A 243,793-nucleotide genomic window follows, 5' to 3' on the forward strand; every position below is an offset into this window, starting at 1 on the left:
ATAGGCATAGCTCTGCCCAAGGCATGTGCCCTCCCCAGCCAAGGTGCAGATGCATTTGTATCTGAAGCACATCTCTGGTGGCAGTAAGCCCAAAGGGCTGTTTCTCAAGTAGAAGCAATTGGGAAGGTCAAATGCCAAGATGATGAAATCAAGCCCCAGCTGATGGAAGCTACAGTGTCCACTACAGTACCCACTTCCCACACATGGCTAGAAAAACTTTAGTTTAATTTAAAATTTACCTCTTGATTCCCAAAGCACATTTAAAGTGTTCAGTGACCACATGCGGCCAGTAACTGCTGCACTGGCCAGTGCACATATGGTAAATTTCCATCATTACAGAAATGTCTACTGAACAGTACTGGACGAGCATTCCAACACACACACACACACACACACACACACACACACACACACACACACACACACACACATCCCTTTTCTACAAATAGAAGACGATAGACTGACTTACCAAAGGGCTCCTGATGGTTAGAACCATCCTGGCTCCTGGGTCTTCACTGCTCTAAGCATTTTGGCTTTCTGAAAACATCTTTAGTCTCGTTTGGTTCTAACCTATTTGATACACTTCGTGAACAAGTAAGATGAGCTTTTGGAGAGCGGACCCACAGCAGTTCTATCCTGAGAGAACAGGGGTCAGCTGGACAGCTCCCAGACCACCAGCACTTGCTCTGTTTCACGGATTTGTCTCTCAGTAGGTGACGACCTAGGATAGCCTCTCCATGTCAGGGGGTCCAGCCTTCACGTCTGCAGCCCCTTTCACCACACCGGCTAGCGTCTTCGAAGGTTCCAGGGACAAGGACGAGGACATATTTTTGGAGGAAAGGGGACATTTTTCTAACAACCCCAGACCAGTACAGAAGAAGGAGCAAAACAGAGTAAAAAAAAGCTTGTGAAAGAAATGAACCTTACAGCAAGTCTTGAAGGCAGTGGTAGGAATTAGCCAGCTGGAGAAGGAGTAAAGGATTTTTTTTTTTTTTGATAAGGGATTACCAACATTGATTCATCAACAAATATTTACAGTGCTCTTACCATGTCCCAGGCAGCAGGCAACAGCACAGTGAGTGCAGGACACATTCAAGGAGCTGCAAGGACAGCAGACTAAAACTGAAACACTGGACGAGGTTGGGGAGACAGGAAGCTCAGAATAGGGAGGTAGGAAAGGGCCATGTCATCAGAGCTTTGAATGCCTGTTCAGAAGTTTGCAGTTTATCCTGAAAGGGATGGAGAGCCGTTGAGGCATTTTAAGCAGGAATCAATGTTTTCAGCTCTCTTTTTAAAGGGTCACTCAAAGATAAAAATTCTGGGTAGGACAGAAGAGAAACTAGCACAGTCATGAGATGTTATTGGTTGTGAAGGGGGAAAGAAGATTAATTCAAGAGATACTAAGAAAATATAACCTATAATGGAAAAGAATACAAAAATGAATATGTGTATGTATATGTATGACTGAAGCATTGTGCTGCACACCAGAAATTGATGCATTGTAACTGACCGATTGTAACTGACTATACTTCAATTTATTTAAAAAAAGAGAGATACTGAGAAAACAAAACACAGCAGTGAACGTGAGGTGAGGGAGGGAGGAAGGGATTTGAAGCCACCTCCCGGGACTCTCGGTTGCTTGAATAATCAGGGGGCGGGTCCATCAAGACAGAGGAGAAAGCAGGAGGAACCGGTGTGCAGAGGACTTGAGTTCTGCTCTGTGCACATCCAATTTGAGGCGAAGTTCTTTCTAGAATATTCCCTAGGCATTTAGTATAACAAACTAGAACTCTGGGGAGGTACCTGGGCTGGGGTCACGTATTATTGAGCCTTTGATAAACTCTTGGTAACTAAAACCGTGGGGATGGATTGAAGTAAATCAAGAGAGGATATAAAGTGAAACAAGAAGAGAGGAGGATGCCAACATCAAGGGTGGAGAGAGGAAAGGGAGGCTGCAAAGGATGCCGAGAGAGAGACGCCAAAGTGAGAAACAGCCACGAAGGGTCGTTGTGTCCACCAGGGGAGAGAGTCCCAAAGGATTAGCTCATCTGGTGGAATGAAGCAGAAACGCTGAGTCAGAGGATATTGAAAAGGACCACTGGATTTGACAACCAGAGAGAAAGCATCACTGTTAAGCTCTGTCGGTTGTCAGAGCAATTTCAGTAGCGTGGGAGGCCTGACCCACCTTCCACAGATCTGAGGAAGCCATGAAGATGAGCATCCTGGAGGCAGAAGCCCTCCTTTAAGGAGACAGACTGGTGCTCACCCCCAGAGGCACGATCCACGAAAGAGAGTCGATAAACGAGACTTAACATTTAAATTTTCTGCTCTGCAAAAGGCTCTTTCAAGAGAATGAAAAGACAAGCCACAGACTGGAAGAAAATATGTGTGGCAGACATAGCTGATAAAGGACAGTTATCCAAAATGTACAAAGAAGGCTGAAGACTCCAGAATCGGAAAACAATCCAATTTAAAAATGGGCCAAATGCCTTAAGACACTTCACTAAAGAAGATATACAGATGGCAAACAAGCATATGAAAAAATGCTTCACATTCTATAGCATCAGGGAAATACAAACTAAAACAGCAATGAGACACCATTACACACCTATTACATTGGCCAAAATCTAGGACGCTGACAACACCAAACGCTGGTGAGGATGTGGAGCAATAGGAACTCTCGGTCGTGGCTGCTGGGGTTGCAAAATAGCCCCTTTGGAGGGCAGTTTGTTTTTCTTATAAAACTAAACATTTTCTTATCATACAATTCAGCAGCAATACTCCTTGGTATTCACCCAAAAGAGTTAAAAATTTATGTCCACATAACTTGCCCATGGATGTTTATAGTAGCTTTATTATAACTGCCAAAACTTGGAAGCCACCAAGATGTCCTTCAGCAGGTAAACCCTACTGTAGCTGTGGTCCATCCAGACAGTGGAACACTATTCAGCACTCAAAAAGAAATGAGTTATCAAGCCATGAGAAGACGTGGAGGAACCTTATTGGTGTATTACTAGGCGAAAGAAGCCAATCTGAAAAGTGATCTACTGTATGATTCCAGCTATGTGACAGTCTGGAAAAGGCAAAACTATGGTGACAGTAAAAATATTATTAGTTGTCAAGGGTTTGAAGGGACAAAGAGATGCACAGGTGGATCACAGAAGAATTTTAGGGCAGTGAAAATACTCTGTATGATGCTATAGTGGTGGATACATGCCATCATGCACTTGTCAAAACCCACAGAACATACAACACCAACGGACTATGGACGGTAGTCTGTGGGCTACAGACTATGGACTCTGGGTGACAATGATGTGTCGATGTAGGTTCGTTGATGGTAACACATGTATTATCTGGTGGAGATGTGATAATGTGTGGGGGCAGGGGGCTGATGGGAAACCTCTATACTTTCTACTCAATGTTGCTGTGAACCCAAAACTGCTCTGAGAAATAAAGTCTATTTTTTAAATCTGGGCTGGGAAATGCAGAACTAGAACAGTGACTAAGGACACCTGCATGGAAGATGGCCAAGAAAAAGAGCATTTGAGGGCTTAAGGATGGAACTGAGTCTGCATGTTTATGCGGAAGCAAAAAGATTCAGTAGAGAGTATCAAAGGAACGTTCAGGAGAGAAAAAGAGACCTGAAAAAGTGAAAATCAGTGGGAGGGCACAAGTGCAGGACACCGGCTGAACTTCATGCTGAGCAAGCAGATTTCTGACTCTTCCCCTAAGAGGGGGAGGAAAAGAAGAGTGGGCTTGGATGCAGTGATTATGGTTTTATAAGTTGAAGGCGTTCCAAAAGGAAAGACGGTATTCTCCGTGAAGTTGTGCTGAGGTCATTTATTAAGGGTAGGAAAAAAAAGAGAAGAAGAGTAGGGGGCTTTACTCACCTGTCGAAGGACATTTAGGTTGCTTCCATGTCTTGGTTATTGTATACAGTGCTGCTATGAACACGGGTGCATGTATCTTTTTGAATCAGAGTTTTCTCCAGATATGTGCCCAGGAGTGGGATTGCTAGATCATATGGTAAGTCTATTTTTAGTTTTTTAAGGACTCTCCATACTGTTCTCCATAGTGGTTACACCAAATTATATTCCCACCAGCAGTGTAGGAGGGTTCCCTTTTCTCCCTGCCCACTCTTGTGGACTTTTTAATGATGGCCATGTTGACCAGTGTGAGGTAATACTTCATTGTAGTTTTGATTTGTGTTTGTTATACCTTGAGTCTTCAACTCTTCCCAGAAGGCTTTTGAGGGAACTCATCTTCTAGGTCTCAGAGGAACCACCATTGTACTTACCTCAGTCATGCCTTGTTTATTTGAGTCCTGGCTTAGTTCCTTTTGAATCTGAGCTTAGAAATGTGTAGAAATTTGTAAGACAGGTGTAGGCTAATTTCACAGTCATGTGTTTTCATGCAGTGACTTGGGGTGGTTCTAAGGCTACGCAACATTTTGGAAATAGAAAAAAGTAATTTTTTTTAAAGTAATCTATCTGCTTCACCCCTATTAAGAGGTACAAAAAATACTGATGATCAGTCATCTGACAAAGTCTACTGGAAATGGGTGTAGCCCCAAACGAGAAAGTCCAGTCCTAAAAGCTGCACAGAACACTGTAGCTTTGTTGTGTGTGTCTTCTGCTTCAGGACATACTTACTTTCCCCTAAAAGATCCTTAGAAAGTAGTCATTGGGTCCATGGGTCATTTTTTAACTCAGTCTTCCTTGGTCTGTTCAGCTTTCTGTCAAGAGATAGGGCTTCAATAACCCCTAATTGCAGTATTTCACCAGCCACCTTGAACATCCTACATTTCACTTTCTGCTAAAAAGAAAAATATGCTCCAGTCTGATTGTGCACTATGTGGTTACAGAATCATTTTCAAAATTGCCCAAGAGTTTGAAATATGTTAGAAAATGCCATTCATCTAACCAGAACTTTCTATACAGCTAGTGCTCCATGACCAAACCAGAGCGTCCTCCTGCTCTCCTTTTCTGCCTTTTACTCTAGCATCTTTCTGAATTTTTTCAGTAGTTTCATGTTGGAGTAACCACCATATTTTATTACAACCACTAATGATACCTGGTTCCTTTCTGTAGGTGAGAAATAACTAATTAGAGGCAACCATAAGAAAATAAAAACACACCTAGTGGTACAGAGTTTGAGGAAAATTTGACTTGATGGCCCTAAAGGGAGCATACTCAGGAAGACAACATTTAATAAAATGGAAAATAACATAGCATAACCCTGGGAAGCTGTTCATAGAATTCTGGGATAAAAGTAGTCCTAGAATTACCTGGTCTACTGTCCATTATTTTACCAAGGAGAAAACTTAGCCCTTAAAGAGTGAGCCACCTCGCTGAGTTCTGATGAAGGACAATCTTGAGTATTCTAATCATTTTCCTTATTCCAAAAATTGTTCACAGCAAGGAATGAATCCCTATGTGTCCGCTATATGGAATCAAACTGTTTTTAACTAACACTTAGTGACTAAAGCCATCCTCACTGAGGGTGTCCTAGGAGAGTTATAGTCTTTGTACCTGTTGAGATAGATGGAAGACAAACTAGCAGAAGAGCCAAAAACCAAGGGTGGACATTGGTCTCCTCTCAACAAGGTGGGTATAGAGCAAACATACCTCAACATAACATAAGCCATATATGACAAACCCACAGGTAACATATTCGACAGCGAAAAGCTGAAGGCCTTTCCTCTAAGTTCAGGAAGAAGACGAGAATGTCCATTCTCACCACTTATATTCAACACAGTTTTGGAAGTCCTAGACATAGCAATCAGAGAAGAAAAAGAAATAAAAGGAATCCAAATGGGAAAATAAAAAGTAAAACTGTTACTGTTTTCAGATGACATGATACTATACACAGAAAACCCTAAAAACACCCAAAAATAAACCCATACACTTATAGCCCCTTAATCTATGACAAAGGGGGAAAGGATATACAATGTAATATACGTTACACGTCGTCTTTCCACAAGCAGTAAAGAAAACCTGCTAGGCTGATATCATTTTCCATATTTCTTGCTCCAAACTTTCCCAATATGGTAGACTGTCTTTATGCAGTGCTTCCCCCTCCAAACTAGATATTTAAGAGTAATGAGAGAGTTTCCTCTTTTCTACTAAAGTTGAATCTTACCACACAGTTTAACCATATAACTTTTAATTCAGTCCAATCACATAAATGTTCCTTTTAATAATTAACATGAACACTTTTTAGAATGTGGTAAAAACAGGAGAAGAGAAAAAATTAGACAGTAGAAAGGAAGAATATTTATACTTTTTCCATTTGCCAACAGTGCATTCAATGATCCATTTCACACACACACACCCCCTTACGTTTATTGGTGACTGTTTACACTCACCACAATGATTCTCTTTCTCTACTACGTTTGTTCCAACTCCACTTTCTCTAATTTTATTTTTTCTCATATTTTCTAATCCAAAATTGACCAGATGAGTTAAGAAACCCAAGATATCAAATGCTCCAAGGATTTCTTTACAAAGCAGTAAATATGCCATGTGTTTTAGTTAATAAAAAAGGCCAAAACTGCCTAACATGATCTTTTTTACTGCCTTGGTCTTGAATATTTTGAAAGACTTCTTATTCATCACTTTCATAAAAAACAAATTATTCAAACAATGACTCATTATTGTACAATTTCCTTAACTAACGATTACACTTTATTCTTTTTTTAATCACAAGAACTCAACTGGGTATTTTGTTTAAAGCTTTTTTTTTTAATTCCTTAACCAAGCAAAGCATATTTTAGAAGAATTCATCAAATCACTTACTGTATGGAGGAAGTATCATCAAATAGAATGCAATGTTTAAGAAAATATAAATACAATTCTCCATTGCTAATGAAAATTTATTATACTGATTCATCATAGGTCAGGTAAATTATTAAAAGGAATTGAGACTAAAGCAATCACAGTCTCATTCAATCATGTAAACATCACTGGCCAATGGAAGCTTGTAAGGGGAAGAAAATACACTTACTGATTTTTTTTTCATAATTGAACAACTAGAATTCAATAAATGTGAACTAAATAACTCATTCCAGTTAATATCTTAAACTGAAAAGTTACAGATTTAAGTACAAATTCTAGACTGTAAGAAATAAAAAAACACATCCATGGTCATGTAATTTTACAACATCACAAGTCATTTTCACAAGTCACCAGACCTTTGGAATACTTTTGAGCCTGAAAAGCCTTACCTCTCTGGTCTCTAATAATAAGTTTACCCCCTTTTCAAGCTATTCTTGTCTTTTTCTCAACTCCATATTTCTTAAGACTAAGTAAAGCTGCCCAAAGCATCACACACATTTGCAAAGTACATATGGCCTAAAATGTTCAGCCACATGAATCAAAATTGACCATTTTCCCAGAATTTTCCAGACAAGTACCTCAACTTTTCACTTTACTTTGCTTCTGTAATCATATCCTTAATATATACAAAATCTAGTGGGGTTTTTATATAATGCAGACATTTTTAAAAGCCATGGCTGGTGGAATGGATGGAATTGTATCTTCCCCAAAAATATGCTCAAATCCTAATTCTGGTATCTGTGAATGTGACCTTATTTGGAAACAGGGTCTTTGCAACTTTGATGAAGTTAAGGATCTTGAGATGATATCATGCCGGATTTAGAGCAGGCAGTAAAGTCAATGACTGGTATCCTTATAAGAAAAAGGAGAGGCAGATTTGAGACACAGACCCACAGAGAAAGTGAGGGAAAGATAGAACAGAGATGGGTGTGGTGAGTCTACAGGCCGAGAGATATCAAGGATTGCCAGCAGCTTCCAGAATCCAGGAGAGACGCAGAAGGGAACTGTGAGAGAATACATTCACATTGTTTTAAGCCACCAAATTCATGGTAATTTGTTAGAGAGTAGCCCAAGGAAACTAATACAAATGGTTAAACAATGAGATAAATATTAGTTGCAAAGAATCTAAAAACTAGTCATTCAGATGCACAGGATGTACAAGGTGCCCCAGTTTCCAGTTTCTACTTGCAGTCTTATTTACACAAATTTACAAATCAATGCTTTCCCTCTAATCACAATTTTGATGCTGGATGGATGATATAATCCTCCAAATTTTAGAGGCTATTTGGAAAAAAGCCTCTTTTTTTTTTTTTAATTATAACATGCCTTATCTGTCAAAATGTTTCATTTTGCTCTTTCTTCAAAAAAAGGTGTCAATCAGTTAGTTGCCAAGGACAAACTTGGAATGAATGTCATTGGCAAAATGAAGAAAGGGATGTTTCTCTTATGCAGCCCAGTGTGGATGAGGGGCAGACACCAAGACAGTTACTCTGTTCTCTCAGTGTCACTCACAGAGGAAAGACCTTTGGTCCCTGGAAGAACAATATTTCTCAAAAACACACCTGAACAGTTCTGGTTGAGTTCTCTGGTAGTCTACGGCTATTTTGGGTCAGACAGTTACTCTCCCCTGAGGTGAAATATAGGCTAGGCATTATATTCTCTAGAAGGAATAGGATAAACTATAGAATGTTCCCAGGGCGCCATCTTGGAATCAATTTCTTCATCTCTTTAATAAGCACTTTAGCCTCTGTTTTGACTCAGGCACTGAGTTAAGTACCATGAACACAAAGGTACTTAAGAAATGGGCCTTTCGTGGCCAGCAGGCACATGAAAAGATGCTCAACATCATTAATCATCAGAGAAATGCAAATCAAAACCACAGTGAAGTATCAGCTCACACCTGTCAGGACGGCTGTCATCAAAAAGTCTCCAAATAACAAATGTTAGTGAGAATGGGGAGAAAAGGGGGCCCTTGCACACGCTGGTAGGAATGTAAATTGGTGCAGCCGCTATGGAAAACAGTATGGAGGTTCCTCAAGAAACTAAAAATAGGATGACCATATGATCCGGCAATTCTGCTCCTGGATATTTATCAAAGATAACAAAAACACTAATGTGAAAATGTACATGCACCCCAGTGTTCATAGCAGCATTGTGTACAATAACCAAGATATGGAAGCAACCTAAATGTCCATCAACAGATGACTGGATAAAGAAGATGCGGTATATTTATACAATGGAATACTACTCACCCATAAAAAAATAAAATAATGCCATTTGCAGCAACATGGATGGACCTAGAGAGTATTATGCTCAGTGAAATAAGTCAGACAGAGAAAGACAAATACTCTATGTTAACACTTATATGTGGAATCTAAAACATACAACAAATAAATGTATATAACAAAACAGAAAAAGGCTCACAGATACAGAGAGCAAACTTGTGGTTACCAGTGGGGAGAGGGAGGAAGTGGGAGGGGCAAGACAGGGGTAGGGGACTGAGAGACACAAACTACTATGTATAAAATAAATAAGCAAGAAGAACACGTTTTACAGCACAGAGAATACAGCTACAACTTTCAAACAACTTTAAATGGAGTATATTCTATGAAAATATTGAATCACTAGGTTGTGCACCTGAAACCAATATAATCTTGTAAATCAACTACAGTTCAATAAAAGAAAATTATTCTGGAAAAAGATAAATAAATGGGCCTTTTCCTCAAGTGGATAGAGGAATCAGAAAATAAGAAGATAAATTACTGGGTGGTGTTAAAAAGAACCATTACAGAGATATGCACAAAATGTTATGAAAACAAAACCCAGAAAAATGGAGCCATTAACTCCGCCTAGAGACATCACCACGCAGACGTCCAGGAGGGGTGCACTGAGGAGGCTGCACACAGACACCAAAGGCAGGGAGGAGACATCAGGACAACAGCAAGGGTGTGTGATGCTCCCAGGTTCTCACACACCTTGCAGAAGAGGCATGTGTGTGCTTTGCCATCAAAGGGAGAGTTAGCTTTATTCTCATTAATCCAAGTTCCAGACTTGTAAAGGTGAAAATTAATCTACTAAAATCTGAACTGGCTATGCCACGGGGGAGAGAGTCAGCCAGAAACAGTCAAGTCAAAAGCCCACAGGTCTCCCTCCAGGTCGAGGTGGCCACGCCATAGGGTCCCTCAGTGCAACTGGCTATCCCCTCCAGGAAAGCCTGGGGCCACATATCTAGAGCATGACACATAGCTTTATATTGTTGAAGAAGAAAATGTTCCAGAAGAGAAGAGGAGGAGGCAGCTCTAGTCCAAGCAGAGGGAAAAAAAAATCAAGCTTATCAGAGAAGAGAGAGAGATTCTAATTTAAAATGTTCACATTTCTGAATGCTGAACACATTGAATTTTTGGTTGTTTTGTTTGATCACCTTAACTGTTGCTCAGCCCTGCCCTTCTCTGTGCCTGTGTGGAAAGTGTCTAGAGGCATTTCTTTAAAGCAAACCAGTTTTAAGACCAACCTATAGCTCTAAGTGAAGGGTTCTTTCTTCATAATCACCCAGGAAGGTCATCTGCTGTGGTGGTGGGATGCCCCGCTACAGATGAAACCTGGCCTTCTATTTCTGCCTCTTTCTCTTCTCTGGCTGGACGTGTGTCTGATATCCCCTGGGAATCACGGGAGGCGGCTCCAATTCAGAGGGGATGGTGAGTATCTTGGAATAATTGGAGGCAGATCCCTGGAACAGTAAATCACGTTTGAGGCATAGAAGGTGGCCTCCTTCAGAACGGGGGTATGTCCAAAAATGAACGCTTGAGAATATCTTTTAAGAAATGGTTTAATAGTTCTATCCTGTAATAAAAAGGAGTTCATTGAAACTTTTTTTTAAAAGCTTTTATGAGAAAAAGCTGCTTGTCTCCTAAAGATCCCTGGGAGCATTGAAAAGGGGGCTTGTTTTTGGATTCCTGAGAGACACATGCTTAAGTCAACCCTGGACCCATGCCCCCAACAGCTGGGACCCTGAGAAGCGGGCAGTTACACAACTGCATAGTGAGAACTAGAATGAAAGATATGTTGTCATAACTACATCAGGAGGAAAGGGGAAGGTGCACTCACCCAGCTGAATTCTCATCCACCAAAACAGGAAGTCAGAGAGAAGGTCTCAGACTGATCAATAAAAATAACTGTAAGCACATATCATTGAGAAACATGGAAATAAACACTGGAGGAAATAGCTAAGGATGTTGGAAATGGTCCCCTAAGGACACCAGGACTGAAGGGCAGAGAGGGTCAAGCCAAGGCAAATCCTCTCACAGGTCTAAATCTTCATTACGAATCATGAGCATACATTCCTTTTTGAAAAGAGGTTTAAATTGAAGGAACTGAATGGAAAAAAATGCTGGATTATCTAAAAATTTAAAAATCCAAAATATTGTTTCGATTTTGGTGTTCTGATGTTTCACTTAACTAATGACAATGAGGTACATTTTAAATAAATCACTCTGCTTTCATCCCTTTTAAAAAAAACTAGTAATTTTATATTTTTTTTTCTATAGCTCTTCTATAACTGGTAAGAAATCCACATACTCTCGTGAGTCAGATTCATACCATCAAATCCCCAAATATCTTAGGATCCCCAGCCTGCAAAACTGCGAAACATAAATGCTTGCTGTTCAAGTCAGCAGTCTAAAAAATTTTGTTACACCAGTATAAAGAGACTAATGCAACGCCTACTCCAATAATGGAACGTGTCTTCATGCCTCTTTTATTACAAAGGTTTTTGTTGCTACTTCTCTGCTTTCGTTTTCAGTATATCCAATGTTTGGCTGAGTCTAGTAAAATAGATAGAAAGGAGAGAAACACCAAATAATAGGAAGAAAATTAAAATGTATACCTGACATATGGAGATAATAAAAAAAAAAGTCTCCCCTGTTAAAACTTGTGGAAAGTTTCTCAGTTTTTTGATTTATGATGGCAGCACCAGCCATAGGACCCCCTAGATCATGCAGCCAGCTTCCCTGGGACCCCCCTGGCCCACAGGCAGCTGTGCCATGGGGTCTATTCCCACCTACAAGTGGGCAAAAACCAGACCCATGAGTCCCCAGTCCTTGTAACCAGCCACACCAGGACCCAGCAGTACCCACCAGCAACACAGCAGCCACCACACAAGGCAGACCTGGCAGCCAACTGGGCTGGGGACCAGCACCCCCACCAGCACACCCACAGTAGTCCAACCACCATAACAGGATAGAAGGGCCCACTCAGCCCACATCGAGGGCAGCCTTAGATTTTATAGCTCTGGTGACCAGAAGGGAGTGTGATGCTGGCTCCCATAGGATGTCCCCTACTTAAGGTCATTCCTCCAAGATCAGTAATCATAACCAATCCACCTAATGCATAGAAATAAACACAGAGAATTTGCACTTAGGTGACAAAGACTGTTCCAAATGAAGGAAGAAGATAAAACCCCAGAAGAAGAACTAAGTGAAGTGGAGATAAGAAATATACACAGTAGGGAGTTCAAAATAATCATCATAAACTCAGGAAAGGAATAAATGAACAGAGTGAGAGGTTTAACAGAGAGTTAAAAAGTAGAAAGAAGACCCAAATAGAGCTGAGCAGCACAATAACTGAAATTTAAAAACACACTAGGAGTCCGGAGTGGATTAGATAATACAGAAGAAAGGAACAGTGAACTGGAAAATAGAGGAGTGGAAATCACTGATGCTGAGCAGAAAAAAGAAAAGAGAAATTTAAAAAATGAGGACAGTTTAATTGCCTTCTGGGGTAACATCAAGTGGACTATCATTCACATGATAAGAGTCCAGGGGAGAGGAAGGGCAGAAAACTTATCTGAGGCAATAATAGCTGAAAACTTCCCTAACCTGGTAAAGGAAACAGACATCCAGGTCCAGGAAACACAGAGAATCCTGATCAAGACAAACTCAAAAGTTTGTCCACACCAAGACATATCATAATTAAAATGGCAAAAAATAAAGAGAGAAGCTTAAAAGAAGCAAGAGAAAATCTATTAATTATGTGCAAGGGAACTCCCATAAGACTGTCAGCTGACTTTTCCATGGGAACTCTGCAGTCAGACGGGACTGGCATGATATATTTAGAGTGATGAAAGGAAAAAACCTACAACCAAGATTACTGTACTCCACAAGGCTCTCATTCAGATTTGAAGGAGACAGAGTTTTACAGACATGCAAAACCTAAAAGACTTCAGCACCACTAAACCAACCTTACAATAAATGTTAAAGGGACCTTCTAAGCAGAAAAGAAAAGACCACAGGCTAGGGGCGAGGGGTTGTCCTATGCCCTGTAGGATGTTTAGCTGCATCCCTGGCCTCTGCCTACTAGATGCCAGTAGAGACACCCTCTCCCACCCTCTTTATGACAATCAAAAATATCTCCAGACATCCCCTGGGAGGCAAAGAACCACCGGTCTAGAGGGATCCTCTTAGGCTCGGGGCCACAGCTGCATGGCTTTAATATAACAATCTGCAAGTTTTCCTGGGGTAGGGACAGAGGAAACAGTGATATTGTTCCATCTCTGTCCAGTAGTGCTCAACTCTTGTGCCACTCATTTCGGTCCTTAACTTTCCTGCTCTGGTACCCAAGAAATCGCTTCTCTGGACTTCAGTTTCCTCATCAGGAAAATGGGCATCATCATCATAATTATTATTAATAAAAAATAACAGCACCTGTGCCATAGAGTTGTTAGAAGGATCAAATAAGATAATGCATGTAAAATGCTTCTAACAGTGCCTGGCACTGAGCAATTTCAAATAAATGTTAGTTATTATTATTAACATCATAATCATCCTCATTATTACATCATCATCATCAAAGGCTTCCCCTCAGGACCCATGGCCTCACTGGGACCTTCAGGTAATTAAGCAGGGGCAGCTATGAACTGTAGAAACTTGGGACTTTTTACTGACTTCGTAGCACATGACAGTAAACAATGACATGTCTCAAGTTCAAGGCACATGCAGAAGATTTTCCTGAGGTTTACGTCATGACAAAAGCTTTCACTGCACTTTCCAAGCTCACTTCCGCCTAATTCGGTCACATGACCAACCACATTTGTAGTGGTTGGTGAGAAACAAGAGGGAGAAATCCTACAAGTGTAACCAGTGTCCCCATTAAAGCATTTTTACCTGTGGAGGGGTGATGAGAGAGGAGAAGGTATTCAATCTGATCTTCTTTACAGCTGTCTTGCAGTTCTGGTGTATTCTCTTCACCTTGCTGAGTCCAGGGTGTAGCCGTGCATTCAATTAATTCAGTAAATATGTACTGAAAATCTGGGCTGTACCAGGCATCTTTTGGGTATCAGGATACAGCAGGAGTTAAAGTTCCCTTGAGAAGCTGTCAGATTGGGGTAGATGGTACAGGAATATCTACTTTGTCAGATGTTACAAGTGCTGTGGGGAGACAAAGCAAGGGTGTGCTAGACAAGGGGGTGTGGATCTACTGTGTCCTGGTCAGGAAGGCTCACTGATGAGAAGTGGGAGGGTCAGCCACGTGGATGCCTTGGGGAAGAACCCTCCAGGCAGAGGGGCAGCAAGTGAAAAGACCGTGAGAGGGGTGTTATTGGCACCCAGAGAACCGGCAAGGAGGCTAGTGTGCCTGGAACAGGGGAAGCAATCAGCATGGTCCTAGGAAATGCGGTCAGAGAGAAATGGGGTGGGTGGTGGTGTTGATGACGTGGAACCTTGTAGACCAGTGAGACAACATGGACTTCTAATCTGAGAAAGATAAGGAGGTACTTTTCTAAAAGGTTTTGCCAGATAAGTGGTATGATTTTATTTCATCTATGTAATAGGCACTTGTATCAATGGCATTATCCGCCTGAGAAATTAACTCTATGTTAATGGCCATACTAACTGAAAAACATGTCCTTGGGGGAACTTCTGATTGGGAGTGTGTGAAGAGATCAGTGATTTCTCTCCCCAAAGAATAATATAAAAGTAGGAGGGGGGGGTCAAAAAGCACTAATCTAGGGCATTAGAAATTGCCAAAGGCAAACAACAAATTGAAAGGCATTTCTTCTTGACAAACTGCTGGGACAGTAGGGAGTCTGTGGCCAGAGACTCTTGCCTGGGACAGCCCCCTCCTTCCCCAAGCTTGGTGATTAATGACCAGCAGTTTTGCTGCCAGAGGGCAGACTCAATTTGGGGGCAGAGGGAAGAAATGCTTTCTTTGCCGTATGAAAGTTGTGAGTTTAGTTGAAAGCAAACGGAGAAATCCCATAGCTTTGCAAGCTCAAGGGTTTACTTTTTGCCAGTGATTTAGTGGAGAGACTCTGAAAATGAGCAATCCTGGAAGTGTGGCTGGTGTAACTTTTTTCTACTTTTTTAAAATTGAAAAGCCATATGGAGTGACTGTATTGGATGACACAGATTTATACAATCAAAATCAAGGATGAATGATTGGGAAGCCAAGGGGGGCAGCCCCTACAATTAAAAATCAGATCCACGGCCCTGTTTCAGCACTTGAGCCAGTTTTCACATCTGGAACTCATTGACTGAAGGAAAGGAAAAACCCAGTGAGCTAGGACCCCGCAGCCTCACAGCAAAGATATATGGTAATGATTTCCCCAATCCTTCTTATAACCATTTATTCAGGCGACGGCGCAGGGGAAGGGGGACTAGCCAGACATGGAGGATTATAAAACACAGTGTGTGAGTGGAAATTAAAGTCAATAATGAGTTTTTTTATCCTACACTATAGTTGTAGATTTATTAATTTCTTTTTGTAATTAGGTTAATTTTTGCTTTATGTATTTTAAGGTTAAGTTGGTAGGTATATACACAACTATATCATGTTTATTATTGTATAGCACCCCTCTTCACTTAGATTAAGTTTTGTTAATTCTACTTTAAAATCTATTTTGCCTGATGTTTAGTATCACTGCACCAGGCACTTTTGGTTAATCTTGGGTTTTTTGTTTAACATCTCTTTTTTTTCAACCTTTCTTTAGTTTTTCTTTAGTAGATTCTTTTGTAAACAGTAAAGAACTTTATTTTAATTTTGTATCTAATATAAAAATGAGGGGATTTTTTAGCTCACATGGAAAATACACTACACATGGGAAATACATCCATGAATAAGCTGTAGACCCAGCCTCAAGAGAGCTAATAGACTTTGTTTATTGTGAACAGTGAACAGGGTACAGTGGTACACACACGCACACACAAATAGTTCAAGTCCACTCGAGATACATAAGCTGTAGTGACATATAGTGATGGGGAGGAAGTACAAATAATGCACATACTTTACAATGTAGAACAGTGTTTCTCAAACTTTTGTTCATTATCACCCCTCTGAGGAACCTTTTCCCACCGTCTTTTTTCCTAATTGCTTTCTCCTCCTCCAGGAAATTAAATATTTCATAATAAGATTGGGAGGGGGGACAGTTGAGTTTTGGAGGACCACAAACCATTGTAATATCCAAGACTTTTTCACCCTCCCCTAACCAAAAGCCAGTAGTCACTTCTTTGGGGGCAATATCATTGAGAATGTAGATGGAGACACGACATGGTAGAGAAAGGCACTTTCAGTGGAAAGGATTCGGAAGGTCTGTAAGAAGGTAACATCTGAACTGGTTGTGAAATGTGGATATGATTTGTTCATGGAGAGAAAGGGGTGAATTTCCGGCATCATTGCTGAGAGAAAACCCTGCATAAGTTAAAGGTTTTGCCAGCATCTGTGAAATCACACCATCTCCTTACCGCTGCCTATGTGTGGTTGGCTTGAAAATTTTATCAAAGAAAATAATTGAAGAATACTCTGGTGATACCTGGAACAGAAGGCTACACACAAAAAAATGTAAAATGTATGAGGTTTATATTATTTTTCTTTAAAAATATTTTTGTATTTGATACATTTCTTGTCATCAGTAATTTAAACTACTTCCAAATTCCTGTGGAATTCAAAAATCCACTACTAACATACACATTGTCAGAAGTCCATGAGAACAAACTTGGCAAAAGCAAGAGTAATTATATATGTCATTTTCTGTAGGAAACCCACCTGCTCAAAAAATTAGTTATTGTAAGTTAATCAGCAGCTTCAACAGCATAGCTCTAATGAGATCTCTCAAAATTTTACTTGTACGTTTTAAAAACCATTATTTTTCCTTTCCACCAGTGCCTCACACACACCCTCACATACACACTTCACCATTGCCACCGTGTATTTGAAGATGATGACGTTCTTTGCAATACTTTACGTAAGAGATGTGTAATCAATCTTTTATAATCAACACATGTACTAGACAATAATTCCTCGGGTGTGGAGTTAGTCTTAATATTTTTTATCTTTAGACCAGCCAGTAGTCCCTTGACCAGAGTAAATATTAAGATCTAATAATAAAAATGGAGAGTGAAATAAACTCATAGTGGGGAAAACATTACAGTTCATTTTCTGCATTATTGGCTGACAATAGCTTAAGGTCAAAGACATGTGAATATCTAGCCTGTTGTTTTTAGGTCCAAGTAGTTGGATCAGGGCTTCTCTATTAAACATGTCTCCAACCTTAAGGTCAGTTTAAGTGCCTGGAAATGACTGTCCAACATGGGATGATACACACATATGTTTCTCATATTTGACATAAAAATTTATCCAATTTAGAATTTTAATTTTTGGCACGAGGCATTGAGGACTCTATTACATTAAAAATTAAGATAAGAACCTTGGGCAAGATACTATGAAACATGTCCTTGGGAATGGGGTATCTATCAGCAAGAACCCAGGAAGGCTTGGCTTGGAATAGCTCTTCCAAAAGTTCTTGTTAGCATCACCATTATAATGCACACATAACAACTGCTAATATTTTGATGACCAACGGTCTCAGATTTAACCATTGAAAGTGGGCAAAACTTCTGAAAATGTGAGAATGGATTCTCTCAGCTCTAATAATAAGCCACTAGAAACATTTGTTGCATAAATGAGTAAATAAATATAAATAAATGTTATAGCCATAGTATTTTTGACCCTTCATTTCAAGACGGATGGTAGCGTTCAGCCCGTTTACCACTATTATACTTGTCCTCACCATCCAAATCCCCTTCTGCTTGGTCACGTCCAATCCTTCAGCCCATCTGGCCTCTGCTGGATTCACTTACTTCCTTTTCCAGCCAGGGCAACATGACAAATGACCTCAACTATTTTTGCACCAGCGTGCTCCATTCCTTGTTCTACTTTTCCTTCCATTTAACTTGCTTTACCAGTCCCTAACTCTGGGTTGAACCCAAAAATCTTTTCTTTCTTCACTCCAGCATCTGGGATGGAGACATAAATAAAATAACAAATGATGTTTTTCAGCCCCATCGGGCCTCTTTAATAATCTGCCTTGTTTCTTTTAAAGGGTATTTTTTTTTCAACCCACAAGCTCTCAAAGATGGAAATCCTTGGTTATCCATCCTGGTTTGTGCTTACAACATGTATTTTCTCCAGAATTTCTTTTCTTTTTTTTTTTTTTTTATGAAAAGGAAATTTTATTCTTTTGTAATTTTTTGATTGAAGTATAGTTGATTTACAATACTGTATTTCTTTCAGCTGTACAATATACTGATTCAATATTGTTATAGATGGCACTCCATTTAAAGGTATAAAATCTTGGCTCTGTTCCCTGTGCTTCACAGTGTATCCTTGTAGCTTATCTATTTCATACACAGTAGTTTGTACCTCTCAGTTCCCTACCTCTATCTTGTCCCTCCCCCTTTCCCTCTTCTTGCTGGTAACCACTGGTTTGTTCTCTGTGTCTGCGAGTTTGTTTCTGTTTTGTTGTATTCATTTATACCATGCTATTCAGATGCAGTGCAGGGTCCGAGCTAACTCCATCCCCCCACGTGTACACCCCCCTCGGTGGCAGCAGCCTTTGTCCCAGTGGGGAGCTGCTCCAGAGCTAGGGGCTGGGGCAGGCACTTGGCTCAAGCTGAGACACACTTTGGGGCTGTTGCAGGAAACCCATCAGAGCCACAGGCAGCTTCAATCTGCTCCCTCGACCTCATTCCCAGGAGTAAGCAAGCAGAGTCTAGGTTTCTTACAGCCTCTTGAAAGTACCACTGTTTTTCAAACCAGCTAAGCGTACTCATATTCCTGGTGTCAGACCCGAAGGCTGGACTGCCCAATGTGTGGTTTGAACCCCTCACTCCCCAAGGGAGGCCTCCGAGCCCATGTAATCCCCCTCCTCTTCTGTGCCCCAGCAGTCCTGACCCAATCACTTCTCCTCCCTTCCTACCCAACTCCACACGGAACTTTCTTCACAGCCTTGGTTGTAGAAAAGTCTTTCTGCCCGTCTCCAGTTTGTTTTCAGTGAGGAAACACACACAGATGTCTTTTTTGATGTGTTCATTGGGGGAAGTGAGCTCCACGTCCTCCCCCTCAGCGATCCTGATCTCCTCCCCCAGATTTCTTGAGATGACAGTAGAGGGTGTGTTAAGATGCATTTAATTACATGTAACAAAAAATAACAAATACAAATTGCCTTAATTAGTAAGGAAATATATGGTGTCACATGAAAAGAGTTTCTGAGGGAGTACAGCCTACAAGGTTGTTTGATGCAGTGATTCAATGAAGTCGTCAAAGACCTGCTTTGTTTTTACCTCCATGTGAGCCTCCATGTGTTGTCTTTGCCCTCAAGTGGGGCCCACGTGGCCCCAAGTAACTCCAGGAGTTCCAAGTGTCACACCTGGATATGATAATGTCCAGAAAACATACAGATGCCCAGCAGGCACGTGAAAAGATGCTCATTGTCACTCATCATCGGGGAGATGCAAGTCACAACCATAAGGAGATAGCATCTCACACCTGTCAGAATGGCTTTTTATCAAAAAGGCAAGAAACATCTGTTGGACAGGGTGTGGAGAAAAAGGAACCCTCGTGCACTGTTGGTGGGAATGTTAATTGGTGCAACCACTGTGGAAAACAGTATGGAGGTTCCTCAAAAAATTAAAAATAGAACTGCTATATGATCTGGTCGTTCCACGGCTGGGTATATATCCAAAATAAATGAAAAGACTAACTTAAAAAGATATATGGACCCCTATGTTCATTGCAGCATTATTTACAAATAGCCAAGATATGGAAGCAAACTAAGCTCCATCAACAGATGAATGGATAAAGAAAATAATTTCTTCAGCCATGAAATGAAGGAAATCTTGCCATTTGCAATAACATGGATGGACCTTGGGGTGGACAGTGAGCAAAATGAGTGAAGGGAGGTGTCAAAAGGCACAAACTTCCAGTTGTAAAATAAATAAGTCAAGGGGTCACAGCATGGTGACTACAGTTAATAATACCGTATTATATATATGAAAGTTGCAAAGGGGGCAGACAACAGTTTTCATTACACAGGAAAAAAATTTATAACTAAACACGGTGATGGATGTGAAGTTGTTGACCTGTTGATTATTTTGCAGTACATACAAATATTGAATCGTTACGTTGTATACCTGAAACTAATATAATGTTATGTGTGTAATAAAAAAGAAAGCACTAATTTTCACATGAATAATAGTCACATGAATATTTATGGTAGCATTGTTCATAATAGCCCAAAAGTGGAAACAACCAAATGTCTAGTAACTGATTTTAATGGATAAACAGAAATGTTATATCTGTAGAACGAAATGTTATTAACCCGATGAAAGTTTCTTATTTATCATAAATAAATATAATAATGTCCAAGAATGAAATGAACCATCTCTTAGTATACCTTCTTCTTAAAAATGTTAAATATTTTTCTTCCGCAAAGAACATTAACTGACTCTCCTTGTGTCTTATTAAGTAATATGAGATCATATGCTTTTTCCTAAACCAATCCCTGGCGAGGGGTTTCCATACTTAGACTTTTGATATGAGAGCATCAACCACAGAGATTACAGTGAGCTGTCTCAAGGAAGCGTCATTCCATCAAGTTTATCAAATTTATATAGACTTTCTTTCCTTATGACTTTGAGCCAGTGATTTTGTTTTTAGCTGATAAGTTTTATTCATTAGCTTAAAAAGAAGAAAAATATTGAGTCAATTCTATAAGCGCAGGATTTTTGTATGAACAACGTGAAAAGCCCTATTTTAGGCACTATTGGGAATAAAAATCGAAATAAGACGCAGTCTCTTCAGCTTGCAGACCAGATACAATAACACAAACTGTGGAAGGTGGACTTTAATCGTCCTATTGGGAACGGACACAGACAGAGATTTTTCCAAGTGAGGTTGCAGCTGAAGTGACCATGAGACCCACTGCTCTGATTTGTGGCTCCCTAAGCCCATAGACAGATGGCACCCACAGCTTTGAGAACATTTCTCCCGCTCTTCCCCAGAACAGAGCCGTTCTCCAAATAGCTACCTTTGCTTTCACAGCCTGCACATCAGTTAGACACCATCCGTGAGCCCGATAATGTTTTATTTCCAGACGATGGGCAAACGCCCCTCTCAGGTGTTCCAAAGGACCGAGTCAGGATTAGCTGGAAAAGGACAAGACACCGGTTGTTTAAAAGTGACTCTGTTCTTGAAACGGAAGCCTCAGGTGTCAGTGCAAACTGTCTCATGGAGAAGTGGATGCAGGGAACTTAGAACATTTCCCACACTTTAAAAGAATCAGAAAGAAGTAAAAAAGAATAAAAGATGGACAGCTTTGAAGGACTAGCTTGTAACAACAGGGCAACTTGGGCTCTGCCTGCTATTCTGCTAGGAACCAGGTTTTTTTTTTCCCCAGGTACTATGAAATCCCCTCATTCCAAGTCCACAAGTACCTGTATTTTAAAAGCAGATGGATCTTACAGACACGAGCTGAATTATTGTGTGCTATAGTCTTTCTGAAAAATCTCTCAGAAATGTCAAAAACAAGGACAACAGACCTTTCTGGATCACATCTATTAACAAATCCCTTGATCTCCACCTCTACTAAATCAAAGCTACTTTACTGAGCAGGTAGGTCCCTAATCCTGTCTTCTTGGCAGCAGTCACTAACCAAGAGCTGTTAAACGGTGCGCAGAGGACGCTAAACTGCACATCAAAGGACCAGTCGGGGCTCATCTGGGAGCTGCTCTTTGAAGTTCCTCTCTGGGCCTGGTGTTCCCGCAACAGACGGCTGTAGATCACTCAATCCACTGGTCACGTCCCTCTGCCATTTCAAACACTCAGGACAATAAAATCTCAAACCACAGGCTCTGTTTTTAATTTGAAGTCTATTAACTTTTATTTAGAATAAGGCATGTTTATTACAGAGAGTAAAAAAGAAAGACACAAATAAGCAAAAATGAAACATATTTGAAATACATATCATTCCAATTTATAATCCAATTTCCCAGAGCAATCATGGTTAATGCGTTGGTATACATAATTCCAGATTTTTCTGTGCACCAGAAAAAATTCTAACACTATATATATATATATATATATAGTTTTGAATCACAATATTCTAAACAACTTTCAGCTAACAAATACTTGGACAGCAACCTCTTTTCAAATAGCTGGGTAATGTTCCACTGCATGGATAGACATCCATGAATTTCTTTAGCAAATTGCCAGTATTTTTATAAATACAGATAGATATGTCCTCATTTTATTATTACAAACAGCATTTCAAGGACTGCTTCTTGTGCTAAGTTTTTGCATACCACTTTCGTTATTTCCCTAAGAAAATTACTCAAAACATTAGATTTTTCCATGCTTTTTCCTGTTTAAAATAGAGAGAAAGAGTAAGACAAGAGTGATCAACTCTTTAAAAGCCATTGGCATATTTGACTGTAATGACGTTTCATGTTTCATGATTTGTTTGCATTTTTTAAGCCATATGCTTTCGGAAGGTCCTTGAGAACCAATTCCAAGCCAATTTATATGCATGCATACAGAAAACCATTAAAAGTGAAAGAGAGGCAAGAAACCCCGCGGAGAGAGAGGAGCGTTAATTCTCAAATTCTTAGAGCCAAGATGAAAAAAAAACAGTTACAAGTGGAGGAAGAAGAAGTATATCAATTCAAGAGTCAAACTTCTGATCTGGCAACAGGGATAAAACCTGTAACCCATGTGTGTTTTGATAAAGACTTCGATCGATGAAATTTTCTTATTCATAAAGCCAAGGGCACAATATTACATTTTATTTCAGGAAATACATTTTTATAGGAAAAGTTCATATAGTCCAGGTCAATGGCTTTTGATCTAACTTGCTGCAAGGGTAGAACCCAGAGGAACTGACCTGAATGGGGCCATCTGTGGCTTCTCTCCAGCATCTCTCATTTTAATCATGGATTGATGGGAGTTAAATATCTGGGGACCCCAGACTGCCTGACAGCAGGATAAACGTCCACCCCAAATCTTTGGATTTGTTCAGAAGCTTACGATGTTACCACGAAGTGGAGCCCCGTAGAGCAGGATGTAGGTGACTGGGACTGGAAATGTTTAAGGGCAGCTAAGATTGCCCGTGAGCCTCCTTGGCAGGAAGAATTTCAGGATAGTTTGGGTAGAATGAAGGTTGCCAACGCGGAATCCCCTCAGATGACACCAAACAGGTGATGGGGCCAGGTGTGAACAGTGGCAAACTGGAGATGCTCGCCTCAAGGCATTCCCGTTCAGGAGCAAAAGCAACCTGGCAGATTTGTTGGGGCCCCTGCTGACAACAGCTGTTTCTGAGCACCGATCCTTCCTGCCGAGCCAACCAGGAGTTCACTACAAAATGTAGCGCCAAGCTGCTGGGTAAAAATATTCAAAGTATTCATACTTGGGTATTGGACTTCGTCAGCCAAGAATACATACTGTAGTTCTCTTATCAGTAGTGGGCAGTCCGGGAGAAGAGCTCCTTCTTCTATTTTTTAAACTGTTTTTTGTACTGAAATAAAGTCAGTTTACAATGTTTCATTAATGTCTGGTGTACAGCATCAAGTTTCAGTCATCCATATACATACAAATATTTTTTTTCATATTCTTCTCCATTATAGATTACTATGAGATATTGAGTATAGTTCCCTGTGCTGTACAGTAGGACCTTGTTGTTTATCTATTTTATATATAGTAGTGTGTGTCTGCTAATTCCAAGCTCCTAATTTATTCCTTCTCACCGCCTTCACCGTAAGTTTGTTTTCTATATCTGGGGGAAGGTATAGCTCAGTGGTAGAGCACAAGCTTAGCATGCTTGAGGTCCTGGGTTCAATCTCCAGCATCTCCACTAAAAAGGGAAAGAGAAAAAAAAAAAAGGAGAAGAATGGCTCCTTCTAACTCATGCTAGTACCACTGCGTTGTCAATACAGGGAAGTCTGTCTGCTATTCTGTTTGCTGTAACAAAAGGAAACACATCCAATTAATCTAAATAACAACAATAATCAGACTATTGGTTTATGTTCATAAGAAGAGAGAGCAGAACCTAGCTTCTTTTATCTCTGTTGGAAAGTGGATCAGAACAACATCGTATCCACCTCGGTTTTGGCAGGAGCATCACGACAAATTCTCCAGCACTGGAAAGGTCCTTTGCTGTCTTGGCTTCCTTCACTCCTTGGTTTATTTCTTTTTTGATCTAAACAGTCAAACTGAAAGACAGCAATATTGAGGAACATGAGAAACTTAAGAGAGAAGCAATGACTTTTAACCTTACTCTAAGGTCAAAGCAAATATTTCTGGAAAAATAACCAGTGGGGAAATAATCTTTGAATAAAGATTTTCTATGGCTGTTTCTTGCAGACTTGAATCCAAGCATTCCATTCTTTCAACACTGAAGTTAATAAATGAGTCATTAAACATGAGATTTATTTTTAAAAAAAATAGTAAAGGGGAAAGAACAGACTGGGAGTTCGAAATTTGTAGATACTGACAGGCATATGTAGAATATGTAAACAAGATTATCCTGTATAGCACAGGGAAATATACACAAGATCTTGTGGTGGCTCACAGGGAAAAAAATGTGACAATGAATATATGTATGTTCATGTATAACTGAAAAATTGTGCTCTACACTGGAATTTGACACAACATTGTAAAATGACTATAACTCAATTTTTAAAAAGTTTAAAAAAAACTGTAAAGATTTCCTTTAAATTGGATTAAAACAAGTCCCAGTCAAGTAAGTACACACTGATGCTTCTCTACTACCCTTTAGAGAAAGAATAAATGATTTCACAGGAAAAGAAAAACACTTATCAACACAACTTTCCTTTTCCTTACCCTTGCTTCTACTCCAGTTCTTTTTCAAGAGTCTGTTTTATGCTTTAGATACTAGTAACATGATATCATCTATATTTAAACAAGTCAAAATCAATTACAAATAAACAAAATGAAAAGTTCAGCTCCTCATTCTCAGAAGCCACATAGCAAATGCCCAGTGGCCACATGTGTCTACTGGGTACCATATTGGACAGCATGTATTTAGAACATTTTCATCACAGGCAGTTCTTTTGGGCATCGGTGGTCTAGATAACTTACAAAGTCATTGAAACCTTGCCCATAAAGAAAATTACACGGAGACTGGCTGGGAAAAACAATTTGTTTATAAAAATCCTTGCTGATTGAGGAATCTCAATTTGTTGGAATTTAATTACAAGATGACCTTTTCCTTCCAACTCTGTCCACCAGCAATATGGGATCAAATTTTCTTCTCCAGCTGGGTGATGGCTACCTTAGCAGTATCTTAATTCCATAGCCATTTTCAGTTACTGAAACAATCTCTCTTCCAGGAATTAGGACTTGATGCCGTTCATTTGCTTAAAACTTCCATCTCACACTTGACTCAGAACCCTTGCCCTCTCGTACCCTCTCCCCCCACCCACACAAGCTTTAGTCTTTGAAGTGGAGGGGTGTGTGGCTTGTCCCTGAGACACCTCCCTGTCTCCTTCTTATATGCTACTCTGATATGACAACAAAATGGAAATGGGGGTGAGGGTGACAGCAGTCGTATGTGACTGTCTCTGCAGTGCTGGTTGGGAGGGTCCCTGCTCCACTACTTTAGGCTGATTCCTCCTGATCCTGGAGGCCCCTCCTTATGGGGCCGCCTCTCCACAGGTGATGTACATGTGAAGTTTCACATTGGATTTCTCCGTGTCTGAAATACTCCCAATCTCCATGGCCCCTCCAAGGGGTAAATTGTCTTCTTCAATGTCCCCATGACATGTCTTCCAACATCAAGAGACATAGTCAAGCACTTCCCTCTTCTTGCCCATAGTGAGGGAGGAGAACTGAAAAGAAAAGTGTTGGAGGGGTGGGGGAAACCTTTCCGCTACCCACTTCGGTTCTGTCCCTGGGGGCTGTGAATTAATCTAACAAAAGACAGGTGTAACAGGAGAAAAGATACACAGTTTGTATTAATATTTGTGTACAGAGGAGTTCACAGAAAAGAAGTGTTTAGACTCAGGAGGAGGTTCATCTATCCTTTTAACAATGGAAAGAGGGTTTGGGCTTCTAGGGGCATTAAATTACAGGGAAATGACTAGGAAATAAATGGGGGAAGTAATGAAAGATGCTACTTCAGTAAGATTGTTTATGCAAACTCATCTTGGTATCAACTTCCCATCTTTGGTGATAAGAGTTATTCTTCTCATCACGGTGCAGGGTTGGCAGGGACACCTCCCTCAAAGGGAATTTTATGCCCTGTAGGCTGATGAGGGGAGGAGAGCAAATTCTCCCTGCAAGTGTTGATTCCCAGTCGCCTTCAGCTCAAAATAACCCTTATGCCAAAGTAGTACATTTGGGGTGTCATATTCTGATATCTTTCAAAAGCACTCAGACTTTCAGCGGTGAAATAAGCCTGCAGATTCTGCAGCTAAGTAAATATCCAGAGGAACAAGGTGTCAGTCTCCCCTTTTTCAAGACACCCCAGTCTTCATGAGGATTTTATTGAGGCTGACTCACTTGGCACCGTGGGTGGAAATGCATCATTGTCTCCTCCTCCAAGGGCAGGGGAGGGAGGAACCTCCAGCCGTAAATTGTGAACATCCTCCCTCCCTCGAGCTCGGGGACAGCGAGAGGAAGCGGGGGTGGGGCCGGGGTGGGTGGGAGAGAGATGTAACTGGGGGTAGCAGTCGGGACAAATGCCACTTAGTAAGCCCTGGCAGCTCCAAGTGGCTGAGGAAGACTTAGTGCCTGGTGTCCTCAGCTCTGGGTTTCATCCACGATTCTGAGACAAGAAAGTCAACCTCTGCATCCTCTTCCACATGCAATAGATATTAGAATCAGCCTTAAATTTATGCCTTAGATTTTTCCATCCTCCCATAATAAGGAAAACTCTTAGTCACTCAGAGGTATGTTCCAGAACAGTTTCCAAGTCAGAATAAGCAAAACCATTTGCCTTTTGATACTTAATATTTTCTAGTTTCAAATTTGCTATTTGCAACCAATCCTGAGGTTGAAAGATTCTAATTCATCTGGGCAGAGAAACAGGGTAACCAACCAGTTTCTCACAGTGACAGACCATGGGATGGAGCCAGCCAGCGGCCGAGAACTGCGCAGTCAGTTCTCGCGAGGGGACGGCCCGGTGCCTGCAAGTTCTACCCAGAAACCTGGGGCTTGCCCCTGAATAATAAGCATTTACACCCGAGTGAATCAATGCTACTGTGGTGGTTAAAGGCATGGGCTTCTGGGTCAAAAGCCTGAGCGGATAGTCCATCTGTGAACCTGCGCCAGGTAAAGAAATTCCTGAGCCTCTGTGACACCTTAAAATCGTGTTTCAAGGGCAGCTATGAAGGTGATACCGGGTAATACAAAGGCAGAGTTTGCATCATGTTTAAGCAGTTGTTATTAAATTTCATGATACATCCTAATAAAATCAGAATCCATGCATTATTTTAAAGGCTTTAGAAGGAGGGAGAGGAGGAGAAAGAAGAGGAAGTGGAGGGGGAGAAGACGTCTACGAAGATATTTGACAGATTAACTTGTGATCAGTAATTTTACCATTTGCCACACTCCTTAACCATCCTCTGGCTGGCGCTATTCTCCATTGCTAGATTGTGCTTTGTATTACGACTTTTTTCTTCCAGCACCACATCATTTTTGGTGGAGTATTCCCTTTATTTTTTTAAGTCATATTACCATGTGACATTTATCCAGGTTGCTTTTGTCCACAGGAACCACTGAGATCTCAACTGCTTTTTGAAATGTGTGTCTCATATTATTATGATGTGCTGTAAATGAGAAAATCACAAAGATTCGGATCACAAAATTTTACATAAGAACAGATTTACCACAATCAGTGCTCCATATCCGCAGGTTCCTCATCCACGGATTCAACCAACCACACGTCAAAAAGCCTCAGAAAAATTTAATGTCCCTGAAAGTTCCAAAAAGCAAGACTTTAAATTTGCCCTGTGTATTGGCTACTATTTATATAGCATTTGCATTGTATTTGCAGCTATTTACATAGCATTTAATTTGTATTAGGTATGATAAGTTATCTGGAGATGATTTAAAGGATACGGGAGGATGTGCTTGGTTATATGCGAATACTATGCCATTTTATATGAGGACTTGAGCATCTGCGGACTTTGTTATCTGAGTGGGGGGCGGTCCTGGGCTCACTCCCCCCATTTGTAGCAGCACCAGAATAAAGAGAAATCTTTCTGAAGTGGGAGGAAAGGCGCAGGGCACAACCACTGAAGGAATGACACAGCCATTGAGGACAGGACACGCTGATTAGAACCAAGATGGCAGAAGATTCGACCTCCAGGAGACCTTGAGCCTCATGCACACCCACAGGCATCATGACAGGTCCTAGGCTGACCATAAAAGGGCAAAAAGTGGGCGGAGGGGAGCGTTTCCTGGAAATCCTCGCCCTTTCCTCAAAGTAGTTAGAATAATCCTCCTACTCATTAGCATATGAAATTACAGAACCCATCAAACCTAACAACCCCCCACCTCTTGGTCACTCTCTCTCTTTTGCCTTGTGACACAGCCGGCACTCTGTCTATGGAGTGTGTATCTTTCTTAATAAACTTGTTTTCACTTTATAATGCCTTGCTGTTGAATTGTTTCCTGCACGAGGCAAGAACCTATTCTCCCACAACATCTTCACTGAAAAAAAAATCAGAAAGCAGATTCATCTTTTTAAAACTTTAAGTTAAAAAATGAATTTATTTTTTACATTCTTGTTAAGACGTCAACAAGATGCTTTGAATTGAATCAAGGTTGTTGTCTCTGAGAATATCGTGCTGAGGAGGCAAGACAGACACTGCTATGGACTGGACTGTATCCCCCCAAAATGTGTACATTGAAACCCTAATCTCCAGTGGGATCCTATTTAGAACTGAGACTTTGGGAAGATAATTAGGTTTAGATGAGGTTGTGGGAAGGTGGCCCTCGTGATGGGACTGGTGCCCTTAGAAGAAGAGACACCAGAGAGCTCTCTCCCTCTTCCAGTCCCTGCCATGTGAGGACACAGAGGACAGCCATCTACAGCCAAGGCCATGCTGGCACCCCGATCCCAGATGTCCCAGCCCCCAGACCGTGAGAAGTAAATGCCTGCTGGTGAAGCCACCCAGCCTGTGGGTTTTGTTCTAGCACCCCAAGCTGATGGCTTCCCACATACTTTTTTTTTCACTTTTCTTTTTTTTTTAATTGAAGTATAGTCAGTTTACAATGTTGTGTCAGTTTCTGGTGTACAGCACAATTCTCCAGTCATACAGTAATATACACATACTCATTTTCATTGTGAGCCACTACAAAATATTAAATATATTTCCCTGTGCTGTACAGTATAAACTTGTTTATCTATTTTTTATATACCAGTCAGTATCTGTAAATCTCAAACTCCCAGTTTTTCTCTTCCCACCCCCCAACATACATTTTTTTTTTAATTGAAGTATAGTTGCTTTACAATGTTGTGTTAGTTTCTGGTGCACAGCAAAGTGATTCAGTTATACATATATATATTCCTTTTCATATTCTTTTTCATTGTAGGTCATTACAAGTTATTGAAAATAAAAGTTTTTGATTGTGTTGAAATAACTGTGTATATTGCTATAGGAATAAAGATATATTACTTTGAGTGGACTCCATGGACATTTAGAAATATGTCACAAGATGAAAAAAAAGAATATTATTCTAGAATAATTTATGAATAGCTGAATAAGAAGAAATGGTCACATCTGTTGGATCCCTTGCTAAAGGCACTTGGGAAACCCAGTGAAGTTTTCTCAGGTGATCACACAGCCAAGAGGGCAGAAGACTCTTGATCTGAGATTAATTCAGAATTCACTGGCCCTGCTGGTCAGCAAATAAATTCAGCTCAAGTGTAAGAGACTAACAGCTTCCTTTCTACTATGAAAGAGTGAAGTGAGAATACCAAACTAACATAGTATTTTATTTATTTTTATTTTTTAAATTGTTTTTCTTTTATTGAAGTATAGTCAATTCTCAAACCAACACAATATAATGGAGTCAGAATAATGGGCTTTTTAATCAGAACATGTGAGATTCATGCAAAGCCTCTTCCTGAAGCCCTTGGGTTAATTCCTTAACGTCCCTGGACTTCCGTTTTCTCATCTGTAAGAATAAAAATGATATAATAGAGCCCACACCACTGACTATGAGGATGTTAAGAACGTGCCTGGCTCGTGGCAATCTCTCCACTGAGATTTCATGACCCGACATGTCTGAATATCAAATTCAGTTCATAAACGAACATTCACCCAGAAAACGAAGCATAGACTCCAGAAAACTTTAACAAATCTTGTTTTTATTTAGACTCTAGTAAGAACTCAGTAGGTAAAAAAAAAATCCATCCCCACCAAGGAAAGAGTAAATCCCATGACATCATATGATATGGATAAAGTTTTGGTAGTATATTTTTATTCATCCATCATTTTGGATGAGAGTTGAAGAAATTTAGCGGAAAAAAAGGTTAAAGGCTCATGTGTGATTAATTTTCTCAGACCACAGATATAATTGAAACAAACATATTTTAATTTCGATACAACTTTTTCAAAATTTTACAAACCTTCCCAATGGTCATGAATCAGGTTTCATTATAGACTTAAAAGATTTTTTTTTTAATTTGGGCAAATAAGCTTTGATTTCACAAGTACTTCATTGTTCTTTCAAGGTACCATTATTTATTCCAACCACACTGCTTTTCTAGTCCTTCATAGAATTTCTGCCTTTTAATGGGCCTATTTAGACTATTGGGGGGATGGTTCCCCTAAACCTTTGGGGTGTTCTTTTCCCCCTTGGCTTCGGGTAACTTCCTCACCCTTGAGCACTGGTCTATACTCAGGTGAAGACTCCAGGGAACCCTCTACAGATCTTTGAAGTTCTCTGAAGCTCCCTTCTCTCAGGTTCTCAGCCTCGTAATTTCTTTTAATTGAGGCATAATTGTCACACAACACCGTGCGAGTTCAAGCTGCGCAGCGTGCTGGTCCAGTGCGCTGATAATACTGCAGCATGAGGGCCGCCGTAGCGTCCCTTGACACCTGTCACATCGTGTGATTATCATGTCTTTTCGTGGTGACAACAATTAAGATCTGTCTCTTGGCACCGTGGGAGTTTGTAGCCCGGTGTTGCTGATTGTGACCACGATGCTGTGCATCGCATCTCTGGAGCTCTTCTAGCTGCAAGTTCGCACCCTCGGACCAAAGGCTCCCCAGTTCTCCCCCGACCTCAGCCCCTGGTACCCACCGCCCTATTCTCCATTTCTACGAGTTCAGCTTTTGTGGAGTCCACACCTGAGTGACATTGTGCGGTATGTCTTTCTCTATCTGACTCATCTCGCTGTGCAGAACGCCCTATAAACCTCTGTGCCTCAGCCTACCCGATTTCTCCTCTCCAGCTCCCCCACTCAGGGTGCCACGACCTCCACCGGGGGTCCCCCTCCCGCTGCCCTGGCCTGAAAACTCTCTCAGGCAGTAAACTGGGGCGATCGTAGGTCTCCCCTCACTTGTTTCTCCCCTCCCCTCTCAGGGGTTCTTGTCCTTTGCTACTTCATGTCCCGTGTCGATAAGCCACTGTTTCATTATGTCCAGTTTTTGTTGTTCAAGCAAGAGGCTAAATCCAGTTCCCTGTTACTACAAAAGTCCTCTCACCTTGATTTCTGAAGATGCAAATGAGCACCTGCCTTGGGAGCACCTTGTTTGTCCTGTCCGTGATGGACTTGGAACCCGCGCTGGCCTTCAGCTAATTCTGCAATGATTCCCAAGACCACTAGTGGCCAGTCTCACATCTGTTCCAACTGGACAGTAAGTGGCCCAGGACGGCCCTCCAGCCTGCCCTCTGCTCTCCTTCACCGTGACTGGGATCGCTCCCTGGGTGGGGTCTCCTCAGAGGAAGGAGTACAAGGGAAAGGAGGAGACACCAGTGCAAACCCAGTGTGTATCACTTGAAGACCCCTTGACCTTACAGGAAGTCTAAAGAGACATTTCCCCAAAGAAGACATCCAGATGGCCAACAGGCCCATGAAAAGATCCTCAATTTCACTAATTACTAGAGAAATGCAAATCAAAAGTACAATGAGGTATCACCTCACACTAGTCAAAATGGCCATCATTAAAAAATTCACAAATAATAAATGCTGGAGAGGGCGTGGAGAAAAAAGGACCCTCCTACATTGTTGGTGGGGATGTAAGTTGATGCAGCTGTTATGGAAAACAGTAAGGAAGTTCCTTAAAAAACTAAAAATAGATCCAGCAATCCCACTCCTGGGCATATATCCAGAGGGAACTCTAATTTGAAAAGATACATGCACCCCAGTGTTCACAGCAGCACTATTTACAATAGTCAAGACATGGAAGCAACCTAGATGTCCATCGACAGATGCCTGGATAAAGAAGCTGTGGTACATATATAAATGGAATACTTACTCAGCTCTAAAAAAGAGTGAAATCATGCCATTTGCAGCAATAAGGATGGACCTACAAATGACCATATTAAGCAAAGTAAGTCAGAAAGAGAAAGAAAAATATCATATGATGTCACTTATATGTGGAATCTAAAAAAGAAAAAGATACCAATTTTATTTACAAACCAGAAATAGACTCACAGACATGGAAAACAAATTGTGGTTACTAGAGGGGAAAGGGGTGGGGAGGGATAGATTAGGAGTTTGGGATTAACAGATATACACTACTATATATAAAATAGATAAACAACAAGGACCTGCTGTATAGCACAGGGAACTCTATTCAATTTCTTGTAATGAGCCATAATGGAAAAGAAACTGAAAAAAATTTGTGTATGTATGTACATGTGTAACTGAATCGCTTGGCTGTACGCTGGAAACTAACATTGTAAATTGACTACACTTCAATAAAAAAAAGGAATAAAAATGGTCCCTTGTCCTTGACAACTGAGTTGATTGCCATCTTCTCATTGTACTTTTATTTAAGCTCAGTGCTATGCACCCCTTTTACACATGTACAGAAACTATCTCAGAGAAAAACCTTACATACCTCAGCTTTTCATGACTTCTGACCTCCCCACCTAAAGCCCTCTCCTATCACTTACAGCCCAGGAAGAATGCAACCCAGGGTCCCGATGCCCCCCCAGCTCCCACCCACTACCACCCAGATCCACCCAGTCCTCTAAGGGGCCTCAGAGCACATCTGGGTAGTGGGGAGAGGATTCAGTCCACATCTCCAAGCTCTGCTTACACCCTCAACAGTGCCTCTTGGCTCTGCAGCCACAGGGTGAACAACTCGAGCTCTGCTGAGCTTTGGGGGATCTGTCTGGGCAAGATGCCAGTGCAGGCGTCAAATACAGGCTTGGGTCTTGAAAGCAAGGCGGTGCCTCTACACAGGGAAGACTGGATGAGGTGGAGCGGTGGGGGGCTCCTGGTGTTCAGCTGCCCTGGCCAGGGAGTGAGTCAATGGCGGGGCACCCAGGGCTCTGACGGTGCAGCCACTGCACTGGAAACATTGTCTTAGGAAGCCATAGCAAGTGGGGAGGGCATAGCTCAGTGGTAGAGCACCTGCTTAGCATGCACGAGGTCCTGGGTTCAATCCCCAGTGCCTCCGTTAATAATAAATAAATAAACCTAATTGCCTCCCCCCTCAATAAATACATAATTTTTTTTAAAGCCACAGCTAAATGTACTTAATTCTTTAAATGCTTCTGGTAAGAAACTTGCTTCTCTGTATTTCATGTAAATTACCTGGGTTAAAAAAATCAGACTCATACATTTAGTGACAGCAAATCATTTTTATCTAAAATAAACCCTGAAGTCTTCAGCAGAAGACTCTCTCCCCTCACGGGTCAATAGGCGTCCTGGCAGAGAGTGACTAAAATAACGACTTGTCTGGGGAGCAGATTGCAAGGACTGGGATGAAAGAAGGGTGCTTCCTCACACACAAAGTACTGGCCGTCCATTCTAGTCAGCGTTTGTGAGGTATGGTTATATTTGTCTGCAGCAAGTGGGCTCCAAGAAGTTCGAGTCCCATGATGGGGCTTGGACACCCAGAGGATGTCCTCACGTAGAAGCTAGCCCTTCAGGGAGATCTGAATTCTGCTGGAAACCATCACAGGAAGAAATGCTCTCCGCCAAGGCTTCCCTCAATCCATTTCACCTCAAGCCCTTGCTCAAGTTATAAATCTGTCATGTGGAAATAAAAGGAAATCTCCAGATCAAAATCTGACTATGCCTTGCCAGACTAATCCCTCACTAGGTTTGTTTACACACATTTACAGCTGACTGAGAGGGAGTTTATTATTTCTTTGGGCAAGCAGAGATTCTTACTTTGCTGAAACAATCCCAAAGGGTTTTTTATAAACTAACAAGATATTTTTATTGCCCTGGGTCCGTAACAAAATTAAGAGACTTGTTTGCATATTTCCTTTATTACATTCTTAAATGAAATTCACAAACCAAACAGGAAGCCTTCATTAACCCATGACAGAGGAAAAGTGTTATACCTAAAGAGAACTTGGAAAACTTTTTAAAAAGTAACAATTTTTGCAGTGTATTACAGGGACAGTAAAAGACAGAAATTAGGTTTGATTTAAAGTCACACAACAGCACCACAAACTGATACTTCACATGGACAACTTACTTCCTATTTTCAGGGGAAGAAATGAAAAGACGGCAGGAACTTTCAAAAGGAAAAATGATCGGAAATTATCTTTAAACCCCAGCTGAACATGCTGAGATGTACATGAATCTTACCAGAAAACTGACAAAGCAGGTGTGCGCTGTGAGGAGCAAGGGTTTGTTTAAAGGGTGACTGTGAGCGAGGGTGATGCAGAAATGAGACAAAACGCACGAAGTCTGTAAGATTACGGAAATGAACGCAGTGACGCCCTTCCCGCGGGGTCCGCGTGTGACTCTTGGCCCGAACTGCCCTTCTGGAAGTAAAGCCCGACCACGAGGAATCTCGTCTGGAGATGTACCCCCCCCGGCCCCACCCACATCCTGACACCCAGGATGTGTCCCTCTCCCAAATAGAGAAAGTTCTGCCCCAGGAAAAAGTCACCCAGGCGACCTGGAAAGAGTAGACAGCTGCAAAACAAGAGAGTTTTTGTCAATGAACGGCTATGGCTAGCATCATCGTTCTGGTTAATAATTATTCTCTCCATAGCTGTCCTTCTTTCAGAAGCGGTCGTCTTCCACTTGTGGCCAGCATGGGATAGCAGTTTAGTTTTTTGGGTTTTTTTCTTTTTTTTAACAAAAATGATGATTTTTAATGGGAACCAGAGGTATGGTTACAATTACATAGTTCAGCACAAAAAACCTGTGGGTGATCAGGAGTTGGAAGGTTACAAAATAATGAGGATAAAAGTGGGTCCAGGAAGAAAAGCTGCTCCAGAACGTCAGAAGCCAGGCTGCTACGGCTGCTCCCTGCGGCCCTGTGCGTGCTCACCCCTGGAGGCCATCTCGCCAGGGCCAAAGCCACTCTGTCCCCACCACCCCGGCCCCCTCAGAAGCCCCCATGATCCCCTCCTCGGCCTCCTCTGCCACCACGACGATCATCTCCATGGTTACCCCCATATGAGAGCCTCCTGGTCCCCTTCCTGGGCCATCTGGTTTAGGGGCCTTCTGCTGGTTGCATTCATTCCTCTGAGAGAAGTCCATGTTCTCACATGGAGGGTAAGGACGCTTCCAGTCCCCAGCTCCCTGCTGTCCTCCACCGCCACCACTGCCACTGGGGAATCCCCCTCGGCCACCGCCACCACCGCCACCACCTCCAGAGCCTCCCCGGCCAGGAAGCATAGACAAAGCCTTTGGAACAATGGATTTAGGGACACATCAAATAATGAAAGGTTGATCCTGGGAAATGGGACACCTAGCAGCCTGGCTTCCTGCCTGGAGGGCCTCCAGCCCCAGGGCAGGAAAGGGAGGCCTCCTTCCTGGAGGGGAGGATCTCCCAGAGGCGAGGAGATGGACCGGAGACTCTGGGGAGAGGGAGGGGCCGGGCTCAGCCAGGCAGAGACCTGGAGAAGACAGCTGCCCGGAGGAAGACACCTGCAAGTCTGCAAAGGGTCCTCCTCCAGGGTTCAGCCGAGTCCTGAGCAGCACCTGCGTGGGAAGAAACAGTCCGTGACTGGGGACAGAACCTTCTGGAAGGACTAGAGGGACCACGCTTGGCACCCTCCCAGGTGCCTGCTCCAATCTGGGGGCCCCGGTGGAGTACCTAGGTCGGGGCACCTGTCTCAGTTGTGGGGGAAATAAACCCGAGCCCGTGTGCTCCTCTGGTCCTGCAAGACACCAGCAGCGAAGCTGTTAGACCAAAGTGTACACACGCTTCATTTTGAGATACCGCTACCCACTTGGCCTCCGAAAAGTCTACCAACTCCCACGGTCCTCTTCTCTCACAGTGCTGCTGTCAAGGGACTGGTTGTTTTTGTTTTTTAAATTTATTCCTTTTTTTTTTTTTTAACTAAAGTGTAGTTAATCTACTATGTTATGTTAGTCTCTGGTGTACAGCAAAGTGATTCAGTTATACATATGTAAATATATTCTTTTTCATTATAGGTTATTATGAGATATTGAATATAGTTCCCTGTGCTGTACAGTAGGACCTTGTTGTTTATCTATTTTATATACAGTAGTGTGTGTCTGCTAATTCCAAACTGCTAAATTATATCTCCTCCACCTTCCGCTTTGGTAACCGTAAGTTTGTGAGTTTGTGAGTCTGTTTCCGTTTTATAAATAAGTTTATTTGTGTCTTTTTTTAAATTCCACATATAAGTGATATCATATATTTGTCTTCCTCTGTCTGACTTACTTCACTTAGTATGATCATCTCCAGGTCCAACCACATTGCTGCATTATTTTATTCTTTTTTCTGACTAAGTAGTATTCCATTATATATATTATATATATTATATTATTAAACAACTTCTTTATCCAGTCATCTGTCAGTGGACATTTAGATTTTTCCATGTCTTGGCTGTTGTAAATAGTGCTGCTATGAACATTGGGTGCATATATCTTTTCAAATTAGAGTTTTCTCCAGGTATATGCCCAGGAGTAGGATTGCTGGATCATAGGGTAAGTCTATTTTTAGTCTTTTGAGGAATCTCCATACTGTTTTCCACAGTGGCTACACCAAATTCCATTCTCACCAACAGTGTAGGAGGGTTAAGGGATTGATTTATTTATGTGTCAACTGATGGATAAACATATTTATCTTCATGGATTCACTCCCTGTTCCTTACTGACTCTCTCATCCAAATTGACTCCCACGAATTGCTGACTGCTGCTCACACTCTGTTGTCAGCCCTGATTCTAGCTCAGTCTGGCAGAAAAGATCCAAACCTCATACCAGATATGATCTGGTAGATACGGTTTGTCCAAACCTCACGCCACCACACCCACACACCAGAGGTCCTGTTTGGAGACCAGCCACCGTCTCCTGGGAGGAAGAATTCAGATCCCAATAACCAACACATTCTTTGGTTTCTCAAACAGTATTAAAAGTTCACGTTACTGATTTCAGTGATTTTCTTTAAACTTGGGGTGGGAGGGGCGATGCAATAAAGTAACAGCATAAGGATGCATCCTTCAGAAACAGACAGATTTGAATTCAAACGTCCTCTCTGTTATCCTCTAATTTCACCCAATTTCACCTGGAGCAAGATAAATTATTCTCTCTGGAAGTGTTTCCTCATTTGTAAAACAAGGTTAATACCTACTTTTAAGGGTTGTTGAGAGGAACAATGATGATAAATGGAAACTCACTATGGAAACAATGACAGACATACCTCACTTTATTGAATTTGGCTTTATTGTGCTTCACAGATGCTGAGTATTTGTTTTACAAACTGAAGGTTTGTGGCAATCCTGTATCAAACAGATCTATCGGCACCCTTCTCCCAACAGCACGTGCTCACTTCATGTCTGTGTGTTGCGTTTTGGTAATTCTCGCAATGTTTCAAACTTTTCCATTTTTGTTATGTTTGTCACGGTGATCTGTGATCAGTGACCTTTGATGTTGCTGCTACAAAAGATTATGACTCGCTGAAGGCTCCGGTGATGGGTAGCACTTTTTATCACTTAGGCATTTTTTTAATTAAGGCAGGTTTTCTAGACATAATGCTGTTGAACACTCAGTTGACTACAGTATAGCCTGAACACAACTTTGATATGAACTTGGAAAACAAAACAATTCATGTGACTCACTTTACCGCAATATTTGCTTTGCTGCGGTGGTCTGGAACCAAACGCGCAGTATCTCTGAGGTATGTCTGTAGTAACTATATGAAGAGATACGTCCCTAAATGAAGGCATCCCCCAGCATGTTCTAAGTCTTCTAAGTAAGCTATGATCAGTTTTATAGTGATGTTACCATCATTCAACTTCAAAGAATTTCAAAATAAGGAACAAAAATGCAGTGGGAAAATCATCACTGAATTATTGACTTTATAAAATTTTATTTTACTTGAGAACTTAAGGATGGCCAAATAATACCAAAAAGTTATAAAGATCGCAACAAAGGAAAGAAGCCTCCTGATGCAGAGAAAATAACACAGTCGGTGTATTAGTTTTCTCGCGGTCGTTGTAACAGATTACCACAAACAGAGCGGCTTAAAGCACTAATTTATTTTCTTCTAGTTCTGGAGGTCAGAAGTCTGGAGAGCGTTTCAGGACTAGAGTCCAGGTGTTGACTGGGCTGGCTCCTCTCAGAAGCTCTGGGAGAGAATCTCATTCCAAGCTCCTTCCAGCTTTTATAAGCTGCCACATTGTGGCCACATCTGTCCAAACCCTTTCCTCCATCTCCAACTAGTCATGGGCTCTTCCGCCTCTTGTAAGGACCCTGGTGGTTGCATCAGGCTCACATGGATAATTCAGGGTGCTCTCATCTCATCTCAGGGTCCTTCTGCCATGTAAGGTAACACGCTCAGATTCCAGGGATTAAGATGTGGAGATGGAGTGGGGTTGGGGTCATTCAGCCTACCGCAGTCAACAGCCAAGCACACTTACAATTCAGGTCACAGAACCCACGGAGAACACCCTATCACATCATGTGAATCAGGTTAGGAAGCAGCAGATCCTGGACCCATCGTTCAGTGTTTCATCCTCCACACAGCTTGTCCTGACTGCCTTCCCTAAGTCATGCACATTTGTGTGCAAGGCTGATGGTGGATATAAAAGCAGGTGCGGCACACCACAAAGGACCTCCTGACTGAGCACCGACTGTGTGCCATGAGCTGTTTGGATGCCGGCAACACAACGGTGAGCAAATCCAAATCCCTCCCTCCACAGAGCCCTCATTCTAGCAGGGGAAGGGCTGTGTTGCAGGGGCTCCTTTAGTACTGCCAGCAACCCTCGGTTGAAGGGTACCAAGATTCACACGTTCTGTATTTCTCTGAGATAAAGATCTAGAAAATATGAACCTTTACGGCTTCCGAGGCAACTGCTTGAAAGAGAAAAGGGCTAGCTCCAAAACGTAAGGGCTTCTTGTTAAAACATAAAATAATGAAATATTTTATTCAATATCTGAAGAGGTAGGCTTTTAAGTACCCCAGTCAAGGGTAGAAAGGAAAACCTGGAAACTGGAATGACCCCCAGAGGCAATGAACAAGTTGGCTGCAGATTAAATGGACTAAATTATGCAGAACGGACACTCTTTCCTCTTACGGTTGCAATCTGATAGCTCAGTTCAAGGCACAAGAAAACTCCTAAGATTGTAAGACAGACTATTTCATGGTTAGGAGTAAAGATAACCTCATGTTTCTGACCAAACTTTACGTTAATTAAAATACGAGGCAAGAGAATTGTATGTCTTCTGGTTACACTAAACTCACAGGGGGTTGATTTGACAGGCTAGCGGGAAAACATAGTTAAAGGAAAGATGAGAGAGGCCGATCCCCTGGGATGATTCGCTTCTTGGTACAAAACAATGTTAGTTCATTATCATCCTATTCCATCTCCAATGGTCCTTTTTGTCCTTCTCCTCCTAATTGCTTATTTCTCTTGAGCTTTCTCCTCTGGTTCTGTGCTCCTCGGTTAGGAGGGTTTTTTTTTTTCTTATCTCTAAGAAAGGCATTAAGTAGCATCTCACCGATTGTTTGGGGCCTCATCAAGAAACCCCAAAAAGAAAAAGCTATTTTAACCATATCAAATTTTAAAAATTCTAGAAAATGTTACTTCCTTTTTCAAGGCATCCAGGAAACCCTGGACTGAGACCACACAAGACCTGTGAAGGAGCAGGTGGGCAGAGACCCCGCGAAAAGCAGGAGGCAGGCGCTCTCGGGGGGCCCAGTACGTGTGTCCGTCAGGGTTTAACGGGGGGAGCGGAAGGACCACGACGACTGATGGGGAATAAGGGATGAGTTATTGGGATGAAACTCACCGACTGCGGGAGCAGCTGCGGAAAGAAGACTCTGGAAGAGGGGAGGAGTGCAGAGTCAGAGAACGTCCCTCCCGGGAAGCAGGGAGATGCGCCAGGCTGCCGCGGCTGCATCCGGCCGCCAGGCGGAGGTTGCTGTAGGTCAGCTGCGCGGGGGGGGGGGGGGGGGGGGGGAGGGAGAAAATCTGGCTGCCAAGCTGGAGAGATCAAGGGCAAGTTCGAATCTCTGAAGAGCAGCGGGGACTCACAAGGATACACGGAAATCCAACAGGACCAGCAGGACTGTGCCCCTGTCCCCGCGGCTGCTCCAGCGACGCACATGGGTACCCGTGCTCTTCAGCGCCAGGCTGCACGCGGGCCGGCCCAGGACTCGGGGATGCTGAAGCAGGAGACCCAGCAAGACCCGGGCCAGGGGCACCTGCTGCTGCCCCGCCCGGAAGAGGCCAGCCGCAGACCGTGGGCTGGAGCCCTGCACTGAGCCTGCCGGTGTCTCACCATCACCGCAGCTCCCTCAACCTCCCAAACATCGCCTGCGTTTCCTGTGTGGCCCAGAATCTTACAGGAAAGGAGATTCCAGCACGCTTCTCCCTTGTGGACGCAATCCATTCAATCTCATTACCCCTGTCTACTTACATAAGTTCTGATTGTGTCCCCTTTCCTATCCTGACATTCCCCTGAATCCTCGAAATTCATGCTCCTCAAACTTCAGGGCATATAAGAATCCCCTGGGAATCTTCCTAAAAAGCATAGTGTCCAGGTGGGTGGGTGGCGAGAGGGGCCTGAGATGCCGCGTGTCTGACCTGCCCGTGTCTGCACACAATGAGATCAGCCCTCACGAATGGGCATGCTGGGCTGGCAGCTTTTCAGCTGTGGTCCACGGAGCCCCTGGTTCCCCAGAGGCACCTGACGCCTGGGCAGGAGGGGGAAGGGCAGGGTGGCCTCTGCATCACCTCGGGCTGCTCCACTCTTCTCTCTGGATACACTAAGCCCACGGGTGGCTGATTTGAAAGATTTTGGTTTTGCTGTTGCTGTTCTTGTTGTGGAAGAGCTTTTCTGATTCTCTGTTTTGTGTACTGGAATTTCATGTCACATTTCATTCGCAGACAAATAGACAGGAGTTCCCTGATGTAACAACAAGAAAGCCTAAAACTCAGTTGACTGTGAACGGACATGAGCCTAATGGCAAAATTATTTTGGCTTTGTTTCTAAAGAAGGGAAACCCAATACTACCCGCCACATTACCTGCACCGCATCGTAAAAACAGTCTTGGAATGATGCCTGGAGACCATCATTGCCTGTTGGGCAATAACAGATTTTCCTCAAATACATTAACTAGATTAATTGAATTCCCTTTATAACTTTGGGCTAATCATGAAACTTCTTAGAGATTTTATTTCTGTATCAATATTCAACTCAAGTGAACAAATATTCATCGAGTGCTAAGAATGGTACAGATGAAATGCCTTAGGGCACCAAAGGGATCAAGCCACAGTTTCTGTCTAGGAAGTGAGTTGCTTTCCAGTAGGAAGAATAAAATGACTGACCGTAAAACACGAGCGTGAGAGCAGAGAAGAAGAACTACAAGTGTGCAGGAGTTCCAAAGAGAAGTGGTCTCCACTTGGGATAACCAGCAAGCCTTCATGGAGCAGTTGGCATCAGAGATGAATCTTCAAAGGACGGATAGGATGTCTCTGATCACAAATGGGGAAGGAGAGTCTTCCTGGTGAAAGGCATCGGCCGAGGAAAGAAAGGAAGCTCAGAAAGTCAGAGAAATAGAGGTACTTGGAGAGCAAGATGTAGGAGACAGGATCTGAACAGGGCAGCAGAGTCATGGTGAACACTGAATCAGGAGTTGTGATAGGAGCTGGATCTCACACAGTGGGGAGAGGAGCCTGGGAAAGGAGCGTCCGGCAGGAAGGGCTGGACCTGTCAGTCTGAGAACCAGGCACGTCAGCTGCCAGAGGGCCTGGGAGGGGAGCCCCCGGGGAGTCTACAGGAAGCTTTCACCTTGGTGTGAAGCCAGCGCATCTGTGAGGACAGCCAAGCTGATGCTGGATGTTGGCCGGAAGCTGAAACTGAGCAACAGGATGATCAGGTGGGAGGCGAGCTGGGCAGGAGGTGGCGGAGAGGAGCCGGGACAGGCTGGACCACAGGCACCTGTGCATCTCTCATCAGAGCACCTGACGAAGCCCACCTGCAAAAGCAATGGCCACTGCTCCACGAGCCCCCCAGGAGCCACCCAGAGAGGCTGATTCTGGCGGAATAGAGTCCTCAGCTTAACAGAGTTGACATGTCCACGTCATCACACCAGGTGTCCAGCTTTAAATGAGGTAGGATATATCTGCGAATAAGCTGGAGATCAGTTGGGTTAAGGATAGCTCAGGGAACCTGACAGAGGCCATGATTTCCAGGGTGTGACATTTAGTCTCAATTAATTACCAAGAGGGCCATCCCCAGTGGCGTGAGAGTGATATTGGAGGTCTGTTTTTGCAGGTTTGGGTTGAAAAGCCTGAGACAGATCCAAAGTTATTCAGTTCAGCCTGGGAAAATATCCCTTGGCAGGATGTCTGAATCTGCTCAGCCTTGAAATGTCCTTTTTTAAGAGACAGCGCTCTAGATCAGTGCCTTCCAACTCCCGCTCTCTGGCAAGCCCGCTGTGCTGGTGTCCGGGAAAGGGGTTCGGGCACGCTAAGAAGTTAATCCTCCAAGCCTATAGGGCTGTGCGGTGGCAGCCAGAGAGCTCCTAGACCAGCTGTCTCCAGCCACCACCGTCGCTGTCCAGGGTTCCTAGAAGGCGGCCTCGCAGAGTGAGGCCTGACCAGCAGCCCTTGCAGCTTCCCCGCTGAGAGCTGAGCCGGTTCTTGGCACCCCAGCACCCGGCTGTCTCGTTCAGCAGCCAGTTACAGCATCATTGCTGCCTGTCATGGCCAAGGAGCCTCCGTAACCATGGAGGTCATGTCCCAGATGCCCAAAGAGCGCAGCGGGCAGCCCTAAGTGTCCCCGCAGGGGTGGCAGTCGGGGCAGGGAGACAGACCAAATTCTTGACCAGCGTCCCCCAGGCAGTGGCTCTGAACCTTGGCTTTTGCAGATTTGTAATTTTTCTGTGGGTCTGTGACTAATGTGCGGCTTTTATAATTCAAACCAGCTTCAGGTGATGGCCTTAAAAATGCTCCTACATTCTGCAAATGAGAGACTTGTCATTATTTTGAAATTATGATATGGAAAAGTTCCAGGAGATTCAAAAACCATTAACAGTAAAAATAATTTCAATGTTTCTCTCTGGGTGAAAAAAAATGGAAGAGCTGCTTGAAGTACAATTTCAATTGTTACAGATACTTTACCTGAATGGTTGGAATGTGGTTTTCATATTTTATATCATATATATATGTGAACAAAATTTTTCTTTGATGGTGACCATCAAGGAAGTAAAGAGACCATCCTGTATTCATAAGTTTCTTTACAAAGTGCCTCCATCACTTTCAGTGAACAGAGAAATAATCAGACAGTATGTTAGCTTCCTTATTACAGACAAACGTGAAAATAAGTCACCATCCTCCTGAAGGTTAATCACTGGGAAAATGCTCAAGTAAAATCTTAAGAAGATACATTAAAGTTCTTGATTGCATTGCAGATGTGATAACTAAGTGTGAGGCGAAGCCCAGCCACACTGAACTTCATTCCTTCTCGCTGGTGTGATTATAACCGCACCAGGGGAAGCACCCTTCAGCATGTGTCCTTGACCGGGACAAATGCGCCCAGGAGGCACGAGATCGTGATCCTTATCAAAGCCTTTCTTTCTAGGGGCTCACACTGTCCTGGAGAAAAATGAATGTAAATTTCCCGCAGGTTACAGGCACATTACGTATTCCACGAGACAAAAGAAGGAAGCAGTTCTTCGTTGTTTAGCTGAAATTGTAGACTTATCATTACAATCTTCTTTTTCATGTGTTACACTATTCAAAGGAATAACTGTGCTTTCTCTGGGAAGATAATACAGAACAAGACAAAAAATTACTCTGTGACTGTGTAATCATTTTGCCACTTTTAAATAACTACTGAAGTAGATCATAAAACTGGAAGGATGTGGCAGGAGGAGGCTGATAACTGATCAACTTGATCGATTTGATCTATTCTGTTTGTTACATGATTAGTCATCATGAAAAATTAAATCAATAACATATGAAAATTTTTTGCAGTTTTGCATTTAGGAGAAAACTGCTGGGGGTGATTTTTGTTGTTTTATTTTTTATTTACTTGCAAGTTACATGTGATACATTGCACAGATTTTAAGTTTGCTGAGTTTGGGGAAACATATGTGCCCATAACTGAAATGTAGACACAAATAACTGTGCTCACAAGGGCCCCACATTTAGTTTGCACCCAGCTATTATTGCTGTCTTGAAGTTCTTGAGAAGTTTATCTTTGAACCTGTGTTTTGGAAATTGAGTCTGATTGGACAGTGCATCCTTGGTTCCTTGTCGCCCCATTGGCTTGGGGCCTTTGCAAAGCCCCAGGAGGACAAAATTCCGGGGCACAAGTGATGACTGGGAGTTCAGCAAGATACAAAGTGAGGTAAGCATAGTCCCACTAGGAATGAACAAACGCTTTTACATGCCAGTCAGAACTTGCTTCCAACCCAAGACGGAAGTGACGGTGTTCTAGGGAACACCAGTGAGCAAGGAAGGGTATGATACGTCCTTTCCTATTGCTTTGACTTCCCTGTGTTGGGCGGCCACTTACGCTAAAAATGATGCTCTAAGAGGAGAGGAGAGAGAGGGCAGAGTGCACCTTCGTTCCTTTACCCTTCAGGTCTTACTCATCATTAAGCCAAAGGTGCAGAGTGTTGGTAGAGTGTTCGTGCATCAAGAAGTGAAATAAAAATGCTTAAATTAGCTCTGTGCAGCATGTCCACTCTTTGGGTAAGAACAAAATACACGCGGATGTATGAGCAACAAAATACAAATTGCGTCAGTCCCGTAATTCCGCGTACAAGAGAAATGTTCGGATATTGGCATTTAAAGCTGGCATTGCACAATGTAAAGAGGAACAATACATTCTAATATTGAATAGTAAATGTAACAATTTTAATTTTTAACTTTTCTTTACTTCAAGCAAGATTAAATAGCAAATAAAAATGCCACGATGATTCAAAAGACGGTGGCAGAAAGGAAAAGCCTGACGTCTTGGTAATTTTAAGGGCACTTCTTCCTCTTCTGTGGCTCCACATTTTCATTCTGCGCCGGGCTATTCAAATTATGCGGCCAGTATTGTGGCCACGTAAACAGAACCTTATAATGTTGCTTTCTGGGTGTTTCTCTAGCTCACATATAGCTTTTATGACAGACACCCATGCTGAGTGTGTAGAGGTCATTCATTCCTTCCTGCTGTTGAGGGACTTTTCATTGTCTAACCAGAGTGCTTCCCCTGTCGATGGACATACGCATTATTTCTTTTTTATTTCATTTTATTTTTTTTCATTGAAGTGTTGTCGATTTACAATGCCATATGTATTATTTCCAGTTTAGAGCCAGGAAGAATAAGGCTGCTATGAACATGCTTGTATAAGTCTTTTTGTGGGTACACATTTCATTTCTCATAGATAAATACCTAGGAGCAGAACTGCTGGATCATTAAATATATATATATTTGTAAGTATATATATGAATATGTGAGATACAACAGAAAGCATCCTACAGAATAACAAAAAGGTTCTTTATCCTCATATCCCTACATGCTGATTTTTAAAATATCAACATTTTCCCTTGTTTGCTTCCAGTGACTTCTTTTAAGGAGTAAAACTTCTGATAACAGCCAATTCTCTGGCCCCCAGCTAGTTCCCCGACATCCCCAGATGAAACATGAGACCAAAGTTGGCTTGTATGATTCTAAGCATATTTTATGCAAGTCCACATCCATAAAATAAACTATGTAGACCTTTTTGGAGTGTGATAGGATTTCTGTAGAAATGGTTCCACACTCAACATATCCTGTTGCTTGCTTTTTTTCCCCTAAATATTATAGAAATTTAGCCATTTTGATAACTTTCTTTACTTCTTTATTTCATCTTTTTCTTCAACTAAGCCTTTCATCATAAGACTAAACCAGAGCTTACTTGTTCACTTCCCTACAGACAGACAATTTGGTTGACCCCACGTGTCTCGTTTTCACTGTTACAAACGATGCTGAAAGAGACAGCCTTGCATCTGTCACCTCCAGGGATAAGAGTCTATTTAAGGTCAACACATAGAAGTAAGTTGCTGATTTGCAGGGTATGTGCATCTTTGATTTTCTTGACAACAGTGAATTATCCTCCGAAATATTTGTGCTAATTTACATTCCCACAGCAATGTCAGGTTCTTATTCACTCCACACTCCCACCAACAGGCTTCAAAGTTTTGCTGATTTCTGAGTACATTTCTAATACATTTCTTCTTTTGTGACTTGTCTATTCATATCCTGTGCCCATTTTCCCCCTATTTTTGGTGTTTTTCTGATTGATTTGTATCTGTTCTTTATTCTGGACACAAAGTTTTTGTTAGTGATGATGGTGACTGTAATTTTCCAATAAAGGGGTGTAGCTCTTAATTAATTTTTTGAGTCATATGGAAATTTTTCATTTTAGTGCAGTAAAAACCTTCTAATTTCATGATGACTTGTCTTAAGAAATGTTATCTGTCCTAATGTTATGTAGATAGTCTCCTTTATTTCTTTTTAAGGTTTTAAGGTTTAGATTTTCATAATCTAGGTCTCTCATCCACCAGAACATTATTTAGTCATTTTATAGAGAGTGTGAGGCTGGTATCTAATTGTACCTTTCCCCATCTAGTTAGCAATGGTTTACCCCATTTAATAGTCTTTTTCCCCCAATGGTCTACAATGGCACCTGTCTTACATTCCACATTTGTGTGTGTGTGTGTGTGTGGAGTCTATTTGTATCTCCTGATATCAAAGCCATGCTTATTTCATTACCGTTATTTCATTAAAAGTCTTGGAATCTGGCCAGACACATTAACCTTTTCTAGTAAGTGCTTTCATATTTAGAATCTTTTATTTAATAACTCCAAAGGGGGAATTTTGTGATTATGCTATATTTTCTTTTGATTATATTAAATTTATTGTTGTCCAAGGCCTACAGATGGAAACCAATTTTAAAATGACTCAGTCTCAAAATTCCCGTTAGTAATATACTCCTGCCATAGAAAAGATTATGGCAAATAAAAATGTACTTGCAGATCGCTATGCAGTTTACACAGCATTTTACAGAACATTACCTTATGGTTTACAGTCTGCAAAATACATTTTTCTCTTATTTAACGATGAGAAATCTTAAGAACACCTAAGTAAGTTGCCCAAGTTCCCATTAATTGCTGCTAATAAGCAACAAATTCAGGTGTCTAATTCTAACTTATGACCTTTCCAACACATCCATGTGTCCTTTTATAATGGCTGTCATGGACTCCTCCTAGAAAACAAATTGTAGTTACCAAAGGGGAGAGGGGAGGGGGAGGGAGAGGGGGAGGGATAAATTAGGAGCTGGGGATTAGCAGTTACAAACTACTCTATATAAAATAGTTAAACAACAAGGTCCTCCTATACAGCCCAGGGAACTATATTCAATATCTTGTAATAACCTATAATGAAAAAGAATATATATGTATAACTGAATCACCTGGCTGTACCCCAAAAACTAATGCAACTTTGTAAATCAATTATAGTTCAATAAAAAGAAAATATATATATATATATATATATATATATATATATATATATATATATATATATATATAAAATGACTGTCATGGCCTCTGTTGTTAGTTTTTTGTAAGTTCACTTTTCATGTGTGGCTCTTTTGCCCCTCAATTATAAGATTGTAAAGTCAAGAAGACAAAAGTTACCTAATAAACATTGATGGATAAATTATCCATAATACATAGATTTAATGTTTAAGTTATTGATTTCTAAAACTAAACTCTATAAATGAAAAATGAGACCATTCTGAAACCGTGTTTCATGGCATCATAGAGGAGGTAATACAGTGTAGATCTCGAAATAGAAAAATAGATGGAAAGGAGAGAGGTGGGCATTTCAAGCGAGTCAAGCCCACAGTGTCCTTGATGTACGGTGAATAGACTTCTTGGCCTCTTGTGGATAAATTGAGAGGTCAGCTGGCTAGAGCTAGCTGTATAGACTAATGCCAAACTTTGGATTTTATCCTGTAGGTAACAGTATGGTATAAAATGATTTAGTAGAAAAGAAAAAGAAATGAGTCAAGAAGGAATAAAAACAGGCAGATTTATTTCTAATATGTCATGTCCACATGCCATATTACTATGTAACATTCATCTTTAAATGGATTCACTTTTAAAACTTGGCAACAATCTACATGAAATCACGAGCTAGATGTGCTTGTCCTAGATTTTCTGACATATTAAAATAAATACATAACTATCAAAATAAAAACAATGTACCATCTTTTGCATTGCTGGGGAGCATAAACACTTTACAGCAAAAAGCATTGCCTTGGCACTACCAGTCATGTGACCTATGCCGATCACATGATGTCCCTGTGCTTCAGTTTCCTGAGCTGGGAAATGAAGATAATACTGAGTGTTCTTGTTACTGATTACTGACGGGAAAGGAAGACATAAAAACTGTCTTTGTTCACAGCTTACGTGATCCTCTATGTAGAAAATTCGAAAAGAATCAACAAAATAATTCCTGGAACTAATAAGCAATTATAGCAAAGTTGCAGGATACAAGCTTAATATAGAAAAGTCCATTGTTTCCCTTATATACCGACAATGAACAAGTGAAATTTGAAATTAGAAACACAATACCATTTAATTAGCACCCAAGAAATGAAATACATCAGTTTAAATCTAACAAAGTGTGTTCAAGATTTATATGAGGAAAACTATAAGACTGGTGAATGAAATCAAAGGAGAGCTAAATAAATGGAGATATAGTCCATGTTCATACAAAGGAAGACTCAATATTGTCAAAACATCTGCTCTTCCCAACTTGATCTCTAGGTACAGTGCAATCTTGATCAAAATGCCAGCAGGTTTATGGATACAGACAAGTTGATTCTTAAGTTTGTATGGAAAAGCAAAAGACCCAAAATAGCCAACACAATATTGGAGAAGAACAAAATCGGAGGACCGACACTTTCCAACTTCCATACTTACTATAAAGCTGCATAATCAAGACAACATGGTATTAGTGAAAGAACAAGCAGATCAGCGGAACAGAAGAGAAACAGACTCTTACATATATAGTCAACTGACCTTTGAAAAAGGCACAAAGGCAATGCGATGCAACAAAGATAGCCTCTTCAACAAATGGTGCTGGAACAAATAAACACACAAATCCGAAAAAAAAGAGGATCCAGACACAGACCTTACACTCCTCACGAAAATTAACTCAAAATAGACCACAGATCTCAATGTAAAATGCAGAACTATAAGAGTCCTAGAACATGACGTAGGAGAAAACCTAGATGACCATATACCGCACCAAAGACATGATTCACGAAAGAAATAATTGATACGCTAGTCTTCATTAAAATTTAAAACTTCTGCTTTGCAAAAGACAATGTCAAGAGAATTGCAAGAAGAGCCACAGACTGAGAGAAAATATTTGCAAAGGACTCAGCTGATAAAGGACCATGATCCAAAAATATACAAAGAATTCTTAAAACTTTAGAAAACAAACAACCAATTTAAAAGTGGGCCAAGCGCCTTAACAAACACTTCGCCAAAGAAGATATACACATGGCAAATAATTACATGAGAAGTTGCTTTACATCCTGTGTCACCAGGAAATGCAAATTAAAACAATGAGACACTGCTACACACTTACTAGCGGGGTCAAAATCCAGAACGCTGACAACACCAAATGCTGGTAAGGATGCGGAGCAACAGGAACTCTCAGCTATTGCTGACGGGAATGTAAGATGGTACAGCCACTCTGGGAGGCAGTTTGTTAGTTTCTTACAAAGCAAAACATACTCTTAACATGCCATCCAGCAATTGTGCTTCTTGGTGTTTATCCAAGGAATTGAAAACTTGTGTCCATACAAAAATCTGCACCTGGGTGTTTACTGCAACTTCATTATTCATTGCCAAAACTTGGAAGCAACCAAGATGTGCTCCAGTAGGTGAATGAATACATAAACTGTGTTATATCCAGACAGTGGAATATTATTCAGTGCTAAAAGGAAATAATCTATCAAGCCATGAATAGACATGGAGGAAACTTAAGGCATTATCACTCAGTGAAATAAGTCAATCTGATAAAGCTATATACCATATAATTAAAACTATATAACATTCTGTAAAAGGCAAAACTGGATGCAATAAAAAGATCAGTGGTTGCCAGGAGCTAAGGGGCAGTGAGGGGTGAACAGGAGGCACACAGAGGATTTTTAGGGCATGATACGCCCTGTATGATACCATATGGAGGACACTATAGTGATGGATATGTAGTATATACATATATATGTCCAAACCCATAGACCATGTAACACTAAGAGTGAACTATAACATAAACTGTGGAATCTGGGTGATAATATGTTTCAATGTAGCTTTATCAACTGTAACAAATGTATCACCTGGTGAGAGGTATTGATAATGGGGGAAGCTTCGCATGTGTATGTGCGTGGGGAGGGAGGGCACAGAGCATAGGTGAAATCTCTGTACCTTCCTTTTAATTTAGCTGAACCTAAAACTGCCCTAAAAATAAAATCTGTTTTAAAAGTAAAATTTTAAAGGATCCTGAAGTGTTAACAAATTATTTTCCAAAAATAAAAATATAAAACGCTAGCACTTCAGGACTAAGGGGCATGTATCCTAAGAATGCAAGTTTGGTTCAACATTCAAAAATCATACACAATGATTCACCATATCAATGCAGTAAAATTAACCTTGCGATCACCTTAATGGATTTAAAAAAAAAGGTTTTGACAACATCCAGCATCTATCCATGATTTTAAAAAACAAACACAAAAAACAAACAAAAGCAAACCTCTGAGAAACAAAGAGTGAGATAAAGTAAGAGAGAAGTTTCATAACGAGATGAAAAGCATCTCTGGAAAACCTCTAGCTAACGTCATAACACCCCTTGCTCTCAGCCTTCCTCCCCACGGACCCCAGGGCTCTTTACTTTAGGACAAGCAGATAGCCTGGAGCTGGTAATGGTGGAGAGAAAGGAAACTTGAGAGTTTAGGTTGCAATTACCCCCACAACCCTCCTTTCACACTCTTCAAACCTCTGTTTCCTCTTTTGTAAAATGGGTTGAAATGCCTATTTCACAGGGTTGTCAGAAGAATTAATTTTAAAACTCTTGTGAAAAAATCTGCAGTGATTTTTGTTGATTTTACTAGCAGAATGTTTGACTCGACAGGCTTTTTGTGAAGACACCTGTTTGTCCACTGGATATAACAACATTTATAGCTATTTTCGTACTTTATAGTTTCCAATGTCCTTTCATATTCTTTATGTATGTAGATGAGACTGAAGTTCATTTTATCAATGCTCAAACATGGTACAAATTCTCACCTTTCTCTCAACCTCTTAATAAATAGGACCAGGGTCTTAAAGTTTCTGAAAAGAGAGTCTGCATATATATTAAGACAGTAATTTCTTACTTTCCAAATGTTAAAATATTTATTGCTAACAGATTGGTTTGTCCTTCATCTTCAGGAATATATTTTTTTTCCTTTTTTCATAAAGCATTGATCTGCAAAATTAACTTCTTTTCCCAGTTATCATTGTGTTATATATTGTCTTTATAATTATGGGAATACAAGTGACAGGTGAAGGAGAAAACTGTAGGAGTGTACATGTGTGTGCACTGGTGGGATTTCAAGTGTGAAATTATAATTGGAGGTACCAGAATTTCGGAGCAGAGATTGTGCTATAAAATTAAAATGGAATGGGCTCTGCTTCCTTCATGTTTATCTTCTTCTTGCAAATACACAGTCAGCTTCCTTCCAACATATAATCAAGCATCCCATATACATAATGAAATAATTAAAAAACACAGGAAAGCATCTATTTTCATTACTCCAGATTTCCAGAAAGCAGGGAGGAGGGCATAAAAATGTAGAACTCATTTTCTAAAAGGCTCTAAAAGGTTACAACTGATAGCTGGGGTCATTAGAAATCTGTTAAACAGCAAGCAGCAAGAAGCCTGAGTACAAGAGGCTTAAACACATGGGGGTCTATTTGTTTCCCATCACATGAAATTTGGAGACTGATACATCTATGCATTAATGCCATCACAGACCCAGTTCTCCTCATCTTTCTACTTTGCATGTGGTTGTCATCCTCTCCTCATGTTCATAAGGTGGCTGCTCCACCTCCAGCCTCACACCTATGTTCCAGGCACAAAGAAAATGGGGGCAGGGGTGAGGGGAGGAAATGCGCAGTATCTGAAAAGCAACAGCTCTTCCAGAAATCTCTAGCAGACTGATGTTTATTTTTACTTGGCCAAATTATAACAATTTGCTATCCAGAGTTGCAAAGGAGTCTGAAAAGACTAAAATATTTTCTAGTGATGCACATTTTCCTTAAATGAAATAGCAGGGAATTATGGCTCCTGTAAAATCCCATGTCTGTCACAAGTGTGTGAACATACGATTCTCTTCAGTGATGGCCAACAACCCCCTTACCAATCCACCGTCTTCCATACTCCCTGCTCAGGAAGGAAGAGCTGTCTCTGAATCTCAACATTTCCTCAGAACATTCTTGAGAAGTAGCCATACTAGAAAGAGTCCAGGATAAGTTCTGGATAAATTCAAAGAGGGCATCATAACATGCCCTCTTTGTATTGCGCTAAGGGCCAGATAGTTTGGGTTTTCCTTGAGCCTTAAGAGTTAGTGACAGTTCATGAATGTGAATGCGTGTCTGAGTTAGAGGACCCCTGCGTGCCCCCACAGCACCCTGAACCTCGTCTCCACTGCACTTACTTCACTGAGTCCTAAATCAGAGACTTCCTTCTCTCTCTGCCCCAGAGATCGGAACCTCCATGAGAACACTGAATAAATGAAATAAAATCAAATAAAGGGAGTTTAATAAATGTTTGTTGAATGGGTGCACAGATGCATAAATGAATGCATACATTCAATGGAACGTAAGACGCAACGCTTTCTTCATGAAACTTATATTCTGAAGACAGGGGCTGGTATATGAATCATTTCGTTTCATGCTGGCGAGTTGAATTAAGTGCTTTAATTGAGATCAAAGCAAAGAACCGTAGGAGTCAAGAAGAAAGGACAATTCATTTTCTTCAGAACGAAAAAGAAAAGGCTTCATGCAGAAAATGGAATCGGAGTTAATCTGTGTCAGAAGGAAATTACTCAGGCAAACTGAAAAGCGCTGGGGCTCCCTTTGTCTCAATGTCACAGCTTGCCTCTACTAAAAGGCCATGATTATGCATGAGGTAACTACCCACAATTTTTAAATAAATGTAAATACATGTTATACTCCTGTATTTTGAGATCTGACCATCAATGGAGGCTTATATGAGCGAAGAAGACTTCATGGCAGGTTCTTTGCTGGGGCCCCTCTGCTCTACTCAGACAGGGCCCCTCTTCTTCAAGACAGTTTACTACCATCCGAAGGTATGATTTTGCTAAAACAAGGCACTGCACTGCCGTCCACCAGGAAATTATCATAATGCATATACAAATATTCAATGTCTTTGGTGTGTCCCTCCTCGCCCCTAAGTTATGTGGTGGCATAATCTGTGCTTCTGACTCAGGCACCATGAGCATGTAAATTAGTTCAATGTTGCCTTTGATAAGAAGTATTTATTGTGGAGAACCAGCTTTATCTAACATTTGCAGGTTAAGTGTCCAGAACAGTGCTGAGAACCCAGTGAGGAGTGGGGGCATCAGAGATTATTCCTGTATTAACCCATTCGATCCGCAAAAAACATTCTATGAGATCTACACTCTGAATTACTCAGTAGATACTAAGATGCACTACACAAGTTCCTGAAAAACATCACATTCTGCAAAATTTTGCAGTAAAACTAGCAGGGTGTGTGGTGGACATAGGGTTCAACGGAGACCATTCAAAGAGTACTCAATTTTCTAAGCACAGCACTCATAAAATTAATTTACAATAGCATGTTTAAAGAATGTGAGAAATACCTAATAATTAAAGAAATGATAGTTTATGTCAATAACGTAGAAGAAACGCTGCAGAAATGCTAGAGAAAACAAACGTGCGGTTGTCTGGACTTCCACCAACCCGGGAAGATGGGGCAGGTCTGCACCAGTCACAGCCCTGCGCACCCGGGAGTTCCCTGCGCTCCGAGCTCCGCCGCCGCCGCTGCTGAGGGACGCAAAGCGTGAACGTGCTCTCCTGCACCAGCGCCGAAGACTGCATCTTCCCCGCCGTGTCCCCTCCCTGGCCAGTCACGATCCAGTCCGTCTGTGTCACACCAACACGTGTTGTAGCAGAACAGAGGTTATCATCCCCGCCTTGCAGACGAGGAAGCCGCCGGATGGAAAGGTGGAGAAACTTGCCTGAGATGGACCACCAGTGAGTGCCGGAGACAAGATCTGAACCGATAGGAGTCCAGGAAATAGCAGCTGACTGAATGACTCAGTTTTTCATGTATTCTTACTACAGTCCTACACTAACTCCTAAGGGGTTTTTTGTTTTATAATTTTTTTTCATTTTACAAATTTTCCAATTGGGTATTTTTTCAGCTTTATTGAAAGATAATTGACAAATACAATTGTAAGATATTTAAAGTGTACAACATGATGATTTGATATATATATATACATTGTGAGACGATTAACACACTCATCACCTCACCTATTTACCCTTTTTTTGTGAGAACATTTGAGCTTTACTCTCTTAGCAAATTTCAGTTTTACAATACAGTGGTATCAACTGTAGTCACCATGCTATACACCAGATCCTCAGGCCTTATTCATCTTGTAACTGAACGTGTGTACCCTGGTACCGACCTCTTTCTATTTCCTCCACACTCCAGCACCTGGCAACCAATTTTCTACTCTGTTTCTATGATTTGACTTTGTTTTAGATTCCACATATAGGTGATACCATGCAGTATTTGTCTTTCTCTGCCTGGAATATTTCATTTAGCTTAATGCCCTCCAGACTCATTCATGTTGTTGCAAATTTCAGGATTCCCCTCTTTTTTAATGCTGAATTTAGATAGGTAGGTAGGTAGGTAAGTAGATAGATAGATATATAGACAGACAGACAGATAGATGATAGACAGGGAGATAGGGAGATAGAGAGAGAGACGGATAGATAGCATGTATCACATTCTCATGATCCATTCATCCATTAATGGATACAAATTAGGTTGTTTCCGTATCTTGGCTACTGTGAACAACGCTGCAATGCAAGTGGGAGTACAGATACCTCTTCAAAACAGTGACTTCACCTCCTTTGGGTAGATACCCAGAAGTGGGATTGCTGATCATTTGCTAGTTTTATTTTTAATTTCCTGAGGAACTTCCATACTATTTTCCATGGTAGCTGCACCTGTTTACATTCCCACCAACAGTGCACGAGGGTTCCCTGTTCCCATCCTCACCAGCATCTGTTATCTCTTGTCTTTGATAATCACCATCCCAACGTGTGTGTGAGAGACATCTCACTGTGGTTTTGATTTGCATTTCCCTGGTGATTAGTGATGTTAATCAACTTGTCCTGTACTTGTTGTTCATTTATATGTCTTCTTTGGGAAAATGTCTATTCAAGCTCCCAAGGGTCTGAGTACAGAAAGAACATTCATTACAGTCAGTAGGCGTACTTGGCTTGGAAAAACAATCTAGTAATATTCTGTAGATCCCGGAGCAAAATTCAGTTACGACAGCAGATCTGATACAGACCTTAATAATCCTCCTATAAATGGGTACTCCAGTTTATCGCACAGGCTGAGGTGTGAAAATACATTCTGGCCTAATTTTATGCTAGGCTTTATACTATCTCGTTCACTGTGTGGTCTTTCTTTGCCATCAAGTGCCCACCTGGCTGCCAGCCGTGGAGTTGCTAGTCATTCTCTGCCCCGGGGAGCTGACTGCTGGGAGGTGAGAACTCACCTGTCTTTCTCACAGCTGCTTACCGCACACCCGAGGTGCTGTGTGGATCTGAAGGCAACACAGGCTACAGTAGCCCATGCCCTGCTCCTTCCGTCCCTCCACTTTCTCTCCCTTTCTTTTCTGTTTAGGCATAACACACATTTATAGAGTAGAAAGAAGGAGAAGCAATATAGAGAGTCACTCACCACAGCCCACGGGTCGGTCTATCTTGTTATTAAGAAAAGTTATGCTATATTTTTTAAAAATCCATCCATTTTATTTGTCAGATTAGTTTCTCACCTTGGCCTTACATCCACAAATTACATTTCAGATTTAATGTATAAAAATCCAAAAGACCATATCTATGTGTCCAAATTAATTTGGGGGTGAGTGTTTGAGTGTCCTAGATTTTGTTTCCAGGTATTAAAAGAAAACACCTTGGTCATTAGGAACAGTTTTCAACTTTGTATTACAAATATAAATCTGTAAACCAATATCCCTTCCCATAAAGACCTGAGCCACTTCTAATTCTGAAAGGCTCTATTTACTGGCGTCGGCAAAACAAAAGAGATAAAAATGTTCATGTTAAATTTGTGCCTTGCTTTTCAGTTGTGAACAAAACATCTTTGAGTGTTTTTTTTTTTTTTAATTAGAATCAGAGATTTGGCACATACACACACTCACAAACACACACACACACAACTGTGCCCAGCAATGGAACCTTGTTGCTACAAGATGGGCTCCACCTTTCTGCTCTCCCCAGCCTCGCACCATCATTCTGATTGAGGCAGAAGAAGAGGTCGTGGAAGGCCAGACTTCTGAAGCTTTTTCCAATTTTAAAACATCCTCGGCCATTTCACAAGGGATTGGGGTTTCAAGCACACAGGTTGGCAGAGTTTGAGACTGGCTCCATGATGCTCTGCATAGTAATTGGAAAATTCTGTCAAGTTGTATCATTTGCCAAGAAACCTCTGAGTTTCTCTAGACCTGACTTTGAGTCTGCATCAGCAAAACCAGAAGCATTAAAGGACAATTTTTTTTATCTGTCTGAGTCAAATTCAGTAGCTATTTTTCATTTATCCTCACAGAGCCAGAACAGCGTAGTGGCTGAAAATGCAGGCTTTGGGGAGACACTGATGGGTCACTTGCTCGTGGTGCGGGGTTAGACATGTTGTTTAACCTCCCCAAATTTTAGTTCTCTCACCAATCAAATGGGGAAGCAAAGTCAGCAATTTGTGTAAATTATTTAGCACAGCACCTGGCAATACTAAGCATTTGATAAATGTTATTTATTATAGTAACAGCAAATCACACTTTCCACCTTTGCTGAATATACTAGTATATTCAGATCACAGATCATCAGAACATTGGAAAATAACTCTCAGAATTGCTCTGCAGTGGGTCTGTTGAACTAAGCATGGCCTGAGGAAGTGGATTTTAGTCAGGTAGAGTAGAACCAAAGTTCCTCAGATTCATTGGAAAATTCATGAAGGGTGAGCAATGAAAGTTTTGCACACTGTGATGTTATTCTCTACAACTTTCCTGAACATTAGAATTGTTTCCACAGAATGGTCAAGGAGGTTTGCAATGAATGAATCCTGCTTTTATAACTAAAATATTTGTAATTATATTAAAAATTTGTAGGCATTTAAATCATAGAAACTGTAAGTGTAGACATATTTTAAATATCAATACCAATTTTAAACAATATGATCCAACAGTCGCACTCCTGGACATATATCCAGAGGGAACCTTAATTCAAAAAGACACACGCACCCCAATGTTCACAGCAGCACTATTTACAACAGCCAAGACATGGAAGCAGCCTAAATGTCCATCAACAGATGACTGGATAAAGAAGTTGTGGTGTATTTATACAATGGAATACTACTCAGCTGTAAAAAAAAAAAAAAAGAATGAAATAATGCCATTTACAGCAACACAGATGACCCTGGAGATCATTATTCTAAGTGAAGTAAATCAGACAGAGAAAGACAAATATCACTTATATGTGGAATCTTAAGAAAAGACAAATGAACTTATTTATAAAATAGAAACAGACTCACAGACATAGAAAACAAACTTATGGTTACCGGAGGGGGAAGGAGGTGCGAAGGGATAAATTGAGAGTTCGAGATTTGCAGATACTGACCACTATATATCAAATAAAGAACAGGGTTACACTGTACAGCACAGGGAACTCTATTCAGTATCTTATAGTAACTTATGGTGAAAATATGAAAACAAAGATATGTATGTTCATTTATGACTGAAGCATTATGCTGTACACCAGAAACTGACACAGCATTGTAAACTGACTCTAGTTCAATAAAAAATATATATATACAAATTTTAAGACTTTTGAACTAGCCATTATCGAACTCCTAAGCACCCATCATGCCAAGACATCTAATACTATTAAAAAAAAAAAAAAAAAAAAAGGATTCCATGAAAGCTATGAAGTTTCCAGAAGAATCCAATGTATCTCAAGTTGCAAGCTAGGAACTGGAAATTGTAAGATTAAATCCTCACCTTCAAAGAATTCATAATCGCAAAGAGGAAACAGACAAACAAGTAATAATTTAAATGCATCTTCTAAGGGCTAAAACTGAGACATGCTTAAACAGCCAAGGGAAGCAAAAAGAGAGGTAAGGAGAAACCCAAGTGGAGTGGGGAGACGGCAGGAGCCTGGAAAGCTACTGCTCATCCTCAAACTATACCTTAAAGAATAAGTAAGAAATTTCCAGGCTGACAGGATGCATATGGCATGGAGGAACGAACGTGCTCTAAGGCATTCTTGTTTCTTCCTGACACAATGGCCTTCAGGTCAGACCAAAACACCCACACACAGTGTTCCCACATGGCTCAGAAATGCAAGTTTAAAGATAAACAGGGCTTCTTGACCTCATCTCTCCTCCCACACCAACCACTAATTCATCCCTGATTTGCCTATCCTTGGACTCAGCTCCACACTTGGATTTTGTTTTTATTTATGTATGTATGTGTATGTGTACGTATGTATTTATGTATGTATGTATGTATGTATGTATTTTTACTGAAGCAGAGTCAGTTTACAATGCTGTGTCAATTTCTGATGTACAGCATGGCGTTTCAGTCATACATATGCATACATATATTCCTTCTCATATTCTTTTTCATTACAGTTTACTACAAGATATTGAATATAGTGCCCTGTGCTACACAGTAGAGCTTTGTTGTTTATCTATTTTATATACAGTAGTGTGTGTCTGCAAGTCTCGAATTCCCAATTTATCCCTTCCCACCTCCTTTCCTCACTGGTAACCGTAAGTTTGTTTTCTGTCTGTGAGTCTCTTTTTGTTTTGTAAAAAAGTTCATTGTGTCCTTTTTTTTTAGATTCCACATATACGTGATACCATATGGTATTTGTCTTTCTCTGTCTGACTTACTTCACTTAGTATGATAATCTCCAGGTCCATTCATGTTGCTGAAAATAGCATTATTTTATTCTATTTTATGGCTGAGCAGTATTCCATTGTATAAATATACCACAATTTCTTTATCCCATCATCTGTCAATGGACATATAGATTGCTTCCATGTCTTGGCTATTGTAAATAGGGCTGCTATGAACACTGGGGTGCATGTATCTTTTAGAGTTAGCATTCCCTCTGGATATATACCCAGGACTGGGATTGCTGGATCATATGGCAAGTCTATGTTTAGTCTTTTGAGGAATATCCATACTGTTTTCCATAATGGCTGCACCAAACTACATCCCCACCAACAGTGTAACACTAGGACTTTCATATGTATGTCTTTCTCACTTTGGCATTTGCAACCTGCTAAACAGTTAGAAGTTTCTTAGAATCTGGTAAACCTACAAGACTTTGGACTTCATCGGTTCCTTCCTTGCATAGACCATCACAATCAATATTTTAGAATTTTCCCTCCCAGTTTATTTCCTAAATAAAGAGACACATAGATAGTGATTTGAATATGTGCAGACATATAATGAGAAAAAATGAAATCTGCTACTTAAAAATGCACTACTGCCCAACCTGGGCAGACCAAGAGTCTTACATTTTGTTCCAGTAGGCACCTTGATGGATGGAGATATAAAAATATTAGCCTAGAGGAATTTAATCATAATGAAATAAATTCAGCATTGCTCCTTCCAGAAACAATAGGAGAAACAGAAATATAAATCTATTTTTGATTAGACTAGAGAAATCTGAACCTCAAAATCAGAAAACAAAAGGAAGCTTACAAAAAATCATGAAGGTCAGACAGAAGAACAGGAAGATAGGAAGAGAGGACAGTCCAGCTGAAAAGCTCAAAAATGCCACCTGGACATGCTTTTCTGCAGTGAGTGTCATGTCCTGAGATATTTTTGGGAACTATTTCATAAGATAAATGAGGTGTGTAGGCTAATCGTGGAAGGCTCTCTGGATCCCACTTGGCATCAGGTCTAGAATATCTGAGCGGCTGTAGATAATTTAGGAAAGACGTGGAGAAGCTATATTTTGGCAACCATCTGAGTGGGAGACAAAGATGAAAATTAAAAACACACTATAGTGCCATTTTTAATTGACTGGAGAGGAAGAAAAGCTAAAAGAATGTATACAGCCCCATGTCTTAAGTAGAATTCTTGTTAGCCCAGATCACAGCACTCTCCTCTCTTAAACTCTCCTGCAAAAAAAGATTATCCAGGAACAGTTCACCTCATACAAAACCAAAAAATAACAAAAAAGAAAGCTACATAAGATCTATTTTTTAAGGAGGAAAGCAGCAAGGAGAATAAATAAAAGGTGTGTAGACTAATTACTGCAGAAATAACAACATGGAGCAAATGGAAACTGCAGCCAAATATCACGTGCGACATATGAAAAACATCATGAAGGAAGTGCTGTTCTAAAACAAAAACACAAACCAGATGTACTAGAGTTCAGAGAAGTCATGCAAAACAACAATAGAAGATGGAAAATACACTAGACTGACTCAAGAAAGAAGGACAAGAAAAAGATCCATCACAAAAAGGAGAATCCAAGTAGAAGCAGTGCAACAAAAACCAGAAACATTTAAGAGCACAGTTTTACAAAACTGAGTAAAATAAAGAAATGAAGATTTTAAAATGTTATCAAGGAAATAGTGGTTGAGGAAGAAAGGTGAAGGAGATCCAATATTTGCATATCTAATGTTACCAAAGAAGAAAGTCAAAGGACCAGAAAAGAAAAAAAAAAAGATATAAATTAAGGAAGTGTAAAATAAAATAAAAGAATTAAATCACATATTGAAAAGAACATTTCCACAAGAAAATGGACCCATATTAATAAATTATGATAATAATCATTCACATTTACGTTTTGCATGTAGTACCTCATTTAATCCTCATAACACTGAGATAGGCACTACTGTTAGCTGCATTTTACAACTGTAATAAAACAGAATTAGAGAAAGGTATCTAAGAAAATGATCAAGTAACCTGTACAGTAATGATTCTTACCAGCTCTGACTTCTCTAAAAAAACATTCGTTGCTGGAAGACATTAGAATAACACCCACAAAGCCCTCAAGGAAAGAAAGTACAACCCAAGAATTTTATACCCAGCCAAACTGTCACTCAAGCATAAAGGCAACTGAAAAATACTTTGAAATATTTTAAAATCCAGAGAATAAACTTTGCATTAATCTTTGCTTAAGAAACTGCTGGAAGATAAACTTCAGCCAAACAAGGAATGAATGGAAAAATTACTGCAAAAGGATTGGCACTGAGTATTGATTCCACTTAATTATAGGACCAAGAACAAAAAAACTGTATTTTTAGTCTACATTGCCAAAACCTAGTCAAAAGATAAAATCTGGCCCCAAAATAGCAATTCAAAACACACAGTGATAATTTCTATAATAGGGAGATTGCTCCCATACCATCATCTAAGTGTGATAAACTGTATTAGTTTTCAGATTTTTCAGTTGTCCTCCTATGGGATGTTTATCCATCCCCTGCCCTGTTGAACATAGGTGGAGACACTGTTGCTTTGACCAGTGGACTATGGGCAGAACTGACAGGTCACTTTCAAGCAATGGGCACCCTTTTTTGTTTGGCTTCTGCTGAACAGCAGATTTTTGGGATTTCCTCATGTGGTTACATACATCAGTAGCCTGTTCCTTTTTGTTGCTGATTCGTACCCCATTGTATGAGTCTACCACAATGTAAGTATCTGTTTTCCTGTTGATAATGTAAGTCTTCCAACGTCTTTTCTTGCAAGACTCTCTGAGCAACCCCAGTTCTTTTTTTCTCTCTACAGAGAAGATTCAAGACAGAAATCTTTTCACGGTGTGGATCTGAGACTGTCTGTGATCATCATATCAGCTCTATTTTCTTTTTCTCTGTATTTTTGATGTCCTGGCATCTGGGGCCTTGCTGATGGGAGGAGACACTAGTTCCAGGTCTGCCAATTCTTAGAGACAGTAAAGGGCTTACCTGGCAGCATGCCTTTGATATGAAAACTAACCGATTGAGTCATACCCCCATCTGCCTCATTTTATCAGGGTCTCACTGTCTGGGAACACGAAGCCCCACCCTAGTCACCCCAAGGCCAGTTACTGGACCACTTGGAGCCCCCTCAACAGTCCAGAGCCCACAGAAGTCATTCAGATGATCCATTCCTTCTCAGCTTGCCTACCGTGTCCGGTCCTTCCCACAGAAGCCACAAGAAAGGCTCCCACCCCCCAGTTCCTCTCCCTCTCTGCCTGCCCATCTTGCCTTAGCCCCCCGTTCATAGGGAATTATGCGTGTAAGAGAAACTTCCTCCCTGACAGTCGCTTCTGTGACTGCGTCTCACCATGCCTGCTGAAAACCAAACCCAGGTAGCATTAAAACAATCACACACCACCAATCCTAAGATGTTTTAAGATTTTGAATCAACTGGATAGCTGAAATAGATATTTTATTATAATTAGCATCACTTGATTACCTAGGTATCTTACAGTTTTCTATGTTTGGTTTTTCGTATTTCTTTATTGAAAAAATTCTTTTCACGCTCTTTGTTCATCATTTTATTATGCCCTTGTGTTGTTTTCCATTTTGCCTCAGATGAGAAGGCCCAGACCATGCCTGGACTCCCTCAAATGGTGCCAGAATACAGACTTGCTGGGGTGACAGTAAATAGTACAATATGGCAGAGGAACTGTGCATTTGGAGAGCAAATGGAGATGCAGGTAGGAGCCAGTATGTGAAAGGTCATATAGTTCAGGGCCAGGATAGTTCAAGGGACAGTGGAAGGGACAGGCAAGGCTGCAGAGCCTCTCTGAGACTAAAGCAATTTAGAGGTAAATTCTGCAGTCAAAAGTGCACCTCTTGGGGAGTGATGGAAATGTTAGCTATCTTGATTGAGGTGGTGGTTTCATGAGTGTATATATATCTATCAAAATTCATCAAATTGTACATCTGAAATATGTGTAGTTTACTGCATGGGAATTATGCCACAATAAAGGTGTTTTAGAAAAAAAACTAAATCTTTTAAAAAAAAAGAAAAGTGTCATCATTGCCTTCAGAGCTAACGTCAGTTGCGTTTCACTCTAAACTTAAGTATCTTCAAACTGGGAACCAGCAGTGATCATCTCAGCTACACTCAGGAGGCTGGGAGCTGAGAGAACAGTCAGTCACCCAGATGAACACAGGGTAGAACACCTAAATGACATTTGTAATTGTGGAAACACTGATTTATGCCACCTTTCCTATTTTCATTTCCTAGAGTAGCAGCTCTTAGTTTAACTTGTCATTGGCTAGGAAGGAATCTGGTATATTTTCTGAATAATTATACCCATAAGAAATTCACTCAGCTTTCTCCAGAAATTTTTCAAAAATCTCTCCGGCACAAAAGTCTCTCCATCCCTTGTATATTCAGTATTTATGAGGAAAAAAAGCAAAGTTTTTCATTCTATTTAAAGAAAAATTGTCCTCAAAGATTTCTAAAGAGAAATCCCACTGGAGTCTTAGGAAATGATTTTATTCTCCTGCTCAGCTGTGATACTGTTGCTGGAAGAGGTGATTAGAAAAAGTCAAAGGTTTATTCCTGTTATTCAGGGATGGGTTTCTACCCACCATTAAAATATCACAGAAAAGGTATACAGTAGAGAATTAGACAAGACCTCCAGAAGCCCAGAATGATTTCGTCACGGCTGACCTAAGGCCATACTTTACAAGGCCGAGTCTTCTAGATGAGAAGAATAAAACACAATCTACCATACTGAAGATCCATCTTAGCTGGAGGTGGTGCTGTTAAGTGTAACGTCTACCCACTGTCCTGTACTTTATCCTCAGACAACGTATCCTACTTAATGAAGGTTATCTTTGGAGCTGATGTCTTTTTTTACATTTTATTTTAAGAGTTTATTTGAGGAAAAACAATTCTAAGTGAGCAGGGCCAAACTGGTTCGGAAAGACCCACCAAGAGGAGTAAGGGGAGAACTTTTACAGGGAAAAGGTTAAAGCACAGAATGCAAATTACTGATGGGCTAGAGCTTACAGTGCAGGTGGCTCTTTGTGGTTGATTGGCTTCAGGTTTCAGTTTTGTAACCTTGAGGAGCCATAAGCTCAGATTTGGGGTTGTTCGTGTCAGCCACCATGGCATTAGAGCATCATCAGTCTCTGGCCTCCTAGGTTAATTAATTTAACAGTTCCCCCTTTTGGTCATCCTCACACGTGAGAGAGTGACCAACACTTTGGTATTAGCACCACTCTCAATCCCCATCTGAGTTAAGTTGCTCTTGACTTGTCCTGAAATTTGTAGGCTGTGGTGTCAGGAGGTGATGCCTTTGGATTCCCAGTCATGTCCTGTCTATAGACCAAGGGCGGCACATTAGAGTCACCTTGTGAGCTCTTAAAACTCCCAAGATCAAAGCCACATCCAGAATAATTAGATCAGACTATCCAGAGGAAAGATCTATGCCTCAAATTTTAAATTCCCACTAAGCAGCAAAATTTGATGTCCAACTTCACATAAAACAAATTGATTAAATAATTTTTAAGTTATATGTAATTAGAATCAAGAATCTCATTACAGAATAATAAAATAACCCAATCAATCAATGGTTTTACTTAGATGTCATTCTTAGTAATAAGTGTGCTCATTTTTCTACTGATATCTCCTTGTCCTTAAATTAGCAAGAGAACCTGAATTAGTATTTTAATGGTAAATTGAGGAAAATTCCATAAAATACTTTACCATTAATTTTATTCAAGATGGCTTTTGAGAACTATTATACTCTTAGTTTAAATTTTAGAGTGGGGTCTCAGAGCCAAATCATTACTCTAAAGGACCACAGACTCAATCTAAAAGACAAAATGTGCTTATGAAGTATTGAGGGGAAGGACCTATTTAAAAACACATGATTTATTCAGAATAAAAACACAATGAGCAAATTCAAATGATTCATGAAAATAATTTGAAAAGAGAAGTAGTAATTCTGTAGTAATTCTTGTAGTAATTCAAGAAAATTTTTGTATTGGGGGGAAAAAGGTAATGGTTAGTGAACTGCATTAATCTGTCATGTATCATTTTCAGAAAAGGAGTAAACAGGGTTTACCATTTTCATGTCTGATTCTTATAAAATCTTGGCTTATGGATTCATTGGAAGAGAAACAGTGCCATTAGTTTATACAAAACACCTAACCATCCAGGGATTAGACATAAACTTTTTTGTACTGTGTGTCAACTTAATTTACATTTTCAAAAGGAAGAATGGAGGAACAAAGATATTAAACAATTCATTTAAGGTTATCCAGTAAATTCAATCACTGGGAGAGGGAGAAATAAAGTGCAAGTTTACTAATTTAGTATTATAATGCTGGCATTATCTCAGTATCACAGAATCCCAGTGGTTTTCACTATGACCTCTTGGTCCATGAAAACATCCTGGTTTATACAAATTATCATTTAAGACCCCTGATGGAGTTTCAGCTATCTCTTTTTAAAAAGTAAACACTTGTACCTCTTTTAAAGCTCTGCTCTTTGAGATTTCCAAAATTAATGGTGAAATTTAGTATTTTGACATTGGTGAAGGGAAATGTTCATCCCTGATGGGAAGAAGAGTTCCACATCCAATAAAACTGAACGAATTTTTCAAGAACGATTCATGTTTATGGAAAGATCCACATGGAGTGTTCCTAAGCCTGCCTTTCTGAGCCATCTGCTGGGTCTGTCAACAGACCAGTTGCATAAACCAGCACCTGGTCTTTCCAAAAATTGCCTGTTTTGCATCCGTGAATCATATTGCTGACCTTGTCAAGTGGTTGGTAACTCCTATCTTGCCATCAGAACTGGAGTTTTCTGACACAGGGGTGATATGTGTTGACTAGGAGTGGGTTGTATACGGAAAATGGACTGCTTATTTTCATGAGAATACTAGCCTCAAACTGGAATTTCTACAGTAATTTCATGGTTTCCTTTTTATTTACTGCAGAGATAAATTTTAAGATTATCGAAAAACAAAACTCAATATTACCATTGAAAAGATGGGCAAATATTGATAGCTGAAACTCCTGATCATAGACAGTTTAGCTGGTATCTGGCACGAAAAAGACTGGTATGCGATATTGATTTTATGCCGTAATTCTCAAGTGAGTCCTACCAATTACCAATATTGTATCATTATTCCTCAAAATATGCCAGTCAAGAAGGCAATACTCTGGATTATCTAGCTTTCCCCTTCTGAAATTTACCCCAAACTTCAATGCCATGCCTTTCTCTAGACTGGGAAGTGCCACCCAGCTTCCAGAGATGAGGAGTTATATTCATATAAGACACATGTATGGACCCACCAAATGTTATTAGACTCTGAGACTTTCTAGTCTCTGTATTCCTGTTCAGTTAAATCTTATTTCCTGGACTCTTGTCCTAATATACCACCACCTCCAGATTTCCCTTCCAACTCTTCCAACAGAATTTCCCATGACTCCTTTGACTTTGTCACCATCCCTTGACCCTGATGTCAGTTTCATCCTCTGAATTTATGGTACTCTCTTTTCTCATATTCTGTGTAACTGACTTCACTTTCTCCAGCTTGTAACCTCATGTCTTTCTCTCTGTGTCTCATCCACAAGCTCTCTGCATACTGTGTCGTTTTGTCCTGACCCATCTTCACTGCAGTCCATCATCCAGGACTGACAGCCATACATGAAACACATACACAAGCCAGGAATCAGGCATATTTACCAAGTATGGCCATGGTGATCCTCTAAAAGGCAATAAATTGCCTTTATTCTCATATTAACATGAATATCTCTAAAAATAATTAAATGGAAAACTCACTGAGAAACTACTTTAAAATTATAAATAAATAAAACTCAGAGCAAAACAGTGTTTCAAAGACAACAGATGGTCAAATAAGACAACGTGTATAAAACATTTGGGTAAAAACCAATTCACTGAGTGGAGTGGGTAGAAAAGGCCAAATAAAATACATTAGAGATCTTTGTCAACAAAGTGAGATGTGTATTTTTCAGAGAATCACTTCATTGAAATAGAAGGATGCCTAACCTAGTGATTTTAAATAGATTTATTTGACTCCATTTGGAAATAACTTTTACAAAAACCCAATTTTCCCCCCATACTCAGTCTTCTAATGAATAAAATCAACCCGAAGCATTTTAACTGGTGCACTCCTCAGGGTGACCTTCCGTAATTACTTTCACATGTCATTCTTGTGCAATTACTACAGAAAATGAAGAGATCTTAAGGTTAACAAAGATTTATCATGTTTTATCTTTGCTCTCCCAAAGTGTATGCACGCACACACACATGAACATATCAACCCTCAAACCCCCCTGGGAATAATAACCAGGATCACGTTGGTTTACATCCTTTTGGGGGGCGAGGGCCAGGGCAGGTTATGCAGTAATTACGTAAGGAAATCTCAGATGTCCCTTTATTCTTATGTAGCAGGGATGTTAAGGCAAAAATCACTCCCTCAGAGCAAGCTAGCGTTACAACCTTTGAAGGAAACACAGAGCAAGGACAGTTGACCTAAAACTGGAAACATTTACAGGAAACATGCCTAAGAAGATGAGACAGAGTTAAATAAACGCCACAGAGCAAGCTGGGGAAGGAGACTGAGTTTTTAAAGGCAGCTACTGACCATCCTCAGGGCAATCTGCTGAGATAATTTGCTCTCTGACAGCATCGCCACCATCTCTCAAACGTGGTGGTAACAAAGAACACCTCCCTTGTCAACAGCACGCACTGTAAATCCAGACCAGACTTAGTTTCAAATCCCAACTGCTGAGTGCCAGTTAAGTTCTGTGACTTTGAGCAAGTTGCTTAATTCTCTAAGTCCAACCTTCTTCTCTGAAAAATAATACTGTCCCTGTAATTATAGTTACATGGAAAACCCTTTGTTCTGGTGTCTGGCACAGGGTACCTGCTGAACAAATGTTAGCTGAAAGAAGAAATATGAATAACCTGATATTTAGATGCATTCTGTTTGTTTCTTACAAGGTCTCCTCTGGTTCTCTGAGGACCTGACTGCCCAGGGCATTTGTGGGTTGCCTGGGAGGGGCCCACTGAACTGCTCCTGGGGCAACCTCCCAGTCTGCTGGCCAGACTCTTAACTGAGCAAATGTAATTTATGTTCAGGCAATTAACCATGCAAACATAACCTATATTTCTGCAGCATCTGCAATGTTGGTCTAGCAATTTGGTAGTTTCCTTAGGAATGACCAAAGGACCTTGCCTAAGAGACCATAGGCCGGATTCATGGAACAGGGTAAGGCAGGTGGCATTATCCTGATTAGGAAGGGAGAGAGAGTGCAAAGCAGACATAGATCTGCTCCAGGACAAGAGGCTCCACACGCTCGGTTGGGAAAGCTATGAAAAGCTAACTATGCCACGTGACTTAGTGTCTGGCTGAACAGCAACATGGAACTGAGGTCAAGTTCTAAAGAGAAGGAGCGCGGTGCATTGGGTAGTTGGGATGGTTAATGTTGTGTGTCGACTCGACTGGGTGAAGGGATGCCCAGGACGCTGGTTAAACATTATTTCTGCGTGTGTCTGTGAAGGTGTTTCCAGAAGAGATTAGCATTCAAATCGGTGAAATGAGTGAAAGGGATGGTCCTCACCAATGTGGGAAGGCATCCCCAACCCTGAAGAGAACAGAAAGGCAGAGGAAAGTTGAATTTGCTCTCAGCCTGATGGACTGAGTTGGAACATTGACTGAGGCCTGTCCTGGGCACGCCTGATTCTCAAGCTTTCTAACTCAGACTGGAGTCTACACCACTGGCCCTCTGGTTCTCAGGCCTTTAAACTGCACCAGCAGCTCTCCTGGGTCGCTGCCTTGCAGATGGCAAATCATGTGACTTCTTGGCCTCTGCAATCATGTGAGCCAATACCTTACAATAAAACTCTTCATGCATAGACATCTCTCTGTCTCTCTTTCTCTCCCCTCCTTAATTGGTTCTGCAGAGAAGCAGAATGTAGCATATTTTCCCTTATACGCTGTGTTAAAGGATAACTTTTTGTAGCTTTCTCAGTTCTACAGCAGAAAAAAACAGGTTTAGATGACTTCCTTGAGCAGGAAAACCATGTTAATTATCTGTACCAACATGCGAGATGGGATGTGAACTCTAAAACCTTCTCATAAATGACCTACCTCCCAGGCTGATGAGCCCGCCGTGAAAGTAGCCTGCTAACACATATTTTATTCACAGTCCCTCTGGATTGATGTCAATTGTGTGACTTCAAGAGATCATTTTTGTCAGTTAGCTCTGTGACCCTAGGAGCATAAGTATTGCAGTGGAAGCACTGGAAGGAGAAACAGGAAGCCTTTTCCAGTGAGAAGAACCCAGCATCTCAGGTCCAGGTCCAACAAGCACATGCTGCAGGATTGAGTTGACCTCCCCGAGACCGTAACATCACATAAAGGATCCTCTGGGCAGCATCATGACCATGCACGCTTCCGTGAGCCCATCACCTTGTAAATATCTTCCTAGAGAGACCAAGATGCCCATATAACATAAACCACGTTTGTTACCTAGTGTCTTATTTCTTAATATTCTGCCGTATTCTATCGAAAAGCAGTTTACTCATTGTCACCTGTTGTTCACTTTTATAGATAGTGTCCATAAAAACATATTTTTTAAACTCTAGGTATACCATGTAAATTTTCTTTTTTTTCAATAGGCTTTATTTTTTAAGAGCAGTTTCAGGTTCACAGCAGAACTGAGCAGAAAATACAGAGAGTTCACACATAGCCCTCCCCACCCACACATATATACTCCCCTGCCCTCAGCCTCCCTCATCAGTGTGGCATATTTGGTACAATTGATGAACCAACATGGGCACATTATTATCAACCAAAGTCCATAGTTTACATTAGGGCTCACTGTTGATGTTGTACATTCTATGGGTTTTGACAAATGCATAATGACATGTAGCCACCACTACAATATTATACAGAATAATTTTATTGCCCTAAAAATCCCTTGTGCTCCATCTATTCATCTATGTTATAAAACACATCTTCGAAACTTAATGACTACACTCTGATATTTATCACCTAGAAATCACTTGTATATTCCTCTTGGGTCCTACAGCATGTCCCTGTGTGTTCAAAGCACCTAAGGAGATGAGGGAAAAGACATCTAAAAACATCCAGTTTTATCAAAGTAAACAAGAGGGAAATATCCAAAGGACTGATTCAGAAAGCACGCCAAAGTTATCAAAGTAGGAAACATTAGTATGTACACATGTCTTTGGGCTCCTGGCTTGACACCGACTGCTTTGTGGCTGCTGGTAGCTTCAAAGAGACCTGCCTGAGGAGTTCAAGGATAAATTAATGAACATGAGATCTAATACAGGGAAGATAATGAGGGTTTTTCACAGCACATCCCCAGCTGCTCCCTTTGTTGAAGGTTCATGTTTTCCAGTTCCTCTTTAACCCAGTGAAACAGGAAAAAAAGGGTTTATCTTTGCCCTGTTCCATCTCTACTACTTCTAAATCATTCATTCATCACCTTCCTACATTAAGTTCCTTTAACAATACAGCCATCATGCCCTCACATATTTGTCATTCCATGTGTTAAATTCATGGTTGAGGCAGTTTCCAGTTTTAGAATTTACATGGTAGATATTTAGAATATGCTCCGTTAAGATAATCACTCAGAAGTTTACTATATTCTGATTTGTCAGGTGTATATCCAAGGGTTTAATCTCCATTCAGTTACACTTTGCCTTTGTAGATAAAACCCTTTACCATATTTCTAATTGAAAACTTCTCTTAATGAAAAATCTAATGACTCAATTATTACAAAAGCATCCTGAGAAACCAGGAGGCCCCCAGAGAACAACAAATGACACACACTCACTGCCCTGAAACGTAGGAAGCAAATCTCAAAAGCGAGAAATGCTTTTGCAAGCAAGGAAAGAAAAAATTCCATTTGTGGGTAAAATTCAAGATAATGGTTGTTTAACAACTGAGAAATGTGTTGGTCAAGAGTTGACTCTGGGTACATGATTAACCTAATATAATATTCAGACACTACAATGATCAAAATAGAGAAAGAGCTTCCAATGGAATACTCGCGTTCATTTATTCATTCAAAACCCCAAAATATGTATTTCACCTCTTCTGTGTCCCAGATGGTGTGCCAGGCACCAGGAACATAATACTGAGTAGGAAACACACCATTTTCAATAGAACCAGCTATCAAAGGAAAATTCTACTACAAAGTGACATATCGTTACGGACAGGAGACGTGATGGGGAAATACTTAGCAGGAGTATCTCACCTCATACATGGCTTCTTGCCTGTCTTCCTAAAGAAAACTGTCTAAAAGATAAACAGAAATCAGTCAAAGCAAGGGAGGGGAAGGGGTCCAGGGCAGACGTAAAGGAGAGTCAGAGAGATTAGTTGGGATGATTGGAGTAATTCACATGAGGGCATCAGCTCAAACGGTGGCAGTGGGGATTAAGAAATAGAATGAATTTGAGAAATATTTATGGGATAGATTTGACAGCAATGGATGGCTGGTGAGAAACGAGGGAGTGAAGAAACCAAAGGAGTCGTGAGTGACTCCCGGATCCCTGGCTGGAGGGACTAGAGGATGGCGCCCACAGGAGGCGGAGTAGACTGAGCAGGAGAGACGGAGGGGCTCTGGACCACTGAGGTTGGGATGCTTGTGAGAGCACGCAGGATACAGCCACCAGGAAAGAAAGGAGATCCAGAGAAAGGTCTCAGCTGGAGGTACTGATCCAGAACTTGGCGGCAAACGGATGGTTACTGAAACTAGGGTCAGATGAGATTTCCCCAAGAATCTGAAAACAAGATGTGAACAAGGCCCAGGGGATCTTCTTGAGAATGAAGATTTAGCCTATTCAGAATATTTGCATTTTCAAGGAGAGCAGGTCAGGATAGGGGATGGGAAATGATAAAAGGAGTTCTGTTTTATTTATACATAATTTGTAAAGACTGAATTTTTTTACAGGTTAAGTTAGAATTAAGTCCTAGCAGGCATCTTCCTGTTTCAGTAAGTGTAAAAGAGTAACAAAGGTTGAAATGGAGGCATAACCATAAGTACTGATCTTCTCTCTTTATCAAAACCCATTAAAATTGTTATAAAAGAATAAAGTAGTTATAAACTCACTATAAACCTTGTGGCTGGAAGAGACAGAATTCCAGAAAGACATTATCTCAGAAAAATATTTGCAGACTTCATATTGTTCTTGAGAAGTTATTAAGAACTTGCGAATGTAATAAAAACAGTTAATGCAACAAATTAGAAATATAAGTAAAATCTTCAGGAAAAAAACAGAAAGATCCCTAAAAAAAGAAATATAATCATAGCATAATGGTAGCCAGAGCAAAAGTAGTTACATTGTCATAACAAAGTAAATAGATTTGCTAATTTTCCAATTTCAGAATCAATCACTAAATAAAAGAAGAATTACTTCTGATTACTAAATAAAATTTATATTTTATTAACCTTAACAATTTAAAGTGAAAGTGAAATGCCAGAAATTTGGTGAAAGAGAGAAAGAAAAAGTGAAGGAAAGTCACATTATAATGTAGGGAGTCAAAATTTATTGCATATAGTATGCAACAAGAACTAAAAATACATTATTTAACTAGTTATTTAAAAGATAGATGGAATACTCTTTGAGATAAATTTCAGCAATATTTTTGGATCTGTCTCATAAAGAAAAGGAAATAAAAGCAAAAATAAACAAATGGGACCTAATTAAGCTTAAAAGCTTTTGTACAGCAAAGGAAACCATCGACAAACAGACAACTACTGAATGGGAGAAATATTTGCAAATGGTATGGGTTAATATCTAACATTTATAAACAGCTCATACAACTCAACATTAAATAAAAAAACAAAGAACCTGATTAAAAAATAGCCTGAAGACCTGAATAGACATTTTTCCAAAGAGGATATGCAGATGGCCAACAGGCACATGAAAAGATGCTAAATTATCACTAATCGCCAAGGAAATGCAAATCAAAACCACAATGAGATACCACCTCACACCTGGCAGAATGGCTATCATCAACAAGAACACAACTAACAAATGTTGGCAAAGATGTGGAGAAAGGAGAACCCTCGTGCACGGTTGGTGGGAATGTAAACTGGTGCGACCACTGTGTAAAACAGTATGGAGGGTCCTCAAAAAACTAAAAAGAGAGCTACCATTTGACCCAGCAATTCCACTCCTGGGTATATATCCCAAAAAAACAAAAACACTAATTTGAAAAGACATCTATATCCCAATGTTCATAGCCATATTATTTACAATTGACAACATGTGGAAGCAACCTAGGTGTCCATCCACATGAATGGAATACTACTCAGCCATGAAAAGAATGAAATTTTGCCATGTGCAGCAATATGGATAGAGTTGGAGGGCATTATGCTAAGTGAAATAAGTCAGGCAGAGAAAGACAAATACTGCCTGATATTGCTTATGTGTGGAATCTAAAAAATACAACAAAGTAGTGAATGTAACTAAAAAGAAGCAGACTCACAGATATAGAGAACAAATTATTGGCTACCAATGAGGAGAGAAAAGCGGGAAGGGATAATATGGGGGTAGGGATTAAGAGGTACAAACTGTTCAGTATAAAATAAGCTACAAGGGTATATTGTACAACACAGGGAATAGAGCCAATATTTTATAATTACCATAAATGGAGTGTAACCTTTAAAAGTTGTGAATCACTGCATTGTACACCTGTAACATACAATATGGTACATCAACTATACTTCAGTAAAAAACATTATTTAAATTGATCATGAGGAGCAAAAGTAAAATAATAACTATATTGGCATGAGGTTAAAAGGAAACTGAGTAAATTATGTAAGTGAGCTAACTTTTATCTATGATAGCAGAAAAGTCAATAAATCCTGTCTAAAATTAATAAGTCAACTATTAATGATTTGTGTATTCTACATCATATAGGCTGAAACTTCAGGAAGAAACAGTTGAGAAGTACCTTCCTCTGGGGAGGAAGAAGTAGAAAAATGGAAGAAGTGTGACAGAACTTTTCATCATAAACCGTTAGCTACTCTTTGATTATCAACCATGCACATGTTTTGTTTTCGATTAATTTAAATTTTTTTTTTGAAATTAATGAGGTCTGCCCAATTCTACTCCCAACCTACGTGTCTCACTTTATTTCTCATTTCTGTGTCTATTTCTCCTGCTCTGTCACAAAATCAGCTGCAACCCAAACTGACCATCCAACAGCAACTCATCAGACCATGTGTGCTGTGGAGGACCACTACCTGGTGCTGAAGACAATTAATGCACCTGGAACACCGATGTTGCTGCCAGGAGAAATTGCCTGGTCTTCCTGCTTGCAACTGCAAATGTTCCCACCCCACCAGCATCACCACCCCGCCACCCACTGTAAACAACGTGTTTGTGAGAGCTGATGCCTTTTGGTTTTTGGCTTAGCGTAGATCCAGAGTGCTTTTATTTTTCTTTTAACATTTTTTGTATTGAGTTATAGTCATTTTACAACGTTGTGTCAAATTCCAGTGTAGAGCACAATTTTTCAGTTATATATGAACATACATACATTCATTGTCACATTCTCTTTCACTGTGAGCCACCACAACGTCCTGTATATATTTCCCTGTGCTACACAGTACAATCTTGTTTATCTATTCTACATTTTGAAATCCCAGTTCCTTCCCACCACCCGTCCCCCAGCAACCACAGTTTGTATTCTATGTATATGAGTCTGTTTCTGTTTTGTATTTATGGTTTGTTTTTTTTTTTTAGATTCCGTATATGAGCGATCTCATACGGTATTTTTCTTTCTCTTTCTGGCTTACTTCACTTAGAATGACATTCTCCAGGAGCATCCGTGTTGCTGCGAATGGTGTTATGTTGTCTTTTTATGGCTGAATAGTATTCCATTGTATAAATACACCACTTCTTCTTTATCCAGTCATCTGTCGATGGACATTTAGGCTGTTTCCATGCCTTGGCTATTGTAAATAGTGCTGCTATGAACATTGGGGTGCAGGTGTCTTTTTGAAGTAGGGTTCCTTCTGGATATATGCCCAGGAGCGGGATTCCTGGGTCATATGGTAAGTCTATTCCTAGTCTTTTGAGGAATCTCCATACTGTTTTCCACAGTGGCTGCACCAAACTGCATTCCCACCAGCAGTGTGGGAGGGGTCCCTTTCCTCCACAGCCCCTCCAGCATTTGTCATTTGTGGACTTTTGAATGATGGCCATTCTGACTGGTGTGAAGTGATACTTCATGGTAGTTTTGATTTGCATTTTTCTGATAATTAGTGATATTGAGTATTTTTTCATGTGCCTATTGATCATTTGTATTTCTTCCTTGGAGAATTGCTTGTTTAGGTCTTCTGCCCATTTTTGGATTGGGTTGTTTGTTTTTTTCTTATTAAGTCATATGAGCTGCTTATATATTCTGGAGATAAAGCCTTTGTTGGTTTCATTTGCAAAAATTTTCTCCCATTCCGTAGGTTGTCGTTTTGTTTTACTTACAGTTTCCTTTGCTGTGCAAAAGCTTGTAAGTTTAATTAGGTCCCATTTGTTTATTCTTGCTTTTATTTCTATTGCTTGGGTAGACTACCCTAGGAGAGCATTTTTGAGATGTATGTGAGACAATGTTTTGCCTATATTTTCTTCTAGGAGGTTTATTGTATCTTGTCTTATGTTTAAGTCTTTGATCCATTTTGAGTTTATTTTTGTGTATGGTGTAAGGGAGTGTTCTAGCTTCACTGATTTACATGCTGCTGTCCGGTTTTCCCAACACCATTTGCTGAAGAGACTGTCTTTATTCCATTGTATATTCTTGCTTCCTTTGTCAAAGATTATTTGACCAAAAGTTTGTGGGTTCTTTTCTGGGCTCTCTATTCTGTTCCATTGGTCCATATGTTTGATCTAGAGCTTTTAAACTCTCTGCTACTTCTCAGCCCCTGCAAGGGTGTTCCTGGGATTCAGCTCTATGGAGCCCTCTTTCCCTCCTCTGGTCACATTCTCCTCTGTGAACTTAACCACCCACTTCATGCTGTTAGTCTGCTCCCAAGCCCCAGATTCTGCTGACTTCCAATATAGTTCACCATGTGACTTGTTAACTTTTTCCCCCATCTGTCAGAATCTCACCCATTCCTTAAGACCCACATCAAATACCACCTCCTCACCATTTACTCCCTGTGCTCCACAGAACTTTCCTTCCTGTCTACACAAGCAGAGGTCACCATGACTTACATCACAAATTCATTACAAAATTATTATTTATGTATAGTTTTGCACTTCTCTCAGTTTTAAATGCTTTCAAGGTCAGGATCATCTCTTATCTAACATAGTAAATGGAATAATTCAAAACACATGAGGATGGACCTGGAGATTGTCATTCTAAGTGAAGCAAGCCGGAAAGAGAAAGAAAAATACCATTTGATATCACTCATATGCGGAATCTAAAACAAGAAAAAAGAAGACACTAATGAACTCATCTACAAAGCAGAAACAGACTCGCAGACATAGTAAACAATCTTACAGTTACCAGGGGAAAGAGGGTGGGAAGGAATAAATTTGGGATTTGGAGATTCGCAAATATTAACTACGATATATAAAAATAGATAAAAATAAATTTCTTCTATATAGCACAGGGAATGATGTAATCAATATCTTGTAACAACCTTTAATGAAAAAATATTAAAATGAATATATATATATACACATATGACTGAGACATTTTGCTGTACATCAGAAATTGACCCATTGTAACTGACTGTACTTCAATTTAAAAATGTCAAAATGTTAAAACATATTATACTCATTGGATGAGCATTTAACTATATTCCTTTTGGTGAGTCAGTTTTCACAGATTTCATGCATTGGGCATTTAGGAGGTGTTTTCTGTAAGTTTTCCTGGGATAAGCTCTTTCATTTTCTTCAAAAGCATTTATTGTATACTGCATAGTTATTATGCTGTGGCTCTCACAAAATAATTACAGATGGCTTGCAAAATAGTAATATTTAATTATGTTAACAAAATGGAAACTGAAAATATAAGTGTGGGAAGAAATCATATAAGCAAAACATATTTTCTCTGATTGAGTCTTAACTTTGTCGGGGTTTTTTTTTCAGCTTTCTAACACTCAAAGCAAAAAAAAGAAATACTCCTAAATATCAACCCATATCTCCAGATGTAATTTAATTTGAAGATATTTAGCAATCAGATAGACTTCTAAGAGAACTTTCAAACAGAGAGACATATCAAAAGGTCTAATTTTGGGTAATTGCAATCCCAGAAGCAGAAATGGGACAGAAAAAAACAAATTTGATGAAATAATGAATGAATAATTCCCAAACAAACCAATGATCAAAAATGTGTATAATTTCATTTGTTTATCCTTATAATATCAGTGTACTGGTGTCTAACTACTCACTGCTATTTTATTCTTAAAACAGTGAAGAATCAGTATTTTTTAATTGAGGTATGATTGACATGTAACATCATATAACAGTTTCAGGTATACAACATAAGACCTTGATAGTTGTATGTATTGCAAAATGATCACAAGAAGTCTACTTAACAATCAACACCATACGTAGATACAAAATTGTTTCCTTGTGATGAGAACTCATAAGATTTACTCCCTTAGCAACTTTCAGATACTCAACACAATATTATTTGCCTTAGTCACCATGATGTATATTACATCCACATGACATTTATTTCACAACTGGAATTCTGTACCTTTTGACTTCCTCACCACCAGCAATTTCATCAACCCTCCACCCTTCACCCTCATTTTTGGCAACCACCCATCTGCTCTCTATCTATGACCTCAGTTTCTTGGCAGATTTGGGAAGGGGGATTTGTTTTTGTTTTTGTTTTAGATTCCACATACAAATGAAATTATACAATATATGTCTTTCTCTGTCCGACTTATTTCACTAAGGATAATGTCCTCAAGGCTCATCTATGTTGCTACAAATGGCAAGATTTCCTTCTTTTTATGGCTGAGTAGTATCCCATTGTATATATCATGTTTTATATATATCATGTATGTGTGTGTATGTGTGTGTGTGTATATATATAATGTTTTCTTTATCCATTCACTCATGGATGGACACTTAGGTCGCTTCCATATCTTGACTATTGTAAATAATTCTGCAAAGAGCATGGGGGTGCATATATCTTTTCAAGTTAGTGTTTTTTTTCCTTCAGATAAATGTCCAGATGTGCAATTCCTGTATCATATTTCAACTTTTTAAGGAATCTCCATACTGTTTTCCATAGTGGCTGCACCAATTTACATTTCCACCAACAGTGTAGGAGGATTCCCTTTTTTCTACCTCCTTGCCAACACGTTATCTCTTGTCTTTTGCTATGCCTTTTAATCTCTTTCTTGAATATTAACAGTGTGGGAGTGAGATTACAGTTATTCAGAAAGTGAATGAGTTTGCTGACTTGAGATTGCTGAGGAGCACAGGAGTCCAGTCAGTTCTCATGAAAAAGGAATTCCCTGAGAGAAAACATTTGCATCAACATTTTCAAGCAATGTGACTGACAAGGGTCTGATATACAAGATATAAAAATAGCTCATACAACTCAACATCAGAAAAAATGAACAAACAAACAACCCAATCAAAAAATGGGTAGAAGACCTAAATAGACATTTCTCCAAAGAAGGCATCCAGTTGCCCAACAGGCACATGAAAAGATGCTCAATATCACTAATCATTAGAGAAATTAACAGGTGTTAAGAAGACTAGACAGCCACATGCAAAAGAATGAAAATGGACCACTATCTTACACCATACACAAAAATTTGGTCAAAATGGATTAAAGACTTGAACATAAAACCTGAAACCATGAAACTCCTAAAAGAAAACCTAAGCAGTAAGCTCCTTGACATAAATCTTGTCAATTTTTTGGATATGACACCAAAAGCAAAGGCAACAAAAGTAAAAATAAACATGTGAGATTACATCAAACTAAAATGCTTCAACATAGCAAAAGAAACCATCAGCAAAGGAGAAGGTGACCTACCCAACTGGAGAAAATATTTGCAAATCATATATCTGATAAGGGGTTAATATCCAAAATATATAAAGAACTCATACCACTCAATAGCAAGAAACAAACAATTCAGTTAAAAAATGGGCACAGGATCTTTACAGATATTTTTCCAAAGACATACATATGGCCAACAGGTACATGAAAAGGTGCTTAACGTCACTGATCATTAGGGAAATGTAAATAAAAACCACAATGAGATACCTTCACATGTGTTAGAATAGCGGCTATCAAAAAGAAAAGAGACAACAAGTGTTGGAAAAGAGAAGGATGCATCGCCAGTGGGAGAATGCCCCATCCCCTCATTCAGGATATGGCTCTAATGTCCATTCTTAGCACCGCCCTCTTTGACTGCTGAGCTCAAGAACACATGCATGTGTGTTGTATGTCTCTGCTACTAAAAGAGAGTTAGTTCCCTGTGGGCAGGAACCCCGAGTTCCCAGTGCCTGGTATGTAAGGAAAGCAATATAATTACTGAGTGATTATTCAACTGATGGGTACTAGGGACCATCTGCAATTTTTAAAACATAGTGTCTAGCTTTCCTGTTCCAAAAACAGATTAGATTCAGTTGGTCTATAAACGTTTTTGATTGAATGGCTAACCAAACAAGAGTACAAATATCTCTCCATTTATTTCCTAATGTTGCAAATAAAAACAGACAGAGGGTCATCGTAGAAGACAGGGGAAAAGGAGGAAAACAAAGCAGATAACTGAACCATAAATTACCTAAAGGATTAGTCACTGAATTTTCTACCCATTAGTCAGTTTTCTTTTTTTGTTAATAAAAATAATTATTATTTATGTGATATTCACCCATTTATTCTACAATCTTTAATGCTAGGTAAGAATAGACATAGCAGTTATCAAAAAATGCTATAAGCCAAACAAAATGGGCAATTTCAAAAGTCTTTATTATGAGCCAGATACTGCAAGACATAATGTCCTAAGGCAGTTGGACTATAAATGTTTACGGAGGGAAATGAAGTCTGCTTTACCTGCCAATTTGAGTTACAACAGCATTAAAATCATTACACAATGTGAAGTTGCTTCAGCAATGCTAACGTGATGCTGCTCACTCTGCAATAAAATATATTATTTCTCAGAATTGTATAAAATTACATTATTGAATACAGACATATTTCCTAATTTTTAATAATTAAGCCAGGCTTGATACTTGCTATGAATAAACTATGAGACAAGAATTCCCATCTTCGGCAAAGTATGTCACACTTCTGCTCCCAGGTATTCAGAATAGCACTTGAGTCAAGATTTTAAAGTATTAAGTTCATCTTCTGAGATGCAGATGTAACAAATACATCAATCTGACATTGAAAGAGCTTGTAAAGTGATGCATTTCTTAAAGATTCATCTTGAATGAGTCCTTAGGGGGACACCCATATTTTCAAAGTGGCTGCCGGGTCCTCGTTCCTGTACGAACCCCAAACAGCCAAGAAAGGAAAAAGGAAATTGACACCTGTGCAGAGTTTGATGTTGGTACAAACACAGGGTCAGCTACGGAATTTGCAAGTCCCAGTGCAAACCAAAATGTCAGGACTCCTTTTTCAAAAAGCAGGGGGAAAAAGGTGTCATTAAAGGTACAAAAACATAGGGCAGAAGACCTAAATAGACATTTCTCCAAAAAAGAGATACAGATGGCCAAGAGGCACATGAAAAGATGCTCATTATCACTAATTACTAGAGAAATGCAAATCAAAACTACAACAAGGTACCACCTCACACCAGTCTGAATGGCCATAATCAAAAAGTCTACAAATGAAAATGCTGGAGAGTGTGTGGAGAAAAGGGAACCCTCCTACACTGTTGGTGGGAATGCAAATTGGTGCAGTCACTATGGAGAATAGTATGGAGATTTCTTAAAAAACTTAGAAGATAGACTTACCATATGACCTAGCAATCTCACTCTTGGGCATATATCCAGGGAAAACTCTAACTTGAAAAGGCGCATGCATCCCTGTGTTCACAGCAGCACTATTTATAATAGCCAAGGCATGGAAGCAACTTAAATGTCCATCAACAGATGACTGGATAAAGAAGATGTGTGTGTGTGTGTGTGTGTGTGTGTGTGTGTAATGGAATACAACTCAGCCATAAAAATAATTAAATAATACCATTTGCAGCAATATGGATGGACCCAGAGATGATCATACTAAGTGAAGTAAGTAAGACAGAGAAAGACAAATATACCATATGATATCACTTATATGTGGAATCTAAAAAATGATACAAATAAACTTATGTGTAGAATAGAAACAGACTCACAGACATAGAAAACAAACTTATGGTTACCAAAGGGGAAAGGGGAGGGATAAACTAGGAGTTTGGGCTTAATAGATAAATACTACTGTATATAAAGTAGATAAACAACAAGGACCTACTGTACAGCACAGGGAACTATATTCAATATCTTGTAATAACCAATAGTGGAAAAGAATATGAAAAAGAATATATACGTGTATAACTGAATCTGTACACCAGAAACTAACACAACATTGTAAATCAACTAGATGTCATAAAAAATATATTTTAAGCTACAAAAGATATAAAGGCTTTCCCTTTCTCTCTCTCTCCCCACCCCCAATGTTTTTTATTTGCTACTTAATGTTGCTCTAAGTCAAAAGAATTTTTTTAAATTATGAGCATACATTTTGCTGTCCATCTCTATATTGTGTAATGCTGCTTTCACAAATACAAGAGCATTTACCTTGCGTGTAAAATTATCAAAATTATATGATTTGTATTTTGCAGCTTACACATGAATACTTATCAAACCAGTACAAACACTGCACAAAACTAACTGAACTGTTTTTATTTCACTTCTTGATACTCTCTACCTTTGACTGGCTGACAAATAAGAAATGACTCAAAAGAAAAGGAGAGTTTGCAGCAGCGCAAGGTGAACAACTCTTGATCTGACACATTTACATATTGCAATATGATGACCACTGTAGCTTTAGCTACACCTCTATCATGTCACATACTTACCAGTTCTTTTCTTATGGTGAGAACATTAAGATCTAGTCTCTCAGCCATGTTGAAGCATCTATTACAGTAATAAATGACAGTAATCACCACGCTGTGGATTACTAGAGCTCCAAAACTTAGTCATCTCCTAGTTACAAGCTGGCATCCTTAAACATCACCTCCCCACCCCCCAGCCCCTGGGGACTGCCATTCTATTCTCTGTTTCTACAGGTTTGGCTTTTTTAGATTCTACATATAACTGATATCACACAGTATTTGTCTTTCTCTGTCTGTTCATTTAGAGCTTTTCAAATCAGACAGTTTCAGCTTAAAGGGATCAGGTTGTAGAACAGCTCAGTGGTAGAGTGTGTGCTTAGCATGCACGATGTCCTGGGTTCAGTCCCCAGTACCTCCATTAAAAAATAAATAAATCTAATTACCCCCCCCAAAAAAACCCCAAAACAAACCAAACGGATAAATTCAACTTAAATCCCAAGTCACACAATTTAAGTGTAAAATTCTGAGACCTCTTTTAAATAGCCTAGGTGGGTATTTTAAGTTCAGAACTCAACAAGGTCAAACCACCTTATACACTAGACATGCAGTAACTCTTGCTGGTATCATTTGCTTCTAAACAAAGAAAACCTGTTTAGCTGGACACCGCAGTCTATTTATACAGTAGAAATCACTTTTCATAGTTCAGTGGGAGAAGCCATATGTTAACTTGGAGATTCCTTAAGAACTATGTAGTGTATTTGAATGAAGTAAACTAGTATGTAAATTCGTTTGGTAAATATTTCACCAGGATGTAGAATGATATTTGGCAACATTCCTTACTCCTTTGATGATTAAAGTCTTTCTACAATACACCGTCACAAAGGCATTTGCTCTTTTTCTTATTAAGTTGTATGAGTTGCTTATATATTCTGGAGATCAAGCCTTTGTCAGTTTCATCTTTTGCAAAAATTTTCTCCCATTCTGTAGGTTGTTGTTTTGTTTTACTTATGGTTTCCCTTGCTGTGCAAAAGCTTGTAAGTTTAATTAGGTCCCATTTGTTTATTCCTGCTTTTTTTCATTTATTTATTTTTTTTTCATTTTAAAGTTTATTCTTGCTTTTATTTCTATTGCTTGGGTAGACTGCCAAGGAGAACATTTTTGAGATGTATTTGAGACAATGTTTTGCCTATATTTTCTTCTAGGAGGTTTATTGTATCTTGTCTTATGTTTAAGTCTTTGATCCATTTTGAGTTTATTTTTGTATATGGTGTAAGGGAGTGTTCCAGCTTCATTGATTTACATGCTGCTGTCTAGTTTTCCCAACACCATTTGCTGAAGAGACTGTCTTTATTCCACTGTATGTTCTTGCCTCCTTTGTCGAAGAGTATTTGACCAAAAGTTTATGGGTTCATTTCTGGGCTCTCTGTTCTGTTCCATTGGTCCATATGTCTCTTTTTGTACCAATACTATGCTGTTTTGATTACTGTAGCTCTGTAGTATTGTCTGAAGTCTGGGAGGGTTATTCTTCCAGCCTCTTTCTTTTTCTTCAGTAATGCTTTGGCAATTCTAGGTCTTTTGTGATTCCATATTAATTTCATTGTGATTTGTTCTAGTTTTGTGAAATGTGTCCTGGGTAATTTGACAGGGATTGTATTAAATCTGTAGATTGCCTTGGGCAGCATGACCATTTTAACAGTATTGATTCTTCCAATCCAAGAGCATGGGATATCTTTCCATTTTTTAAAGTCTTCTTTAATTTCCTTAATCAATGTTTTATAGTTTTCCATGTATAAGTCTTTCACCTCCTTGGTTAGATTTATTCTGAAGTATTTTATTACTTTGGGTGCTATTTTAAAGGAGATTGTTTCTTTACTTTCTTTTCCTGTTGATTCATCGTTAGTGTAAAGAAATGCAACTGATTTTTGTGCGTTAATCTTGTAACCTGCTACCTTGCTGAATTTTTTGATTATTTCTAGTAGTTTTTGTGTGGACATTTTAGGGTTTTCTATATATAGTATCATGCCATCTGCATATAGTGACAATTTTACCTCTTCTAAACAACCCAATCCAAAAATGGGCAGACAATTCTCCAAGGAAGAAATACAAATGATCAATAGGCACATGAAAAAATGCTCAATATCACTAATTATCAGAGGAATGCAAATCAAAACTACAATGAGGTATCACCTCACACCAGTCAGAATGGCCATCATTCAAAAGTCCACAAATGGAAAATATTGGAGAGGCTGTGGAGGAAAGGGAACCCTCCTACACTGCTGGTGGGAATGCAGTTTGGTGCAGCCACTGTGGAAAACAGTATGGAGATTCCTCAAAAGACTAGGAATAGACTTACCATATGACCCAGGAATCCTGCTCCTGGGTATATATCCAGAAGGAACCCTACTTCAAAAAGACACCTGCACCCCAATGTTCATAGCAGCACTATTTACAATATCCAAGACATGGAAACAGCCTAAATGTCCATCAACAGATGACTGGATAAAGAAGAAGTGGTATATTTATACAATGGAATACTATTCAGCCATAAAAAAGACAACAATAATGCCATTTGCAGCAACATGGATGTCCCTGGAGAATGTCATTCTAAGTGAAGTAAGCCAGAAAGAGAAAGAAAAATACCATATGAGATCGCTCATATGTGAAATCTAAAAAGAAAAAAAAAAGAACATAACTACAAAACAGAAACAGACTCACAGACATAGAATACAAACTTGTGGTTGCCAAGGGGGTGGGGGGTGGGAAGGGACAGACTGGGAGTTCAAAATTTGTAGATACTGACAGGTGTATATATAATAGATAAACAAGATTATACTGTGTAGCACAGGGAAATATATACAAGATCTTGTGGTAGCTCACAGTGAAAAAGAATGTGACAGTGAATATATGTATGTTCATGTATGACTGAAAAATTGTGCTCTACACTGGAAATTGACACAACATTGCAAACTGACTGCAATTCAATTAAAAAAAAGGCATTTGCTTCACTGTATTCAAGATTCTCTGTGATCTAAGAACAAACAGGTGTTTAGCTTGGAATTAAAGATACAACAGGGTCAGGTTTGTTTCCAACAACAGAGCCTGGCTTCAGGTCTTCATAGCAGGACTTTCTGAAATCACTGGGCCTCAAATATTCCATCTCAAATACAAGATTTTCTTGTTCCCAGAAAAAATAAGGCAACGTAAAATTAGTCTTTTGTATACTTAATGTCTTTTCTCCCATTGCTCCCTGTCCTGCAGATTGAAGAGAACATTTAACATTCCAAAAATTCCTTCACAGATTCCTAAGACAGGTTTTCCCAAAGTACACAATTTAAAAAGATAGAATAGTTTTATTTCAGGTCAGAGATTGATCTTTCTGTCGACCCCTTGGACTTCTGTTTGACACCTGGTACAAAGCCCAGTGACAACTGTTAATCACTTGCAAAAATCCATTTTTCTGAAAATGAAACACACATCCTTTCCCCCTGCAATCCTCTTGCATCATGACCGGTTTGTTTCCCAAACTGCCAACTTGAAAAGCCACCGTAAAAGGCCTGCCCCAGTAGCTCTCTAAACAGAGCAGGCGATCTAGCCTTCCCTTGGGGATCACGGACTATGGATCTGAAAAGGTGAGAATCAGCAGTTCCCAAAAGACATCATCTCAACCACATGGAGAAAGCCCATCTAAAGTAATAAAGCAGAGAGAAACAGAGACAAAAAAACAAAGAGAGCAAGAGAGACAGAGGGAGTAAAGGAGTACAGAACAGAAACAGAGACAGATGCAGAGAGACCGATGCCCTCGGCTGAGCTGGGTTTAAGTCTCTTGCACCCAGGGAGTCCTGACTAATACAAAAACGGGGACTGGCTTGTCAGAAGTGAGAGATGCTAACTGTGGGCGTGACTGAGCTGATAAGGGGTGGAGAGCAATGGCAATTCCTCAGTCCCAGACTGAAAAGTTGGCAGTTTAGTCATTCAGTCAAAAAGCTTCACTGTATTCTGTTGTCTGTTGTGGCTTAGGACTGGCATGTGGTTTTCTCCTTTCCTTTTTCCCCACCACAACCAAGGACCAAGGAAATGTGTATCAAGATAGGATCTTATCATAAACAACAAGGTACAGCACAGAGAACTATATTCCATGGCTTGTAGCAACCTGTAATGAAAAAGAATATGAAAAATAATATATGTATATATGTATAATTGAATCACTACGCTGTACGCCAGCAACTAATACAACATTGTAAATAAAAAAAAAATGCAGAAAAGAGATAGAATCTTATCCGTTTGGGTCCCTGAGGGACCCCAATATAAGAATTAAACTTCTGTGGGGCCAGCTTTTTACTGCAGTACAACCTAGTAGGTACTGGCTGATTCAGAAATTGGTGGCTAGATACGGTGCGCTGTCATAACCACAAACAGAAAATAGCCGGTATTTGGCTTAAAAGCCAGGTGGCAGACAGGAAGGAAATTGTCAGAAGCTGAGGACAGTTATCCATGTTAAGAAGTGGCAAATGATCTGGCAACACTGTGACCAGTGACAACCTGGCAATCAGATCGTACACCTAATGAGCGTATAATCCTGGGACAAGAGATCCCAGAAACAGAGGAGGATGTATCGGGTGCTGCCAGTTTGTAAAAAAAAAAAAAATAGATGAAGGGAACTAGAGTCCAGAAACTCAGAACTTGAAGAATTAGGACTGTGTGCTTCTCAACCACAACCAGTGCAAGATAAGACTGAAAAATTCCCTTAGCAACAAAGGTCAATCAAAATCAGCCTTGCAGTAAGGATTAAATTAGGGTGATGGCCATTACAATCATTGCTAAAAATCTTTGAAGGCACTGAAATATCTGATAGTAAAAGCGAAACTTAAGAGTGTGGTTCTGTAAATCCTCTCACTTGGACCAAGGGAAAAGATGAAGGAAGTGGTTGTCAGCAAAACTTCACAGACTCAGGTCACCTGCAATAAATCATTAGAGAGAAAGAGAGAAAGGGGAGCGGTGGGGACAAGAAAAGCAGCGCAGCCAACCTGGGAATTAAGTTCACAAAACTTTTTTAAGAAAAGAACTATAGAGGTGCCTATTGACACAAGAAACTAACTGAAACTAATTGGAACCAAATAAATAAGAACAGAGCAAAGTTCTTAAAAGAGTTGAGTCGTACTGCTACAAGGACCACTAGCCTGAGCTTAATTAAAAAAAAAAAAAAAAAGACAGCGATTTTTTCGCTTATAAAGCAACCTTGGCGGTACTCAACCAACTGAAGGCAAAGAGGAGGCTGTGGCCTCTGCTCAGCCCCAGGACACTGGAGGGCACACTCTCCAACATCCACTTTAGATGCGGAGAATTCCGATAATGAGGAAGAAGGACCCTCCATTAGTGCAGACCAGACAAGGGGCTGGAAGTCCCTCCCAGGGTGCAGACTCTGCCTAATTAAGGAGCATCCCCGCCCACCTGGGGCGGGGAGCCTCACTCGTCTGCCCAGCAGAATTTCGGAAGTCCTGCAGACTGTCTGCCGCGTTTCCCCTACCAATCCCCTTTCTAATGAGAGTGTTTATGGCCATTATCTTGTCCCGGACCACCACCACGTGTCGGGGGCAGACAGCTTGTCTTCGGAGTTCATAGAGGTTTAGTCCAGAGAACCCACCGCTAGACCTCAGGTCGGAACCGCCTACTGGGCGTCACCCAGAGACCCTGAACTGTGCGCTTGGCACTGTGACTGCACGTAACTTCGGGGGTGTTTCCCTTGGAGAAGAGATTAGTGTGTTATACCCACAAGTGGTCAGAAAGGCAGGCTGCAGCTCTCATTAGCACGGCTCAGCAAAATAGTTCTGCTTTGCAACATGGAGATATCATATTAAGTGAAGTAAGCCAGAAAGAGAAAGAAAAATACCATAGGGTATCACTTACATGTGGAATCTAAGAACATGGACACAAGTGCACTTATTTGCAAAACAGAGACAGACTCACAGACATAGAAAACGAACTTACTGTTACCCGGGGGGAAGGAGACATGGAAGGATAAATTGGGTGCTTAATAAAGTTATTATTAAAATTAATTTCTCCTGGTTTTTTTTTTTTTCACCTTTTTAAATATGGCTCCTGGAAAACGGCACAGGTGCCTGGTGTTGTCCGTCTGTTGGACACACCTGTCTAAAGCCAATGTGTGTTCGTAATTGGCCATGACTACGGCTGTGTTCTTTCTGGCAGTGGCTCGTCTGCAGACACGCTGGACCACACTAGCCGACTTCCATCTGTCACACAACAGCCTCGCGTCCGGACTGCAGCCGCTGTCACTGCTCATCTTTGCGCCCAACGGTCGGGAGACTCATCCTCCTTGTCAGTATCTCTTTGATTTGTACCAACTCGTTGCTCAGAAATGAACATCCACGTTTATACCTACTTCGTTACCTAAATTAATCAACCTAATGTCTTGCCCTCTCCAACGACTGATGACCCCTGGCTCTCCGCTACCATTTCCAAGGGAGGACCAGAGCCTTTCAGTGACTGCTCGGAGGTTATCCGTCTCATCAGTGGCGTAACTGGGGCAGGAACTCTCCATCTCCTACTGGCGCTACTGGGTCAAGCCACCTTTACTTTTCCAACTCATTCTTCCTTCCGGCACATAGGAGATGGCCCTCGCGTAAATCAGGTAGCCCCCAGTGAGCCGAGCAGAGGCATCGCGCAGACCGGGATTCCCAGGGTAGGGCCGAGAGCACTGAATCTCCTGTGCGGTTGACCCCACGGAGGCACAGCAAGCTAAATCCCGGGCAAGTGAGCAGGGGTTAGAGGAGGGCTCCTGCGGCAGCAAGGAGGCGGGAACTCGAGCCGGAATTCTGCAGCCAGACATTCTGATGAGTGAGCATGCGCCGTGGGTTGGCAGGGAAGAAGCGAGGGAAGACGGGAGTTCTGGGCGCCCAGGTGGTCCAAACGCGACACTGCACGTCCAGTCTCCAGGTCCCACCCGCTGGCTCCACCAGCTGCAGAGAACTGCTCCCTTACACTGTCTTGAACTAGGTGGGCTCAATCTGGTTGGAATGAGCCTGAAACTTGAATGTCTTCACTTACAATAGTTTGAGGGAACCAAGGACAGCAAGATTAATAATACTAAGCTCTAGACAGAATTTGCACTTAACAAATGCCATCAACTGGTATTTACTAGGTAAGATGATAAATGACAGATATATAGATAGATAACAGACTAGCTAGGTAGATTAGATACCAGATAGACAGACAGACGGCGCTAAGCTTGCTAACCCTGTCTTCCTCCTCTCCACACTGGCAGCTTTCCAGAGGATAACTTAATTCTGTTACGTCCCAGTCATACCCCTCAAAGGTGACACATGAATCCACACAGGACTTGGTTTACCATTTAATCGCTGATTTTCTGCTGAAAGGGCATAATAACTTCTAATCACTTCCACCGAGGGCAAAATTGTTTAGAATTTGTACACGGTGTCTTTTGAAATACCTGTCCCTACTTGTTGCTCTGTCGCACTTTGTGCATTTTGCTTGATACCATTCCCCAGAAGTCGTTTCACTCCAGAGTTGTTTAATTAATGCTAAATCGACACAGCTAAAACTGCCTAGGGGGTGGCTGAGAGAGGATGGGTATCGCAAGAGTGTTGCCTGATTGGCAGCTGTCAATTAGAAATGGAGCCAGAGATGAACAACGTAACAGCAAGCATTTTTAAAAGCTCCTGGATTGCACTTATTCTTTTTTTTTTTTCATTTTCAGATTCTTTTCCACTCTCAGTTACTCTAAGGTATTGAATATAGTTCCCTGTGCTATACAGTAGGACCTTGTCTACTTTATAAATATTAGTGTGTATCTACAAATCTCTTATCCTAATTGCATCAGGTGGCTCACCATTACCTGAATATCTCTACATCGTGATGCCCTGATTGAGATTTTTCCAGCCTCTTTCACTGGGACTTGCCCAGGTCTACAATCAAACAAACCTTTAAGAACAGGACTGTTTCTACTGCTGAAAATGATGGTGGCCAGTAGGTTCAGAAGCATGGGCAAAAGCCCTCAAGGGTTATTGTGTCACCTTTAGCTATGATGCTGAAGAACATCGTGGTGAATTTCAGTGGTCGTGGGCTGGAAAAACCACAAGGTTAGAAACTTGAATCTACGGAGCACAGTCAAGTTCGTCTGGCTTGACTCACTGGGTTGTTCTCAGAAGTGCTTTCCAAATAGAAGAATTTTTTAAATTATTCAGAGAATTGCAATAAAGTTTTAAGAACAGGTTTCAAGATAAGAAAATGTGTTAATTGTAATTGCTGACACATTAGCCCATGTCAGCAACAGATGCGGGGTGGAAACCCGGATGTGCCTAGCCAGACAGAGGGAGTGACATCACAGACCCTCCGGGGCCCACGGTGCAGGTTGACAAACGTCTGTTCGTTTTGAAAACTCTCTAATAAATGTCTTCAAAGCTGTGAAACCAGAAAATGAGAAAACGCCCTTTAAATGTAGGTAAGAAGAATTCTAACTAGCTGGTAAAAATCAGTACTTAAATTTTGTTCATGGGAGTCTTTTGCTACAATGCAGTTCTCAACCGGGAGCAAGTCTGCCCCCCAGGGACATCAGCCCATGTCTGGAGACATCCTCAATGGTCGCATCAAGGGTGTGCTATTGACATCCAGTGGGTAGAGGCCAGAGATGCCACTAAACCAAAAGACAGCACCTCAAATAAAGAATTCTCTGGCCCTAATAAAAACAGTGCCCGTACAATGTATGGTAGGGGGACCCTGTGTTCACTCCTGGGTGTTTTTCCAGCAACATGCCTATATAAAATAAGTTTTCCCGATTCTCTGTCTTTGCCAGAAGTAAGAAAGAATTGGTATCCTGATAAAAGCAAATGTCTAAAACTTTTCCTCCAGTTAAACAGCTGTTTTAGCAAAAGCATACATGTCCGTTATATCAGCTCAGGCAAAACGTTCCAAGCTGACAACAACATTAAGATTACTTTGAAAATCTCTGTATTAACAGCTTACTATTTAAAACTTTATATTTATTTATTTTAAGCTTTTTTGGGGGGTAATTAGGCTTGTTTATTTTTTAAATTATTATTATGTTTTTAGTGGAGGCACTGGGATTTGAACCCAGGACCTCATGCGTGCTAAGCACGTGCTCTACCACTGAGTTTTGCCCTCCCCCTCAATAGCTTGCTTTACGCCAAACACTTCCTAAAGCAAGTTCCTCAGCGTTAATGTCAAGAAGCTTCTTCTAGGTCCCTCTTTCAGATACGCCCATGACATGTCCTGGGCATCCTTCCCAGAAACACTATTTCTAAAATAAATCTAAGAAAATTACTTAAAATTACTTTAAAACTACTTAAAACATTTCAAGTGTTACTATAAACAGTAAACATGTCAGGAACACTTATTGAACATTAAATGAGTGTTCAAATTCAGTTAACCATAAGCATTTCCACCAAAAGAATGGTGTTTTCATTAAGCACCTCTGCTAAACGAATAAGGAATTGTGAAGATTCCTCTACCTCGTGTCTCCTTTCGACTCCTTTCTTCCTACAAGAAGACAGGAAAGTAGTGTTACTATAACCTTTTAGCCACCATTTAGAAATAGGCTTCTAAATAGGTCGGCATCAGTAATATAAAGTCACGTAATTTAAATAGATTCTACATGTGTTGTGGGTAGGAGACATTAACCTCACAAACAAATCTCTCATGTCCAAACGCTGCTCATTGGTTCTGGCAATAAATGATCATAGTGCAAAATAAGAATGATAGAGCTTGGTTTAAAGAAAAGGCATTCCATGCGAATGTTCTTTGCATTTGCAAACTTTTTCCCCCACTGCTAAAAATAATCAAAATCATCGTCAGATGAATGGCTGCCAGGTAGTAATCACCTGCGTGCACTAGGACCTCTGCCAGACGTCCTGTGTGCCCTCTGCTGAGCATCACAGATGCTTGGCTGGAGAGGTGTTTCCCTCTGGAGAGGCAAGGCTCAGCCCAGAATCAGCAGCTCCGCAGCTCTCAAGCCACAGACTCAAACCGAGGAAGGTTTTACTCCACCGTCAATGAACTCACGAGTCTGACAACATTGAAGATCTGTTCCTCCTCCCTCTAGATCTTTCTTTGAACAAAATTCTATCATTCAAATGCCTCAGCCCAGACAGAACATGAAAGACTGCTGCTGTTACACTTAAATCTTGCCTGAGATTTCATCCCACAAAGGCATCTTGCCCCGTGTGGTTCTGCCCTTCCCCTCCTCGCGAGTCACTAGGGGGAAAAGCAGTCTGGGCTTGTGAGGTATCTCTGAGTCCTGTTTCCTTCTAGCTGCCTGACTTTGATCCATTCAGGTGGTTGTCAGTGTTCCCACACACGCTCCTCGGTAGCTGTCGCAGGACAGGGGAACAGGATAGTGCTTGGAGTCAAGAAGAGCCTGCACGTTCTCTGCCTGAAACTTTTCATCCCTGCTCAGCTTTGTCCGTGCGTGCGCGCGTGCGTGCGTGTGAAAAGGGATATCAAGGCTGTCAGAGAAGGAGGGTGGGGAGGGGAGATTCTGGGAGAGAGAAAGGAATAAAGGAGAGAAGAGGAAATGGAAAGAGAGAGGGAGAGGCGGTGAGAGAGGAAGGGACGGCAGGTTTATAGCTGCTCAGATCGCAGACAGAAATAGCACACAACCTCCGTGCCTGCACGCGGCTCAGAAACCAGGACCTGGCTGTGTTCACCTGCGTTAACCTGTTTCCCGGCAAGAAGGAAATGCCATCTGGTCCTGTCTTCTTCTACATCTTGATTTTGGGGAAATACTGTAAGTATGCTCAGTATTTATTTTGTATGCCTTTGGATTTTATGACATAATCAAAAGTACAAATGTGTGTTTCTTACATGTATGCTTTTAAGGTACAGATGCTCTTTCTGATAAAACTGTCATCTCACTTCAGAATCATTCTTCTCGACACATTTCTGGTACTTAAATTAAAAACTGGGATAAATTGTCAGCTCAAGAGTTAAACAAGGCTAATGTGTCATGTAATCCTGTGCTTGTGAACAACCAGCTGGTCTCACTGATATTAACGATTGTTTTATAAATCATGGTTTATTTCAAGAGGAGTGGTCCTTAAAGAGACTGTGTTCCAAAGATGTGCCCCGCTCACATATCCTGGGGGGTCTGTACCTTTCTTCCCCTTCCTGTGCCCGGTCTTTTGTGATCGTATCGTAAGTGACCCTCCTCCCGGGGAAATGCATTCAGAAAACTCCTTTTTTATTTAGCAAGGTTTCTCATTATTCCTGGAAAGAAGAACAAAGGAAAGCACAAAGCAGTGAAACCCCACAGATACACGAGGAGCCCAAGTTTTCCTTTTGCTATTGTGATTTTTTTTTTCCTCCTCTCTGTGTGTGCCCTAATTCATTTTTCAGAAAATCTTTTTTTTTTTAATCAAAAGAAGGAGTTGTTCAGCACTAAACCTTATTCAAACATCAGGTGAATAGAAATTAGATGTTTTTGTTTCTCAGGTAATACATGATGAGAAAAATCAAAGCAAACCAAGAAAGAAAACCTTCTGGGAACCTTTCATACCTTATGGTGCTGGGAATCACTAAGCTTTAACAGACTGGGAATTCACAAGCATGTTTACATTTCTCTGTCTCTTCAAAGTTTGCAGAAGTTTATTTACACGGAGACATTCCACGGAGGAATGTCTGGGAGTCAGTTGCAACCCTAACTCTCCCAATTCTAATGCATGTACTGCCCCAAAGTGATTTTTTTTTTCCTTTATCTCCTCTCTTCCTGACTTCGAGTACACTTTACTTTAATGGTCTAAAGGGGGAGACAGCATCCAAACCGAGGAAATGATGCCAAATCCTGGAGAAACACCCTAGTTTCCAGCTTTCTCCAGCTCTAATCTTATTGCTGACACTTCCATCTTCCAAATAGAGGTGCAAAGTCAAATCGTAAACCACATCAAAAATCGCAGGTTTCTAATAGAATCCAAGTGCTGACACTTGCAGCCAACAGCCTCATAAATCCAGAACATCTTTTGCCATCTCCTCTTCCATTTCAATGAAATGAGCAGACTGAATAAGTCAAATGAATACTTGCAGAGAAGCATCCTAGTGTGAGGGGTTCAGGGGAGGGTGGAAGGTATTCAGGGCAAGCTGACAGGCAGTTTGGCTCATGTGTTCCCAGCCATTTGGTAAAAATGGTCCACGTTCAGCAAAAAAAAAAAATTCTGTTTCCCTGTTTTCTCTTGTCCATAAAAATTTATTTTCATGAGCAGAAAATGGATAATAGTGATGAAGATGATGATGTCAAAACCCTCCAAAACCCTTTCCACATTTATCTTTTGGATCCTTAAAAGATTTTGGTAATGTCCTGTAAGTCCTGGGCACTGAGTTCTCATTCTTCCACGCCTCCCAGCCAGGCAAGTCGGATTCCCGGCCACATGCTGTCACCGGGTGGGATGGGGCAGGTATTTGATAGGTGCCCCCAAAGTAGCAACCCACACCCATGACTTACCTGCAAGCTTATCTCATCACCAAGCTCCCCCCATCAGGAGAGGATCTCCTGTGCAGATAGCCAAGGAGAAGTCAACTACATAAGGACAACGTCTTAAATCTCTGTAACTACCCCGTGGGTGTTGATAGTCTTGTTTTTCAATCCACTCTCCTGTTGCCCAGGAAAGACAGTGTGCTCTCCCGGGAGATTTAAGGTGCTTAACAGCACTACCATGTCCTCGCTCTGTAATTTCCCGCAGTGACTGAGAGCCTTAGTTTGTAAAAGGGCCATAAAATCTTTGACCCTGTCTACCTCCCAGAGCCCGTGTGTTTGGTTCTTTATTAGGTAAATTACCTCCTCGAATCTTCACAACAACTCTATTACACGGACACAGTTAAGCACATGAGGAAGGCAAGACCAGGACATTCAGTACCTCGTCACAAGACTCAAGCTAAATAGTGCCAAGACTGGAAGGCTTCCTTAGTCTCTGCTCTCTTTCCTAGACCTTGATCATTCTTAGTAGATAGTAAATACAAAAGGACTTTGAAAACAGAAGGCCCTCTATAGACCTAAGCAATTACTGGTCATCCTTTTAACTAAAAGTATGTATTGAATGCCAGTTACCTAATGAACTCATCTACAAAACAGAAACAGACTCACAGACATAGTGAACAGTCTTATGGTTACTGGGAAAGGGAGTGGGAAGGAATAAATTTGGGAGTTTGAGACTTACTAATGTTAGCCACTATATATAAAAATAGATTTTTTAAAAAGTTTCTTCAGTATAGCACAGGGAACTAAGCTCAATATTTTGTAATAACCTTTAATGAAAAAGAATATGAAAATGAATATATGTATGTATATGCATGACTGGGACATTGTGCTGCACACCAGAAATTGACTCATTGTAATTGACTGTACTTCAATTAAAAAAAAAAAAAAAAAGCAGCATGACCCTTGCTCTGAAGGGTTAGAGTGGAGAAGAGAGAGGGTTTCAAGGATGACCAAACAGTGAGACAGGGCAAAAACCTAGGTGCACACAGAGAGGAGCCACATTAAGATGCAGGGAAAAAAAAAAAAAAGATTCAAAAAAGATTTCCTTTTAGCCTTGAGGATTTCTTTATTCTTAAAAACTCCTCCATCTATAGTCCAGTTGGCTGTATTGTGCTGATGTTGATTTCCCAGTTTTCATGATGTCCTATGGTTGTGTGAGATTGCACCACAAGGGGAAGCTGGGTGATGGTCTGTGGGGACCCCTTGCACTTGTTTGGCAACTTCTTGTATCACAAGTCCTTATCAGCAAATGCTTTACTCAGCCCTTAACCAGTATCATGAAGAAAAAGCAATCCTTTCACTTAGCACACTGAGTTTGTTTATTTTTTATTTTTAGGGGAGGAGGTAATTATGTTTTTTAAATTTATTTATACATTTATTTATTTAATGGAGGTGCTGGGGATTGAACCCAGGACCTCATGCATGCTAGGCATGTGCTCTACCACCGAGCTGTCCCCTCCCCACCTCCAATGCTTTGGATAGGCAGGGAACAAGGAAGGAAGTAGGAAATAGAAGAGGCTCAAATATAAATTTGATTCCCTTTAGTATTTCCCCAAGAACTGGCCCGGCTGGTAAGGTCCTCACTGTTAGATTTCACGCGGATACCTACAGCGCCACCTGGTATTTGCGTTAGGTCCTGGCACTGGCCTGGACCAAGATGGGGTGGAGGGGAATGGTCCTGGACAGACCATTAGTACGTGAAAAGCAGACCATTAGTACACGATGCATCCACCCACCTCCAAAAGCTAGAAGAAGAGACTTGCCAATATACAGACCACAGAAGCGTCTAACATTTCACCTCCCGTGTTTTAAGGTTGCTCACAAGTCTGAACTGCCCTCCTCTGAATTTGGAATCATATTTTTACTGTTCAAATAGAAAAAAAAAAAAAGAACAAGTCTGTGCAAATGCATCATTGTCATCTGAATAAAGAAAAACAAATTATTATATTTGTGAACTAAAAGAGTTTTGCAAGCTTCATTACACGTTAGGACAAAATTGTTCAGCTGAAATGCCTGGAGTTGGGTATTCTTGCAAGATTTATTTTTGGACTGAAAAAACCATAAGCATTTTTTCACTGTATGATTTTTAGGTGTCCAGAATTATAATTCAACGTTTGCATACACTACAGAGTGATCACAACCGCAAGGTCGAGTTACCATCCGTCACCATACACTTGACCCCTCCACCCATTTCACACCCCACAACCCTCTTGCCATCTGGCAGCCACTAATCTAATCTCCGTATCCATGAGTTTGTGTTTTATTTTGTTTCTTTGTTTTATTTTTGTAGATTCCACATATGAGTGAAATCATGCGGTATTTGACTTTCTCTATCTGACTTATTTCACTTAGCGTCCATCCATGTTGTCTCACGTGGCAGGATTTCATTCTTTTCATGGCTGGGTAGTATTCCTTTGTGTATACATACCAGAGCTACTTTACCCAGTCATCCAACAATGAACAAAATCTGCATAGACTCATTACTGGTAAGGAGACTGAAACAGTAACAAAAATCTCTCAACAAACACACTGTGAGCATTTGCACCATTTTAATTTCAAGTTCTGGGATGGTGGTTATGGATGTGGTGGTCATTATAGCAACCATTTATTGAGAGCTCTCCATGGACCACGGACTGTGCCAAATGCTTTACAAGTATCATCTGATGTTATCCCTGTAACAACCTTAAGTGATATTCTTACTTTACAAAATAGGAAACAGAAAATGAGAAATATTAAGTCACATGCCTGGCATCATCCTTAAGAGGTCTTGCAAAAGAGATTTCAGTCCAAGTCTGTGTCCTTGGAAGGCCTGTGCTAGTAAAACTTGATTCAGTGCTAATATTTTCTAAAGCTACAATATCTTAGAATTAAAAGGGACCAGAACAGGACCCCTCGTCTAGCCTACTGATCCTTCAGCAAGTTACATATTTCTCCATTTTCGTTATTAAGCAATAGAGAAATATTGACCAGCCCAAGGTCATTGGTGAATCCAAACAAAAACAAAGTTTCCATGAGAGCAAGGCCCTCCCCATCCCAGGGGCGTCTGAGAAATTCACCCAGGTGGTATTTACAAATCTCCCCTATGAGCTGGTACCATCTGCTTTACATACATTCTCAGTGTGTGCCAAAAATTGATGAATGGAGACACATGCTTAAATAATTTGTATGGAAATTTAGACTCAACCTGTATTGCCTCCAGGATTTTGCTCGGGAAGCACTTTGGTTTGCAGCCCCCGGCCCAGAGCTATACACAGAGGAAGGGCCAGTACCGAGTGACTTACCTCTTACCTGAGCCTACCTCTCCCTCCTCCTGGGTATTTTGTCCCCTCGTTTCCTCCACAGCCCAGTGGCTCTGGATCCCATCTTATGCACAGCCATCCAGTGCTCTCTCATCCTCTTCAATTCTGCACCTCCACCCATCACCCTGACCAGAACCACGAGGGTCCATCACTGAAACCAGAAGCCCTTCCCTTCTTTGGAGCTAAACAGGGGCAAGTTGTGTGTATATCAAATTTTGGTATTAGTCTCTAGCACAGCAAAGATCAATGTTGAGTGGGGGGAAAGGACAGTATAAAGTGGGGTCTCTGGCTATTTGAGTTTGAAATTGCTATTTTCTTGTAAAATAGGTGCATTTTATTGTAATTCGGAGATTTGATTTCTGTTACATAGATTTATTTTACAGTTATTTCAGTATTACTGGACTTAACTAGAGTCTCGTTATTTCTTAAATCTTCTATGATAATGAATATATCTGTTTAAAATAATCAGTGCTCTCGAAAATGGGAGAATGATCTTTGGGGAGGGGGACCTTCGGGCTTTTCCTGGGCTGTTCCAGGCCACGTGGAGCCCTGGTCTCTGGTCTGTGCACAGGTCCCTCTCCCCAACCCATCCCCGCCTTCCTCCTCAGCTTGTCCCCCACCCCCACCCTGACGTGACCCCAGGGGCTTCAGTTCTCATTCTGTCATGAAGGACCACCCAGAGCTCTCTCCTGTCGAGCCCCTGTCTCCAAACTCAGTTCCATGCCCACCCATGGGATCAGCTACAGAAAGGGACAGCAGATAACTGGATGTACTCTTTAACAATGAGATTCACCCTTTTCAGAAGGCAGTTGAGATTTTAAGTCATTTTTTTGTTTGTTTTTGGCAGAGGGTTGAGTGTGAGCTTGAACTAAGAGGCCATTCAATGACATGACTTAATTCATTGACAAAAATATTTAGGTGTAAAAAAAAATTGCAGCAACATGGATGGACCTACAGATGATTATACTGAGTGAAGTAGGTCAGACAGAGAAAAGACAAATGTCATATGATGTCACTCATATGTGGAATCTAAAAAATGACACAAATGAACTGATTTACAAAACAGAAAAAGACTCACAGACCTAGAAAACAAACTTATGGTTACAAAGGGGAAAGGGGAGGTGGGATAAATTAGGAGTTTGAGATTAAGATACACACACTACTGTATATAAAATAGATAAACAACAAGGACCTACTGTACAGCACAGGGAACTATATTCAATATCTTGTAATAACCTATAGTGAAAAAGAATATGAAAAAGAATATATATATATAGATGTATAACTGAATCGCTATGCTGTGCACCAGAAACTAACACAACATTGTAAATCAGCTGTACTTCAATTAAAAAAATTTAGTTGTACTATTGTCTCCTAACAGTATTCTCTCTTGATTCTTATCTAATTCATTTAAGGAAAAATTATATGAAGTCTCTTTTTCTGCCTCCAGCTGTCTGAGTCACCAGTAAATTGCAATTTGGTTAAACAGTTTCCTCTTCTGTCTCTCAAGTATTTTTTTTAAATTTAAGTTTCATAAAATTAGACTTTTTGAGTTCAACATGAAGCTTCTAGAGTTCAACGCCCTCATTTCTTGCCCAGGAGGAGACGGAGGCCGGTGGCTGGGCTCCCTTTTGCTGTCAGCTTCCTTATCCTTTACTCACTTTTTTTTGGCGAGAGGGAGGTAATTCGGTATTTATCTATATAATGTGGGTGCTGGGGATGGAACCCAGGACCCGGTGCTGAGTAAGAACCCGTGCTCCACCACTGAGCTGTGCCCTCCCCGTCTTTACTCACTGCTGAAAGCGGGTCTCCATCTCGCATGTAGGATAGAGGGTGAACTGTCAAAGAACCTAGACCGAGGTTATTCGCATACATTTATTATCCAGCACAGTCCTAGCCTCAAAAATTGAGATTTGCCCATCTGCTACGCTGGTATCCCGTTCCACATACCTGCCTGGCAGATCATTTTAAACTATTCTCACAACCCAGGAGAGACTGGGCAGAGGAGAGAGGGGTCCTTGTTACACCTTCCTGAGTCCAGGCTTGCAGTCAGGCCCGGAGGAACCCTCATGAAAGGGGCTTCCACATTTTTCAGAGTGAATTCAGATCCAGTGGGTGTTTTCGCATCCGCGTTCCTCGCTCCCATGCTGCTCCCCAGACAACTACGTCATCTTTAAAGAGGCAGCATTTTCATCACGCACCGTGCAGACGAAGGCACGGAGCCCTGGGGCATCCCACCAAGGCGGGGGAGGCTGAGGGCTGCAGGCTGTGGGACACTGAGCGTTGCTGGACAGGAGGAAGGAAACCGTCTGCTTCCCAGGAGGCATCTGTACTCTCAGAATCTCTCTGCCTCTCCTTTCAAGACAGTGCCCTCTTTCCCCTAGATGCCCCCAAGTAGCTTGGGCTCCAAATACCAATGTGCTTCACTTCTCCTATAACCCCTTCCTCCCCAACCCCCAAAATATTGAGTCTTCTGTCTCTGTGCCTGTGCTGAGGCTGGTACTTGAGGTACAGGAGGAGGAGGAGGTACAGTTGAGACTCTGCTCATACAGAGTAGAGCCCCCCAAACTCACTCTTTCCTCCTTTACCCCACCTTGGCACACACACGATTTCCTGAGATGGAGTCATGTGTTTTACAGCTTCCTGGGGATTTAAAGGAGGCCTACAGAAGCCAGGCAACCCAACTTCACTGCCGTGCGATGCTACCCAAAGGTATCCACCATTCATGATTTGCTAGCAAGTAACTCCCACGCTGGTAGTAAATTCTCTCTGCCGGCTTGACTTCCTGTTCACCTGGCAGGGTGAGGCTGTCTTTGCATTTTGGCTCCAGGCATCGAAATAAAGGGAACGCTGTGTATGAATCTCCTTAGCCATGTTCCCACTGCCTTGGGGTTTTGACCCTGCTCTGTGGTCAGTTTCTCCCTTCTCATCCCTCCACGTGGAATCCCAGCAGCTCCTCCTCACAGGGCCTCCGGGGGGCCCGGATTTGACACCCAGTTCTAATCAACCAGGTCCCCTTCCTCCCCTCGCACTTAATTTCTCCCTTTTTTAATCTCAACGGTTCTCTCTCTTTCTTAGCCTAACTCACCACCCCTCTGGACAAAATCTACGCTAAAGAAACTGTCCTCTCTTGGTTCCAAACCTTGTCATCAGAATTCTTATTTCTACCCACCTCTTCTCCCTAAGATCCCCTCCTTGCCGATTAGAGGACAGTTGCCTTTAAACACACCGTATTCAGGTCATCCCCCACCCGGCCCCATTTTGCAGTTATTCATGGACATTTTGGGCTGATTTTTGCAACATTTAGTAAGTTGGTTCCAATACTTCATGTAAGGAAGTCATGAGCATGCAAATTTCTGTAGTTGCAGCCGTTTTTAAACAGATAAACCTGACTTTACAGACTGAAAATTGAAATGTTAGAGACTGAGATGTGCAAATCGACATGAATTGACAAATTCTGAACAGCGTGTCTAAATGTGTGTGCCTGGCTCTGCTGAGAGAGGTCAGAGAAGCCACCCCACATGGCTTTTGGGGAAGACTTTATCCAGGACACACATCGCAGTTATAAATGAATGAGAATAACTAATTAAGACCTCAGGTGCATCGGCGCTGAGAACGCCAATCACGTGCCACTATGGGCACTCCCATGTCCACTCCCATCCACATCTTTCTTGTCTCCCTTTTCTCTCATCCTCAGCTGCTCCCCTCCTACCCCGGCCTTTTGGTATTTTAATAGGTTTTTCCCAGAGCAGGCTGGAGATGTTGGACTCATTTTCAGTGGTCCAGAGATTTGGCATTTGTGCTTTCTGTGTTGCAGCTGATCTGCTGGAAATTGCAAAACTGCCTCCTGGTTTATAAATGTTCCTACTTTCTCACACATTTCAAACTTAGACGTGAAGACGTCACCCATCACACTGTCCGTCAGCTCCTCGTAACCTCCATTTAACCTCCCCTCTTTGTGTTGAGATCGGGAGAGGTGGCGAGCTTGGCTGAGTTAAATATAGATTTTTATTTCTGCCCTCCTGATTGCAGTCATTACCCCTGCTGTCCCGAGCTCATAGCACAGGAATTTCTGCTCCCTGGAAAAAGGGATTATTTTGTTAGTTGATGTTTAATAACTTTTCTCAGCAACTGAGCATCCATCCCCAGTTTGGACGTGAACTATTGGGGCAAATCAACTGTCCATCATGTCCACTTTAATGGAAAAAAAAATCTGTACAAATCTTCTTGGCATGCTGCTGCTCTCTTAGGCATCTTTTTCAAAGTTTCTAAGCTAGTAGATGTAGCAAGTTCCATACTCTCTCCTGGTCCATTATCATGATTACCTAGGAGAATAAATTAAATACATGTCCTCCCTCCCCTCTAAGTACAGACCAAAGAGAGACATGTAAGACAGACATGCAGGCACACAGGCTAGAATTATTAAATTAACATGAGAACAGATAAGTCAAGGCCAAATATGTTAAGATGACTGTATCCTCTCAACAGTTTGCCTGTGGAAGAGTTATCATGGATGCCTGGATAGATAAATGGAGAATGAATGTGGTACTGGTCAGGAATGGAATTTAACAAGGCAGTGTGTCACGGAGGAATCAAAGGAAGCACTGAGGCCACATGGGATTGAACAAAAATAAGCAGTGTTTGCAGAGTGCAAGCCTTCAGAGATAAAAGAAGAACGCAGTGAAATCACTCAGCTGGATCAGAGGTACAGGCAGCGGAGGGAACAGGGAAAGGCATGTTTGTGTTGTGGATGATGTAACTGTTATAAAGCCATTAATTATACATGGTCTAGTCCTAGAATGGGCTCATATCTAAAGAAAGTCATCTAGAACAAGAGCTTTCACCTTTTTTTAAATTTATTGTGGTCTAGTCAGTTTACAATGTTGTGTCAGTTTCTGGTGTACAGTATAATAGTTGAGTCGCACATGAACATACATCTATGTTTTTGTTTTTCTTCATTATATGTTACCACAAGATATTGAAGGTAGTTCCTTCTTCAACAGAAGAAACTTGTTGTTTATCTGTTTTATATATAGTAGTTAGTATCTGCAAATCTTGAACTCCCAGTTTATCCCTTCCCACCTCCTTTCCCCGCCAGGTAACTATAAGTTTGTTTTCCATGTCTGTGAATCTGTTTCTGTTTTGTAAATAAGCTCATTTGTCTTCTTTTTAGATTCTACATATGAGTAAGATCATAAGGTATTTTTCTTTCTTTTTCTGGCCCACTTCACTTAATATAATGATCTTCAGGTCCAACCATGTTGCTGCAAATGGAATTATTTTATTCTTCTTTATGGCTGAGTAGTATTCCATTGTATATATATATACCACAACTTCTTTATCCAGTCATCTGTCGATGGACATTAAGGTTGCTTCCATATCTTGGCTGTTGTAAATAGTTTTGCTGTGAACATTGGGGTGCATGTGTCTTTTTGAATTAGAGTTCCCTTGGATACATGAAGGTCATTCACCTTTATCCATGCCTCTGAAAAGGTTTAAAGAACAGTCCGTTGATTGTATAAGATCTACAGGAATCTTATTAAGTCCCATGTCCTTTCCTCTTCTCTGTAATTCTTCATTCCCTGGAGCCTTGCCTCTTTTCCCCCAGATTTCTTTCTGGTCCAAGGCTGCCTGGATCCCATCTGCATCTTATTTCCCTATCATTCAGCCCTCACCCCTAATGCTACATCCTCCTCTGCTGTTCTTGGGCACAAAGTCTCTTTTCTATTCTGACTAATTTTTTCAGGAGGAAAAAAAGAAGTTTGTCCTTTTTTTCCTGCAGAAAGCACACAGTGGGGGAGGAGTTCACAGTAGAGGGTTAAAAGAACTGCCAGCCAGCATTCTCTGCCACAGAGTTTGAAGGTGGAGGGAAATGTTACAAACCGTCACACAGACCTGCACTTAAACAATTCTGTTCCATCATTAATATTAAGTCTATCGAAACCAGATAGCATAGCATATATCATAGAAATTTTTCATATTTTAGGCCACACATTTCATATTAAAAGATAAAATGGGCATGTTAAAATTTTTAATAGTTAACTTGAGCAAAAATGGATTAGAATTGGGCAGCTCCAAACCTGAAAAGGGTGAGTGGGAGACAGAGAGAGAAAGTTACCAAAGCAAAGCGAGGAAACTGTTGATGGGCATTTGTTGATTGCTTGAAGCCTCGTTGGCTGTTTCTGACTGGTCACTCTTAGCACTTGGGTTTCATAACCCTGAGGCCTTGATGGACTTTGGTTTTGGTTTGCTTACCTCTGTGCCTGGCTTTAGAGCCACCTCAGTATAATGGCCTCCTTGTTCCCTTAATTTAACACCCAGATGAAAGAAAGAAGGAAAGAAGGAAAGAAGGAAAGAAGGAAAGAAGGAAAGAAAGAAAGAAAGAAAGAAAGAAAGAAAGAAAGAAAGAAAGAAAGAAAGAAAGGAAGGAAGGAAGGAAGGAAGGAAGGAAGAAAGGAAGGAAGGAAGGAAGGAAGGAAGGAAGGAAGGAAGGAAGGAAGGAAGGAAGGAAGGAAGAAAAAGAAAGAAAGAAAGAGAAAGAAAGGGAAAGAAAAAAAGAAAGAAAGAAAGGGAAAGAAAGAAAGAAAGAAAAGAAAGAAATTTTATGTTTCTATGACTAAACTTAGCATTCACGACTTCTACATAAAATAACAGGACATTTAAATTTGCTCATTCCAAGTAGCTTGGTTTAAAAATCAGGCACTTTTTCTTTAAAGTACTATCAATCACTGAAGAATTCTTACTTGGTCTGCCCTTTTCCGGTTCCACCCAATAGCTTCTGCCCAGTAGTTCAAGGGCAGCTTCTGAAACATCCACGTGGAGGGGCAGGTAGAGGGCTGAATATCTACTTCTGTTGCCAGCTTCTCACGGATTATTTCACTCATTGCTCTGGGTGCTGGCATCAGTACCTACTAAGCATGCAAAACTTTCACATTCTCCAACTACCAGGCCAGAAAACCCATGTTTCCCACCCAAGCAATAAGGCCACTTCCCGTGGACTGTCTGCTCGCAGCCAGCCTTCTCTCGTTAGCCTAAGAAAACCCCGAAGTCCTTCCTCCCCTGTCGAGGACCAAGGGAGACTTGGGGCTCACTGAGACCCCCATCTCTGCCTTACCTCTCCCTTTGCCACCCGGCCCCTCGCACCAACCAGAGCATAGGCTTCCGGAGTCGTGCCCTTCCCTTGGGCTGCGTATTAGAATCTAAGAGGAGAATCACCTTTGCTTGGGTAACGCCCCCGCCCTTGGCGACTCCCACCTTCTCCCTTCCCCCAAGGAGCCTGAAACTCCAATGGGACAGGATGCTTTGTTCTCACGTGCAGCTCTCACCAAGGTCAGGGCAACACACTTAACCTTCTCTGCAGGCTGTGGAAAAACTCAATGCCCTGTGTGCTTCAGTCTTTGGTCTTGATCTTCAAGCCAAGTGTTCAAAAAAGCCTATTAAAATTAAAAAAAAAAAAAATCTCTCTCTCTCTGTCTCTCAAGCATCTGGATTTGCAGTTGACTGTTTTTGGCAGTTGACCATTCTAGAAAGGTTCTTTTCTGGTCTCCCTTCCCTGAGCAATAAAGTACAGTCCAACTGCCTCATATTGGTGGGAAAGGGTTAAAAAGGAATAACCAAGAAAGAAGTATATTTGGTTATATCCTATAAGCATGGGGCATTGGGCAAACAGGAATTATAAACACAAAGCCTAGGGGTTTGAAATAATAATTAGAATGACATACATTAGTAAAATATGAACTCTTGAGAATTTGCGAAACATACATTATCAAATATTCAGCTGTATTTTCCAACCATGTCAAGTGGATACAAGTGAAGATATTTGTTTATTCCCATTGAAAATGCATCAAGACAATTTCAACCCTCAGCACATTTGTAATCTCCCTTAAAAATGCAGAACTGTGGTCATGCCATCTAGAGAAAGTGCTTGCCCAGATCTTTAAAGTAAGAATACTTTATATCATTCTCACAGGTAATTATTAACTCAGGTAATGAACTAAAAGAGATACATGACTGAAAATGGGCTCTTTTTCAAATACTATACACATTATGTCAAAAAACATGCTAATAGCTTCTGATACAACTAGAAATGTTTTAACTACAGTTCACAGAACACTAAAAAAAATAGTTTTCAATACATTTATGAAAAAAAAAAGTGATTCACCTTCAGCTGGACTAAGGAATGTCATTCCACTGGATAAATTACTTTCTGGTGTAAATTAAATGCACATTTGGAAACTCTACTAACTCTAGAAATAACATAGTCAGAAAATCATATACATTCTGGAGTTGCAATATCGGTGTACACAATAGGGTTTCCACAGGAGGGCGGAAAGAATTCCATGCACATGAAAGCACAAAGTTTTGTTTATTGTTTCCCCCGAAAAGTAAATCTTATGCTGATTTAATCTCATGTCAATTTAAAGAAACCTAGCTAATCTAGGGAAATAAATGTTTATTCACGCAGTTAATGCAGATGAATATTCTAGACTGTGAATCTAAAATCTAACCTTTCGGATTTTCACCGTCATTTGATGACAAACTACAGCTGTGGTAAAAACAGTATTATTCCACCACCAGCTTTACTGAAAAACTAGTCCTCATTACAGGCCCCATGCCATAGCTACTAAGGAGATCTTCACGGCACCACCATGTAAAAACTAGGACACGAGTGAACTCAGCTGCAAAACAGAAACAGACTCCCAGACATAGTAAACAACCTTATGGTTATTGGGGGTAAGGGGGTGGGAAGGGATAAATTTGGGAGTTTGAGATTTGTAAGTGTTAGCCACTATATATAAAAGTAGATTTAAAAAAAAGTTTCTTCTGTATAGCACAGAGAACTATACTCAATATCTTGTAATAGCCTTTAATGAAAAAGAATATGAAAGTGAATATATGTATGTATATGAATGACTGGGACATTGTGCTGTACATCAGAAATTGATGCACTCTAACTGTATATACATCAATAAAAGGTTTTTTTTAAAAAAACCTATGAACTAGGAACTAATGGAATTAAAAGGAAAAATAGTCAGATCCATTAAAAAAAAATACCATTCTAAATGTTTCAGATACATGGACAATTATTCATTCTTTCTTTCCTTGAACTCTTTTTTTTTTTTTTTTTTTTTTTGAATTCCTACAATATTCCCCAGCACCAACACAGACACTGAAAATCAATCGCGGACAGAATAAGAAAGCACCCTCACTAAGGGAATTTACATGCTGGCGGTGATATTTAAGTCCCAGAAGAAGTAAACTAATAAATAAAATGTCTCAGATAGTAGAAAGCGTTGTGAAGAAGAAAAAAAAAAAGGACAGTGTCACAGGATAGTAACCAGCAAGGATTGTGAAGAATCTTCAGACAGAGTGATCCGAAGTCTAAGGTGGGCCTGAATGATGAGGAGTAAGCAGCCAGGGCCCCAGGGAAGAACAATCCAGGCGTCCAGGTGGGTGGAACCAGCTACCCGAAAACCCTCAAGCAAGACCACACGTAGCTCATCCACAGGACAGTCGGTATGGCCCCAACTAAGTGAGGCAAGAAGAGTGGAAAGAAACCAAGCCAGCGAATAGGAGGGGTCAATTCGTGGGAGGGCAGAAGGGGAGGGTAGGAAGTTCGGCTTTTATGCTGAGAACCATGGGACGCTCACAGATTTGCGAGGGGACATTTTTGTGATCTAATTTACTTCTGAACGATCCCTCTGGCTGCTGTGAGGAGAACAGGTGGGAAAGAGGCAGAGGGGGAGGCCATTGCCACTAAGAAGTGACAGTGGCTGATTCTGTGGGGAAAGAAGTGAAGATGAGGGGAGTCCACACACCCGGGAGCGCAGTGGGGAGGAGGCCGCCTTTGCGGAAGGATCGCAGGTGTGGGAGGAAGAGGGGCGAGAGAGTCCTTTACCCCTAAAAGGAGTTGTAAGGACCAGAGAGCCGTGAAAGGGATTTTCTTTGAAAGGAGAGAGGAATATGAAAGAAAACAGTCGCGCATCCACGGCCTCTCTGCCTAGTTCTAGAGGAACGGTGCTTCCTCTTAACCTGCCACAGATGAGCGTCCCACCCACCTGTCGGTCTGGTGAGCTGGGAACCGGTGGGCAGGTCAGCCGTCAGCCACTCAGGGTCAGCAATCGCAGACTATGACCAGAGAAGAGAAAATGAATCCTTCCTCACGGCTTCACCCGGAGACCTGAATTAGCAAGCACCTCCCATCTCAGCCTTCACTCTTAACCTGAGATGGGAGTGTGGACAGAAATAGGAAGTCAGGCCTTCAGCAGCACAAACCAAGGACCCCCGGGTGGCTGTGTTCATGAAGACTCAATCGTGGAAGATTTGAGGATGGAGAGATCTACAAAAGATGGAGAGGAGTATTGACCAGTTCCCAGTAGACATTTGTAAGGAGAGGAAGGCATAAGCATTATTTGCTTGGTGTCAGAGAGAGTCTTAGCGTCCAAGTGGACCACACGTGACTCTTAGCATCTCAGTGGATATCCAGCCCATGCTGCTTACAATTTCATGGATGGTACGGTACAGACTCTATTAGATATATTTTAAGCACAGCTGTCAGTGACAATAGAAAATATCTGGAAATTAAGACCACTGGACTTTAAATGAAGAGAAATCCACATTTAGTGCCTGTGATGTCTGTGAGAGGCAGTAAGGGACTCCTCCACATCCATTAACTATGTCTAATCACAGCAAAAAACCCAGGAGGGAGCTCCACTAATCCCCGTGTCCTAGAACAGGAAGCTGCAAAGCTACAAAACCTACACAGAGGCCACAGGGGCACAGCTGGGAACATCCAAGGTGCCCCCTTGCCCAGCGGCAGCCACACTTAGCCTGCGCCGGGCACGTGGGGCACAGGGGTACAGAGCAAGCCGTGGGAACCGCTCTGGTCTGTGGTCACGGTAACGCCGGAAAAAAAGGCAAAATCGGGAAAACACGGCTTTCAGTCTTGAATGGGCCTCTTGGACTCTGCTAGCTAGTAAGCAGCCACCAGTAAAGCAGCCAGCATCTCGTCCCTGCGCTGAAAGGTTCCAACAGAGGGGCAGGTCTCCTCAGCCGCACCAGCAGCGTCGTGGTCAGAGAGGATGTCCGTCTGAAGGCATAATTGATCTTGGCCGTGACGGGTGAGACCCAGGTGAAAACATAGTATGCAGGACACTGTCACCAGCCAAGAGAGGGAGGCAGAAGTGTGAGTGATTGTTCAGCGGCTCGCGGGCAGGGCAATATGGGGGGAATAGCGGAGGCAGAGTGGTTGAGAACACATGTTCTGAAATCAGAATCAGACAGAGTCTGACTCTCAGTCCCGCCACTTTCTTGTTCTGGGATCCCCAAGCAATTCACTCCTCTGTGCCTTGCCTTCTAAACTGCAAAGCCGTGATGGTATTCCTAACTGAGCAATGGCGTTGTTCTGAGGATGAAATGAAATAAGGTATGTAAAGTGCTCGGTGCTAGTGACTGATACAGTAAATACCCAAAAACGTGGAAGGAAAAGAAAAGAAACAAACGACTGATCAGAGTGCAAAGTGTAATGTAGTGGACTCTGAGGTTTAAGAAAGGAGGTTGTGGCCAGCTGGGGATGCTTTGCCCGAAAGGCTAAAGTGTAATGAAAAGGAAGCCACTGCAGACGTCTTAGCCAGACGTGAGAGAATCCGGAAGGGAACACGGCTGAGACAGAGCGGGTGGAAGTGAGCTGTTAAGATGCACACCCACCCTTGACCTGGGGTCTTTTCGTCTCAGCCGTACCAGTAGTGTCATGGGTAAACTGCTGCTGTCACACCACGGAGCAGGAATCCAATGTGATGGCTGGAAAGTCAAGGAGGGAGCTTCATCATAGTTTGAGGCATACGCTAGAAATGTGTGAATACAAAACTTAGAACTTTCAGCTGTTCCATGTGGTGGGAAATGAGTGCACTCATCCAGTAAGTGCTCGCTGAGCGTTTATGACAGTGGGATACTAAGCCCTTCGCAATGTTGATAATAACATCTCACCCAACTGAAGGCCACTGATCCCAGAAAAACAGTAATAACATCTATCAGTGTTGAGCAGATGAAACGTGAACTGCCATCTCCATGTTAGGTGAGGCTTTCAAAATCGAGGAATGGACTTGGGTTAATTGTGCATTAAGGCTGGGATATTCAAATACATTCAAATTTCACAGATAAAATAAATTAAATTAAATTTTAAGAAAAGAAGGAAAGTGTGTCCTTTTTCAGTCCCACACTCATAGCTCAGTTGTTCCCTGTTTACACAGAAGTCATGTCGTGTCTGGGCATCTGCGTTTTCAGCTGTAGCAGATTCAAGTAATAAATTAGAAATGGTGATCGCAGCACTGAGATGACAGAGGCAGACAAATTAATGACAGTTGAATGACAGCTGGTAGAGAACTGTGGAGGAAAAACCATAAAAAGTTGACAGAACTCTTAAAGCCAAGGAGTCTGTGGTCAAAGTTATAGGACACCATTGCCTCAAAGGCCCTAAGGCATCACTGTCCTGCCCAGCATGTTACTGAGTCCAAGCTCAGTCTGCTCACCGCAGGGCAGGTCAATAAATCAAGAGACGAGGTGTTGGGACAAGGAACAGTGACTTTATTTGGAAAGCCAGCAGACCCAGAAGATGGTGGACTTGTGTCCCAAAGAACTATCTTGCCTGGATTTGGATGCTAGTTTCTTTCATAGAACAAAGAGGAGGAGGTGAGGAGGTAAAGTGAAAAAGGTGGTAAGTTGTTGCAAACACTTCCTTGTTCCAGCCAGACTCCAGAGGAGATGTGTCATTTCTTCCTTCCCGCAGTCATTCTCGGGTCAGCCTGGTCAGGATGCTTCCTGTGCGCTCAGCAAAGGTATTTTAGCTTAACGCTCATTACCTGGGAGGCAGGGTTCCCAGCGTTGGACCATTATGTATAATTTAAGCTTTCAGGCAGCATCCCTTTAGTGATGAACTTGTACCAAAAGCAATAGATACACAGGTTCAGGTAAAAGAAACACCCAATATGGAGTCAGATTTGTTCTTCCCTGTTGCAAACATGATAACCCAGATTCACAAAGGAAAGTTACTCTTGTGTTCATAAGAGCTCTAAACGTTTAGTGGTAAACACCCCAAAACTGAATCAGAACACCAGTATACAATTTCTGACAAGTTTTGCTCTTTAGAGGGGAGTTGAGAAATGAGGAGGCACCTAGCAGGGGGAATGAAATGTGTTCTCTTTTGTCTTGTTTTTAAGAAGGGAGACACAAGAGCCTGTTTCAGGCTACTGGGAACGATCTAAGAAAGAGGTAAAAACCTTATGATGCTGAGATAGGAGGGAGAATCACTGGCTCTGTCCTGAGCAGGTGAGAGGGATGGAGGTGAGCTCAGGAGAGGGACTGGAGCAGAGGGCTCGGAGGAGGCGGAGTGCACGAGGGTGGTCCGTAGGGTGCCATGGGGCTCCTGGGATGGCCTCAGGGGGGTGGAGGTTTGAGGAGAGAAGGAATGAAGTGCTCATCTAGGAGATGGGAGAGCATATGGAAGAGGGAACCGCTGCTGAGTGGCATTAGTGCCCCCACCCCCACTCCCATTTTATTGGAAGGAGGCAGCAGTGTGCATTGCACATTTTGGGGCTGTAAACAGTTCTGTCCTTGGGTCAGTTCTGGGTGAGGTCTGCAGTCAGCGTGGCATGAAGTTCAGACAGGGAGACTCCCAGCATTCCCAAGAGTTCCCATCATTCTTGGGAAACGAAGTGTCTGATTCATATGGTCCAGCACAAGCTATGAGAAAGAACATTAACCAAAGATTTAAAATGAGAAGCTGGACGAAGGCAGCATCATGAAGAGATACTGAGCATTTGGATTTTGTCAGGACAGTGGATTTTTTTGACTATTTTTTTTCTAGCTTTATTGAGGTATGGACAATTGAACTTTTTCAAGGATTTTTGTGTATCTCAGAGTATGCACATCTCAAAATATCAAATTTGAAGTCTAAAATGTGCTTCTTTTAAACATCTGTTGATGTTATTCAGAGATTGATGGAACTAGTTCAAACAGCCTGAAAATATTTTGGGGTTGATTCCTTTAATTTTGGCAGAACATACTTAAATTATCTATCCAGTTTTTTCACAACCTGGAGAGATTGTCTTAGTAACCCAGTCTGTTGTTTGATAGTCCTTGTAGCTAAGAAATTATTCCTTACAGCAAACTTGACTATCACCTCTGGCGTCGGAGGACCGCCCATTCCCCAAGTTTACTGGCCGAAATCCTTCCCCAAGTTATCAGCCAAAACAACAGCGTCACAACCTCTGAAGAGCTACAGCAGCTGCCCTGGTGCCCTTGCCGGGTAATGTGCATCCACTTCCCCGAACTCATGAAATCAACTAGAAAATCTCCACTGGAAGACAAACAGCCACAGAAAGAACAAATTGCCTGTCCTGCGAGTGAGCACGTGTTTAGGCTGCTGACATGGGGGTTTCCCATTGGTGCTTCCCCAGTGCCTCGCCCCTGCTTTCTCAGCGTGGGCCCTGTTGACATTTTAGGATGGATAAGTCTTTGTCTGGGGAGCTGTCCTGTGCATCGTGGGATATTCAAGCAGCATCACTGGAATCGACCTATTAAGATGCCAGTAGCTCCCCTCAAGTCATGATAATAAAACAGATCTGCACTTTGACAAATGTCCCCTAGGCTACAAAATCATCCCTGATTGAGAATCACTGGCCTGTCACTAAAGGTCTGAAGAAAACCAGCGAATTAGAAATCAGTGTTTTTTCATCTGTAGACAAGGAACCAAATTTTCATGCATTTGAATTAGCTGTACATTGCTCCAGATCATTTTTTATTATTAAGGGAATATTCACTTTGAAAAAAAAAAATTCAAATTTTCCTAAGGGTATAAACTGAAGAGAAAAATCTCCCCTTTATCCTGCCATTATTAGTCCCACTTCCCAAAGACAACCACTGGTAACAGTTTCTAGTTAATATATCAGAATTTTATAAACACAGTATTATATATTCCTTTATTTTCCACAAATAAGATCAAACTATATAGGCTATTGTTCAACATACTTTCTGTAGCTTAATGATATGCATTGAATATCTTATTATATTAGCAGATATATATCTACCTCACTTTCCAAACTGTTGAACTGAATATCTATATAAGAGTGTATAGTTCTATAATTACACCATATATTTATTTAAAAACCCTCAATTATTACTGGTATTTTTATTTGTTTTGTTTTTGGATATCTGAAATAGTTACTGATAGCATTTAAGATAGAAATTATAAAATAAATGGGTTAAATATAGGGAAATTTTGCCATTGTGGGTTTTTTTGTTTGTTTGTTTCTTTGTTGGTTTTTCATTTTTTTTTTATTGACGTATAGTTGATTACAGTGTTATGTTAGTTTCTGGTGCACAGCATAGTGATTCAGTTATAATATATACATATTCTTTTTCATTATAGGCTATTATAAGGTATTGAATATAGTTCCCTGTGCTGCCCAGCAGGATCTTGTTGTTTATCTGTTTCATATATAGTAGTGTGTATCTGCTAATCCCAAACTCTTAATCTACCCATTCCCCCCGCTTTCCCCTTTGGTAACCTTAATTTCATTTTCTATGTCTGTGAGTCTGTTTCTGTTCTGTAAATAGGTTCGTTTGTGTCATTTTTTTTTTTTAGATTCCACATATAAGTGATATCATATGGTATTTGTCTTTCTCTGTCTGCCTTACTTCACTTAGTATGATCATCTCTAGATCCATCCATGTTGCTGCAAATGGCATTATTTCATTCTTTTTTATGGTTGAGTAGTATTCTATAATACACACACACACACATAAGATACATGTATATGTATCTTTATCCAGTCATCTGTCAATGAACATTTAGGTTGCTTCCATGTTTGGCTACTATAAATAGTGCTGTTGTGAACATTGAGGTGCGTGTATCTTTTCAAATTAGATTTTTCTCTGGATATATTCCCTTGTTTTTTTATTTTTAATTTTACTTCCTAACAAAGTATCTTAGCAAACCCCCTCTATATTTTTGATACATGGGTAGTTACCCATGAAAACAGGAATATTGCATATTTTCCATTGATTACAAAAGGGATCTCAAAGGCTGGATATAAGTCGTAGAATCCAGTGGAACTCTTCTCTTAGTGCTTGCCCAAGTCTTAGCTATTCAGAAACACTAGAAACGATGAAATGTACCGAGTACACTCACCTCCTTGATTTTGAACATAAGTATATAGAGCTGCCTTTAATGCAGTGACTGCACTGATTCCAGAGCAACCATGGTAACATTTTCCGTATTAACATTTAATGTTGTTACAGAATGAGGGTTATAATTTCACCGAGTTGGTGTTTTCCACAGAAAATGATTTCCCTAGACGCAATAGTAAGTGCTTGTGTGTTTCGGGCAAGGTCTATTAAAAAGCCAAAGCTGTTTTATTCCATTGATGATAAATCATTAGGAATGTAGCTTCCAGAAATGTTTATTGAAACCCTTAAGATTTTAGTTCTGATGGAGGGATTCAAGACTTGGGCATAACTCAGGTCAAATCATGGCCCCTCCCCACCACCAAATGATGACAGACAGCCACAGCGTAGTCACCTTACTATGTGGAAACTAGAGCAGTTTCCTCAAAACCGCATTGTAAAAATGCTTCGTGCTTTTTGGTTTTGGCCCTTGAATTACATGGGAACCCAATTAAGTCGAAGAGAAAGCTAGGGCACTGCACAAAGTCTGCACCATTTTTTCCTTCTGGTGTACGACAGCTCCCACAGCCCCACAAAGTGCATTCAAGGCACGTACACATATTTAGTCATACGGGAATGACAATAATTTGTTCTCTGGCAGAAAAAAAGAAAGGCACTGATTTTCCCTCAGTACTGTGTCTCACTTGGCAATCAGCATATATGACTGTTCCCTGTTTTTCCATCCACTTAATCTCAAAGGATTTCCAGGAGGAGGAAGCGATTGAAGTGCTTCATCAAAAATGTTTCTGTTGTTGCAGTTAAAATTATTAAGCATTTTTCCCCAATTGCTTCAATTTCTGACTAATATTTATTTGAATTTTTATGCACTGGAGTAATTTTTCAGTTAGGGTGCTTTAAAAAAATCGTTTATAAAATTTCTTATATTATGAGTGATTTTTGTATGAGATGAGAGTATTCAAAGTAAACAACTGTAGTCATAAAAAATTAATTCCAAGTATCTCTCAAAGCAAGATGCACTTACACCAATATTACGTATGAACTTATACCATGCTGACAGAGCCAGCGCCACCACGCTGTCACCATCATCGACTGTCCCCGGCATCTCTAGAGCTCTGCCAAGTGTTGTAATTCAGTTCTGAGCCTACTGCTACCCAGTCTCTGCTGAAATTATTAATTTCCTGGTCCCACTGCCCGACAAATTCCCAGCGCATCTGTGTATCCAGATACATTTAACACTTCATTTATTGTGGTCAGAAAGCCTTCAAAAACTTATTTAAAAATACATCGACCAACATTTGCACTAAATCCCATTTTCTTAAACTTTTCTATCTCACTGATTCAATCTTTATCTGAAAAGAGCTTGCTATGGCATTTAGGACTAAATAAACTTAATTTTAAAATAAGTAAAAAAAAAATGGATTGAAATGAAGAATTCATTGTCTTTCTTCCCATGTGCTTCAAAGCTTGGTGCATGTGAGTTTGCAAATCCACTCACACCTGAGAGGAACATAAACAGAGAGAGGAAAAGGGCTTTTTTTCCCCCTGTTTAGGCCTGACATCCAGAAATCATTAATCATTGAGTCTTCTTTATTTAGTGCCAAATGACACATCTAAACAGAGATTCTCAGAGATGGCCAGCAGGCACATGAAAAGATGTTCAACATCACTAATCATCAGAGAAATGCAAATCAAAACCACAATGAGGTATCAACTCGTATCTGTCAGAATGGCTGTCATCAAAAAGAATACAAATAACAAATGCTGGTGATGATGTGGAGAAAAGGGAGCCCTCCTACACTGTTGGTGGGCATGTAATTTGATGCAGCTACTGTGCAAAACAGTATGGAGGTTCCTCAAAAAACTAAAAATAGAACTACCCTATGAGCCATATATTCCTCTCCTAGGTATATATCTGAAGAAAATGAAAACACTAATTGGAAAAGATACATGCACCCCAACGTTCATAGCAGCACTATTTACAATAGCCAAGACATGGAGGCAACCTAAGTGTCCCCCACCAGATGACTGGATAAAGAAGAGGTGGTACATATATACAATGGAATACTACTCAGCCATAAAATATAATGAAATATTGCCATTTGCAGCAATGTGGATGGACCTAGAGGATAGTATGCCTGGTGAAAAAAGTCAGACAGAGAAGGACAAATACTGTATGTTATCACTTACATGTGGAATTTAAAAAGTGAAATGAACGAATATAACAGAACAAAAAGGAACTCACAGATATAGAGAACAAACTAGTGGTTTTCAGTGAGGAGACAGAAGGAGTGAGGGATGAGATGGGGTAGGGGGTTAAGAGGTACAAAGTACTATGCATAAAATAAATAAGCTACAAGAATGTATTGTATAGCATAAGGAATACAGTCAATATTTTATAACTTTAAATGGAGTATGACCCATAAATATTTTGAACCACCATGTTGTACATCTGAAATTAATATATTATAAATTAATTATATTTTTTAAAAAAGATAATCTTTTGCAAGGTATATGTTTACCTCTTTGAGAAATATATCAGAATCTCCAGAAACACATTTATAAAATATATTTGATCATCAAAACCAGGGATACACTTTTAAAGTTTGAGAAACCTTGAATTTATGTGAATTCTATAACAGGCAACTGCTTGTCATACATAGAATAATGAGTTTGGGGGACAGAAAAGCCAAGGCATGTAACTGAAGAAACAAGCTAAGTGATCGATGGCTTTCAAACTTCTGAACATATTTATAAAATGTATTTATTATAACCAATCAATAAAAATAATGAGGCGAAGCTGATGAACACAATAATTTTGAACTAGTGTTTGTAAGCATAGGATTACAGCTGTAGCAATATTAGCTTCAACAGAACTTAGGCAAACATTTCTGTACACATATAGGAGTTATAAATGGTCCTAGTTAAAAAAAAAACACTCCCATTGCATAACCTAAATCTGCTTATGATGAAATAAACCAAAATTCAGGAGCATTCACAGTAATTCACCTGCAATTTTCGGAAGTGTCAAGGTCATGAAAGATGAGGAAAGACTGAGGAATGACTTCAGTTCAAAGGAAACTAAAGAACTGTGACAAGGAAATGCAAGGAGTGATTGTAAACTGAATCCTTTACTATGAAGGATGTTTTGGGGGCGATATGTGAAACTTGAATGGGTTCTGAGCTTTAAAAGGCAGCAAGATATCAATGTCAATTTTCTGATCTTGATGGTTCTAATGTGGGGAATGTCCGTCTCATAGGAGAATGTTCTTTCTAACAGGAAACACATGCCAAAGTTTTTAGGGGTATCTGGTCAGGAACTTAATCTCAAATGGTTCAAGAATGGGGGGAAAATGTTCTTTATACTATATTTGCAACTTTAAGTTCGAGATCATCTCGAAATAAAAAAAAAAACTTATTTGAAAGATATCACTTACTATTTAAGATTTCAAAAATATTTGTTGAATCATAATGTTATGAAAATATAGGACTTAATTTCATGATACAATCATTAACGAACTATATCTGCCTCTAAATAGAAATTTTAAAGACAGTACATAAAATCAAAATATCCCTAAGAGCAAGTTACTCAGAGAAGAATTTTCAGAACAGCAGCATGAAAACACAGGCAGGTATGTCTAGTTAAAATATCTTCAGACAGGCACTGTGGCTGAAGGCTGACAATTCACCAAAGAATTTTTCTGAAACCCTTGGTTTTTAAAGTTTGCTCTTAAAATAATCAATAAAAATAAAAAAGTCAGTCTCAACACAGATCAGTTTATTTAGATACACACTTCAGGTCTCTGAAATGTGTGATGTTCTACTAATGACATCCTGGGGCATACAAATCCTTTGTTTTGACTTTGCTTTAATCAATGTGTTGAGAAAAGATTGATAATTTTTAAATAATTTCACAAGTGAGAACACTATTTACAAGAAGCTTCTTAGTACATAGATTTGACTATTTCCTTCATCAAATTATGTGCTATGAAACAAGCACAGTAAAAACCTGACCTAGGTGGATTGCTCCCTTATGAGAAATGTCACTTCCCTGTTATTAGAAGGTCCCACTGTATCTTCCAAAGGAAATAGTCACTTTTATTCTTCTTATGTTTCGATGATAGACCACAAATATGTTTTTACACAATAAGCATTATTGACTATTCAAACTATTCTGTTTTTATTTCTTTAAAATTGACTATTATTTTTGAAAGTCCCAAAGATTTATAAACTTGGTAAGGATACTAAGCAATAGGATTATCTTGGATTCTACCATCTATCTTTGAAATTATATAAATCTCAGGTTTTAAAATGGCATAGCTAATTTATATCGGTCTGTACAAAAACCTGTACATAGATGTTACTGGGAGCTTTATTCAAAGCTGCCAAAATTTGGACACAATCAAGATGTCCTTAGGTGAATGGATAGATAAATGCTAGTACATTCAGACAATGGAATATTATTCAGCAGTGAAAAGAAATGAGTTACTAAGCCATGAAAAGACATGGAGGAACCTTAATGCTTGTCACTAAGAGAAATAAGACAGTGTGAAAAGGACAGGAACTCTGTTTCATTCAGCGCTCTGTGCACAAAGTCTGGCACAGAACCTCATCCTGAGGAGCCGACCGATGTGTGAGCGAGCAGGGTGCCGTCCTGGCATCCTTCCTCTTCCTCCTCCTCCAGAACCAGACGAGCCTTGATTCTGAGCCAACAGTCAGGATGCAAAAAAGTCCTGAGTTTTTAAATGACTGGCTAAAAGATTTTTGGAGAAGAGGGGAATTGAGCTCAACTGTAAAGTATGGGCAGGAATTTCGTAGGAGATGGATGGCGGGGACAGTCCTGGCGGGAAACCTGACAAGAGGCAGAGGAAAGAGACTCCTGGCATCTTCCGGGGACACGGAAAAGAACACCCACTGGGGGTGGCGGGTCTTGGAGAGTCGGGGCCGTCGGGCGAGGGAGCAGCTGGGGCTGCGGTAGGGAGGGCGGCACCCGCAGGGACGGGCGGACCGGAGTTGCAGAGGAGGGGGAAGCAGTCTCAGCAGTGCCTTGTGTGACCCTCTCCCCTTCCCTCGTCACAGTCGCTCCCACGAGTGGGCAGGATGCCCCGTGCGCCCTGGGCTACTTCCCCTGCGGGAACACCACCAAGTGCTTGCCTCAGCTTCTGCACTGCAACGGCGTGGACGACTGCGGGAACCGGGCGGACGAGGACAACTGCGGTGAGTGCGGCGCCTTGGTCACCGCGGGCCCGGGGAACCAGGGGGCCAGGGGCACATCACAGGGGGACCAGGGGCAAGGGGACCAGGCTAACGTCACAGCAGGACCGGGGGCAGAAGGACGGGGGTTGAGTCACGGCAGGACCAGGGGCGGGAGGATTAAGGTTAAGTCCCTGAGACAGCTCAGAACAAAGAGAAATGTAAAAGAGAAAATGAAGTTGAAATACAAAATGTAGGGCACTTTAAGAAATCTTACATTTATTTCATTATCCATTCTTATTTTAAAAAGATGTGGTATACACACACACACACACACACACATACACACACACAATGGAATATTACTCAGCCATAAAAAGAATGAAATAATGCCATCTGCAGTAACGTGGGTGGACCTTGAATATTATACTTAGTGAACAGGCAAAGAAAAACAAATACCATGTGATATCACATATGTGGAATCTAAACAAATGATACAAATGAACTTATTTACAAAACATAAACAGACTTACAGACATAGAAAACAAACTCATAGTTACCAAAGGGGAAAAGGTAGGGAGGAACAAATTAGGGGTTTGGGATTAGCAGATACCCACTACCATATATAAAATAAACAAACCGGGTCCTACTTTATAGCACAGGAAACTATATTTAGTACCTTGTAATAACCTATAATGGAAAAGAATCTGTAAGAGAATATATATGTATAACCAAATCACTATGTTGTACACCAGAAACTAACACAACACTGTAAACCAATTATACTCCGATAAAAATTTTATATATATATATATGTATATATATATATATATATATATATATATATATATATATATATATATATATATATATATCCATTCTTTTGTGTATTAGTATCACAGGCAATATTTCAGGGAAGGGGTGGCTTTGGGACATAGTTATGTTTTCAACCCGCAGAATGGTTTAAAGCAGAATGCGGGCTCCCGGGCCAGGCTGCCTGGTTTGAAGCTGGCACAACAAGAGACTTGGGAAGACATAAAGAATTAGAAGCGCACCGGCGAGCAGCAGGTGCCACTCAGGTGTCAACCACTGTTGCTTTCCTGCCTCCTGCTCACTACAGCCGTGAAGGAGAGATGAGACCTCCTAACAAGGACAAGAAACAGGAAGCCCAGCTGGCCTGTCATTTAACCAACAGCCCTATTCATGACCTTATTAAGCCAACAAGCGGGGCGTCTGGCCAATGAAAATATCTGGGAAAACTTGGCTTTCAGTGGGGATTTTGTTCAAATTTCTGAAGCCTCAAAAGACCCACATGTATAAAAGAACTTGAATTGGCTGGATCTGACTCACTGGAGGAAAAAAATGGGCTTTGGCTAATAAATGTAAAATAAGGAGATTTCATACTCATGGGGAAATAAAGTACTATTTTTGGAGGACACAGATGAACAACAGTTCTAAGGGCTGCATAAATAGCTGATGCCCTGGAGACACCTCGCTGTCATCACTCCCTCAAGAGTCACAGACTTTTTAAGACACTGCCTTGAAGGAATTACACTTCTCGGTCTGGAGCACAGACTCTGGGGGTGGCGGTAACTCAGGAGTAAGCTACACTGGCCCTTGATTTGGGTGGCCATGCATATGTGTTTTCTTCTTTAAAAAAAAAAAAATATATATATATATATATATATATATATATATATATCCCATCTTGTTAAAATAATTGAATACTACACAGTTTTTATTTTCAAAAAACTAAGATGCAAGTGTCCTGCCCACTGCCAACCACCTCCCCCTCAAGCTGCCAGCACTTTTGGAGAGAGACACGTGCTCCCCACCAACTGCAATGGTGGCAGGAAACAGGAAGTGGGAAGTGGAACCCGGGAGGACAGCATACTCAGCCCCAAAAGTAGCTTCTTGGGGAAGAGGGTTTGGGAAGTCTTGCCTTCCTGCTAAGTTTAAAGAGACCAAGTAACAAGAGGAACCCTCCAGAATGTCCTAATCCTTCCAGCTGTCCCAGTTTCTTGGGCTCCACTAAGCAGCAAATTCCGATGGAGGCCACACACATTAGAGTTTCGCCATCAGGCTCCAGAGACCAGGGCATCAGTTTTGGGGAGTCTTCCATGAGATGGAGATAATTAAGAGTGCCTGCATCCCTGAGCTGGTCAGAGGACTCGCTGAGATGTTGTGTCTAAGATGCTGAGCCAAGCACCCAACAGATAATCGCCCTCTCTGTAAATGCGAGCTGGTCTGTCAGTCACCTGCGGCTGGGTTCCAGGTTCAGTGGCTTAGCTCGGATTCCGGGGGTTGGCCACCAGGGCTGGGCTCAGCTGAGATCAGCTGCACAGTCTGCTGGCCTCTGCTGGGCTTTCTCAGTGTCTTGGTGGTGATCTGAGGGTCAGCTTTGGCATCCTGCCTGGGACCTGGGCTGGAACAGCTGGGGACACTGGTACTGCCACCACATCCCTCCCAAAGCAAGTCACCAGGCCAGCCCTGTCCCAGCAGGGGAAACACCCCCTTCTCCTGCTGAGAGGACCTCCATGTCAACTGCAAGGAGCTCAGGCAGAGGGAGTCCAGACTGCAGCCACTCTTGCTAATTCTGCCACAGTTGGTGCTATATTTGCTCTTCCCACAAACACTAACTCCCAGACACTCAGGCTTCCCAGCCGCATGACCTTAGGAAGTTCTGTCTGTTAAGCAATTTAAATATTTCCAGGAGCAACCATGATTCATCTGTCTACTTATTGTCTTGAAACAGCAGCTGATAATTGAAGAAATACTTTTCTACAGTCTTGATTTTGTACTGTTGTGTGTATGTAGGGGTGTGTGTCTGTGTGCGTGTGTGTCTGTGTGTCCTCTTGGTTCTGGGGTAGTTATTCAGGAGGTGGGTAAGCTTTCCCACATCTCCTAAATGGTTTATTTGGGGGGAGATCAATTATGTAGATTTCTATATTTGGCTGTTAAGCACATTCATTACTCTGCATCCTGGTGAATTTTAATAGAGAGAATGTAACTCTAGGGAAAATGTCAGGGTCTATTTCTTTATACTTAGAATTGAATTCTGATGACAGACATGGGCATCATGCCTGTGGAAACCGTCCCTAATGGGAACAAAAATCAGGGTGGAGGAGAATCGCTCCATAATTGTTTCTTACCTCCCACCTCTTTGCCTTCCTCTCGCTCCAGGGTGTCCCCTCTCTGCAGGTCTCAGGCCGGCCCCTCCCTGCCTCTCCGTCTCGTTTCCACCTGCCTCCCACTTCTGTTCCTCCTCTCCAACCATCCCCAGTCCCTTCTCTTAATGTCTCTCAACTCTGCCTTCTGTTTCATGCTTATCTAGTCTTCTGTCCTTTCCTCTTTCAAACCAAGCCCACCACAATATTTATAAATGAGATCTTAATTACTATTTAGCTCACTTCATTAAGTTGGTAGGCTAGTTGTTACAAAGATTTTAACACCTTTACTTCCAAAGGAAAAAAAAATCCAAGAAGTTGCTTTTCAATCTTACTTAGCTGTCAAAAGATTCCCACCGTCCCTCCCCACACTTGGGCTCAGCAGCCCAGAAAGGTGGTCTTTACCTTAGGGTCAGGGGCCTCTTTGAGAATCAAGGAACTCTTCAGGGGGCTCTGTAAATCCCTTGAAAACTAGAAAATGTTGTGTATTTGTGTAGATGTGCCTTTTCAATGAGAAAAGTGTCCGTATCTTATCAGCTTTGCAAAAGGTTTAGAGCGTTTAAAAGGCAAAAAGCTTCCTTATTCCTGTCATTGGCTAAAACAGAAATCTAAAAAAAGAAAACAAACAAACACTGTTTCATCCTGAGTTGGAATCAATTTCTCCCAATTAGCACTCCAAATTCACTCATGTAAAATCAGTATGTTGTGAGTAGTTTAAAAAAATAATTGCACCAATAATAACTTTTCTTTACCTTCTTTGATTTCTTTTTAAAATAGAAACAAAGTTGTAGGAAGATTCCTTAACCAGGCATCAGAAGGTTCAGGCTCAGATCTTCGAAGTGCCTCTTTCTGTCTGTTGTGACTTGAGTGAATCATTTCTTAGGGTTAAATCCCATTCCTTACTGGTGAAATTGGAATAATACATTCATTATGAGGATTAAATAAATTACTTGCACAGAAATACTTGTCATATACCAGGCATGCAATAAACCTGTGCAGATCAGATTATTGACTATATACTTGGAAGTTACTCTGGAATTCACAGCTTCCAGTTCTATGCCAGGAACTGTTTATATTTTATTGGACTCCAAACCAGGGAAGTCCTAGTTTGTAGGTATTAAGGGAAGTATGAAGCAAGCGGAGACAAGGTAGTGTAAGCAATCTATCCCCAAGGTCCTGTTTGTATGTCATCTTCAGGGTCTCTGACATGAGCAGGGAATGGTGTGGACCACTAACTTTTATGAAAAATAAATATTCAGAGCATGGATTGAATAACAATTTCTAGCTACAGGTGTATATAAATACCTTACATATGGGCAAATAAACAACACTTTGTTTAATTAACTAATACTAATTATTAAAAATACACATGGTATTTGAAAAGCAATTAATGTTCAAAATTTTATTAGACAAAAAAGAGTATGATCATTTAAAAATTTTCTTATTTGCCATTGTCAACAGTTAAAAAAGTCCCATGTCCAATTTTGGAAATATGAGGAAAATCATAACCCACTCTTATGAAGACATATCTTTGTAACAAATATTATGTAAACTGTCCCTGGTCTTCATATGCTGGAATCACATAACTCTCTTGAAATTCACTAGACTAGCAGATCTCCAAATGTAGTTCAGGACCAAACCCGTCAGCAGCACCCAGGAAGTTGTCAGAAATGCAGGTTCTCAGGCCCCATCCCTTCTGAATCAGAAATGCAGCCAGTGACTCCGCAGTGTTTCTGTGAGCTCCTCGTGTCATTCAGATGGACACTAACTAAAAGTTAAGAAGATTCCAAAGGTAGCCAGAGAAAAATAGAGTTAATTACAAGGGACCCTCCCATAAGGATCTCAGCTGATTTCTCTACAGAAACATTACAGGCCAGAAGGGAGCAGCAAGATACATTCAAAGTCCTGGAAGTGGAAACCCTGTAACCTAGGACACTTCACCCAGCAAGATTATTATTTAGAATAGAAGGAGAGAGAAAGAATTTCTCAGACAAGCAGAAACTGAAACAGTTCAGCAATACCAAGCCTATCCTAAAAGAAATATTGAAAGATTTTCTCTAAATAGAAAAGAAGCAAGAATCTATAGGAAAGAGAAAAATCACAATTGGAAAGTAAATCACTTAAATAAGCCAGCACACAGATTTTTAAAAACCAAAAAAAATGTTGTGAAAGCAATGATAACTATAATGGACAGCAAAAAGGTAAATATGAAGATATAAGAGAGGACATCAAAATGTGGGGAATATAGAATATGTTTGAGCCTATATGACTACCAGTCTAAAGCAAGCAGGAATAGTAATGGGTTCACATACTTGAAAAACAGGGTAACCACAAATCAAAAACATATAATAGGTTCACAAAAAAAAAAAAAAAGAGAGAGAGAACACAAGCATAATACAAAAGAAAACTATCAAACCACAAAAGGAAAAACAAAAAGGAAAAGAAAGGAACAAAGGAGAAACACAAAATCAACCAGAAAACAAGGTTTAAAATGGCAATCCAAACATATATATCAATAATTACCATAAACATCAATGGACTAATGCTCCAATCAAAGACACAGAGTGGCAGATTGTATAATAAAAACAAGAGCCTTCAATATGCTGCCTACAAGAGACCCTCTTTAGAGTGAAGGACACATATAGATTGAAAGTGAGAGGATAGAAAAAGATATTTCATGAAAATGGAAATGGAAAGAAACCAAGTGTAGCAATACTCATATCAGACAAAGTAGACTTTAAAACAAAATTCGTAAAGAAAGGCAAAGAAGGACATAAGAGCATACAATGAACAACTACATGACAACAAACTGGACAACCCAGAAGAAATGGACAAGTTTTCCAGAAACATGCAGCCTACCAAACTGAATCAAAAAGAAATAGATAATTTGAACACAGTGATCACTAGAAGTGAAATAGAATCTGTAATTTAAAAAAATTCCCTGCAAATAAAAGTCCAGGACCAGATGGCTTCACTATGGAATTCTACCAAACATACAAAGAAAAGCTTACACTGATTCTTCTCAAACTCTTTCAAAAGACTGAAGAGGAGGGAACACTCCCAAACTCATTCTATGAAGCCACTACCACCCTGATGCCAAAGCCAGACAAAGACACCACCAAAAAAGAAAATTACAGACCAGTATCTTTGATGAATATAGATGCAAAATTCTCAACAAAATATTAGCGAACTGAATCTAACAACACATAAAAAAGATCATACTTCAATAAAAATAGATAAATTAAAAAGTTTTAAAAAAAGATGATACACCACGATCAAATTGGATTCACCCCAGAGTCACAAGGATGGTTCAACATATGCAAATCAATCAATGTGATACACATCAACAAAAAAAGGACAAAAACCACATGATCATCTCAATAGATGCAGAAAAAGTATTTGATAAAATTCAGCATCCATGTATGATTTAAAAAACTCTTACCAATGTGGGTATAGAGGGCACATATCTCAACACAATAAAAATCTTTTATGACAAACTCACAGCCAACATCATATTTAATGGTGGAAAGCTGAAAACCTTCCTGCTAAAATCTGGAACAAGACAAGGATGCCCACTTTCACCACTTCTATTCAACACAGTATTTGAAGTCCTAGTCACAGCACTCAGACAAGAAAAAGAAATATATAGAAAACTCCAAAGACTCCACACAAAAACTACCAGAACTGATACACAGATTCAGCAAAGCAGCAGGATACAAGATTAACATACAGAAATCTGTTGCATTTCTTTACACTAACAATGAAATATCAGAAAGGGAAAGTGAAAAAAAATCCCCTTTAAAATCACATCAAAAAATAAAATATTTAGGAATAAACCTGACCAAGGAAGTGAATGACTTACACGCTGAAAACTATAAAACACTAATAAAGGAAATGGAAGATGAGTTAAAAAAAAAAAAGAACAGAAAGATATCCCATGCTCTTAGACTGGAAGAATTAATATTGTTAAAATGTCCATACTATACAAAGCAATCTACAGATTTAGTAGGATCTCAATCAAATTACCCAGGACATTTTTCACAGAACTAGAACAAATCATACTAAAATTTATATGGAACCATAAAAAGACCCAGAATTGCCAAAGCAATCCTGAGGAAAAAGAACAAAGCTGGCGGAATAACCCTCCCAGACTTCAGACAATACTACAGAGCTACAGTAATCAGAACAGCATGGTATTGGCAGAAAATCAGACATACGGATGGATGGAACAGAATAAAGAACCCAGAAATAAACCTACACACGTACAGCCAATTAATCTTCAACAAAGGAGGCATGAGTATATAATGGAGAAAAGATAGTCTCTTTGGCAAGTGTTGTTAGGAAAGCTGGACAGCAGCATGTACATCAGTGACATTAGAACAGTCCCTCACACCACACACAAAAATAAACTCAAAATGGCTTAAAGACTTAAATATAAGATATGACCATAAACTCCTAGAAGAAAACATAAGCAAAATATTCTTTGACATAAATCATACTAATATTTTCTTAGGTCAGTCTCCCAAGGCAATAGAAATAAAAGCAAAAATAAACAAATGGGATCTATTCAAACTAATCAGTTTTTGCACAACAAAGGAAACCATTAACAAAATGAAACGACAACCTACTGATTGGGAAAAATATTTGCAAACGATGCAACTGACAAAGGCTTAATTTCCAAAATATACCAATAGCTCCTACAACTCAGTATCAAAACAAACAAACCACCCAATCAAAAAATTGGCAGAAGATCTAAATAAATATTTCTCCAAAGAAGACACACAGATGGCCAATATGTCATATGGTATTTGTCTTTCTCTGTCTGACTTACTTCACTTAGAATGATGCTCAGCATTGGTAAATATTAGAGAAATACAAATCAAAACTATGATGAAGTTACCACCTCACACTGGTCAGAACAGCCATCATTAAAATGTCCACAAATAATAGATGCTGGAGAGGGTGTGGAGAAAAGGAAAACTTCTACACTGTTGGTGGGAGTGTAAATTGGTACAACGACTATGGAGGACAGTATGGATGTTCCTCTAAAAACTAAAAGTAGAGTTGCCATATAATCCGGCAAGCCCACTCCTGGGCATATATCCAAAGGGAACTTTAATTGGAAAAGACACACACACCTCAATGTTCACAGCAGCACTACTGACAATAGCCGAGACATGGAAACCTAAATGTCCATCAACAGATGACTGGATAAAGAAGTTGTGGTATATATGTACAATGGAATACTACTCTGCCATAAAAATGAATGAAATAAGGCTATGTGCAGCAGCATAGATGGAGCTGGAGATCATCATTCTAAGTGAAATAAGTCAGACAGAGAAAAACAAATACCATATGACATCACTTCTATATGGAATCTTAAAAAAAGACACAAATGAACTTATTTAGAGAACAGAAACAGACTCAGACATAGAAAACAAACATGGTTACTGGAAGGGGAAAGGGGATGGAGGAGAGATAAATTAGGAGCTTGGGATTAGCAGATACTAACTACTGTATATAAAACAGATAAACAATAAGGTTCTATTGTACAGCACAGGGAATATATTCAATATCCTGTAATAAACAGTAATGGAAAAGAATATGAAAAGGGAAATATATATAATTGCATCACCATACTGTACACCAGACGCTAACATTCATTGTAAATCAGCTATACTTCAGTAAACAAGAAAGGGTAAAGAGGGGCACGCTAGACATTGAGAACCGCTGACCCAAGCCCGAGTGAGGAGAAAATAAGGAGGGCACACGACCCAGTAGCCACAGCAGAAATAAACTGGAATCAGGATTTCAACGTGGCGTGCCAGCATTCTAACCTGCTCATACAACTCAATAACAGACTCCATTATTATCAAATTGTTTAGTTTCTGTAAGAAGAACTGACACTCTACTAGCTGCAAATACCAAAAGAGGGAGCTGTGCCCAAAGCCTCAGAGATGCGCAGCTGAGATGCTGCTGCTGTCTGTGCGGCAGGAGACTGGAACTTCCCGGAAACGATGTCAGAATTTCACGCCGCCTGCACAGTCCAGGTGATACAAAGTATTAGATGTAGTTATTTCTTCTGGCTTCTCATTGCTTTAATTTCCTTCACCAGATGTGCTTTTTTCCTTCTTTTTATAGTATCTGGATAATTTATGCTCCCTGGGCTGTTCATTTTTAAGACATCCATATTTAAATTTGGTTTGATGCTTATTAAATTAAGTCAGAAAGTTGACCCTTTTCAGAATATGTAACCTTCACGCATATTTGAATAAGCAACATTAAATATATTTGCAGTCATATAAAATACAATATCTTAGACATAAATAAAAGAAGAACGCACAGCTAAAAATCTCTTTAAGAGTGATCATTTACAGCTTAGTATGTTGTCAAATAAAAAACCTTTTTTCTGAAACGGGGAACTTTGTTCTTAATTAGACCTTTTAGAAAAATAGCTCCAAAACCCTCTTCCTTATTCCCTTAAACTATTTAAATATTGACACTAATAATAATTATAGAAGTGGAGAAATAAGTCAAATGGAAACAGCGGTAATAAAATTTAAGGAAGTCACTAAAAAATGAAATGCCATCAAATAAATTAAACTGACTCCCCATGTACTGACCTATAATATAAACTCATTATATTTAGAAAGAACTGTTAGTTTTGTATCATCACAAACATTCGAAACAAGTAGTCTTACGTTTCCAGTTCTCTTTGAAAATCCATAAAAAATAAAATCATATTAAATATTAAAAAATAAAATATCTCAAACAAAAACATAAGACATCAAAATCATTGAACATTTTTCATGGACACAATGCAAGGAGAAGTTTTAATCAAGTTTGATTAAAGCTCGATTAAAGTTTCTATCTGAATTCACAGAGATCATTTTCCTTCTAAAATATTTGGGCAATACATAGTCTATTACTCTGGAGCTGACATCTTTTTCATTCTATCACAGGAATCGTTTACATTTGATTGGACTCCAGACTAGGGGAGTCCTGGTCAAAACTGACTGCAGCATTTTCACAAATCTGATCCTTACTGATAAACTCAATATGGAAATATACAAATTTTTTCCCTGAATTACGTGGTTTGATATAACTCCCAAATGATTTTGCCATATATCATTAACACATTTTTTTTGTATCTCTCAAGGACCTTTATGCACCAAATAACAGTTTTAAAATTCAAAAAGGTAAAGCTGCAGAAGTACAAGTAGAACAGAAAAACGACAACAATAAAACCCCTAGCTCAGCATACGATCGATTAAGGAGATAGAAAAATAAGTAACAATATGAAGGCCTAAGGCACAATCTCACAGAACTTACAGGTAGATATTGAATTCAATACCCTCAAAATAAAAACAACTTTTCAAAAATTCCTTTAAGCATTTATAAAAATTTACATACGTTAAGCTATAAAAATTCAATAAATTCACAAATGTAGAAACAACACAGAACAAATTATCTGATCACAAGTTAGTAAAATTATTTTTACTAACTTGTTTACAGGAAACAATAAAACATAAAATCCTCACAGCCGTCTAGAAATTCAAAATTCTCTGGTAAAAAACATTTTTGCTACTAACCTATTTTTTATCTGTACCCAGAACTATCACAGATGCCATCAGAATAGAGGCCAAAAAAAAAAAAAAATCTTTAACAGTCACATGCGCAGTGTTTAGTCCAACAGTGACAAATCGAAAAAAGAGGAACTTCTCACTTTTCCAGCTAAAACTCTGAGATACTTGGGAGAATATGCCTGGGTAAATACCAAAGGAACCTGGTTACAAAAAGATAAGGACTCAAGTTCATGAATTATTTTTGTCCATCTCAAACTGAGTTCTAACTCAATAGTAAAAATGAAATATTAAAATAGCATCAAATTATCAGATGCTACAGAATTTATTGATTATATCCAGGTTTTTATTTAAAAGGAACGTTTGCATTTCCAGATTAGAATGTGCTAGCACCCCTCCTTCTGCATTGTAAACAGATGTCTCTATGGAGAAGGCTCCCATCACGGTCACACCAGCCCAGCCTCATCCCCCTGCTGGAGGCAGGCTGAATCCCTCTACCATGAAGACCCAAGTTCAGGGGCTCCCCGCGGGAGGCTCTAAACATCACTCCTGCTCTGCACGCTCACAGCCTTGCCTATAGGGAGAGGATGTCACTATTTCCACATCTGTACTTCGTTGATCCACAGGGAAAACAGAAACCTCTTATAGTACATTTTGGGTGATGTATTATGTTAGCGTCTGCTAAAAATGCATGTCCACCAGGAACCTTAGAATGTGGAAATAAGGTCTTTGTGGATATAGTGAAGGTGAGGGGCTTCTGGCTTCCCCTGGTTCCGCCCAGGCAGAGGGAAGGGAAGGAAGACCCTTCCCCTCCGGGTCTCTGGTCCAGCTCTCCTGTCCAGTCTAGAAACAGCAAAGCCCAGCTCTTTTTTTTTCCCCCACGTCTATGGCCAATGCTGAAACAATCAAATACTTAGAATTCGACTCCTTTGTTATCTGCAGACTGCTGTGTCATCCCTTCCCCAAAGCAATGCAAGTGGATAATTCTAGCCTCCTGCATAGGAAAAAGGCTGAGTGCAAGGAATGCAAAGGAAAGAAAACTTTAATACCCCAGAATATTTGCCTGTCACTGGCTGGCACTTACTAATAATCTCTGAGTAGTAGGTAAACAGTATTTTTTATGGGTGTGATGGTGAGGATATATGCTTTTTAATAGGATTGTAAGACTGTCTGAAGTGTATTCAAGGATCCTTTTAATTGTGATTTGGACCTGCATTTAAAATTCTGGAATGCTAAACGGTCTTTCATTTCCTCAATACAGCTTTTCACACAGCTGTCAGGATGAAGGCAGTGCCAGATAGTCTGTCGTAGAACTTAGCTGTTCTCATTTTAGAATTAAAGGTGACAGTTCGTCTCTTTTAAGGTTAAAAACACAGGCGAAAAGTAGCACGGGTCATAAATATGTGTATTAATACACAACTATGCATTGTAAGTTCAAAAACGGCTGGTTTTCTATTTATTATTCTCAAAATAGCACTGGAAATACCTAAGGAGCTGAGCCTTGGCTTTTTTTTTTATAAAAGACAAACCTCATTTTAACCCCAATAGGTTTATCTGTTGTATCCAGCAACGCGTAAATGACGTTTGAGTTCACGGCACAAAGACTTCCAACACAGAAGGCTCCCTACAGAATAGGCACAAAAGGAAGTTTCTGTATTGGCCCTGATTGCCTTTAAAATATGCCCAGGATAATGTTACACCTTCCACTTCTTCAAAGAGTTGCCTCTAAAGGTACTAAGAACCAGAAAGAGGCATATGCATTCTGTCCAGCAGACGACTGCTGTCACTCAGATTCAAGGAGCTCTCACACTACGGGTTTGATGACTTTTCTGCCAGGCCAGGCGACACCCCAGGGCCTCTTCTGATGGCCCAGGGCACCTCTACTCTGGGGACCGTTACCTTCTGAGAAAAACATGCTCCACTCACTGTGTCCCCGGAATAGGTGCTGAGAACCGAGTTAATACCTCCGCTGCGCGTCAATCCAATTAGAAATTAACCACCTATTCATTCATTCATCAATCAGCAATAGGATGTATGCCTTCATTCTGATAAAAGTGCAGACCCTTTCACACACAGCCTCACGGCATCCTCTCTTACAGAGGCATGTGACAGAGGAACAAGTTCCTCGGCTTCTGAATATTCAAAATCCAAACCTCGAAGGAACCCGGGAACGGTGAATGTCTGGGAGGCATAGCAGCCTCCTGCCGGCTGGAGAGAAGCCGGGTCCTGCTCCCCACCCCCAGAAACACTGATCCCTGATGGGGCGGGTAGGCTGCGGGGCAGGGCGGGGTGGAGCCCAGAAACTAGCGTTTTAACCCATAGATGAATGTCACACCTGTTAAAATTTTGAAATGATCCCCTTCCCAATGCAGACAATTTTATTACCGAATTCAGCACACCTGGAAAGTAATCAGTTAGTCCGGAGCAGTGATTTTCAAACCTGAGTAGGAGTCAGGGTGGCTGGAGGGCTTGTTAAAACACAGAATGCGGGCCCCTTCTACAGAGTTCCTAATTAAAAGCCCCTGGCATGGGGCCCAAGAATTTGCTTTTCTTTGAAGTCCCCACATGATGCCGATACTACCTGCCCTGAATCTGCACTTTGAAAACCACTCCTCTGGGACCTGCTATTTCTCGTACAAATGCAAAAGCAAACACTTCCCAAAATGTGGTCAAAGGTGTCATATAAACAGGGTTACACAAACTTTAAAGATATTTCTTTAAGCCTGAGTTCCCTGTCCTCATACTAGCATGCATTATCAATTCCAAAGGGGGACCACAGGATGAAGCATTTCCCAAGGATATTTAATCACAGAACTCTCCTCTCAAGGAGAATCCTGGGAAACTGAGGAAACCCTAATGTAGCACCGTAACAAAGCATGGAGTGCATTTGAGGGACTCGAACCTCTCCCATTCCCACCCAGACCTCATCCCTTGACACCCCCTGCCCCCCACCTCCACAATGCCAATGCCAGGGAGTCTGAGCGTGCAGAGGAGAGTGATGCCCTCTCTAGAATTCAGATTGGTGTGTCTAACCCACTTTTCCATTAAACTCAATTATAACTAACATTTGGTGCAGACGAAATAAAGATTTACCATTTCATATACTTTGTGAGAGCTAGTAAACAGCCATATTTTATATTAAAAGTACTTTATTTTTTGTGGGGTTTTTTTGTATTGTTTTAGTTTGGTTTTGGTTTTTGGTTTTTTGTTGTTGTTGTTTTTAATAGACTTCATTCTTTTAGAGCAGTTTTAGGTTCACAACAGAATTGAGCAGAAAATACAGAGTTCCCACATAGCCCTCCCCACTCACACATATACACTCCGCTACCCTCAGCATCCCTCATCCATGTGGCACATTTGGTACAATTGATGAACCAACATGGGCACATTACTATCAACCAAAGTCCATGGTTTACATTAGGGCTCACTCTTGATGTACATTCTATGAGCTTTGACAAATGCATAATGACATGTAGCCACCACTATAGTATCACACAGAATAATTTCATTGCCCTAAAAATCCCTTGTGCTATTAAAATGCTTTAGAAGTCACTGAGGTAATAAAAATACACAGGTCAAAAGACTAATTTCTGTCAGACTCTCTTAAGGAGGTAAAATATATATGTTAATAGGCATAGCATTTATTTTTAAAGCATGTACTGGGGACTGAACCCAGGACCTCCTGCATGCCGAGTGTGCGCTCTACCAGTGAGCTATACCCTCCTCCCTAAACAGTACAGTATGAAGCAAGTTACAATAAGAGTAACAAGAGATACGTGCATGCCCTTAAACTTGGGACCACTCCCATTAATCTCGAGTGTTTGGACTACCAGACTGACCCTCAACAGTCAGCAACTTTAGTAAGGAAAAAACAACAAAAAACAGCTCCCTCCAATTGCCAGGATGTTTCTGATACTAAATGTAGCTGTCCCCCACTGCCATGTGACAAGGGCTGCGCTGGAGAAAATCCCACACTGCGGTTCTCCCAGAACTCTCTGCAAGACTCCTCTAGCGCCATTTGCGGAAAATACAGTTCACCGCTCCCCATGCTGACCAAACAGATCACAATCTCCAGCGGAGGAGCCTGGAAATCTGTGTTCTGGTTAAGTGTCCCAGTTCCCAAATTTTATGATTGCATGAGGAAGGCTGGGTTTTCTCTGAAGTGTCTTGGAGGGCCGAGACCCACTCTTTCATTCATTCATCCACTTATTCATTCATTCATTCATTTATTGAATTAACAAGTATTTATTGAGCTCATGCCACAGGTAAGACAGGATTTTTCTTGGTCTATGTCATTCATTTTTATTCACAGCATCATTATATCATTTTTTAGCTTTTTTAGGAAAAAAACTATTTTTGGAAAATATATATATATTTAATCAATGCTGTTCATATACCACTACCCACACCCCTAGAAGCCGTGTCCCCTAACACAGTGTCCTCTTTAGTACCCTGCCCTATGCACAGCTCTGTGATTCCTCAGGGAAAATCGGAGAATCAGTTTCAGTGGGATCGTTACTAAAGGGTGAAGTCATCCCGCTCACTGCCCACTACGTCCTTAAAATATGAGGGATATAGGGCTTAAAATATAGAAACACACATACCAAAAGCTGTTCTCTTAAGAAAGCTAGCTTTCCAACTTTGCAGTTTGGGCCACATCTCCTATGTTCCGTATCCCTGCCTTCTGGTGAGAGGAAGTCATGGGTGGGAAGGAGAGAATGCTTCGGGAAGGCAGGCAGGAAGGTGAATACCCCTTAGTAAAGAGCTTGTTTGTTTGAAGACGTTGCTATTTAAAAAGGGGTCTCCCCACAAAATATGTGGTCTGCTTTGGGGAAATACAAGCAGTCTTGTCCCCTTTCCTTCAGATTCTCAAATTCCCCCTTTCTTTCTCCTTCTTAGCCTGGCTTTTCAACTGCATGTGTGTGTCGAGGTACAACAGGGCAGAAAAGGAGAGGAAGGAACAGGATTCAGGAAGAGACAGAGAGGAGATGGGAATGTCAACTACAACACCATTTGGATCTGCTGCACCAAAGCTTTGCAAATACGCCATGCGGAGTGAGCCCCTTTTAGACAGAAGGACAAGAGAGAGGTGGTGGGGAACGAAGGATCAGGAGAGGCCACCAAGGCCCACAGTTTTGAGCCCTGCATCACCTATTATTTAAATTTTTTTAACTTGTAATTTTTGGGGGGAGGGAGAGGTAATTAGGTTTTATAACTTATTTTTGTTTTGATGGAGGCACTGGGGATTGGACCCAGGACCTTGTGCGTGCTAAGCACGTGCTCCATCACTAAGCTATAACCTCCCCCGCTCCCCGTACCATCTATTAATGGTTAAAATGCCACAGATTCAACCAGTTCACTTGTGAAAGCTCAGTTGCATACAGGGCCTGCTGGAGAACCAGGGAAGGAGAAGCAACAACTTCTGGAGGTCAGCCAGCCTCCCTGTCTCACGAATGTCACAGCAGCCGGGAAAGGCCACCCGCAGAAACAGGCCTGGCTCTGGGACACGGTCACCACAATGAAGTGCCACTGCTGTGACTCAGGTCCAGGTAGCTGTGTCAGGAACACGAATGTGACCATGAACGCCACCCCTCCTCCCCCAGCAAGGCCTCGGCAGCCTGCAGGGTAGAGTCCTTCGGACCCTCTTCACCCTTGCCCTACAGATACACAAAACCTCGCTTATAAAAATAATCGGTTCCTCAACATATCCAGAGCCAAATGACTTCTCCTACTCACATATTTTACCTGCAGCATTTATAAATGGATAAAAAAAAATCATAACATTAGCACAAAAATTAATTTGTTAAAAAACTTTTTTAGTAATACCTTAATGATTAGCAATACTTTCATGGATTCCATGGATAATGATAATGACGAACTTAAATTCTAGTTAGTAACTACTTCTGGTTGTTAAATACATTTTTGTGTAATTCACACAATGCTGGTGTAAGAGCCTCTAGAGTGAAAATGAAACAGGCAACAGAAAAATAGGTAACAGTAATAGCTAAATGTTTTTTAAATTTTTTAATTGAAGTATAGTTGCTTTACAGTGTTGTGTTAGTTTCTGGTATACAGCATAGTGATTCAGTTATACGTGTATATGTATATATATTATTTTTCAGATTCTTTTCCATTAGAGAATAAGATATTGAATATAGTTTCCTATACTATACATTAGGTCCTTGTTGTTTATCTATTTTATATACAGTAGTGTGTATATGTTAATCCCAAACTCCTAATTTATCCCTCCCAGTAATAGCTAAATATTTAAAGGCAGTGTCACATAAAAGTTGGAATTGTATAGGTAGAATATAAACTGATTAAATAATCTTTGGGGCCTATAAAAGATTTAAATAATTTTATTTTAATTTTCAGGTATTTTTAATAATTCTGTTTCTTAGTCAAATCACTTAAACGTCTCAGAATCAGTTTTTTCAACCTGTAAGTAGAGTTGACAATAATGGCCAAATAGAGTTACTATGAGGATAAAATAAAGTAATAACACAGGTACTTGCTGAATATTAGTCCTCTCAGCGCTAAGTGCTAATATTCAAAATCTCCATTAAAAAATGGGGGAATTTAAGTCTCTCCTAGAATTTTCCTTTCTTGTATCTAAAGATATGAACTAAGTTTTTAAAAGTAAAAACTTGCCTAAAAGTCAACAAACTCAGCCAACCCAGGAAAGGGGGACAATCCAAATGCGGTAAACTTCACACTTGACATCGGAGGAAACAAAGAGGTGTTTCTGGAGCCCAGGAAAGCTGAGCGGTCTACTCTGACCCCACTCCCAGAATCCACTTGGAAGATGGGGGAAAATTCGGGAAAGCATCACCCATGTTACCACAGTGAGACCACGGAACTAAATTACACTCACGCTCGTGGGTTTAGGAAAAAAAATGCACTGCCTTGTTCTAAATCATGAGACTCCGCCTGGGCTCTGAAAACTAACAAAATCCAGTCACACTTAAACAACATTTTAATTCAACAATTCAGTCAGTCTCTATATCTATCAGGGTTTAATGCAAGAAAGAGAACTCACTCTAGGTCTGTTAAACAGAAATTAGATACTTAGAAAATTCTCAGAAGGGATGGAGGTGTGGGCCGCAGCCACTGGTGGCAGGGGACCCAGGAACTCAGCACCAGGGCTCCCATCCGGAGACTGACGGCTGCCCACACCATCACTGGCCCAGCTGCCCCAACCAGCGCAACATGTGAACTGATCCCATGTTACACAGTAGATACAGTGCAGGCTAAAAACGTAATTTTGAAATCCTTTGATAAGAATTAAAACCATGGATATGATTAAGTCAAGTTCACCAAATCCAAGCAAACTGAACAAAATTTTAATACCTGGTCTTAGTCTCAGGCTTGAATTATACATATGTGCAGAAACAACTCATAAAATCAATGCTAGATTTAATACTTTTATGGAAGAAGGATAAACTTTTATCATTTCTATCATCTGTTTATATATTTATGCATCCTTAAAGAGTCTTAGCAGCAATCTGAAAAAATTTTGGAACCTCTGGAAAGGGTCATGTTCAAACTCGCCCCCCCCCACCACAGGGGGATGAAGGCTTGTGCCATCTGCAGATGATACAGGGAAGTTGGTCCTGCCTCCCCATTCACTGTCCACTCCACCACATGAATGGCTTCATGGTCTCATGTTTAAAAATAACTGAAAAGGTCATGAGGAATTTTGTGAGGAAAAAATTTCTTTTCTCCCCCAACTCAGTGAAGACTTTTACTATTATTTGTTTGATTTTATTTAAAAAATTTATGCAAGAGTTTAATATTAAAATCAGAAAATATAGATGAGAAAATCTGTAAGGGCTCAGAGGATAAACACTCAGTGCGATCTGTGATATTGTTACCCCAAAAGGTGAAGAAAAGACCCCAGTCCTTGTCTCACCTGAAAGACAAGACTACAGACAGGAGGCGGAGTGTGTTGTATAGCAAAGGATTTATTTAAGAAAAGGAAAAGTGCACCTCCAAGAACAGGAGGCGGGCTCATCCAAGGGAAGGAAAGCGGCAGTCTTTGTCTGCTCCCCTTTCCCTTACACCCTTGCTCAGAGGTGATCTTTTGATTGATTGACAGCTCTTGCCCCTGGAGTGCTCAGTCATGTTTGTCCCGCTTTGCGCATGTCCTTACCCACGAGGCACACAGAGAAACCCCTGGTGGGGCTCAACTGCAGTGTTAATTATAATACAGTGAGCACTGGGTCATGTCCGGTTAGGTCCTTGTCACTGCCGCGTAGTCACAGCTGTCGGGTTCTAACCAGTTTCTTGCTGGCACTCATTTAGAGGAAGTAAAGCCCCTTAATGCTGGAGGTGGGCACCATGCCATCGTCTGGACCATTCTCTCTCTCCTCCACCTGTCTGCCCAGTGCCCCCACTTATCTAACTACCTAGCAATACCACCATGCCTTTGAAAAAAAGAAAAGAAGAATGAGATGGTGCCGGTCATGTTATTTTTTTTTCTTTTCCTATTTAACAATCATGGCCATTTATCTATCCACGTTAATACATCTCCAATATCAGGTTAAACAACTGAAGACAATTAACCGTAATTAATAGGCTAAGAACAGTGCGCTGGGTCTCAGTACATCTAAAGTGCTGTTTGTTGAAATCTGGTTGGAACACTTGCTGAAGAATCCCCTACAGTGCCTGTTAAAAATGGAGACGAGGAGATCCATCTCAGATCTATGAAATCAGCAACTCCAGGTGGGGGCCAGCAACTCACAGTGTTGACAAGCCCCCGGGCGATGTCTCCCTCTCTAAGTCTGCCGACCACCTGTTTATTTTAAGGCGGACCTGTTTTCCCCAACACCCCAGAATATTTCTGTTTTCTTCAACTTTTCTGCTCTCTGATTTTATTTTAGGAGACAACAATGGATGGTCTGAGCAACTTGACAAATATTTTGCCAATTACTACAAAATTATTACGACATCTCCGTACCCATTTGAGGCAAGAACATCTGAATGCCGTAAGTAACTGGAGGGGCTGAGAGTCCTTGCCTCTGAGTTTATTGTAAGACACCATGTTCTTCAAAGTTAGATCCAACATTAAAAAAAATTAATTATAGTTTTCTATTTGCAAAATTATAATTTTCTATTAGAAATGCAGCCTCAATTTGAGAATTTTATTTAAAAATCATTCGGGGATCACAATTATAAAAGTAATAAATCATGCCAGATATTGTTGTGAAAACAATTAATGTCAGCAGTCAGCATTGTTATTTGGCAGGGCCTTTTTCACAATCACTAGAAACACTGATTTAAAAGAAACTCTGATATAAAGAAAACTGAAAATAGAAGATCAGAGAAGCTGCTTGGATTTTAATGTTTGTAAGCGAAAAAGCTTCTGGGGTCTAAACCGTACTTCAGAGCTACCAAAAAGCCTTCTTAATTGTAACCTACTATGTTTAGACATATACCAAAAATTTACAAAAACCCTGGGGGGAAGTGGGAGAGTATAATATTTTAGATCAGGAAGATTTATATAAATTACTCCTCTTAAATAAATTTTGTCCATTTTAATAAAATATTCAAATGTAAGTGCGTGTCTTGAAGTTGTAATTTTAACACTAGCTTTTCAAACCTTGGTTGAAAGCGGGGGTTGGGGGAAAGAATCCTTTACTATATTTTTCCCTTTATGTTCCACCACAAATTGTAAAGTGTAGCTTTTTAAAAACATTTTTATTAGCTTTTGTCCTCTCTACTCAAATGAGACTAATAAAAAGTGGAGCACTTCCCAACTTAAGGGGGTATACGTCCCTCTTGCGAGTCTCTCAGATGACTCAGTGATTTGTCTCAACCTCACACTGTCTTATTGTCAAAATCTGAAGAACAAATTACTTGATCATTAAAAAGCTAAAAGTTTTTGAGAAAGGAAAAAGTTAACAGGTATAATTTAACTACTAATATAATGCAAAAAACTAAGGGACTAAACCATTTTATCTCAAAATGTAGTTTTCATTTTCTCTCTTTTTTTTTGTAAATTCTTTTCATTTCTTAAAATTCAATAAAATCTTTTTATATTTCACCTATTCCCAAAAGGCTGTTAGGCAGTTTACGATAAAAATATGGCTACTAACAGGCTTAAACAACTAATGTGATGCAAAAGACAAAAATTCCATGGTGAATGGGAAAAGCAATGAGGAATGAGGTCAAAGAGGGAAAATAATGGGTTACATAGCTTTCATAGTCCGGTTTGCAAAGCAAAAACAAACAAAAGGGGGGGAAATGGATCAAGTGAGCAAGAGAAATAAATTTTTGCCCAATCCTGAACTCTGGGAGAAGTGTGTCCTAAGTATACGTGCATCAGAATACAGTTGCACCAAAAATGATGGTTCAAAAATTACAAACGCAATTTTTTAAACAATTTTTTGTAATGAACAAATATCTAATTTTAATTACAGTTCTTTCAAGACAGATTGGGGGGGGTGGTAATGAATAATTAAATGTCTTTTTTCAAGCTTAAAAGCAGTGTAAAAATGGAATGGGAAGACTAGTGTGAAATTGGGAGGGTGAAACTTAAATTAAGGTTCCTATTGTATCACTTTATTTAAATCAGATTATCATAAGGACTTATTGGAAATTAATGTGAGAAGTGCTTCCAATAATTTTTGATTGAATGAAAGAATGAATGGAATTCACATTTATAAAGTCACTTCCCAAGAACAGTTATCATGGAAAACATATCCATCATTAACGAATACATTAATACACTTTAAATGTGAGGAGTTTGGAAAGCACAGAGACTTGTCAAGAATTCTTTACTCAGCCATAATTTCACCTCTCAAAAGCTACCAGCATTAACTTACTGGTGCATTCATCATCTTTTTTGAAATTTCAACATAGTTGCAATTTTCTGTGCCATCCATTTTTATCATATTTTCAGTTAGCATTTTGGCATAATCAGGTACCCATATTATTACAAACCTTTCAAAATACTATACATATTTTAAGGGACATAATTTGCTTCATCCTTGTTTTGTTGTTGGGTATGTAGGTGTTATCTTGTTCATTTTTCCCCGTCACAAGTAACCCCGTAATCCACATGTATGGGTTATCTCAACTCAGTCTATAGAAGTAGAAAAAACACACCGGAATTAATGTTGACTTCACTGCCCTCTGTTTTCACCCTCTTACTGTCCCTCGCAGGACCTTCATCTTCCTTGCCAACGCTCCCCTTCTCTTCCCCACAACAGTCACATCAGCACATGACTTCACCAAGAGAGACAGAATAGCTTTCAGAGATCCTTGCCAAAATGGTCACTTACAACCATAAAACTGTTTAAAAGTTCTTGGCAGAGCCTCTGTTTACAAAACACAGAAAACCCCAGTTGTGATCTTGCACTCTCATGGTCCCGTAAGGAGTCTGCAGAGTTATTTCGGAGGAGAGGAAAAACATCTGTGGCCTCAGATCTGAGCAAAGGGACACGTCACTGTGTCCAAGGCTGGTGCCAAGGTGCTCACTACCACCACCCACCAGCTTTGTCACCGGAATCTCTTCTTGGCAGTGACAATGCTTTAGTCAGCTATTCTTATTTTTAAGTAGGTAATTATATACAAAGCATTGTCTTTCTGGCTTCTTTGAGGATGTTGGTTGACTTGGCCACACATGGCAATGGTCAGGAGAAGCTGTTCCACGGGTCATCTGGACACAGCTGACGCCTGCTTTGCCTGCCTCTGTAGATATCCGAGTCTGTAACCCCTGCTTGAAGTGCAGGGCTTGCAGATAAAAGCAGAAGGGAGGTACGCCTCATCGCTCTCAGTACTGGTCCAGTCCCATCAGGTCAGGAATCAGACAGTCCATCACACTGAATAATAATCCCACCTCATTGTTTAGCTATATGAACACACCGCTGCAAGTCTCTAACAGACTTTAGAAATATCAGATCACATCTTAAGACTATCATGATAGCCCCATGAGACTGCCAAAGCATGCGTCCTAATGTCCCTCTTTTTCCAACACCCAGCGAGAACAGAAGGGCTCAGCATAAAAAGTATTCACTTCCATAAGTGAAGCTGTGGACATCTCTACATCCCTGCATAAGTCAAAGCAGATCACTAAAAATCTTTTAAAGAACTCCTGAGTTTTCCAAAAAAAAAAAAAATTCTACCAGCACTGAGTTCAGAGTTTAGTTCTCTTTCTTGCTAATTAAAAATGGCTTAGTCCTCCATTAAAGCTATTCGTAGATACTTTATTCTTAAGTAGCAGCTTTAATATGAACAACAAAGCCCATCACACACTGTCATGTCGCCCTTGGGCACAGCTACTCTCCGAGGACAAGTCAGAGAGGATGACGTCATTCATTATTTTGCACCAACTGGAGAAGAGCAGGTAGCTATTTAAAAAAAAATGCATGAACTGGTAACTGTGTATGTTTCCTTATCTTAGAGTTCTAGCATCATTTTAATGTTAAATTAAAAGCAAAACCTTGGAACCTTAATTTAAAGCTTTGCGCAAATGGCTTACATTAAGACGTGACCCACTTTTGTATATAATTTTCTCATAGCTTTTCGTTTCTTTCTTTTCATTACCTTCCTGTTCCTGGTCCCTCGGTATCCCCATTCCTCACTACGTCCTCTTTATTCAGTGGTCGGTTCTGTGCCCGGGCAATGTCTTTGCCGAGGTTTAGAGCTTAACTGTGATGAGACCAATTTACGAGCTGTTCCATCAGTTTCTTCAAATGTGACTTTGATGTAAGTAGAAAAGAATGGCTTCACCCTGACTGCCAGAACAGCACCTGTAAAATGTGTTGTAACTAAGGCTTAATTGTCATTATTACTAATGCACTGTCATTCAAAGATGATATCATTGTTCCTTGGTCAATTATAATAATTGCTGACACTTATTTGCATTTATTAAAAGATAGATCCTACTCTAAATTATTCTATATATTCACTTATTTAGTTCCTCATAACAATCTTACAGAGTATTTAGTACCACCATATTTCATCTAAACAAAAGATGCAATCGAATGTATGTGCTACTGAAGAAAAAAGGCTACCAATTAAATTATCATATAGAGCTTTCTTGTTACAAGAATTGACACTTATTGGAAAAGTGTCAAAAGTGAAAAGTTTTTGACTTTATTGGAAATAAACTGTAATACACTCATGTATAAATAAAAATATGAAGCAAGTAAAACAAGCTGGATAAAATATTCCAGAACTTCACATTTAAAATCTGCCTCTTCTGAACCACATTTTGACTCAGAGATTTGATGTTGGTTTTTCCCTGAAGTAACTCAAATGTATGAATGTAAGAGAAAATTATTCTCATAATAAGCAGTTTATGGATCCAATACTAATTTGAATTTAACAAACTTCAGCAACACAAACAGACATTTGGCTGAAACTTTCAAAAGACATTAGCAGAGGACAAACATTTTAGTCCAAGTTTTGCTGAGTTTTTGGTTTTCTTCCATAGGTTTTAGTGCCTTATGGCTCTGACTTTTGTATATATGAGGACAGACTAGGAGGGATCTTTAAGGCTACAAATGTTGGCGAGACTTGCCTTTTTTCAACCCAAACCACATAACACTGCAACTCACGTGCTTAACACATACAAGGGGTGGGGAAGAGCCTCAGCTTGGTTCCTTTACATAGGTACCATCAAATTAGCAGAGTCTGGGGGACTTATCCAACTTGGTAACGAGATGAGGAGAGCAGGCAGGTTAAGCCACGACGACTTGTTTTCCAGAGGTGAGACTCCCACCTGTACTAAGACAGCATTCTATCCTACCCTCAATTTACCACAGCTTTTTTTAGTAATTAGTCCTACTAGAAAAAAAAATCCCCTCTCCCCAAAAAATCTGAGGTACCACTGAGTTTCCATGATCTAAACGCTGACTAGAATGGCTGGGTATAAAAATGTGTGATGATTTCAATTGGTTTTCAAAGAAGAAAACATTACCACCCATATTGCTTGTGTCAGATTACTAGAAAATCCAAATCCATGAATACATTGATAGTAGCATTTCTCATTTTCCCACAAGTAAGATTTGAACCCATTCTTCAACAATTTAATTCGCCTTTGTGGAAGAAAGGAAGAGAGGGAGGGGACTGGAGGAATGGAAGTGGAGATGATGATGACTAGGGTGGGAGTGTAAGCCCTACCTAAAGGCATTCTGATTCCAGTTTTAAAAACTGTCCTGGCTCAACACGTACAGACACATAAATTCATGCAGACAGACATTCACAGAGAGGTGTGTACAGGCCTGTGGGCCACGAGCTTACAGCCCTTGGTATAAAGAAAAAAACTGGTTCAGATCTTCATGAAGGATTGGCTACAAAAGGCCAGGGAGAAGGCAAGGCTGAAGATGACTCCAAGGTTTCCATCTTGAGTAAAAGTGATGGGGAGACGTGGTGACAGACAGTGGGGAGCACTTGAACTCCAATTTAGATGTTTTTTCATTTGGTGATTAACGGTCACTCGGGAAATTTCCAACAGGCATTTGGAGAAGCGGGACTCAAGCTCAGGAGTTTATGTCTATTACACTTTATTTTTTGTTGAAAAATAGCATTTTCTTGTGCTTTGGGTTGAAGGGCTCAATCCAGGTTATCCATTTCCACCTTTATCTGCAGAACACTGACTCCCATCAGTGTCTCTGTTCAATTCCATAGAAAAATGGAACTCTAGGCTTTACAAAAAATATATTAAGAGTAAATATCATTTTTTTTACTCGGCTTGTACCATATTTTTGAGCGGGAACTATCATAGGGAAATGCCAGAAATGAGCGAGTTGACTCATATGTAAGTAAGTACTGAAGTATCAAAGAGGACAATAATCCAAGTAATATTTTTCAAAACTATAATTTTTTGAGACATTTCATATAAATGCTAGTGAACAAAAGAGACAAACGGGTAAAAGTATTATGTATACATTGCCTAGCTTGCTAAATGTTAGCTTTGTGTGACAGCTAACGTGTAGATCCTAGAATTTAATCACTAAAAGCACATAATCCAATAATAAGAGCTTTCTTTATAAAAACTAGAGATAGCTCTGACAATCAAAACAAAGTATATTATCTGACATCCAAACAGAGTATAAGCTTCTTAAGGGCAAGGATATTACCTTTTTTCCCAGTATGCAAATGGAAGGCATTCAACACATTTGTTGAGAAAATGAATGAATGAATGAATGTATGGGACTTTTTTGAGAGCACATCAGTATCCTTAAATCAAACTCAAATATTTCAGTTTGTCTTTATACAACACAAACATATAAACTGGATATAAAGGAGAATTGAAGGTCTAAGCCAACTGAGACTCATCAGCAGAAAAAAGGGATTTTCAGTTCGCTAATATTAGGAATGAAAGAACATCTGGTAACAGGCATTTCAAGAGAGGGTTACTAGTTAATCAAACTTTGACCTTCATTTATTAAAAAATCACTAAGCGACTGGAATGCATAGTCTAGAATAATGCTTCTTAACCTTTTTTCTTACCAATATTGCCCCCCTTCCCAAGCCTTTTCAGACATTTATTTGTCCCCCTCTGTGATATATTAATACTATGTGTATACTATGTTTCTATTTACATATGTCTGTTCTTTATCCATTAAAAAAGTAAGATTTTTTTTCACTCCCTAAGAACCAATTTTCACCCCCTTGGAATACTAACACTCGCATTGAGAATACACAGTTTTCTAGACTCCAGAACAGTTTATTTCTCCTATTAGTTTCCAAAAATGTGTCATAGGGAGTCTGAGAAATTCTTTTTCTATAAGAAGGATTCATTGCCAAGTTCAAGCAGCACTGGTCCAAAACCAACATGAAAGCTAATAACATCATTAGAGTCTTGTATGAAACTGTCTTCACCTGATGAAGTGTTTCCATGTGTTTATTCCACAGCAAGTCAGACTCACTACAGTGAAGTCTGTTGCTCTTTTCTCAATGAGCATCTGCTCCACCATAACATATAATGATGGTAATAACAATGGCATGACATTATTAGAGGTCATCTAGTCCAAATCCATCCTTTCACTGTTAAAGAAACTGACATGGAAAGATTGTGTATGATTCATACAAGGGACCCCCCCCCCCAACTTTGATAGTTTGGGTTTTTTGCTTGTTTTATTTCTTTCCTACCATGTATCGTTGCTTAAAAAATTAAAGGTTAGGTCCTTTCCAATGCAACAACAATTATGTGAACCTGGTCTGTGTCAAGCTGCCTATCAAATTGTGACCCTAGGGGAAATCTTTCTATACGATTTACTAGAAATCGCAATGGAATCACTTACTGATTAAAAATGGTTCAATTGTATGTACCAATTGACAGGTTCCTTTGTAACTAATTTTTAAAGGAAGCAAAGGTAGTGGAATGTGAGAATTGAAATATTGAGGAATATAAAATTATTTAAGTTCTTGGATGTGTTTTAAACAAGAAAACACTATTTTTATTGTCATGCAAAAACTGAGATGCTTTCTGTTTGTTAAATAAAAACAGAAAGAGAGAACACAACTGAAAATTTTTTTCCCAGTTTTATTATGTCTTTGTTGTCAGAATTAAACCATGTTCTAAGTTAAATTTAAGAAAAGATGAATATCTCTAATAATACAAGATCAACAGTTAGACTTAGTCCAAATGGAACTATGAAGGAGTTCTCAAGATGGCAGAGTACAGACACCCTGAGCTCACCTCCTTCCACAAGCACACCTAAATCACAACCATCTGCAAAACAACCAGCAATGAAAAAGACCAGAACCTACCAGAAAATATCTTCTACAACTAAAGACAGAAAGAAGTAACCACAAGAAGACAGGTAGGAGGGGCAGAGTCATGATACAGTCAAGACCTACACCCCCAAGTGGGCGACCCACAAACAGGAGAATAATTATAACTGCAGATTCTCCCAAAAGAGTGAGGGTCTGAGCCCCACATTGGGCTCCATGTCCTGTACCAGGAAGACAAGCTCCAAGAACATTTGGCTTTGAAGGCCATCAGGGCTTACTTTCAGCAGTTCCAGAGGGCTGTGCGAAATAGAGACTCCACTCTTAAGGGGCGCACACAAAATCTCACATGCACCGAGACCCAGGGCAGAAGCAGTAATCTGAAAGGAGCCTGGGTCAGACCCACCTGCTCATCTTGGAGAGTCTCCAGGAGAGGAGGAGGCAACTGAAGCTCACCCTGAGGACACAGATGCTGGTGGCAGCCGTTTTAAGGAGCTTGTTCTACCATGTGGACACTGATGCTGGGAAGTGCCATTGTGGAGTCTTCCTTCTGTTTATCAGCATCAGGACCCAGCCCTACCCCTGCCCACCATCCTGTAGGCTCCAGGACTAGGACGTCTCAGGCCAAGCAACTAACTGTATGGAGACACAGCCTCACCCAGCAGAGTCTGCCTTCAGACTTCCTGCACCCACAGCCACCCTGGACACAACCCTGGCCCCACACACCAGTAAGCAGGCACTAGACCCAGGATCCCACACAGCCCACACAGGGGGAGCCCCTAGAGCACACAGCTCTGGTGACCAGAGGGGAGTGTGCTACTGGGACACACAGGACGTCTCTTACAAACACTCACTTCTCCAGGGTCGGGAAACATAACTAACGTACCAGATACATGGAAATAAAAACAGAAAATGAGGCAAAATGAGGTGACAGAGGAACATGTTCCAAATGAAGGAACAAGATAAAACCCCAGAAGAACTAAGTGAAATGGAGATAGGCAATCTACCTGAGAAAGAGTTCAGGATACTGAGTGTAAAAACGATCAAAGAACTCAGGAGGAGAATGGATGCACAGAGCAAGAATTAGAAGTTTTTAAAAATGAGTTAGAAAATATAAAGAACAACCAAACAGAGCTGAAGACTACAATAACTGAAATGAAAAAACACACTAGAAGAAATCAACAATAGACTAAATGATACAGAGGAATGGACCAGTGAACTGGAAGACAGGGTAAAGGAAACCACCCAAGCTGAACAGTAAAAAGAAAAAAGAATGAAAAGAAATGAGGACATTTTAAGAAACCTCTGGGACAACATCAAGTGCACTAACATTTGCATTACAGGGTTCCCAGAAGGAGAGGTGGAGAACATATTTGAAGACATAATAGCTGAAAACATCCCTAACCTGGTTGGGGGGAAACAAGACATCTAGGTCCAGGAAGCACAGAGAGTCCCAAACAGGATCAACCTAAAGAGTCACACTGTAATTAAAATGAGAAAACTAAAGATAAGGAGAGAATATTAAAAGCACCAAGGGAAAAGTAAAAGTAACATTCAAGGGAACTCCCATGAGACTATCAGCTGATTTTTCAACAGAAAGTCTACAGGCCAGAAGGGAGTGGCACAGTATACATTGAAAGTGATCAAAGGGAAAGACCTACAACCAAGAGTATTGTACCCGGCAAAGCTTTCATCCACGTTTGAAGGAGAGCTCAAAAGTTTCACAGACAAGCAAAACCCAAAAGAGTTCGGCACCATCAAGCCAGCTTTACAACAAATGTTAAAGGAAATTCTCTAAGCAAAAAAGAAAAGGCCACAACCCAACTAGAAACGTGAAAATCACTACAGGAAAAACCTGGTAAATGCAAATATACAGTAAAGGTAGTAAATCAACCTCATACAAAGCTAGTGGGAAGAGTGAAATACTAAAGTAGTAAAATTATTTATATCCACAATTAGCGGTTAAGGGATACACAAAACAAACAGATGTACAATGTGATGTCAAAAACAACTGTTGTTGGGGGAGGAGAGTGAAAAATGCAGGAGTATTAAAATGCTTTTGAAATCAACAGATCAGCAACTTAAGGCAAAGGAAACAAAAGCAAAAGTACACGAATGAGGCCTAATTAAACTTAAAAGCCTTTGCACAGCAAAGGAAACCATCAACAAAATGAAAAGACAACCTACTGAATGGGAGAAAATATTTGCAAATGATATGACCAACAAGGGGTTAATATACAAAATATATAAAGAGTACTTACAACTCAATGTCACAAAAACCAAGAACATGATTAAAAAATGGGCAGAAACCTGAATAGACATTTTTCCAAAGGAGACATACAGATGGCCAACAGGCACATGAAAAGATGCTCAACATCACTCATCATCAGGGAAATGCAAATCAAAATTACAATGAGGTACACCTCACATCTGTCAGAATAGCTGTCATCAAAAAGGACACAAATAAAAAGTGTTGGTGAGGCTGTGGAGAAAGCGAACCCTCATACACTGCTGGTGGGAATGCAGTTTGGTGCAGCCACTGTGGAAAACAGTATGGAAGTTCCTCAAAAAATTAAAAATAGAACTACCGTGTGACCCATAAATTCCACTCCCAGGTGTATATCTGAAGAAAATGAAAACACTAATTCAAAAACATACATGTACCGCACTGTTCATAGCGTCATAATTTACAATAGCCAAGACACGAAAGCAAACCGAGTGCCCATCAACAGAACAAAGGATAAAGATGTTTTAAATACATACACACACACACACAATGAAATACTACTCAGTGATAAAAAGGATAAAATGCCATTTGCAGCAATATGGATGGACCTAGAATATATTATGCCAGTGAAGTCAGTCAGACAGAGAAAGACAAATACTGTATGTTGTCACTTACATGTGGAATCTAAAACATAAAACAAATTAGTAAACATAACAAAACAGAAAGAGACTCACAGATATAGAGACCAAACTAGAGGTTACTAGTGGGGAGAGGGAAGAGGGGAGGATGAGACAGGGGCAGGGGAAGAAGAGATACAAATTTCTATGTATTAAATAAATGAGCTGCATCACAGGGAATATAGCCAATATTTTATAATAATTATAAATGAAGTATAATCCATAAATATTTTGAATCACTTTGTTGTACACCTGAAACTAATATAATATTGTGGATCAACTATATCTCAATACAATTAATTAATTTAAATAAATAAAATGAAAATAACTCTCAAAATCTGTTAAAAAATTTTTTAAATGGTATTAGGAATACAAGAGTGACACCATGAAGCAAAGTGTTTCCTGAGAGCTGGTGTTATTTATGGTGTAAATAAAGTTTATAGTTATTCATACTGTTTTTAAAAGTAAAGAAAAAACTTTAAGAACCAAAATTCGCATTTATTTCAGGTCGCTTCAGTGGAACTTAATAAGAAAGCTTCCTCGTGATGGCTTCAAGAAGTACCATGATCTTCAGCAACTGTAAGAAAAATGTTAATTCTTGGTATTAAATTAGCTGACTTTTGCAGGGGACATACCTGTTTCTTCCCACTTCTGCAAGAACCAACTGTTTAAGTCCAATCCCTCTTTGGGGAATTATTTCACTGTTAGCTGGAGACTACGAGGTAACATTTTTTTTTTTTCCTGAGCAATTCTAAAAGCCATCTGAGAAAAATCTCAGATACCTACCCCCAAAGAACCTGGAGGACGTGTGCTGTGAATCCTCCCACCACACTCCCCCCTGGTGAAGATACTCAGGTGGTGTCACTCGCTGCCCCTCCGTGCATCTTAGAGAAAGATGTAATGGCCTTTCACCAGATCTGCCATCGAGATTAGATAGTGAAGAGCTTTCCTATGTTTGCAAATTCAAGCTCTACCTGAGAGAGCAAGTCCTTGTGGGTTGAAACCTCCAAGTATGCTGGTTTGGGGACTTAATTCCATTTTCACTTCTGCCTTGTTGGCTGAGTTTTATTTTACCCTTGAGTAGTTATCTGACATGCAGCTTCCCTTCAGTTTAAGATTATCTATGTACTTGCAGGATCCATAATAGACCAGGTGACGGCTGCCTGCTCTTTAGGTCAACTTTGTGGCTAGATCATACTGTCATGTGCTTAAACGGTTGCGTTGAAATGCCGGCACCACACTATCTAGAAAATGTCTCAGAACTTCTGGCTTCATTTTCACGTCTATATGGGTTTTAGTTCTGTAAAAAAATGAAAACAAAAAACCACTGGAGAACTCTGGTACGTGGATACAATCCACCTGTACATTTTTCTTTAGGATAACAGAAACAGAGTAGAATCAGAAGAAATATTTACCCACTTTGATAAAATGTTCTCAAAGCTCCGATGAGCTGCGGAAAAGTGTTTCATATTGGAAAATTAAATTCCAATAAAAAGGCTTTTCAGAACTTTTTTGTAGACATTGATGGACTAACAGGGAAGAGCTTTTCAAAATCAGGCCTGATACAAAAATTTCAAGATACTTCCTTTTTCTGTTTTCTGATTTTGGGAGTAAGAGGACTTTTCTGAGCTGCAGCTCCACCTTATGTCCACATCGTTTAAAAGGGGTTAGGACTTCAACTCTAAACATCAGAATTCAGTCATTAGCATTTCTCACACAACAAACGCTGAATTAATTCTTGAACAACCAATTTGTTCCAAGAAAGAGGTCAAAATAGCTTAATTACAAAAAAAAATTCTAATAGGTTATTAGAGACGTAGTTTGTCTCAAACTCCAGGCAATATAGTCTATTGTTCAGTAGATCATTACCATAGTTAGAAATAAATGAATGAACACCACGACTCAGGTATAAACTCATGTATAAATGAATGCCATGAAAGTTTGACTGTGCTTTAGTGAGGAAGCTACATTATCTCCTACACGATTGGACCCTCAGCATGCTAGGTGGATGACAGACTTAATAATAATATTTTACAATTAAAGTGAGGTTTTCTTGCATGTTGGAGAAATAGGGACTCTCCTTTAGTCGACGTTTCTGATTAAGAGACTTCTTTCATAGGGGCTTATCCTTTATTACTCCTAAAATCTGTGAAAAATTATACAAAAACTCAGAAAACCCTAAAGGACAATGGTGACCTGCATCAGAAGAGGAAATCAGGCTCGAAGCCCCTCCTTGTCCTGTTCACAACCTGTGGCTGGTGTGCACAGGTGTGCGATGCTTAAATGGGTGCGTGTGATGCAGTGGCTGGTGTCCGGGTTCTGTTTCCTCTGACCTGCTGTAAACTCCAGGCCCAACACCCAGCGTGACCTCGGGGAACTATGTGAACCCGCATCATTCTGGCTTGGCCTTCCAAGCTAATTTATATCCTTCCAGTCTGGATTCTCTTTATTTCTGTTTTTCTCTTTCATCATTTATCTTCCTGATGAGTTTCCTCAAACACTGTTTGGAGTTAAGACTTGGATATCACATTAATAAAATTCAAGTCCACTTGGCTGATCTGTGATCAGCATGGAATATGGTTTGGAGTCCTAACGATCTCACATACTTGTAGTTTTACCAGCACTGTGTCGAGCACTGTCAAGTTTGTAGAATTACAGCAGGAAATGTTAAAAAGTTAAAGAAAAACAAAGCCTCTAGGCCTCTTTGATTAGTGAATGCCTTACTATGCAGTAAACTAAAGTTTCACTCATAGAAAATTCAAACATTAAATTTTAGCTCTCATATGTTTACCTTTATAATGGGAATTTCTACATAAAGACGAGCCTAATCATACACTAACTTAATAGCAAAGCAAAGTACCATGCAGTTTCGCTACATTATTTTGTTGTGGCTACCCTTTTTCATTTTTAAAAAGTTCTAATTGTGGCAAAAAACATGCGACGTGAAACATACAGTCTTAACCATTTTTAAATGTACATTCAGGGGCGTTAAGGACACCCACAGTTTTGCACTCCCATCACCACCATCCACCCACAGGACTCTTCATTTGGCAAAACTGAAACTCAGTTTCATTATGTTTTCCTTTTAATCATCATTTTCACAGGTGTCTGCAAAACAATAAGATTAGATCCATATCCATCCATGCTTTCAGAGGACTGTCCAGTCTCACCAAGCTGTAAGTACTGGGGCCAATAATTTCCCCGCTCCCTGAGGTGTTCATGGGGAAGTGTTGAGCCGGGGCTCTGGATGTGCAAGGGAAGGAGGGGAGTGGCCCTAACTGGAGGCACTATCCCTGCCACCCCCAAGCAAAGTCACCCTGATGCAGGAAGAGGAGATTCCTGGCAGGAGGAATTTTCCAGGACGTCAGCACCAAGATCTGTCAGGGTGGAGAAAAGAGTGAAACTGGTGTGGTCCATGTATCAGTGGAAGTGGAATTTGAAGGAATACTTGCATAGGAATTGTAGGTGGAGAGGAAAGAAGTTGAAGTTGGAAGTTGAACAGAGACATGGCTCTAATAAGATGCACCCAGTGCTTATGATGTGCACGGCCTCAAATGTTCAACAGCCCAATAAATTAGGTACTCGTATTATTTCTATTTTAGACTTGGGGAAACTGAGGCTCTCAGAAGCTGTTGATTGTTTAAGGCCACACGATTAACAAGTGGCAAAGCTGGGAACCAGTCTGTCTGATAGCAGACTCAGAGCAGCGAGTTGCTGCACTAGAGAAGTTGAGATAGAAATAAACACACAAGAGGAGGTCAGCGTCAGCCCCGTAGAACAGAGAGTCGGCTCGCTGTGCAGAAGAGTGAAAGGTCAAGTTGGGTGAGTGAGGTGGGGAAAGAGTCTCCAGGAAGACTTCAATGTCCTTTTCTCCAGAGCATCTCCCTGCCTGCCCCTGGTATGTCTCCCATCTCTCCTCACAGACTCTCTCTTTTCTTTTTAAGTTTTTTTAAAAACCCACTTTATTTAGCTATAATCCACATACCATACAATTTACCCATTTATAGTGCAAACTTCAGTGGTTTTCCTATATTCACAAATATGTGCGCCTATCACTGTGGTTTTATAAACTACTGATTTTAGAAGGTCTTCATCACCTCAAAAAGAAACCCCCATACTCTTCAGCTCTTACCCCGCTGGCCGCCATCCGTTACCCTAGCCCTAAGAAGCCACTAGTCTACTTTCTCTGTATATAGATTTCCCCATTCTGGACGGTCGTATGAGTGCAGTCATACAGAATGTGGTCTTTCGTGACTATCTTCTCTCACTCCTCACAGCCTCTTTGTGGCGAAGCTGCACTAAGTCCCCTGGCGAGCCTCTCACCTCATTTTGCTCCCCTTTACGCCTCTTGCCTTTGCACAAGCCATCTCCTCTGTGCAGAATCACTCCAGCCACGCTTGGCTTTGTGACATGTCTCCATCCAAGACTCTTCTCAACTGAGCCTCCTTTAGTTAAGACTTCCTGTCTCCTCACCCCTCCAAACTCCGTACCCCCAACCCCCAGCAGAGCCTGGTGTCTCCTCTGCTACAAAGTCAGGGCAACTGTCTGCTACATACACTCGCTTTTCCCTCTGTGACCACCTGCTCCCACGCTGTCTTCTTCTAAACCCAAAGCCCCTCGAAGAAAGGGATCTGATACCTAGCACAGTGCTGTACAGTAGGTGCTCAAAAACAGTTTGCTCAACTCAGCCATAAAAAAGAATAAAATAATTCCATTTGCATCAACATGGATGGACCTGGAGATTGTCCATCCAAGTGAAGTAAGTCAGACAGAGAAAGAAAAATACCATATGACATCACTTATATGCAGAATCTAAAAAAACAAATGACACAAAAGAACTTATTATGAAACAGAAAGACAGACATAGAAAACAAACTTACAGTTACCAGGGGTGAAGGGGGGTGGGAAGGGATAAACCGGGAGTAAAGGATTTGCAGATACTAACTAGTATATATAAAATAGATGAATAACAAATTTCTATTGCATGGCACGAGGAACTATATTCAATACCTATAGTGAAAAAGAACATGAAAAGGAATATATGTATGTGTACATATGACTAAAACATGATGCTGGTCACCAGAAATTGATGCAACATTGTAAATTGACTATGTTTTGATTAAAAAAATAATTTGATGAATAAATGAATAGACAGAGTGATTGACTGATGGGTGGTTGGTTGATCAGTGGGAATTTAAAAACTAGACACAGAAAGGTAAGTGCTAAAGAACTTTTAGAGACCAAAGGCAGGAAAATGACCGATGAGAACAGCATGTGAGAAACTTGAAAATGGGTGACTATTGTTCTTTTCCTTGTACTATTAGGAAGGTAACAAATTTACTGGAGTCGTTTCTCTTTTTTCAGGTATCTCAGTCATAACAGGATAACCTTCTTGAAGCCAGGTGTTTTTGAAGATCTCCATAGACTAGAATGGCTGTATGTTTATTTTGGGTGGCATTTCATAGTATTAGTTTTTATGTTCGAAAAAATATATAAATGAATCAATTTTTTCTTCTGGCCGGCAGGATAATCGAAGATAATGCCCTCAATCGAATTTCCCCACTAACGTTTTATGGACTAAATTCTCTTATTCTCCTGTAAGTATTAAGAACGTAAGCAAATATTTCACTTGAAGGAAAAGACATGAATGAAAATTACTGCTTTAAAATGAATATGTGTGTGTGTGTGTATATTTATATGACTGGGACATTGTGCTATATACCAGAAATTGACACATTGTAACTGGCTGTACTTCAATTAAAAAAAAAAGAAAAAGAAAATTACTGCTTTAAGTTTAATGGCATTAAATTTGGAATTAAAGCCCTACAAAGGCCTTTCAGCTAAAAACCATCTCTAATCATATTCTATGAGGCTATTTTGTGGTTCTAACCATTTTATAAGATCTTCTGTCTTCCAGAATGTCAGTTCATCAAAAATGAACACAGCCTCACTGACATATTATATTGGAATATTCTTAAGCAGACCAGAACTAGCCTGCCTATATTAATTTTGGTAAAGAAAAACCACCGTCATTCAAAGTCACCTCCTTTCTGACTGCCCACTTATCGGAGGGCACAGCCTCTTTCCAGCTGCTGACCTACTGCTTTCTCCGCATGACAGCTACTTTGTCTGATTGCACTATTAACATGCGCTGAAATCTAACACAGCTTCTAGGAAAAGATTAAAGTGAGAAGACAACAACTTAGTGGATTTTCACCGTTTTGTAAGAATCGTGATAAAATCGTGTTTGACGTAAGTTGAGAAAAGAAATGGGAAATGGGACTCTTCTCTGTTTCTCTTCTTTTTCAGAGCATTGATGAATAACGTCCTTACCCGCCTGCCCAACAAGCCCCTTTGCCAGCACATGCCGAGACTGCACTGGCTGTAAGTTGCGGTCTCTCTCCCTTCAGGAGGCAACTGACTGTTCTGGGTTTGCCTAGCTTACTTCAGATGTTAGGTTTTCTTCCCAAAGGATGGTTGTTAATATTGTGTCACATTTCCTCAAATTTTCTTAGCATGATTTTTTTTTTTTATTAAGCATCCGTATTATCTAAACTAATGCCTCTAAACTCTCACCAAAGTAAAACATCTCAAAAAGAACCCAAAAATACTTTGGAGGCAGGGATTTCTGAAGTCCATCACAACAGAATATATTCCACAGAATTTTTCCCATAGTAGCTTTGCTTGTGGTGATTAGCACCATTCTACCTATGCAGAACTCAATTACCCAGTAAATGTGTCTATTTAAAACACAGATAACATGAAGAAATAAATCCAAAATAACAATTCAGTAAACTGCATATCTTGTGAAAATTCCCTCTGTCTCTCATTTCGTAGGAAGTTCCCAAAAGTTTGGTTGTTTGAGTTCTAAGCTCACAGCAGATTATAAGTGCCAAGTTAATAGTAGGAGGGGAAAGTTAGAGATGTTGACTTTAGTGAGAAGTAGTAATTATCAACCTGATAGTAAAGCAGGAGCAAGAAGTGCTATAAAAAGCAAAAACAGTCATTCAAAACACACTAGTTTGGAACCATATAGGGAACAGAAACAGCCCCCAAATCATTACAAAGTCCAGAGGGCATCTTGGTATGACAGTACAGTACCCTCACTGATGACAAACTAAGTCATCAAGGAAAGGGCAAATTAGGTTCAATGTAGCCTTTGTAGTGATGAAATTTTGATTCAAAAGAATTCATTAACAGTTATTACAAAGTGGGGAGGGTATAGCTCAGTGGTAGAGTGAGTGCCTAGCATGCATGAGGTCCTGGGTTCAATCCCCAGTACCTCCACTAAAAATAAATAGACTTAATTATCTCCTCCTCAGAATAAACAATCATTAACAGTTATTACATGCTCAGTAATCCAAACTTAGTAATGAAGTAAAATTGATCAATATTTGCATAAGTAAATTAGCAAGTAAAAATTCATGCACTGAGACCAGAAGCAAATGTGGCAGGTACTACACACATACAATAATAAATCTTTACTTTGCTTTTAAAAAGGCAGCCATATGTACATTTCAGATTAAAATAAAAATGATTAGAATTTATTACTAAAGAGGTGGACTTTTAAATATTTCATTACTAAAATTATAATCTTTAAATTTTAGCTCTCCAAAACAAATCATTCCACATGTATTCCTGATGGTGAACATTATTCCAATCTTAATGCTAGTAATAATTATTTTTTGCTTTGTAAGTATTCATTTTTAAAAATTAATTACAATAGTTCTACCTTGCACACGAACTTTTGTTTAGTAAAGTATCAACTAGAAAATCTGATAGATGTGTTGGCAAAAATTTTTTTAACTATGATTAAGTGGAAAGATATAAGTGAAATAAAAAGACATATGGCAGCCCAGGATAATATACTTGCAAGATATATGACAGACAACAGATTAAAACCTTTTATATAAATTTTATATATTTATATATATTTTTACATGTGCTTAAAACTTTTTATTGTTCTTTCAAAGCAATAAATAAAACTATAAACACAACAATAAAAGTTGTGAAATTCAAAAAGGAAGAAATATAAGTAATAAATAAGCAGATGGGAAAATAGCCAAAGGTGAGCTAAAGATCAAGAGAATAAAGTAAATTTAATTTTAGGATGAGACTAAGCAAGTTTATATATAGGCAGAAGGAGCTGATATAAAGAATTTGAAAATACAGAAAACAAGGATACATTATGGAGCAAGGTCCTGGAAACCATGGAAATGATGGACAAATAAAATGTGATACACATGCGGGCTCAATGAAGATGAGTGAACTCCTCGCTTCAATCAGCATGGCTCAACGTCAAGACCATAATGTAAAATATAATATAAAGAAAAAGTCACAGAAGAGTATGTATCGTATATTACAATCCCACATTCCAACAATACTGCTAAAGGTATAGAAAGTCACAAGACATCACTGCTCCCTCTACCAATGAGAAAGAACTTTGTAATCTACACAATCAGGATTTTCTCAAGCCCGTCAGAGAGCTACAGTAGTAAGGCAAGCAAGTGAACTGAATCCTAAGGAGTGACAAGGAGAGATGGGACATACACAACGTTTCATCTTTGGCAGAGCACAGGGTGAAGAATTGACCGTCATGGAGCAGGTACAAAGAAACTAGCTAAAATTTCAATAAACCTGTGAAGGTTAAGTGTGGGCTTATGTAAAATTTTGGAATAACTGGGAACCCACACTCAAGCGGAGCCAGCTACTCCCACCAGATTCTTCTCCTCTGGTCTCCCCCAGCTCACAAGAGAAGATGGGAGCAGGTAAGGAAACCAGAGAGAGTCCTCCTTGGTGGACAGGGGCACAAATCCACCTTCTTCCCTAGACTCTTTCCTCTTATGAATAAAAGCTTTATGCCACCAGGAGAGCGACAGAAAGTCCTCCTGCAGCCAGGGACCAGGCAGAGATCTACTGCTTCCAAAGGAGCATCAGAAGGGAAAGCTGTCTGCTCCAGTGGTAGGAGCAGATAAACCTCTCCAGCCCAGCACTCTGCCCTGTTACAAAGTAGTGGGTGATGCTCACTTGGGTTGGGGCATCTGGGGTATGGGGGACAGCAATACTGAGAAAGCCCTATCCCTAAAAGAGCAAGAAAAACATTCCACTGTCAAATTATTGTGCAATCAACAGAACCAGACCCAGAGATAGCTCAAATGTTACAACTACCAAACAAGGAAATTAAAATTAAAATACTAATGATTAATCAGTTAAACAGTTTAGTGGAAAAGGTGGTCCATATAGATGAACACATGGGAAATGTCTGCAAAGAGAGGGAAGCTGTTAAAGTGAATCAGAGAATTACTTCGACAGGTATAGCAGCAGACTGAACACAACTGAGGAAAGAATCAATGACCTTGAAGATAGGCCGACAGAAGGCTCTCATTTGAATTAAAAGGACAGAACAGAGAATCCCGAAGTTGTGGGATAACATAAGATTGTCTAAAAATGTGTAAAAGGAGTCACAGAAAAAAGAAAGAGAGAGAGAGGGAAATCAGGACAGATGATGTTACCAAGCCAAATTTGGGTCCACTCGCCTGATGCACAGTAAAGCCAATGCACTGACACTGGGTTGTGGTAAAGGAAAGTACAGTGTTTATTGCAGGTGCCAAACAAGGAGAATGGGCAGAGCATGCTCAAAAGACACAAACTCCCTGATGGCTTTCAGGGAAGGGCTTTTCAAGGCAAGATGAGGGAGGCAGTCACAGAGTGTGTGATCAGCTTGTGAACATTCTTCTAATTGGTTGGTGGTAAGGTAACTGGGTGGTATTTTGGGAATCTTATTCATCAGCCTTCTGGTTCCCATCAGTCTGGGGTCTACGTGCTAGTGGTCAGCACAAAGTTAACTTCTCCCACCTGGTGGGGGTTTCAGTATCTGAAAATGACTCAAGGATGCAGCTCAGGATATCATCTCTAGCCCCCGAGGAGGAACTAAAGGCCCTTGACTTTGTCTTATGGCTAAACTATTATTATTTTGACTGTTTTTCTTTGTTTCTGCATTTTCTCATTTTCCTGATTAAATCTTCTCTTTGGAACTTGGGGAAGGCCTAGGAGGCTGAAGCTTTCCTACAAACAAGAGGCAGGTCAGGGGACACAGGGGGCTTGTCTCACAGGGTCCTGCTTAGTTTCAGAGAAGTACCTGGAGAGAGAATGACCAAGAATTTTCTAAAATTAATAGAATACAACAAACCAAAAATCTAAGAACCTCAGAAAAAAACAAGCAGAAGTAGAAAAGGAAAAAAAAAAACTGGACAAATCAGTCAAACTGGTGAAAACCAAAGATAAAGAAAAAACCTTGGGGCAACCAGAAAAAATGGAGATACTACACACTGTAAAATGAAGATAAGAAGTGCAACACTAATTTTTTTTAAGCTGGAGGGACTGTGTTAGTATTAGGAAAAAATAGACTTCTGAACAAAGACTATCACCAGCGATAAAGAGAGATAACATGTAAGATAAAGGGGTCAATTCGGCAAGAGGACATAATAATCTTAGATGGGTGAGCAGTCTCAAAATGAATGAAGTGGAAACCACAGAACCATAAAAATAGAATAGCTAGGAGTCAAGAGATGTCACTTAAAACTAACAGATCTACCAATATGTGGATATTTGATATTCTTAAGGTGAACACTAATAAATAGCATGTAATTGATCAAAATCCTGTGGTGGGAGAGAGAGAAGAACAGAAAGGAAGACAATATATACTAATTTCATCACTTCTTTTAATAGGAAATTAATGAGTACTAGTGTTATTCTCTAAGAAGGAGAAGATACAGTCTATTGGGTAGTTATCAAGATAACCAATAGAATATTCAGCCTTTTTAAATATTGGAAGAAGTAAAAATTTTAAGCCATTTGTTGAAAGATTTTTAACCTATAAATATAGCAACCAATATCTATATAATATATAGGTTATAATACGTATAAACATAGCAACCTGTAAATATAATAATATTTTTAAATAGCAGGTTACGGTCAGTTATATTAGTCATATCAATAAATATAAGTGGACTAAATTCATCTACTAAAGACAAAAAAGGACTTTCAAATTGGCTTCTAAAGTAAAACCTAACTCAGGACTATTAACCAAAACATTGCAACTATAAGTGATTAAGAGGGATTAAAAATAAAAGGCTGCTCAAAAGTATGCCATGTACATGCAAACAAACAAACAAACAAAACACAGGCGTCGTATATTTTTGGCCAAGTAGGCAGAATTCTGGCCAACAGCACAAAGAAGGGCATTTAAACACTATAGTGTGCAATTTCCAATATGAGATATTACATTAGGAGTATACGTGCCCCAAAGAGATTCAGACAGCAACCAAAACAAAAGGAAAAATAGACACACAGTGGTAAGAGATAGTAATCCACCTCTTCCAGTCCATGAAAGATAAGTGAAACCGAAAGAGGATATGGAGAACTAAATACATAATTAATAAGCTAACACTGATCCACACCAAACTGCGATGTCCCTTCTCAACAACAGAACCGGTTTACTTGGGGAAATGTGCCCAGCTAAAATACTGCATTCCCAGCCTCCCTGCATGGAGAGGAGCCTAGTGACTGAGCCCTAACTAATGAGGGGGAAGAATTATGTGTGGAACTTCCAGGAAATCTCCTTGAAAAGAAACAGGCAGACCCTTCCCCTCTTTGCTCATCCAGAAAAAAAATGGATGCGATGGCTTGAGTTTTAGCAACATTTTGGACCATGAAGACAAGGACATGTGAACAGTGAATATGAAAGATTTTAGGTTTCTAACAACTTTGTAAAATTCCCAGACTTGCCTTGAATTACCTAACCCTAGTTTTCTTTAATTGAAACAAACAAACAAACAAACAAACAAAAAAACCCTTGTGTAGCTATGCTGTTTTAGTTGGGTCTCTGTTGTATGCACCTGAACCTAAAAATCCCAATAAATATAAACCTGATAGTGAAGAATGCCCAAAGACATTCACCAAAATTGATCATATATTTTAAGATACATATGTTCACAAACCAAACTCATGACACACAGGATTAGCCTAAAGCAGGATGTGGGTCATAGCTTCCTCTGAGAATAGGAGACCAGATGCACATACAGGTAAGTTACAGATGTCGGGCAGAAGGGCAAAGGCTTTTCCATCCTTCATCACCTCAGTTTTCTCTATGAGGTAGGAACCAGAGATGTCTAAAGAAGGCAGGTGAGGAAGCAGACATAGGGGAGGTTTGCATGTTTAGAGCGCCACCAGGGGATAAGAGAGGAAGTGGAGAGGGAACAGGTGAGATTATTGGTGTTTTTGTTTTTTGTTATCGTTTTTCAGATACAAGCACATTTTTCATTTTCAGCCAGTTCTGCCTTGTATAAAGGGGAAAATAAAATGGTTAGGTTCAGAGGCTCATTCAGTTGGAAAAGTGGTCCAGACATGAAGTAAGCAAAACATGCTCTCAGGTCCCGGATTGCTGGGAGCTCTGGAACAAGGAGCGGATTTGTATGCCTCGGGTAACACTTGTGCGGCAAGCCAGATCTCTCCATCTCAGGGACAAAAACCTCTAATTTTAGGAAGAAAGCCAAAGCAAATTCACAAAGGTGAAAATAAACTCAGCATTAAATTTTAACAGTTTAATCAAAAGTCCCTAATTTATGCCTCAAGGTGTGCTTCTTAGTGATTTTTACAAATTAGTGAATTAAGAGCAACTGAAATATTTTTGCTACCTTAACAGAAAAAAAAAAAAAAGGTTTCACAAGTAGTTAACAAGAAAAGAACATCAACGCACCTAAAGCTATTTTGTGAGGCTTAGGCGAGCGTCACCACCTGGTGGCAGATTCGTAGCAACAACAAAATTGGGGAAAGAAAGAAGGTCTCTTGTCATTGACAACATACCATTTATAGGAGACCAAAAAGCCTTAGCCAAACCTAACAACCAAAAAAAGTAGTACTGTAGGTGTCCAACTTAATAGAGTAATAGATGTTTTTCTTTCGAAGGATGATCTAGAGTCAAGGTGTAAGATTTTAATACAATATTCCATACAGTACAGAAATCCTGTCTACAAAACCTCTGAGTTACAATAAATGCCCCTGCTAAGTCACTCTAGCGGTGGGAAGCTCATTCTCCGGACCCCATTGACTGTGAGCGTAAATTTGAAATGTTTTGGGTCCTTCAACCAGTCAATCTAATTTTGCAATCTGATGCAACAGAGAAAAACCCATCCCTGACTTCAAATATAGCTCTCTGGCTTGCTCCTCTCTGTTATAAACATGCCTATTTCATTGACATCCCATTGACTTGATCTCTAGAACCCTTACATCCGGACAGACTTTGATTTGTCAGCATCTATTTTTCCTGCAGTGCCAAAACAGAACTGACTATCCCAGATGTAGCCTGGCCAGCAGAATACAGGCACTTCTGTTAATGCTCCTCAAGTTTCCCTTACAGATTTGAGCAGTCGTGTCACCCTTCAGCTCCCGTACTTTAGTCACAGTTGTTCCTGAATGGCTCTCTGCTGGATGGTGACCAGTAGGCTCAGTGTGGGGGCAGACTGAGTAGACTGAAGACCAGCATCTACTTCTGAAAGTGTATCCCTAAGCCCAGCTAACCCTGTTCTACAAACTTCCACTGTGAACGAACGATACCATAAAAGACGGGCAATAGAGGAACACGTTTGTGATAACCATGCAGAAGAGACGATCACACATAAACTTTCTGGCAAATTTTGCTGCTCAGACCAGACTCCTGTTGGTGACCTGCGATCACACAGCAAGGGGCCTGGAGGAGGGTCTGCACGCACGCCCTGAAGTGGGAGTGCAGCACCAAGGACAGCGTCTGCCCTGGCCGGGGTGGCCATGTACTAAAGCAACTGGAGGGGTTCTCAGTGGTCCAGGGCTATTGAGAATGTTTCTCTACGGAGCGTTTGGGCAAAGGAGGTGGAGGTTAAATATCGTCTGGGCAGTAGCATCCTCTGTAGCAAAGAGATTCATATCACTTAGTGAAACGCCATTGGTTAACTCTGGACAGATGTTTCATACAGATCACCACTAGATGTCTGTTTACAAAGCTGGTATTTACCATAACAAATGTTTTTAATGTGATTTTTTAAAACCTTTTTACATTAACACAGAACAAAAGAGGCATTATATTATACAATTTCAGGTGTTATGTAAGTGGCCACCATGTGAGAATCTATAGGAAATAAACAGTATGTGAAAAATGATATTTTAGCAGAAATCAAATAATTCTTAACCAATTTATTTGTCTATGATTAAAACTTAGCTTTCTCATTTTTGATTTTTCTATTTCAGGGACTTTGAAGGCAACCATATCCATAATTTAAGAAATTTGACTTTTATTTCCTGCAGTAACTTAACTGTTTTGTAAGTAATGTTTTGTCCTTTGGAAGTAATGTTATATCTCTTTACAAACAAAATGAATCATTTGTGTGAGTATAATCTAGCATAAACATGCAAAGTAATTACAGCAAATGTTCCCACTCAGCTTGAAGTTTTTTGAAACTGAAGCACAATGGCAAAATTATTGAAGTTCAAACCAGGCATAACCACAGAGTCACAACATATAGGAATCAATCATCACAATGACACTGTATCACATGAGACCTGTTTTTCTCAAACTTAAGTAATTCCCAACTTAATGGAACGAATTTCTCATAAACCACCTAGAAACTATCCTTGGATCTCAGTTTGAGAAATACTAAGTTAAAGTCCTAAACTGTAAGAATTATTACTGCAAAGATTGGGGAGAAGTTAATTGTAATTTTGAAAAATTGCGGAGTATTCACATCCCTGAGGATGTAACTGTGGACACCAGGATAAACCTTAGGATGTCACCGAGTCTAATTTCTCCTTATGCCTCTCTGACTTATGTTAAATTCACGTTGCCTCTTCCTGAAAGTGAAGGATGCTGGGGCTTCCTTCAATTTAAAAATACAACTGCTCCTTCGCAGTTTATTCTTCCAGAAGAGTATTTTTCAAACTGTGGGTCGAAGTTCACAAGTGGATGATAAAAACAATATACTATGTCCTAAGCCACATTATTTAAATGAAATTGCATTGAATAAAAATCTCAGAGTGCAACTGAGATAATTAAATGTGTTGTTTCATGACTCTGGGGTTGTGTGGGTGTATGTTATGTCTCAATGTAAAATGCATTTTTCTAACTGTAGGTTACCGTGGGAAAAGTTTGAAAATCATACTAGAATGCACAGAACCCCTGTGTAGGCAATGCAATAGCTACCACTGATACAATGATGTTTCTCCAATTACGCCCCCTCCCCGCCCATTCCAACGGGCTCAAAGCCACTGAGATGCTTGAACTTTTCTGCGGTGAGTTCAGCAGTCTTCAGATGCAGGCTTCTCTCCCTTAGTCATGCAAAACGGTTCATAGTAATTACCCAAAGAAAACCGAATTGCACTGAAAGGGCATAGACCAAACAGATACTTAGAAACCGCAGCACTTCTTTTCTGTTGCACTTGTATTTGTTTTCAAGGAAACCTGTGTATGAAGCAGTCATTTGTGAGTTTCCTCTTGGCAGGTGCCTGGGCTTGTCTGGTCCAGGGAGACTGGGAGAAAATGGTGATGGCTTGGAGTGCTGGGAGGAAATAAATACTTCAGGATGGGACGAGGCCAACTTCCAGGCATGTCCCACGATGTTGCAAGAACTGGAAATCCTTTCAAAGTTTTTCTGAGTTAGTCCTTTATGCTGGCTCATAAAACGGGATCAGTGCAGCAATGAACTGTCAGGAGGTACAGTCTGACTTGACATCCCAAAGGAGAGGTCTTCTGAGCTGGTCCAGCTTAGACTTCCTCCGGCATCTCCACCCAGAATCACATCAACTGCCAAACGAGCATGCGTGCTACTGTTGAGGGGGCGGAGCGTTTTGTTAGAGAGGTGTGCCCCGCAGAGGGCAGGGGCGGCTGAGACAGCTCCCCGTGCTCTTCGCTGTGCGACAGTCTGGATTTGCGAGAGCCAAGTTCTTCCCTATTTCCCCTGCCGAGTTCTTCCCTGCTTCACTTAAAAATTCCAAAAATATTTTATTTTTATCATAACTAAAAGATCTGGGAAATTTAAGATTAAAATTAGATTGGGTAATTTATCATGCTACTACTTCAAAGGATCTTGATGTGAAAATGCACTACATATAATTATCTTTGTTTTTGCAGGCTGTTAATCTCCTCTCCAATGACTCATTTATCTGTTACCCCCAGAAGCTACAACAGATTTTTCTTTTTACTTTCAGGGTAATGACGAAGAACAAAATTAATTACCTAAATGAAAACACGCTTGCACCTCTCCAGAAACTACATGAATTGTAAGTTTGATTACACATATTGATAAGAATTTTCTATTATTTCAGTTCATACTTGTTATACATTTTTTATACATTTAAGCAATATTTACTTTTTCTTTTCTTAGCATTATATATATACACCTTGAGCCACAAAGGAATTCTGATAGCTTAAAAATATGTGTAAAAGAAAAATATAAAATAAATATTTTAGTAAAGTAAGGTAAAGGAAACATAGCTGTGGAAAAAGAATAAAGTCATGGAAAATTCATAAATGAAATACATCCTACACCACTCTGACCCACTGCTAGAGAGGGACAGCAGATTTATCTCTAAGTTTCCTAGCGAGTTATGATTCAGAGACCAGCAGGTAAAAAGACACCACTTTGCTAATTCTGAAACCAAAGGATAATCTTGTGAGGAAATGAGACCCTGCCATGGATAACATCCCAACCTGTAATAGTGGAAAAAAGAGATGAGTTAAGACAGCTATCTATAGTCCCTTTTTTAAGATCAATGACACAATTCCAAAGGACATTAAAACAACTCTCTGATACACCAGAGCCTTGTGGTCCAAGTTCACAGCACCTGATTGTCCAAATAAAGTATATGCAGGACAATGGATGGAGTGCAAATCCTTCAGACAATTTTTATTTTTTAGTATTAATTTCTTCAATTTGATTTTTGCTAAAGTTTGGGTTAGCAACTAGTTTGATTTTATGTTTTCTGAAAAGAGTATGGAGTGTGGACAGAGCTACATGTTTACAATATGAAAACAAAACATTAACAGCAAAGACATTTATAATATTGATTATATTAGCTAGTTATTTTTAGTTTTAAAAAACTTAGTCTAAAACTATGCTGCCCTTCAAAGTTGAATAATCCAGTTTCTGATTTACAAGCACTCCAAGCTATGCAACAAATAGGTCTCATCTCCTACCTCCCCCTGTGGCAACTAACAGGACTTGGAGACGGAGAAGACAAGTGCGCAGGCTTTCTTTTAGTATCTCTTGATCACGCTGGAGAATTCCAGCCTGTTGAAAAATTATCTCGTTTAGAAGAATCCAAGGCATTTCTCCTGAGAGTTGTCACTGTCAAAGCTACCACAAGAGATGCTACCATCAAATCTTGTCACAACTAGGCTGCAAGGTCACACCGTGATAGGCAGCCTGACCCCTATACATACAGGAGGTGACACGTGACATACCCATCCCAGGAGGGTATGAGACCCCGTGTATGTCAGCTGTGGGAGAAGCTGGCACCTGAATTAGTCCACTTCCACCTGAAGATCATAACAAACCCAAGCAAAAGAAAACATTAAGGCTCCAAACCACATTTCTACTTTAACAGGGAAGGAAGGAAGAAAGGAAGAGGGGAGGGGAGAGAGGGAGGGAGAAAGGAAGGAGAGGAAGAAGAGAAAGGAAGAAGGCACAACATGTATATTAATGGAATTAGAAAATTGTATCTATTAGAACCAGATCAGATACCATCAAGTATTGTCTCTGAGTAATAATGTGGGATAAAATATTTTTATCTTTTACCATTTCACTCCCTTTTTTAAAAGTTTTGACTTCTATTAATTAATATAACTCACTAATAGCATTATTTGAAAGTTGTATTATCATTTTCTAATAATTTACAGAACTATGGATAAAGTCTTAAGAAAATAATATGACATGTTTGCAATTATTTCCCTAGGGATTTAGGAAGTAATAAGATTGAAAATCTTTCACCACATGTGTTTAAGGATCTGAAGGAGCTCTCACAATTGTAAGGCTGATATATTAATTTTGTACCTTTATTTTTAAATATATTTTATTTTTAAAGTGTGATAAAACGTACATGGCATATGTATATTTACTTTACCATTTTAACCATTTTTAATTGTACAGTTGAGTGGCATTAAATTCACTCACATTGTTGTGCAAACATCACCACCATCCATCTCTAGAACTTTCATCTTTCAAAAATGAAACCCCATATCTATTAAACAGTAACTCCCCATCAACACCCCCTCGCACACACCAGCACCCATCATGCTGGTTTGTCTCTATGAAGCTGACATCTCTCAGCACCTCATATAGGTGGAATCACACAATATTTGTTCTTTTGTGACTGGCTTATTTCACTTAGCATAATGTCTTCAAGGTTCATCCATGTTTTAGCATGTGTTAAAAATTCTGAATATTATTATTCTGAATAATAGTACATTGAGTGTCTATATCACATTGTATTTATCCATTCATCCATCGATGGACATTTGGGTTGCTTCCACCTTTCAGCTGTTATGAGTAATGCTGCTACGAACATGGGGATGCAAATATCTGTTCAAGAACTTGTTTTCAATTCTTTTGGGTTTATAGCCTCAGAAGTAGAATTACTAGATCATATGGTAATTCCATTTTTAATTTTTTAAGGAAATACCGTAATACTCTTTTCCATAGTAGCTACACTATTTTATATTCCCACTGTCAGTGCACAAGGATTCCAGTTTCTCCATGTTTTCGACAACACTTGTTATTTTTTTTAATACTAGCCAATCTAATTGATGTGAAATGGTGCTTCATTGTGATTTTGATTTGCATTTCTCTAATGATTAACGATATTGAGCATCTTTTCATGTCCTTGTTGGCCATTTGTGTATTTTCCTTGCAGAATGTCTGTTCAAGTCTTTGCCCACTTTTAAATTGGGTTGTTTGATTTTTTGTTATTAAGTTGTAGGAGTGTATATATTTTATATACTAAATCATTTTCAGGTATACGATTTACAAATACATTCTCCCATTAAGTAGGTTGCCTTTTCACTCTGTTAATAGTGTTTCCTGATGCACAAAAGTTTTTGATTTAGATTCAGTCCAATTTTTGTATTTTTTTCTTTTGTTACCTATACTTTTGGTATCATATGCAAGAAATCACTGCCTAATTCAATGTCATGAAACTTTTCTCTTATGATTTCTTCTAAGAGTTTTACAGTTTAACTTTTATATTTAGGCCTATGATCCATTTTGAGTAAATTTTGTACATGGTGTAAGCTAAGAGTCTAAGCACATTGTTTTTGGTTTTTCTTTTTGCATGTAGATGTCTGTTGGGTTTTCCCAGCATCATTTGTTGAAAAGATCGACCTGTCTCCATTGAACTTTCTTGGCATGTTGTTAAAAATTATCTGTACAAATTATATAAACAAATTATAAATTATATATACAAAAGTTTGTTCCTGGGCTCTACATTCTGTTCCATTTTTCTTTATAACTGTCTTTATGCCAGTACCACACTGTTTTGATTACTGTAGCTTTGTAGTAAGTTTTGAATCAGGAAGTGAGATCTCTAACTATGTTCTTCTTTTTCAAGATTATTTTAGCTATCAGGTTCCCTTGAGATGCCATAGGAATTTTAGGATGTATTTTTCTATTTATGCAAAAAAAAATTGGGATTTTGACAGCAATTACACCGAACCTGTAGATTGCTTTAGGTAGTGTTGGTATCTTAACAATACTAAATCTTCCAATCCATAAACACAGAATGTCCTTCCATTTATTGGTTACTTCTTTAATTTCTTTCAGCAAGTTTGTTTACAAAGTACCAGTCTTTCACCTTTATTCAGTTTATTTCTAAGTATTTTGTTCTTTCAATGCTATTGTAAATGTTATTGTTTTCTTAATTTTCTTTTTGGATTGCTCATGTTAGTGTATAGAAATGCATTTGATTATTGCTTGTTGTTGCATTTGATTATTGATTATTGTTTGATTATTGTGTGTCGGTTTCATATTTGGCAATTTTACTGAGTTTATTAGTTCTAACAGTTTTTGTGGGTATGTGTGTGTGTGAAATCTTTAGGGTTTTATACACATAAAATCATGTCATCTGTGAACAGAGCTTATTTTACATCTCCCTTTCCAACTTGGATGCCTTTGATTTCTTGCCTAATTGCTCTGGCTAGGACTTCTAGTACTATGTTGAATAGAAATGGCAGAAGTCAGCATCCTTGTCTTATTACTGATTTTAGAGGAAAAGCTCTCTGCCTTTACCGCTGAGTGTGACGTTGGCTATGGACTTTCACATACAACCTTTGTTATACTAAGATAGTTTCCTTCTATTTGCAGGTGGTTGGGTCCCCTTCATTTCTTTCACACAACTCATGTTTCATTGTCATTCCCCCTCTCTGTCCTTCTGTCTGTAATCACCACCCTCCAGCAGCTCCTCCCTCCCAACTAATGGTCTAATCTTGAAAAGTGAACCTGCCTTGAGAAGTTTCCTTTAATCAATAGTCCTTGTTTCAAGGTGTTGTTTTACAAAGATTCTGAAACTTTCTCCATTTAAACTCAGCTGTACTGTCACTCCATCTACACCTCTTTTGTTCCCAGCTACAGCCTTTTTTACTTTTCATTTTGTGTCTCACAAATGGCTAATACAATATGCCACTCTTGGCATGATTTATTGTAAAATGTATTCAATGTGATTTCATTAATATAAATTTCAACGAAATGAGGTTATTGTTTAATTGAAACCACATCTGATTATAGGGTAGAAAACCAGAAGTAGGTGCGTCTTCCCTTTGGGTACCCGACCGCCTCTCTGGTGGGAGCTGTTTCCTGACAGTCTCACCTTCGTGCTCACGTGGTCTTGGCTCTCTTTCTCTCTCTCACTGACACAGTCACAGAGCACTTAAAGGGGCCATGCACTATCCAAGTGTTCTTTCTCCATTACTCCATTTAAATGTCCAGTGAGCCCTACAGGGGCAAGTGCCAGTACGGTCCTTTTTGGTTAATGTTCTTTAAACAAAAGGTAACCCTAAGTCAACAGATACCCTTCCTCTTTACTCAAGTAGTTTCTAGAAATGACCTATTGCTGCCTTTTTTAAAAAACAGGAATCTCTCCTATAACCCAATCCAGAAAATTCAAGCAAACCAATTTGATTATCTTGTCAAACTCAAGTCTCTGTAAGTATAAACCTATGGGGATAGTTTTATGATGGAATTTTTATTTATATATTGATAACTGATAAATTCTGTAAAATAAGATTTATAGAGCCTCTCAAATCAGAAGCTTTATTCCCAGGATATTACTTAAGCTCCACAAAAACTTAAGATGAGTGCTTGCTGGGCTATAAACAAACAAATAGCTGTTAGTTTAATCTTCTGTATTTATAAGCAAAAATTAGATAATGATTATTTTATATTCTCTATAATCACCAGGAGCTTATGCTGGATGGTTCGCTTTGATCTTCTACAGGCATACATGCGTTTCACCCCTTCATTAGCACTGGATATCTAAGAATGTATTATAGCCATTGTTATCCCAAGGGGCAACATTCTAGATTATAGAAATCATTACTTGCAGCACCTACACCACACACACACACACACACACACACACACACACACAAATTCTGTTAGGATCTAAGAATTGCCTTATGAAGATAAGCTTCAGTTCTTTTAAATGTTCCCTCAGTAAAATGGCATTTTATTAGGAAAAAATTTATTTTTTAAAACTTATTAGAAACATTTCAAGAATGTAAAATGCCTCTGCTATTGTAACATTGTCTAGAAGATAACTCTCGCTCATTTATTTCACAAATACTTGTTGAGCGCTGTAACTGAGTATGCTTCAGTTAAAAAAAAATCAAGTACTTATTGAGTATTACTGTGCCACGATCTATGAGAAGCAAAAATCCCAAACAGGGGACATGTATGTGCATAAATAACAGAATGAAAAAGGTGGTGGGGAAGTGCCTCGGGAAGATTGAGTATGAATGTTTGGTTCGGAGTAAGTGTTAACTAACAGCACTTTATTAAATCTTCCTTCACAAAAACTCATTTTATTATACCCTGCACAACACGTTTTTTTGATAATCAATTTGATATTTTTAGCAGCCTGGAAGGAATTGAAATTTCCAATATCCAACACAGGATGTTCAGACCTCTCGCGAATCTCTCTCACATGTAAGCAGACGTTTTTCTTGTTCTTCACTTCGATGTTAATCTTTTCCGTCTCCAAGTGTATTGTGCTAATACCTCCACACCCAATGCATCCGATCTGCTAGTATTTCCTACGGACTAATTCACCTAAACAATAATTAACTCTTAAATGGCTGACGTTGCCTAGGGTGACTTTAGTTTTCCGTAGTTTCGTGGCGTCAAAGGAGATGTGTTTGGATGGCAGAGAACAGGAGTGCGGCGGGAACCCACTCAGCCTCGTTCGCCCCCCTCCACTCTGCGGCCACTCCCAATACTGATGTTTGCCTGATGAGCTAGTTGTTTGTACACGTGGCATGAATGAGACCAGATGAAAGAGGAGTGTGTACAGACAGCACAAAACAATTATAGATAAATAACTGCTCTACAAGGAGGAAGGAAGAGAGAAGCCCTCCTCAGTGAAAACTGCCCAGAGCATCAGGGCATGACTGGGGCAAGGGTACATGGACAGAAGGGTAAACTTTGAAAAATCTTTCATTCAAACAGTGTGTCTCATCGCACCATTGATTACATGCTTTACAAACATTTTCTTTAATTGAATGCGATCTTATAGCCAGGATTAGAATGACCTCCATGCCAAGGTAATTAATTCTCAATAATTTAGAAAGTGGCATGTCAGCGACCACCAGTCTATCATCTGGCTTGTATTTTAAATCCAACAGAGGACACTGTTTTTGCTTTCCATAGTTCCTCAGAGAGAATGCTTATAAAATTCCCTTGGTTGCACACAACATAAAACACTCCGACTGAATTAAGCAAAGCAGAGTTTATTGGGAGAAAATGGCATAGCTCACAAAACCCGAGAAACAACTCATGGAGGCGACTTGAACTGGGCAGAAGCCACATCAGATACAGGGATCCAGGCAGCAAGAGTGAAACTGCAGGACGATATACTGCAATCCTCAAGTTACCTTGTATTACTGCAACTCTTTATACGATAAACATCATTTCTATTTTATGCCGGAGTACATGGCTTTAGGGGCAAATAGATCGAAATTGAATCCTAATTTCTACACTTATTAGAAAATTTCCTGGCAGATAATTTGTCTCCATTGAAGCTTCATCTCCTCGTATGGTGATACTGACACCAACCTCATGGAGTTGATGTGAGGGGTTGCCCCTGATACTTAGAAGATGCTCAAAAAACGGTGGGGGTGTTGGTGGTAACACAGTAGTAATTACTGATTATTCAGGTGGTGACTGTTAACAAGGGAGGTCTCTCTACTGGTGAAAGGATTCACTCAACAAATACTTCCTGAACACCTTACTGTGTACCAAAATCCAGGGTCAGAGATATACATGTTAGCAAGTAGTTACACATCACATGATTAACTTCTGTAATAGGAAAGTCATGGAAGTACAGAGGACAAAGAACTTAACTCTCTCCCCCTGAGTGTGAAAAAGCAAAGTCAGCTGCAGTGATCATAGGAGTTCGGTAACAGTGCATTCACATACACCAAACCCTAAAAACCCAGTGACTGTCTCCTTGGGTGGGCTGCCTGGATCACATGTTAATAGTTCATTCATATTCTAAGTCTTACCTAACATTTGTGTATTCATTTTGCTTGTTTGCTGCTCTCACATGTTCTTTTACAGTAAAATCAAGTTAATGAGAACTAAACTTAAGTTTCAAGCTGCAGTATCCCTCACGTCTTTTTTTTTTTTTTTAATTGAAGTACAGTCAGTTACAATGTGTCAATTTCTGGTGTACAGCACAATGTCCCAGTCACGCATATACATACATATATTCGTTTTCATATTCTTTTTCATTAAAGGTTATTACACAATATTGAATATAGTTCCCTGTGCTATACAGAAGAAATTTGTGGGTTTTTAAAATCTATTTTTATATATAGTGGCTAACATTTGTAAATCTCAAACTCCTAAATTTATCCCTTCCCACCCCCCCTTTCCCCAGGTAACCATAAGATTGTTTACTATGTCTGCGAGTCTGTTTCTGTTCTGTAGATGAAGTTCATTAGTGTCCTTTTTTTCTCTTTTTTTAGATTCCACATATAAATGATATCATATGGTATTTTTCTTTCTCTTTCTGGCCTCACATCTTAAGACATTTTCTTTCTACTGAGAAAACGTAGACAACTGATATGCATGTAGAGTGACGCTGAATCAAATTTACAATCTTCTTTCCCCTTCTCTTTGTACCTCAGCTATTTTAAGAAATTCCAGTACTGTGGCTACACCCCACATGTCCGCAGCTGCAAACCGAACACTGATGGCATCTCATCTTTAGAGAATCTCCTGGCGAGCATCATTCAGAGGGTGTTTGTCTGGGTTGTGTCTGCAGTCACATGCTTTGGAAACATCTTTGTTATTTGTACGCGACCTTACATCAGATCTGAGAACAGACTGCATGCCATGTCCATCATTTCTCTCTGCTGTGAGTACCTCCTGGCTAATGAGGAATTTACCTTTTCAAAATATATAAAAAGCATTGCTACTAGAAAATAAGGAAACAGAGTAGCAGAATTATGAGATCTTTACAGTTTCTCCTCTTGGCTTGTATATCATTTTCACGTTCACTACAATGAAAATAAAATTACTTTAGCAGTAAGAAAGTTTTTTAACTAAGAAAACTCAGTCACTTCACACAGATGACTGAAGCTCCCACTCATGAATTCTGTCTCATAAAGAAGCTTTGGTTCATTTGCTGTCTTCTCTGAAGGTATTTTATTAAAGCATATAAAATCTTTTGCAATGAATAAAAGAGAAACTTCCATAGCCACATTGTCACATCCAGACCTGCTATTATCTTCTTGTTTGCACATCCAGTTCATAGACACTGACTCCATAGTTGCTTTTAACCTGCTAACATCTTTCCCACTCATAATTTGAAACATTTAAATAAGCAAGTGTTTTTAAGAAAGTGTTAAATTTTTTAAGTTTTGAAAATGTGGTTGCAAGGTATTTTGTTAAATGAGGAATACAAAAAAATAGATTAAAGTTATAAACCAGTTCTCAGGGGGTGTACAGTCTGGGTCAAGTGGCCTGTGATTTAGCCATCCTCCTTCAAACAAGCATCAATCCACACCATGTTCTACTCTTCTGCGTGCCCTTCCACATCTTATCCGCACCCTATTCAAAGTCTAATGTCTAACTGTTTTTTCATTGCAAGCTAGCCAAGAAGCAGAACTCAGAAATTGTTTACTACTCTGTATTGTTAGCCACAGCATTTTGAATATGCTCAAATTCCCTGATAAAAGCTAGAATATAGCTTCTGTGTTTAAAGATTAGGGCCAGCCTAATGATTTATACCATGATGTGATTTTTAGGATCTTTGTGTAGAATGCTTGTATGTTAAACAAACAAACAAACAAAAATCACCTGCTTTCTGATATGTAGTATTTGCTTAAAAAGCAAATACTCCAAGAAGTGTATCACATTAACAGCTGATCTGGGGGCTGGAGAAGTCTAAAGAGACAGAGGAAGATGTTAAAATGGGAAGAGAGAATCAGAGAGAACCTCTGGTAAATCATTTAAGCCCCGCAAAACTACACTGACTGCAAAGCACTTCATCATTAGTCGTGTCTTCTAAATTATGGACTTCAAATATCATAGCAACTTCTGGATTACCTTCTCTGGGCTTTCGAATGATGCCTTTAGCTGGTTCTCCCCTGAGGAGAATCTCAGGGGAAGAGACGGACCCAATTATAACCTCCCCATCTTGTCCCTAATCGGATGCTCAACATAATTGCATTTTACTCATTTATTCAACACTTCCAGGTGATGGGGCTAGAATGGAAAACAAAACAGACAAGATCCCTGCTCTCACAGACCTGTCCATTAGTCAAAAGCAGAGAACTGATTACACAATCAGCTGCAGAGGGTCTCTACTGGTGGGGACCAAAGAGTTGGTGAAGTGGTCCTTACTAACAAACTAATTCTTAGAATAAAAACTACCTCCCCACCATGACAGAAGAAACTTGGCTATTTTTTAGCTAATCTTAAAAATATGACTGCTGACTGATAACTTCATTTTATCTGTTTTTCTCTCTAAATTTGTGAAACGTCCTGATCGCTCTAGGTGCCGACTGCCTGATGGGCATCTACCTATTCTCGATCGGAGCCTTTGACCTGAAGTTCCGAGGCGAGTACAACAAGCACGCGCAGCTGTGGACGGAGAGCCCGCACTGCCAGCTGCTGGGCTCCGTGGCCATCCTGTCCACGGAAGTGTCGGTGCTGCTCCTGACGTTCCTGACGCTGGAGAAGTACATCTGCATTGTGTACCCTTTTCGATGTCTGAGACCCGGAAAGTGCAGAACCATCACCGTTCTGATTCTCATCTGGATTGTTGGCTTCATCGTGGCTTTCGTCCCACTGAGCAATAAGGAATTTTTCAAAAACTACTACGGCACCAACGGAGTATGTTTCCCTCTTCATTCAGAAGATACAGAAAGTATTGGAGCCCAGATTTATTCCGTGGCAATTTTTCTTGGTAAGAAATTCTGTCTGATAAGCGCTTTCATTCTAATGTTAGAATACATCCCAGTAGGACTCTCATGATGCCTTCTAATGTTTACAGCTTTTTATCTCAGATCTTCTAAGCGAAAGTGACACTGGGGTGGATTGTATCAGAATCTCCTGAAGGGATCTGTTTTCTAAATTACCACCTTATCACATTAATTTAGACAAGCTACTAAACACTTGCCTTTCACGCATTCACTCTAACAATACTAAGCAAAATATATTTTAACTCTGCCTTTATAACATGAACAAATTCAAAGTAGTCACACAACTCTTTGGCTTGAGAGTAGACAAACAAGTGTTTTCTCTTGTGAAAACATTTTCAAAGTAGAACTTAAAATAGTTGAATTACCAAAAAATTAATATGAGGAAGATTAATTTAATAAGCCCAAGATATTCACTGAATGGCTATAATCTAATTTTAATATGCCATTTTAAAATTAAACATTTCATCATTGTTTATTACTTCAATGATATTTAAATTTTTTAATTCATGATTTTTGTACTTTAGTCATTCTTACGAAGAACAGAAAACACATTGTGGTCTTTGTATCTTCTTTGTAATAACTGCTAAGAGAATGTTTATTTGTTTTGAAAATGTTCATATTCATGAATAGTAAACTTTGTGTCCTTCATAGGTATTAATTTGGCAGCGTTTATCATCATAGTTTTTTCCTATGGAAGCATGTTTTACAGCGTTCATCAAAGCGCCCTAACAGCCACTGAAGTTCGGAATCAAGTTAGAAAAGAGATGATCTTAGCCAAACGGTTTTTCTTTATTGTATTTACTGATGCCTTATGTTGGATGCCCATCTTTGTACTGAAATTTCTTTCATTGCTTCAGGTAGAAATACCAGGTACAATTTTTTTTCTTTCTGTAAAGAAAAAATAAATCTCTTTCTACAGAGTTTCTCTAAGAAAGACACTTATGATCCCTAACACTAACTCATCTCAAGAAGTATAAGTCAGAGTTATATATACTTAAAGCTCTGTTCATCAATAAAATGTTTATTGGCAGGAAGCTGTCCAGTTCTTTTTTTTCCCTAAGCCATTCCATTTTATTTTTAGATTAATATGAGTTACTTGTAAATTAAATTTTTGTCTTAAATGATATACTTTTCTTTTTAAATTTTTAATGTATTGAAGTATAGTTGACTTACAATACTACATTAGTTTCAAGTGTACAACATAGTGACTCAATATTTTTATAGATTACCAACATACAAAGTTAATATAAAATACTACCTATATTATCTGTGCTATACATTGTAACTCTGTGACTTATTTATTGTATAACTGGTAGCTTGGAACTCTTAATATCCTTCACCTATTTTACCTCCCCCTCCCCTGTCTGGTAACTACTAGTTTGTTTTCTATATCTGTGAGTCTGTTTCTGTTTTGTTACATTTGTTTTGTTCTTTAGATATATATGAAAATATACTGTATTTGTCTTTCTCTGACTTATTTCACTAGGCATAATACCCTCCAGGTCCATCCATGTTGCTGCAAATAAGATTTTTTTCTTTTTTATGGCTGAGTAGTATATACATCACATCTCCCTTATCCATTCATCTGCTGATGGACATCTAGGTTGTTTCCACATCTTGGCAATTGTAAATAATGCAATGAACATTGGGATGCATGTATCTTTTCCAATTAGTGTTTTCATTTTCTTCAGATAAATACCCAGGAGTGGAACTGCTAGATCATATGGTAATTCTATTTTTAATTTTTTGAGGACCCTTCATACTGTTTTCCATAGTGGCTGCACCAATTTACATTCCCACCAACAGTGTACAAGAGTTCTCTTTTCTCCACATCCTCATCAGTACTTGTAATTTCTTGTCTTTTTGATGATACCCATTCTTACAGGTGTGAGGGATGTCTCATTGTGCTTTTGATTTGCATTTCCCTGATGATTAGCGATGTTGCGCATCTTTTCATGTGTCTGCTGGCCATCTGTATGTCTTCTTTGGGAAAATGCCTATTCAGGTGGTCTCGTTTTTTAAACAGATTTTTGTTTTTTTGATGTTAAGTTGTATGAGGTCTTTATATATTTTGGATAATAACCCTTTATCGGTCACATCACTTGCAAATATCTTCTCCCATTCGGTAGGTTGCTTTTCATTTTATTGATGGTTCCCTTTGCTGGGCAAAAGGTTTTTTAATTTAGGTAAGTCCCATTTGTTTAGTTTTGCTTTTGTTTCCCTTGACTGAGGAGACATCCAAAAATTCTGCTAACACTGACGGCAAAAAGCATACATCTTATTTTCTTCCAGGCCTTTTATGATTTCAGGTCTTATATTTAAATCTTAAACCCATTTTGAGTTTATTTTTGTGTATGGCATGAGAAACTGTTTTCATTTCATTCTTTTACATGTAACTGTCCAGCTTTCCCAACATCATTTATTGAAGAGACTCTCTTTTCCATATCCTATAGTCTTGCCTCCTTTGTTATAGACTAATTGAACATAAGTGCATGGGTTCCATTGAGCTCTCTGTCTGCTTTTGTGCCAGTACTATACTGTTCTGATTACCATAGCTTTGTAGTATAGCGTGAAGTCAGGGAGTGTGATACTTCTAGCATTGTTCTTCTTTCTCCAGATTGCTTTAGCTATTCCAGGTTTTTTTTGTAGTCCTATACAAAGTTTAGAATTATTTGTTCTAGCTCCCTGAAAAATGCCATGGATATTTTGATAGGGATTGCATTGACTCTGTAGATTGCTTTGGGCAGTATGGACATTTTAACAATATTAATTCTTCCAATCCAAGAACACAGTGTATCTTTCCACTTATTTGATGTCTTCATTTTCTTTCATCAATGCCTTATAGTTTTCAGAGTACATTTCTTTCAGCTCCTTGGTAACATTTATTGCTAGGTATTTTATTCTTCTTGATTTGATTGTAAGGGGGATTATTTTCTTAATTTCACTTTCTGATAGCTCATTATTGGTGTGGAGAAATGTAACCAGTTACTATATGTTAATTTTGTATCCTGCAACTTTACTGAATTCATTGATGAGCTCTAGTAGTTTTCTGGTGGCATCTGTGGGATTTTCTATGTATAGTATCATGTCACCTGTAAACAGTGACAGTTTTATTTCTCCCTTTCCAGTTGGGTTCCTTTTATTTCTTTTTCTTCTCTGATTGCTGTGGCTAGCACTTCCAAAACTATGTAGACTAAAAGTGGCAAGAGTGGGCATCCTTGTCTTGTTCCTGGTCTTAGAGGAAGTGCTTTCAGCTCTTCACCACTGAGAATACAGTTAGTCATGGGTTTGTCATATATGGCCTTTTTTATGTTGCAGTATGTTCCCTCTATGCCCACATTCTGGAGAGTTTTTATCACAAATGGATGTTGAACTTTGTCAAATACTTTCTATGCATCTATTGAGATGATCATATGGTTTTCACTCTTCAATTTGTTAATGTGGTGTATAAGACTGATTGATTTGCAGATACTGAATCATCCTTGTGACTGTGGGATGAATCCAACTTGATCATGGTGTATGATCTTTTTAATGTGTTGTTGGATTCATTTTGCTAATATTTTGTTGAGGATTTTTGCATCTATATTCATCAGTGATACTGGCTTGTAATTTTCTTTTTTTTTTATGATATCTTTGTCTGGTTTTGGTATCAGGTATCTAGCCTCATAGAATGACTTTAGAAGTGTTCTTTCCTCTGCAGTTTTGTGGAATAGTTTCAGAAGCATAGGTGTTAACTGTTCCTTGAATGTTTGCTAGAATTCACCTATAAAACCAGCTTGTCCTGTACTTTTGTTTCTTTGGAGTTTTTAAATTACTGGTTCAATCTCATTACTGGGAATTGGCCTGTTCATATTTCCTATTTCTTCCTGGCTCAATCTTGGAAGATTGTACCTTTCTAAGATTTTGTCCATTTCTTCTAAGTTGGCATATAGTTGTTCATAATATTCTCTTAAGATCCTTTCTGTTTCTGTGGTGTCGGTTATATCATCTCCCTTTTCATTTCTGATTTTACTGATTTGGGCCCTCTCCCTTTTTTTCTTGATGAGTCTGGTTAAAAATTTATCAGTTTTGTTTATCTTTTCAAAGAAACAGCTTTTAGTTTCATTGATCTTTTCTATTTTTTTTTTTTTTAGTCTCTGTTTCATTTATTTCTGCTCTAATCCTTAGGATTTATTTCCTTCTACTAACCTGGGGTTTTATTTATTCCTCTTTCTCTAGTTGCTTTACATGTAAGGTTAGGTTGTTTATTTGAGATTTTGCTTGTTTCCTGAGGTAAGCTTGTATTTTTATGAACTTCTCTCTTAGAACTGTTTTTGCTGCATCCCATAGGTTTTGGATCATCGTGTTCTCATTTTCATTTGTCTCAAAGTATTTTTTTATTTCCTCTTTGACTTCTTAAGTGATCCATTGGGTTTTTATAGCATATTGTTTGGCCTCCCGTGTTTGTGGTTTCAGCATTTTTTTTCTTGCAGTTGATTTCTAGTCTCTTAGCATTGTAGTCAGAAAAGATGCTTGATATAATTTCAATATTCTTAAATTTGTCTAGGCTTGTTTTGTGACCTGGAAAATGTTCTGTGTGCTCTTGAAAAGAATGTGTATTCTGCTGCTTCCAGATAGAATGCTCTCTATGTATCAATTAAGTCCATCTGGTCTAATGTATCATTTAAGGCCAGTATTTCCTTATTGATTTTTCATCTGGATAATCTGTCCATTGATGTAAGTGGGGTTTTAAAGTTCCCTAATATAATTGTGTTACTGTCAATTTCTCCTTCCACGTCTGTTAATATTTGCCTTATTCATTTAGGTGCTCCTCTGCTGGATGCATATATAGTTACAATTGTTATATCTTCTTGGGTTGATCCTTTGATCATTATGTAGTGTCCTCATCTGTTATAACAATATTTTAGTGTATTTTATTTGCTATACGTATTGTGGCTCCAGCTTCCTTTTGATCTCCATTTGCATGGAATACCTTTTTCCTTATATATTCCTAATGCACTCTTGTAAGATTGTATGTTTTAGGAATTTATCCATTTCTTGTAGATTGTCCAATTTATTGGAATATAACTGTTAGTAGTATTCTCTTATGATTGTATTTCTATGATATCAGTTGTTAACTTTGACTTTTTCCATTTCTAATTTTATTTATTTGAGTTCTGTCTTTTTTTCTTAATGAGTCTGGGTAAAAATTTATCCATCTTTCATCTTCTCAAAAAAAAACAGCTTTTAGTGTCATTGACTTTTTTTTTTTTTTTAGTCTCTATTTCATTTATTTTTGCTCTGCTCTTTATTATTTCCTTCCTTCTAGTAACTTTGTGTTTTGTTTGTTCTTTCTCTAGTTCCTTAAGGTGTAAGGTTAGGTTGTCTATTTGAGATTTTTTTGTTTGTTTCTTGAAATAGCTTTGAATCAGTATAAACTTCCCTTTTAGAACTGCTTTTGCTGTGTCCCATAGATTCTGGAGTTTTGTCTTTCTATTTTCATTCATTTTAAGGTACTTTTATTTCCTCTTTGATTTCTTTGTTGACCCATTGTTTTTTTAGTAGCATGTTGTTTAGTCTCCACATGTTTGTGTTTCCCAGCTTTCTTCCTGTAATTGATTTCTACTTTCATAGTATTGTGGTTAGAAAGATGCTTGATATTATTTCAATCTTCTTAAATTTTTGGAGACTTGTTTTGTGGCCTAGCATGTGGTATCTCCTGGAGAATGTTGTATGTGCACTTAAGAAGACTGCATAATCTGTTGTTTTTTAACGAAATGTTCTGTAGACATTTATTAAGTCTATCTGGTATTACGTGTCACTTAAAGCCAGTTTTCTTGTTGATTTTCTATCTGGATGATCTAGCAATTGATGTGAATTAAAGTATTAATTAAAGGTATTAAAGTCCTTGCTATCATTGTATTACTGTCAGTTTCTCCCTTTATGTCTAGTAACAGCTACTTTACATATTTAGGTGCTCCTATGGTAAGTGCATATATGTTTACAAATGTTATAGCCTCTTCTTGGGTTTACCCCCTTTATCATTATATAATGCCCTTTTCTGGTTTTTGTTATAGACTGTAAAGTCTATTTTGTCTGATTTAAGTATTGCTAATCCAGTTTTCATTTCCATTTGCATAGAATATGTTTTTCCATCCCTTCATTTTCAGTCCATATGTGTTTTTGCTCTGAAGTGAGTCTTTTGTAGACAGCACTTAGATGGTGCTTGTTTTTAATCCATTTAGCCACTCTATGTCTTTTTTGTGGTGCATACAGTCCACTTGTATTTAAAGTGATTGTTGATAAGTATGTACTTATTGCCACGTTGTTGCTTGTTTTCTGGTTGTTTTGTAACTCTTGCTTGTTCTTTTCTTCTTTTAGCATCCTCTCTTGTGGTTTAATGATTTCATTTAGTGTTATGTTTGGGTCTCTTTCTCTTTGTTTTTTGTGTATCTGTTGTTGATTTATGGTTTGCAGTTACCATTAAAGAGAGAAAGAGAGAGAGGCTGAGAGACTTGTAACCTGACGGTTTAACTTAGAGCACATTCTAAAAGCTCTATGTTTTATCCCCCTCCTGAGTTTTGTTTTGATGTCATAGTTTACATCTTTATGTGTATCCCTTAACTATTTATTGTACTTATAGTTGCTTTCACAACTTTCATCTTCTGAACTTCATACTAGCTCTTTTAAGTAGCTGATCCACTGCCTTTAATATATATTTGCCTTTATCAGTGAGACTTTTTTCCTTCATCTAGTTTATTATTTATTATGGCCTTTTCTTTTCCACTTAAAAACCATTCTTACAAGGATGGTTTAGTGGTGATGAACTTTTTTAGTTTTTGCTTGTTGGGAAACTCTTTAGTGCTCCTTCAGTTCTGAATGATAACCTTACCAGACAGAGTATCCTTGGTTGCAAGTTTTTTCTTTCATCACTTTAACTATATAATGCACCTTCTTTCTGACCTGCAAATTTCCACTGAAAAATGAGCTAGTAGCCTTCCTCATAAGGGTTCCTTTATATGTGACTCTTGGGTTTTTTTTCTTGCTGCCTTCAAAATTTTCTCTTTAACTCTTGCCACTTTAATTATGTCTTGTGTGGATCTTTTTGGGGTCATTTTGTGCTTCCTGGGTCAGGATATATGTTTTATCAGGTTAGGGGAATTTTCAGTCATTATTTAATCAAATGTGTTTCTTTTTTTTTTTTTTTTTTTTTTTTTTTTTTTTTGCCCCTTTCCCTCACTTTTCTCATTCTGGGACCCTATAATACAAATATTAGTATACTTGTTATTGTTTCAGAGGTCCTTTAAACTAGCCTCATTTTTTTAAATTACTTTTTCTTCCTGCTGTTCTGATTGGGTGATTTACACTATTCTGTCCTCCAGGTTGCTAAGCATTCTTCTGTATCATCTAATCTACTGTGATTCCCTCTTGTGTACTTTTCACTTCAGCTTTTGTAATCTTCAGCTCTGAGTGGTTTTTTATCTTTTCTAATTCTTTGTTAAAGTTATGTGTTCCTCTATTCTTTTCCCGAGTTGTGTGAGCATTTTTATGACCATTGCTTTGAACTGTTTGTCAGGAAAATCACTTATCTCCATTTTTGTAAAGTTGGGGGCGGGAGGGTTTATCTTGGTCTTTAATTTGGAATATATTCCTCTGTCTCCTCATTTTGTCTCACTTTGTGAAATCAGTTGTAACAGTTACTTCTGGTTTTGACATGTGTCCTCGTGCGGGAGCACCCTATGTGGTCTGCGTGTGCCCAGTGGCTCTGGTGGGAGTGCTGGGTCTGAAACAAACATAGGGCAGAGCTTTTTCTGGAACATGCCCAGGCCATTGCCTTGGTGTAGGGTTGGGGGCTGGAGATGAAAGGGCTAGAGTCAGAGTCCCATGTGAGCCAGGGGACTTCTCCCGGGGTACACTGGCAGCTGCTACCTTGGGGATGGGGGACTGGAGCCAGAGGGGCCAGAGCCAGAGCACGGGGTGGGGGTGTGGTGGGGACAGATTCTCCCAGCACATGCCAGTGGCTGCTGCCTTGTTCAAGTCTTTCCACAGATGCCAAAAACACAATCACTCTGGGAGCAAAGGAACAACGACTCACATAAATTATGCTCAGTGTGTTGAAATTCTGATAATCCCATGCTTGAGATGACCAGAAAAGAAAACAAGTCAAAGTGATTATCAAATAATTACTTCACTTTTTTCAGAACATAGGAAAATTTTCTTCCTAGAATACAGAGCAATTTAGAGAATATTACCCCAGAGTGAGAGATGATAAAAGCACTCTTGATATTTAAAAACAGTGTGTATCACACTCACTAGGATGGCTGTTATCAAAAACAAAGAAAAAAACAACTATTGGTGAGGATGTGGAGAAATTGGAACTCATACTGGTGGGAATGTAAAATAGCACAACTGCAGTAGAAAACAGTATGGTGGGTCCTCCACCATAGAAAATTAAATGTAGAATAACAATATGACCCAGCCATTCTACTTCTTAGTATATACCTAAAAGAACTGAAAGCAGAGAATTAAACATATTCATGTATGCATGTTCCTAACAGCCAAAATATGGAAACAACCCAAGTGTCCATCAATGGACAAAGTTAAACCAAATGTGTTACATATACACAAGGAATTATAATTCAGCCTTTAAAGGGATGAAATTCTGACACATGCTACAACATGGATAGAATTTGAAGACACAATGCTACTGAAATAAGCCAGTCACAAACAAATGTTGTATGAGTCCATTTATATGAGGTAACTAGTGTAGTCAAATTCACAGAGACAAAAAGTTTGTAAATGGTGCTGTCAGGGGTTGAGGGGAAGAGGGTGTGGGAAGTTACTGTTTAAAGGTACAGAGTTTCAGTTTTCAGTTTGGGAAAATGAAAAAGTTCAGGAGATGGATGGTGGTGTACAACAATGTAATGAAATGCCATTGAACTATACACTTAAATAGGGTTAAAATGGAAAATTTTATGTTATTTATATTTTACCACGATAAAAAAATGTGTAAAATCCTCTTTACTGTATGTATAATGCGATATATAATCACATTTTAAAAATTTATAAACATACAATTTTAATTTTGCTTTATCCCGTGGTTGTTGGTGGTAGTGCCTTACATTTTATAAGTAATAAAGAAGGAAGATAGCATACACTGAATTACAATAAAAATCTGAGCATTTGGTAGTTGCATATATACTACAGTGATTTTAAGATAAAGTTAGCCAAAGATGTTTTTACTGAAATAAATATCTGGTCAAAAGCCTAAAAATGCATACTTGTTTAAAAACCAAACAGTAGGGGAAAAAAAATCTATTAGAGATTCATCTATATATTTTTGAGAAATACTACATGTACTATCTAGTAATTAAAACATTTGAAAAAGTATGATTTAAATGCTAAACATTGTTTTTCCTAAACTGGAATCATATCAGACTAATATGTAATCACTTGGCAGAAAATATCTCTATCTAATGGAATACTTTTGTTGGTGTATTCAAGAAAAGCTACTTAGCAAAAACCTGTGTTTTTGCAGTGTCAGCACCTCCCTCAAAACACTGGCACCCTGGAAAAATATATTCTGGAAACACATATAGACTTGGTATTTAATTATGGGACATCAAGGGGGAAAATTAAGACTCAAAAGACAGCTGAGGGAGAAACAGGGAAAAGGTGTTTCTATACCTTGTAAACATCCATAAACATTTAAGGTGTTTCATTTTTCTCCTCCAGGTACCATAACCTCTTGGGTGGTGATTTTTATTCTGCCTATCAACAGTGCTTTGAACCCAATTCTCTATACTCTGACCACAAGACCATTCAAAGAAATGATCCATCAGTTTTGGTACAACTATAGACAAAGAAGATCTCTTGACAGCAAAGGAAGTCAGAAAACATATACTCCATCGTTCATCTGGGTAGAGATGTGGCCCCTGCAGGAGGTGCCCTCTGAGTTAATGAAGCCAGCTCTCTTCACAGACCCCTGTGAATTGTCACTAATCTCTCAATCAACTAGACTCAATTCTTATTCATAACTGACTCCGAAACCCATTTCTACAGAGAACACTGTGGGATACTTCATGATGGATTTATTAGTATAAAATAAATGACACAAAATAATTTATAATAATGGCTAAAGTAAATTAGCTTACAAGGACATGAGGTTATTTGGGAAAAATCAAAATGACTGATGCCCATAAAAAGGTAAATAAATTATATTGATAATGTGTATATTCTAGTACATATTTTGTACAGGAAATTAAGAGAATTCTACTTCAGGAAGGTTCGTTCATTCTTTTACCATTCGTTTACTGAGTACTCACTATGCACACATTCGTTTACTGAGTATTCACTGCGGTAAATTCCTAGGAGGAGACACTACAGAATTTTTTAAATCTCCAATGTTAAATTGTATTTAACTATAAGAATATACAAAGTCCACTGGCAGCTCCTAGTTTAAGGTAGAGCTTTGTCTGTCTTGCTTATCAGCAAACATAAGAATCATGGACACTTTTAAATAAAAATTTAAGGTTTCAGAATAATCAAATACTAGCATCAGAGAAAATGCCTGATTGTTCGCAAAATATAGATGTTTTGTTTTAAGAAGCCATCTTACCTCTCTTCAAGTCTCCATACACTTAAGAGCGAATACTGATATTCGTTACTATGAGAAAAGATGCTTTGATAGTAACTCAAAACAGCACCTCTCTGTCACTTCCTGCCCAGTTGTCTTTTTGCTTTAAATGAGCACCATTATATGGGAATGTAAAAAGAGAATAAAAGTATTGCAAATGAATGAATCAGAAAAGCTAAAAGGATAGACATTTAGATCAGTAGAACAGAATTGATAGTTCAGAAATAAAATCCTCATATTTACAGTCAACTGATTTTCAACTAAGATGCCAAGACAATCAAATGGGAAAAGAGTAGTCTTTTCAACAAATGATGCTGGGACAACTGGATATTCACATGCAAATAATGAATCTGGACCCCCTACCTTATACCATATACAAAAATTAACTCAAAATGAATCAACAACTTAACCATGAGATAAATCTCTTAGAAGAAAATACATGGGAAATCTTCAAAATCTTGGATTTAGCAATGGATTCTTAGAAATGACAACACAAGTATGAGCAACAGAAGGAAAAAATGAATTAACTGGACTTCATCTAAATTTAAAACTTTTGTGTATCAAAGACCAGTATCCAAAAAAGTGAAGACAACCTTCAGAGTGGAAGAAAATACTTGCAAATCATATATCTGAGAAGGGTTTAATATCCAGAATACGTAAAGAACTCCTACAACTCAACAAAAAAAAGACAAGCAACCAAATTTTAACAATGGGTAAAGGCCTTGAGTAGACATTTCTCCGAAAGAGATATACAGATGGCCAATGTGCATGCTCAATATTACTGATTATTAGGAAAATGCAAATTAAAGCCACAATGAGGTAACACTTCACACCTACTATGAGGGCTATCTATCATTTTTTAAAAAATAGAAAATAACAAGTATTGGCAAGGATATGAGACTGAAACCTTTCTACATTGGTAGGAATGTAAAATGATGCAGTCACTGTTGGAAACAGTTTGGTGGTTCCTCTAATCATAGAATTTCCAAATGATACAGCAATTTCGCTCCTGGGTATATACCTCAAAGAAAACAAGATTCAAACAGATACCGTTATGCAAATACTCACTATAGCATTATTCACAGTAGCCAAAAGGTGGAAACAACCCAAGAGCCCATCAGCTGATGAACAGATAACAAAACGCGGTATATACATATGATGGAATATTATTCAGCCATTAAAAGGGATGAAGTTCTGACACATGGTAGAACATGATGAATGTGAAATAAGCCAGGCATAAAAGTTCAAATAGCTGTATGATTCCATTTACATGAGCAAATTCATAGAGACAGAAAGTAGATTAGAGGTTCCTGGGGTGGGAGAGTTGGGAAGGTGATGCCTAAGGAGTACAAACTATCTTCCCGGGCAAAAACAAGTTCTAAAATTGATTGTAGTGGTAGACAGACAACCCTGCAATTATACTACAGCCACTGAACTGTACATTTTAGATAGTGAATTTTACATTATGTGGATTAATATGTTAATAAAGCAGTTAAGGAAAAAGACAGAAAACCTAGGACGCATTGATAAAGGAACTGAACTTCGGGGAAAAAAGGTCTGCTTGTTTTACTCTACTCTATGATCCATTTTGACTCTACTGAGAAACTAGATGTCATCAAGGAATGAATTTGCCTTCTGTTGACGTGGTTGGTCAGTTCATCAGATATGAACTTTTTAGCTAGTTATTCTTTCACTCTCTGAACTACTGAAATTTTTTGGTTTCATAATTTGCAAATTTACACAGGAATCAAACATTTTCAGGTAGTTTTACATACACCAAAAAAAAAAAAAAGTCTGAAACATGAAATACTGGAATAAAAAACACAAATTTATTGACTACATAATTGTATAGATTTCTTTTAAAATAAATTACCTGAAATTTAATCCTGTTAAAAATATAGCTTGCTTGGAGTCCTTTCTGTTCTTACTTGACATGATACCAGTAAGTTTTCCACATGAAGAATGTGGTACTTTTAACAAAACTATATATATTTATATACATAAAGAGATTTATTGTAAGGAATTGGTTCACGTGATTATGGAGGCTGGTAAGTTCAAAATTGGGAGAGCCAGTGTTCCAGTTCAAGTCCAAAGGCCAGAAGCTACTGTAGAACCAGGAAAAGCCAATGTTCAAATTTAAAGTCATCAGACAGGAAGAGCCATTGTTCCAGGGCCTTCAACTGATTGAACTGAGGCCCATCCACATTATGGAGGGCAATCCGTTTTACTCAGGCTACCAATATAATTGTTAATCTCATCCCAAAACACCCTCCCACAAACACCGAGAATGTCTGACCAAAATACATGAGTACTAGCCAAGTTGACATGTAAAATAAGCCGCCACGTATGGGGAGAGTAAATAAAATTGTAGCCTTGAATATTAACAAGTCTAACCAAGAGCTAGGCAGTTAGGTGTGGTATAAACAAGCATACTAATTTTGACATCAAAGATTCTCAGGCAAATTATTTCATCTCCACCTGTTTTCTATTTTGTCAACAGGAATAACATCACTTTCCTCAAAGAGCTAAAATGGTTACATGAAATAATGTTGATACAGCTCCTAGCATAGTGTCTGATAGTGCATATTTCATATCCAGAATTTTTGAAACCAAATACACTATATTATTGCTAAAAATTCCAACTTATTGACTTCAGCCTCTTGAGGCTTTTAAAAATTTACATCATCAGAATGGTAAGCTGTCCACTGAGGTTTGTGTAGAACTGGTAATGAGCTACTAAGCTTAAAATTTTTTTCTTAAGTCTTTAAGAAAATGTTTATGCTTTGAGCTATTTTCTAACCTCTCCCATGAAGCGGAGCAAAAAGAAATTTTAATAGGGATGATTTTTTTTTTAAAGCCATTCTTGGAAATAAGATGAACTTCTCCGTGGACCACACGTGGCAACAGAAACTATAAGCAGAGCTGAACTGCGGGACTGGGGACTTCAGATGCCAGCAGCTATGAGTCTTGGTAGAGGTATTAACTAAAAGTGTCCACAGAACAGGTTAACCTAAGCTGATGGCAATTAAATAAAATTAGAAATCAATGAACATGTTTTTTCTAACTTAAAAAAACATGCAGGGGAGGTGGGCAGTGAGAGGAAGCCACACACACAAAACCCAAGTAGTACAGATCACACTTATGACACAGCTAAAACAGGGGGGGTTATAGAGAATCTTAGCATGGGGTCAAGCAAATAAATCAGAAGAACAGAACAGGGAGCTCAGAACTAGGCATTTACATGGTACTTGAGTGACATGCAGCATTTGAAACAGGTACCTGGAGGAACAACTATACCACAGTAAACACTGAAGAGCCAAACACTGAACTGTAAACAAAAATAAATTCAGGTGGATTAAAGACCTAAACATTAAAAACAAACTTTTTAAACCTTGGATAGGAGAGTATCTTTATGACATGTCCTCCGCACGACCCAAAAAAAACTATTACGAAAGACTGGTAAGATTACATTCAAACTAAAAACTTTTATTCAAGAAGATTCTATAATCAAACACAAAGATAAACTGCAGACTACAGAAGATAATTGAAACATACGTAATATATCATTAGTTAGTACTCAAAATATGTAATACCTGTAAGTCCATAAGGAAAAGAAATGGTCTCAGAAATCACACGCTGCATTTCATCAGTATCCTGGTAGTTACACAAGTCAGCACCAGTCAAAGAGGGAGACTACCCTGAGGGCATGAATACCAAGCAGCAGGAGGCCACTGGGGCCAACTGGAGGCTGGTTACTACCGACACAAAACAGTACTTTTTCAATTGAAGTATAGTTGATTGACAATATTACTTTCAGCACAGTATTTTGTAGTGTTCTGAAACATACATGTGTACTAAAAATGTAAAAACACAAACCAGAATATGCACCACCTCCAGAGAAGAAGGGGAAGTGGGCTCAAAGAGGTAACAAGCTTCAAATGTGTCTAACATTGACATCATACCGAGATCTGCAGAAAACGTAACCTAACGCTAACATTTATTAACTCTGCATGCTGGGAGTACAGGGATGTTCTTCAAATCACCCATCTTTCCTGTTAGGTTTGAAATATTACAACACCAACTTTTTAAAATAACAAATTCAAAGAAATGGAAATAACATCTGCTTTGAACAAGTGTTTATTTTTGTACATTTTAAACATTGTAATTTTCATGACACTTAAGAAAGATATTTTTCTAATACCAAAATAGGCTTCTCTTTGGTATAGGAGGACACCATATGTGTTATCTTTAACTAAAAAAATTAATTTAGAACTATGACCTAATAAGCTAAACAAGATATCCTTTCCTGTCCATTTGTCCCCTTTCACAGGCCCATTGGGGGCCTTTAAAATCTAGTTCTGGACAGATTACAGTTCTGTACAGTATTCTTTGCATACAAAGAATTAAGACGCCACATCAGAGATGTCCAGAAGTTACACAGCAGAGGATTGCTTGGCTTAATCGCTGACACGTGACATAAACCCACCAAAAAAAGAGAGAGCGAGCAACTGAGGATTCAGGACAAGTAAAATAGAACATTGTCATTCAGGTCAAATAATATGAAAACAATTATATCATTCAAATTTGATGCATTTTCAAAAAGTAACTTGTTTAGAATCATCATATTTAGAATTTGAATTATTGCTTGCAAAGTTTCAAAATTCAGACTACAGAGCTGTAATTTTGATAAGACACTTTAAAGAGAGCCATCAAACATACAACAACATCAAATACGAGGAGCTGTAAAAGCAGTTAACCTTAGAAGCACACAGGGGAAAAAATTTGCTTTCTTTCAAGACATGTTTCATTTTCCGAACTAAAAGATTTTCTGAAAAGCATCATAGAAGGGCAAAAAAATATTTATCATATATTTTACCAGTTAAAGTCCAAATCCCTGTTTAAAAAAAAAAAAGATAATGTCCTTTAAGTCAATGAAGTTCTGACTCAAATATTTTTTAGAGAAACAATCATAGTCTTCCTGCTAAAAATAGGAAAAAAAACAGTTTTTAATTTTGTTATCAACTCTTATTCAACAAATATTTAGTGATTGTTGGGTAATAGTGGTCTAGGTGCTGGAAATACAGAAGTCAGACAATCATTGGTTCTCGAGAACTTAGCCTAACAGAGCTAGATCTAGCAGTGGTAAAACCTTAAAGTTACCTCTCCTGGTCCAGAAAAAACGAAGCTCAACTTCAACCTTTGCCATTCTTGGCATCTTGCAAGTTGAACAGATAAACGGTCTACCCAGTTTGCTACTGGTAACACTGTGGCATTATTAATACTACGTACAAATCAAATTAACTTTCATAAAAGAGTCCATGAAAGTTTAGAGGAAGAAATTATTTAAAGAGAAACAAATGCTGACCCACATCAAAATAAAGAAACCAAGAAAAATTTCAGTTTCAGTATAGAGAACTGCTGGAGATTATCCTCTACATACGGTACACGTGCAGACGCCATACATGAGGACGTACAGACAAACACAGACGAATCAGCTGTCAGGCTTCAAAGAATCATAGCCTTCTTTCAAGAGGTCCCGCCATGTTTTAAGGAAACGTGCATTTTCTGTACATTTGAAGGCAAGGTCTTCTACTTGAGCTGATACTGCAGATGTGGCTTCCAGAAGTTTGGTTAACGAAAACGCTGCCTGAAATTTTTTTAAAAATGAAGTCCAACATTAGAAGCTCATTTTTTTTTTCATTCTTACCTCATGTTACAAAGTTAGGCTGAAAATAAACTTAGAACCTTGAATCCAATGTTCAAGTTATTTTCTTTAAAAGTTAAAAAAAAATCTTCAAACTAAAATACCAGCTCTTTCAAGGAACGGTAAGAAATTCTTGAATATGAAGTAAACTTTGAGGAAATACGTCTGCTAGGAAGATATCCACTGTGTAGGAGACATGGCAGTCAGTATGTTTTTAGTTGAAAATACACTGGCGTCTCATTTAGCTCAGCAAGACGACTTGGATCCCTTGGCACCAAGTACCAGAAGTATTCGAGGGGCTTCACTAACAGCTCTTACCGGTGGGTAACAAGGGCACCACTCCACTATTTTCACCTGTGAACGCAGCAGACCCCGACAACGCAGAGACCAAATGACAGACAATGAGCTCACAAACAGCCATCAACAAAGTCAAACAGAAAATACCTGACTCTTGGTAGAAAACTCACTTCCTGATCAAATTTTTTTTCAACTACAATATTAAATAACACCGTTCCTAGATAACACATCAGTACGCCATTCTACTGCTCCCCTGGAAACAGCCTTGCTCAGCAAAAACAGAAACTGTGTCAGCACTTAAGCCATCTTTTAAAGCCACAAATCCTGCGTGAGCGATGAGATCACGGAGTTCGGGCCGAGTCTGCAGTCTGCACCGGGCCGGGGGCGGGGGGAGGGGGCGTCTCTCAGTTAAGATCGCGCCCTACAGACCCCATCCACTTGACCCACTCGAGTTCTGAAAAACTGAAACACGCCCCTCTGGTGGGGCGTGTGCGCGCGCCAGTGTCTGGAAATTCGAGATTCAACAGAAACCGTCCAGACCTGGCATCCCAGCCACCCAGGGAGGGGTCTTTGAACCGTCCGTGAAACCGCTCCGGACCACGGGGCGGTGGCCCTAAGTGTGCCAGGCGCAGAGCCAGCCTGGGGCAGGTAGCGCGCTGCGGGCGGCTCCGGGCAGGCGGCCAGCTAGGACAGCGGAGCCCTAAGTCCCGGGAAAGCATCGCGGCCTGACCCTCGCCACCCGCACAGGCGGGGTGGGCGCGGTTTCGGGTTACAGCCGGGAGGGAAACCAGACGGCCGGGCACTAAGACGGCGGTGCGGCCGGGGCGGGATGCTCGGACCCCCCCGCCCCGCCACCACACACACCGCATCCCTCGGCCCCCGCAGGCTCCGTCCCCCGTCCGCCCGCCCCGCCGCGGGCCAGCCTCCCCGACACTCACGTCTCCGATCTGCAGCTCCACCTCCTCCAGGGGGTCCACTGTCCTAACGTCGCTCTTGCTCGGAACTGGCCAACTCAAGCCCACAGGGACACCGGGGGAAGATGCTGAAGAGCCGTCTAACGACGACGGAGACGAGGGCGGTGGCGGGGGCGGCGAGGAAACCTGCGCCTCCTCATGCTCCGCCATGGAGCGGGCTGGGCGGCGGGGCCGGACCCCCTCAGCCGAACCGACACCAACGCCTTTCAACCGCTCGCGCCCAAAGCCCAGAGGCCCCGCCTCCTCGCGGCTCTCTGCCCAGGACCGCGAAGCCTCGTCATTTTCTCGGAACAGCCAATCCGAAGCCGGTTAATTCGCCTAGGGCGGCTCTTCGCTCCAGCACCAACCTCCGCCCGGGCTCCCGGTACCCTCGAGCAGAAGACTACAACGGCCAGAGTGCCGTGCGCGCTGCTCCGCCTCCACTGCCTGGGCACCGCGCGCGCACGGCACCCTGGGATTTGTGGTCTCTCAGCACGCTCCGGCGCCCTCCCGGCTGTGACCCGGAAGCGATGCAGGTCGGCGCGTCACGCGTGGCGCAGGCGCAGAGCGAGTCGGAGGCGGGCGCGCGGGGAAGCCCGAGCGGCCCGCTGAGCTGCTGGAGGCAGACTCCACTAAGACAGGCTGCATCCCGGTAGGATGGTGCCACCCGCGGCCTAGAGGTCCCGCGCCCCGCGAGCCGCAGCCCGCCTCCCCCGCGGTGTCGCCAGAGTCCGGGCGACCGCGAACATGCTGGTACCGCTGGCCAGGCTGGCCTGCCCGGGTGAGCGGGGACCCGGCGGGACGGGGACGGCGAGGTCGCGAGTCGGGGAGGGGCGCGCGCGGCTGTCCGGGGTCGCCTCAGGCAGGACCAGCGCAGAGGGCACGCGGCGCGTGCGCCCTCTGGCCGACTCGGTGCCTCCGCTGGGCTTGTCCCAATTGGACGAGTTGACAACTAGGCCAAAGGTCGTGAGCGAAAAGACTTGTCAACACGCTGCCGCGGACTTGGGAGAAGCGTCTTCCCGAGCCCTGGCGCTGTCCCGCATCCCAGAGCTCAGGTGTTACCGGCTGCCTTGTTGAAAGTGGGTACAGTAGTGTTTGCACGGTTTTCTCCTTGGTCCCACCGGACCTGCGACTTTGCAGCCGTCCTAGTCCATTCTGAGGGATTCCAAGTCTCATCTGTCACATCAGTGTCAACATTCCTGCGCTGCCCGAGTCACCCGGTTCTTTCTGGAGCCAGGAGTTTCTCTTCTTCGTCTAAAATTATCTCTAGGGGCTTTTCGTATTTTGACTGCCTCTAGAATCTTCACAATGACTTGATGAGATACCTTATTACCTCCCCTTTCACTTCAAAAAAGAAGATAGAATGACGCATTTGGATGGTTTTCTGTTTCTTTTTTACTTAAAAACAAAAAGAACATTAAAAAAATGTTTTAAGTTTACTACAGGATCTTGAATTCTCTCACAACTGGCTTAATTTTTATTTAAATTAATTTTTGGTTATAGAATAAGCAAATATACATATTGCAAATTCAAGGATATTCTTAGGTAAATTTCATGGAAGTAGAATTTTGTCAAATTTGGCCACCATATATTAAATAATTAGAATTTTGTTTAAAGTTTCTATTACTCGTGCATGTATTACTATATCTAATATGTAGATAGTGTTGGCTAAAAAGAATGCACAGCCTCAAAGTTGAGAATTATGTTTTATTCAGTGGACATACTGAGGACTTACGCCTGGAAGACAGCCTCTCAGATCGCTCTGAGGGACTGTTCTGAAGAGGTAAGGGAGGGATCAGGATATACAGGAGTTTTCTGCAAAAAGATAGAATATCACAAGATTACTGGTAAGTAAAGAAAACCAGAAATATCAAGTTAATGAATTTACTGCTTTTCTATGTATGAAAAGATGCAAGAGTCTGGACTCATTGAAATCATTTCTTGATCTGCACCTTAACTATCTAGGGCCAGTATCTTACTTTTCTCTATCCTGACTCCCCTCAGGGTGCACAGCTGGGAGTGGCTGCTGGGTGGATGACCACAGCATCCTTTGTTTACCAATATGGTTGGTGACATTCTTTGTCCATAGTGTCTCCTCTTAGTCATAAATTTGACCAGCGTGTGGGAGGCATTTCTTGACCAATTTGTCTCACGGTGCTAGGAAGGCTCATACCTTTGTCAGGTGAAGATTCTGTTGATAGGCCACTCTGTGTTAATTTTTGGATCAGGCCCTGTTAATAATCTATAAGTCTCTGGATCGTCTGTCTTTCTGGTTTGTTATGATCCAGGAGATGTTTTTCCCTTGTTGCTTATTGCCGTATCTAGAGTTGCACTATTACAGCTGTTCTATGTAGAGTTATATATATGATCAACTGTCTCGAGACGTTAATTTTGTTGGAGGCCTGGTTACATATTGGGACAAGAGACAACAATCTTACAAAACAGGATGTGAGTAACACAGCTAGTAATAATAAAGTCATAGCACAGCAGAGAGAGGCACAAGGTGTAAATAATTTGAAGCCCCGAGGGCAAATTAAAACAATGATTAGTATAACTAGTTGTAATCTGGTGGAAATAAGCCATTGAGTCTGCAGGGAAGCCCGCTGGAGAAGACAAACTCTGGAGGGATCGGGTAGAGAGAAAAAGATAATTGTTTCATCTTTGTTTACAGAGCTACACTTTATCAAGTTGTTGTAGGTCATGTCATAAGAGGAAAGGTTTTCCAGTCAGTGGTATGATCTAAAAGTTATCCAAAACTTGTATTTGTCAGAAAGGCCTTTTTATAAATCTTGAAGATTTTCATTTTATAAAAGCATCAGAGTAAAACAGTGATAATCTATAAATGACAAAAGGCTTAAAATGGCGTGGTTAAAGATCACATTACAATGCAGCCGACAAGAAACTTGGATATACTGTGACAAACAACATTTTTAAGGTAATAAGTAGAATTATGACTGATCACGTTACACCAGAATGTATCAGACTTTTAGGAATTCCATATAAATTTTGGAATATCTTTATTAATGACATCTAACCTTAGAAGCTTTTATCCTCGCCCATTTGACAATGTTTCCCATGTTATTTAACATAAATTAACCTAATTAGTTTAATATCTCTCTTTGATATGTCTCAGGGTTCTTTGAAGCGTCCCAGAGTTAGCTGGAGGTCAAAAGAACTTTAGTTAGAATTCAGTATTTGGGAAGTCTGTCAAAACTATCAAAAAGGTTTCGAAACACTTGGTCAAATAGGATCATAGTTTACTGTGGACTAATGTTTATTCACTTAACCATAGTGACAAAAGATTTCAAAAGCAAATACAGATCACTTAAAGGCAAAGAAGTTCACACAATCTGTTATCAAAAGCAGTATTTCCAGAAAACTTTGTTCTCTTAACAAAGACAGAAACTGGGTCCAGTTCTGCACCAGCCTACTTGTAAAACAAAATCCATTTACCTAATTGAATTTAATCTAATCACACCTTCCCCAGGTCAGGGAAGTTTTTGGCTATTATTTCTTCAAATATTTTCTTGGTCCCTTTCTCTCTTTCTTCTCTTTCTGGGACCGCTATAATGTGAATGTTAGTGCGTTTGATATTGTCCCAGAATACTCTTAAACTGTCTTCATTTCATTTCATTCTTTTTTTCTTTTTTCTGTTCTGTGGCATTGACTTCCACTACTCTGTCTTCTAGCTCACTGATTCATTCTTCTGCCTTGTTTAGTATTGGTTCCTTGTGTATTTTTCATTTCAGTTATTGCATTCTTCATCTCTGGTTGTTCCTTATTTTTCTATCTCTTTGCTAACAAATTCTAGCTTCTCACTGTGTTCATCCATTCTTCTCCTGAGATCTTTGATCAGTCTTACGATCATAACCCTGATCTCTTTCTCGGATAGATTGCCTGTCTCCACATCACTTAGTTTTTCCTCTGGGGTTTTATCTTATCCTTTGTCTGAAAGATAGTCCTCTGCTGCCTCATTTTGTCTTAATTTCTATTTGTTTTTTTCTGTGTATGGCACGTTAGTTACGTTTCTCGACCTTGGAGGAGTGGCCCCCTCTAAGAGATGTCGTATGTGTCCCGGCAGTGCACTCCCCACTCGTCACCCGGGGGCCTGTGGCCAGCTGGTCCCAGGGCAGATTCTGGCCTGTGTTTGTGGAGTTGTTTTGCAGGTTGTGAGATCGAAGTTTTCTGGCTCCAGCTGTCTGCCGCCTGGTGGGTAAGGCTGGTCTAGAGGCTGGTGCAGGCCTCCTGGTGGGAGAGGCCGGTGCCTGTCACTGGTGGGTGGAGCTGAGTCTTGGCTCTCTGGTGGGCAGGGCCGTGTCTAGAGACATGTCCAGAGGTGGCTGTGAGTCAGGGGTTGTTGCAGTCTGCTGATGGGTGGGGATACATCCCCACCTAGCTAGTTGTTTGGTCTGAGGCATCCCAGCTCAGGAGCCTAAAATCTGTTGGGTGGGGCCAAGTCTCGGTGCTAATGTGCAAGCAAGATGTCAGCCTCCCCAAAGGAGAGTTCATTCAGATGAACACCCCCAATGTCTGCCACCATGTCCACACCCCCAGGGTGAGCCACAGCTGCCCCACGCCTCCCCAGGAGACCCCCAAGACTAGCAGGTAGTTCTGGCCCAGGCTCCTGAGAAATGACTGCTTTTGCCCTTGGTCCCAGCGAGTGTGGGACTTCCTGTGCCACCCTAAGCGTATGGTCTCTGTTTCCCCCAGTCTCGCAGAGCTCCTGTGTCTGGCCTCCAAAGCCCAGCATGCTGGGGGCGCCTCTTCCCGGTGCTGGGCCCCCCGGCTGGGGAGCTGACATGGGACTCAGAGCTCTCGCTCCCTTGGGAGAACCCCTGCAATTTAATTATTCTCCAGTTTGCGGGTCGCCCCCCCGGAGGGTACAAGACCTGATTATATCGTGAGTCCACCCCTCCTACCGGTCTCCTCATGGTTTCTTTAAGTTTTTAGCTACAGAAGGTCTTGTCTGGTAGTTTCTAGTCTTCTGTCGATGGTTGTTCTGCAGTTAGTTGTGGTCTTGCTGTGTCTGAGAGGAGGTGAGTTCCAGCTGCTGCTTCTCCACTGTCTTGGCTGCCAGTCATCTCATTTCTTAATAACCGTCTGTAGATTTCTTTATCATTTTGAGACAAGTGTCTTTAAAATTTTCACCTCGTTGGGAGTAAGTCTCTAAACTTTCACTTCAGTTTTTTTTTTAACTCCCTGTTAATCAACCTAGTTAACATTAATTATCCTAATGTTTTTATTAGCATCTGTAAGACCCATTCAGGGGAAGTGGAGACGACAAGTAAGGCTTCCCAAACTAGTCTGGTTTTTTTTGTTTTAAAGGAGTTCTTAGGTTAACCATTTTATATATATATATCTTTTTCCACCTTCTAATTTGTTCTTTTCCATAGGTAGCAATAGAACACCTGCTTCCAGTGAGAGCTCTGTAAACATTCACCAGTTTAGAAGCTGCTCCAATTTAAAAGATCCATCCTCTGGCCATTAATGAGATATAGCTTTATAGTGACTCAAACCAATAAGGTGCAAGCGGCTTCCCCACAGGAGTGTGAAGGATGGCACCAGAACAAGATCCAGAAGGTTTACTCCCAAAACAGTCTAAGGAGGTAAAGGCCTTCGTCGTACAGGCTGATGCAGTGAAGGTTAGGATGGCAGAAAGCCCTTGAGAGTTGGCAGGGTCAGGTGGACAACTGCTCAGAATCCCAGTCTATTCAGTAGGCTGCCACATGTCCACCATGTGTGTACCTTCCAGATGGCAGAGTCCAGGTTCTTGGAACACATACACACAAAACACTGAGTAAGATCAGGTAAATCATTTACATCTCAAAGACACAAAAGGAGAAATGCAAGTTCCCCTCAAGAAGGGCTTTTGTTTCTTTAAGATCAGAGTTCTGAAAAGATGTTTTATCAAGCCCACTTTCCCTAACTTAACTGCATATGCAATAAAAGACTCCCCCCCATGCTAGTCATTTTCAGGCAAGATTTCCTTTATTTCCTAATTAAGTAAGTACTTGTAAGTGTAAGTCTTGTGCATACGGGAACCTGGCTGGATTGTTAACTGGAGGCAGATATGTTACGCCAGCTTCTCACTTAGTCACCCAGGCCGGATTGTTCAGCAACTCCCAGTGTCTTTCAAATGGGGAGCCAGGTACCTGTTAGACACCACCAGGTGAAACTTAGCATCATCAGCCAATAATCAGGAGAACTGAGAACCAGGAGAGACTCATGCAGATTTGTCTGGACCCTGTGAGGCGGCGAATGGGCCTAAGAGGCCTCTGCTGATACCAGGCTCCAGATCCTCACAGAGTTCAGGCGAAGGAGAGAGGTCTGCTCTGGGTCTCTGTGTGATCCCCAAAGCTGTCAACTAAAAAAAAAAAAAAAAAAAAGTGCACACCCTAAAAGTTGAGAATTACGTTTTATTTGGCAGGCTTGCTGAGAACGTAAGCCCAAGAGACAGCCTCCCAGATCTCTCTGAGGGACTGCTCCCAAGAGGTAGGGAGGAGCCAGGAGATACAGGAGTTGTGCAGAAAACCCCCATGCAGTCGGAGCATCACGAGATTACTGCTAATTAGAGAAAACCAGATATCTCAAGTTAATGAATTTAGCACTTTTCTGTGTATGGGAAGATGCAGGAGTCTGGGCTCATTGAAATCATCCCTTTCATGTGCACCTTAACTATCTAGGGCCCGTGTCCTGTTTTCTCAGGTTGGGGCGGGGGGTGCTGCTGTGGCTGAGGGCTTGATGGCAGCAACGTCCTTTGTTTACAGGGGTGGCCGGCGACATTCTTCACCCACAGTATGCTCTATGTTATTTTGTAATATCAAAGGAGCGGGGTGCTGTCTGCCCTACTCTTAATTTAGCTGAAATCATTCTTGGGCCAAATGTTAGCCAGATCCCACCAAAATCACCATTTCCATCTTCCTCAGATGTTTCAGTCATCGCCATTTTCATGGCCCGGTGTTAGCACTGCTGGCATCAGACACGGACGCAGGCGCACCACTGGTGTGATTTTGACATGTCCGGAGTTCAGTGGACTTTTGACCTCACTTCTCCACCAGAATCTAGCCAAGATGTCTAAGTGTTTAAATCTCTAAAGTTCCAGATTTGTTTTCAGAAAGGGGGTGAAGGTCATGACTTTTACTTTCCAGCCCCCAGGAGGAAATCAGATGATCCAGTTCCAGATATTTTTGAGAAAATCAGTCACTGTATAAGCAATAGAATTAGTGTTGTCTGACACCAAATCAGCAGTTTCAGAAGCAAATGGTAACTTCATACACTAAACTACAGTGCATCATAAATTTATGTTTAATAATAAATAATGAAGCATTATTAAATGTTAAATATATTGCTAAATATTTAATAATTAAATGTTCTTTTGAATAATGGTAATACTGTATTTGAACAGTGGAACTGGGCTCTCCTGTGATACCTTTATCATTTTTTTCAAGATTTAGGATAGGCGAAGGGTTTAACTGTGGTTTAAAAAATTATTCCCAATATTACGGTTTTTAGTATACTGTTTACAAGTAGAGAAAATTAGTTACCTTGACACTTTTTTCTTTACAGTGATTATCAAAAACAGATTTTTTAGTGTTTAAGAGGTTTTAGAGTTCACTTCAAATCTTTTCCCCTCCTGCATTTATCATAATTTTTAACTGTTGGTTGTCTGCTGCCAGGTTTTAACTTCAAAAAAAAGTCATTGTATTGGAAAGAAAACGTAAGAATATATTATGCAGTTGGATGCTAATGAATAAAAATAATTAGCCAATGCCAGGCTGTCATGTCTCCTTTTAATCAGGAAAGAAAAAAAGAAAACAACTTGTTTTCCCCACAGCTCAGGTTCTGTTACTTCTGAGATCACTTGAAATCCAGTTGTGGTCTTGGAGTGACTGGTGTTGGGAGAGTTAGACTGGGATTGGCTGGAATCACCTGAATTCCTCCTCATCTGCTGTAAATGGGGATTGGAGCCACCCCACAAGTCGCATAAATTCATGAAGGGTAAGATGTGGTGCTGACTTCATTAGCTGTATGGCACAAATTTTAATATGTTGTTTTTCAGTTTAATTCAATTCAAAGTATTTCCTAATTACCCTTGTGATTTCTTTTTGAACCCAGTTATTTTTAGAACTTTATTGCTTAATTTGCAAAATTTGAGTATTTTCCAGATACAATTCTGTTTAATTCTGATGTGGTTACAGAACCCATTTTGTAAGATTTCAATCAGTTTAAGTTTATTGAGACTTGTTTCATGGCCCAGAATATTGTCTATCTTGATAAATATTACATGTGTACCAGAAAAGAATGTATAGTCTCCCATTGTTGAATAAAGTATTCTACAAAAGTCAGTTAGGTCAAGGTAGTGGATAATGTTCTTCAAGTCATCTACGTCTTTAATATGTGTTGGCATACCTGTTTTGCAAATAAATGAAAGACAAGTGTTAAAAACTGAAAAAAAAAAAAAGATGTGGTGCTGAAAATTCCTAACTGATCAGTATGTCCATGAAGATGTAAATGTCATTATATATTCCAGACCCATACAAAACTCTTTGTTGATCTTTACTATTTATTTTTTATTCCATGTTTAGAAACTTGTTCATTTGCAGATAGATGCTTCATTACAACAGACAAAAGCTGGGAAAGGCTTCATTATTATTATTATTGCTCTGTAACCTATGAGTTAGTTTTAGGAAACTAAACCAGGGATTTTCAAATTCCTGGATGACAGTTAAAATTGTAAGTAGGAAGGTACCTACCCAGTTAATAAATGTGTATTAGCTACTTGCTCTGGGTAAGACATGCACCAAATCCTACACCACAGTATTTCCAAGGCAAAGATTGACTGTAAACTTTGGAACTGATGGGGTGGGGATAGTTAATAACTTGCTGAATTCGAACACAAAGTAGACAGCCTCCAAGTTGTGTACACTTAACCGCTGCCTTTTTCTGTGTTGTCTTTTGTGTTTGTTTTGTTTTCATTTAATAAACTTTTTTTTTTAGCAGCTGTAGGTTGAAAGAAAAATTGAGCAGAAAGTACACAGAGTTTCCGTGTAACTTTCCCCCACTCCCCACTGACATCTTGCATTGGTGTGGTACGTTTGGCGCAACTAGGAAGCCAATACTGATAACATTATTATCAAAGTCCATAGTTTATACTAAGGTTCACGCTATGTGTTGTACATCCCGTGGTTTTAACACATGTGTAATGACATGTATCCACCATCAATTACATTATCAGAACAGTCTCCCTGCCCCACAAACAACCCCATGTTCCATACACACTCCTTCTCCCTCTTCCTGAACCCCTGGCACCCACTGGTCTTTTTACTGTGTCTATAGTTTTGCTTTTTCCAGAGTTTTGTATAGTTGGAATCATACAGCATGTAGCATTTTCAGGTTGGCTTCTTTCAATATGTGTCTGCATTTCCCCCACATCTTTTCATGGCTAATAGTGCATTTCTTTTTAGTGCTGAGTAATATTCCATTGAGTGGATGCACCAGACTATCCATTCACCCACTGAAGGACATCTTCCAAGCTTTGATCTGCTTTACACATTCATGTGAAGATTTTTTTTTAATTCTGCATATTTCATTTTGTTGTGATAACATGAGATACGCACTCTGGACGAAGTTCTGACTGCACAGTACACTACTGTTGCCTGCAGGTCTGTGTTGTACAGTGGCCCTCTAGAAATGACTCACCTCGCGTGACTGCACGTTTTTGTGCAGATGTTACTTTCAGCTCATTTTGGTAAATACCAAGGAATGCACTGGCAACTGCTGGATGCTATGTTAAGAGTGTGTTTAGCTTTGTAGAAACTGCTGGCCTGGCCTGCCTTCCAAAGTGGCTGCGCCATACTGCGTTTCCCCAGGAGTGAACGAGAGCTCCTGCTGCTCCACTGTGTCCTCTTAGCATTTGGTGATGTCTGTGTTCTGGACTTTGGCCGTTCCGATAGGCATGTAGTCCTATCTCATTGTTTTAATTTGCAGTTCCCTAATGACACAAGATGTCCAGCATCTTTTCCTAGGCTTGTTTTCCATCTAAATATCTTCTTTGCTGAGGTATCTATTCAGATCTTTTGCCCATTTCTCAATTGAGTTGTTTTCTTGTTGGGTGTTTATGAGTGCTTTGTATATTTTAGATTCCAGCTCTTTATCAACTGAGTGTTTTGCAGCCTCTGGCTTAGCTTTTCATTCCCTCACGTTGGCATTTTAGTGCCTCTGATTTACGACTCTAGTGTGCCTTTTAACAGAAAATTACACTGAAAAAGCACTAACCTGCTTAATAATATCATGAGTCATAAATGAGTACCCTAATAAAGGAGAATATAAAAAGGACCGATAGTCAGTCAGCAAATATTTATGCCTATATATAGGCTCACACTGGGACCTACTCTGCCTCTTCTCCCACAGCAGACTTCTAAGTGATTATAGCTCCAGATGTAAGTGTTTATGTCTTCCGGGGCTATTCCCAAGGGAGGATTCTCTGTCCTGCCTTTTACATGGGGAGGATTACCAGAGAAGGAGTGAGAACTGGAAGAAACGGGCGTAAGTTGGGGGGGGGGGGGTTGACGTAGGAATGCCTCTGGGAAGACGGGAAGGGTAAGCCGCGTAAATCCGCAGGCAGAAGGGTTAGTCCCAGTGAAGCTGTTGTGACCTGAGAGCATGAAGGGAGGGTGGGCACAAGTACAGATTACACCAGCGCTGGAGGCCGGAGCGCAGAGAGTTCCCACCTGGGCGCCCTTCCTTTCCATGAGGTTTGATGTGTGGGGCTTCAGGTAAGGGAGGGAGGGAGACGGAGGTGAAGGTTTAAGGACAACAGAGGTTTCATGAACATTCTTGCAGATAAATCTTTGCACACTTCTGTTTATTTCCATAAAATTACGTTTGCTAACTCAAAGAATATACCCATTTTTGAGGCGCTCAGAAGTTACTGGCATATGGGAGGGTCAACTTAATTTAACAGGAAGCTGAGCATAGAATATGATTTGTCCACATTGTCCCAGCGTTGTCTTTAACACTGCCCCTCGTTACTCTCAGAAGCGGCCAGTTCAGATGACAGCTTACACAGTCATCCTGTTTCTAGGATAAGTTTGACGTGAAGGAAACTGGATCATTTGTTAGATGCTCTGTAAATATGACTAATTGAAAGCCCTGCTTTGTGAGGAAAGGCTCTGAATTGTTCATCCAGGACAGAGCGCACCTGTCATGTCACCTGACAGCTCCACAGCGAGAGCTCACTCTTCCCTGACCCTACTGATATCAGACCAACCTAGAAACCCTTTACTCTTTCGGATGAGGAAACTGAAATCTAGAGAAGTTAAGTGATCTGTTTAAGGTTTTAGGGCTAATTAAAGGAAAACTAAACAGAAGCCAGAGAAGATCCCCAATCCTAAGTTTGTTTTGGGGGGTTTTTGCTGGGGGGTTGTTGGGGTTTTTTGCTTAAAAAATTTATTTTCCAGTCAACTCCTGAGTAAAACTAATTAAAAAAAATAACGTTCCTAATTTTTGTGCAGCACATCCATGCTATCATGCCTTAAAAATTAAGAAAAATTACCTACCTCTGTGTGCCGCAAGATGGTCCTCCACTTCTGTAGTTCCTCGAATTACAACCCACTACACCATTTACCCCCGGGACAAGGACAAGCGATGGGAAGGTGAGTGACCGTTTGTGTAAAATCGCTGAGACTCTTCTTTTGGATCCTTCCGTCGGAGTAAATACTGTATCTTTCATGATGGTGTAAAATCATCTGATATTGTATAACTTTACCAAATCTGGTACATATTAATATTTAGATAAGCAGATATTTGAGAAGTGATAGTAATAAACCTCAAAGCCAAAATCAGACGTGCCCTGGAACAGAATGGAAGAGAACGTTCCACTAAGACAATGAAGAATGTAGTGTAATCCTCACGCAGAGCGGAGGGCGACGTGTGTAAACGACGCTCTGAAGGAGGGTGGGGACCTGTGAGCCTGGGCTTCTGTCGGGTCATAGTCACCCAGTGTTTGTTTGTGTTTTCCCCTCCTCCCCTCGCAGGAGTGAACATGGAGAGGTTTGCAGAGGAGGCGGACGTGGTGGTTGTGGGCGCCGGCCCCGCCGGGCTCTCGGCCGCTGCCCGGCTGAAGCAGTTGGCCGCCCAGCACGGCAAGGACCTCCGCGTGTGTCTGGTGGAGAAGGCGGCCCAGATCGGGGCTCACACCCTCTCGGGGGCCTGCCTTGACCCCCGTGCTCTCCAGGAGCTCTTCCCAGACTGGAAAGAGAAGGGAGTATGAAAAATTATTCTCTGTGCTGAGTCTGACCTCTGTAGTAGCTCTGTTTCCAAATTAATGGGATATGGGACACCCTCTTCACAGAATTCTGTCTCTTAGAGGATAATTGGAGATGCAAGTTAAGTTAAAAAGGACCAAAAATCTGAATCATATAGAATACAACTTTAAGATGTCAACTCACTTTTACCTAATGCCTTGCACGTGCTGTGTTTGTGTACCGGCTTTATGAGGAGGCCTCACCTTGAGAAGACCTAGGAATACAGTTTTGGTTTAGAGGGTCTTTCCTAACTTGTTCCGTAGCTGTTTATATCACTGTTCTTAATAATGTTAGGTAGCTTCCTTGAGATGTTGCAGTATCTAAAGCCACAGGGAATAACTGAATCTAATTTTCTAAGGAAATAATAGTAATAATAAATTAAATAATCTAAGCAGAAAAATCTCTGGCATGATACATAGAGAAGCAAAGTCTGGTATGATGGCACTGTTTTATTTGTATGTCCTTGGTTAAACTCTTATACTCTGTGTATCTCAGTTTTTTCCTCTATCAGATATGTAACTACACCTCTCCCACCTCTCAGGTTATAGAGTGTTGAGTATCTGTGAATACACTTCGTAAAGACTGAAAAAACAAAAGTCAGCCAAGTGAATCTAAAGGTCAAATTAGCCTTATTTGGTGACTTGTGAGTCGTCTAGGGAATAGAAAGGGGCTCCAAAGAGCTGCTGGAAAGGAGAGGTTTCTGAAGGCCGAGGGGTGGGGCACACGATCACAAGCAGGAGGATTAGTCCAGGCACTGTCACCGTCCAGGCAGGGTCTACGGGAGGCGACCTCGTTAGTACGGGGAGCGAGACCACGGTGACGGTGACGTACCTCGGAGAGGCTGAGGCGGGACCAAGCTGGGCTGCGGCCGTGGTGCTTAGCACACGTGACCGCACTCCTCTCTAAAGCAGCACACTCCTTTCACCTAGAAATACCATGGTTGTGCCTGATGAACGTTCTCTCTTCAATCGTACGTCAGAAGTGGGTATCTTTGACTTACTGACATAATATCAGATCTAGGAGAAAACGTTTTTCAGACCGAGGCCTTATGTAGCTGGGCAGGTCCAGTCCACTCCACACATGTTAATTGTCTTTACCTGAAGGAAAAATAAAACTTCTCTTCTGTTTCCATCGAGCAGGAAGTGACAGCTGGAAGCAGGTGCCTAGGCTCATGTCCCACAGAGACAGGGAGACAGGCAGCTACCCTCCTTGCCTTCACATTCCAAAGACAGCCCTCCAGGCCCCCGAGAAAGACAGTCCTGAGATGCAGACTGGCTTACTCAGGTTTTAGAAAGATTCCCACCCATCTCAGGGAGACAAGGATTGACAGTGTCGAGTTTTCCAAAGGAATTGATGAAGGAGAAGTGAGGAGGATCGCTCTCTTTCCTTTTTGATACAGTTTTTTTGTTTGTTATTTATATTTCACGGGTATGAGCTAAAAACATCCTTTTCTCTCCCCTTTTATTTCCAGGCCCCACTGAACACTCCCGTAACAGAAGATCGATTTGGGATTTTAACAGAGAAATACAGAATCCCTGTGCCAATTCTTCCAGGTAGGGAATGATAGACAGTCGTCGAATGTACAGTCCCACAGCTGGAGGGAACTACATGTCCTCTGGGGAAAGCTCTTCCTCTTATAGTTGAGAAAAGTAAAGCCCAGGGTCTTGAAGGACTTCCCCACAAGCCAGCTGTGAAACTCTGGGTAGGAAGGCAGGACTAGAGCTCGGTTCTTCTGTCTTCTAGTCTAGAAGAATTGAGGTAGTCTTGTAAGCCACCAGAAATGTTTAAGTTAGTTCTGTAATGTTGTTTTCAATTTAGTCATTTGAGTTCTAAACCAGAATTGTTGGAAAATAAATTGAATACTGGCCTTAAGATAATGTGTGTATTTATGCAGAAATTACATGTGATTAGAATTTCTAAATTGAGTATATATGTTCTGGAGATGTTTACCAATGAAAAGTCCGACGTGTAAAATGAGCGTATGTTTACAGGTCTCCCCATGAACAACCACGGCAACTACATCGTGCGCCTGGGGCACCTGGTGAGCTGGATGGGCGAGCAGGCGGAAGCGCTCGGGGTGGAAGTCTACCCCGGCTACGCGGCCGCCGAGGTGGGTGCGGCTCCGTGGCTGGTGCTTAGTGGATGGGACCCCTTTGTCTGTGGAGTATAACCCAAGAATGGTGCAGAGTAAATAAATAAATATTTTAGAAAGGCCATAGGATTTTAGAATTGCAGGATTAGAGGGAATCCTAACAAGAGCTAATCCAAAGAATGCTTGAATCCCTCGTGCCTACACCAAGTGGTCGTCCGGCGTGGGACTGAACACACCAAGGGTGAAGAAGGCCTCTGACGTCTGGGTTGTTGGTAAAACCCTCTTCCTTGCAGTGAAGAGACATTTATGCACTGTTCTGTACTACAGAGAGCGACCCTGTGTCCCCTTCCAAGGGCAGCTTTCCAGTTACGATGACGCCCTGCTCTTCTTCCCCACCTTCATTGGTGTGTTTCTTTCCCCGATGACATATTGTTCATTCTTAGAGCCGTCATGTAACGTACTTCGAGATGCGTCTGTTTTGTCGCCGTCCTCTGAGCGCATCCCCTGTTGTCCCCTCCTTAAAGCAGCACGGGGAGGAATTCCAGCCTCGTGTGCAGCAGGACTGTTGCCGCCTTCATTCTAGAAGCTGTTCTTCCAATAATTCCCTCAAAAGAACTCTTTTGGCAGCCACATCCTACTGTAGCTTCTCACTAAGTATTATTGGGAAATTATTAAAAACAAAGTCTCCTGCCAACGCAGAAAAAGCACCTCTCCAAATTATAAAGAAGACTGAAACAGTGTTACTACTGAATGAGCACTAAGCCGAGACCTCAGCGCAGTTACGGGCCGTCCACCCCCTCACGTAGCCGGGCAGCTGCGATGTGTTACATGCGTGCTCACGATCTTTATCCAGGGAAGTAAAGCCTGCTGTGTCTCCTTGACCCGCAGGGAGGGACAGCTTGGAACAGCAGGAAGCCCGGACTACCCCGCAGACGGAGACGGACACCATGCTCGGTGTTCACACGGCAGAGCCGTCTCTGAGGCCCCTCGAAACGCACAGCTGAGATACAGGCCTGCGGCGGGGCTCATTTCGCTCCTAACTGACACGCTTCCCATAGATCTAAGAGAGACAGGAAAGGACTTATAGTTAAGTTGTCTGAAGGAAACGCTAGAAGGTTCTGCATGGGAGCAGGAGTTCTTTTGTTCTTGTCACCAGCGAAAACTCAAAAAACGTTCTCGCCCTGACAGTGTGCAAGTCAAACAAAACACCCGGGTCCCCGCGGTGCGCCTGCTGCTGCTGGCTGCTGTTCCCCGGGGCACAGGTGTGCACGTGGCTGTGCCTTTCTCCTCATAAGCTGTTCTTGACCGGGAGTCACTGTCTCAGTCACAGCAGGTGGTTTGCAGAGTCCGTGACTTTCGGGTTTTGAACGTGTGCGCACGCATGCGCATGAGCGCGCCCGTGCACGCGCACGCACACACATTCTCAGAGGGCCCCGCAGCTCTCCTGCACCTCTTCTGCACCTCTCCTCCTCATCGGTGTTTGTTACTAGGAGGCCGACCTCCAGTCCAGGCCACAGCCACATCCTGCTGTTGCTGTGTTTCCCGGGTGCCCAATAAAAGGTTGATAACTGTTTGTCATAGCCCTGCTGCTAGTCCTGCTCCGCCTTTCCACTCCCGGGCTTCCTGCGGTGTGATGATAACTACACTTTGTTCTCTCCTATCCAAAGAGCGTTTTCCTCCAGAGGAAACAAAGCAAGTAAGGGCTACGGAGAATTGTTATTTTTCATCTTCGGAATCACACTTTTGGACAGTTTCCCTCCTTCCTCCGTGGTCTGGAAACAAGCTTGAGTCACCTTCAGGCTGTCTTCAACCCCTCTGTGATGTCTGTGTCCGGGTCGCAGCTCCCTGGGGACAGAGCTTCCCCGACAGTGTCCTTGTCCCACCCCACTGGCAGCCCTCGCCTGTCCTGGCCCTGACTCCAGGTTCACGCATGTGTCTCTGACCCCCGAACCCAGCAGAAGTCTCCCTGCTGCATCTCGCCTGCTTTGCCAGTGTCCCCTCCGCCAGCCCCGTCCCTCCCCATCAGATGGAGCATTTCTTCCATCTCTGCCTGTCTGGGCCGCATTCTGCTCCATCTAGAAGGCTGTGTCTTAGAAACTTGCCTTTTTTTCCCTGGAACATCCTTAAGCCTGTCATCAAGAGGACAGGTTCACCTCCTAGAAAATCTAGGGCTGTTCGTTGTTTCTTTCCAAGGCAGTTACGAATCCTGAGGTGATAAGGAAATGTGTTTGCATTCTAGGTCCTTTATCATGAAGACGGAAGTGTGAAGGGGGTCGCTACCAACGATGTAGGGATACAGAAGGACGGGGCACCAAAGGTAACCGCTGAGGGTCTGCACTGAGCAGGCCGGTGGGGCAGGTGGGGGTTGGGAGGGCCAACTCGCAGGCGGTATAGCTCGGCCTGGCTGCAGACTGCACATGAGTGAGTAGCGGTGTTAATGTGGACTCTCTCTCATTGGTAAAAATACAGAAGCATTTTTGCACTGAATGTAATTTAGGCAAGTAAATATAACATGTAAGAATAATTTTTTTTAAGATAAAAACTTGACTCCTACGAATATAAAACAAACACGTCACAGATTTTATTTCACTCATTAGTTAATGAGGGTATCAGTAAGATGTGGTCGTTCAATGAGAAATTGGGAGTCCGGGATTTGCAGACACATACTACTGTACATAAAAGAGGTAAACAGCGAGGTCCTACTGTAGAGCGCCGGGAACTACATTCAGTATCTCGTAATAGCCTATAATGAAAGAATATGGGGGAAGGGTGTGTGCTTAGCGTGGACAAGGTCCTGGGTTCAATCCCCAGTACCTCCATTAAATAAATAAGTAAACAAACAAACCTAATTGCCTCCCCACCCCCAAAAAAATAATAATAAAACAAAAAATTTTTTAAAAAGAAAAAGAATATGAAAAGGAATATATATATGTATAAATACATAACTCAGAAATTGACACAACATTGTAAACTGAATATGCTTCCATAAAGATATTTTTAAAAACCTATGTAAGAGTGAGAATATAAAGTGAGGGAAGAGAAAAAACAAGTGGCCTAGGAAAAAACAAAAAACAACAAACATACCACGTAGGTCAGGGACCAGCCACTCCACCGCCTCCAGTCCCCGTGCCTGAGGGCAGGAGTCATTGGCAGTGTTGCCGTCAGTAATGCGGATGCAGTCTTTGCCAGGAGTTTGACATCTTTAGGTAAATGGAAACCTGATTGCCTTCCTCTCATTCAGAAGTTTCCACAAATAGTTAATTTGGGGTTCATAAAAGAAGAGCCCTTGAGACTCGGATCTCACACCCTGTAAGATTTCTTGGAAAGGACAAGGAAAAATGCCTTGTGTTCCTACAGTGACAAGAACAAAACACACGTTCACGCTTGCATAAATTAACTCATCTCTTCATGCTGGTTTGTTCCTTGTCTGAAGTTCCCAACCAGCTGAGAGGCTCCGTGAGGGCCGGCCCGGAGCCGGCATGGTGCCAGGCCATGCCAGGCCTTGCCAGGGCCTCCGGCAGCCTCGGGAGCTCAGCCTGTCCTCTCTGCTGTTCTTTTTGGTTTGCCTTTAATCATGTGGAAGGAGAGTGGGTTCCCAGAGCTGTGTTAGTTCCAGGCATACAGCATAGTGACTCGGGCACCTGTTCTTTGCCATTGTGGGTCACAACCGTTCTTCAGTAGAGTTGGGCTCCCAGGCCGGCGCCCCCCGAAGCACAGCCTCCTGCTCTTAGTCTCCCCATTCCGCCATCCCTCCCGGTGGTCTGACCGCTGCACCAGAGTCGCGCGAGGTCTGGAGGCTCGGTGGGCTTGTCAGCAGGGCCCAGGAAGGTGATTGAACAAGCCCCAGGGTGTCTCATGCATCCCTGGGTTTTCAAACAACCGTTACCTCACACTGCCGCTCATAGCGCGTCTGAGCCCAGGCTCAAGTGCCCACAGCGCAGGGCTGGACCGGCAGTGCGAGTTTGCAGCCAAGTCAGAGTTTATCGCAGGGCGCCGAGCCAGGGTCAGGTCAGGGCAGGTCCCCTGCCGCCTGGTCTCTGACTTGGGGATTCTTTGAACAGGAAGAACAAAGAGGCTAGGATTAATCACTGTCTGGTGCCGGTTCTGTGATGTTTCATAATCCAGTTTCAGGAGTCAGGATGTCCATGGTTTACAATTCTCAGGCAGGTGGTCCACGACTGGGGTGGGCGCTCTTTGAGCTCCTCCTGCCCTGAGTGTGTACGTCCGATGCATGGGGTGTCCCGCAGCAGCTCTGGTCATGACCGACTGTCCACAGCAGCAGCCTGGTCATGCCTCTGGGTGGTTGGTGTTCAGTAGCAGAGGGTCGAGGTCAGAGGGAACGAGGAAGGAGTAAAGTCTTGAATAGAGAGATTAGCCATGAACTTGGTGAGGGAACTCAGGCGTGGGGGGCTCAGTAACAATTAAAGGATGTCGTTTTCTCTGACTTCTCTCCTGTGTTGTGGTTACTCTTTTCTGTATCATGATCATTTAATTTTAAATCACATTTTATTCTTTAAAAATTTGCATATTTACTATTACAGCAAAACCGGAGCACACAAAGTCTACCATTCTGATATTTCCTGTGTGTGTGTGTGTGTGTGTGTGTGTGTCCTGGTATTTGTCCAGGGTGTGTTTTGTGTTCTGTGCTCTGTAGTTGTAGAAATAGTTGTGTCGTCTATGTTGTATTTATACGGACAGAAAAGCCTAGAAGAGTGCAGTGGACTCTTAGTAACCGAAACTCCCAAATCAGAGGTTTTAGAAAAGTACTTTGGTACAACAGGTCGGGGGGAGCAAGGTGTGATTCTGCTTACCCCGCTGGTCCACCTCTGCCAGCCCAGCACACTCAGGCTCCTCCACGTCCTCTCCCTGACACTCGTCCACCACAGACCCCCACCTGTCACCCAGGGTCAGTCCTCTGTCCTCTCACGGCCCCGGAGGCAGGACCGGCTCAGCGGGCTAACGTCTCCCTCCTGGAAAAACCGTCTGGCTTCCACGCCACCTCCTGTCGGTTTCCTTGTGTTTTCGGGGCCTCTTGCCGCCTTGCTTGCTCCTCCTCCCCTCCCTCCCGTCCTCCGAACAATCCAGGCTCCAGGCTGCATGTCGGGTCCACACCTACGTTCTCTGCAGGCCCACGGCTTTGAATGCCTCCTCCCTGAGTCCGGACCACGTGTCCTGCTGCTTATTCCACAGCCCCAGCCTCAGGTCTGTTAGGCGCGTGGCTGTAAGAAGTGGGATTTGGACGTGCTTCCGTTTCCCAGGTCTGTAAGTAACTTGCCCGGGGTCAGACGGCCCTGAGTGGAGGGGCTGGGATGGGGGTCCGGCACACGGAGGGGAGGCTGCCTCTAAGAGGAAGCGGGAGTGTGCTCAGGGATGTTCAGTTCGTTAAGCTAGAATTGTTTCATAAGTGGTGCTGGGAAAACTCCCTGTCCTTCTGGGAGCAAAGAGAGTCGGACCCTCATTTTTTCTTAACGGTCATGATTTTGTAAAACAGTAAAAAAAAAATCAGAAAGAAATCTAGGTTACAGTCACAGCCTAGGGGTGGAGTGAGCCATCCTGTGTAGGCAAGAAATTGAAAACCTGTAAGAGATAGACCTCTTTTAAGTATTTAAAACTTAGACACTTCTGTGTGCCGGAAATACTATAGAGTCTGCGAATAAGCAGAGATTGGGCAAAACATACTTGACTGCCTGTGATGTCAGAGAGCCCGTGTACACTGACAAGAAAAAGACAGCACGTTAAAAGATGGGCAGAATCTTACAGAGTGACAGTTCACGGAAGAGCAGGTGCTGGCGAGCCCTCCCTGTGAGGAGTGTCGTCCGCAGTGTCACACCTCCCGGAGCCCCTCCCACTCGCCTGGAGACCTCCCTCCCCGCCCCATCCTGACACCATGTGCTCCTCCCAGGGCACTGTCACAAGTGTGATTATACCCTCAGGTCCTTACTGAGCTCTGCTCTGTGACTCGCCTGCAGGAAAGGGACGTGTCTTCCTTTCTTTCTCTCTCTCTCCCTGTGCCTGGCGTAGAACCTGGCACACTGAGGTGCTCATTTAGTAGTTCTTCAATCAAAAAGGAAAAGATGCTGGAAACAGTGGTCAGGAAAGTGCAGATTAAAACAGCAGTGATTTGGCACCGCACTTGGCGAAACTGTAAGAGGCACCGTTAGCTCTGTCAGCAGCTGGGCCCAGGGAGGGGTCTTCTCACACTGCAGGTGGGGATGTCAGCTGCTTCAGGCTTCGGGGCAGACCGTCTGGTGATACCCAGCAAGATGAAAAGAGGTGTGCCCTCTGACCTTCCGGTGCCCCCCTGGGAACCTCCTCCAGGAACAAGAGCACCAGTATCGTAAGGGTCCTGTACAGGGGTGTCCTCTGTGTGACACTGTTTACTGTCGCAGATGAACTGGACACAGAGTGGCTGGCTGTTGTCCACTAACAGAATGGCTGAATGACCTCCGGTGCCCCCCGGACTACTGCCCAGACACTAAAGAGGGAGGTTGGAGCTGCCCGGTCCTTTGACGAGACTCCCTGAAGCGTTACTAGTTAGAAAAATGTGTGTTATATGATCCTCTTTTTGTAAAATAAACCAGGAACCAAAAAAGTTTAAGTGTCTGTGGAAGTGTCTCAGTGCGTATATGTGTATGTCACATGCCAGGCTGACAACACGCTTTACAGACGAGTACAGTGTAATGTAGTGAGAGACAGGGGACAGTAAAAAGGTGTCACCTCTAGACTGTGCATGTGCATGACGGTGGGGGAGCACCGCACAAGAAAAACAGACACCAGCAAACGCTAGTAGCGAAAGGTGTGAAATTAGTCATGAAATAGTTCGTACCATTTAGACCAAAAATATTTAGCACCAAGGATATTAATCTGAGCGGTGCTTGTAACAGTGAAACACACTGGAACAACCTAAATGTACAGCTGTTGAGAATTGGTTGAAAAGTTAGAGGAATCTATTCAAGCATTAGAAAAATCAAGCTTTATTTGGTGTATATTGCCTTCGGCAAGTCACTTTATAACATGAAAACAGTTATGAAACGTTTCGTCCACGTCAGCCTTTTTTTGTGTGAATGTGTCTGTGTGCATGTGTACATGCAAATCTATGAACAGAGAGGTATCGGTAAATAACATATTTTATAAGAGATTTTCTTATTCTGTATTTCTTTATTCAGTAACTATTGGGTAACTACCATGTGCCAGATGTAAGTGCAAAATACAGACAGCAGTAGAGAAGGAGCTGAGTCGGAGCTTTATTCTCCCTTTGGGAGAAACATTTCAGTTCTATCGTGCACCTCCAGCAGGAGATAGCAAGTAAGATTAAAGTGCATGCGAGTCGTTGAGTATATTTAGATCCTGACTGTGTTAGAAAGATGAGTAGACTCTGTATACACTTTTTTATTCATGGAAATTTTCTGGCATGATTCACAAGAAAGCTACTCATAGTATTTTTTGCTTCAGGTCATGGGACTGGAAAATCAGGAACAGCAGAGAGATGGCCTTTCACTTTACAAAAAAGTTTTTAAATTATGTAGCTTTCAGGTGTCCAGCGTTGTAATTCAACGTCTGTAGACGCTGCAGAGTGATGACACCTCAAGTCTGGTTCCCGTCGGTCACCATACAGTTGATCCCTTCCCCCGCCTCGCTACCCCCTTCACTCCTACCTTTATTGTCACTTGTAGATAATTCGGGTGGGGGTGGTGAGCATGCTTTATTTGTTTTTTTTTTTAATTCTTACAGATTTAACCATTCAGTCTAGTACCTTTGAGGTCCAAAAGAAAACTGTAACAAAGACACAAGATACGTGATAAAATTTAAATTCGATTCCACGTACAACAGTGCTCTGCTTTACCCTAATATGATATATTTGCACTGTCCCTTCTGCACCTGAGTCATAGTTCAGTTCACAGCTGACGGAGTGTGAATATTTTTTCAGCTGTCAAACATTGCGGTTTAACCGATTTTTATTTCTTAGGCCACCTTCGAGCGAGGACTGGAACTGCACGCCAAAGTCACAGTTTTTGCAGAGGGCTGCCACGGACACCTGGCCAAGCAGCTCTACAGGAAGTTCGACCTGAGGGCCAGCTGTGAGCCCCAGACCTATGGGATTGGGCTGAAGGAGGTATCTGGGCTTGGCTCCATGGTTTTAATTCTGGAAGATGAAGCTTACCTTCATCTGTCTTGCCATGTAGTTTATACAACTGATTTAATTTTACAGTTGTATTTTTTTTATTGACTCAAAATGTTCATAGTGACTGAAAATATTTGGGATTTTTTTTAAGGGACTAGAAAATATTCCTAATCAAAGTCCACTATTCTCTAAATTGTCTGTACATGTTCTAATTGCTTTATCAAATGTTGATTGAAAGAAAAAGTGGAACATATTTGTAACATTGATTTTGTTTTTCATTGTAATGCCGTCTGCCCTAATACAATTTGACCTGCTACCCAAATGCTTTCTGTAAGATGGCCACCCCCCACAGGAATTGTTTATTCAAAATTATAATATAAAGAGAATTTATTTTATGAAATATATACTCAGCTATAGTATAACATTGGAAAATAAGCTTTAAATGAAATTTTAGCCATCTGCAACCTAAAGTGTAATTAGATTAAGTGTTGCATCTTTTCTATTTATCCAGTCTCTAATCTATTTTCTCAAACCCGAGGTTTACTAGTGTAAAAGTTTCCTTATAATTCTTCAGTTAAAAATTTTTTTAGGGTAAAGCTCAGAATGGTTCAGATTCTGTGTGTGACTAGATTCACTGTGTTGTGAATACGGGCTTAGTTGTTCTGGTGGATTGCACAACACTACCTGATGGCCAGTGATGCCTGATTTTTAGATACTGTTTCATACGGAAATGGTTTAAAATTTAAAACTCACCATTGTGAAAGTAAGGTGATGAATCCCCTTCAGCAGGGGAGAGGGTAGTGTGGGAGAGAGTGACCTTCCTTCCTGCAGAATAACAGCTGTGCTGTGAGGTGACAGCTCTGAGGTGCGGGCTTGGTGGGTATTCACAAGGGGGACACGCCCATGTGACCCCCACCCGATCTCCCGGCCCCAGGAAGCTTCCTTGTCTCTCCGATGGCGTCCCCTGTAATCGCCTGGACACCTTCCAGTCTGAGAGTCTCATGAGTGTCTTAGAGTCCCTAACCTTCCCCCCTGTGACTTTGCTCCGACTCATCCTGCTGCGGGGTGACGCCCCTCTCTTGGATGTTTGAAGTCCTCATTCTGTTTCTCCTGTTACAGCTTGTCTCTTGTCACTTTCACACATAAGATACAAACCTTAGTATGTTTTACCCATAGTGATGACATAAACATTTAAATAATACTCTGGGCTTTTTTTTTTTCAGCTGTGGCTTATTGATGAGAAGAAGTGGAAGCCGGGGAGGGTGGACCACACAGTGGGCTGGCCGCTGGACAGACACACGTATGGAGGCTCCTTTCTCTACCACCTGAATGAAGGCGAGCCGCTCGTGGCCCTCGGCCTGGTGGTGAGTTCTGGGCCCGCTGTGGACAGTCCCCGTGAGGGCCTCCAGGGTTATGAAACCAGGGTTCCGCATCCGGAGGCTGTAAAGGGCTTTTCCTGTTTCACGCACTGTCCAGTGTCATCTGTGTGTGACATGCGGTGGCCGCTGTGGATGTTGGGCCGTCGCTGTCCCACTGCACCGGCCCCGTGCCGGCTGCTGCCCGCGTGCCCGAGGCGGCGGGGCCGGCCTTCCTCTGCGGGAGGGAGAACCAGCGCAGGCCAGGCGCTCCGGCCCCGCACCCAGAGACCCGCGGGCGTGCGCCTGCCCCGGGGCCCGGCGCCGCAGAGGTGCAGTGGCTCGCGGCTGGATCCCGTAACCTTGTAAAACAGGAGCATTTTCTCCCTTTCGGTCACTCACATCTTTGCAACAAACTACATCTTGACCGTTACAAGAAATGGGAAGACCATTCCCTGTGGCCGCACCTGCACTTGGCCGCAGCCTGTGGTTTAGGCCACGATTAGGCTTGTCGCCGTGTTAAGTGCGTGCGGGTTCGCTGTGCTCAGCGCAGCGCTGTTGTGTGGTTTGTACAGAAACTTCATCTTTTTCAAAGCAACAAAGGTGTAGTTATTAATTTCAGCGTTTTGGCAATGCCCTGTAAAATAGAACCGGTAGTTCCTGTCCTCTTTTTTTTTCTTTAAGTGTGCTTGCATTCTGCCTCTTCATTCTGGCCTCAGTAGTGCTGTTTCTTTCTGGAGTTGATGTTGATAAACGAATAATAAACTGTGGCAGCTCCTTTTGTAGAAACATAATGCAAGACACCTACCAATATTTTTTTCTAATTTGGACTTAGATTTACAGAGCACAGTATTTATTAGTATGTCCTAAATTGTTTTAAAGTTTTGCCAGTTATAAACACATGGTTTCCTTTTATTTGCCCTTTCTTTTCCAAACAGATTTTACTCAGTTATTTAAATCTCAGTCACTGCATGTATTTTTCTAAGTGTTTTGAGTATAGGAAATTTAATGAATGTATTTTCTGATAAATATTGCTCACTTTTGAGCAATATTTTAGCTTGATATAATTTGAAATAAGTGTCTAATTTAAATATAAAAATTTAGCCTGATATAATTTGAAATAAACATCTAATTTAAATATAAAAATTTTAAGGTTGGTTTAGACTATCAAAATCCGTACCTAAGTCCATTTAAAGAGTTCCAGAGGTGGAAACACCACCCCAGCATCCGGCCGACGTTGGAAGGTGGGAAAAGGATTGCATACGGAGCCAGGGCACTCAATGAAGGCGGCTTTCAGGTAACCCTCCGCACTTTTTCTTGTTTCTGTATTACAAATTCAACCTTGAAATGTGATGTAACAAATGTAGATAAAGAAAAGAAAATTATCTCATAGGAAGAAAATTTAAGTAACTAAGCAAAGCATCCTAGTCTTTATAAAACTGTACCACGACATAGATAAATCAATGACACCGTGAATCCATTTTAAGAATATCTCGATTTCTAGGGACAAATTCATGGGCTTTTTTTGTTTGTTGGTCTGTTTCTAAACAGAAAATTTAAACTATGTGATCAAGATATTTTCCTTTATTCCTTAGCTGCCAGGAAACTCAAGGACAAATGTAATTTTCAGCAAAGGTAATTAATTCATCTCAATTACCTAGTAACATCTATGGCTCTTAGGAGGCCTCTGTTAAGTTTTTACCCTTGATTGCCCTATTTTAGCATCTGTTCAAAATAAGTCCTTCCACATGCAGTCAATGCATAAAGTATATACCAGTAAGATAAAAGCTATTAGTGCTGTTGTGGGAACAGCATGAGACAGGCAAGATGACCTGAAGATCTGCTCTAGAACTTAGACCAGATGGTTTGCTCAAGTTACTTTACTCCTCTGGCCTTCGGGGACCATCTGTAAGATAAAGATGACCCCTTCTGTCTCCTGTGTTCTCGGGATCTAGAACTATTTTAGAAATTGCGTATCTTTAAAAAAGAAAAGTCTGTTGTGAAAGTCACAGATCATAGAAAATTAGGGCGAAGAACTGATTTAACCTTTAAAGTGATGTTCTAAATACATTATTATTGTAACGGTGATTTGTAACATCATAGCAAAATTCTGAATGTAATCACTAGAACCCTAAAATAGCACCATCCCCAAGTTCTGTTAAAGGTACGGGGTACCACTTAGGAGGCGATTTTTGTTTCCAGAATAATTAATTCATGTGAAACAGTGTTTATTAAATTGCCTGTGTTCAAGTCCATTAAGCTCTTTCGAATAATGTCCTCAATACCCACTGTCAGCCCAATTCTGCTCTTTTTAATTCCTAGTGTAAAGGTTTGGCATGTTCAGTAGTAAGGGCAGATTCGTGTTTAAAACACCAGCCTCGTCTGCTTCAGCATCTCGGGTGATTTTTAGATCGACAGAGATGACACCACACACACACACACACACACACACTGTTTACCTAAATTTTCTGACTTAATTAGTTAAAGATGTAGAAACTTAATTTCCATTAAGTTTCTGAAGACTCTTAAGATGTAAAAATTCGGAACATTCAGCTTTATTTTGAGCTAACAAGTATTATCACGTGACTTTTTATTCCTTTCCTCAGTCTGTACCCAAATTCACTGTGCCTGGAGGGTTTCTAATTACTTAGCCCCAGTTTAACGGATGTCCCAGGATGCATTTCTTGGTGCGACTTTTCCTCAGTCCCTAGTTCCTTAACAGGATGCCCAGCTCCCAGTAGCACTGCCCATGCAGGGTAGGGTCCTCCCTGCACTGAAAATCACCCATTCCTTTTGGCCATATTTTTATTCTTAGAACTTAAGCACCAATTTGGAAGAATTTACACCAGCAATCCGTGTCCTTTTATTAAACTTCAGTCTTTGGTTCTTGACTCAAGCCTACTATTAGCAAGGCCCAGCCTTCTTTGAGAAGGTCATTGTCATTCCCCAGGTTCCTGGCCGTCCCCTCTGCTTCCAGCCCTCAGCGTTCCAGAAAGCCCCTCCCGTTGTCTACTCTCTGACCCGTGTGGTTCTGGTGCCAAGCTTGGTGTGAGAAGCAGTCATGCATTCCTTCCTTTCTTGAGGGTCCTGCTGAGGGAACTGGGCCCTGTCCTTTGCCAGCCTGCCTTCTGTCCCCAGCCCCGCCTCTCCCTGTCACAGCTCGAACTCTGTGACCACAGGAGCTGCGGCTGTGGCCGCGGTGGGCTCACCACACCCCCTGCACTGAGGCAGTGGCTTCCCTGTCCCCATGCTCCGCCCCCAGGCCCCTCAGCACTGCCGGCCTGGCCCCCGCCACCCACCACTCTCTTATCAAGACCCATGGCTGTAGGAGTAGCTTCCAGGGGAGGAAAAGCCCAGACGGGAAGCGCACCCCCGCTGGCCCCTCCTTGTCCCTTCTCTAACTGTAGATTACAGTGTGCGCCCCCGCCCACGGTCCCTAAGTCAGCTGCTTGGTGTGGGGCGGAGACAGAAAATATCACCGCCCTTGATCACGCTGCTTCTCATCAGAAATGTGTTCTGACGCCCAAACAACCATCTTAAGTTTTTATTTTGGAGATTCAGCTTATTCTTAGGTTAATGTAAATAGATCATTTAAGGTACTAGCTAATTGTAGTGATGCCGTGATTGGGACCTAGGTCCCCCTCCCTAGACGTCAAAGTAAAACAAAAGGATAAATAGAGTTAAGACAAGATCCTTTGTAAATCATGTGTTACCCCAATGTGTGTAAAAGCAGATTGCAATGTAGATAATAGTCGTTCAGGGTTAGAGAATATTTTTAATTATGACACGGATACGTATAAATAAACACACTTTAAATCTTAATGCTCTGGAGGGGAAGGGTATATAGCTCAGTGGCGGAGCACATGCTTAAGCACGCACCAGGTCCTGGGTTCCATCCCCAGTGCCCCCGTTAAGAAAAACCATAATAAAAATGAACGTTAACGCTCTGGCTTTAAGTCTGTCCCATGTGGATGCATCTTGGAGAGGGAGAATGAAAGGTCTTCATGGACAAATAGTCATATTTCCAGCCCCGTTCTCAGGGGAGGGGGTGCCCTTGCTCCGCTGTCTTCCTTCTCTGTATTCATTTTCATGTCTTTTTTCCCCAGTTTTTCCCTACAGCTTTAAAAGAGGCTGTTAAGTTGGAGTATTGGGTTCTGCTTGTTCAGTGCAAGCTAACAAATGCGCCCTGACTGTTCCTCTCCTCAGTCTATACCGAAACTCACCTTCCCTGGTGGGCTACTGATTGGCTGTAGCCCCGGCTTCATGAACGTTCCCAAGATCAAAGGCACCCACACAGCCATGAAAAGTGGGATTTTGGCAGCAGAATCTATTTTTAATCAACTAACTAGTGAAAATCTCCAATCAAAGACAATAGGTAAGAACTTCCTATTTAGAGTATAGAAAATTGCCAGGGCCTTCAGTGGGACATTTGAAAAGAAGCTATTTAAACACAGAGAGAGGGTGAAAGTAAATACAGTCTAAGACCTCGGTGGTTTCGTGTCTGTTTGGCATGGAGAGAGGCCCGCGTGCCTGCCCTGCACATGAGCATCACCGTGGACAGCGCCCGTTCCTGTACCTCCTGGCCCTCCCGAGTGCGGGCGCAGCCGGCACCGCCACCTGTGCTCCCTCTGCCAGCGGGACCGCTCAGTGCCACCCAGATGTCTCAGAGTAAAGCCGAGCGGCTCAGCCAGCCTTCAGCTGCCCCTTCTCCAGTGCGCCCGTGTCTGCTCGCCGCCCACCCCGGGCCCCTCCCTGGGCTCAGGTCTCTCCTGGTGGCCTTACGTTGGCCCCAAACCAGTTAACCTGCAACACGCGCGTGCACGCGCGCACACACGGGGCATCCAGGCCCTCTTCCCACATTGCGGCCTCCCAGGGTTACTGCCCAGCGTTGGGCTCACTGTGCCATATCCTTATTTATTGCCTCTTGTCTCCCACCTCTTGGATGGAAAACACCGAGAGCAGGGGCTTCATTCACTTTGAGTCACAAACACCAGGAGCTGCTCGATAGACGCTGGATAAAGAAGCCTTGTCCCTTAAGGTCAGGTGACAGACGTTCCTCCAGATAGAATATGCAGCCTGACCACGTTCAAGCGCGTGTGTGGAGGTGGAGGCCAGGGAGGGCAGGAGGGGGGCCCGGGGGGGGGGGCAGGACCAGCCAGCGCAGGCCGGGGGCGCTGGCTGACAGCGGGCCTGAATGCTCCTTGCGTTCTCGCCAAGGACCTGTCCTTGCTGTCCCGGCGGCCCCGCTCCTCTCTCCCACGCAGACAGGACTGGAGCAAGCAGGTCTCCAGGCCCGGGGAGGGGTACAGCCCGCGGGGAGGATGGCCGCCACCGAGCTCGTGAGCCTTAGGCAGAGCCGGTACATGACGGGTTCAACCGTAACAGGCAGAAGTGTGTCACTGATGAGTTGTGAAACGTCCCACTTTTATAGGTACCGTACAGAGTCTTAGCTTCCTTTTGAGATTCACTGAATTTTGACACTAATTTTCCATCTACCAGTTTGGCCTTACTGCCTGTTGACAACATACATGGAAGGGTTATCTTTGTGGAAGACGTCAACACGTGGTCTTCTAGGACCACCCACTTTTTAAAATGGCCTGAGGTTCATCGTTATTTCAGTAGCAAAGTACCCGGACAGTAAGTGCTTTATACTCCTTGTGGCAATTTCACACTTAGCATTTCATGTTCTTAATGAAAAGGACTCCATGTAACTGAGTATGAGGACAGCTTGAAGAAATCTTGGGTGTGGAAGGAGCTGTATGCTGTTCGGAACATCAGGCCGTCCTGCCACGGGGTCCTGGGTGTGTACGGAGGGATGGTTTACACCGGAATCTTCTACTGGATATTCAGAGGGATGGAGCCCTGGACCCTCAGACATAAAGGTAACTCCCCACTCTGAGAGGGTGCATGTCAGTCACTGAAGAGTCAGGAAGGCGCTCTGATGAGTAGTGAAGTTGGCCAACTTTTTTAACGTTTTAAGACTTGCTTTATTGGCGAATTATAAATTCAGTAGCTTTAAGAGAACAGTGTATCATTGTTTTGAGAAGGCTGAAGTCCTGTTTCTTTAGTGTAATATTTACAAGTTTTAATAAAAATGTCTAAACTAAGGAAGTACTTTTAAATGTTATATCTTTATTAAAATCTTCCTCAAAACTTGAGAAGGTTCTGACTCTGATCAGCTCAAGCCAGCCAAGGACTGCACACCTATTGAGTATCCAAAGCCGGACGGACAGATTAGCTTTGACCTCCTGTCGTCCGTGGCTCTGAGCGGAACGAACCACGAACACGACCAGCCGGCACACCTAACCCTGAGGGACGACAGCGTGCCCGTGAGCAGGAACCTGGCCGTGTTCGACGGGCCGGAGCAGCGCTTCTGCCCCGCAGGTCAGTGCGGCCCCGCCCCCCGCCCCCGAAGTCCGTGTAGTCGGAAACGTGCTTCCGGCGTCTTGAGAAACTCCCCTGGCCTGGAAACTGTCGGTGACTCCCACGTCCAGCTCCCTTCTGAAACCTCAGTAACATTCTTGTGGCTCCTACTCTAACTCGCGATGTTAAAGTGGTAGGGAGTTTTCTTAAGCCTGATTCAGGTGGCATTTTTCAAAAAAAAGGAAAAGGCCTTTCCCTGTCTACTCTGAGCCCAAGGTGAGGATGATGGAACAAAGCACCACATGCCTTTCCATGTTCACGTGACTTAAGTCACCTGTCGCGGCTGCTCCTGTAAGTGTACGCACACAAGCGCGTGGCCCGTGTGTACATACCTAAAATACTACACAACAGCCGCCTCCAGCTCAGGGAAACGGTCCCAGGCTTTAGGCCCACGGGAACACTGTGCCTTTTAGTGCTGAGCGGTCACTAGTTGTAGCAGGACCGGGCCTCCCAGGACGGTGGAGCACCACTCAGGGGCGTGGAGACGGAGACCGGCGCCTTCTGGACGGGGACCAGGGTGGGCGCTCCGAGGGCTTTAATCGCCTCTGCCCCACGCGGGCTGTCAGTCACACTGCGGGCGGGGCCCGCACGCCCCGTCCTTGCAGCCGAAGGCGGACACACGCGGGGTACCTCGTTCTGCTGCCGGTTTCCCAGCGTCTGCTCACTTCTTGTCTGTGTCACGTGTAATTTTGCCACTTTTCAAACTTTTCCATGATTAGATGCTGTGACCAGTGATGTTTGTTGTCACTATGACTCACTGAAGGCTCAGATGGTGGTTAGCACTTTTTAGCAATCAAGTATTTTTAATTAAAGCATGTACATTTTTTAGACATAATGCTGTTGCACCCTTGACAGGCGTGGTATGGTGCAAACATACTTATACACATTAGACTCCAGAACGCTCACGTAACTCGCTGTTGCGACGTCAAGGTACCGCGGTGGTCTGGAACCAAACCTGCACCGTCTCCCGAGTACGCCTGTGTATAAAATGAATTCACACCGCTCGACGTCGAGTTCCCTCATTAGTAATACTAACTCGGCCAAATCCTGCTGTACCTTCTGCTTTTGTCTGTAATTTACACCAACAGCAAACGCACACAACAAGATCTCTGTAATAGTCCCTGTGAGTAAACACTGTCTACAAACCTTCAAGGTTTTCATAGCGCACGTCTCCTAGACTTTGAGGTCAAAAGTTAGGGACCTCACAGCACCGTTTTGTTTTTCCTCACAGGAGTTTACGAGTTTGTGCCTTTGGAACAAGGTGATGGATTCCGGTTGCAGATAAACGCTCAGAACTGTGTGCACTGCAAAACATGTGACATTAAAGACCCAAGTCAGAACATTAACTGGGTGGTACCCGAAGGGGGCGGAGGCCCCGCCTACAACGGAATGTGAGGTGCACCTGCTTGCCCGGTGCACCCGACGGCCAGTCTCTCTGAAGTGGGTGGCAAGCTAACTTCAAGTTACCTTACGGAGCATTACTGATCAGAATGTTCATAAAATAATTATCAGGGAAATAACTATATTATATGTAAAACTGTCCCATAAAAAAAATCATGAATATTTCTCTTAAATAAAACTTCGTAAATTATGTAGCATCTATTTACCTCTCCAATTCTTCCAAGATTCAGTACCAACAGCAGAATACACTGTCGGCCTTTCATGTACATCTGACTTGTCAAATCCAAGACTTCAAAGGTAAAACAAGTGTACACTCCAGAGCAGGCCACCACGCTGCTTACGAGTGGTCCTCCTGGATGCAGCGACACACGTCCGCGGCTGCCGAGCTACCAGCGCAGGGCCAAGGAGCCACGATAGACTATCTACCCCTCAGGGAGGCTGCTGACCCCCAACCATGTGTGTCTGTCACCTGCATGTATAAAACACCAGGACAAACCAACCAGAGAGGCCTCCAAGAACTGAGAAAAACAATACACACACTCAAACTTCCATCTCTTTATTCAGAGAAGATATGTCTTCAGGGGTTTAAAGAGGCTGGACACCATTATTCCGTGTGAATAATGCACACAGCCACTTTTAAAAACATCAACTTCCCTGTATGTGTTAAGAGTGAGTCCCTGTGGGTGTTCCCAGGCTGTACACAGTGGGGCTGACGTAGCGAAGGGAACACATCAGGCGAAGGGAACACATCAGGCGCACGGAACACACAAAACCCTTTGCACAACCAGCGTGTAGTTAAGCAAAGCTGGGTTCCTTACTAAGCAAACATTTTTGCATACGCTGCCTTCTCTTTGTCTTTCTGTGCCTTTATCTTTTGTTTGACTTTCAGCAGTTCTGCCTGGATAGCTGCAAAATAAATATGTAATATGAGCTGTTCTCCAAACATCCAAATAATTAGGGTGACAGTTACTCCCCCTCATAAACTCCTTTCTAAAGTGGAACTGAGCCCTGATTACAGAGTATTTTACTCTGCAAAAGCGATCACACAAACCATGAAGTGTTTTAGAAGACTGTCAACCAAGAGACTAATGAAGTCCGCCTTCTCCATCTCCACAACGGAGGACACCAAGTGTGGCCCTTGCTTCACTTCAGCAGTGAGACCAAGATGTATTTTAACATCCAGATCTAGTATCACTATTTGTAGTTGGTTTATTTGAAAAACAAGCAAGTCAGAACATTAACTGGGTGGTGCCCGAAGCTTTCCAAGACGCTCCTACAACACACCCAGTGGCTGGAGTATTTAGGCTATGGCCACGTGCAGCTTAAGGAATGCTGCCAAACATTAAATACTGTGTTTTCTAATGCCGCTCTTCATCCAGAATGACAGGACTAGGAACCAGTCGCCAAGCGATAAAGTAGAGCGAACAGTTCAGACACGTGAACGTGAGTTTTCTGGGAGGGACCAGGGTGTGAGCTCTGAAGGCAGGGCCCCTGATGGGCTCAGGGCAGCGTCACGGGGCCTGGCCGGTAGCAGGCGTCTGTGACCCCTGCTCAACAAGCACCTACGCACAAGGGGCCAGTGGGTCGTGAGGATGGGTTATTAAAGGACAAAAGACTTTCACTACAGAAACTGCCCCCTTACCTTTATCTTCCGGTGCAATCTCCTGAGCCTTCTTAAGATCAGCCTGTAATTGAAAAAACATTAAAAGAAATAAAAGATGATGATTCATGACAGTGGTGTTTTTGGTTTTTTTTTTTTTTTAATTAAAATTGAGGACAAAATTTTACCAATGCTTCATTGTATTCTTTTAATCCTTGCCATCCCTGGGCCCTCCGGTACAGGGCTTTGGTGTTTGATGGGTCTATTTCAAGTGCCTACAAAAAATTAGAAAATTAGTGTTTTTATCCAAATACTGAGTACCCGGCAGGTACACTATAGATTTCAGTTTACTGCCTGTCAGCTCCAAAACAACTCCACCGCTCTGGGGCCACGGAGCCAGTGGGTGGGTGTGAGGTTCTGTGGGGCGTGGGCAGGCGCGGCATGGACGTGGAGGAGGAGCCCGTCCCCCCGAGGCCCGCTGCCCCCTCCCCGGGCTCCTACTGCCCAGCCCGCGGCCCGCAGGCGTGGTGCCCGGGGAACTCTGCCACCCAGCAAGGCACAGCTCTCCCTCCAGCCCCACGCCAGCAGGGAGTGTGCTCTGCTCCTGTACCGCACGTGTCTGCACAAATACACACACACTGTACCGCACGTGTCTGCACAAATACACACACACACACATACACAGCACCAGAGGTGGGCTTTCAGAAATGCATGCTGTAGTTTGAAAACTGTTTCCAACTCCTCAACAGGGAGGCGTTCACTGGTGCTCTATTTAAGGACAGAACTGCCGCCACCTTTGCAGCCGTGTCAGCCAGTGTTCCTGGATGTCCCCGCGAAGACAGGTGACCTTCCTGTGTGTTGCCTTTTAACTAAAAATACCTAAATCTCTATGAGGCCCTTATCATGTGCCCTGCACCGTGCTAAATGCTTTACGTACGTCACACAGTCTTCACAGCAACCCCAAGAGTGTCTCCATTCGCATACAAAGAAATCACTACTCTCTAAAATTAGGAACTCTCTCAAGATCAGAAAGTAAGTGACAATGGTGTCTGCAAAAACCATGTCTAGAAAAAAAAAAAAAAGAATCTAGAAAACTAAAAAAAAAGAAAAAAACAAAACCACCACATCCACTGACTCCATAAGCCACCTTCTTAATCGTTCCTAGTTTTGTCTCCTAAGCCCAGCACCAAACAGGAGCTCAACCGTTAAATGAATAAATGAGCTGATACATGTGCTTTGAGGGAAAAAGTGTCTGCAGAGAAGTTAGGTGATATGGTGTCATATGCTAAATGAATGGTTTGACAGGAAGAGCTGAAGGTACAAAACATTTAGGGATAAAATGCTTTATGTTCTTTGAGTCTCATTAGGGCCTATGCAGTAAGACACACATGCTAATATCACATAAACTGCTTTCAGCTCAAAATAAGTCACAATCCAACTCTCAAAAAGCTGACGTCAACAGACTTACCTCCACACAACTGTCGACCGCGCCCTGCCAGTCGGACATCTTCAGTTTACAGGCGCCGATGTTCAGCACGCAGCTTAAAGCCACGGACTGCAGCCTGGCAGCGTCGGCCTCCTGGGTGACAGCCTTGTACGCTTCCACGTACCTGGAGGACACGGGACCAAAAGCAGCGTGAAGCCACCGCCATGACTCACTCTGCTGCTTCCACGAGACCACAGCTGCCGCCTCACTTCTGCACAAAAGCTCACCAGACGCTAACATTCTCCATGCCAACAATCCTTTTATTAAATACTTTCCTTTAGAAGATTTGTTTTCTTTGTTCCAACTCCTTTCCCAGAGTGTTCAAAGAGGCCGATTTAAGACCAACCCCCAAACCTAAAGATTATACGCTAACACTTTTGTCTTTTAAAACTCAGGTCTCCACTGTCCACTCTGCAATGTAATCAGGACTGGAGCCGAGATGCTCACTGTGGGAGGGAACGGACGGGAGAAGTCGTGTTGATCCTGAATGTATTTTAATGTAGTTCCCAACTCTGTTTACTGAGAAGGGCCCTGAACCAGTAAGCACACCTGGCCCCAGACTTTGCTCTCTATAGAGTTTACACCCCAGTGAAAGGAATCAGGGCTCCCTGGAGAAAGTAGATCTAGAAACAAGGTTAAGTGTAAGATGAGCCTAGAAGGCCTCGTGCCAGAAAGCAAGCGCGTGCTCACAGACGAACAGGAACACATCAAAAGGATACGGGAGAGGGGGCGTCCCCTGGATGAACGTGGGACCCTCTGAGCATCAGAAAGAATGACGGTAGTAGTATAATACGTTCAGCTAAAGAAAACCACACGTCTATAAAGATACCCCATAAGGGGGGGGGGGGGTCCTTTCAAACAGAAGAATGCCAGCTAGTAACTGAAGGCTAAAACTAGAAAATCACAGTTGTCCAAGCTTCAGTGTAACACCGGATTCAGCAAAGATCTTCAGCGATGCTGAAGCCACCTGACGGAAGGTCAGGAACCAGGTATTCACACAGTCGCACAGGACCACCTCACAGAGGAGGCACTGTTGACAAAGGGCAGGTGCGTTTGTAGGACATCCGGCTAACGCCACTTTAGCCAGGTGCCAGACCTCAAAACAGGCCAGGCTGCCGTGTGGCTTCAGGATGTGACGTCACGGGAAACGTGCATCCCGTCTGAGTCCTCGTGCCGAAATATTCAACCGCTAACTGAACCTGAGGAAGCAATAAACAAACGCAGACGGAATTCTGTAAGGCCACTGACTTGGATGCCACAAAATGCAAATGACTGAAAACCATGTAGAGTGCGGACCATTAGAAAGTTAGAAAGCTAGAGACATAAAAACCAACTGCTACAATGGATTCTGGAGTTAAAAACACCACCACCACCTGGGGACATCTGCATACGGATTATGTACTAGATAATATTGTATCAATGATATTTCCAAGATTTTTTAATGCTGTTAAGGCTAAGCAGAAGAATGTCCTTGTTTCTTATGAAACATTTGCTAAAATATTAGGGAATAAACTGTCACAGAATCTGCAACTTCCTTTCAAATGATTCTGAAAAAACAAATAGAGCAAGTTAAAAATTGGTGAAAGCAGGTAAAGGTACGTGAGTGTTCGTGTACTGCTCTTTTTTTTTTTTAATGGAGGGACTGGGGATTGAACCCAGGACCTCGTCCGGCTAAGCATGTGCTCTACCACTGAGCTACACCTTCCCCACTCATGTACTCTTCTTAACTTTTCTGTATTTTGAAATTTTTCAATATAAGAATCTGGAGGCAACCGAAGCAATGTAACTATTTCAATACACCGGGTTACTCTGCAAGTAATATGCCAAAAATACAAAACAAACAAGCAAAAAAAAACTCTTGAATTTCAGTTTAAAATTCAATTTACAAGTTCTTAAAAGCAATTCGTAAAAAATATTTTATTACCTTAAAACTTTTGTGTATTTTTTAATAGCCATCTCCCAGTTCTGGGATTTGAAAAAAGTATTTCCAATGTTCTTTAAGTCTTCTGTTATCAATAAAATTTTATCTACCTGTATAAAACAAAGAACACAAATATGCTGGGTTTGAATGTGTAATGTGCTTTAATGCTAAGTTTTGTCAGTAAGACTGATTGATACAAAAAATTCAAAATTTTAGTACTAAATACTTTTAGCAATTTAAGTAACTGAAGTTTATCTGAAAGTACTCACGTCTTTTAAATCGATGTCCGCATCCTCAGGGAAATCCGGATGACTGTCACTAGAACCGTCTTTTGGGAATATTCCCCAGTCATCCCCGTCCTTCAACTCCCCGCATTCTGCAATAACGCACAACTGTAAAAATAACCCTCAATTGTAGAAGTGCACCACCACATTAACGGTGATTACAAGAAAGCTCTGGGTTTAAAAGCTCTCCGCTGCAAGGCACCAACACCATCCGAGTCGCTCCTGAAGTGACAGGCTGACCCTAGGAGGCTCAGCTGCTCCAAGTGCAATAATGCCCTCTACACGCCTTCCAAGTAGCAGCACGGTGCGAGGGCACAAAGTGTCCTACTGCTACGCGACAGCGCAGGGTGAGCTGGACATTTTATCATCTTCTGTGGAATTTCCTTCCGGTGGGGCACGTGCTTTCAGCTGACTCCTGTTTCCCTCGTACTCAAGGCAGCCTCCCACCTGTAGGTATTCGAGTCTCCAATTCCCCTCCCTCATGGCCAGTGAGGTCAAGAAGGATGGCCGTTGTGACCCCCAGACATTCAGAACACCAGGACCTCCAGGGTTACACGGTCTGGTCTAAACCCACAGGAAATTTATACAGGACGAGGAAATAGGCCAAGAAGTTACATAACATGATCAAGGCTAACACCACAAGTTAAACGGCAGAGAGGAGACCAGGAGCCCTGCTTTCCTGTGCTCTGCGCTCTGTGCCAGCACAGACTGACACCACGCTGTGCAGATACAGGAGACTTCACTACCGAAAATCACCAAGACTGAAGCTGAAATAATACGAATCTCCTTCTGAACTGCCCTCATCTCTCCCGCTGCAGAGAACAGCTCTGAAGAAGTGGCGGGTCCAGGCTTCCACACAAGTCACCCCAACGGTTTTCAGTCAACAATCGCTGACCCCCTCACTTACACATCCTAAGACAACGAGGGGCCGTCCTGGGACTCATTACTCACTTTGGCAGGTTTTTCCCCCTTCACTTCCACATTTTCCAGAATCCTCGCCACACCCATTCCTTTAATGACTTGGCCAAACACCACGTGTTTCCCATCCAAGTGAGGCGTTGGGACGGTCGTGATGAAGAACTGGGACCCATTGGTGTTGCAGCCGGCGTTTGCCATGCTCAGCAGGCCCTCCTTATCGTGCTGCAGAGATAAAAGCATTGAGAGCCCGGTCAGGGTAAGCCTGAACCATTCCTTACTGACCACTCACATCCAACTGCGAGACCAAACCACGGGTGTAATCTGACTTGCATAAAGTGCAACCTTTAGTTCAGAAAACAAGGGCACTTCATCGCTTCTAAACTTTAAGGAAAGCTTATGAAATCAAATTAGACAAGAGACACAACAGTGGGGGCAGGGCTAGTCCCTGTAAACTGGCCACACTGAGAAAACGCTTGCACTCCATCTTTAAGATGAAGGTGCTGCCTTGTGGAAATTTAGAGCTTTTTTTATGACAGGTGCTCTTTCTTCGGAAAAGCACTGGACAGTGTTCTCACTTTAAGGCCTGCATGAATCATGACTCTTCCTTTACACATCAGTAACCTGGGAACACTGAGGACACTCGGCATGCACAGGACCTTCACAGTGACCTTCCTAACCTCCAAGGAAGCCAAGGATTACGGCTTGCATCCCAGGGGAGCACTGCTTAGGAGACGACCCTGGAGGAGCTGCTGCAGACACCCTGAAGCAGGTCCCACTGCACACCCACCTGTCCGCAGGTTCTGTGAGACCCGCGTTCCTCCTCTCCCCACCTCACCCTTGGGCTTCCTGAACGTGTCCCGTTTTGGGCCACACGTGGCACTCATATCAGCCTCCCAGGGAAACGCCCGCACCCCATGCCTGCATCTCCTACGGTTTCCGAGGCCGAGTCTGCAAGAAGCGCCTGTCCTTCCGGGCCCCTTTCTTTTGATCAGTGTGTTCATCACCTGATCTTAGTCTCATCCCTCTGGTAGCTTCCCTTTTTCCTTCCCAAAAATCTGGTGCTTCCCCCCCAATATTATTATTTCCTCAGCCTCCTCATGCCTGTGTCTTCCCTCAGTCACCTCCCTCCCTCCACTGGCACCTACACTCCACCTCCCATCCAACCAAACCTCAGCCACCCCGCAGGGCCTGGTGTGCCAGCCTAGGTACCCCTTCCTCCTCCTCCTCATCTTCTCGCACCATTTGGGCCGCATCAGTGACACCTTTCTCCCAGAGCAGACACAGAAAGTCTCAATCACTTATTCCCCAGTTGTCCATGTGTTTTAATCTTGTCTTTCTGCCAGGATTTTAAGCTCCTTACCGTGAAGACTTTTCATTCTCATAAACCCTTTGGCGCCCATGACAGCACTAAGCACGTACAGCTGCAGTCAATAAATACTTTTAAAAGAATGATGACATTTTGTCAAATTAACCCAACTACCTTGCTCACATTGCTCACTTCCAAAGATCTCCCTTTCTGTACTTAACACGTCCATTCTTACAACCTGACTGACGCCACGTACCCTGATGGGGACGTCTTGGGACAATGACGATGAGATGGCACAGGCACCAGTAATGTCCTTCAGGAGCCTGGACACCAACCAGATGTGCCAGTTCCCAAGCCCAACAGCCTGGACATTAGCGATGGTGTGGCTGCTCTTCAAATTTAACCACAAAGATGCTCAAGTTACCGTCCTTCCGATGAGAACACTTCTCTTAGAGACAAGTCTGCCACGTGGTGGCCACCAGTAAAAACTCACTGGCCTTACTGAAGTACATAAACCTGGATCACGATGAAATAACTGTGTTCTTGCCAAATAAAGTCACTCCTGGATAAAATTTTTTCGTATTAAAGATGCATATTTACAAATACGGTACCTTTCACAAGAAAAGGAGAATCAAAGCACACCTGAGGCACTTACCTTAATCCAACAACTCTCCCACACACACAACCTTTATTATCAGCAATAAACATGCATTTTTGTCAACTTTACCTTATAATGGAAATTTTCATCTTCAAATTTTTCACCATAAATACTTTCTCCACCTGTCCCATTCTGATTTGAGAAGTCGCCACCCTGAATCATAAATTTCTTAATAACTACAAAAGAGGAAAACAGCTATTAGAAACTACAAAATGACCTCAGCAACGTTGACTAACAAGTATTTAACAGTGACGAAGGCTTCCTAAAACGTGTCTCTAGTCTTGTCACTCCCATCTCTCCCCACCCATCCCAACAGCTCCAGACTCTCAAAACGCTTCTCCCAGTGAGTTCCAACCAGTTACTGTCTGATGCCCTAACACTCACAGTGTGAGATCATACAGCACCTCCACTATGAAACTGTCAGAGACCCCAAAATTGGATCTCCTAATTTCCCCCACCACAGTATCTTGATTCTACCTCCATTTCATAATACGCATCAGAGCGATCTGTCTCTTTCAGCAAATGATTAGCTCCTTAAGTAACCACATGTGTGGCTGGGCACACGCTGGTTACTCAATGATGCCTCCTGAACAAGCCCACCACCCCCTGGAGATGTTACACTGTGATGGAAGCGCTTAGACCAAAGGCTCCCAAGAACACTGCCACCACCACGTTCAGAGATTGCCTAGGACTCCCGTGTCTCAGGAACTGTCAGTGCTTTAGCAAGGCAGTGAGGAGACACGGCTGGATGGTAAAGGGAAGATACAGGCAGAGCCTGGAGGAATCCCTGAGTTCCCTTATGCTCCCCCGGCCCCAAAAGGTCACAGGGCACATTCTTCCCCCAGCACAGAAAATGCACCACGTACAATGTACAATGTTTCTGCCCAGAAAGCCCTTTAGAGACCTAGCATTTTTTAGCAATAAAGTATTTTTAAATTAAGGTACATACATTTTTTAAGACATAATGCTGTTGCACACAACTGACTAAAGGACAGTGTAAACGTAATTTTTTGTACACACTGGGAAACTAAAAATTTGTGTGACTCGCTTTATGGCAATATTCACTTTACTGCGGTGGTCTGGAACCAAACCTGCAGGATTTCTGTGGTATGCCTATATTTTGATATTTTATTAAACACTAAAGTAAATCAACAGTTTAAATATTTTAAAATCAATGTTATTTTTTTCTTAATCAAGTTTTTTTAAATTAACTACTCATATATATATAAACATGTACTTTAACTTATTTGTTTACTCACTAAATACTCATTGAGCACCTACTCAGCAACTATACTCCATGCTGAGGACAAAACTGTGAGAAGATACAGTTCCTGAACGCATGGAGCCTACAGCCTGTTGCGGGAGCCATCAAATTATCACCAAAGGCAGGACGCACAGTGTGAAGAGCAGTGTGAAAGATCACCTTTTAATGACACATCACACCAGGTGTCCAATCTTAAATCAGCTGCCGTCTTCCCAAGTGATCCTGCCCAAGAAGTAGCCATAACCTTTTGACCCCAGGCAGTCAAGCTATCCAAGCTCTGTTTATCACAGCCACACCCTGGTGAAGCCAGGGCAGTCCATCTCTCTATAAATACACCTAAGCACCCTCCCCTTGGTAATTCCGCCTCTCACAGCCCAGCCTTCATGAAACTGAGCTACGGTCTCAGATGTCAGAGCATCCTCTTGGAAACTAACAGTCATTTTTTAACTCTCACCCCCTACTCAGTGTTTTCTTCTGTAACTCCTACAAAACAGGATTCATTTATCGCTGGAAGAATCAGATTCAGAAAATGTACACATACTTCGATGGAAAGGGCATCCTTTGAAATGCAGAGGTTTCCCAGTGGTGGGGCCAATGCCTTTTTCTCCTGTACACAACGCACGAAAATTTTCTGCAGTTTTGGGTACAATATCTGCAAACAATTCTACGACAATTCGACCAACTGAAAAAAAATGAAATTGCATTAGTATACAAAACAACCAAACAGGCAAATGATAAAAGGAGAGCTGGTAAAATTATGGTGACAGAAATACCAAGTTCTCTTTTTTGGTCATTTTTCTAGTATTCAAATTTGGTTTGCCTCACATTAAGTACCACCTATCTAGATGAATTTGAAGCAATTATCTTACTATAAAGGATCGTAAGTACAGTACCCAGAAGATTAACCCCATATAAGGACACCGCTTAACTACAAATGGCTTTGAGTAATTTCTCCGACATGTGCTCACAACTTACAATCACCAAGTAACCAACAGGAGAAAATGAATATCCTTTGGGTGGTCAGGCTGGCCAAGTTTCAGGTACAGCTATAGCCTCTGTGCTCTGTGGAATCTGCGTAGTGCTGTCCCTGAAGCAAAAGCTGAAAAAGTTTCCCTTCTAGCTAGACTAACTCCTAAAGCAGCTAGAAATAAACTCAGCATTAAATTTCAAAACGAACTAAATGTACACATAAGTCTGTGTGCGTGTGTGTGTCCATAACCACCCCCGGGTCCCTGAATCCGGGTGTGTCCGTATGCACACGCACTCAGACACCCTGCCTGGCCGGCAATTACAACGTGTTGCAGAACCGGGGCACTCGGCGGCAAAGCAATGCGCTGATTCACGAGACCTCGGGAGCTTCGGGGCCGCTGCGGTATCCTAGGCAACCAGCCTGCCACACTGCTCTCACTCTCCCCAACGCGAAAACTGAGAGAACGCTCCCAGTATGACTGCGCCTCTCAGTTAAGAATTACTAATAAGAAAAAATAATAATAAGCAAAGGTTGCTTTAGTTTATAAGTAACATGGCAAATGCAGATATACGGCGCGTGGCAAATCAGCGCGTGAAGGGAGCCCACCAGACGCATAACCCGGGGTTTTTCCGAACATCCCCTGAACACAAAGTCCTCTGATTTTATGCCCACGTGACGGTGCTGGGCGGCGGGGAGATGCGAACAAATAAGGAGACAAACCCAAAGGCCGCCACCATCCCCGGACAGAAATTTCCAGAAACTGGCGCGCACCCGGCGGCACTGGTTCAAGAGCGCAGGCTCGAGCCTGCCGCGGACGCCCGGAGTGTTCCAGAATCCGGCGTGGGTAGCCGTCCCCGCGCCTCAGGCCTGACCCCGGCCCGAGCCGCACCTCGACCTCGGGGGCCCCGACCCCTCCCAGGGCGTCCCGCCTCCTCACCTCGCTCCCCTCCGACGTCCACGTCCAAGAAAACGCGGGGGTTACTGGGGTTGGAGGGCTTGGCCTGGGGGGAAGGGTGCGACATTGTGACCTGCAAATGCGCTTGAGAGCGGCTCGCACCACCGCGTGGCCACCGGGCAGCTTGAACCCCAGGAAAGCCCGCTCCGCAGAGAAAGGCGGCGCTGACGAGCCGCTTCCGGCGCGGGGTCCTGGAACCGCGGCTCGACTTCCGGCGCCGCTGCCCGACTTCCGGCGCCTCTGCCCGACTTCCGGTGCCGCTGCCCGACTTCCGGTGCCGCTGCCCGACTTCCGGTGCCGCTGCCCGCTGCGTCCACAGCCCTCGAGCAGCTGGCGCACGGCTTGGCGGCACCTTCTCTGTCCCTGGGTTTCCCGCTTTTCTCACCCCTTCACGTTGCAGCCCCGGTCCCTTTTATTCTTTTCGCTCGCGTCCCGTCGTTCTTCCTGCCGTCGTGGTGTGAGAGAGCTTGCCAGGTGCCATCCCCGTTCCGGCCTCAGCGCCGCTCGCGCCTGGGGCTGCGTCTCCGAAACCCCGTTCTATTGGAAAATAGGAATAAAAGTGCCCACCTGGGAGGGTCGTCGTGACGGTAAAGGCGCCAGTCGGCTTGCAGGTGCCGGCACAGCCCGGTGGCGGCTCGCCCGCGGTCGTGCAGTTGTAGTTTGATTCTCCGCCGACAGCGGGAGTGAGTGCGGAGGCTCCAGACGAGGGCAGCTCGTTCCCCGGGAGCCTGCGTCCCCTCCGCGCACTTTACTTCGGGGGCTCGTGCACACGCTTCCCCTTCTGTGCGAGGACGCAGTCGCACCGTTGATAAAGCCTCATTCTGGACAAGAGTGGTTTGTTCTTCAGCGTTTTGCAGTATTGTAATTAACTTAGTGATTTGATCAGTCTCCTCCCATTAGCGTTAAACTCCACGAGGACAGGAGTTTCTTTTGTGTTTTCATTTCTCTGTGCCCAGCACTTCTGGCAGTGTCAGGAGAATGTTTAGAGAAACTCTTAACCACAGGTTTCACTTCCATGTGCCTTTACGTACAATATCGTAAGGTTCTCTGTATCAGCTCCTGACAGGCTGATCTTTTCAAATTCCAGCACATTGAAATTCATGTAAAATGTTAATTTTTTGTGAGTTGATGACCTTCAGTTCCATGGTGTTATCCGCTGTGGTTCCCTGAAGGTCCAGAACAGCTCAGCACAGAACCTTTGGGTCCCTTGATAAGTAACAGAGTCAAAATAAGTTGTTCTCATGCGTAATTGAATCACTATGCTGTAAATCGGAAATTAACACTACCTTGTAAACCAACTATACTTCAGTAAAAAGAAGAAAATTGTTCTCTTTCTTACTCCAGTCTCATTTCCAGGCTGCAAACTGGTCACTTATACTTTGTCTCTTATCTAGTGATAAGTAAAAATTAAAATTTTTATTCTGATCTAGCTTAAACTCACATTTTAGCTTATTCCAAGAATGGTCACTTATACACTGTAACTTCTTAACTGTTCTTACCATGATGAATAGCATGGTTAACTAGGCAGTGTAGCTACACATTTCTTGGCCATCAGACTTTTGGGGTTCAAATTCGGTCTAATAGGTACTTGGGACTTTGGGCAAGTTACTTTGTCTCTCTGTCCTCAGTTCCCTCATCTATAAGTTAAGATAATAATATGTATCTTTTAAGGTTTTTATGGGGACTACATGATTATTTAGGTGTTTTTAGTATCTGACACACAGTTCTCAAACTGCAAGAAATTATAATTAACCATAAATAGTAATAGTTTATTATAATATGTACTAATACCAACATATTTCAAAGTGAAAGTTAAGACTGCAGAGGTACTTGGAGGACGCCTCTGAATTCTCAGAAAGTATAACATGATTCTCTCTGTTACACAGTTTCCTGGGTGTAAAAGACTAATCCACATGTTACTCTCACTTATCTAGACTTTTCACAGGAAAGTCACAGCTTTATATAAACTGTCATATTCCTAGAACCAACCATATAACAGAATCATACCTTTGGAAACCTCTCCAGAACCAAACTAGTAAGATAAATCCTTCTCATAGATGACAAACTGTCTCATTGTCACTCTGCTTACTTAAGACAGGGTTTCTGAGTTCTGAAGTTCTGAGTTCTGAAGCCTCTGTGTAGCCAGGAACAGAGCCAGAACTATGCACTATTTCTTAAGGCTAAGGACACAATTTAATCTGGATGGAGGGAGGAGAATTTGCTCTAAGAGCCCTATGATTATTGTTTCCATCTCTTCCTACTAAATGTGGCAGGATAATATTAACAGATACGTCTGCCAACCAGCATTCTCCTCTCAGTGTTTCTGTGCTTTGCTGGACCCCAAACAAGCAGCTAGGGATTCGGTGCTAGTTGCTTTAAGGAAACAATGTGACAACAAAGAAAGAGTAAAAAGAAAAAGTCCTTCCTGCCTGGCTTTGCGGTTGCCAAAGGGTTGGCTCTGCAGGAACCAAAAAGACGCCTGGCATATAATAGCAAGAGATTTGAATAAAACATCTTTTGTAAGAGGACAGCTTTCTACTTGCAGGAAACATTAGAACTCAAGCAAAGAAACCCATGTGCTGTGTTGGGAGTGAAGAGGTTGTGAGTGGTGGAGATAGGAGAGGAGGAGAAGCAGGTGGGTCGACTTCCACTGTCGCAGAAAAGGGGAGTCTGAACCGTGTTCCCCGGTCACATGCCTGCAGAAAAGCAAACCTCCATGGAGCTGCTGGTGAGCTCTGAGAGCAGAAGGAAAGCGCCCAGACTCCTGAGTACAGCCCGGGCGGGCAGCGGGCCCTAGAGAGAGAATGTGCATTCGCGGTGGGAGTAGGTAGGTCCGGGGTGGGGGAGACAGACTCCCAGAGATTTCCTATGCCCGGACTTGGAGTGAGAGCAAAACAGTATCCCTGTACATCCAAGTGTGCCGTGGAAGAGGAAAGACAGGCGGCCTCCACACCTAAACGGGAGCTTGCAGAAGGGGTCTCTGAACTCAGTGGAGGCTTGATGACTGAGTTAGTCAGGTTCCTCCCTGGATGCCTACATACAGAGATGACATTAGGAACCAGAGGCTCCCAACTTGCCACCAAAAAGTAGACGTTCTCAGATTTAGGTCCAACCCAGCTGGGAAAAGGTGGGATACCAGAAACTGGCAAAGAATATGGTATTACCGATCCTTTGGAATAGGCCATTCAAAATCGAACTGAAGATGAGTTACAGAAAAATAAACTTGTGTTTCATCCACACCTGAGCTGACACCCTCACATGGGCACAGGCCATGGATGACTGAGATCCTCACTAGGACCCAGACAAGTTTGAAGGAAAACCCAAGCGCCTTGTCAAAGGTAAGAAATCAGGAAGGACACCAGAATTTGGGGAGAAAGATTCAGGATCCTATATGTAACACAGTTAGGCTCTGATCGCAAAATTAGAAATCCGAGGGGGGCCAACATAGAAATCCTTAAGGAGACAACGTTATTCTGCTCCCAAAGGGAGCACTTGGTGTCAATGAGTGGGAGACAGCCCTAACTAAGGCCCCCCACTCTGAATCATATAGAGAAATGCTGCTTCCACTACGAGATCAGTGACCACAGACAGAATGGAAGAGGCGCTGTCAGGCCCTGCCTGCTAAATGGGTGACTCTCCAAGGCTGCTGACTGTAGGTGTTCTGAGCTGGAACACTGAGCCAATGGAAGACAGCAGATGCCACCAGGGCACCGCCAAGTCTCTGCCACCAGCAGAAATCATCCCACAGACAGAAATGGTGTGGAGGGCTCTCCCTGGGGACTCCCAGGAGGACAAGATTCTTCTCCCAGGAGCGGGACGCGATATGACAAAAAACAGATGTTGATATCAGTTCACAGTAACCCCAGTGAGGAGGGTTTGCGTCTGTTCTTTTTCTGAGGAGCCATAAGATTAACTGTTTTCAGTTGCAAAGTTTATATTTACCTGCTGAACCAAAATCAGTGATACACTGATTTGAACCAATAAGACCACTGTTCAAGTCCTTAGTATTCCTTTTCTCCAAAGGAAAAAAATTCACATTATTCTGAAAAGACTTCCTCAAAATGGATTTTTTGATTATCGCAAACAAAAATAATCATAAAGAGCATCTACTGCCCATTGCTGTGTGCCAGCCTCTGTGCAAAGGACTTTACATACTTTTAAAAATTGACTTTTTTAAATTGAAGAATAGTTGATTTCCAATGCTGTGTTACTTTCTGGTGTACAGCACAGTGATTCAGTTACATATATATATTCTTTTTCATTATAGGCTATTCAAAGTATTGAATATAGTTTCCTGTGCTACACAGTAGCGCCTTTTTTTTAAAATCTATTTTATATACAGTAGTGTGTGTCTGCTAACCCCAAACTCCTAATTTATCCCTCCCCGGCCAGTGTTTTACATACTTAATGTTATTTAATCCTCAAAATAATTGTGTCACTGGTGATCTTAACATCCTATTTTATTTAGCAGATAAATAAGTGCTAGTGAGGTTAAGGAAGTTGCCTCATGGGATTCCAAAGCCGACTCACTATGTACTAGAAAGATAGAACCTGACAACTATCTTTAAACCTGTAAGGTTTAAATATTGTGTTAAGATGGTCACACTGCCCAAGGCAATCTATAGATTTAATGTGATCCCTATCAGATTACTGAAGACATTTTTCACAGAATTAGAACAAATAATCCTAAAATTTATATGGAATCACAAAAGACCCAGAATTGCCAAAGCAATACTGAAGAAAAAGAAAGAAGCTGGAGGAATAACCCTCCCAGACTTCAGACAGTACTACAGAGCTACAGTAGTCAACACAGCATGGTATTGGTACAGAAACACACATATGGATTAATGCAACAGAAAAGAGAGCCCAGAAATAAACCCAGAGACCTGTGGTCAATTAATCTTTGACAAAGAAGGCAAGAATATACAATGGAGAAAAGACAGTCTCTTTAGCAAATAGTGTTGGGAAAACTGGAGAGCAGCATGTAAATCAATGAAGTTAGAACACTCCCTCACACCGTACATGAAAATAAACTCAAAATGGCTTAAAGACTTAAATATAAGACAAGATACAATAAACCTCTTAGAAGAAAACATAGGCAAAACATTCTCTGACATAAATCTTAGCAATATTCTCTTAGGGCAGTCTTCCCAGGAAAAAGGAATGAGAGCAAAAATAAACAAATGGAACTTAATTAAACTTACAAGCTTTTGCACAGCAAAGGAAACCATAAGCAAAACAAAATAACAACCTACGGAATGGGAGAAAATATTTGCAAATGATGAGGCTGACAAAGGCTTAATTTCCAGAATATATAAACAGCTCATGCAACTTAATAACAAAACAAACAAACAAACAAACAACCCACTCCAAAAATGAGCAGAAGACCTAAACAGTCTCCAATGAAGACATACGAATGGCCAATAGATGTGAAAAAAATGCTCAATATCGCTGATTATCAGAGAAATGCAAATCAAAACTACAATGAAGTATCACCTCACACCAGTCAGAATGGCCATCATTCATAAGTCCATGAATGATAAATGCTGGAAAGGGTGTGGGGAAAATAGAACCCTCCTACACTGTTGGTGGGAATATAGTTTGATGCAGCCATTATGGAAAATACTCTGGAGAGTCCTCAAAAAACTAAAAATAGACTTACCGTATGACCCAGTAATCCCACCCCTGGGTATATATCCAGAAGGAACTCTAATTTGAAAAGACACACGCACCCCAACGTTCATAGCAGTATTATTTATAATAGCCAAGACATGGAAACA

At 41.0% G+C, this 243,793-nt stretch overlaps 4 protein-coding genes and 1 long non-coding RNA gene across 6 annotated transcripts; 3 read left to right on the plus strand and 2 right to left on the minus strand.

Annotated features, from left to right (window-relative positions):
- Nucleotides 1–91,190: 91,190 nt before the first annotated feature.
- RXFP1 (relaxin family peptide receptor 1) lies at nucleotides 91,191–187,866 on the plus strand. Its single transcript, XM_074375327.1, has 18 exons — nucleotides 91,191–91,248; nucleotides 120,209–120,346; nucleotides 139,955–140,059; nucleotides 143,678–143,783; nucleotides 151,170–151,241; nucleotides 153,767–153,838; nucleotides 156,027–156,098; nucleotides 156,188–156,259; nucleotides 156,972–157,046; nucleotides 164,943–165,014; nucleotides 166,896–166,967; nucleotides 168,642–168,713; nucleotides 171,809–171,880; nucleotides 172,811–172,882; nucleotides 175,084–175,313; nucleotides 176,958–177,368; nucleotides 178,036–178,254; nucleotides 187,099–187,866. The coding sequence occupies exons 1-18, from the start codon at nucleotides 91,191–91,193 to the stop codon at nucleotides 187,398–187,400; spliced, it is 2,292 nt and encodes a 763-aa protein (XP_074231428.1). The 3' UTR covers nucleotides 187,401–187,866.
- Nucleotides 187,867–192,118: 4,252 nt separating this feature from the next.
- C2H4orf46 (chromosome 2 C4orf46 homolog) lies at nucleotides 192,119–195,457 on the minus strand. The gene is made up of 2 exons (XM_010955496.3): nucleotides 194,939–195,457; nucleotides 192,119–193,646 (listed from the first exon to the last, which is right to left on the minus strand). Exons 1-2 carry the CDS (start codon nucleotides 195,122–195,124, stop codon nucleotides 193,491–193,493), a joined length of 342 nt encoding a protein of 113 aa, XP_010953798.2. The 5' UTR covers nucleotides 195,125–195,457; the 3' UTR covers nucleotides 192,119–193,490.
- A 66-nt stretch (nucleotides 195,458–195,523) lies between these two features.
- Nucleotides 195,524–226,852, plus strand: ETFDH (electron transfer flavoprotein dehydrogenase). Of its 2 annotated transcripts, none has more exons than XM_074376694.1 (13): nucleotides 195,524–195,734; nucleotides 206,467–206,607; nucleotides 206,989–207,218; nucleotides 208,730–208,811; nucleotides 209,250–209,368; nucleotides 211,590–211,667; nucleotides 217,317–217,463; nucleotides 218,696–218,836; nucleotides 219,981–220,124; nucleotides 223,034–223,202; nucleotides 224,527–224,709; nucleotides 224,987–225,211; nucleotides 226,482–226,852. In XM_074376694.1, exons 1-13 carry the CDS (start codon nucleotides 195,701–195,703, stop codon nucleotides 226,643–226,645), a joined length of 1,857 nt encoding a protein of 618 aa, XP_074232795.1. In that variant the 5' UTR covers nucleotides 195,524–195,700; the 3' UTR covers nucleotides 226,646–226,852. The 2 variants fall into 2 exon arrangements, with proteins under 2 accessions (XP_074232795.1, XP_074232802.1); XM_074376701.1 differs by having other exon boundaries at nucleotides 195,526–195,734; nucleotides 224,990–225,211.
- Nucleotides 226,853–227,191: 339 nt separating this feature from the next.
- Nucleotides 227,192–238,228, minus strand: PPID (peptidylprolyl isomerase D). Its single transcript, XM_010955498.3, has 10 exons — nucleotides 237,996–238,228; nucleotides 236,630–236,770; nucleotides 234,894–235,000; nucleotides 232,894–233,082; nucleotides 231,928–232,050; nucleotides 231,662–231,768; nucleotides 229,720–229,861; nucleotides 228,440–228,526; nucleotides 228,294–228,336; nucleotides 227,192–227,557 (listed from the first exon to the last, which is right to left on the minus strand). Exons 1-10 carry the CDS (start codon nucleotides 238,078–238,080, stop codon nucleotides 227,469–227,471), a joined length of 1,113 nt encoding a protein of 370 aa, XP_010953800.2. The 5' UTR covers nucleotides 238,081–238,228; the 3' UTR covers nucleotides 227,192–227,468.
- LOC123616986 (uncharacterized) lies at nucleotides 228,998–229,862 on the plus strand. Its single transcript, XR_006725079.2, has 2 exons — nucleotides 228,998–229,093; nucleotides 229,668–229,862. It is a non-coding gene; the product is annotated as an uncharacterized LOC123616986 (long non-coding RNA).
- Nucleotides 238,229–243,793: the final 5,565 nt, after the last annotated feature.

Source organism: Camelus bactrianus, chromosome 2 (genome assembly GCF_048773025.1).
Source record: "Camelus bactrianus isolate YW-2024 breed Bactrian camel chromosome 2, ASM4877302v1, whole genome shotgun sequence".
Classification (NCBI taxonomy): Eukaryota; Metazoa; Chordata; class Mammalia; order Artiodactyla; family Camelidae; genus Camelus; species Camelus bactrianus.

Excerpts from the sequence above, each read along its gene's own strand:
- RXFP1 (XM_074375327.1), top strand. The coding sequence starts at position 91,191 with ATGATGCTGAAGAACATCGTGGTGAATTTCAGTGGTCGTGGGCTGGAA. Across the intron at positions 171,881-172,810 it reads CTTGTCAAACTCAAGTCTCT|CAGCCTGGAAGGAATTGAAA; the intron begins GTAAGTATAAAC and ends TGATATTTTTAG. Across the intron at positions 172,883-175,083 it reads CTCGCGAATCTCTCTCACAT|CTATTTTAAGAAATTCCAGT; the intron begins GTAAGCAGACGT and ends TTTGTACCTCAG.
- ETFDH (XM_074376694.1), top strand. The coding sequence starts at position 195,701 with ATGCTGGTACCGCTGGCCAGGCTGGCCTGCCCGG. Across the intron at positions 206,608-206,988 it reads CAAGGACAAGCGATGGGAAG|GAGTGAACATGGAGAGGTTT; the intron begins GTGAGTGACCGT and ends CTCCCCTCGCAG. Across the intron at positions 209,369-211,589 it reads CCGGCTACGCGGCCGCCGAG|GTCCTTTATCATGAAGACGG; the intron begins GTGGGTGCGGCT and ends TTTGCATTCTAG.
- C2H4orf46 (XM_010955496.3), bottom strand. The coding sequence starts at position 195,124 with ATGGCGGAGCATGAGGAGGCGCAGGTTTCCTCGCCGCCCCCGCCACCG. Across the intron at positions 193,647-194,938 it reads TGGAGCTGCAGATCGGAGAC|GCAGCGTTTTCGTTAACCAA; the intron begins GTGAGTGTCGGG and ends AAAAAATTTCAG.
- PPID (XM_010955498.3), bottom strand. The coding sequence starts at position 238,080 with ATGTCGCACCCTTCCCCCCAGGCCAAGCCCTCCAACCCCAGTAACCCC. Across the intron at positions 235,001-236,629 it reads AGGATGCCCTTTCCATCGAA|TTATTAAGAAATTTATGATT; the intron begins GTATGTGTACAT and ends CCTCTTTTGTAG. Across the intron at positions 228,527-229,719 it reads CGGTCGACAGTTGTGTGGAG|GCACTTGAAATAGACCCATC; the intron begins GTAAGTCTGTTG and ends AATTTTTTGTAG.